At 40.3% G+C, this 288,358-nt stretch overlaps 3 protein-coding genes across 6 annotated transcripts; 2 read left to right on the top strand and 1 right to left on the bottom strand.

Moving 5' to 3' along the window:
- The first annotated feature begins 50,683 nt into the window (after positions 1-50,683).
- LOC140483868 (F-actin-capping protein subunit alpha-2-like) lies at positions 50,684-116,316 on the top strand. Its single transcript, XM_072582648.1, has 10 exons — positions 50,684-50,738; positions 75,633-75,696; positions 77,601-77,652; positions 80,892-80,955; positions 83,422-83,628; positions 88,901-88,983; positions 96,157-96,235; positions 113,334-113,405; positions 114,351-114,413; positions 116,137-116,316. Exons 3-10 carry the CDS (start codon positions 77,603-77,605, stop codon positions 116,314-116,316), a joined length of 798 nt encoding a protein of 265 aa, XP_072438749.1. The 5' UTR covers positions 50,684-50,738; positions 75,633-75,696; positions 77,601-77,602.
- Positions 115,969-176,804, bottom strand: LOC140483867 (acylamino-acid-releasing enzyme-like). Of its 3 annotated transcripts, none has more exons than XM_072582645.1 (22): positions 176,726-176,804; positions 169,347-169,476; positions 167,518-167,644; positions 166,775-166,865; positions 164,241-164,316; positions 162,767-162,933; positions 157,647-157,787; positions 155,197-155,288; positions 149,607-149,647; positions 148,897-149,018; positions 147,711-147,771; positions 146,328-146,425; positions 143,972-144,023; positions 139,447-139,535; positions 138,106-138,244; positions 136,637-136,717; positions 133,981-134,061; positions 132,438-132,526; positions 129,899-130,089; positions 125,269-125,371; positions 123,166-123,272; positions 115,969-117,853 (listed from the first exon to the last, which is right to left on the bottom strand). In XM_072582645.1, exons 2-22 carry the CDS (start codon positions 169,474-169,476, stop codon positions 117,736-117,738), a joined length of 2,196 nt encoding a protein of 731 aa, XP_072438746.1. In that variant the 5' UTR covers positions 176,726-176,804; the 3' UTR covers positions 115,969-117,735. The 3 variants fall into 3 exon arrangements, with proteins under 3 accessions (XP_072438746.1, XP_072438747.1, XP_072438748.1); XM_072582646.1 differs by having other exon boundaries at positions 157,647-157,784; XM_072582647.1 differs by lacking the exons at positions 166,775-166,865; positions 167,518-167,644; positions 169,347-169,476; positions 176,726-176,804 and adding an exon at positions 165,183-166,766.
- Positions 176,805-176,902: 98 nt separating this feature from the next.
- Positions 176,903-253,870, top strand: apeh (acylaminoacyl-peptide hydrolase). 2 transcript variants are annotated; one of them, XM_072582643.1, is made up of 22 exons: positions 176,903-177,160; positions 182,621-182,750; positions 184,657-184,783; positions 186,042-186,132; positions 204,708-204,783; positions 208,387-208,553; positions 211,232-211,369; positions 217,066-217,157; positions 220,365-220,405; positions 222,017-222,138; positions 227,670-227,730; positions 229,929-230,026; positions 231,023-231,074; positions 231,213-231,307; positions 231,922-232,060; positions 233,534-233,617; positions 234,419-234,499; positions 238,676-238,764; positions 245,909-246,099; positions 248,999-249,101; positions 250,135-250,241; positions 252,463-253,870. In XM_072582643.1, the coding sequence occupies exons 1-22, from the start codon at positions 177,149-177,151 to the stop codon at positions 252,560-252,562; spliced, it is 2,196 nt and encodes a 731-aa protein (XP_072438744.1). In that variant the 5' UTR covers positions 176,903-177,148; the 3' UTR covers positions 252,563-253,870. The 2 variants fall into 2 exon arrangements, with proteins under 2 accessions (XP_072438744.1, XP_072438743.1); XM_072582642.1 differs by lacking the exon at positions 176,903-177,160 and adding an exon at positions 178,057-178,271.
- Positions 253,871-288,358: the final 34,488 nt, after the last annotated feature.

The following is a 288,358-nucleotide window of genomic DNA, read 5'->3' as shown; positions in this document are numbered from 1 at the left end:
AGCAGACAGAATTGGCAGTGCTGGGCTGTTGCATAAAATTTGTTCCAGTGCCATAAATAACATGGTTTGCGTTTAGTTTGTTTCCATTAGAAGACCAGTTGAGGTGAATTATATCAAAAGCTTGACATTGTGATCTTTAAGTGTGGAAATGGTCTGTTGTGATGAGTGAAGACATTAAAGCATGAGTTGCCTCTTTTGCAACTGCATGATAGGGGAAGAGACAAATGGAGCCTCTTTAAATCTGCGACAAAAACAGCATTCGTTATCAACGCTTTATACTTTTATTTATAAACACAGCCCATTTAATCAGGTACATTAGAAGAATTAACATTGTTGAGACTTTTAAATTAATCATATCATCTGTGATGTATTTGGTTCGCTAATAGCTATGAATGCACATAAAAAGAACATGCCAGTTCTAATTAACTAAGCTAATGTTTGTTCTTATCATCTAATGCTGTGCATGCAATTCTCATTTTCAATGAACAGAACTTTGATAGATAAGATTATATCCAATTCCATATCAATTCTGCCTCCTACCACCATCCACCCCCCTATTTTCAATCCTGTATGCACTAACCTACATTTGATTCTTGTTGTGAAACAACAAATATGAAATTCCCATCCATATGTTTAAATCCATTCCTTCCCAATCTCTATATGCTGTGACAGCACTACAGCCCTTGGAGAATTCTGGAATTCTGGAGAACTTTGGCTTTGTGTGCAATCTTCAATCGACACTGGGATTCCCTCGCTAAACCTCACAACCCTTTTATCTGTCTTTTCATTTCAGACCATTCATATAATTCAGCTTTTTGGGTTTCTCTCCAGATGTCTCTTTATTGGTGTCGAGCCAGTTTTGGAAACACCATTACATTAAGAGATAAGTGTGCTGGAGAATGTCATGCTTCTCATTTTGGTCATCCCATGTTAGATACAAGCACATTTAGTTGCAGGATCACTGATGAGGGGTCACTGGAATGGCAAGGTTAACTTGGCTTCCTCTCCACAGATGCTGCCATACCTGCTGAGTTTCAGTAGTAATTTCTGTTTCAGATTTCTACCACCTGCAGTTCTTGGCTTTAATTAGCTGCAAAGTAATGTTACTTGACAAAGTGTCTCATCCCCAGTCTTAATGGAGTCAGAGTGTCACAATCTTATCACATCAGTGATGCTGCTACCTTTCTGTTGGAGATTGTCAATCCAGTCCCAGTTGCCATTGTTATGGGACAATATTGCATTGTTTGAACATGCCAACTCATCATTCTGCTGTAGAACATGTGGAGGTTAGTTGGGCCCATGCAGTTTAAGACTAACATTAAGAAGTATAATGAGGGTGAAAACTGAATACATTGCTGTATGGAGTCACATGAGAATGTTGGTCTTATGCTAGCACTTTGAACGAAAGGAGTGGGAGAAGGTTCAGCCACTCACCTTCCTCAATGACAGTAGCATCCAGTTCTTATGTCTAGGTACTAAATCTTCTGTATTGACAGTACATATAATTGTACACTTATACATTTACCTGTTTGAAAGTGGATACAGCATTGTAATGTTGTAGGGCAAGCAGCCTTGTAGAATCGCCAGTGGGTCAGTTTCACATTCCATGTTGTACCCCTCAAGCATTTTGAAGAAGAAAAAGGGCTTGCAACTTTCTTGCAAATTGCATTTTGCGATTTTTAAAAAAAAAATTTAAGTCATGAACTCCTTACTATATTTTATAGCGCAGCTGCATCACTGGTGGCATGCTAGTTTAGCATATAACACTGCAGGCCAAGTTAGTATGCATGCTGAGTGCTGAGCATTCAAGCTGTGAGTGAGGTTTGGAGAATCAGGGCTGTAGAGTTTTCGACGCAAGGCTGGCAAGCTTCCTGCAGGCTGGGCTCCACATTGAGACTGAAACCTCGCAGAATGCACAGTGACAGTAATGCCCTGAAGCTCCATTTACAATCTGTTATCATTATGACAAAGCCCATTCAAGACAGCTGAAGGCCACCAGCAACTCTTCATATTAAACTATTACCACCTCAGGGCCCCAGTGTGAAAGTTCAATAGGCTTCTTCCAAACAGATAGCTTTAAATATGTGCGATTGCACAAACAACAACACAATGCCCTGCATACATTTATCATCCTGTTACTTAACTTAAACAGCAGGATAATAAATAAATTCTCAGTGATGTTCAAGCCACACTCTTCAGAAGAGAAACAGTAAAAAAATGCCACGTTGATTTGACCCAGATGTAATGCACAAACAACACTGCTCCAAGAAACATAATTAAGAAGCACAGGAACAGTTTATCCTACTTAGATCTTCCTCGAGGCTCAACCTGCACACTTCTGCAGATCAGAAACTCCAGCTGTGACTTCATACACATCATTTTTGTTATTTATTTCACTCAGGATCAGGTAGTAGTGCAGTTTGCAAGCTGCACTGGAGAAAGTGAAAATGTGGGCCATTTTAAGTGCCCATCTTTGTTCTCTACCACGGTATTCCTACTCTCAACTGTTTTTAAAGGCTGCCTAAACATCTCCCCTCAAATTGCGAGGCTCCCCATTCATCTCCATGTCAGCTCAGGAGGTTTCAGATCACCCATGCCATCTCTATGGCCCTCATGTTCCCTTCATAGCCAATCAATCTACATCGACTATGTACTATCCTTAAACTCCATGTACTATATATGGAAAATATTCTACAGTCTTTGGAGGGGAGAAGGAATCCATTTAATAAAAGCTATCATATCGTTGATACTAGGAAAACTGTATTCCTGTCATGTGATAAGGAACTTACAATAATTACAATTCTATTAGCTTGTGCCAATAAACCAAAAACTATATTGAAGACACAATCTGCTATTACCAACCTTTAGAAACTCATTCATTCTTATATGAATGGAAAGTCTATTGTGAAATCTATTAGCACTTGAAACTTGGACCAGTATTGTTAATGGTCACAGCTGGCGTAACAATGGGCTATGTTTTGGGAACAACAGACCATAAGAGTTCATTTCAATTTCACAACCTGTTCCCCAATGTGGGGAAACCAGGTTACTTTTTTTAAAATGAGAGCATGAAAACCAATATCAAAATCAGGTTTCTTTACAATTGACAGAACCATTTAAAGCATGGTAGGAGAGATAAAATAATCTTTTATAAAACAGCTTTAATTCATCATAGTGCTATTTCCATTGGAAAAGAGCTGTATTGCATGTAAAAAAAATACAGGTAGTTCTCATATAAAGCAGCGTGGTTTGCTATGATGTCACTGCAGAGTTAGGGAACGGTATTTTCGAGAACACTTACCTCTGTTTGCATAGCATGATTCTAGTGGTGATTGTTTTGCATGTTTTGTTCTGCGCATGCACCGATGTCAGCTGACCGACAACAGCTTGGAGCTGAGGGGGAAGTGGAAGCTAGAGATGAAAATAATGAAGCCCAGAATGTGGCACCACAAGAACTTTCCACTTCTCCTTTGTCTTCTAATCCTGAGGAAAATTGAGAGGCAGTTGCATCTCTTAGAGGACAACGATTGCAACCCAGAGTGCAGCAGGGTAGCAGTTCAGTCAGTAAGATATCATCTGGCACCCTATGAGCATCTTCTTCAAGACAGAAGGAAAAGGACAAAGCAGCAATAACTGGATGTCTTTTTAAACTAACCCTGAAGAAACAGTCAGAAGACAATCAACCACAGCCATCCACTTCTGTATCCACAACTGCACCTGAAGGTGATGATGATGATGACCCTCTGTCCCTGCACTAACAATTTTTCTTCTATGTAATATACTAAATTTACTTTTGTTTCACTAATAAATATGATTAAACCTTCATTCAGGCTGTGCTATACTTTGTGTTAGGCTTTTGGGTGATTCTTGAGCAATTGTAAATGAGATTTGTTGCTGGTCTGCCCTTAACCCCAATTTTCCCATAGGCCCCATTTTCTCAATTAAGTGATTTTTCTGTTCAGCAAGGTTTTGTTGGAACACAACTATGGCATTATAGGAGAACTACCTGTATATAAGACTGGACAACTGAGTGGTCAACTTGTCTTTGGAGGACAGATCTTTATAATTAATTAATATAGACAGAAATAAGGGCTTGCTCATAGTGTCCAGGGTTGTGCAGGCCTGTTGGATTAGTCATGGGAAATGCAGGGTTACAGGGATGGGGTGGAGGATGCAGGGAGGTCTAGGTGGATTGCTCTTTGGAGGGTCAGTGCACTGGATGGGTCAAGTGGCCTGCTTCCACACAGTAAGAGTTCTATGATTCTATGAACGTTCCACCTAATAGGGACATTTTAACATATGAAAATACTTGCAGAATGTTCTAGACTCTTAGAAGGCATTTTTATTTTCTTCATAAACTTTGAAAAAATGGGTGTGCTTTCAATGGACTTCCAAAACCTCTCACCACCAGATGAAAATGATGTTTGGGAGGAAAGCTGATTTTTGTCCCTTTTTGAGAATGGAGGACCTCTGTCAGCTGGAGGTGTGTGTGTGCGTGCGTGTGTGTGCTTTTATACACTTAGCATTCCTAATCTCCAAAATGCCAGAGGATAATGCCATGGGTCAGGAAAATCAGATTTCCTCCAAAGGCCAAAATATGCCTTTGAACCCAGATTAAAATTTGGTTTAAGATCTTTAATTTGTCACCTTCTTTCTTCAAACAATTATTATTTAATTTGATCTATTGCCCATGGACACTGAAATCTTACTATGCAATGTTAATAAGGATTAATACACAATTTCTCTTGATTATCAGATGTACAATATAATTAAGAAAACAACAGTGTCATTCCACATGAAGCTTTGCATTACTAATGACCACTCAGCAGTGGAGGATATAACAATGAAATTGTGAGGCGACATTGCCTCTAGAATATGCAAGCCCAAAGATTGCAGATTTGAATAACAGGTGAAAGTGAGTGCATCTGTTTCCAGTATTCTCAGTTTTCCAACTTTTTGAATCAATGGTCAGTGATTCACGCTGCTGTTCCTGTCTTCATGCATTCAAACCTGTGTACTCTGCCCTCATGAATTCTAACTAGCATACAGTCTGTCCATTGGGTGTCTGGACCACATCTATGAAGCGGTTTTGCTTAATCAGACTGTCCTTAATCTGAATCTGTAGCATTTCTGACTCTACCTAATCTAAAGATGACTATGGTCTGACTCTCAAGAGTTCCAATAGCATTTTATTTGCATGATAATCAACAAAGTACTAATTACAACACTCTAGTATGGTTCTTCTATTTCTCTCTTCTCAAAGTCTTGATAGGATGTGACTGTTAATATCAGACTTACATCCTCCTTTTACAGTGTCATCATTAACATCTTCATTGATCTTATAATACAGTCAGGATTTCAGGAGTGCTGAACATTGAGTGAATTAGGACAAGCCTATTGAACTTTCACATTTGGAGGGATTTCAATGACAATTGGTGAAGCAGAAGCCATTGTTTTTCTATACTGTGTGGATGGTAAAAGAATGTTTCCTTTGGTGGAGAATCTAGAATGAGGGGTCACAGTTTAAAAATGAGGCCATGATGTGGAGGTGCCAGTGTTGGACTAGGGTTGACAAAGTTAAAAATTGCACACCAGGTTATTGTCCAACAGGTTTATTTGGGAATACTAGCTTTTAGAGCACGGCTCCTTCATCAGGTAGCTATGCAGCAGGATCATAAGACACAGAATTTTATGATCCTGCTTCACAGCTACATGATGAAGGAGCAGTGCTCTGAAAGCTAGTACTTCCAAATAAACCTATTGGACTATAACCGGGTGTTGTGTGATTTTTAAAAATAAGGCAGCGCTCATATAAAACAGTTTTTTCACTCAAAGGGTTGTGAGGCTTTGGAATTCCTTTCCTCAAAAGGAAGTGGATGAAGCAACATTATATATTTTTCAGACAGAAATATATTCTTGATTAGCAAGGAGGGAAATATAATCGGGGAAATCCATAGTTGTGGTTAAAAGTAGATCAGCCATGACCTTATTGAATGGTTTCAGGAGGTGCCGGGCCTGGGTTTGTAGGATGCAAGGGGTTTCGGGGAGATCCAGCTGGGGGTCAGGTAAATAGTTAGAAGGGATTAGACTAGATATTTAATAGTCTCACTTTTCCTCAGCGGTATTTTCTTAACTGACCCCTGAATTCTCTGAATTAAATGGGTACCTTCAGAGAGTTCCAAGTGTTGAGAATTCCACATTGGAATGTTCACTCTTTTGGGCAGTTCTCTTGGAGTCTGTTACAATTGAATTTCTGCAGGCTCTCCATGCACAACTCCCATCTAGTTATAAAAACGATTATCTAGTCATCAGAAAATCCAGGCTGCTGTTTCATTTCAGATCTGGAGGGTAAAAATGAAAGCCTTTTGATGTAATTCTAAGCTTGGCATTCAACCAACAGGAGAAAGTGAGGACTGCAGATGCTGGAGATCAGAGCTGAAAATGTGTTGCTGGAAAAGCGCAGCAGGTCAGGCAGCATCCAAGGAGCAGGAGAATCGACGTTTCAGGCATGAGCCCTTCTTCAGGAAACCTGATTCTTGAAGAAGGGCTCATGCCCGAAATGTCGATTCTCCTGCTCCTTGGATGCTGCCTGACCTGCTGCTCATTTTCAGCATTCAACCAACAGGCCTTGGGAAATGAGGAAAGTACTGATGAAGAGATGTTTGCTTGTCAGTCTTCTAAAATTGCTGAACTTACCAAACCAAGAGACCAAATCAAATGCTGTTAAGAGAAGTAACAGAAATAATTCAGCCCAGAGAGAAATATTTTAGCATGGCTGAAAAAGATATGTTGTATTGAAGCTTTTTATCTTGCATACATCAGGACAATTCACAAGAAAACTAATAAGTGTGTGAGAAGAGAGTACTGATATTTTGGTAAATGGATCCAGATTGCTAAAGATGTTGCCATGAAAAGTGTACATTTACATTTTAAACTAGTCAGATCGACTCTGATCGGTCAAGCCATCACCCTGAGAAATGAACAAATTTTGTTGAGTTGAAATAGACACAGAGTGTACCTGTCCAATCAGAAAATGTGGAGGTGCTGGTGTTGGACTGGGGTAGACAAAGTTAAAAATCACACAACACCAGGTTATAGTTCAACCGGTTTATTTGAAAATACAAGCTTGTACTTTCAAATAAACCTGTTTGACTATAACCTGATATTGCGTGATTTTTAGCAAAAATCAGGATACTGCATATCAATATTTGTGGCTTCTATTAAACACAGGAATGCCTATTGCAAGTGTGACTGACAATCTGAAAGTGGTTGTCAGCATAATTCATCATACATTCACGACTGTCTGGCAAATTTTGTTCATAATTCATGTTGGCCACTGTGTTGGAAGTTTTGCAACTATGTGCTGGTTAGGCACAGTCAGTACCTTGATGTTTTGCCAACAGCTGAAGGGATATGCCACTTTATATGGTTCACCAGTCTTTGATCATTACTGTCTACATTGAGCAAAGGGAAGTGACTAATGGGGTACCACAGGGATCGGTATTTGGACTGCAGCTGATCACGATATATATGAACAGTTTGAATGATTGAACTAAAATTGCTGATGACACAAAAATAGAAGGAATGGTGAGTGGCGAGAAAGAGTAAAGGTGACTTAGGCAAGGTATAAGTGGGCAAATTCATGGCAGAGACAGGAAAACATAGATAAGAGTGAAGTTATTCACTTCAGTCAGAAAAACCTAATGACAGTGTAATATTTGAACGTTGATGGTTTGGGAAATGTTAATGTTCAAAGGAACCTGGGAGCCCTTGTACAGCATTCAGTGAAAGCAAACATATAGTTGCATCAAGAGTGAATTTGAGGACAGGAACAAAGATGTCTTGCTGCACTGAACTGTAGAGAGCCACAGTAAGACATTGCTTAGAGTACTATGTACAAGCTTGTTGCTCCTCTGTAAGAAAAGATATACATGTCAAATAGAAACTTCAACGATGGTTCACCAAACTAACTTGATTAAATTAACAAAATTAACATGACAGGTTCGTCGCTTGATGAGAAATTGAGTGGACTATTCAATTGACTGACGTTTCGAAGAATGAGAGAAGGTCTCATTGAAACATACAAAAATACAAATGGTTTCCAGACAAGGGGTTATGATCCCAGAATAAAGAATAAACCATTTAGGCCAAAGGTGAAAAGCAATTTCCTCACTTCGTGGATGGTAATGATGTGAAATTCTCTACCACAGAAAGTGTTGGAGACCAAATCATTTCAAGAAAGAAAGAATTAGATTTCTACACAAAAAGCATCAAGAGTATGACAGGAGAGTTGAAGCATCGCACTGAGATGGGGGAACAGCCATGATTATATTGAATGGTACAGCATACCTAATGGGCTGAATGCCCTCCCATTTTCTATGTTTCTGTGTTTATGCGTCTATATCGAACATTACAGTGGCACTGAAATTCATATACCACATGACTTCTCTGCGGGATAGGCACAACATCTTTTTGGTTTGATAGCAGCATTCTGTTGGCAATGAGTTTCCTGGGGTAATTGAAAGTAGCCTAGGCAATGTTTAAGACCAAAAGTGGCAATCGTATGTCTGTTTATGTTTTTGTGTGATATATGGTGAGAAATTGTTTGATTGGGGTAAATATTATCTGACAGTCATTGTTATCCAACGCATTCTCCATGGCAATACTTCTACCAATCACAGTCCATTGACAACCAATCATCATTCTCCTCTCACACAGAGTAAAGTTTGGTTTTTCCTGTTCATTAACATTCTTGTGAATTATCCCGATGAGTGCAAGATGAAAAGCTTCAACAAAATGTGTCTTGATCTCAGTAAGACTCAAGTTCTGTGTTATCAAATTATTAGTATTTTAGTTATAAAGACCAGATAAAACAGGTGTTTGGGAAGAAATCTGATTTTTGTCCCTCTTTGAGAATGGAGGACCCACCCACAGCTGGGGGAGTGTGTGTGTGTGTGTGTGTGTGTGTGAGATAGTCCTGAAAACTTTAAAAATCTTCTCCTGGAAAATTCCCTATAAATTATGGAAAAGGTTTAAGGGCGGAAGGAGGGGGGTGAAGGAGAACTCAACGGAGTTGTTAAAGTTTCCAGAACAAGTAATAGGTCAGGGAGTATGGAAAGGATCAGGAATTTCAGGCATGGCTGTTAAGGGGTCAATGATGAGAAGGAGGAGCAGTCAACGGAGGACTGAGGGTGTTCTACTTAAATGCACATAGAACACAAAACAAGGTAAATGAGCTTGTAGCACAGATTGAAATTTGCATATACGATATTGTGGGCATCATGGAGACATGGCTGCAAGGGGATCAGGGTTTGGAACTAAATATCCAAAGATGCACATCCTATCAATAGGACAGGCAGACGGTTAGAGGAAATGGGCTTGCCTCGTTAGTAAGAAAGAAATTAAATTAATAGCAAAAAGTGATTTGAGTTGGTAGGTGTAGAACATGTCAGGGTAGAGCTGAGGAACTGCAAAGGGGAAAAGACTCTGATGAGACAGGCCTTCTAACAGTCATCAGAATATGGGGAAGAGAATTAAATCAGCTGATAGAAAAGACATGTCAGAAAAGCACTATTACAATAATTATGGGAGGCTTCAATAGCAAGGTTGGCTGGGAAAATCAGGTTGTTAGCAGATCTCAAAGAAAAGGATTTGTGGAATGTCTATGAGATGAGCAGCTAGTAGTAGGGCCCACTAGGGAACAGGTAATTCTGGATTTGGTGATGCATTATGAGGCCAGGTATTGGCATGGATAGAGGATAGGCTGACTGGCAGAAGACAGAGAGTGGGGATAAAGGGAACTTTTTCAGGATGGCAGCTGGTGACTAGTGGAGTTCTGCAGGGGCCAGTGTTGGGACCATGACTATTTACATTAGACATTAATAATCTGGATGTAGGAACTGAGGGCATTATTGCTGGATTTGCAAATGACACAAAGACAGCTGGAGGGACAGGTAGTGTTGAGGAAGCAGGGATGCTGCAGAAAGACTTGAACAAAAGAAATGTGATTAACTTTCTGGGTGCATCCAAATCAGAGTTTGAACAAGGGCTGTGGTGAAATGTTTGCAAGATGTTTCATAGAATGGCATGGTTTATCAATATAGTAAATTCAATCTAGCCCATGACAAAGATTATAAAAGATTGAACGCATCAGAAACCTGCACTGCCTGCCACCCAGAAGGAGAAAGCCAGAATGAGAACAGAATAACCTTCCTTCCCTTCAACTTGCACAACTTCCTGATTTGGAAATATATTGCCATTGCTTCTTTGCTATTGGATCAATATTTTGGAACTCATCCCCGAACAGCATTGTTCCCTCTACATGGATAGCAGTAATTCAAGAAGATAACTTCTCAAGGGCAATGCAGAATGAGAAATAAATGAATAGCAAAGAAAAACAACTCATCTACCATTTTGAGTGTTATAATACTTGAAGCTATTTTAAAGTGTTTACATTATCAATAGACTATCACTCTAATTCTTTGCAGAATATGATGACTATCTTAATTTCATATACTTACCATATGATATGGACCATGCTGAACCAGAGTAAACCTAGTGAGCTAGAAACTAGAACTGAACCAAATCAAATACATCAGTGAAGTCATATGTAAGGCACAGTAGTAGTTACTCATGGTCTGTGTTCAATGAGGATATCCATCACCAGATTATACAAGACTGTCGTAGACAATTATTTATTGTTCCTGCTTTCCACCTTTGCCTTAGTTGAAGCAGTTCCAACAAAGGAGAAAAAGAAGAAAATGCAAGATATTCCTGAGTTGAAGCTAGGAGGCATCCACCATTGCATTCAGCTGTACTTATACATTCCTGGTGAAGAGCTTATGCCCGATACGTTGATTCCCCTACTCCTCAGACGCTGCCTGACCGGCTGTGCTTTTCTAGCACCACACTTAACGACTCTGATCTCCAGCATCTGCAGTCCTCAATTCCTCCTCGTTCTATTTATATCCACATTATCAAAGTGGCTGGACAGTAATCTATAAACAACAATTGGGAAATTCAGCTCTGATGTCAGGAAATTGATTTCCTTAATATCCTAATTTGAAAATACTCAATTCTCCCAAAATTCAACACGTAATCATTTCAACTGTAAAAGCTTAACCTTGAAAATACACTTATCCAAACTGTTAACAACATAGCACTTGGGAATGTGGAAAATTTATTGTTTAATACTAAAGAAGACAATATTAAGTGCGTCCTCATACCAGGAATACGTGATTCTTCATTTGATCACTTCTAATGAATAAAAATAATTAATGATATAAAGTATAAAAGATTGACAAGCCATTGCCTATTGTTTTGCAATGATCTGAGGATTTCTTCCTCTCCAAAACTGATAAAAATAATTATTACCAGAAGTGAGGGAAAGTACCATCAGTCACCTGAATGATCGTTAGATCGTGATAGTCGATAGAAGTGGTTCCTCTCATTCACTTGTGCAGTTCCTCATCATTTTGCATGTTGGTTCTCCTATTAATGACATCAAGCTGAACAGTAGCTACTGGTGAGGATTGTGACAGTTATTTAAAACCATGCTCACCTTTCACTGTTCACTTGTTGCTAGAGATCACTTAGTCAGATTGTGTTTATGGGAGACTTGAGACACATCAGATTATTTATTGAGTCAAATTGTCATGCCTTGATCAGCACTCTGTCAATATCATTTCCAGAAAGTTTCTGAAATTTTCACATAAAGAGGGTGTATGCTTTATTGCCACACCACATGGAGACCATACAGGAGTCACCAAGAGTCATTCATAAGCATCTAGCTAGGGATCCACTTTGCTATGTAGGAGCAATGGCATAGGAAGATGACACCTGGCAGAGCAGCACTACAAGAGGAGAGGGCAAGGAGGCAGAGAGACCTGCTCCTCCATTAGACTTCAAAGCTCCTTTGTCACATTCCTTATCATCCATAATTCAAAGGGATTTGCATAATATCCACACCACTGTCTTGGTGCATCTGAGGATGGATTTCTAGCCATTTGAGACATCCAACAGAGAAACCCAGAACTGTCATGTTTTTTTTTCATTTTTTGGAAGCTGTTAAGGCTGCAGTGGAAGCGAATGTTTCAGTCGTCAGACATTGCATGTTGTGGGGGTTCTGCAGGTTTAGAGATGGAATTGACTGACCTCGCCACACTTTGGAGGATAGATTTGAGACTCTCCTTCAAAACACTAGCCAAGCTGGACATGGACTCCTCCATTGCCTGGGCTGTGAATGGCAGGCCTTCTGTTGCTCGAGCATTTGATTTGTCGGACTTATCACATTCTTCAGAAGCCCAGCAAAATCCTCACCTGACTCTGCTACAATGAATCTAATATGTGACTTTGTGTCCAGCTAGATAGAACCTCTGGCTCCTTCCTACCTGCTGTACCTGCGATGTGTGTGAGACTGTGAGAATTCATGTTCCACCCTTGCCAGAGTTTTAATGTCTTCATTCTTTCTTGGAATGCGGAAACCCTGAGCATCTCCAATAAGGCCCATCCCTAACGGTCCTTGAACTAAATAACTTTTAGGTCATTGCAGAGAGCAGTTAAAAGTCAAGTATATTGCTGTTGTCATAGAGTCACATGCCAGCTAGACGAGGTAAGGGTGGCAGATATTTTTCCGTAAAGGACAGTACTGAACTAGAGATGGTTTTATTTTAAAGAATAATATTATTGCTGACAATAATATTGACTCCAATTAGGTTTGGAAGGATAAATGTGATAAGACCAAAGGGAGCTGGTAAGTGAAGATAGGTTTTGGAAATAGGGACCAGGATTCCAGATTTATGAAGTAATTGAATGTAAATTCCATAAGCTGCCATGGTGAGATCTGAATTCATGTCCCCAGACCGTTAACCTGCACTCCTGAATTACTAGCCCATTGTCACAACACCACTGATCAGGGATAGTCAGCATGGCTTTGTGCTTGAGAAAACATGTCTCACGAGCTTGATTGAGTTTTTGAAGAAGTAACAAAGAGGGTTGAGGAGGGCAGAGCAATGGATGTGATCTATATGGACTTCAGTAAGGCATTCAACAAGATTTCTCATGGTGGACTGGTTAGTAAGGTTAGGTCTCAGGGAGAACTAGCCATTTGGGTACAGAACTGACTCAAAGATAGAAGACAGAGGGTGGTGTTAGAGGGTAGCTTTTTAGACACAAGGCCTGTGACCAGTGGAGTGCCACAAGGATCAGTGCTGAGTCCACTGCTTTTCGTCATTCATAGAAATAATTTGGATGTGAATATAGGAGGTATAGTTAGTAAGTTTGCAGATGACACCAAAATTGGAGGTGGACAGTGAAGAAAGCAACCTTAGAGTACAACGGGATCCTGAGCAGATGGGCTGAGGAGTGGTAGATGGAATTTAATTTAGATTAATGTGAGGTTACAGCATTTTGGAACAGCAGATCAGAACAAGGTCATGGGGAGTGTCACTGAATAAAGAGACCCTGGAGTGGAGGTTCATAGTTCCTTGAAAGTAGAGTCACAGGTCGATAGGATAGTGAAGAAGGTATTTGGTATATTTTCCTTTATTGGTCAGAGTATTGAGTATAGGAAGATATAAAAAGGATCTATGGGGCAACTTTTTCATGCAGAGTGTGGCGCGTGTATGGAATGGGCTGCCAGAGGAAGTGTTGGAGATTGGTACAATTACAGCATTTAAAAGGAATCTGGATGGATATATGAATAGGAAGGGTTTCAAGGGATATGGGCCAAGTGCTGGCAAACGGGACTAGATTAGGGAGGATATCTGGTCAGCATGGATCAGTTGGACCAAAGGGTCTGTTTCTGTGCTGTATATCTCTCTGACTCTATAACTCAATGACACTGTTGCTCCTTCTTCTCTGTTCTATGTTATTGGTAGTGACTGGCACAGTGCTTTCTCCCTGGCTCTTCTCCTTCCACTGGATGGATGTGGGGGTTGTAAAGGGAGGAGATAACAAGGTGGCTCTTCCCATTCTACTAGTGGTGTAATTTTGAGAAACTGCAATAAGCCTCCAATTAGGTTTGGAAGGATATGTGTGATGAGACCAAAGGGAGCTGGTGAGTGAAGATAGGTTTTGGAAATAGGGACCAGGATCAGCTGGAGAAAGCTGGAGTCACCACAAGTGTCTAGACTATCTTCCCCTTGCTATACCTTTGCCCACAGTGTCTACCTCTCCCCTTCAGATCATCACCAGTACGGCCATTTGAAGAGAACTGAGTCATGGTTCCCAAACTCCTGGTGAGTTCCTGCTGTTCTTTTGCCCTGGAAGAGAAACAGTGACAAGTATGAATGAGTGTATTGGCATGTGTGTTTGAGTTGGTGTGTCTGTGTGCTGCCTTATGTGCTTCAAGAGGCTTTGAGTTGTGCCAGTGGCATGAGGCAACCTGCGAAGGATGCAATAGTATTGTTTGTGGGAAAGTCAGTGTGCTCCCAGCTGATATAATTGTGCATGTCATCATTGAACAGTGTGTTTGTGAGATGGGATCTAATCTACACATGTCAAATCATTAGCTTTTCATGCAGCAAAGCAGACAGGTGTTGGTGCAGAGCTCCTGCTGTGTCCTCCTTAGTGATTGCCTTCGGTGTTTCCTACATTTCTTGTCTCTGTGACTTCCTCCCTTGCTACAGGTATCGGCCATTCCTCCTCTGAGTAGGAACACCTTTCCTACTGTTATGTTGTTTTGTGAATTCTAGACCACACAGGCAGCACCTTTAAGAGAGATATACCATGTGGCATTCAAGTGTAAAGGTACCAGCTCTGTCTTCAGTTAATCTCTCAGTGCAATGAAGTGAGTTTTCAGTCAGAAAATTATGCATACGCAATGTACAATAACTTGAGTAAATGCCAAATCTAAACTATGTGTAAATCTGTGATATTTTAACAATGTAAGTAGTTTGTGTTGTTCATAAATTACAAGTCATCAGTCTCAACATGAAGCTGATCTTTGTGGGAAGAGCTAGTAGGGCAATGGTCCGATCATATCATACTGGCAGCAGCATGTGGTCCAAGAAACTACAGCATCCCTCTCGACCTTCAGTATCTCTGAAGATTTGAGTCTTCTCCCTTTGTCCTTGTTTCTTCCTATGTCCATCAACCAGCACACAGTTTCAGTTAAGAGAGAGGTTTGAGAGTTACATATATTGCTCCATGGAAATTGTTCCCAATCAGCACACGAGCGTGAATGATAAACAGGCATGTTTAGGACCTGCAGGCATGTTTCAATCATGGCATTCAGAAATTAGCCTGAAAATTACAGACTAAATCCAGACTTATAAACACATGTGTTTTATTAGCACAGCGTCCATTTTTCATACTTTTGCTGAACTATTCCCACCCCATACCCCTATACAATTTTCAAAGACATCTAAAAGAAACATTTCTGCCCTTGCAACCCCAAATTAACAAATTATGTTTATTCAGGTTATATGACTCGTCTGTAGCTTCAGATGTGTTAAAGGAGCATTGTTACATATGGTTCACATTTAATTGCCTTTTCTTCATGATTTGGAGGTGCCAATGTTGGACTGGGGTGTAGAAAGTTAAAAATCACACAACACCAGGCTATAGTCCAACAGGTTTATTTGGAAGCAGTAGCTTTTGGAGCGCTGCTCCTTCATCAGGTGGTTGTGGAGAATAAGATTGTAGGACAAAGAATTTACTGGAGATACCCCTTTTAAAATTACGATTTACATATGAAAGAACTGGAACCAACATGGTCATTCTAAAGGATGAGAGACTTAACAAACAATCCAGGTCTTTTTCAATATAAACTTTCAGTTACATCATACGGTAAACTTTTGTGATAAATTCTGTGTCTTACAATCTTATTCTCCACAACTGACGAAGGAGCAGTGCTCCGAAAGCTAGTACTTCTAAATAAACCTGTTGGACTATAACCTGGTGTTGTGTGATTTTTTAGCCTTTTTTTCAATTCCACCAGTGAGAATGCATTCTCAGATTAATATACTTTTCATAGTCACAGGCTCTCTTGATGTTGGCCGTGAATTTGTCTTTTACCTTCAAAACTGAAGAAAAGTTTCAAAATTATTATTTGCTTTGACAGAAAGAAAATAGAGATAAGATTTTCCTCCTGTAATTTCTCCTTATTTCTCTTCTAAATACCAACTGCCTTGTAAAATTGGGCAAAACAACAAAAATCCATATTCGTCCCATTGATAAAAAAATCTATCAAACTGCAACACAGCAGTATAAAGAATGAAAGCAAAACATTACAGATGCTGGAAATCTGAAAGCAAACCAGAACATGCAGGTCAAGTAACATGACTTCAGAGAGAAACAGCTAAATTTTATTAGTAGCAATGAGTCTCACCTTAGGGACAAAAAATGGAACCTGATCTCAATTGACAGCTACTGGGATATAGAGTGGCATTTTACCAGTGGTGGCCAGGTAGGCTTCCATTAGGACTGCAGTTTATTTGAGGATGGCCACTGCCATTTGAGAGCTACTGGTCTGATCCCTTTGACCCATCACATCCATGCCAGGCACAACCTATCAGTGAGACCACAGAAAAGGAGGGCACTTCTATTGAGATAGGGTTTAATGAGCCTCTGAGGTTAGTTGTGAAATAACTATGACCTTAGTACTCTGCTAAATGGTTGGAACCTGTACACTTCAGTGTGCTGCATCATGCTCTGCCTGTTAATAAGCATTATTTAAAATAACCTAGATTCTTGGACTGACCATGAATGAAGATTCAAAATACCCATACTAGAATGTATTAATGGCAAGGTATCTTTGAAGATAAGGCAGGATTTCTCTTTAGTTGAAGGGTGTGCTGTTGGAAAAGCACAGCCAGTCAGGCAGCATCTGAGGGACAGGAGAATCAATGTTTGAAAGGATTCCCCTTTAACCTTGTCAGATCCCATCAATCAGTTGGGGAGGCCCATGTTCCACTGACAGAACAATGCCCTTGGGGTAGCTACTGCCACTGGGAGTGTGGGTGTAGATGGGGGTGGGGGGGTGGGGGGGGAAGGTGTCGAGAGGTCATTCAGTAAAAAAAGGCTCCCTCAAGTCTCAGTTATGGTGGGTGTGACCTGCTATGTGTATTTGAAACTGCAACAAAGATAAAAGACTTTTTAATCTTCAGCTGTATAATATTACAATGTGATGGGGGGGCGGTGGTGGGAATAGGAAGTGACTGAATTTAGGTCATCTGTTGACGGGAGATGCCATTTTTAATATGGTCCCAACATGATCTATTGCAACATGAGATGAGGAAGCCCTTGACCTTGTTTCATCTTTCAATTCAAGTATGATTTTTTTTGCGATCTAATTTCATACATGCTTTCCCTTTGATTCCACAACCTTTGATTGTATCAAAATAGCTGTCTGTTGGCTGATTACCTTTCCTTATCAGTCAGTTAGGGATGTCTCTGCATCTTACCCTCTGGAGGTTGTGTGCACCTGACTTATGCACCAGTGACATATAGATAAGGAGGAAGCTCAACATAGAAATCAGTGATTGTTAGTGCTGCAGAGGGAGCTGTCTGTTGACTCCTTGGTTAAGATTCAGACCTCCATCTTGATGAGCTTCATTGGTGTGAATCATCTGGTATGAGAAAGTCCAATCCAAACAAAATAAAGTTCTGTCTGTTGGTATCCTGTTCTCATTTTTTTTTGTGGAGAAGAAATGTTAAATTTTCTGGGAAATGTCTGAATTTAGCTCCTCAGCAGAAGGAGAACATACTGTCTATGTTGAGTCATTGCTTTGTTCAGTCCAAGACTTTTGTGAAGAGGATCCAGTGATTCCTTATCCAAAATACATCAGCAAAAGGAAGGAACAAGCAAATGGAACAAGAAAGCAATTGGTCGGCTGAAAGCAAACTTAGCTATCATAGTTTTGCTCCATCACCTAAATAAATATTTTTGTTTTAACTGTGGCAGTTTATTATTAAATCTGCAGAAAAAGAATATTCAATGGCATTGCAAAATTATAAGTCACAGTATTCCCCAGCCCTTATTTATTCTTCTACATCAGATTAACAATAACACCACAAATGGGAGGAGCAGGGGGCGCTTTGAAGTTCCCCATGTTTTTCCCTGACTTCCCAATTGTTGTCTCCAAGAAGTTTTATACTGAGAGAGAATTATTTGAAACAATCAACCTCACCAGAAAATATTTTTAAGGAGCAGGTGATGGGTTAGTTCCTCCAAGCTGTTTTCCTTCATTCTTCAGGTAGTCGAATTCCCAGGTGAATGCTAGGCCAGCTTCCATTTTCAAATTGCAAGTGCAATCTTCATTTTATTTACCGTGTCAAAAGTTTAGGATTCTTCGGCTCCGATTGCATCAGTAATGTATTAGAACACTGGTGCAGTCTTGTGGAATCAATCCCTTTATCTACATGCACAAAGAGAAACAATTCATTTTAAAAAGTGTCTGATCATATCAGCGATGAAAGAACTTTAAAATTGGGACATCTGATAAAATTAATCTTGAGAGACGTCCACTTCTATCAGAGGTAATCTACAGCAGTTGACCATTTATGACTGTTAAGTGTGACAGCAATCACACAGCATAATCACAGACAAGATCAGACTGAAGATAACACAGAACGGAGGGCCAAGTATAGATATTGTTCTTTGTTGGAACTTATTATCTCCTCATAGTTCCCCAGCCCAAACTGTGTGGGCCTGGAAGTCATCAAGAGAGAAACACCTTGGAAATACAAAGCATGTTTTCACAGAAAACAAATATCCAATTACTGAGGCACAAAGCAGTACCATCATAGACAGAGTGCTCGTAAACAAAGATGATTAATGTACAAAGATGCGATATGATAGGTTTGTTTTCTCAGTGTAAGTGCATTAGTTGGCATTCCTTAACTACAGGCTATGTGCTTTAGATTTCATCTGAATGTCTGTGCATGTGCTTTTTAAAAAATAGGCCATGAGGCAGCAATCAAATAATCACAATGAACGTGTTAACAATGTCTGATATTTTAATCATCCTCATTGGCGTTCCCTCTCAGTTGAGGATGACTCTCTTCCACTCTCAAGATGATTTTGTAGGTGGCTGTACAGTCCCTTGTGGCTTCCGCAGGTTCGGTTACACCTGGGGCAGAAGGTAGTCGTGGGAAGGGGTGGACTGGGTGTTAGTGTGGCCATGTGCTCCTTATGCTGTTTTCACCTGGATTCAGCTTGTTCCCAAGTCTCGACAGTTTCCTGGATGCTCTTCCTCCACTTTGGAAGGTCTTGGAACAGTGATTCCTGGGTGGCGGTGGGAAAGCCTCCTGATGAAAAGGGTGTTCAAGGTCAACATCAGATCTGACCCCTAGCACATAGTATGCTGAGCTGTCCTCCTATATGGCTCTGAGATGTGCAGCAGATACCTCAAGGTGCTGGGACAGTATCACCAACAATGACTGCGCAAGGTCCTGTAAATTCACTGGGAAGACAGACTCACCAACACCAATGTCTTCAATCGAGCCAACATCCCTAACATCAAGGCACTGACCATCTCTGATCAGCTGCAATGAGCTGGATATGTCAGCTCCATGACTGACACAAGACTCCCGAAGCAGGTCCGAAATGGTAGGCAAGCCCCAGCTGGACAGAGGAAGTGCTTTAGGGATACCCTCAAGGCCTCACTGGCAAAGGGCAATATGATAAGATAACCCACTGTGTACCCATCTCTGCACTTGCATGTGTTGATCCTGACAACTGCTGTGGACATGCTTAATCAATACTGTCAGCAAGGAGAAGTTTCTCAATATTAATTTATTAAAAAAAACTGACTAGTACACAATGAAACTCGTAGCTAGTTTTTACATGCATTTTTATTTTAGTAAAATCAGTTTAATTATAGCATTCTGATTTTATCTGTGTGTGGTACATCTATCCTTAGCCTTATTAATTAACAGCACTAGGTTATTACTCTATAACTATACTAAGGAATATTTTTGATATTTTTCTTTAAAATTAGATCCAAAAACATGGTCCAATTATGTAGGCTAATGGAAAAATTATGCTGAGTGATTGGCAAATATGTTAGATTAGATTACTTACGGTGTGGAAACAGGCCCTCCAGCCCAACATGTCCACACCGACCTGCCAAAGCACACCCCACCCAAACCCATTCCTCCACACTCTGCCCCTTCACCTAACACTACAGGCAATTTAGCATGGCCAATCCACCTAATCAGCACATTTTTGGACTGTGGGAGGAAACCCACACAGACACAGGGAGAATGTGCAAACTCCACACAGTCAGTCGCCTGAGGTGGGAATTGAACCAGCGTCTCTGGCATTGTGAGGCAACAGTCCTAACCACTGTACCACTGTGCCGCCCACAGTGAAAACTTGATTTACATTTTAGATTTTAGAAAAATGCTTTAGAACACTGGAGCAACTTTTGAAAATAATTTGCACCTCATTCACTGTTTGCAGCTGAAGCTGAAATTCTTGACTTCAACGTTGCAAAATTTGTTGTGATTTATGATTATTTTCTCTGGTAATTGGCTTGAAAAATATCTAATTCTATAGTTTTCAAATATATGGACTATCTAATCCATCCAGCTTGTACTGGTACTTCTTCTATAATGTGATGGCTGAGTTCTCGTACAACCCCGCATTATAGAAAAATCATGCTTTCGAAACAGCACTTAAAGTGTTGGTGACATAATCATGTTACAGCCAACACATGTTTTAAAAGTGTGTTTATGCTTTAGAAACAGTGTCACCAATTCGTCAATTGCATTATAGTGAATTGGCATTAACGAAACTTGCGTTTGAGCCGCACAACCTGTACTTCATTTTTAATAAAGCTAGATCTTCAAAATCCAACATTATTTTCCTTTCAACGTTTTTACAAGTAGCTGTTCTGTTCAGAAAAGCCAGTTGACAATCAGAAAATAGACAAGTTGATATTTATGAAGGGTTGGGAGACATTTTCAACCACACCAGTCGGTTGTTAACCATCTTTACTGGAAAATCTGGCAGGGAGGTGGATGGAAGTGGATGGATTTACTTTCCATCAGGTTCAGTGAGAAGAAAATCAGGGGAGATACAAGCATGCAAACATACAAATTTAGGAGAAGGAGCAGGCCATTCAGCCCCTCAAGGCTGCTCGATTACTTGATCACAGCTGATCTGATTGTGACCTCAAATCCACATTCCTACTCCTTGACATCCAACTATGGGACCAACTTCACATTAAAATTCCTTTGGTGCTCAACCTAGGCATAGGTTAATATGCAAGGGGTAGCTGAGAACCTCCATCACCGAGCATACATTACATTGCAATGGGATAAATGATCACTTCATCTGTTTTTGGTACTCTTGAGTGAAAGGTAAATATTGACTCGAACATCAGACCAGGTTCTGAAGAGGGGTCATTTCAAGTGCTCATCCAAGTATGTTTTAAAGGTTGTGCAACTCCCCACATAAACTACCATGCAGCACATTCTGTAAGACATAACCTGAACTATCAATTCAGAATTAGACAAAACATTTTTCTATAATTGAAATACCGCAAAGACACTGTGAAAATAAACAATTCTCCCAGCACCTTGGGAATGATACTTTAAACCTTGCTGTCTGTTAAACATCTATAATGACTGTTTTACATTTCACATAGACTACACTATAAATGGACCTGAATAGCCCTGACATTTGTATTGCACTGTACAAGACTGCTCCCTGAAGAACACTGATTTGTAATGAGTTATGGGCACAAATGTTAATTCAGCCTTAGGGTTCCTGATGTTGGAAACATATAATGACTCCAATTATGGGGTCAATTCCCTGATGTGAAATCAGTGTTCAGCCAAAAAAATCACTTCTCCACTGAGTAAAGCAAGTTGTGTCAACCAAACAAGGGTGAATTCCTCTTTATTCTGTTGAGTGACCCTGCAATTCTCATATTAACTGTCTGACAGCATCTTATGCTTGATGCCCTTGTGTTTTGAACTGACCCGTGTTAGCAGTGTAGTGTTCCCTCTTCCTCAATGTTTCACATGCTGCAAAGTTATACATTACATTTGCAGTATTTGCTTACTACGTACCATATAAGTGATCACACAAAGACATCTGTGTTTTTCATTGAGTGACATCATTGTCATAGTAAGATCATTGTCAGGACTATAGCCTGGCCTTAAACCACTTTGCCTGGCAATTAACACATTAAAATAAAACGTGAAGTATACATTAATTATTAAGTTACAGATTATTTTTTATAATCTCTAAATGTCAGCAGGAGCTGCCTATTTTGATAAATTGAGACCTTTGGGAATAATAATTCAGGCAAATAAATTACTCATGACAAATGTGAATCTCAAACAATTCAGGATATTTCAGAATGAATATGGTACATCAAAGTAAATTAATCAGAATGGTTGTTAAACAGAATTTAGAAGAAGCACACTGTGTTTAGAAAAGGCAGATTTTCAGAAGTTGAGACTGTGTGGCAGGATTGTCCAAACTATCCTTATCCAACCCTCCTGCGTTATCATCCAGCTCAGTGGGACCAATATCACTTGGTCCCATCCTCAACTACCTAATGGAAGCCCGGGTATAAATTAAAAATTGACTTCTTTGCTCCCCGATATCTTTGGTGTTCCACAAAGATTCATCTTTGGCCCAATCTATTTCCTACATACATGCTGCCCCTCAGTGACATAATCTGAAAGCGCAGCAGGAGTTTTCACACATACGCTGATGACAGTCAGCTCTACTTCACCATCATCTATCTGGATTCCTCCATTGACATCCAATCCTGAATGACAAGAAATTTTTTCCAGTTAACATTGGTAAGATTGAAGTCAGTGTTTCAGTCCCATCTCTATTCCCCAGCAACTAATTCCATCCCTCTCCCTGATAACAGTCTGTGACTAAATCAGTTGTTAGCAAACTTAGTGTCGTAGTTGACCTCAACTCATGATCTTCTAACCGTGTATTTGTGCCATCACTAAGATCTCTTTTTTGCACTTCTATACTTTGCTTAACTACATCTCTAAAACAGCTCATTTGCTGTGGAAACCTTCATTCATACCTTTGCTATTCTAGACTTGATTGTTGTAATGTCCTCCTGACTGATGTCCCACATTCTATCCTCTGTAACCTTGAGGTTCACCAAAACTCTGGTGTTTATGCCTTAACTCAGACTGAGTTCCATCTACCTGTCTTTCTATGCCTCGCTGACCTCCAATGACTCCCAAATATGCAATATCACAATTTTGATCCATGTTTCAAATCTCTTCATGGCCTCAAGCCATCCTACCTCTACAATCTCTTCCTGTCCTATAACAGTCTGAGATATCTTCACTCATCCAATTCTGGCCTCTTGAGGGTCCCTGATTTTAGTGGCTCCGCTACCAGTGGCTAAGTCTGCAGTCATATTATTCAATCTATGAGCCCCTTCATCTATTGACTTTACTTTCCTCCTCTCAGATACTCCTTAAATATGATTCCCTTGACCAAGCTTTTGGTTACCTGCCCTAATTACTCCTTACATGATTCAGTATCATATTTTGTATTATATTAGTAAAGTGGCCAGAAAAAGTTTTATGTTGTTAAAGGAGTTATGGACCTATAAAGGCATTAGTTAGTGTTGCTGTTGTTTAGAAAGGTAAACCTAAAGACACTGAAATTCAAAATTTTAGTGAATGGATGGAAACCTTAATCACAGTGGTAGAGAAAAGTTGAAATTTAAAGCAGGGTAAGTTTCTACTGGGTGTCTATCTTTTATGTTAACATGAACATTTCTGGTAGAGAGGGTGAGGTGCATCATGGGCCTGTCTTATGACATTTTTGAACGAGGTGGAAATCAGGGGGGCTGTGACTTCTATTCCTCCACTAAAAGTCCCACAAGTCAAACCTTAACTAGTTCCTGGATCAAAGCAAAGCAAATAATTCTTGCAGTAAAACTAAGTGAATGTGGCATTTTGTTTATTGATCAACCATTCAGCTGAAACCACATTGTCCACCTGGCAAGATGCCACCCTGAAATTTCTTGTCCCATTTCCATCACCATCATGAACAGCCCCTTGATATTCATGACTCCTTTTCAAGGTTTGGGATAGGTCCAAATCTCTGGTACAGTGGTATTCTGAAGTTCTGCTCTGTTGGCTGGACAGATTTCAGACCTGGTTGCTATAAGAAAAGTTTGTTTGTTTACATTCAAAATTAGATGTTGTCCTGTGTTCAAATTCCATTGCCTACGATTCAAGATATCAAAACTGCTACAAAACAGCCAAGAGAAAAATGTTGGCATGTGTAAATGCCACTTGAAGAAGAAAGATGACAACAAAAGCCAAAATTGCTGGGAAAACTCAACAGTTCTGACAGCATCTGTAGAGAGAAAGCAGGGTTAACATTGCAGTGACCTTTCTACAGACACTTCAAAGTTTTCCCAACAATTTGTTTCTGATTTCCAGCATCTGGAGTTCTTTTTTAATTATTAAGAAACATGACAATGCCTACGGAGAACCAAATGGTACAAAGATATCTCTCAGGTGAAATCAAGCCAATACAAAGACTGTCTAAATTTCCAAGCAGTAGGCAACCTCCTATTTGGGAGACATTTTGTGCATTTATGAGACTATCTAAAGAATTGGAGGAATAACAGTGACATCTTACAATATGGACAATGGGGGTTATTTTGTTCTCAGGGTGGAAACAAACTCAAAATGTGTGCTTTGCTAATGCAACACATCTGTCTAAAAGTCTGGATTTAGTATATCTCCAACTTAATTACTTTCAGATGTAAAACAAATCAATGTGTAATACATGTGCAATTTGCAACACAATTATCAATAACAACTTTTAATCTTGTACATGCCATGACCAACAAGACAGAATCAGACAAAAATATCGACTCAATTTCTGTCACACTGATATCGGTGTAGTGGTATAGTAGAAGACTCTACAATGAGTTATGTTTGAATTTTGGGAAGTGTTTTTGACATATTGTCTATAATGTGCAGGATTTAGCATCGCATTTCCTGCAGCATAGAATTGGAAGCTGGCCAGAGTTTCTGTTTATAATAATTTTTCAGTGATCCCTGCACATGTGTGGGCTCTGGTGAGAGTGGGATATGAGCCAACTGCACTAGTTCTGAATAATTTGTTGATAAAGTCTTCACTTAAACACTAATCTCAGTCACTTGTTAAAATATTTGAAGGGAACCTGTTTAACCTTAGACCAGAGCAAATTGCCTTTTCACTAGAAAGGCAGATAGGGAAGAAAGCTGAAGCTATTGAGGACTTAATTTAAAACACTAAAAATATTTACAAGACCCCAGCTGCTCTTTATTTGTTGCCTTTACAGATGAATTTAACATATGGTGAAAAATAAAGACTTGCATTTATATAGCTCCTTTTACGACCTCTTATTGTATTGCAGGAAACACAGCAGGTTCAACATGGTCCCACAAACAGCAATGCAATAATGACTTACGGATAAGTTTTGGACAAAGCACTAGGAAAAATGTTAAGAACAAAAGAACTGTGACTGCTGGGAATCAGAAACAAAAACAGAGGTTGCTGGAAAAACTCAGCAGGTCTGGCAGCATCTGTGAAGAGAAATCAGAGTTAACATTTCAGGTCCAGTGACGTTCCCACTCATCTTTCAGTCACTGATATTAGAGTTTCTTTTTCTCCACCAAAGAGCAGACAATGCCTTGAGATAACAACTCATGTGAAAGACAGTGCTGAAGTACTGAATTATTGTTAAATACAACTAAAACATTTGGTTATAGAGACATAGAGATGGAAACAGCATGGAAACAGACCTTCGGTCCAACCCATCCATGCCGACCAGATATCCCAGCCCAATCTAGTCCTACCTGCCAGCACCCGGCCCATATCCCTCCAAACCCTTCCTATTTATATACCCATCCAAAAGCATCTTAAATGTTGCAATTGTACCAGCCTCAACCACTTCCTCTGGCAGCTCATTCCATACATGTACATGTAAGGGGCGTGAAAAAGTTGCCCCTTAGGTCTCTTTTATATCTTTCCCCTCTCACCCTAAACCTATGCCCTCTAGTTCTGGACTCCCCCAACCCTAGGGAAAAGATTTTGTCTATTTATCTTATCCATGCCCCTCATAATTTTGTAAACCTCTATAAGGTCACCTCTCAGCATCCAACGCTCCAGGGAAATTGTAGAGGGTCACACGCTGATCACGTTAATCAAGGCACACACCCCGGAACCTCCAAGTTCCTATCATCCTGCTATTCCCAGTACTAGGACTGAGCTTCTAAATGTTACCACACCTCACTTTGAATTACAACTGCGAACATCGTTACCTCTATGTCCTGGCCCTATAGCTTTGTCATGCCAAATAACATACTGCACTGTCTCCAGGGGTCAGGTACAGGGTGGTTGTGACTATCAGTGACCCCTAAACCTGCATTAATCTATATCCCCCAATTATATGTTGAGTCTTCCCCCCCCCCCATCACAACTATTGTTCCATCTTCATCCCAATATGTTGCCTCCAAACCCCACAGTTAAGTTGACCACCTTCCTTCCCTAGTAGTGCCTCGATATATCCTCTGAGACCTCCTCAGGACCGACTCTCGCTCACGTTGGATTGACTTGGACAGATATCATCAAATGATGGGTGACCAGACCCTGACTAATCTCTGTGCAGCTCCCCAATTGACATACCTTGGACTGATTGCACTGGAACCACAGGGCTGACTATGATTCACTGCCCGGACCCCAGGGGTATGGTCTGGAGCCCATGGCCCCAATCACCCTAAATGGCTGATTGACCATGTCCAAGACCATAGACTGATTTCAGGACTGCTCTTGACCTCCTGTGGTGGCAAAACCCATTGGCTGAAGAAAAACTGAATGAACTGCAGAAATGAAACATGAAATTTTCCAGCAATTTCTGTTCACCCCTGACTGAAGGCTGTCTTCCTTGACTTGCCTGAGAAATAATTCCCGAAGACTTTGAGGTAGTGCATTTGCTGAGAATGCCACTGGCACATAGTGCAGGTACTTGATTGATGTAGCACAGTGATGCGCAGTAATATGTCTACTTCCTTGACTGATAGTAGTTGACAAACATGAACAGCTATCTGGATTTTGTCTGTGCTGAAAGGAAAGACCGAGCAAGATAGAAATGCTATGAGCTTCCATGTATGTGCAAAGTGAGTAGATGATAAAAAAAAAGTTGAGGAGCACTGAGATGCACACTGGCCCAATCCAAGCAATGAGTGCCTGTCCCAGAACACAGAGTAGTGGTTTTCCATTGCAAGGTTCTGATGTGCTCTAAAATGCAGCACTGAATTACAGGACCGTATTGTAAATGCATCGGAGATGTGCTATGAGGGTGCAGTGAAGCTGATACATGTTCAATACCAATATCCACAGTGGAAGTAGTGTGGTGTTCACTGCCCATTGAGTATGTCCTAAGATGTTGGTTACTGCTATTGAAGATGGAAGCGCAGAGGAGAAAGCATCGAGCTGGAGTTGCCAAGTAACTGCTCTGAATTATACATTGGGAATTATCACAGTTTCCATACAGCAGGTCACAGAATGGGAAACTGTAAATCAATGATGTGAGATAACTAATAATGACATCCTAATGCATGAAAATTGATGCAGACAGCCATTGTGACACTCACTAATGAGATTCCCCTCTTGCCGTTCCACACTTAAGAAGAGAATTGGACTATTTGCTCTGGAATCAAGTAATTCCTTGTTGCCAATCTCATCCAATTTTCCCAATATGCTGCCCAGCACCCCCATTGGTCAGTGGTTGGGACTTTTCAGGCTGATGTTTCATTTGTTTGGGTGATCCAGAAGTGGAACTGAGTTTTGGAGTTGGTAGCAAACCACTTTGAACTGTGATCAGGAGGGATTTCTTCACTCAGAGGGTTATGAATCCTTAAAATTCTCTAGTAAAGAGGACTGTGGAAGTTTAATCTTGTGTAAATTCAAGTCAAAATTGAGAGATTTCTATATGCCAATGACATGAAGAGATAAGGAAATAGCATGAGAAACTGACACTGAGATAGGTGATCAGTTATGATTTAGAATTATGAAGAAACCTTAAGGAGCTCTCTCCTATAATCCTAAGTTCCTAAAGTTTAAATCAAACAACAATTCCTAACGTCTCCCTGCAGTACCTCAGAATACAATAGATCTTGATCAGATGGGCCAATGGACCAAGGAGTGGCTGATGGAGTTTAATTTAGATAAATATGAGGTGCTGCACTTTGGAAAGGCAAATCAGGGCAGGACTTTTGCAGTTAATGGCAAGGTCCAGGGCAGCGTTGCTGAACAAAGAGACCATGGAGTACAGGTTCATAGTTCCTTGAAAGTGGAGTCACAGGTAGATAGAATAATGAAGAAGGCACTTAGTATGCTTTCCTTTATTGGTCAGAGCATTGAGAATAGGAGTTGTGAGGTTATGTTGCAGCTGTATAGGACATCTAATAGGTCACTTTTGGAATATGGTGTGCACTTCTGGTCTCCCTCCTTTAGGAAAGATGTTGTGAAACTTGAAGGGTTTAGAAAAGATTTAAAAGGATGTTGCCAGGGTTCGAGAGTTTGAGCTATCGGGAGAATCTGAAAAGGCTGGGGCTGTTTTCCCTGGAGCATCGGAGGCTGAGGGGTGACCTTATGGAGGTTTATAAAATCATGAGGGCATGGATAGAGTAAATAGACAAGATCCTTTCCCTGGGTTGGGGGAGTCCAGAACTAGAAGGCATACATTTAAGGTGAGAAGGGAAAGATTTAAAAGGGACCTAAGGGGTAACCTTTTCATGCAGATGGTGGTGCATGTATGGAATGAGCTGCCAGAGGAAGTGGTGGAAGCTGGTACAATTATAACAATTAAAAGGCATCTGGATGGGTATATGAATAGGAAGGATTTAGAGGGATCTGAGCTAAATCTGGCAAATGGGACACGATTAATTTCGGATATCTGGTCGACATGGATGAGTTGGACCGAAAGAGTCTGTTTTCATACTGTACATCTCTGTGATTCTATGACTCTATGATGTAGAATATTTCCCCTTTGATGATGTTACATTTCATTTGCCATATGTCAATCCTACAGCAGAAATCTTGTGCAACTCATATTCCATATTTCTGCTAATCTCTATATTTAAGTTATATCTGGAAATTTAGCAACCTACAATTAGTTTCTGCATCCTGGAGAGACCAAGAACATGAAAACAAATCCTGATGGAAAAATGAAACACACAAATTTTCATTTGTGAACAGGCTTTCACTGTAACAATCAAAGTCAAATCGACATCATTTGAATATGAGTAAATGGACAAATTGTAATCTGTAGAAACATAAAATTATGCTTTGAAAAGTTGAAACAACAGAGGTAGGTCTCACAATTTACTTCTGTAGTCCCTTCAATATGTAGCGTTAATCTTAACTGCAAATCTTCATGGAATGGGAGTCGTGGAAATGAATTCTTGGGCGAGGGTAATCAGAAGCAAGGATAGGGGGTTATGGCTGTAAGTGGTCATACCACTTCCTCTTTCCAGATGGTAGGCCCTTAAGTCAGGCATAGGATGCTTCACAATGATGGATCTCCACTAACCGGACCCTGACAATTACAACAGAGTTTACTGGAGTACTTTCGGGATTCTCAGCAAGGCTGTGTAGCTTTCATTTTATCCATGAGTCATCACTAAATTCTGGCAAATTTGGGGATAATCAAGGATTATTAACGATCCTGAGTGACATGCAACCGTGAGTCAGCAAGTTTCTTCCAAGGGCCTCTTCCCACCGCTAAACTGGCTTGGCCTGCAGATAAGTGAACTGGACCACCAGACTTTCCAACACAACAGACTGGATTGAAATCTACTCAATAAAGTCCAATGTTATACGAAAGTTTCATTCAAAACACAAGATTTAAAACCATGTGATCTCTATTCAGATCATTTATGTAAACAAAGTTCAAGCAGTGACTTTTGCAATATTCCATTATTACTTCCCCATCCACTGCACTTCTGACAAGCAGGTACTGTTACAAAATTTAAAAAGAAACATTTGGACAGGTACATGAATAGGAAACATCTGAAAGGATATGGGTCAAATGCAGGCAAGTGGAGCTGGTTTAATTTTGGAAACTTGGTTGGTATGGACAAGTTGGACTGAAGGGCCTGTTTCCATGCTTTGTGACTCTACATATTTGCTGTTTCCTGTACTTTGCCCAATTTCTGATTGAATCCCTCATTCTACACTGAATTCCCCCGCTTTCCAATCTGATTGGTCTCTAGGACATGACCTAAAAGTACAAATAAACCGTGTCCAGAGGGACTATTTATCAGAAATCAGCATATTCTCAAAACATTCTTCTGGGGCAGTATGATCCGATTATTTAACAGCAATCAGACTGCAGGCTGTATTTAGTTCCAGCTTCTATTTTACCAATTTTTTTAACAAAATCATTCTAAGAGATTTAACAACAATCGTGAATCAGAAAGTGTTCACTGCAAAATTCAAAACTGCATGGGGCCTTTATATTGTTATTTAAGATAGTGTCACAACGATCCTGACATGGACTCTTGCTTTGTAGCCCTAAAACTGCCGTTTCATCCATCAGATTCTTTATGATGCGTTTTATATATTCAAAAGCAAAGCACATTTCTCATGCACATGGAAAATGTATTTTTTTTTCTCACACATTTCCACAAGTTTTTCAAAACCAATGCAATTGATTTTTCAATTATAAAGTTTAGGAGCTGAATTAGGCCATTCGACCAATTGAATCTGCTCCACCATCCAATCATGTCGATATGTTTCTCAACCCCATTTTCCTGCTTTCTTCCCATAACAATTGATCCCTTTACTAATCTCTATCTTAAATGTACTCAACATCTTAACCTCCTTCAGTGGCAATGATTTTAACAGACTCACCTTTTGGCTGAAGAAATTCTTCCTCATCTCAGTTCTGAAGGGTTGTCCCTTCACTCTGAGGCTGTGATCTCAGGTCCTTGTCTCTTCTGCTCGTGAAAACATCTTCTCCACATCCAATCTATTCAGGCACATCTCAGTATTCTGTTAAGTTCAGTTGAGGAAACCTGGTCAGCATTCTTCTAAACACAATCTATTACTAACCCAGAATCCTCACCTGGGACTCATATGACAAGGCCTTCATCCCCAGTATCATTCTTGTGAACCTCCTCTGGACCCCCTTGAAAGCTAGCACATCCTTCCTTAGATATGGTGCCTGAAAATATTCCAAATGTGGTCTGACCAGAACTTTATACAGCCTCAGCAGAACTTCATACCTGTTCTTATATTCTAGTCCCCTCAAAATGAATGCTAACATTTGCCTTCCTCACTGCCAACTGAACCTGCATTCTAATCTTAAGAGAATCCTGATGTAGGAGTCCAAAGTGCTTTTGTGTTTCAGATTTCCAAAGTCTTTCCCCATTTAGAAAATAGTCCATGCATCTATTCTTCCTACCAAACACTTTCCCACATTGTATTCCTCAATGGCCACTCTCCTAGTCTGTCCAAGTCCTTCTGCAGCCTTCCACTTCCTCAACACTACCTGTCTCTCCACCTACCTTTATGTCTTCTACAAACTTAGCAAGAAAACCTCAGTTCATCATCTACATTGTTCATGTACAACATGAACAGTTGTATTCTCAATATTGACCCCAGCGGAAGTCCACAAGTCACCATCCTGCTTTCTGCCAGTCAGCCAATCCTCTATCTATATCAGTACCTTGCTCCTAACATCATGGGCTCTTATCTTATTTAACAGTCTCCTGTGTGACCCCTTGTCAGAGGTCTTCTAGAAATCCAAATAAATTATGTCTACTGGCTCTCCTTTGTCTGACTTGCTTGTCACCTCCTCAAAAGATTCTAACAGATTTGTTAGACATGAGCTCCCCTTGATGAAGCTATGTTCACACAGCCCTATTTTACTGTGCACTTCAAAGCACTCTGCAACCTCATCCCTCATAATGGAATCTATAATCTTACGAATGGCCCAAGTGAGGGTAACAGACCCATAGATTCCTGCCTTCTGCCTCCGTCCTTTCTTAAACAAGGGTGTTACTTTGGCTATTTTCCAGTCCTCTGGCATGCTCCCTGGCTCCAGTGAATCCCGAAAGATCACCACCAATGTCTCTACAATGTCCTCAGCCATCTCCTTCAGAACTCTGGGCTGTAGCCCATCTAATCAAAATGAGTTATCCACCTTCAGACCTTTCAGCTTCCCCAGCACCTCTCCTTAGTGATGGCCATTACACTCTGCCTCCTGACTCTGATGAAGTTCTGGTATGCTGATGGTGTCCTCCATCTTAAAGACTGATGAAAAGTCCCTATTCGGGTCCTCTACCATTTCTTTGTTCCCTATTACTACTTCTTCACCCTCATTTACCTCTCTTACCTTTCCTATATCTAAAATAACTCTTGCAGTCTTCTTTTATATTACTAGCTAGCTTACCCTCATGGTTCATCTTCTTCCCCTCATTGCTTTTTTCATTGTCCTCTAAGTCTCTTGCTAGCCATGGTTGTCTCATCCTTTCCTTAGTATGTTCCTTCTTCCTTGGGATGAATTTCTGCTGTGCCTCCCTAATTACCCCCAGAAACTCCTGCCATTCTTGTCTCACCATCTTCTCTGCTTGGCCCCTCTTCCAATCAACTCTATCCAGCTCCTCACACATGTCCTTGTAGTTATCTTTACTCAGTTGTAATACCACTACATCCAATTCCAACTTTTCCTTCTCAAACTGTGGGTGGAATTCTATCCTATTATGGTCACTACCCCGTTGGGGTTCTTTCACCTTAAACTTCCTAATTAAGTCTGCCTCATTACATGTCACCAAATTCAGAATTGCTCATTCCCTAGTGGGCTCTACCACAAGCTGCACCAAATAAACCATCTAGTAGACATTCCACAAGTTCCTTTTTTTGGGATCTACAACCTGATTTTCCCTGCTTATTGAAGTCCTCCATGACTATTGCAATAGTGCCTTTGTTATATGTCTTTTTTAACTCCTTTTCTTCCCCACATCCTGACTACTGCAAGGAGGCTTGTACATAGCTCCCATCATGATATTTTTCCCTTTGCAGTTCCTCAACTCTTCCCACACAGATTCCAATCCTAAATTGTTTCTTGCTATCAATTTACTTCTTACAAACATGGCAACCTTGCTCTCTCTGCCCATATGATATGATGCATTTTCTTGGATTATTTCTTTCCCTAGCCCAGATCCCCATGCAGCCATGTCCCTGTGATGCCCTCAACATCTGACCTGCCATTACAAACACATTTACCTTGTCTTACATGTTGTGCACATTTAAGTTCTACAACCTCAATCCTGCATTGACCATGCCCCTAATGTCGAGAAAAAGAGCCAGTCAATAAATGAAAACAGTGATTTTGTGGCCTAAGATAAGGAAAAGTCAAATTAGCATCTGGCCTCAGTATTTACAATGGAGGAAGCAGCCAGCTCAATCAATATTCAAAGGAAATTAATTTTGAGTCAGTCAATGGTTCACCAAAATTAAGAAAGGAAAATTGTAGGAGTTAAGAAATTATTAGGAATTAATGAAAACAAAATAAATAGAAAAGTGATAAACCCCCCAGGTATAGGTGGTTTGCACTCCAGGATTGTAAATGGATTAGAATATTACAGGTGCCAAGGCTGTTCCAATGTTCTCTTAATTTAAGAATCATTCCTCTGGATGGAAACTGTGCACATTACTCAACTATTTATAGGGAGGTGAGAGAGGGAACTGAAGGAATTATAGACCAGTTAACTTGACGTACGATGTTGGCAGGTTGGCTGAAAACGTACCTAATCACTCTTGGCAATGCCTGGATTGAGACCAGGCAAAATAAGGAAATTCTTCTGGGACGGTACCAAGCATATTGGGAGATATTGTCAGGAAAGTGCAGAGGCCAAGTCAAGTCATTAGAGAAAGTGCATAAACTTACAAACTGTCCATCTAACCAACCTTTCAAGTATCAACTACCCTGCACATGGCAGAGATGGTATGTCATGCATCAGACTTATCTGTTATTCCAGAACACATCAAAATAACTGGAATCATAGAATCATAGTGTCATAGAGATGTACAGCACAGTAACAGACTCTTCTTGTCCATGCTGACCAGATATCCCAACCCAATCTAGTCCCACCTGCCAGCATCGGCCCATATCCCTCCAAACCCTTCCTATTCATATACCCATCCAGATGCCTTTTAAATGTTGTAATTGTTTTAGTCTCCACTACTTCCTCTGGCAGCCCATTCCATTTACACGTCATTCTCTGTGTGAAAAAGGTGCCCCATAGGTCTCTTTTATATTTTTCCCCTCTCACCCTAAACCTATGCCTTCAAGTTCTGGACTCTCTCACCAGGAAAAAGAAACTTTGTCTATTTACCTTATCCATGCCCTCATGATTTTATTATCCTCTATAAGGTCAACCCACAATTGCACAAACCAATTAGATTGAATTTTGAATTTGACTTTGCACACATGCCCCAGTGCTATACCATCACCCTACACCTATCCCCACTGCTTGCAAAGCAACAGTGTATGCAGGACTTACAGGGAGTTTCATAACCTGTTTTTTTTTAAAGGAGAGCCATTACTTTTTTATTGCTTTGCTTTAAACCATGATGTGGAGGTGTCAGTGGTGGACAGGGGTAGACCAAGTTAAAAATCACACAATGCCAGGTTATGGTCTAACAGGCTTATTTGAAAGAATACGTTTATTACTTCACAAAGAATTTTAAAAGAAATACCAAGTGTACAAAGCCAGTTGTAATCCTGGCTGGCTCCAATTTAAGCTTCATAATTTTTTAGTAATTTAGAAACCGTAGAAAACTTCCACTGCTAGGCAAAATAATTTGTTAGCATTCCTTCTACGGGGGCAAAGCAAGGTAATATCACACCAGATGGCAATGTTCTGGCCTGTTCTTGGCTGTCTCTAAGTGATTGACTAATGGGAGCAAGATTCCTGTTGACTAACCAAAGAATGTTACACAGCACATTGAATGAATAAAAAATAATGTGCATTAGTAAAGGGAATTTGGAAACCAACCAGCCAGTAATTATTTATTAAATTTTGGACCAGGTTTACTTATCTGATGTCCAAAGAGAACCATGTGAGTCCTTTGGAATAATTAACTGTTTATTGCATCTTACCTCTATCAGAATAACCATTTTTCTTTCCCACTAATAGCGTTTGGTATCCATCATTAGACAGTTACATTTTTGCTTCTCTGAGACATCTTGATGAGAATCTATTCGCTCTCCGTAGCCCAGCAGTCCGTACCAGTGATAAAAAGTAAATACCAGTGAGTCCATCTGAAATATATTATGCATCAGGAAAATCACTGCATCCAATTTACAAAGCAGTGTACATTATTCTTCTAAGTAAAAAGTTTCAATCTACAATGTTATTGTCAGAATTGAATTTGACATGACTATTAACAATAATATGAATTCAAATTTAATTATTCTTTGCTGTATAAAATTGACTGTTAATATGAAGTTAAAACAATTAAATTGTTTCCATTTATATTTCCCACAACTGATCTATTTGGGAATTGAAAGATTAGATTAGATTCTCTACAGTGTGGAAACAGGCCTTTCGGCCCAACAAGTCCACACCGCCCCTCCAAAGAGAAACCCACCCAAACCCATTACCCTATATTTACCCCTGACTAACACACCTAACACTGTGAGCAATTTAGCATGGCCAACTTACCTGACCTACACATCTTTTTGGATTGTGGGAGGAAACCGGAGCACCCAGAGGAAACCCACGCAGGCACAGGGAGAATGTGCAAACTCCACACAGACCAGGCAGGAATTGAACCCAGGTGCTGTGAGGCAGCAGTGCTAACCACTGAGCCACTGTGCTGCCCCACTAAAGAGTTCACTGATAATATCAGCCATCACTAGTGAGATTTTACTGTCAGAGGAGAGGAAGATATTGAGCGGAAGCAGTGGAATGGATTGTATCAGGAAACTTCCATATCACTGTCTCAGACATGATAGTATGATTGACACATTAATATGAGGGGTAGCCCAACTGACAAGCAGCAAGCGTCAATCATTGGAGACAAAAGATTTTGACATGAAGCCCAGGATAAACTTGAACCTTCCTAAGCAAGTCGAATACTCCAAACATTTGAGCTTTTTGAAGCAGCGACGAGATAATCTCCCAGGGACTCACCACGACATCTAACAATTATTCTTTGCACAAATCCTAACAAGTTCATCCAGAGTTCCTTGGAGAGTACTTATACACAGGAGGAGGTTAAATCATTTTATGACAGGTCGTTAAGTAACGCCATTGGGAAATGTTCTATGATAGATTTTTCTTTGCAATATACTGAACACATGCACAACTGTTTTGGAAACCTTAAAATGTAAAACAAAGTGCCATATTTTAACAAATGGAAGTGGCTAGGTGACTATAAAAATTGCAAAAATAAAACTCTTCTGCTCTTATTCAGACATTATGTTTGAATAACTGAAAATAAAAAGCTGATACCCTGATATCTGAATCCATCAAATTTAACAAAACTATGGAGTTTTCCTTCAGATAAATACTTGGAACATTACTCCTAATATTTTAGGTAACAATGCCACAATATAATAAGCATTTGGAACAGAAGAACCCAGGTTTGTTTTCCAATCTGTACTTGAGTAGTTTTTTTTAGGAATGATGGTGACGGGGACTGTGATTAGCCTCAAAGTTCTTAGGAAAGGGGAAAATCTTCTTGGGTTCCTTTTCCAGATCATTATCAAAGAATCTGGACTGTAAAATACATTTGGCACTGACAGACAAATAGTCTAAAATTCCACTCTGTATAAAAGCAAAGCATTTAGACCAGCAAGTGCCATGTCTGATTTCATAGTCTATGAAAGAAGCAGCTGAGGTCTACTTGCTGATTTAAGTGTAGTCTTTAGTGATCTTGGGCTAGGGAGGTAAACAATTCAGCCAACATTTCCATTTTTGATTGCTGTACATAGAATGTTTGCTCAACGTTTACTGTTGCTTTTCAAGACTGGGGCAAACATATGGACTGCAGTCCAACAAGAGTTGATAGAGTAAAAGTTTATCTTCATAGGCTGACTGTCTGACAACTGACAGTTCAGATTGTCCATTGATTTCAATGGATTGAAAAATCAAACTATACAGGGATGCTAGAGTTCTGTCAGGAGTGCTCAATCACTTCTGCCAAATTACCAGCCATGCATTGAAGGCAAAATGTATTTTAGTGGCTCCAGGAGGGAAGAGGTGGAAAGCATGAAGGATGTAGAAAAATAGCGAGATGAGGTTTTCTCAAAATCTATCTGAAGCAAATTTCAAATCAGTCTTACAAATCTGAAGTCCCAACTGCAATCACATGATGGATTTACAACGTTAACCCAAAACGATGCAAATGAAGGGCTTCAGTCATGTTGGAGATGGAGATGCTGCTAATACCATTTTTAAAGAATACTACACGTTGGCATGTGGTGAATAGTTCTCTTTATGTTATAAGCAAGAACACAGAGGCATTGGATAAGGTGCAGTGCATATATAGTCAGGTGATGCCGCAACTGAACAGAAAGATTGAACTTAATGGTAGCCTGTCATAGTTTGTTTTTAAGGTTAGACAGACATAGTTAATATTTTACATTTACAGGGGAGACTAGAACTAAGGTGCACAGGTACAAGATGGTCCTTAATAAATTGAATGGAGAATTCAAGTGTCACTTCTTTACTCAGAGATTAGTTTGAATGTCGACTTCATTACAGCAAGGAGTAGTTGAGGTGAATAGCACAGATGCATTGAAAAGGATGATACATTGACACCTGGGAGAGAAAGAATTAGAAAGATGAACTTCTCTTTAAAAAAAAAGCAAGGTTAGAGGTGACCTATTGAGGTCCTTGGGATTACAAAAGGTTAAGATGAAGTGAATCCAGAGACAATGTTTCAACCTGTGAAGGAAGGCATAACTAGAGGGCATCAATGTAAGACAGGCACCAAGAAATCCATTAGGAAATTCGAAAGAGTCTCCTTTCTCCAAATAGTTGCACTTGTGTGGAACCCAAAAACACGTAGAATGTTTTAAGTGAATAACACCCAGTTTTTCAGACAGCCAGATAGTCATTGAAGCAGCACAGATTGGAGGTGTGTCAGGATCAATAGAAATCCCTTTGCTATAGGTTTCCTGATAAAAATTGCCCAGAAAATTGAAACATGCAGGGACAGTTCTCCAAAATTTGAAACCCCCTAAAAAAAAGCCTCTTAAAGTTCAAGACTTTGGAATCTTCACCCCCAACTCAATTAATCTTTATAGTTGCCCAGGAAAGGTTAGAGGATTGAAAACTTATTTTAACTCCTGGGTGAATATTAAATTGAACCCCAAACTCACCATCATCCCACCTGCCCCCTCTACTCCCTGCACCCACTGTCTCCTTGAAATCATGGAAGGTTAGAATGAAATGAATTCAGAGACAATGTTTCAACTTGTGTCCTAACCAAATAACCACCAACCTCCAGACCTGACCCAAATGTCAATATCACACCCCCATCGCCCAAGCCTATCTTGATGGAATCAATATCCAAAGTGCCTGAATTAATATTCACAACCTACTGATCTGACATCCACCACACCACAGCCCCCCCACCCACTTCAAGCCAGAACCCGATTTTCTGTAACAAAATCTGAAATTACTGGAGAAACTCAGAAGTTCTGGCAGCATCCAAGGAGAGAAAGCAGATTTAATGTTTTGAGTCCAATGACACCTCTTCAGAGTCAAGGTATCTTTATGAATACTATTGAGAGTTTTGAGAGAGGATCGCATAAGGTACAAACAGTCAATTCTGAGATAATGTTTCAACTTGTGTCCTAACCAAATAACCACCAACCTCCAGACCTGACCCAAATGTCAACACCACACCCCCATTGCCTGAAACTATCTTGATGGAATCAATATCCAAAGTGCCTGAATTAATATTCATAACCTACTGATCTGACATTCACCACACAGAATTGTGATCCTATCTCAAAAACCTCAATGGTATTCATAAAAATATTGTGACACATTAGCTCAATGCTAGTGATAATGCTTCCCTCATTCCTTATCTCAATCTATTAGTATGAGCCTCCATTCTCTTCTCACTTGTATTTTTACATAACTTGCCCTCAAATGCATTTATAACAGTCCAGATACACATTTTTGAGTTTCGGAACACTCAAATCCAACCCCTGAAACTACAACTCCATGCCCTGAACCTGAAATGACTGCACCCATGCCCTCCAGACCCCTACATGACCTAACCCAACATCCACTGACTCAACTCAGCACAGCCGTCCCTGCCCCCATCCCTAACTCAACCCAATATGCTACCCACTTGGGACCTGCCCCTTACCCACCTATCACCCTATGTCCTCCCACACTTTCCGTATGTGCATACCCATTCATAGTTGCTATCAAAATGTCTGCTGGACATTTAAACTTTCAGAATACAGCACTTTGTGTTGTAAATGGGGGTGTATGTTCTACAAAGATTTCTTATGAAAAGTTCGCAACATAAGGCCCCTGTCCAGGATTGGATTAGTGGTGCTGGAAGAGCACAGCAGTTCAGGCAGCATCCAACGAGCAGCGAAATCAACGTTTCGGGCAAAAGCCCTTCATCAGGAATAAAGGCAGTGAGCCTGAAGCATGGAGAAATAAGCTAGAGGAGGGTGGGGGTGGGGAGAGAGTAGCATAGAGTATAATGGGTGAGTGGGGGAGGAGATGAAGGTGATAGGTCAAGGAGGAGAGGGTGGAGTGGATAGGTGGAAAAGAAGATAGGCAGGTCGGACAAGTCAAGGAGACAGTAACTGAGCTGCAAGTTTGAAACTAGGATGAGGTGGGGGAAGGGGAAATGAGGAAGCTGTTGAAGTCCACATTGATGACCGAGTTTGTTTCACAACATGGTTGAAGAGCTTCAGAGCAGAAGAAATGACCTGGGAGTTGCAGTGGGAGAGGGACTCCCTGAGATTCTTGTAGAGAGAGGAGGAAAACTTCTTCAAGGCAGGCATCCTTGCAAGAGGATTCGCAGTAGGGTTAAAATCAACAAGGTAAAAACAATAACTGCAGACACTGAAAACCAAATACTGGATTAGTGGTGCTGAAACAAACTCGGTCATCAATGTGGACTTCAACAGCTTCCTCATTTCCCCTTCCCCCACCTCATCCTAGTTTCAAACTTGCAGCTCAGTTACTGTCTCCTTGACTTGTCCTACCTGCCTATCTTCTTTTCCACCTATCCACTCCACCCTCTCCTCCTTGACCTATCACCTTCATCTCCTCCCCCACTCACCCATTGTACTCTATGCTACTCTCTCCCCACCCACACCCTCCTCTAGCTTATTTCTCCATGCTTCAGGCTCACTGCCTTTATTCCTGATGAAGGGCTTTTGCCCGAAACGTTGATTTCGCTGCTCGTTGGATGCTGCCTGAACTGCTGTGCTCTTCCAGCACCACTAATCCAGTATTTGGTTTTCAGCATCTGCAGTTATTGTTTTTACCTTGTTGATTTTAACCCTACTGCGAATCCTCTTGCAAGGATGCCTGCCTTGAAGAAGTTTTCCTCCTCTCTCTACAAGAATCTCAGGGAGTCCCTCTCCCACTGCAACTCCCAGGTCATTTCCTCTGCTCTGAAGCTCTTCAACCATGTTGTGAAACAAACTCGGTCATCAATGTGGACTTCAACAGCTTCCTCATTTCCCCTTCCCCCACCTCTTCCTAGTTTCAAACTTGCAGCTCAGTTACTGTCTCCTTGACTTGTCCGACCTGCCTATCTTCTTTTCCACCTATCCACTCCACCCTCTCCTCCTTGACCTATCACCTTCATCTCCTCCCCCACTCACCCATTGTACTCTATGCTACTCTCTCCCCACCCCCACCCTCCTCTAGCTTATCTCTCCATGCTTCAGGCTCATTGCCTTTATTCCTGATGAAGGGCTTTTGCCCGAAACGTTGATTTCGCTGCTCGTTGGATGCTGCCTGAACTGCTGTGCTCTTCCAGCACCACTAATCCAGTATTTGGTTTTCAGCATCTGCAGTTATTGTTTTTACCCTGTCCAGGATTCTCCAGTGCAGAGGTCATGTAAAAATAAGTGAGTAACTTTGAAAAAGTTACATTATAAATGCAAACTGGAGGCCATTGGTTTAAGGTGAGAGGGGAAAGATTTAAAAGGGACCTGAGGGGTAACTCTTTCAAGTAGAGGGTAGTACGTGTATGGAATGAGCTGCCAGTGGAAGTGGTGGAGACTGGTACAATTGCAACATTTAACAGGCATCTGGATGCGTACGTTAATGGGAAAGCTGGGAATTTGTGTTGCAGATGTTTCGGCCCCTGTCTAGGTGACATCCTCAGTGCCTGGGAGCCTCCTGTGAAGCGCTTCTGTGATCTTTCCTCCGGCTTTTATAGTGGTTTGAATCTGCCACTTCCGGTTGTCAATTCCAGCTGTCTGCTGCAGTGGTCGGTATATTGGGTCCAGGTCGATGTGCTTATTGATTGAATCTGTGGATGTGTGCCATGCCTCTAGGAATTCCCTAGCTGTTCTCTGTTTGGCTTGTCCTATAATAGTAGTGTTGTCCCAGTCAAATTCATGTTGCTTGTCATCTGAGTGTGTGGCTACTAAGGATAGCTGGTCGTGTTGTTTCGTGGCTAGTTGGTGTTCGTGGATGCGGATCGTTAGCTGTCTTCCTGTTTGTCCTATGTCGTGTTTTGTGCAGTCCTTGCATGGGATTTTGTACAATACATTGGTTTTACTCATGCTGGATATCGGGTCCTTCGTTCTGGTGAGTTGTTGTCTGAGAGTAGCTGTTGGTTTGTATGCTGTTATGAGTCCTAGTGGTCACAATAGTCTGGCTGTCAGTTCAGAAATGCTCTTGATGTATGGTAGTGTGGTTGGGTTGCGGCATGTCCTCGTTCCATTATCTTTCCCTTCGGCATCTGTTGATGAGATTGTGCGGGTATCGATTTTGGCGAATACATTGTATAGGTGTTCTTCTTCCTCTTTTTGCAGTTCTGGTGTACTGCAGTGTGTTGTGGCCAATTTGAATAGTGTCTTGATGCAACTTCTTTTGTGTGTGTTGGGGTGGTTGCTTTCGAGGTTCAGGGCTTGGTCTGTGTGTGTGGCTTTCCTGTAAACCTTTGTGGTGAAATCTCCGTTAGGTGTTCTCTGTACCATCACGTCTAGGAATGGGAGTTGGTTGTCCTTTTCTTCCTCTCTAGTGAATCGGATTCCTGTGAGTGTGGCATTGATGATCCAGTGTGTGTTCTCTATTTCTGTGTTTTTGATGATTACAAAGTATCATCTACATATCGACCCAGAGTTTGGGTTGAATCTGCGGTAAGACTGTTTGTTCTAATCTTTGCATTACCGCTTCTGCTATGAGTCCAGAGATGGGTGTGCCGTTGATTTGTTCGTATATTTGGTTGTTGAATGTGAAGTGTGTTGTGAGGCACAGGTCCAGTAGTTTGCTGTCTTTGTTGATAGGTTCAATGTCCTGTTGTCTGTTCTGTATGTCCAGCAGGTTGGCTATTGTTTCTCTGGCTAAGGTTTTGCCGATAGAGGTGAACAGTGCCATTACATCGAATGAGACCAAGGTTTCTTCCTTGTCTATGTGTATATTTCTGATGATGTCCAAGAATTCCTGTGTTGACTGTATAGAGTGTCTGGATCCGCTGATCAGGTGTTTCAGTTTCTGTTGTAGTTCTTTAGCCAGTTTGTGTGATTGTGTCCCTGGTAGTGATACTATGGGTCTGAGTGGGATGTCTGATTTGTGCACTTTAGGTAGTGCACTTTAGGTAGGTACCTAAAGTGCACAAACCAAACATCCCACTACGAAAGCAACCACACACACAAAAGAAGTTGCATCAAGACACTATTCAAATGGGCCACAACACACTGCAGTACACCAGAACTGCAAAAAGAGGAAGAAGAACACCTATATAATGTATTTGCCAAAAACAGATACCCGCACAATTTCATCAACAGATGCCTAAGGGAAAGAAAATGGAGCGAGGACATGCCGCAACCCAAAGGATTAGCCACACTACCATACATCAAGAGCATTTCCGAACTGACAGCCAGACTACTGCGAACACCAGGACTCATAACAGCACACAAACCAACAGCCACTCTCAGACAACAACTCACCAGAACGAAGGACCCAATATCCAGCATGAGCAAAACCAATGTAGTGTACAAAATCCCATGCAAGGACTGCACAAAACACTACATCGGACAAACAGGAAGACAGCTAACAATTTGCATCCATGAACACCAACTAGCCACAAAATGACATGACCAGCTATCTTTAGTAGCCACACACGCAGATGACAAGCAACATGAATTTGACTGGGACAACACTACTATTATAGGACAAGCCAAACAGAGAACAGCCAGGGAATTCCTAGAGGCATGGCACTCATTCACAGATTCAATCAATAAGCACATCGACCTGGACCCAATATACCGGCCACTGCAACGGACAGCTGGAACTGACAACCGGAAACAGCAGAGACAAACCACTATAAATGCCGGAGGAAAGATCACAGAAGCGCTTCACAGGAGGCTCCCAAGGATGTCACCTAGACAGGGGACGAAACGTCTGCAACACACATTCCCAGCTCGGTGAACAGAACCACAACAACGAGCACCCGAGCTACAAATCTTCTCACAAACATTAATGGGAAAGGTTTAGCGGGATGTGGGCCAAATTTTGACAAATGGAACACCATCAGTTTAGTATATCTAGTTGGCGAATTGGACTGAAGGGTCTGTTTCCATGCTGTCTAACTCTATGACGCTAATACCATTTGGGCTTTTAAGCTGCTTAATATATACATAATACAAGAGAAAAATATTGCAGATGTCTTAAATCCGAGCAAGAGACAGAACTGTTGCAAATATTTTTCATGTATTCGTTCATGGAATGAGGGCCTCACTGGAAAGTGTTTATTGCCCATCCTTAATTGTTCTTGAGAAATTGAGCCACCTTTGTGAATGTTGCAGTCTGTGTGGTGTGAATACAATCGCGCTGCTGTTACAAAGGGATTTTGATCAGCAATAGTCAAGGAATAGTGATATAGTCCCAAGTCGGGACAGAATGGTGCATGGCAGAGAGAGGACTTTCATTAAAGCAAACAATGCTGAAATTATTCAACTGGCCTTGCAACATCTATGAAGAGAGAAATAGTGATAACATTGTTTGCCTTTCTACAGTTGCTGCCAGGCCTGCTATTTCCAGTATTTCCATTTCTCTCTAATATACATATATACAGACTATATCAGGAACATAAGGAGGCAAAATTGTACAATCAATGCAGCTGTTCAAGTACCATTAAACCATCCCAAAATGTCATGCATAATATATCAAAGACTGAAATAGTTTGGATGCAAGTTATAGGAGCCTGATATGGAATGATTACCAGAAGGACGAGTTGACTGGGAAACAGGACAGAGAAGGGCCAGAGGTAATGGCTGTTGACCCCATGAGGGAATAGAGAGGTAATTGCTTTGACCTTGGAATGAGCCAATGTCCCAGCTAAAGAGAGCTCTATTGTGTTAATGTTATGCTACCATGACAACAAGGTCTGCTGATAAGAATGCTAATGATCTCAATGATATACAGCCAAATCCTGTAAAACAAACTGTGCTGATCATTTGAACCTTTTGCAACATCTCGTAAATCTTTATCTATAAATGAAATATTTTGGATAAAAAGAAAAACAAAATGCTCATGGTAGAAATCTCCAGAGAAAATTCCAAGTTATCTTTTCTCTTTTGGATGCTGAAAGATTTGCTGTTTATTTCTGTTGAATGCTTTGATATGCTATGGTTGCTGAATTGCCACCGTATTGACCAATCATATTCTTACTCAATGCCTTTGAAACACTAAAAGAAAACACTGAAAGAAAAATTGCAATGGGATGCGCAGACAATTGTAAAAATCCCTTCTGTTCCCACAGTTCTTCTAGTATAATATGTTTTAACCCGTAAGGGCTTTCATTATGTAAGCAATTACCTTGTTCAATTTTAAAGATCTAAAAATGTGCCTTAACTTTTGAGTAAGTATTCTGCACAATATTTTGTTACAAAAATACTTGTGTTCAAATCATTATTACTTACTGAGACATTTGTGTACTGCCAAAATAAGACAGTTAACCTAATCTGGCTAAAAATCTACAAGTATCCAATCTTGACATCATGAAGTCTTTTTGTCCTTGCATTGATTTTGTTTTATTTGTATGTCTTTATGTCTTGCCTCTTTTCTGCCAGCCTTTTTAAACATGTAAACTTGGAGCAAAGGATGTTGCAGGCTGATCAACTATGAGATATATCCTCCCCATAACGATGCCCATGTTTTATAACTATGGTTACTGAACAGTAAACAAGACCAGGAGACCCGCTGATTTTTTTCCTTTGGAACATAAGGACAATGGGCTTTAGTGCAAGGTCTGCTCTGCCAACCTGGCTAAGTTTGACAGAGACCATGACATAGATCTTCTTCTGTGTTAAGAGTTCCCATGAGTGTTGGTCTGGGCTGGACTCCCAGCACTCAGTCCCCTGTGTAGTTTCTGGGTCAAGATCATGCTTATGGTTGTAACAGGTTCCCAGTGCTATTAAGATCTCAAATGTAAGGGGAGGGAAAATAGCAGTGGCTCCTACTGCACCATAGTTTGCCCAGTACTGTCAATTAAATGAGGCTAAACAGCCTTTTCCTTCTTATAAGACACCTCATCCTCCCCCCTCCAGTGCCTTAGTAACATTTAATGCTGGAATATACACATTAACTCGCAGTATCATTCAGCCGACAGGACTGAAAATTTCTCGGATGACAATTCCCCATTGTTAACCGTTAACTTGCAATCTCTGTAGTCATTTCAAGCAAAATAATTCAGGAGACTTTATGGAGCAAGCAGACCAGCTGCCAGCTACAATTCTCATTCCTACTTGGTGTGAAGTGGGTGGAATAAAGAAGGAATTCCTATTCCAAGTTCAAACCAGGGATATTCATCCAGAACAATCTAAATAGCTGCTGTCATTGTGAATTCCAGAAGTGGAAACAGTCAATTTTGTGTTCTCTGCACTGTATATAGATAGAATGACTTAATTAGACATTTTTGTCTCCACCATCTCATTTGTGTTGTCCTCCTTTTAATGGTGAAGCAGTATGCTGCTATAATTGGTTTCAGTATTCCTAAGTTGGTAGGAATAATGCAACTGGTGTTTACACGCACGCCTACAGTCCATTTAGCCTTCATGAAATGTGGACTTGGGCAAAAAATAGCTTGCTCAGTCTAACACCATAATAACAGAAAAGGAGATTGACAATGTATTGTAGCAATTCTGCATCTCGGTTCAATGTGTCTGTGACTTGTGTGATCAATATATATTTGATACCATTACTGTCAAGGTTGGAGAGGTAAATAAATAACTTTGATGCAACCAAAACCAAAATATCAAATGACCGCTGATGACAAGGAATACCATCGCAGGGATGATTACATGTTAATATTGGTTGGAATTTTCTGCTGGAAAAATTGTTAAAATCACATCTGCAAGTTGATTACACATGCACAGGTTGAAAGCAACAAGTTGCTGTCTGAGTTGCCCTGCTCCATCATGAACTGCTCAAAACCAGAATCTTGTTGACAGCTCAGCATTGAAACACATGGAGCAGTATCTTGTTGCTGCACTTAGATGATAACAGATAAAATCACCAGAAATCGATAGGACTTAGACTGCATAGTAAAAGTAGTATTTTTTAAATGATGCATTAACTCTTCATTACAACAAACTAGCTCTAAGAAATCAAACATCAACTTTTACAAGTGCAGAATCCCATTTTTGAGTTTCAATTATTGTTTCTATCACTTCTTATCTCTTTAACTTAGTATTATGTTTCTCTCCATTTTGCTGACTATGTACGATTTCATCTTGAATTCAATTTTCCAACACCTATTGGATCAGACTTTGTGTGGCCCATTACCAATCCCTTAATTAGATCAATTAAGGAAACAAATGATTGCTGACCTTGATAATTTAGAGAGCTTGTAGAGGATTTTGTGCTGAAATACCTCTTTGATTACTATAAATTTAAGTGTAAAATCCCATGAAAGATCTGTAGGCCAAGTGTTATTGTAATGAACCTCTGATCTTCATTCACAATTGAAGCAAACTGTAGCCCATTAGCTACATTTGTTATGATTGTAGTAAAATTGGAAAATCGATTTTCAACTTCCAACAAAACAAAACAAAACAAAGAATCACAGATGCTAGAAATCTGAAATGATAGAAAGTTCTGGAGAAACTCAGCAGGTCTGGTAGCACCCCTAGAGAGAAAGCAGAGTTAACATTTTGGGTTCAGTGACCCTTCTTCATTTGTAAATATGCTTCCATGAAGAAGTACTATTGGGAGCCTTCGTGAACTGGAGGCCGTGTACTGGAAGGACAGAATCACACATAGCTCCCTCTTCAAAACAGGCTGGTCAGTGATAGTGAATCATTCAACTGCACTTGACATGTAACGTCACTCTGCGATAAAACCACAACCAATAATAGAGGTATGCATGGTATTAAATAAGAGGATACACAAAGTTTCCACAGAAATTTAAAGTGTCGTGCATATTTCACATTTGGATTCATAACAAGGCTTTTCAGAGGGTACTCAGTCTGCATTCATTTTCAAGTGCTTTGAAACGCGGCCAAAATATCATTCTGAATGAGAGGGAGGCTGTTAGAGTCAATCAGCAACAGCTGAAATGTGCTGAACAACCCCCATCCCATCCCTTCAGTATGATGAGGTGGATTGCAGCAAGTGCAGTGTGCCTGTCAGCAGCATCTTTAGCTCTCCTATTCTCCCTCAATCAGAGGTTCAATCATTTCTCTTGACAGTCAATTAGAAACTTGTCATCCTTAACAAGCGCCCTGGAGAGGGTTTTTGATTGCAGTTCAATTTAAGTATATTGGTGAAGCCATTGTCCTGCTTTCTAACTAGCTGGGTGAACAGAACGGACTTCTCGCTAGTTTTTTTAATATAAAATGTGCATTAGTGCATTTGGTAAAGAATCCTCTAATCTGTTGAAATGTACATTTCTGGGAGTAAAGAAGTTATATTAGACTTTAGCCCATTCTGTCAAGGCGTGACAAATGATCCTGATTAAATATTCTAAAGTATAAGGCATTATTTTCCGGTTGTCACTAATTCACAAATGTTGCAGTTCTGATATATTTTCAGGTGAGATGCTGGAGGAGACAAGATACTTAAAAGCGTTTTCTCCTGATAGAATTATGTCATTTCCCATATGCAATTCTGCCTTGTCAGTTTGAGTGATTTGTTTACTAAGGTTATTCAAGATTCAATAGAATTTATTTTATCCTTGACAAAGATCAGGATTCTAACCACAAAACCACTTCTTTACTCATCCCATTCTACTTGGAATGTAGATCTGGGTTTATCCTGCAAAATGAATTACAATATTAATCTCTCAACAGTTTTATTTTGCATATTCTCTTTAAATGTTTTGCTGTGCTGCTGCATTCAGCTGATATCTCACACACACACACACACACACACAAACGCACAGTGACATACACATATGCCTATTGCGTTGAATCTTTAGCCCCAGCCAATGCACCAGAATTTGGATATAAATCCCAAACGTACTTAGTTCAGTGCAGTTTAGATAAAGACACTGGGCTACTGAGAGATAAAAAGGTCAAGGCCATTTGCAGTTCATCATAAAGTTTGTTGAGAATGAGAAATTTACAGTTCAATAAGTCATTTGATTTCTCACTGGCTAGGCCACATTCGGGTGGCACGGTGGCTCACTGGTTGGCACTGTTGCCTCACAGCACCAGGGACCCCGGTTCAATTCCAGCCTCAGGCAATTGGCTGTGTGGACCTTGTTCATCCTCCCCTTGTCTGTTGCCTTTGGGTCCTCCTGTTTCCTCCCACAATCCCAAGAGACGTGCAGGTTAGGTGGATTGGCCATGGGAAATGCAGAATTACAAGAATGGGGTGGGTCTGGGACGGATGGTCTTTGGAGGGTTGATATGGATTTGATGGGTTGAATGGCCTGCTCCCACACTTCAGGGATTCCATGATTCCTAATTGCCCTTGAGATGGTGACAGTGAGCTGCTTTCTTGAACTGTTGCAGTCAATATGGTGTACGTACAGTCACAGGTCTGGTAAGAATGGATTTCTAGATTTTTGATCCAGCAACAGTGAAGAAACAGTAATATAGATCCAAGTCAGAATGATAGGTGGCTTGGAGGAGAATGTGTAAGTTGTTGTGTTCCCATGTATCTGTTATTCTAGTCTTTCTAAATGGCAGTGATTGTGGGTTCGGACAGAGCTGACTAAGGAACTTTGGTGAATTTCTGCATTGTAGATGGTGCACACTGTTGCTTTCGGTGCTTTGGCTTTGAAAGGAGTGAATGTTGAAGATGGTGGATGAGACTCCAGTCAAACAAACTACTTCTTCCTGGATGGTGTTGAGCTTCTTGTGTATAGTTGGAGCTGTATCTATCCAGCGAAAGGAGGAATATTCCATCCCCCTCCTGATTTGTGCCTTGCAGATGGTGGACAGTCTTCAGGAAATGAGGAGCTGAGATATTCACTGCAGAAGTCTTAGTCTTTGATGTGCTTTTGCATTCAGAGTATTTAAATGGCTGATCGAGTGCCATTTCTAATCAATGATACCCCAGAATGTTGCGAGTGAGAGTTCAGAATGCTGTTGAATTTCAAGGGGAGGTGTTTGGATATGACCATTGCCTGACACTTGTGCAGCGTGAAAGTTAGTTGCCAACAAGTTTGAGGGGTAAACAAGCCAGAAATGTGAGGAGAACAAAAAGGGTATAGGGTGATAAGGAAGAATATAAATAGAAATGGTAGAAAAGCCAAAGGACAAAGACCTGAGAAGATGAAGAGTGTGAATAAGTGATAAAATATTTAAAGTTTCTTATAAAAGTGAACAGGCAGGTGAAGTAATGGGATCAAAAAACAAAGGGATATTGTAATCGGCCCAGGGGAACATCTTTGTGACTTGTAGCTGTTATTACTTGGTGCTCACCACATTTCAGTAATACTTAGTCAGTTGAATCATTCCCTGGATATAGCTCAGGTCCTGTATTTCTTCATACTGCACACTTTATGAACACATTGTGAAACTGTTTTTTTATTTCAGGAATAAACCAATTCATTATGTTTTAAATTTGTAGTGTTCCTATTAAAAATGATTTTGGAAAACAAAATGCTAACTATGTTATTTGGCAATAACATAGTGAAGCAAGTGCCCTACAAACACACTGTTTAGAAGTGATCGAAGAATAGAAAGTAGGAGAAACTGGATAGTATGCAATAATCTTTGCTGTGTGCGCTTACTCTGCTGCTTATATTCATTTGAAACCTACCTTCTTGACCAATCCTGCAAAAATATGTTCTTATTCAGCTAATATCCTTTAAGCCTTAGAGGGATATTTATCCATATTAAAAGTGCTAATTTAATTTGTATCCACCAATGTATGGGAACAATGCGATAGAAATTGTTTGGGCCTCGAACTAAAGTTTGTCACACAATTTTCAACAGGACATCAATGCAATTTTCTCACACTGTCTTATCATAGTTGTCTACTTTTAAGTGAATATCATGTTTAGTCCCACCTTTTGCCACACCCAAACTCAGACAAGGACAGAGCAAAGCTGGAAAGATATTGGCTTTAACGGTAATGTACATTTGTCCAAAACCTTGGTAAGCTTTATAATTTTATATTACTAGGCACAGCAATGTCAATTAAGGGTGGGCTTGTGAAGTACAAAATGTTATTGTCCTCATTTGTATTTTAAAAATTTTAACATACCACTGAAAACTAGAAGGTCTGGTCCAAATTTAATAGGTGGTACTAGAAGCCTACAGTTAAGACTATGCTGTAGAATCCCTAAGTACGCTTTTTGTCTTCATGGCTTGATCAGCAATCTACAGAACAGATTTCCTGAACTTTATATAACCCGCTAATTGAAAAGAAAGTCTAACTGCTTCCATAATAAAGGCCCATCATTCTGTCTTGCCAGAACACCACCCAAGTAATGGAGGAAACACCCACTGGTCGACCTTTTCAGAAGCTGCAGACAGATTTCAGTTACCATTCCAGATGTGGGAGAAACAAATGAAAATCATGGTTGTGAGCTTAGTGATCAGTTCAAGTTTCTCCACAGTCTCACCCTCCCCATTTCTGCAGCCATTCCTAAGAGAAATCTATATTCCTCCAACCACTCCAGTCCATCACTTCTGGTCTCCTCCATTTGTTCGGTGTTTTTGCTTTGTCTAACATGGTCCCGTATTGTTCCTTTGGGCGGTTTTACCAGACTAAAGTTACCTTAAATTTTGTGACTTCACCAAATGATCACGTTGATGTTCAACAAATCATTTAAACAGTGAATGTTACTGATGTACAATCGGTTTCAAAGTGGAAAGTGGTTGTATTTATAAAGTGCCTGTCCAAAAGAGCTCCACAGCCAATGAATTACCTTTATCTGTCCTCTTGGGTCCTGCAACATCATTTGAAGCAGTGCAGTGAGTTCCTCCTGATGTTCCTCAAACAACCATGGGGTGGCACAGTGGTTAGCGCTGCTGCCTCACAGCGCCAGTGACCGGGATAAATTCCAGCCTCGGGTGACTGTCTGTGTGGAGTTTGCACATTCTCCCTGTGTTTGTGTGAGTTTCCTCTGGGAGCTGTGGTTTCCTTCCACAGTCCAAAAATGTACAGATTAAGTGAATTAGCTATGCTAAATTGCTCATAGTATACAGGATGTGTAGGTTAGGCGCATTAGTCAGAGGCAAATATAGGATAATGGGGTTGGGGAATGGGTCTGGGTTGGTTACTCTTTGAAGGGCCGGTCTGGATTTGTTGGGCTGAAGGCCTGTTTCCACACTGTAAGGATTCTATGAGTCTCACCATCTTACTAGCTAGCCAATAGCGCATTGCTGTTGGTGGGACCTAGCTGTTTGCAATTTTGCTACCACATTATAACAGTAAAACAATATAATTGACTTTAAGGGGTGCTTGTGGTGCAGTAGTAGTGTCCCTGTCCCAGACATGAAGGCCTGAATTCAAGTCCCACCTGATCCAGAGTTGTGTAATGTCAATTCTGAATTTGCTGAGAATACAATGTTTAGAATTGTCATCTGATGAACCAAGGTACTGTTTCTTTCACTGTCATATAAGTTTCAAAATAAAACTGCAAGGGAATTTAACAAAGTTGTGGTGGAGCAGTAAAGGTAGACAGAAAACAGCAGGAAGCATGCCTCTTTCCTAAGCAAGCAGCAAATACATTGGCAAAGAATTAGAAACTTGCTGTTTTAATTGGCCTGATCTTATCTGATTTAACAGTCTGGTTTCCCAACTCTTAAAATCATGGTTAAGTTGCCATCACATAAATTACTTTTCGTAATTAGTTGATTATCATCATCATTGATCCATCGTCAGTCATTGCCAACTCAGTCCTCAGAACAATGTGTTTAACAGAACCAAGAAAGTTAGGTTCGGAACATCAGGATTATTGGGATTTTGTGATTTATTATTGTTGCAGGAAATGATGGGAGGGTCATGGTGGGAGGAAGGCTGTCCCATTCACCAATGGAATAGTAGCACAGCCCACTGTCATTTGAACATAATATCTCATCTGTGATTTCCTAATGCATGGTGCTAATGAACAAGGCTCCTCTCCAAAATTCGGCCTAGTTCATAGATTTAATTTTAAATATAAAGTGGTGTTCTAACTCATCCTGACCTACCAATTGAGAGATCCGTGAGTCATTGGCTGTGGTGCACAGGCATCCTTCTGTTATGCAATAGGTGTCAAAGTGGAAAGTGGTTGTATTTATATAGTACTATAACCTGGTGTTGTGTCTCTCTTGTCCGCTTGCAACTAGATTAGGGAAATGACACAGTAGCTAAAAAAAATCAGCACTGGTTTGCACTACGACAGTCAGCTTGAAAGTAGGGTTTGCCGTCCCTCTTCTGGCCTACAGTACTTTGTGCATGCTGCTTGGCTCAAATCAGACAGGACATAGCTTCAAGCATGCGAGTTTTAAACCAATCTCCTGCCTGCAGTTCAAACTTCTGTGCTCTAATTGTCAACATGAGCATTCCCACACAATGAAGATTTTAATTTAATCTGTATAAGAGCCATGGGACTTTTTGAAGTAGATTTGAAGCTACAAATCCAAGTGGTTTGAGACAGCCTTTGCCCGACACATTGCAGTAAAAATGCATTCCTAACTTTCCAAAGTGATTTTTTTTTCCTTTCTATCTCAGACTTGAATATCTAGGATGCCATCAGCAGGACACATTTGGAGATGCCAGTGTTGGACTGGGGTGTACAAAGTTAAAAATCACACAACACCAGGTTGTAGTCCAATAGATTTAATTGGAAGCACTAACTTTCGGAGCGTTGCTCCTTCATCAAGTAGTTGTCACAACTACATCAGGTAGAGCAGCACTCTGAAAGCTCGTGTGCTTCCAATTAAACCTATTGGACTATAACCTGGTATTGTGTGATTTTTAACTTTCACGCAGATTTGTACTTCATAACTCTAGATTAGCAAAGTAGCACTTAGTTCTTCCTTATTTAATCTTTCATCATACAAAGTCCCTCTTACATGTTTTGTGGACTATAACATCGTTTATGCCTCTGCAAATTTACCTTTTTGACTGGAATTTTATTGTCCTTTCGAGAACATGGCACAGCTTCCTGTTGTCATTTATTTTAAAAAATTAATTGAAAGGATATTGATGTCACTAGCTGGGCCAGTATTTGAAGCTTATCCCTACTTGCCCTTTGAGAAGATAGTAGTGAGCTGCAGTCCCGAGAATGTAGGTTCACCCACAATCCTGTCAGGAAACCTGACCCAGGGATGGTGAAGGAAAGATGATGTAATTCCGGGTCAGGATGGTTTGTAGTGTGGAAGGGAATTTGCAGGTGGTGGTGTTTTCATACGCTTGTGAGGCATTAGGTTGTGTGCTTGTTAGGTGCTGTCAAAGAAGTTTTGGTGAATTGCTTTCGTGCATTTTATGAACAGTACATGCTGCTGCCATTGTGCATCAATGGTGGAGGGACTGAATGTTGAATGTGTGGATGAAGTTCCAGTCAAGTGGGCTGCACTGTGGAGTTGAGATTCTTGACTGTTGTTGGAGCTGCACTCATCCAGTGGAGAATGTTCCATCATAATCCTAAAAGTGGAGGCACACTTTCCATCTTGCACTCAAGTCTTTTTGGCTATTTTTGAACCAAAGCTGTAATGAGGTCAGAGCTGAGTGGCCCTAGTAGAACCCAAATTGAATATCACTGAGTGGGTTACTATTGAACAAGTGTTGCTTGAGCACTGCTCATGATCCCTTCCAGCATGAACAGGAGGAATCTGATAGGGTAGGAATTTGCTAGGGTTGAATTTATCCTGCTTTTTGTGTACAGGACATACCTAGGAAAGTTTCCATTGCCAGATAGATGCCAGTGTTGTAGCTGGTTTGAAACAGCTTGGCTTGGGATGCAGCTAATTTTCAAGAATTTTGTCAAGGCCCAAATCCTATGCAGTATTGACACTGATAGCATGTTGAGTAAATGGAATTGGCTGAAGACTGGTGACTCTGAGGACCTGAAGAGGAGAGTGAGATAGTTCATTCACTCAGCACTTCTGGCTGAAGATGTTTGCAAATGCTTCAGCCTAGTCTTTTGTATTGATGCACTGGTCTCCCCCATCATTGGGGATGGGGGATATACATAAAGCTTCTTACTCCTGTTACTTATTTAATTGCTCACCTCCAATCATGACTAGATGTGACATGATTATAGGGGTTATACCTGCACTGGTGGTGGGATCACTTAGCTCTGTCGATCACTTATTGCATATGTGGTTTGGCGCACAAATAGTCTTGTTGTGTAGCTTCACAGTTCAACACCTCCTTTTTAGATATGCCTGGGGCTGCTTGTGACATGCCCTCCTGCCCTCTCCAGCAAACCAGAGTTGGCCTCTGGTGCAATGACAATGTAGAGTGTGAGTTTTGCCTTGAGGTTACAAATTGTACATACAGGATTCTGCTGCTGCGGATGGCCCACAGAGTGATTTGGCTGGATGCCCATTTTTGAGCTGCTAAGTCTGTTCAAAACCAAACCCATTCCACATGGTAGTGCCATACTACACATTGGAGGGTATCCTCAAAATGAAGGTGATACTTTGTCTCCAGAAGGATGGTGCAGTATTCATGGTCACTGATACATGTCATGAAGAGATGCTACTGCACAAGATAGATAAGATCTCATAGTTTTGTCCTGTGGATAAAGGGCTCTAAACATGGTGTGTTACACTGCCACAGACATTTATCATATTAATTGTTGATGTATGTTGAGTTAGGAGATCACATTAGAAGGGAAATATATAATTTTACTCTGTTTTTGGCTTCCACAATAAAAGGTGTCTTCAAACACAAGTGGGCTTAGATACAAAATATGACCACTCAAAGCTGGAATGCAATTAGTACCATGGAAACATGATCTAACTGCATCCAGTACCAACAGAAATAGAGAGGAGAAAACTGGTAAAACACAACTTAAAAAAAGGTAATGTTTCAAAATGAAAAGTGTTCAACAACAGTGGTACTCAAGGTCCTGAAAGTTACATAATGGTTGCTGAATATTAAAGATCAAAGAGGATTTCTTGGCAACCACGTCCATACAAATAAAGTCGTCTGTTTAGTTATAACAGAAGCTGCACTGAAACCTTTCTCCTGGGAGCAGTGGGCTTTTGGGTTCTTTTGACACACTTCAGCTTTGTGCTGAATTTAGAAAAGAAAGACTTTTAAGTATTTTCAGCAACCACATGAGATGAAAAGAATCTGGAAGAGTAATCATTGAAAGTTCATGCCTGTTTTGTGGATGAAACAGCAGGTGTCCAAAGACACCAGTGAAATCATGAGACAGACTTTAATTATTCACAGGGTTCACAACCCTGTCTCATCTACTGCAGGTAAAGGCTGTTCCATCATCAACTTCTGTCACAAGGGCATTGAGCGTATTGACCAAGCTTTCTGATCCTTTTCAAGTCAGTTCCCCTGAGCCAAGACAGTAGAATACAACTGATGTAGACATCTGGCCATCTCTCAACTATTTTCTCTATGTAATTTCCTACCTTTTTCCTAATATGTCCTGCCTTTCTTTTTTTATATCTGCTTTCCAGCAGGATTTCTGCTTCTGTACTGAGTCTTACTTGGTTGATAGCTCCAGAGTTGGTTTACTCCATCTTTCCCAAGTGATACTTACACACATTATTGAACAAAGGCAAATTGAACATGAAGATCAATTTCACTGTGTGTGATCCTATGCTTCTTCAGCAACAACACTTGCATCTTCCTGTAGAAATCTACAGATAACAACCAGAAATGGAAATGCTGCCAGCATTTTTGTTCTAAGCCTCCCTAGCTCACAAACAATAAGGTTAGTCATAGCTGCATTGGACTAAACCAACCATGTAAAGTCTGAGCTGAATTTTATTGTGTACTGTTATGGTCACCACATGACCATAGGAGGTGGAGACTTTGGAGAGGGTACAGAAATAGTTTGCCAATATACTTCCTGGTTTGGAGCATAGTAGCTATGAGGAGAGATTGGACAAATTTGGCTTGTTTTCACTTGAATATCAAAGGATGACGGGCAACCTTATCAAAGTTTTCAAATTATGAAAGGCATGGATAGAATGGATCGTTGGTGTCCTTTTCCCAGGATAGAAAAGTCAATTATTGGGGGGATATAGGTTTAAGGTAAAAGGACGTAAGTTGAAAGAGAGGCTTTCTTTTTACACAGAGGGTGTTAAGTGCCTGGAATGCACTGTCAGAGGAGGTGGTGGAGATGATTACAAAAGTAATGTTTCAGAGGTATCTTGACAGATATATGAATATGCAGGAAACAGAAGGATACAGACTGCATAGAGCTAAAGTTTTAATTTTAGGAAGGAATCATGTGTAACCATAGACTTGTTGGGTAGAAGAGCCTGTTCCCCTGCTGTACTGTTCTTGTGCTGCACTGTTCTTTGTTCCTTCTGGGGTTTGCGTAGCTTGTGCTATTTCTTTGATTTGGTAATCAATTGGGAGGTAGGGCACAGAGAGTGGGAATATAACGTTCATTATCAGTTTGATATAAGTGGACAAGATGATGAGAGGCTTAGGTACAGTAAATATCCAGAGTCTTTTTTTTTCCCAGGGTGGAAATGGCTATCATGAGGGGGCATAATTTCAAGGTGATTGGAGGAAGTTTTAGGGGAGAAGTCAGACGTAGGTCCTTTACACAGAGAGTGGTGGGTGTGTGGAATGCACTGCCAGCAGTGGTAGTAGAGTCAGATACATTAGTGACATTTAAGCGATTCTTGAATAGACACATGGATGATCATAAAATGTAGGGGTGTGTAGATTTGTTCTTAGAGATCTTAGAGTGGGATAAAAGGTCAGCACAACATCAAGGGCCAAAGGGCCTATACTGTATTATACTGATCTATGTTCTAAGTTTGCTGATCTGTGAAAAGCTTATTTCTCATGTATTTGTAAGATTTCAACATATTTATTAAGGATAAATAAAGGAATCCTTTGTAGGTGACTCTGTTAGGAGGTACAGTGGCTTAGGTGCAGGAGTTTTCAAAGAGATAGAGACTGACTAAATGGGTGAGTGCAACTATGGGGGATGTTAATCACTTTGAATCTGAGAAGAAATAATTACTGGTGCATTTGCTTAATGATAAAAGGTAAGGAGTTGTGAATGAGCAGAGTGTTTTGGGTATCCAAAAGTGCAGATCACTAAGAGCGAAAATTAATCATGATCAAAATAAATTAACTGACTGTTGGTCTTTATCTTATAAAGTGCTTGGAACATAAATGCTTCAGTAGTTCAGATCCAATCTGTATACTGCATTCAGTTTTGGGCATTGAACCTCATAAATAAAAAGAAGTGATTATATTCTGAATGCCAATATGGCCACTAAAACGGCAGCCGGCACATTTACAGATGGGTCAGAGGCATCACTCGGCTGTAACAGGCTTCAAAATTGTCTGGCCTATGCTGCTGAGGTCACCATGTCTTGTGCACGGTGGCATCAGCACATGCTCAACCTGCTCCACCGTTATTTCACAATAATCAGTTTTGAAAAGCGACGACTAAGTCTTGGCTCAGCGTGGACAGGTTGGACCAAAGGGTCTGTTTCCATGCTGTACATCTCTATGACTCTATGACTCTTCTTGTGCTTCCCCTAACCGCTCTGGCTGCTCATGCCCATTCAGTCCAGTGCAGGAGGTGTGGGAGAAAGTGGCTGCTCAGAAGGAGTGGAAACTCAGAATATCTTTGTGATAGGTGGCTACTGAGGTGGCGCCATTTGCTGTGTCGTGATGTTTCAATGCAACATAGAGCTCCTGTGCAATTGTTGCTCCACCTAGTGGTGGCATGTGCAATAAAGCAGCTGAACGCATCGGTCTTACTTCTTCATTTTTCATTGCTTACTTTTTTCAAACATTATTTATAGGAATTTACTTGCTGACACGTCCCTTATGAGTTGGAATATGGTTTTGAATATTTTTTTCTCTTCAAACTCTTAATTCCAGCATGGACTCAATCCTAAATTTGCTGATTTTGAGAGTATTACCTGTATGAGGATGCTTAGTTTTGAAACTTTGTTTGTCTGCCTTCAAATTTAGATTGTTACAGGGTGATTGAATAGAGTTTGTTTTAATGATGAGGAAATTCAATAGAGTATCTCTCCTGAGGAAATCGCAACAAAAGGAAAAAGTCAGTTAAAAAGAAAGAGGAAAATTAGAGTTAAGCCATTTATGAGTTAAAATGCTTATAGACTGGAAGCAGAGGCTAACCGGGAAGACACTAGAGCAAAAATGGCAGGAGTTTGTAGGTATAATTGAGGACACTGTACAGAGGTTCATTCCCAAGAAAAGAAAGATTAACCGGGGAGGGATTAGACAACCTTGGCTGACAAAGGAAGTCAGGAAATGTATTAAAGAAAAAGAGAGATCCTATAAAGTGGCTAAGAACAGTGGGAAATCAGAAGATTGGGAAGGATACAAAAGCAAACAGAGGATAACAAAGAGTGTAATAAGAAATGAGAGGATCAAATATGAAGGTAGGCTAGCCAGTAATATTAGAAACAATAGTAAAAGTTTCTTTCAGTACATAAGAAACAAACGACAGGCAAAAGTAGACATTGGGCCACTTCAAACTGATGCAGGGAGCCTAGTGATGGGAGATAAGGAAATAGCAGGAGAACTTAACAAGTACTTTGCGTCAGTTTTCACAGTGGAAGACATGAGTAATATCCCAACAATTAAAGGGTGTCACGGGGCTGAGTTGAGTATGGTTGCCATTACGAAAGAGATAGTGCTAGAAAAGTTAAAAAGTCTTAAAATTGATAAATCTCCTGGCCCCGATGGGATACACCCTAGAGTTCTGAGAGAGGTTGCTGAGGAAATAGCAGAGGCATTGGTTGAGATCTTTCAAGAGTCACTGGAGTCAGGAAAGGTCCCGGACGATTGGAAGATGGCTGTAGTAACCCCCTTGTTCAAGAAAGGATCAAGGCAAAAGATGGAAAATTATAGGCCAATCAGCTTAACCTCGGTTGTTGGTAAAATTCTAGAATCCATCATTAAGGATGAGGTTTCTAAATTCTTGGAAGAGCAGAGTCTGATTAGAACAAGTCAACATGGATTTAGTAAAGGGAGGTCATGCCTGACAAACCTGTTGGAATTTTTTGAAGAGGTAACAAGTAGGTTAGACCAGGGGAACCCAGTGGATGTGGTCTATCTGGACTTTCAAAAGGCCTTTGATAAGGTGCCACACAGGAGACTGCTGAGCAAGGTGAGGGCCCATGGTGTTCGAGGTGAGCTGCTGGGATGGATTGAGGATTGGCTATCTAACAGAAGGCAGAGAGTTGGGATAAAAGGTTCTTTTTCAGAATGGCAGCCGGTGACGAGCGGTGTCCCGCAGGGTTCGGTGCTGGGGCCACAGCTGTTCGCATTATATATTAATGATTTGGATGAGGGAACCGGGGGCATTCTAGCGAAGTTTGCCGATGATACAAAGTTAGGTAGACAGGCAGGTAGTACTGAGGAAGTGGGGAGGCTACAGAAGGATCTAGACAGGTTGGGAGAGTGGTCCAGGAAATGGCTGATGGAATTTAACGTGAGCAAGTGCGAGGTCTTGCACTTTGGCAAAAAGAATATAGGAATGGACTACTTTCTAAATGGTGAGAAACTTAATAAAGCCAAAGCACAAAGGGATCTGGGAGTGCTAGTCGAGGATTCTCTAAAGGTAAACATGCAGGTTGAGTCTGTGATTAACAAAAGCGAATGCAATGTTGTCTCTTATCTCAAGAGGGTTGGAATATAAAAGCAGAGATGTACTACTAAGACTTTATAAAGCTCTGGTTAGGCCCCATTTGGAGTACTGTGTCCAGTTTTGGTCCCCACACCTCAGGAAGGACATACTGGCACTGGAACGTGTCCAGCGGAGATTCACACGGATGATCCCTGGAATGACAGGTCTAGCATATGAGGAACGGCTGAGGATACTGGGATTGTATTCGTTGGAGTTTAGAAGATTAAGGGGAGATCTAATAGAGACGTACAAAATAATACATGGCTTTGAAAAGGTGGATGCTAGAAAATTGTTTCTGTTAGGCGAGGAGACTAGGACCCGTGGACACAGCCTTAGAATTAGAGGGGGTCATTTCAGAACGGAAATGCGGAGACATTTCTTCAGCCAGAGAGTGGTGGGCCTGTGGAATTCATTGCCACGGAGTGCAGTGGAAGCCGGGACGCTAAATGTCTTCAAGGCCGAGATTGATAGGTTCTTGTTGTCTAGAGGAATTAAGGGCTACGGGGAGAACGCTGGCAAGTGGAGCTGAAATGCGCATCAGCCATGATTGAATGGCGGAGTGGACTCGATGGGCCGAATGGCCTTACTTCCACTCCTATGTCTTATGGTCTTATGGTCTTAAAATTAGGCAGTTTATCACATCAAGGACAGTGGAAATCAGGAACTCCTGCCAAGAAAATTATGGATGCAAACTGCAGTGGATAAATGTTTCTGAGACAAGGGATTATAGATATAAGAAGAATAAGTAAGAAACAGGTTAAGCCATCATTAAGCTCTAACAGTTGAGTGACACATTGATCAAAAGAAAGTGTACACAGCTTACAAACAGCCTCCAGCCAACAACAAGGTCAGGCAACATTCTAAATGGCAAAAAAGAATACATTTAAAAAATGTTACATTGGGATTTGTTTAGACACATGGCTTTACTTAATGCATCCTCCACTGCAATTGTTTACATGTACTACTTGCCATGCACAGACTGCATAACCACACAATCTTTTCATAAACACAAACAAAAATCTATCCTGGAGAGTTTTTTTAAAATCGAGCATGTTAAGGAGATAGGGAGGTTGGGTGGGCGAGTGGACTAAACCAAGGCAACAGTGGTTTTGGGAGATAAGTTGAGACTTCTTGAGGAGTTCAGGCTTTCGCAGAATCACAGGTTTATTACGATGCCGAAGAAGGTCATTTGGTTCATTGTGTTTGCAACAGCTCTTCAAATAAGTATCTTGGCTTAATGTCATTCTCCAGCATTTTTTTCATAACCCTGCAAGTTATTTCTATTCAAATAATCAGCCAACACTCTTTTTAATGTCTTGATTGAACGTGCCTTCACGCACTGCCAGGCAGTATATCCCAGGCCTGAACCATTCACTGCATAAAAAGAGGTTTCTTCTCAAATTGCATTTACTCCTTCTGCAAATTAATTTATATCTATGCCCTCTTATTCTTGGATCCAGTTACAATCAGGAACAGTTTATCCCTGTCTACAATGTTCAGACCTCTCTCAGTTTTGAAATTTCAATTAAATCTCCTCTGAGCTTTCTCTTCTCCGAGGAAAACACTCTCAATCCTGGAACCATTCTCATTAACTTCTTTGGATGTTTCTCCAATATCCTTCCGAAAGTGTGGCACCCAGATCTATAGAGAACATTGCAGCTGGGGGTAAACTAGTGTCTTATACTGGTTTAGCAAAATCTCCCTGCTTTTTACCCTAGTCTATTATTAATAAATCCTCAGATTCAATATGCTTAATAAACTGCTCTCTGTATATATTCATCAAGATCTTTCTGCATATTCATACACTTTTGAGTAGTACATTTTATTTGTTATCCCTACATGTTTTGTTATGATCCCCAACTGATGATAATTCCTGACAAGTCAGGCCATTGAATGAAATCCAATTTTAAAGATTGTAATTTTAAAAAAAATTAACATGGTGATCTTTCATTCAACATAAGCACACCAGGCTGCAGATTTAACAATAAACCAGAGGTTATTATGCAAAAGAAATAAAGTAAAATAAAACAAGCTACTTATATAAAATATAGTTTAAAATATTTAAAAACAAAATCAAAATTACTCACTAACACCATCACTTTATCATGAAACAAAATCCAGGAATATTTTATTTCCCTATCAAATCGGTATATTTAACTGAACTGCTTCTTCTCAATTCTGGTCCCATGAGTTGCAAGGCCTCTTCCTTTGATTAGTCATGTAACTAAGATCCTTAAACTGAGGTAACTCTGTTTTTTTTAAAGTGGAAGTATTCTTATATTTGACTTCTGTCAAGTCTGTTTTAAATTGAACCAGCAGCACTTCTCTCTCTGAGCTTTTACTAGCCAGTATTAAGCCTTGATAATTCTAAACCCCAAAGTAAGCTGCTGTCATTCAATGTTTTCTCTCTCCTGTTGTAAAACCCCACAATATAAATAAATTTTCATTAAATCTCCGGGAACACTCCACTTATCTGCTCTCGTACTGGTTTAAAATTGTGGGTCTGAAAACACTGATGTAGTTGATTATTAAACACCTTCACATAAATAGACCATCACCAATATGCCACTAGTTTAAAATCTAGACTTGATATCACACACTTTGCACTGCAGTTTTTTCAAGACCACCACCTTGCACTTTGCACATCGAACTTGACCTACTACATAGCTGCCCACCTCACTGAATTCTCAATGTCCTTTGAAGTTCTACACTGTCAGCCCCTCAGTTTACATTGCTTTCAAAGTTTACATCATATGGAAACTTTGAAATTGGCTCTTAATGTCCCAGGTCTTGGTGTTTAATATAGATCAAGAAAAGCAAGGATCTCAAAACTGACCCCTGGGGCTCATCACTGCAAGCCTTCCTCAGGCTCATAAATAGCTATTCTTTGCTTCCTATCACTTAACCACTTTTGTATCAACATTGCTGCTGTTCCCTTTATTCAACATGCTATAATTTTTAGCACCTCTGTTGTGTAACATGATATCAGGCAGCTTCTGGAAGTCTGTGTACAAGACATCAATCACTTTACCCCTTCAACACAGTCAGTTACTTTTTCAAAAACATTCTAGCAAGTAGGAAAACAGGACTAACCAGAAAATAATCCATGTCAGTTCTTCTTAATTAACCTTGTCACTATTAAATTGCATTATTAAATTATTAATTAAAGTATTAACTATTAAATTAATAGAACTTTCCATGCTAGCAAAATTAGACAGAAGGTTCTTTTATTGCTGGGTTTCCCCTCACAAGCATTTTTGAACAATGGCATAATGTTTGCAATACTCTTGTCCTCTGATCCCACTTCTATCGAGTCCAAGGAAGACTGAACAATAACTGTCAGTGTCTCTGCAATTTCCACTCTCACTTCCCAAGTGTCCTGTAAAGTCTAAGTAACAAAGGTTTATCAGATACTTCCTTCTCGCCAAGTTTGAATCCTTCTAACGACTGAATTGCCTTCTCTGTCACTAAGTCCTGAGCATGGTGGCTCAGTGGTTAGCACTGCTGCCTTACAGCACCAGGGACCGAGTCTTGGACAACAGTCCAGTCTTGGACAACAGTCTGTGTGGAGTTTGCACACTCTCCTTGTGTGGGTTTCCTCCCACAGTCCAAAGCTGTGCAGGTTAGATAAATTGCCTATAGTGTTCAGGGATGTAGAGGTTAGGTACATTAGTCAGGGATAAATGTAGAATAATGGGGAATGAGTTTGGGTGAGGTACTCTTCAGAGGGTTGGTGTGGATTTGTTGGGCCAAATGGCCTGTTTCTACACTAAAGTGATTCTATAAAGACAGATGCAAAATTAATTTGATACCTTAGCCATGGTCCTAGAGAGTGTTGGGCCTGTGGAATTGCCGCGGAGTGCAGTGGAGGCCAGGACGCTAAATGGCTTCAAGGCCGAGATTGATAAATTCTTGATGTCACAAGGAATTAAGGGCTAGGGGGAGAATGCTAGTGAGTGGAGTTGAAATGCCCATCAGCCATGATTAAATGTCGGAGTGGACTCGATGGGCTGAATGGCCTTACTTCCACTCCTATGTCTTATGGTCCTGCCTTCACACATAAATCGTTTTGATTCCTAATTGGTGATACTTTTCGATTTAGCACTTTTTATCAATTTTTGTGCCAAGAGAAGACTTTGGGATACCATTTTATTTTAGCTGTCAGTCTTTTCTCATATTCCTTCTCATGTGTTTTCTCACTTCACTTTTGAGTATTTTGTATTCAGCCAAGTTTTCAAATGGATTTTCTACATGGCACCTATCATAAGAAGACTTTTTTTTTAATGTACTAAGTTAAAAATCACACAACAGCAGGTTATAGTCCAACAGGTTGAACTGGAAGCAGTAGTTTTTGGAGTGCTGCTTCTTCATCAGGTGGTTGTGGAGTATAAGATTTTAAGACAGGGTTTATAGCAAAAGTTTACAGTGTGATATAAGTGAAATTATACATTGAAAAATACCTTGATTGTTTGTTAAGTCTCTCATCTGTTAGAATGAACATGTTGGTTTCACTTCTTTCATATGTAAATAGCAAAACTTTTAAAGAAAAGTTACATTCTCAAGTGAACTTTAACAATTTGTGACAGCCCAGACAATGTATTGGGTATTAACTCCCCTCTGTGCTGCTGTCTGTGCCATGTTTCTAATCTAAAAAATGTATTAACAGCATCTTACATGGATTCATGCAGTTTTTGAGCAAAGTACAATGTAACTGTGCAAGTACAAATTCACCACAAACTTGTATGTGTGTGTGTGTATGAGAGTGTCTGTGTGTGTGTGTGTGTGTGTGTGTGTGTGTGTGTGTAGTGCAATGGGGTCACCTGTAGTGTGGCATGAACCCAAGATCCTGGTTGAGGCCATTCCTATGGGTACCAAGCTTAGCTATCAGTCTCTGCTCAGCCCCTTTTCACTGCTGCCTGTCCCAAAGTCCACCTTGGAGGATGGTTACCTGAAGGTCAGTGTTCTCCAACTGGGAGGGAACACTCCTACCTGTTGATTGTTGTACGGTGCCCACTCATCCGTTGTCATAGCCTCTGCTCGGTTTCCCCAATGTACCAAGTTTTAATGTAACTTGTTCCAGTGCCTGCTTTGAGAGATTTGGATGCCCTTCCCCTGTGGCAATGCTTGGATCAAAGTGTATTTGCTGTCTGCTTACCGAAGAATATCAAGCAGCTTCAGCTAAGAAAGAATTGTAATTATTGAGAATTAAGTACAAGATCTTTGTGGTTACTATTCCATTGTATTGAAATGTCGTATGTGTCTGTGCTTTTATCCAATTTTAAAGTAATTCCTCTGACAGATATTTCAATCTCTGTGTACTAAATTCTGTTCTGCACAGCTACACAGTGAAGGAAGTTGATTTCTCGCCATCATCCAGAAAATGTTCGTCCTGCTGCTCCTCTGCAATCCCAACTATTGGGGCTCCTGCAGACTGCTGAAGTCTACTGTCTAACTTGCTACCCTGTCAGTGTAGCCTTCCCCTGTTGTTACTCTCAATAAAACAGGATGGATTGGATTGATAATCATGCAGCTCCTTTGTAGTTTGAACTGCACCCTGTTTCCTTGTGCATTTGCCTTCATCTAGCCAACATCTACCACAACTGAGCTTCACTTCAGGTGGTTTTCTACCTCTGTCAGTCTTGTAGTTTCTTATCAATGGTCTTCCCTTTAGCTCTTTTAAACCCACCTCCAGTTCTCTTGGTCTGGTCTGGTCACCATTTCCACCATGTCGTAATGTGAGGTCTATGCTGTGATGGAGCAGGCTCGAGGGACCAAATGGCCTACACTTGTTCCTAATTCATATGTTCATGTTTAATATATCCATTGCTTCCTGGAATACAGAATGTTGAAGTTTCACAGTCCCTTAGATGTCAGTCCTCAACATCAGTCCTCTTATTTAAAAACTGCGAGGGGAAGTACTTTCTCAGCATCTACCTAATGAAACCTGTTGAAGGTTGCATGTGTTTCAGTTAAGAGACAGTTAAGAAGTTAAGCAGAGTACGAGAACCGGAAGGTGATGTTCAACTTGTATAAGACACTTGTTAGAACTCAGTTGGAGTATTGTGTACAATAGTGGGCACCATGTTTTCAGAAAGGTCTAAATGCATTGGAGGGAGTGCAAATCAATTTACAAGAATGGTTTCTGGAATGAGAAACTTCAGTTATGAGGATAGATTGAAGAAATTGAGACTCTTCTCCCTGGAGAGAAGAAGTGTGAGAGGGGATTCAGTAGAGGTTTACAAAATCATGAGTGCGCTAGATAGAGTAGAAGGTGTTCCTGCTGGTAAAAGAAGAAAGACCAAGAGGGCATAGATTCAAAGTGGAGAGCAAAGTAAAAAAGGGTGATGTGAGAGAAAACTTCTTCATACAGCAAGTAGTTAGTGTAAGGAATACACTGCTTGGAAGAACATTGGAGGAAAAAAAACTGCAGATGCTGGAATCCAATGTAGACAGGCAGGTGGCTGGAAGAACCCAGCAAGCCAGGCAGCATCAGCAGCTGTAGAAGGTGACATTTTGGGTGTAACCTTTCTTCAGGATCCTGACTTCGGTTATACCTGGAATGTTGATTTCTGCACTTCTTGATGCTGCCTGGCTGGAAGTGTGTTGGAGGCAGTTCCTTTTGAGGCATTCCAGAAGGCATTGAATTACTGTTTAGACAGAAAATATTATGCAGGAACATGGGAAACAGGCAGGAGTTTGGTACTAGGTAATAGAACCAGTGCCGGTACACCTTTCTGTGCTGCAATAATTCTGAGATTCTGTAAAGCCTGTCTGAAATGCCCTGTTGGCAAGTCAATGTAGTAAAGTTTGGATGTGGACAGTTCTGAACAATGTTAGCATTCATTTCAAGAGGGCTAGAATACAAGAATAAGGATGTACTGTTAAAGATGTATAAGGCTCTGGTCAGACTGCATTTGGAATATTGTGAACAGCTTTGGTTCCTCTATCTAAGGAAGGATGTGCTGGTGTTGGAGGAGGTCCAGAGGAGGTTTACAAGAATTATCCCAGAAATGAAGGGTTTGTCATATGAGGAGTGGTTGAGGACCCTAGGTCTGTGCTCAATCGAGTTTAGAAGAATACAGGGCATATGACTGAAACTTACAGAATACTAAGACACATGGATAGAGTGGACATAGAGAAGATGTTTCCACGAGTAGGAGAGACTAAGTCCTGAGGATATGCCCACAGAGAAATGAGACAACCCTTTAGAACTGAGATGTGGAGCACTTTTTTCAGTTAGAGGGTGATCAATCGGTGGAACTCTTTGTCATAGAGAGTTGTGGGGACCAAATTATTGATTGTCTTTAAGACAGAGGTAGATAGGTTCTTGATTAGTAAGGGGATCAAAGTTATAGGGAGAAGGCAGGAGAATTGTGTTTAGAAACTTATTCGCCGTGATTGAATGGCAGAGCAGTACTCGATGGGCTGAATAGCCTAATTCTACTCCAATGTATTATGGTCTTATCTCTGCTCAGCTTGTCTAATGGCCACTTTTTGGAAACAATGGGAGAACAGACAAGGGATTTGTTGGCTGCACTGTTACTTTCAATTCCAGACACTCAACATAGTTGAAAAAGATCCATTTTCAATGTAACAGGAGGAGTATTAGTTCAGTCGTAGCAAGATCTAGACAATGATACTAACCCACACTCAATGAATCAATTGTCTCTCTCCATTTTTAATAAGAACATGGGTGGCATAATACTGCATGGTCCACTTCCCCACCCACAATTCATCTGTATGTGTCCCTTGTTCTGCTGTTGTGAATCTTTCAAAGTAAACTGAGTTCTCTGCTTTGAGGTGTAAGGAAAACATAAAGAGTGCTCTCTCCCAAATTTCAGTGATGCCTTAGACACATCAGAAAAGTTTGCAGCAGCATCATAATTTCAGTTGGGAACTGTGTTTAGCCTTTCAGCCAAATCTGAACTGTATAATTTTGACCAATCTTTTCTCAATTTTTTTAATTCTCAAGGCATCTGTGGGAAAAAGATAGAGGTTGAAATAAAATACAGTAGATTGCCGCAAAATGGGTAATTGGGAGAGCCTAGTTGCTTTTTACTAACCACTGATATGGATCAATTAGCTCTGACCCTATCATTCTTGATTCTAACCAATTCCTATTAGTACAAACATTGAGATGGATGAATTATCTCAAGCAGTTATCAGTGTAACCCTGGACTTTTATCACCATCTACTGGGCTGATGTAGTACCTGCAGGTTGTGATCTCATGATTTGTCCTGTTTGAGCTTTGGAAAGTCATGAGAAAATGAGACATCTAGGACAAGAATCTGTCATTTGGCAATCAAACTCAACTCTCAATCTCCAGGCCCAGTGTCAATTGTATTTTGTAAATCTAATAATGCCTCCATCTCTGCCAGTTCACTTAGTTGATTATTGTAATCACTTAATTCCTTCTTCTATTAAAAAATGTTCTGATACACATAGTAAAATTTATTTTTTGCAAACCTATTTTATACCCTCAGACGTTCTGTTCAGATGGGCCATCATAACAATTTGAAGAGAATGTGCTCCCAACGTCCCACGCCAACATTACTCTATTAACACCATCAACAGGAGATTGTGATCAATTATCTCACTGCTGTATGTAGGATGGTGTTATGGGGGAACACCGTGACCTGCAAGCTCATCCCAAGTCACAAACTGTCTAGACTTGGAACAATATTGCATTTCTTCACTGTCCTGGAACTCCCACCTTACGCATTCCCTGCGTAAGGTCCCTGCACCCCAAGAACTCCAAGTGGTTCAAGAAGGCAACTCGCTGCCAATTTCTCCAAGGAAATTAGGAATGGTCATTGCAGCTGGTACCCACAACCCATGAGAAAATGAAAGAGAATAGCTACCAAATTTGCATGCAAAGTCACAGCGATTTAACAACATTCTTATAAGAATACACACAATTCTGAAGGAGTTTGACTGAGAAGATGTTTTCCCTCATAGGAAAATCTAACACCATAGTTGTACAATAAAGGATCTTCCACTTAAGGTGGTGATAAGGAGGAATTTTCTCTTTCAGAGGATTATTCAGCTTTGAAATTCATCAACTCAGGGGCAGGAGATCTGGGTTATTGAATATATGCAAAACTGAGTGAGATAAATTTTTGATCTAAAAATGAAACAAAAGCTACAGGATGCCAGCGAGAGTAGAATTGAGATCGAGATCAGTTGACTCATGTTCCTATTGTGTGGTGGTGCAATTTGAGGGTGAATAGACTCCTGTTTATGTTCTTATGCAATAATAAAAATAGTTTATCAGTAACTCATTTGATGTGCTTGAGAGGTCTTGATATTGCTTGCAATGCTATGTACATGCTGATTTCTTCTCAGCTTTTACTGGTTCTTACTCTACATTAATATTCTGGACACGCTTTCTGAAAGCCCTTGATATTGGAACTGCGACAGTCATTTCTCCCTGAATCTGGTGGGCTACATAATAACATACTAAATAGTCCAGGGAGCCACAATTGAAGTATCAAATTTAGTTTTTCCATTGCTACCATCCAACGAACACTGACGGCTAGAAGTGAACATAGGAGCACTAAATAAACATTAACACGTTCCCATATTTGCAAATGAGCAGTTTAAATTTCTTGATATTATTAGAATTTAACAGAATTATTTAAATTAACTATGATTAGTGATTCTGTGGATGGTTAAAAAATACTGGAATTATGTAGACATCTGTGTTCAAGACTGTATAAACTGAGTCTACCTAGTCTCATGCAATCAATCCGCTAAGGATTGTAAAATCTTAATATCCTTAGAAAGATTGAATTGAATTGAATTGAATTTATTGTCACGTGTACCAAGGCACAGTGAAAACCTTTGTCTTGTGAGCAATACAGGCAGATCACATAATTAAATAGCATAGATAAGTAAATAATAGGTAAACAGCGGCAAAAACAGAAACACAGGTCCAGGCATATGTTAAGAGTTTTTGAGTCCATTCAGTATTCTAACAACAGTAGGGTAGAAACTGTTACGATACCGGCTGGTGCGTTTGTTCAGGCTTCTGTACCTTCAAGGTTATCTTGTATTTTCCTTATCCAGATTTGACAAAAATGTTGAATGGACACAATGGGTGAACCAGATTTTGCATCAGTTCCACCGACATACAAGAACAGCTAACCTTCCATGCTTGTAGTGAGACACTGACCTTGGCTCAGTGCATCCTTGCACATCTAAGGATGTCAATGAGAATGTGCTGAGACTAGCTGAGGACACAGAGATACTGAACCAGTAGCTGCTCTTCAGTTAAGTATTTTTTGCTCAGTTTGTAAGCCAATCCAAGCACAGATGTGTTGGGAACCAAAGAACAATGATTTAAGGTGATCAGAAATAAAAGCAATAGTCACATCAGAAAAATCTGTTTTTTCTAGACAGAAGAGATAGTTATTATGTGAAATGAACTGTATGAGAGGGTGGTGGAGACAGATCCAATTGAGGCTTCCAAATTAGAGTTGCCAAGGTGTGAAGTGAAACTATCTTGAATGCCACTTGTAAGAAGCCAGTAGATACATGATCAGCCAAACACATTGGTTCAGTGCTGCACTTTGGGATAGACTGAGATTTTAAAAGTGGATTAGTGGTGCTGGAAGAGCACAGCAGTTCAGGCAGCATCCAACCTGAACTGCTGTGCTCTTCCAGCACCACTAATCCAGTATTTGATTTTCAGCATCTGCAGTCATTGTTTTTACCTTGAGATTTTAAAAGGTCTGGCATAAGCACAAGTCTTACTTTCTCTTTTACTTTAAATTATTAAATAATTTGAACAGGGCAAAACAAAAAAAAAAGAAAAATATTATTAAAATGATTGGCCAGAAATAAGGAATCCCACGAAAATGGCGCACTGGAATTGATTCTTCCTTCTATGCCTCCAAGAACAAAACCTCATGCGGCAAGCTTTGCAAACATGACCCTCAGATACCTGATAGAATGAAAATGTTGTCATAGAGTCATAGAGATGTACAGCATGGAAACAGACCCTTTGGTCCAACCCGTCCATGCCAACCAGATATCCCAACCCAATCTAGTCCCACCTGCCAGCACTAGGGAATGACAGTTGGCTTGAGTTCTCTGCTGTTGCTTGCTGATGAGGGACCCTGATTTGAAAGTGTCTGCGTGTGGACATGAGATATGGAGGGGCTTGGGCTCGGGTGTTATGCCGCAGCAGTGGATTAACCAGTCTAATTTCCATATACAAAGTCCACCAGCCGGCATGAGCAAGTGACTTTATCTTGCTGCCAGCCTCCTTAAGCATGTCTCATGACTTTATCTCTCTGGTTCAACACACATAAAGTCTAGTTGAATTAATTGTGAAGAAAGTTAATGAAATTATGAAAGATGCCAGTCCAGATAAGGAAATCCAGTTCTTTATCAGAAGATGTGTTTGACATCAAAAGCAATTTCTCGAACTGGCAGGGAAAATCTTTCATAAACATCTAATTTTTTTCACAGCTGAAAATTATTAGATTTGAAATCAATTCCCACATGTTCACTCTGTAATGTATTTGAAATGAATTCTTACCACCTCAGTTATTTCATAAGCAGGTAACATTCCTGCTTTTTAATTGTAAATAAGGGCAGCACTAAGACTCCGTGGTTAACACTGCTGCCTCACTGGGACCCAGGTTTGATTCCAGCCTTGGGTGGCTGTCTCTGTGGAGTTTAGATGTTCTCTCCATTGCTGCGTGAGCTTCCTTTAGGTGCTCTAATTTCCTCCCACTATCCAAACTCCACCAGTAGAATTTGAACCTGTGTATTCAGAATAGTCTTGCAACAGTACCACTAGGCCACTACCTCCTCTCAGCTCCATGAAGGGCTGTGATAATGATTAAATAATCCGTTCTAATGACACAAAAACAAGATACTGTGAATATGGAAATCTCTGAGGGCTATTGGGGTTGCGGGGGAGGGGTAGGTTTAGGTTGATCAACTGGTTGACAATCTAATATGTTACCATGTTGGGGGAAATATACCCGCTTCAGAAAAGCAGAGTCCACATTAACTCTGTGTGATTCAGCACCCACATAGTTGAGGGGTGGCACATTGGGGGAAAAGAGAGCTGGGTTGCCTATGCTGTGGAACTTTGTTGACTCTCAGCTCCAGAACCCTTGGAACCTCTGACTGTTGCAGTTTGAAATTGTCTTCCGTCTGGATCAGTCTTAAAAAAAGATTTAATTTCAGAGGAGATGGCAAAAAATGTACCATCCATCTCGAGGGAGAGAAAAGTAAGTGCTAAATTCTATTTTCTGCTTGGTTTTGTGACAGCTGATATATTTAAATTTGGGTAATCACAAAGAGCTCTGGTGTGATGTAGAAATAACAAGTAAAATGTGTTTCCTTCAGAAAATTATTATCGCGGCTTGCCTTCGAAAATGACTCACTTCTCCACGATTTCCCACATTAAACAGCAATATCTTGTGGTGTCCTTTGTAAGATGTGACTGCGTGAAAACTTGGCAGATGGGACATAAATGAGATGAGATGAAATGAGCAAATGTTATGCCCTTTGGCAGGAAGCTTAGAGGAGCTGAATATTATTTAAGTTGAAACAGACAACAGAAAGCTACAGCACAGAGGAATTTGGGAGTCCTCATGCATGAAACACCAAATGTTCGCATCCACATCCAGCAGCATCCAAGAAGGCAAATGGACTGTTGGATTGACATCAAGGGGAATAAAGAGAGGAAAGTCTTGCCAAAACTATGTGAGGAACAAGTCAGATCATAGCTGGAGTACTGTGGACAATTTTGGTCCCTTTAGCTAAGGAAATCATAGAGTCCCTTACAGTGCAGAAACAGGCCATTCAGCCCAAAAAGTCCACACTGACCCTCTGAAAGGTAACCCACCCAAACCCATTCCCCTACACTATTACTCTACATTACTCTACACTATTACATGCATCCTGGAGTACTATGGCCAATTCACCTAGCCTGCATATCTTTGGTTTGTGGGAGGAAACCAGAACACCCAGAAGAAATCCATGCAGACAAAGAGAGCATGTGCAAACTCCACACAGACAGTCACTCAAGGCTGGAATCAAACTTGGGTGTGTGACGCTGTGAGGCAGCAGTGCTAACCACTGAGCCACCCACAAAGATAGAATAGAGTCCCCACAGTGTGGAAACAGGCCATTCAGCCCATCAAGTATACATCAATACTCTGATGAGCATTCCACCCAGACCCAACCCATCAACTCTGCATTTCCCATGGCTAACCCATCTAGCCTACACATCCCTGGATACTATGGGCAATTTAGCATGGCCAATCCACCTGACCTGCACATCTTTGGACTCTGGGAGGAAACCAGAGGACCCACATGCAGATATGGAGAGAATATGCAAACAGACAGTTGCCCGAGGCTGGAATCGAACCTGGGTTCATGATGCTGTAAAGTAACAGCGCAAACCACTGAGCCACCCTGCCAACCAGATTCTCACTCTCGGCATTTCACATACCTCTATACCATCATAGAAGGACTGCACACTAGCCAATTACACCACTGCAGATGTACTGACATTGGAGGCAGTCTAGAAAATGTTTAATAAGTTGATATTGACATAGAAAGATTTCCTTATGAGGAGAGATTGAGTAGGTTGGGGCCACACTCACTGAAGTTTAGAAGAATGAGAGGAGACCTAATTGAAACATAAAATATCAGTACCCCTGGGCTTGACAGAGTAAATGTGGGTTCAGTCTATTTCATTTCTAAATATTTAACACATCCAGATCCTGATTGCCACTCAATTCTCAATCTCATAAACCATCATCCTTGTCCTTGATTTCCTTTTCAGCACAAGGTAAGGGCTGGTTAAGGTAGTTCACTGTCTTCAGCATTTCATTGTCTATACTGTATCTCAGGTCACTAATTGTTGGTGGCAAAGGATAGACTACTACAGAGTGTATACAGAAAAGGTAGATGACTTATTGCATGACAGAAATAATGCTAACGTTAATTACTAGTCAGACAATAATTACCAAGGGTTCTAAGGAGCTGTACAGAAATACATCTGTTCCCTATAAAGACCACTGTAGAATGCACTGTCTCCAAGACTGTTCATGTCAGCATAGAGATTGGGTGGAGCTAATGTAACTTCACCATTCAACCTTTCAGAAATATTTACCCCTATACAATTTACTATATACCCTATACTTGTTTGACTAATTTCCTTCAGCATGCGCCACCGACACATGATCCTTGTCTATATTTCCTTGTTAGCTTTATCCCACAGTTGAGAGATAATGGGCTGAATCTTGTGAGGAGAGGGGAATCCTGATTACTGGTTGGAGAAACAACAAGAACTTCCTTTCAAGAAGCCTGTTACATTTTATTCCATTCAAGCAGTTGCCAGTCCAGCAGTGAGCTTTCCCCTCTGATGAAGGGACCCCGAGTGCAGAAATCCAGCTGATCAATTAGAGATCTGTATTCATTTAGTATGACAGTATCACCAGGGAAGGTACCAATATGATATCTAGACAACACACACCCAAGGACAGGTATCAGTGCTGTATTTCAGGGCCGAAGTGAGGAATGATGGGAGCAGGGTGAGGTGTCATGGAGTCACGGAGTGTTGACCCATGAGGGAGGTGATTAGCAGCAAGTTTAAAATCCTTCAATATCAGGTTATAATCTAACAGGTTTATTTGGAAGCACTAGCTTTCAGAGCACTGTTCCTTCATCAGTGCTTCCAAATAAACCTGTTGGACTATAACCTGGTATTGTGTGATTTTTAAAAATTTTGTCCATCCCAGATCACCACCGGCACTTCCTCATCATTAGCAGCAAGGGCAAGGACAACAGGGTCTCTTTCAGCACTACACCTCTAACCTTTTCTGAAGTAAGGTCCTTTTGACTAGCACTGAGTACCTTTGAATTATGGCACTCCCCAGAATCCCACTGTCAATCCCAATGGTGTTTACCATCAGAATTCCCACACAATCAACACCTCCGCCTGCCATTGCATGAATACCATTGGCTCATTTGTGGCTGAATGAAGACCTTAAGTGTGACTAATGGCCCATCTTTCATCATAATCCAAGGTCCACTTAGACCTTGACTAGTAGCTGAAGTTGATGAAATCAATGTCTGCATTCCCGAACTGATTGTGATGCTGACCTTTACTCCAGTGTGTGGCCTTAACAACATGGTACAGTTCCCTCAGTGTAAAGTTCTATTTATCTCATTTTGTAATGCTGATTGCTTTTTTAGATTAACATCCTGAGCAGCATCCTTGCGCAGGCCCCTCCTGGCGAGTTCAGTGAAGTGGTCAATGGTGAGTACCCAACATTGTTCCAAACTATAGAGACTGCACCAACACAATGTGGAGCACATCAAAAACTGGCCACTTCACATATGAATAGCATGGGATTCTTTGGGAAGGTTAAAACTGAATGTGAAATTTTAGATAATGAATAAGATATAAAGACAAAAATGATATTTACTCTTCCATTAGTCCCATATTTCAGTTTCTTGTTCTTGAGACTAAAGCTAGAAGTGAAAAAAGACTAGAAACCTCCTTTTTCATCCAAAGTCCTCTTTTTGCTAAAGAAATTTACTCTACTAAGAATTTTTTGAATAAAGTAACTGCAACTGGACCCCAACAATGACGGAATGAGAGTCAAACTCTCAAGCAGCTAAGCTCTTGGGATTTGGTATTCCTCAGTTCACAGACAACAATCTGTTATTGGGATTGAATTTGCATTAAATAAAGTGGTAAGAAAAATAGTTATAAGTGATTAGTGCTCAAATATATAAATACAGCCTAAATGAGTAATGTTGACAGCAGGCACTTAATCATTTAAATTACTTAATAATTACATAATAATTAACAGGTAACAATAAACTCTAGCACTAACAAGGATGATTTACTGGTGGTGGTTAGTAGATAAAAAAACATCTGATTTATTGAACAGGAGGAAAAACTGTTTAGTTTTGTGTAAGATTGCTTCTGAAATAGGCTGAAGAATTGTCTCTTGATCCTATTAAGGACACTGTTCTAACACTCACCAAAATGACAACAAACTTGAGTGCCAGAGATGCACTGGCATTTGGAACGCTGCAGATGCAGGATCTTAATAAAATATGTTCCAGTACCTGTAACGGGACTAATATATATTTACTACCTCATACTTACTGTAAAAAGACAAATCTATGGATTCCTGACGAGGGAGCCAGCACTAAAAGAAACAGAGTCCAGAGACATTGCAACAAAGGAAATGTCCCTATGAAAAGATTTATACTCAACCTTTATAATTTCACCACATGATTATAGTTCAGATTGGTGCGAAAAGCCTAATTTCTGCTGCTGGCTATAAGGGGCATCTTCATGATTCCCACAGTCATTTAACAAAGGTCTTCCATGAGAGGCAGGGAATCATTTTAATCAAAATTATCAGACAGTGCTGGTGAAAACTGTATTTTTAAGCTTCTTTTGATTAAATACTCAACCAATCAATTGTCTGTCTCACTCATGTTCCACCCCTGTTCCAACATTCCCCAGGGGAATGTCAGATAAGTAATGAAGTGGTGATGAGGTTGATAAGAAGTTAGTTATGACTGAATTGATGCATTATCCCACCCATCCTTTCTAAGTGGTCAGACAGCCTGCAGGCAGGATGACAATTGGTTTGCTCTGGTAAAGAACAACATTTAGATATGCTGTGTAGCAAGTTGGGATCCAGACCTGACTATGTTCCCAGCATTGCATCAAGGTCTAAGGTGGTAAGATTCTGCTGTAGTTGTCAAAAGATTGTTTAGTTCCATGATTGTGTCATCTCACAAATCAATAAACCAAAATGTTTACTCCTCTCCTCTACACTAAATGTCAATACTTAGTTTAAAATTGAACAGTTGTCATCAGTCAAACTGCGAACTGAAATGCAAATTCTATGTCAACCAACAAAACTATCTGCTGTTATATTCCAGGAATAGTGGTTGCTTGCACATCTGAAGCTGGGGATGATACACAGTGAGCACAGAACTGACTTACTCTAGAATCTGCCTCCAAATTCTACTGTTTAAATGGTAGTAAAGCCAATCTGCCTTTGCAGTGGTCTGAGCAATGTTGTGGTATAAACTTTGACTCTAAGACTGATGTTATGTTTTACGTTCAGGTCTTGCATGAATATTGACAGTTTACTTGGTACAGCTTAGCAACTCTTTTTTTGGTTGTTGCAGATATGCGGGCTTTGCTGAATGATGATGAATTGATATGCGAGAACATAGAACAGTAAGTTTATTTCTTTTTTACATAATTGGCCTTTTGTACATATACAGTCGGTTCTGCTATAACGTGGTAGTTTCATTCACAGGCAACCCCATGGTGTAAGAAGATCATGTAATGTCAGCACCATTTAAACTAATGGAGCTGGAATCATGTTACAACCAAAACATGCTTTCAAAGTTTGCACTTTATGAACAGTGTCCCCAATTTGTGAATCATGTTATAACGAGTTCGCATTAATGAAACGTGGGTTATAGCAGAACGACCTGTAGTTATAAAGGCAGACAAGGGCACTCAAAATAGGTCTCGCTGTTTTATTCCTATATCCAAAGTGATTTATCTTCTTGTAACCAGCACAGACTGCTGCAAGAATGTATACATCACTTTCCATCAATCTTGCATCTGTAATCTCACACAAACCATGATTCACTTCTGACCTAAATCCTCATGGTCCATTCTTGATAAATACCTCCTCACTGATCCTCAACTGGTATCCAAATAACCTTGGAATTTGGAGCAATTCCATCAATTTAACAAATCCATAGCTAAATTAACATTTCCAGACTGCCACATACCTTAAACTCACCAAGTAGCTTCTCTATGCAGACCTGCTGGAACACTGTTAAAGTGTATTAAGCCGTGCACAGAACAGATTAAAGTCCTCGAGAAGGAAATTGGTATCTTAGTTACCTTGTTATTAGAGATACAGGGAAATCAGTCACATACTTGCAGTTCTCTGAAGAGCAGAATATAAGCAGCTGTACTTCACCAAGCAGTCAGGTACAGCATTGTGTTGTCTTCTACAATACCTGCCACCCACAGCTATCATTATACAACCTGTGACAGCTAAAGTCACTTCAGTTATCAGCACGTTTTTCAATGGCTCCTTCCAACCTGCCATAAGGAACTTTCAGCAACATTAGTCAGTCTGCAGTCTGTGCTCACATTGAATAGACAATTTTTTTTGTTTTAATTGGAGCAAGTGCTTTCAGTTTTTCGCAGTGGATGTATGGAAGCAGGATAGAGATATGACTTTGGAATTTGTTTTATTTGTGGGCTTCTACACAGCCCAATGTCTCACTGACTGTACATGAATCATCCCTGGCCTCTCGCAGACATGCTGTCTTCATGAATCACAATGACTTCCAATATAACTGCAGTGTGATTACTGACAGGGCATCAGACAGGTCTGTGATCACATTCCAGGAAACAGCAATTATGCTTTTTTTTCTAGCAGCAATCATCTATTTACCATTCCTTGTCTCTGCACAACTATTAGTTTCTAGAAGGTAAGGGCTATCCCCTACAGAGCACCTGATTCCTCTTGGAATTTGTGTTCAACAGTTGAACTGCACTACTGTCGGACCCCTGACTTCACTGCAGCCTCTAGAGTAGATGGTATTTTGAGAGGTCTCAAAGCAATTATTTCAATGTCTAGAGATAGCTGTTAAACCACCTAGGAAAGGTTCAATTCCATTCTCAGACAACTGTCTGTGTGATGTTTGCACATTCTCCCCATTTCTGCATGGATTTCCTCCTATAGGCCCAAAGATGTGGATGGGTATATGAATAGGAAGGGTTTAGAGGCATATGGGCCAAGTGCTGGCAAATGGGAGTAGATTAGGTTGGGATATCTGGTCGGCATGGACAAATTGGCCTGAAGGGTCTGTTTCCGTGCTGTACATCTCTATGACTCTATGTGCAGGTTAGGTGGATTGGCCATGCTAAAATGCCCATTGAATCTAAGGATGTGTAGGTTTGGTGGATTGGCTATGCTAAATGCAGTGATAGGAAAAGGTAGGTAGGTCTGGGTGGGATGTTCTTCGGAGGGTTGGTGTGGACTTGATGGGCTGAATGGTCTGTCTCCACACTGTAGGGATTCTGTGCAACTGAGCAAAGAGAATCCACTTACATATTGTATACTGTATAGCTTTGCTGGAAATGAAGACAACAGATGGAGCTACCTGTGAAAGGTGTTTAGTGCAGTGGGGGGTTTGACAGTGCAATGAGGATGACTCAGAAAAAATCTATAGCCAGTTTTTTTTAACGTTAAATTACAGAACAGCACTTTGGCTGAACATTTCCCTGTATTAAAATCATGTCCAACAGCTGTCCCAGTTCATCCACCGTCAAATAACTTGCATCCATTGAAAGATTAACATTGACATTCATGTTATCTAACCTTGTAAAGCCAATGGCTACTAGAATAACATACCACACACATAAAGATTTCAAAATGTCTATCATTTTCATGTCTTATACAAAGACCTAGCTTTGATTAATCCACCAGTCCTGAGCCCTTGCTGCCTGTCTTAGGGCGCTCTCTTGAATAGCCCAGTATCATTCATTCTCTTGTGATTCCAGCTGAAATGATTGAAGGCAGCTAATCAGACAAAGAGTCCTCTAAAGAAGAGCCATGTCTGACTTGAACTGTTAACTCTGTTTCTCTCTCCACAGATTGGCCATGTTTCTTTATGTTTGTTAAGGACTCTTGAGAAGTGTATGGCCAATGACCTCTAGCACATTGGGCCTGTAAGACGCTGGCTGTAGACTGCATCACTTCCGGAACTGTATTTGGCCCAGCTGATATTCTGGCACATTGGTGGGCTAGATTGAAGAGGTTGTGAGAGTCCAGGCTTGACGTCTGCTGATGCTAAGAAACTGCAACTGGCCTTAAATTTACAATTAGTGCAGAAAGTTAATTAGGGAGAAAATCAATCTGTGTTCCTTGCTTAATCGTTGTATAACAGCCCCTGAAGGAAAGCATTTGAATGTAGACATCTGATGAATGAAGCTTGGTAGTCAATTATGCTATGAGCACTCACTGTTTGAGCTCACACAGAAATGAGAAACAAGAGAGAGGACGGAAACTGTGAAATATCACACCAACATGAATGAATGTATTCAAGAGGGAGGGCAAATTGAAATAAGAAATGAGCATGCAATCCACAACAGTGTTAAATTTTAAATTGATTTATACAAGTAATATTTGACAAGTGCCAAGATTGAATATTATGTTCAATGGTAAAATCCATGAATATGTTCTGGGAAATGAGTCAATATTGAGAATTCACTTTGATTCTAGAACATGATCTATCTGGCAGCTCTCGACCAATCGGAGGAATTGTTAATTTCACATTCACAAAAGGGTACAATATCTGTGTCTCAATCATGGCTCATGGGGGAGGGAAACCCCTTTGTGATCATGATAAGAGTCAGTGCACTAACTGTGTCTTATTTTACAGAATCACGGCAAAATATAACTTGGAACAATTTACTCCTGTTGAAATAATGGAGCACAAAGAAAAGGTTAGTGGACAGTGACTAAGATAAATCTTTATTTATTTATTGTTCTCGTTAACTGAAGAAACTGAATTTTGAAACCCAAACAAGTAACCTAAAGATCTGATCAGTTTTTCTTTTGGGCTTTTTTTAACTTTGCATCTTGTGGCCTCTCCTTGTCCTATAGACTTTCTTTGTTTCAATATATTTCTTTCTTTCGACAAGTTAGGGGGAGGTGAAGGCCCAATGGTATTATTGCTGGACTATTAATCTAGAGGTGAAAATGTGTTGCTGGAAAAGCGCAGCAGGTCAAGCAGCATCCAAGGAGCAGGAGAATCGACATTTCGGGCATGAGCCCTTCTTCAGGGAGCTTCTCCTGCTCCTTGGATGCTGCCTGACCTGCTGCGCTTTTCCAGCAACACATTTTCAGCTCTGATCTCCAGCATCTGCAGTCCTCACTTTCTCCTATTAATCTAGAGGCCCAATGGTATGGGATATAGGATTGAATTCAATAAAAAGCTGGAATTAAGAGTCTAAGATGAGCCAATTGTTGGGAAAAAACTCATTTGTTTATCTAATGTCCTTGAGGAAAGGAAACTGCTGTCCTTACTGGACCTGCTTTGGCCTAGATACAACTCCAAACCTACAATAATATGATTGACTTCCTAACTGGGTGATTAGTAATGGTAAGCAATGCCCACATCTCATGAATGAATAAAAGAAAATGCCCTCCAGCTTGAGGTCTATATGAAGAGAAATTTGGGCTGGAGTGTGGAAGCAAGTTCCAGTAACTGGGGGAGATGAAAATAAGGAAGAAGGAAATGAAATCTCACTCCCAAAATTACTTCAAGATTAACAAACTTGTAGCAAACTTAATGAAGTAAAATGTCCCAAAGTACCTCCAAGGAGCAATATCAGTCAAAATGCCATATATACAGTCACATAAGGAAATGTTAAGGGATTGTCCCTCACACAAAAACCTGATAGAGTAACAATTATATTAAAGTGCAAGAGGCCAGAATTTCAGGTTTGCTGACAACACTAGAGTCACTGCAGATAGATCTATGCCAGCCCCCTCACCAACTCAGGCAAGGAATCAGCCAGTTCAGCAGAGATTGAAGTCTGGAACTTAGGGCTGCACTGGATGAATGTGTTGAGCTGTTACAATGATCACTGCAGGTGGAAGGTAATGAAGTATCTCCATGTGTGGAGAAGGAACATCATTTTTAACAGGCTTCTGTTGTTCTGATAGACTGCCACAAGATGGCAAAGATAATGCTTTGCAATGAAAAAAAATTGGGTTTCAAACCTTTTTCTATGAAGGTATTCCTTTTAAGTATTAACAAATATGTACATACTTAGGGAACCACTACATGCATAAATTAACTCCCAGTGTTCCCTTTACAAATATGAACTAACGCTTGTGGAACTCTTTATAAACATTAAGCAACACTTAGCACTCAACAATTATTAATTAACCCACAGAGAACCCTTTATAAATGTGAAAACATACTCAGCAACTCCTGTAACAATGAACACATCTTCAATGATTCATTATTAACACCTCAAAGTCTCCCTCCAAACAATTAACATAGTTTGAGTCCTCTGGACATGTTAAGGTACACTCAGGTATACAGGTAAAATAATTCTCTGAGACTCTCTGGAACTATTAACATCGAAGGTACCCCTTGAAATATCAAGACAGGCAGCAGCACCCCTTGAAAATATCAATACACTCCCAATGCATCCTTGAAAAGATGAAGAGATTTCTAAGTTTCATTTGCAAATATTAATATGAACTATTGGAAACAGTTCTATCATTCTGCAATACATTAAATTCAACAGAAATTATGTCCTGATAAGTGAAAAAAAAGCATTTGTCAAAGCGATCTGTTCTGAAATCTCATCAGATATGTTGGGAATAGATCTCACACTATCAATCCTCATATTTCATTTCATAAAATCCAGAGTGGCCTGTGTTACACTGTCATACTGCAATGTGTTTCATGTGAAGAACACAACTGATCGGTTATTGTATATTCAAGTAGGTCATCAATAAAAAAATGTTATTTATACACCTAAGTGTAACTGAATGCTTTTACAAGTAATAGATTTATATAGACTTACTTGAGCTACAAGAAGTTCATTTAACTCAGTTGGCTGGTTTGTGAAGCAGAGTGATGGCAGAGAAGGACTCTCCTTCTCAGTCTCACCCCTTGTCTGGGGAGTGTTGACCCTCACATTAAACCATCTCCAATTGTCTTCCTCTAATGAAAGAGTGGCCCAATGGTCCAGTCGGACTATAGTGACTACTTGAGTTATTAGCTTTCCGAAGCAGCTAGTTTTCATTTGTCTTTTTGAATAACATATCCGCATCATTTTTAAATGATCCACTTGAAATTTGACTGGTAATGACAATCAAAAATATGGAAGCAATATGATTGAAATGCCATTTATTCAGTAAATGCACTATTCTTTATTCTATATTGTTAGGTGCTAATCACCGAGTATGGTAACCTTGGGAATGGATACTTTGTGGACCCAATGCAGAAGATTTCATTCAAGTTTGATCACTTGAACAAAAATGTTTCTGATATCCAGCCATGTGCCTTAGATATTTCTGTAGAGAGTTGGAGGAGAGCTATAGAATGTGCACTCATCAATTATATGAAGAAGTACTACCCAGATGGAAACTGCACAGTAAGTGGCCTCCAGAAATGATATTATTATTTTTATTACCATCTCCTGATGTGTATGAAAAGATGGAAGACAATATTTTAGCCTGCAGGCCAAAAATCAAACTGCAATATGCCAAGAAAGCATGTTCTCAACAAATAAGGTATCAGTACTTGGCCTATAGCCTACAAAAACAGACTTGCATTTATATAGCATTTTTCATGACCACCATATGCCTCAAAGTGCTTTAAAACTAATTAAATACATCTGAAGTATAATCACTGTCATGATGTCAAAGTGCCACAACTAACTCCCTCAAAGCATTGTGATAGCTGACAGAAATCCTGTTTCTCTATGGTGCTGGTTCAAAAACATGCCATAGGACCTTTCATATTTATCCAACTTAGATGAACTCTTGGTTTAATGCCTAATCCAAAAAGAAAGTATCTCCAAAAGTGCACTCCCTCAGAGCTGCACTGGAATGGAAATTGTAACTATTGTGCTCAAGCTTCAAGTAATACTTGAACGCAGGACCTTGTGTCTCAAAGGCAAAATGCTACTAACTGAGCCACAACTGCCACTCCTGGTTAAAGTATGGAATACCACATAGCAATCTTCCATCATCTTGTAGACAATTAGCTATAAAGACTTTGTACCCACCACCACAGTCTTTAGATATTGTGCCTATGTAATGATGTGCAGTGATCACCAAACTGAAAGATTAATAATTGTATCATAACCACTAGAAGCTTGTGAAGCAAATAATTTACAGGCAGGAAACAAAGTGAAGGTGAAACTATGATGGATGTGGAAGACTCCTTTGGGGCCTTGGAAAGGGGTAAAGGGGGGAGCTGTGGGTGCAGGTTTTGGAATTCCTGTGGTGGCAAGGGAAGGTCCCAGGGGGGAACTGTCCTTGAGGAAAACGGATAGGGGTGGGAAGGGAACTATATCTCTGGGGAGTCCATTTGCAGGTGGCTGAAATGTTGGCGGATGATGCAATTTATGCAGAGGTTGGTGGGGTGGAAGGTGAGGACTGAGGGTGAGATGGTTCTGTCCTTGTTGCGGTTTGAGGGAGGTGTAATGGTACTGGTGGGGATGTTGGGAGAGAAAGAAATGGAAGGCTTGGAGGCCCTGATCATGGCAGATGGAGGTGTAGTGGGAGTGGATGGACATCACCAGCACCCTTCCACTGACACTCTTATTTTGTTTGGCTGAACTGGTCCTCTCCTTCAACAATTTCTCCTTCCATCCTCTCACTTCTTCCAGACGAAAGGGGTAGCCACGGGCACCCGCATGGGCCCAAGCTATTTCAGTCTCTTTGTTGGCTACGTAGAACAGTCAATCTTCTGGAGTTACACCAGCACCATTCCCCACCTCTTCCTCCGCTACATTGATGACTGCATTGGCGCCACCTCGTGCTCCCACAAGGAGGTCAAACAGTTCATCAACTTCACCAACACATTCCACCCTGACCTTAAATTTACCTGGATCATCTCTGACACCTCCTTCCCCTTCCTAGACCTCACAATCTCCATCCACGAGGACCGACTCAACAATGACATTTTTAACAAACGTACCGACTCCCACAGCTGCCTGGATTTCACGTCCTCCCACCCTACCTCCTGCAAAAATGCTATCCCGTATTCCCAATTAATTCACCTCCGCTGCCTCTGCTCCCAAGAGGACCAGTTCCACCACAGAACACACCAGATGGCTTCCTTCTTTAAAGACTGAAATTTCCCCTCCCATGTGGTTGAAGATGCCGTCCAACGTACCTCATCCACATCCCGCACCTCTGCCCTCGAACCCCATCCCTCCAACCGCAACAAGGATAGAACCCTGCTGGTCCTCACCTTCCACCCCACCAACCGCCGCATAAATCGCATCATCTGCTGACATTTCAGCCAATGACAAATGTACCCCACCATCGGGGATATATTTCCCTCCCCATCCCTATCCGCTTTCTGCAAAGACCGTTCCCTTCACGACCAACTGGTCAGGTCCACGCCCCCAAACAAGCCACCCTCCCCTGCCACCGCAGGAATTGCAAAACCTGTGCCCACACCTCCTCCCTTACCTCAGTCCAAGGCCCCAAAGGAGCCTTCCACATCCATCAAAGTTTCACCTTCACTTCCACACGTCATTTATTGTATCTGTTGCTCCCGATACGGTTACCTCTACATTGGGGAGACTGGACACCTTTACGCAGAGCACTTTAGAGAACATCTCTGGGACATCCGCAAGAAATAACCCCACTGCCCTGTGGCTGAACATTTCAACTCCCCCCTCCCACTCTGTCGAGGGCATGCAGGTCCTGGGACTGCTCCATCACCATTCCCTCACCACCTGACATCTAGAGGAAGAACCGCCTTTTCTTCTGCCTCAGAATCCTTCAACCCCAAGGCATCAATGTGGAATTCACCAGTTTCCTCATTTCCTCTCCCCCCCACCTTCCCCCAGTTCCAGCTCAGCACCGCCCTCTATACGTGTCCCACCTGTCAATCTTCCTTTTCATCTGTCCAGTCCACCCTCCGCTCCAACCTATCACCTTTATCCCCACCTTTATCCACCTACTGCACTCTCAGCTATCTTCTCCCCCATTTATCTCTCCACCCCGAGGCTCCCAGCATAATTCCTGATGAAGGGCTCTGGCCCGAAACATCGATTTTCCTGCTCTTCGGCTGCTGCCTGACCTGCTGTGCTTTTCCAGCAACACACTCACAACTATGTTCCACATGAGCCTCCTTCCCACCAATCCTTCAGCAGACTTCTATTCCTTTCTATCTCATTGTACTATTCTAGCACCTTATACACCTATGTTAGGCATCTCAACCTTTCCCCTTGGTGTCAAATTTCATATCCCAACTTTCTGGATAAAGTGATATATCTTGAATTGCTCATTGGACTTATTCATGATGACCTTATTTGTCTGTTTTCTGAAAGAATTATAGAGTCATGGTGTCATTCAGTATGGAAACAGACCCTCTGATCAACCAGTCCATACCGACATAATCCCAAACTGAATTAGTGTTACCTGTGTGTGCTGGCCCATAGGCCTCCAAACATTTTTTATTCATGTACTTATCTAAATGTCTTTTAAACTCTGTAACAATAGCCGCATCCAACACTTCCTCTGGAAGTTCATTCCACACATCAATCACTCTCTGCATAAAGAAATTGCCGCTCATTTCTTCTTTAAAATCTTTCTCCTCTCACCTCGAACCTTGAAATCCCCCACTCTACGGAAACGCAATTCACCATATCCATAGACCTCATTATTTTCTAAACCTCCATAAGGTCACCTCTCAACCTCCTATGCTCCAGTGAAACAAATCCCAACCTATCTTGGAGCAAATTACTGCAGATACTGAAAACAACAAATACTGGAGATCACAGCGAGTCAGACAGCATCCATGGAGAGAGACCAAGCTAATGCCTCAGGTTTAGATGACTCTTCATCAAAAATGAAGTGAAGTGTGGATGGACACTGTCTGACCCATTATGATCTCTAGCATTTGTTGTTTTCGGTGTCCATCCTATCTCGCCTCACCTTCTAACTCCAGGTTTCCATTCCCAGAAATATGCTGGTAAATTCTTCTCAACCCTCTCTGGCTTAATAATATCTTTCCGATAACAGAGAGACTAGAACTGGACACTGTCTTTCAGAAGAGGCCTCACCAATGTCCCATACATCCTCAATATAACATCCCAACTCCTATACGCAAAGGTCTGAGCAACGAAGGCAAGTGTGCTAAGCACCTTCTTAACTACCCTATCTATATGTGGTGCAAACTTCAAAGGATTATGTACCTGAATCCCTAGGTCTCTCTGTGCTACAACACTATCCAAGGAGGAGAAATGAGGACTGCAGATGCTGGAGATTAGTGTCAAAAAGTGTGGTGCTGGAAAAGCACAGCCAGTCAGACAGCATCCAAGGAGCAGGAGAATTTACGTTTAATCAGGAATGATGAAGAGCTTATGCTCGAAACTTTGACTCTCCTGCTCCTCAGATACTGCCTGTACTTTTCCAGCACCACACTTATTAACACTCCCATGGCCCTACTTGTAATTGTAATTGTATAAATCTTTTGTTTGTTTACTTGATCAATGCATTTTTTCAAATTAAATTCCATTTGCCACTTTTCAGCCCATTAACCAACTGATTAAGATCTCTTTTTAATCTTAGATAACCTTCTTCACTGTCCACTATACCACCAATCTTGGTATCATCTGCAAAGTTACTAATCATGCCTTCTATATTCTCATCTAAATCATTTGTACATATGGTAAACAAAGTGGACCCAGCACCAATCTCTATGGAACACCATTGGTCACAGGCCTCCAATCCAATAAAAACCCTCCACCATCACACTCTGTCTCGTGCTGTTAAACAACTTTTGTATCCAATTTGCAAATTTAACTTGAATCACATGTGATCTAACTTTACTAATTAGTCTACCATGTGGAATCTTGTCAAAGGCTTTACTAAAGTCCAAGTAATCTTTCTCTGTTGACTTTCCTCCTTCATCGTTTTCTGCCAATTTTGATGTCTCCACAACATATGGATCGTCACTGAGATATATTTCCACACCATCTTGTATGTCAGCTTAGATAGTGAGTTTGTGAGCTTAAGCTGGAATCTGATTAGATTCCCCACAGTGTGAAAACAGGCCCTTCGGTCCAACAAATCCACACTGATCCTCTGAAGAGTAACCCACCCAGACCCATTCCCCTACTCATGCACATATCACTATGGGCAATTTAACTTGGGCCAATCCACCTAACCTGCACATCTTTGGACTGTGGAAGGACACCGGGGCACCTGGGGGAAACCCACGCAGACACGGGAGAACATGCAAACTACGCGCAGACAGTTGCCTGAGGCTGGAATCGAACCTGGGTCTCTGGCACTGCGAGGCAGCAGTGCTAACCACTGAGCCACCATGCCACCCTAAACTGGCAAAAGAAAAGAGAACAGAATCAAACCTAACAATATCTTGACCCTATTTTGGTGTAGAAGCATGTCCAACAGGAATTATCAATTGGTAGTCAGGAAGTGGAATCACTTCTTCATTTTCACCTCTCCAACCAGAAGTGTGCATTGTACTATTACTTGCCTGTGATAGCCCAACTCAGCACTGATCAAACAAGAGCCATCTCAGTTTAGATGGCTCTCTAAGTGGTTAAACTTGCAATAGGGCCTTTGATTTCTACCCTTACAGGTGTGATTATTATTTCATATTGCTCTTGAAACCTTTTGCATTCATTTGTGTTGACAGAATCTTCTCTTTGACAGGTTTATGGACAAGCATATGGCAACCACTGCCAAGTTATCACTGCCTGCATTGAATCTCATAAATATCAGAGACATGAGTTCTGGTAAGTTACAGTCATGTAATGTGCTCAATTTCTCTCAATCTTGTACCATCTACTTGACGTAGACAAAAAGAAAAAAATCCAAGCAAGATATTATATAACCAGAGAGACATTTCCAGTTTGCCTTCTTTTTTTCTGATGCCATCATTTTCCTCCTGTGGTACACTTCCACCTCTGAGATCTTCCCAGTCACACCTCATTGGACTCACGTAAGCTGCAACTGAGAGTATCAAAGAGCCAAACCATTTGGTGGGGTGTCATGAAGTGACAACATTTAAAATTACAGGCCATCTGAGAATAAAAGGTTGAAGCAGCCATGCTGTTTTTTTCAAGTAGGGGCTGTGGACCAGATTTCCCCAAGTAGTGGCATTCACGTGCAATTTACAATTCCACTCCTTTTTTTTCCACATAGGAAAGAGCTCTGCATTTCTGACAGAGTTCTTTCAGAAGTATAGAGCCGTCCTTTCATCCTGATAGTTCCATCATTGTGCACAACAGTTAGGGCAAGACAAATCACCCTTCCTTCTATCACAGCAGTCAGTTACCATATTCCAAGGTTTCGAGGTGCAATATCGTAGACAAACAGTTTGACAACTCCTGTGAAAGGGTAAGTGCATAGAGTATGTATGAGGTTAGGGTGCTGGGAGAATAGGTTGACAGGTGAATAAAGGGAAGTGTGACAGGTAAGTAGGATGCCAGGTGGGTAGATGCAGGGTGCCAGGTGAATAAGGTGCCAGGACAAAAAGGTGGTAAGGGGCCAGATAAATTATTGAAAGTTCAGCTCACTATAAGTAACAGACACGACTACTCAAAGCCAGTTGACAACCCACAAGGCACAAGTTAGAGGCTATCCACTTGTCTGTATTGCAGCTTCAATAATACCTAAGAGACTTGATACCATCCAAGATAGACCAGCCCACTTGATTGCCAGCACATTCAGAGACATTCACCCCCTCCACCACTGACCAACAGTCTCAGCAGAGTATACAATTTACAGGAGGTACTATAGAAATTCACGATAGAAAGACTTCCAAACCCACATCAGCTACCATGTAGAAAGGCAAGGATAGCAGATACACAACCAATTGCTACCTGTCCTCAAAGCCACTCACCATCAGCATCACTGGGTCCAAATCCTGGAACATCCTCCTTCACAAGAATTGTCAGAGTGTCTACACCAAATAAAGAGCAACAGTTCAAGAAGGAAGCTCACTGTTACCTTCTCAAGGGCAGTTAGGGGTAGACAACAAATGCTGACCTAGCCAACAAGCCAAATCCCCTGATGAATTGCATCAAAAAATTTATTACAATCGAAAGAAAATTTGTCAATTGTAGATGAAGCTAAATTTTAGAAGAAGCACAAATTGACCTTAAAAGGAAAAGATCGACCTTATCACAAGGAGATCAGCAGAATCCACTCGGTTCTTAAGGTACAAATCATAACAGACATATGTGAGAAACCAGTATTACAAGCAGGGCAGATAACACTGAAAGGTTCTTGACAGTGGAGCAGAGAAACTTCACAGTGCCTAGTTATTAAAGGGGAATACTTAATCTACAATAGTGTGTCACTTTCAGAAAATGCACCAAAGTAGGTACAGTCACAGAAAAGCAAGAATTTAAATAGCTGCCCATACAAAGAGGTCAATGAATTAGAACAGTCTACAATAGAAAAAAATGTCATCTGATGTGTTTCCAGTAGAGATACGTGATTCAGAAGTACTTATTTGGCAAAAGGATATTGATGTCAATGGACAATGCAAAGACTTCAAGCTTGATGCAGGGGTGTTATAATATTATCATATAGTGAAACCAACAATCGTGTAACTCCATTTTCCAGGAGGCACTAAGATGAAAGATTATGCTGGAAAAAACTCTCCAACATGAGAGAGCTTGTATGCGCCCCAGAATTAAGAATTCTCATTCTGGGGCAAGAATTCTTCACAAAATTGAAGAGGTTGATCAGCAGAAGATAGCCATTGCTGAACAGAAATGCCTAAAATTAATCAACATTTTGAGGAAATTCATTATTCATTACTCATACTGAAGAAAGATGAAACATAGTACAACATAGAAACAGCCACTTTGCCCCACCATGTCTGCATTCATTACGATACTATTCTAAACTAATCCCACCTGCCTGTACATGATCCATATTCCCCTATTCCCTTACCTGTTCATCTGTCTGTCTAAAAGCCATTTAAACATTGCTATCGCATCTGCTTCTCCTACCTCCTGTGGCAATGCATTACAGGCATCTACTAACTAAAAAGAAACTTGCCTCGCACACTCCTTTAAAGTTTCCTTCTCTTACTTAAACCTGTGCCCCATAGTATTTAACATTTCCACCTAGGAAATGAGACTCTGACTATCCATCCTATCCATGCCTCTCATAATTTTATACACTTCTAACAGGATACTCTTCAACCTCCAGTGATCTAGCAAAAAAGATCTAAGTTTTCCCAACCTCTCTTTGTAGCTAATAAACTCCAATGCAGGCAATCTCTTCTGTACCAGTTCCAAAGACTCCACATCCTTCCTACAGTGTGGCAATCAGAAATACACACAATTCTGAATGTGGCTTAACTAAAGTCTTATACAGTTACAACATGACCTGCCAACTGTTTTATTAAATGGCCCAACTGATGAAGACAAGTATCTTATTTAGTTGTGTTGACACTTTCAGGTAGCCAAGGATTTGGACCTCGAGATCCCTCAGGATATCAATGCTCCTAAGATGCTAAACAATTATGTCTCTGTAAATCTAGGTAGATTCCTCATCAATTAATGAAACAAGGTGAGAAACAACTTGGAAAGATGACAAGATTGGGCATCATTTCACTGGTTATGAAACCAATTAAGTGGTGCTCAGGCATATTTATGGTACCCAATTCTGGGTCTATCACACAGCTCCACAAGACAGAAAGTAATCAATCCCATGCCTGCATTTGGCTAAATTATTCAAAAGTTGAGTGTGCAACAACTCACTAAAAACAGTGGATTTCAGCCGATACCTTTGGTTGAGCGATCAACCATATTTATAATGCGGTTTTGCTTCATTTGAAATTGTCGTAGTTCCAGAGGTTTCTCTGTGGACTATACCTACCCAACATTTTAAAACATCATCAAGAAATCGTGGATGACACATTGATAGGGTGAAACAATTGAAGAGCATGATCAGGGAATGTACGCAGTCTTCAAACACTTACCAGCAGAACAACTTGTCCTCAGTGACAAATATGAATTTTCCAAGGAATCCGTTAGGTAGATGGGCTAATGACAAATCCACAGAAAAGCAAAGCCATCAAGGAGCTTGCCACTCCAAACATCAATTCATTATATAAAATGAATTTTCAGGATGACTGAACAGTTGGTGAAAATTTTGTCTCTTTTGACACTTACTACAGAATTTTTGAGACAAATCCTAATGAAGGGTAAAAGCCAGCATTTTCAGATGTTCCGGCCAACTCCAAAATGTCCTTTGCAATAACCATAGGTGCTGATGCCTCAGTTACAGGCAGGATGAAGAAATAGGATCTCTTAGCTGCATGGGCTTTGACATGAGCAGTAGTGAGACTAAGAATGCATCACCATTCGTCAGTCATGTGTTGAAGGTTGGCCAGACCAAAGCTTAATGGTTGGCCAATGAAAACGCATCTTAAAGAATGACAGAATTTCACAATCACGGGTGACTTTGTGGTGTATCTAAGGCTGGTTCTTCCAGCTTCTCTTCAGGAAGATAGCCTACATAATATATACCAAGATCGCTTGCGGACCATTATGTGTCTGGTCAGAGCTGGTCAGTGGTGTGTGGTCTTGGTCCGCTGTGAAACCTGCACTATTCACTGGCCAGATCAAAGAGAACTGTTGTTACCTACACTTTCCTTACCAGATCATGGGAACATATGGACATAGACCTATTCATTTTGATAACAACATGAGAAATGAGCAGCAGCAGTAGGCCTTTTGGCACTTCAAACTTGTTCCGCCATTTTACAAGATCATGACTGATCTGCCCAAGGTCTCAACTTCTCCTTTGCACCAGCTCCACATATCCCTCAGCTCCCTGATATTTCAAAAATATGTTACTTCTTCTTTGAATACTTCATGACCTAGCCTCCACAACATTTTGGAGTACAAACTTGCAAACATTCACTATGCTCTGGGATGAGAAATTCATTTGTGTATCAGTTTTAAAAGGAGTGTCCCCTAAGTCCATAGCTATGTCATCTTGTTCGAGATTCCCTGACTAGTGGGAACATCTTCTCAACACTTACTCTGTCAACCCGCCTCAGAGTATTGTATGTTTCAATAAAATCACTGCTCATTCTTCTCAACTATAATGAATAAGAACTTAACCCTGTTTAACAATTCTTGCTAAGTTACCCTTTTCATCTCAGAACCTGACTAGTGGATCTTTTTTGAACTGCCTCCAATGCCAGTATCTACTTGCTTAAATATGAGAAACAAACTATATACTGTACAGCAGGCATGGCCTCACCAACACCTTGTACAGCTGCAACACACTTCCCTAATTTTAAACTCCAACCTCCTAGCAATAAAGGCTCAACATTCAATTTGCCTTTTTAATTACTTGCTGCACCTGCTCAACCTTTTGAGTTTCACGCACAAGAACATAGATCTCTTTGTGTTGTAATCTTTGGAGTGTCTCTCCACTTAAATAAGTCCACCTCTTGATTCTTCCTATGAAGATGCATGACTTCACATTTTCATATATTAAACTCCATTGGGCAAGTTCTTGCCCAGTCAACCATTTTATACCCTCCTACAGGTTCGTTATGTCCTCATTACATTATGCCCTCTTAGTGATTTTATGTTTTCAGAAAATATTGATATATTACACTCTGCCACTTTTTCAAGTCCCTGGTATAGAAGATTGAAGCCCCAGGACCGATCCTTTCGGCACTCCACTATTATACTTCCTAATCTGGAAAAAACCCATTACTCCAGATTTTCTGTCTTCTGTATGTTAATCAATCTTCAATTCATGATAATAAATTACACAATACCAGGAGCTGTTATCTTGTATGTGGTACCTTTTATGTGGTATCTTCTCAAATACCTTCTGTAAATCCAAATACACTATATTTACCAATTCTTCTTTATCAACTCTGCTTATTTAACACACAAAGTACTCTAGAATTAGAATTAGAATTAATGAGAATCAAAATTTGTCACATGCATTCAATTTGTCAAACATGATTTTCCTTTTACAAAACCATGTTTACTTGGTTGTATGACATTGGGATTTTATAAATATCCTACTATTTCTTCATGAACTCTAGTATTTTCCCAATGGCAGACATTCAGCTAGTGGGCCTATAGCTTCTTGCTTTCAGTTTTCTCCCTCCTTGAATAGGGCTATGAGTTCTGGAATATTTTGACTAATGCCTCCATTATCTCTGTGGCTACTTCCTTCAAAATATTTGGATGCAAGCCATCAGATCCTGCTGACTTGTTTACTTTTAGTCCCATCAGTTTGTCAAATTCTTTGTCCCTCATGATAGAGACTGTTACTACGTTTGACTGTTTTTCAAAGAAGGTAAATGTAAAGAATATATACACCACCACTACAAATGCTGTTAGAAGTGTCCTGCAAGCCATATTTGCAATGCATATTACCCCTGATGAGGTTGTTTTGAATAATGGATCACAATTGTAATAAATGTTCCAGCCAATTTACAGCATGTTCTGGATTTGAGCATTTCATACTTTTGCTGAGATACCCAAAGTTGAATAGGGAAGTCAAGAGTGGGATCTGGACAGTCAGTTCTCATGTGAATTACCAATTCATTCCACTCCAGTGTGCTGCTTGCCATCACAATTGCTGATGGGCAGAGATCTGAAGACCCAGCTATTCTAACAAAGAGGCCAACTCCACATTTACATTCATGAGGCTATCAAGATGTATGTAGGAAGGAACAGTTCAACTGCAGAAAACACTCTCTATTATGCATTGTCAAGCATGGCAGTTGACAAATACGAATCAAGGATAATAAATATAGATATGGGGTATTAGCAGCAAAGGTACAGTCATTCAGGAAGGTGCAGTCCAGCAGTGATTGCATGTTGTTTGTACAGCAGAATGAATTGCAAGAGGGAACTGCAAGAACCTCATCCCATTCAGCAGCAATCAACCCACCACTGTTTAGTTAGGTTTGTCCCAAGAGGACCATCATAAAGAAAGAGTCTTTTAATCTCACACTGTCAGAAACAGAATTAAAATCAACCGTGTTCAGTTCCATGATCTGCTGATCTTCCAAGTCTAAACAGAACACATTCCAATTGAAACATCCAGACTGAATGTTTGAAGTGAGCAACTTTGGGGGAAGACAGGGCTGTTACATATGTAATTATATACACAAATGAGACCAAAAAGATGAGAGAAAAATATAGAGGGAGTTGGATAAGTGTGTAAGGGAATGAAAGGGTCAATACAGAGGAGTACCTTAAGTGCTGTGATGATGTCTTACCAACTTGGTGGGAGAATAGTGTAGTATCTCAAAGTAGTGAGACTTATCATGTACTCCTAGGAGAAAGTGAGGACTGCAGATGCTGGAGATCAGAGCCTGAAGAAGGGCTCATGCCCAAAACGTCAATTCTCCTGCTCCTTGGATGCTGCCTGACCTGCTGCACTTTTCCAGCAGCACATTTTCAGCTCTTATCATGTACTCCTCCTCATAGTCTCTGTAACATTGGCGATCATGTCAGTGCTATTATATTTAGTTGCTAACAAGCATCTTAATTAACTTATTCCTCTCATCAGAATACTAAGCAGTTTTCCTCTACCAGGCCTTTCAGATCCCTACAATGAGAAGGTGGTGGCAACAAACCTATCCCATGGTGAACAATAGTACAGAGAGCCTTGTACAACAAAGGTGGTCCACAGTGATGATTATTTGCTCAATTATTATATTTTAAAAGATTAACCCTCATTCTTTGACTCAGAACAGAAAAAAACTTGAATTAGATCAGTAAAATTCCCTAACCTTTTCTTTACCTGTTTATTATCAAGTACAGTCCAGCTACTGTGGAATATGCTTAGATTCTGTCTTATAATGCCCTGCCATCAGTTCCTTGCCTATTTAGCTTCAATACTATCAATATTGCCAATAGATTAACTGCACAATGTTTCTGTATCCATTTTGATTTTAGGAATGGCTCTTGGAAATCTGAATGGAAGCTCATGCTCTGCCCACCAAATGCTGAAGTCATGGGGACAATTAAGGTGCAGGTAAGGGTCCAGCAGTGGGTTGTCAGTAACTCCAGTTAGGGACATGGTATAAACAGTTGATGCCTGTGTTACAAACAAGTAGCACCAGTTCCTATCCAAACAAAGGGAAACATCGAGCAGATAGAAAGGGAAATTTGATTATTGCTGTTGTGCCTCAGTACATGCTATGACAGAATGAACTTACTATGAGTGGGTTTTTACAAGCACGCAGATTTTGCATCAAACTTCCTATTGTGACATTATAATTCAACATCTTGCAGTGGTTCATACAATTACAAATTCCAAACAAAGATTAATTAATCAATGCTTCACATATTGTATCTTTCAAATATAAACTACTGAAGAAAGTGTTACCAATACTGTTAGAAGGGGTTAAAAAAAAACAACTTCCAGGCAGCAAGCATTGATTAGAAAGAAGCCTATCAGTGGAATTCCCAAAATGCTTTCAACCACAGGAGAAAGAAACAAGCGTTATGTTGGTGTGACAGAATGGATTCAGTGGGCCGAATCTGCTACAGAACCGTTAACTCACAAGTTAGCCTCATATCGGAGTCACAATGCGATAGGAGCTCAGCTTTCGTTTTATTAATTTCATTCTTGTATGAACTTTCTCGTGGTCTTTTCTCTCTGGAGACTTTACTTTCAAGGTTGGACAAGATTCCTTGAGCAATGACGACCTTCTGTACCTCACTTTTCACATGAGTGCAGGAAACGACAGCAAATTATTCAAGCACAAAGGACAAGGGCAGCACAGTTCATTGCTCACACTTGGACACTTGTATCATGCCACTGTGTAGTAATCAGGAGTGGATATTATGTTTAGTTTATCATCCCCTAATCCAGAAACATTAGATCTATCATAAACCACTTTCTACCACTACAGAGGAGATCAACTAGTTCTATTCAGATCAGGGAAAAAATATGGGACTTTAAGTTATGTTTTGAGAAAAAAAGGCTCCTGATGTATGATTAATACTGGCAAGGCTAGAATTAGTGACCATTCATAATTTCCAATGAGAAGGTGGAGGTATTTAGACATATGAAACTCTAAGACATTTGACAGTGTAGACGCTGAGAGAAATTTTCCCCTTGGGAGGTATCTAGAAATAGGGACAGTGTTTTAAAATTAGGGATCATATTTAAGTTGGGGGTAAGCAGAGACTTCTTCTCTCAATAGTTTGATAATCTTTGGATCTCTTTCTCTTAGAGAGCTGTGGAGTCCTAAGACAAAATCAGGTAGAGATGTAGGGGTTTTGCCTGTTGGACAGCCAGCAAAAGACCCATGCTTCCCCCTCCAGGGAGGGCCCTTGCAATCTCACACGTAACAGGCATTGCTTCAACCACCAACAAGTCATTGCCTGGACTCAAGACCCTAGAGGTGGAAGTCCCACCTAGCAAGAACAGTGAGCCTTCAGTACTTGGACTTGGCAGTACCATGGCTGCTGGCAGAAGAGCATCCCCGATGTTCTAGGATTGCGGAAGAGCCAAGACTAAGCTAGGTGATTGTTTGGAGCGGGAAGGTGAAACTCATATTGGGTGCTTTGTAAAGGATGAGAGGAGGAAGGGTGTAAGATCAGGTGGGAAGTAGTGTCAGGGTGTTGCTCCTAGTTGGTACCCTTTGACCTATTTCCAGTCCCTAGGTCAGGTAGATCTTTTGGGTATGTTATTTTGCAGCAGGCTGCCTGCAGCTTAGTATTCCCAGCAATGATGAGCTTGATGCTTTTTGTGGTCCATAATTGGGCACATATTGTCAACAATTGGCAGCATGGTTGGACTTTCCAACCCAAAACTTAACTCTGTTGGAGGCAGGAAGGCAGTGGGGTTTGAGCGTGCCACCACCTTGTCTAATTATGTATTTTTCTTGCCTCCAAGCCTGCCACCTTTAGCTGACGATTTCATCCTTAGTCACTGAATATATTCGAGCATAAGGTGGACAGAGTTTGAACTATAGGATAATCAGTGATATATACACATTGTGTTGGACATATGTTTGTGAGAGAGAATATGTGTATGTAATGGTGTGGTGGGAGGAGTAGTTGACCCTGTGACAACAGAAGAACACAATTATATTTCCAACTTCTGATGGTGCGTGGTTAGGAGGGAAACTTGCAAATGGCAACGTTCCAATATAAACTGCCCTTGTTTTTTTAAGTGGTTGGAGTTGCAGCTTTGAGAAGGATCCTTAGCTGCAATGTATCTTGTAGATTGTGCACTAGTAGTAGAGAGGGTAAATATTTAAGGAGATGGATGGAATGCCAATGGTGTCAAGCTTCTTGAATGCTGTTGCAACTCTATTAATTTCAGGCAAGCGAGGAATATTCCATCACATTTCTGATTTATGCCTTGTCAATGGTGGACAGGCTTCAGGGAGTCAGGAGTATGAATTACTCAGCACAGAATTCTGAGCCACAGTATTTGTATGGCAGGTTGAGTTTGGTTTCTGTCCCAGGAATTTTCTTCTGGAAAATGCAGTAATGATAATGCCATTGAAATATCAAGGGGAATAGGTTATATTATCTCCTGTTGGGAATGGTTATCGTCTGAAACCTGTATGGGGTGATGTTTAATTCTGCCACTTATCAGCCTAAGCCTGAAGGTTAGCCAGGTTAGTATGTGTTAGTTGCAAATGGTGCTGAAAACTGTACGATCTTTAGCAAATATTTCCCCTTCTAAACTTAAGTTAACTGGAAGGTCATTGATGAAGCATTGATATTTGGGACTAGTAGCTAACTCAAAGAGCTCGGGTTTAAGTACCACCTGTTCCATAGGTATACAGTAATGTAATTGAACAGGTTGATTAGAAAATATGTAGAACCCCAAGGAATTGCTGCAGCAATATTCTGGGATGGAGATGATTGCCTCAAATTCCTTTGAGCTCGACATGAAATAGTGAGATTCCCTTGATTCCAATTGACATCAAGGTGCTCGAGTAAAATTGAAACCATATTCAGTCAAATGATGCTTTAATGTCAAGGGCAGTCACTCTGCCCTCGCCCTCTGGTGCTCATCCCTTTTATTTATATTTCAAACAACACTATAATGAGAACTGGGCTGTGAAAATTCTGTACTGAGAAGCCTTACTGAATTAGACTGTGTTGTTTCCCCAGACTTCCATCTAGACCACAGAGTGACTTTATTGGAATATTAACAAGTTGAACTTACGCACAAGTTCCTCTGCTTTCTGCATACTATCCTATTGATCTTCCCTCTCAAGGAATACCTTTTAATTAGTAAACTGAAAAATTACATATGAAGAATAATAATTATCTGAAAATGTGTTTTTATTATTCAAGAGCTGTTGCTGACATTTATAAACCTCTTGAGTTAGTACCCGGTGACAGTGAGCCTTTTGTTGTTCTGAGGATCTTCATGTGTAATGGAAAGAAACAGCAGTGAACAATAAGAAATTGCTAAACCAATCTACTGTGGATTCTATCCAACCTATTTAGTTTTAGTGCTACAGTTTGAAAAGCAAAAAGGAAAAAAAATAGCAAAACACCAGTTATCTTGCACCTTTTTAGATATTTTCTAATCAATTTATACAGAGATGTCATTACATTTTCAGGAGCTAGTGGAACTTGATCCTGACTTCCTGGTTCAAAGACAGAGCCACTACCACTGCACTAAAAAGGCCTCTTAACTTGTATCTTTTTGATATCTTTGTTAAATTTCCATGATGTTGAGAACCCATTTACCCATAGTCATCTTTAATTGTTTTACCTGATTACTATGATACTTTGAAAATCTAGCCCCGCTATTCCCAGAGTCAGCACAGAAGTTAAAAATTTGAAAGAAGTATGCAAAATTTCCCAAGTTACCTGAATTTTAGACCCAAGTTGACAAAAAGCATGGACCAGGTTATCGAACTTAAAAAGAATGACTATTTAGTCCAACTAAATAGAATGTAACCACAAGGAAACAATTATGAACTATCAGCCTATAACTCTTCATGTTTAACCTCCAGTCCCCTTATTAATTCCCCTTACACACAAACAGACATAGACAGCAAAGAAAAAAGTGTTATGACCAGAGGGAGAAACTGGAAAAATAGTTCAGTGATGCCTGTTCAAAGGAAAATTCTTGTTCACTTTCTTGTGCTGATTAGAATGCTGATTCTCAGTCTTCTTTCTCTAGATATTTTCGCTGGTTTGTAGGAGGCACAAGATGATCCATACATATAAAAGTATCTCTCTTATTAATTAAAAGTCACAGTTTACAGCAACCGCTGAAAGTAAAATACACTGCTTTTGTTAAAGCTTTTACTGCAGAGAACAGAGATAGCTCTGAGTTGAGGGTGGTCTTATGGCTTCTTATTATCTTGTTCACACACCCAACTTGTTCAGTTCAGAACTAACTGTGTAATTGTCAGGAGGCAGAAGGCCTTAGTTATTGATAATTTGTCACTAGCCAACAGTCTAATCAGCTACTTGTAGCTAGCTGAACCTCCATTAGTACACAGCCTTGGTTCCGGCTCATCTGCATCCTCACCTACAACCACTTGAACCAGCAATTGTCTAAATAGCACTTACAATGAGCATAAAGTTACTTGTCTTTAAAAGCTGCAATAATCCTTCATTTATTTTTCCAATTTCAGTCCACAATAAAAATGTAGAAAAATAAAAACACATGGCCCTTACATTATAATCTCTGTTTCAATTTATAATGTGATATCTTTATAGTTCTTTCAATTAGCATAACATTGACTGGTTCATATGAGTGTCTGCATTTAAGCTTCTTTTCATGGGTGTCTATTAACAGGCTAGTTTATTTAATATCACAACAGTTAAAAAAAAATCAAAAGTGAAGTAGAAGAGTAATAAATATTTAATTGCAAGTTTCAGACAATTGTTCTAAGATGAATTTATTTATTATACGGTGGGGACAGGAGGGCGCTACCATTAACCTTTAAGTGTGTCTTCACAATGCAGTTTGCTTGCTTGCATCTGTACTAGGTATTCCTCAGAATTTTCAACATGTAGTGTATGTTATATATTTTTATTTTTAAGATATGGTAGGGAGATTAGAATCCTTTTACAAAACCTGCCTGAGTATTGTAAAAAATAGTTCAGAGTGTCATGCTGGAAAAATACAGCCAGTCAGGCAGCATCCGAGGAGCAGGAGAATTGACATTTCAGGAATAAGCTCTTCATCAGGAATGAACCTGTGGACCACAGTGCTGGTAGATATCTTGGAGAAGGGTGGGGCTGGGGGAAGGTAGCTGGGAATGTGATAGGTAGATGAAATCACATCCCACCCTCTCATTTATCTCTCAGCACCCCTGGCCCACAAGCCGCATTCCTGATGAAGGGCTTAGAACAAAGAACAAAGAAAATTTACAGCCCAGGAAACAGGCCCTTCAGCCCTCCAAACCTGAGCTGATCCAAATCCACTGTCTAAACCTGTCACTCAATTCCTAAGCATCTGTATCCCTCTGCTCCCCACGTACTCATGCATCTGTCCAGATGCATCTTAAATTAATCTACCATGCCTGCCTCTACTACCTCTGCTGGCAACGCGTTCCAGGCACCTACCAGCCTCTGTGTAAAGTACTTGCCGCGTGTGTCCCCCTTAAACTTTTCAGCTCTCACCTTGAAAGCGTGACCTCTTGTTATTGAATCCTTCACCCTGGGAAAAAGCTTATCTCTATCTACCCTGTCTATACACTTCATGATTTGGCAGACCTCAATCAGGTACCCCCCTTAATCTCCTTTTTTCTAATGAAAACAATCATAAGCTATTCAACCTTTCTTCATAGCTAGCACCTTCCATACCAGGCAACATCCTTGTAAACCTCCTCTGCATCCTCTCCAAAGCGTCCACATCCTTTTGCTAATGCGGCGACCAGAACTGTAAACAGTATTCTAAATGCAGCCAAACCAACGTCTTGTACAATTTTAACATGATCTGCCAGCTTTTATTCTCAATACCCCATTCGATGAAGGCACGCATATCATATATGCCTTCTTGACCACTCTATCCATCTGTGCAGCAACCTTCAGGGTACAATGGATCTGACCTCCCAGATCTCTCTAAACATCAACTTTTCCCAAGGCTCTTCTGTTTACTATATAATTCATTCTAGAATTAGACTTCCCAAAATGCATCACCTGCCACTTTTCCACCTGACTCTCCAGACTATCTATATCCTCCTGAATTCTTTGACAGTCTCCTCTGCCTTTTGCTATTGCATCAATCTTCGTGTCATCTGCAAACTTGCTGATTATATCAACAGTGCCCTCTTCCAGATCATTTATGTATATCACAAACAACAGTGATTCCAACACTGATCCCTGTGGAATACCACTAGTTACCTTTCTCCATTTTGAGAAACTCCCTTCAACTACTCCTCTGTGTCTCCTGTTGCTCAACCAGTTCTTTATCCACCTAGCTAGAACACCCTGCACACCATGTAACTTCACTTTCCCCATTAGTTTACCATGGGGAATCTTATCAAACGCCTTACTAAAGTCCATGTATATGACATCAACAGCCCTTTCTTCATCTATCAACTTGGTCACTTCCTCAAAGAATTCTGAAGTTGGTAAGGCAGTGATCCCAGCACTGATCCCTGTGGAATACCACTAGTCACCTTTCTCCATTTTGAGAAACTCCCTTCAACTACTCCTCTCTGTCTCCTGTTGCTCAACCAGTTGTTTATCCACGTGGCTAGAACACCCTGCACACCGTGTAACTTCACTTTCCCCAAAACCATGTTGCCTGTCACTGATAAGCCCATTCTTTTCTCTTTTCCAACTATAAATAGATTTTATCCCTCAGTACCTTCTCCAGCAACTTTTCTACCACTGACATCAGGCTCACTGGTCTGTAGTTACCCAGAATATCCCCTCTACCCATCTTGTACAGAGGGACAACATAAGCAACCCTCCGGTCCTCCGGCACCTCACCTGTGTTTAAGGAAGCTACAAAGATATCTGTCGGAGTCCCAGCTATTTGCTCTCATGCCTCCCTCAGCATCCTGGGATAGATCCCATCCAGTCCTGGGGATTTGTCCACCTTAATAACCTCTAGCCTACTCAACACATCTTCCCTACTTATGTTGACGATTCCTCCTATCATGAACCTTGCCTTTCCTATCCTTTGCTTTTAAAGGAACATGCCTATCCTGCACTATTTTTAACCTACCTTTGAAAGCCTCCCACATATCAAATGTGGACTTCCCTTCAAATATCTGTGTCCAATCCATATTTCCCAGCTCCTGCCTAATTTTGATATTATTGACCTTGGCCCAGTTTAGTACTCTTCCCTTAGGACCACTCTCATCTTTGTCTACGAGTATTCTAAAACTTACAGAATTGTGGTCACTGTTCCCAAAGAAATCCCCCACTGCAACTTCTACCACCTGACCTGGCTCATTCCCCAACACCAGATCTAATAATGGCACCTTCCCTCGTCGGACTATTGACGTACTGCTCTAGAAAACTCTTCTGGATGCTTCTTACAAATTCTGCCCCACCCAAACCTCTGACACTAAGTGTATCCCAGTCCTATTGGGAAAATTAAAATCTCCTATCACTAATACCCTGTTGCCTCTACATCTTTCCATAATCTATTTACATTTTTGTTCTTCTACCTCACTCTCACTGTTGGGAGGTCTGTAATACAGCTCCAACAATGTAACTGCACCCTTCTTATTTCTCAGCTCCACTCATAATCCTCACGACTCAAGCCCTCCGTAGTGTCCTCCTTTAGCACAGCTGTGATATCATCCCTGACCAGCAATGCAACACCTCCCTGTCCTGTCTGAAGCGTCTGTATCTGGAACACTTAGTAGCCAATCATGCCCTTCCTTTAACCAATAACATCATACTCCCAGGCATCAATCCAAGGCCCAAGTTCATCTGCCTTACCCACTATACACCTTGCATTAAAGTATATGCGCTTCTGGACACCAATTCTTTTGCGTTCATCTGCTCTAAGACTACTCTTCTCCTTATTAATGCTAACTTCATGACTCTTACAGTCTCCAGTTTCACCTCGCTGTCTACTTGTCTTTTCATCTGATTCCCAGCCCTCTGCCACATGAGTTTAAAACTTCCCCAAGAGCAGTAGCAAAAATTCCCCAAGGACACTAGTTTCAGTCTTGTCAGGTGTAGACCATCCAATTTGTAATAGTCCCTGCTTCTCCAGAACCAGTCCCAGTGTCCAACAAATCTGAACCGCTCCCTCTTACACCATACCTCAAGCCATGTGTTCATCCTGTCTATTCTTTCATTTCTACTCTGGCTAGCGCGTGGCACTGGTAGTAATCCCGAGATCACTACCTGTGAGGTCCTCCTTTTTGACTTCTCTCCTAGCTCCCTGAATTGTGCTTTCAGGACCTCATCACATTTTTTAACTTATATCATTAATGCCTATCTGCACCAAGACAACTGGCTGTTCACTCTCCCCTTTTAGAATGCTCTGCAGCCAATCGGTGACATCCTTGACCCGAGTACCTGGGAGGCAACATACTATCCGGGAGTCCCGTTTTCAGCCACAGAACCGTCTTTCTGCTCCCCTTACAATAGAATCCCCTCTGACTCTGGCCCTACGAGCCTTTTTCCCGCCCTTCTGAACAGCAGTGCCTGCCATGGTGCCATGATCCTGGCAACTGCTGCCTTCCCTGGGTGAGCCATCTCCCCCAACAGTATCTAAAACGGTATACCTGTTTTGGAGGGAGATGACCTCAGGGGACACCTGCACTGCCTTCCTACTCTTTTTCTGCCTTTTGGTCACCCATTCACTGTCTCCCTCAGCAATTCTAACCTGCGGTGTGACCAGTTCACTAAACGACCTCCTCAGCGTCACAGATGCTCCACAGTGAGTCCATCCGCAGCTCCAGAGCTGTCATGCAGTCAAACAAGAGCTGCAGCTGCACACACTTCTTGCAAGTGTGAGAGTCAGGATCGTCAGCCACGTCCCTGAGCTCCCACATCAAGCAAAAGGCACATGCCACGGGTCCCCTGCCATTGTAAGTGTTAGCTTTATATCAACTAACTAAAACCAGACAATGCACTTAAATATATGAAAGCAAAGAAAGAGAAAAAATAAAATCCTTACCTTACAGAGTCTTTTTCCTCTGGTTGGGGGTGGGGGCAGGAGGGAGATACTACATGTGTAGTATCTCGTGTTTAGCTGCTGCCCAAATATATAGTAAGTCCTTACCTTCCCGGCACACTCCTGGTCTCCACGTCACTCTGTCACCTGCTACTCCCAGACAGGCTTATGCCCAAAATGTCGACACTCCTGCTCCTCGGATGCTGCCTGACCTGCTGTGTTTTTCCAGCAGCACACTCCAGCATATCCAATCCTCACTTTCTCCTATTGTAAACAATAGAATAAAACTGGTAAAGGTCTATAAATAATGAGATTTGACAGCATTGCCCCTTCTCACACCAGCCTCTGGAAAGGAATAATTTGATTAGGGATAGTCAATACAGTTTTGTGAAGGGTAGGTTGTGCATAATTAACCTTACTGATTTCTTTGAGAAGGTGACAAAACAGGTGGATGAAGGTTAAATGGTTGATAGGGTGCATATGGACTTCAGTAAGGCGTTTGATAAGGTTCCACAAGGTAGGCTATTGCACAAAATACGGAGTTTCGGGATTGAAGGTGATTTATCAATTTGGATCAGAAATTGGCTAGCTGAAGGAAGACAGTTGATGGGAAATGTTCATCCTGGAGCACAGTTACCAGAGGTGTGACGCAAAGATCTGTTTTGGGACCAATGATCTGGATGCAGGCAAAGAAGCATGGGTTAGTAAATCTGCGATGACACTAAGGTCGGCAGACACTCGGGTGGATAGAGCCGAAGGACGTTGTGGGTTACAAAGGAACATAGATAAAATGCAGGGCTGGGCAGAGAGGTGGCATAGAGTTTAATGCAGAAAAGTGTGAGGTAGTTCACTTCGGAAGAAATAACAGGAATGCAGAGTACTGGGCTAATGGTAAAATTCTTGGCAGTGTAGATGAACAGAAAAAGCATGGTGTCCAGGTGCATAAATCCCTGAAAGTTGCCAGCCAGGTTGATAGGGTTGTTAATAAGGCATATGGTGTGTTGGCACTTGATGTTAGGGGGATTGAATTTCGGAGCCATGAGGTCATGCTTTAGCTGTACAAGACACTGGTAAGGCCGCACCTGGAGCACTGCGTGCAGTTCTGGTCACCGCATTGTAGGAAGGATGTGGAAGCTGTGGAAAGGGTTCAGAGCAGATTTACTAGGAGGTTGCCTGGTTTGGAAGAAAGATCTTATGAGGAAAGGCTGAGGGAACTGAGGCTGTTTTCATTGGAGAGAAGGAGGTTGAGAGGTGACTTAGTAGAGACGTATAAGATAATCAGACAGTTAGATAGGGGTGGACAGTGAGAGTCTTTTTCCTTGGATGGTGAAAGTTAACACGAGGGGAACATAGCTTTAAATTCAGGGGTGATAGATTTAGGACAAATATTGGGGGTAGTTTCTTTACTCAGAGAGTAGTAGGGCGTGGAACGGCCTGCATGCAACAGTAATAGACTCACCGACATTAAGGACATTTAAATGAGCATTGGATGTACATATGGATAATAATGGAATGGTATAGGGTGTAGGTTTGCTCGCTGAGCTGCAGGTTTGATATGCAGACGTTTCATTACCTGGCTAGGTAACATCATCATCAGTGGCGATCTCCAAGTGAAGCGAAGCTGTTGTCTCCTGCTTTCTATTTATATGTTTGTCCTGGATGGGGTTCCTGGAGTTTGTGGTGATGTAATTTCCTGTTCATTTTCTGATAGATGGTATCTAGATCTATGTGTTTGTTTATAGTGTTGTGGTTGGAGTGCCAGGCCTCTAGTAATTCTCTGGCATGTCTTTGCTTAGCCTGTCCCAGGATAGATGTGCTGTCCCAGTTGAACTGGTGGGTTTTCTTTTCCTCCGTGTGTAGGGCTACGAGGGATAGAGGGTCGTGCCTTTTTGTGGCTAGCTGGTGTTCGTGTATCCTGGTGGCTAACTTCCTTCCTGTTTGTCCTACGTAGTGTTTGTGGCAGTCCTTGCATGGAATTTTGTAGATTACGTTGGTTTTGTCCATGGGTTCAACTGGGTCTTTTAAGTTTGTTAGTTTTTGTTTGAGAGTGTTGGTGGGTTTGTGTGCTACTAGGATTCCGAGGGGTCTTAGTAGTCTGGCTGTCATTTCTGAAACTTCTTTGATGTATGATAAGGTGGTTAGGGTTTCTGGCTGTGTTTGGTTTTCTTGTCTTGGTTACAAGTATTCAAGAAGAACGGATACTCAAAACATACAGTCCGCAGTTTCCTCAAGAACAAACCAAGACAAGCAGAATCCAACCCATCTCTACCATCATATTTCGTCTTGTGTAAAATAAATTCAGTTGTGTAAGATCCTCTTCATGACTAATAGCACTAAGCCTTGTCAAATTCTGTCTGAGTTTGGGAGCAAAACCACTAGGTTAGGTAGTACTGTGATTTCACAGCTACACTTGGAGAAAGAGTTCAACTTTTTTTGAAAAAAAAGCAATGTTTTATTTGCATACTAAAATAGTCAATGCAGAAAGATGTAAAACCTTGATGTCTTCCTTCAGCAAAAAAAAGCAAGAAACAAGCAGAGCAGCTACACAGGCACAATGTGATTCATGCAAGACAATAGATAATAGGCAATAGGTGCAGGATTAGGCCATTCTGCCCTTTGAGCCAGCACCACCATTCAATATGATCATGGCTGATCATCCTTAATCAGTATCCTGTTCCTGCCTTATCTCCATAACCCTTGATTCCACAATCCTTGAGAGCTCTATCCAACTCTTTCTTAAATGAATCCAGAGACTGGGCCTCCACTGCCCTCTGGGGCAGAGCATTCCACACAGCCACCACTCTCTGGGTGAAGAAGTTTCTCCTCATCTCTGTCCTAAATGGTCTACCCCGTATTTTTAAGCTGTGTCCTCTGGTTCGGCACTCACCCATCAGCGGAAACATGTTTCGTGCCTCCAGAGTGTCCAATCCTTTAAGAATCTTATATGTCTCAATCAGATTCCCTCTCAGTCTTCTAAACTCAAGGGTATACAAGCCCAGTCGCTCTAGTCTTTCAGCGTAAGGTAGTCCCGCCATTCCAGGAATTGACCTCGTGAACCTACGCTGCACTCCCTCAATAGCCAGAATGTCTTTCCTCACGTTTGGAGACCAGAACTGCACACAATACTCCAGGTGTAGTCTCACCAGGGCCCTGTACAGCTGCAGAAGAACCTCTTTGCTTCTATACTCAATCCCTCTTGTTATGAAGGCCAGCATGCTATTAGCCTTCTTCACTACCTGCAGTACCTGCATGCTTACCTTCATTGACTGGTGTACAAGAACACCCACATCTCTCTGTACTGCCCTTTTACCTAAATTGATTCTATTTAGGTAGTAATCTGCCTTCCTGTTCTTGCCACCAAAGTAGATAACCATACATTTATCCACATTAAACTGCATCTGTCATGCATCTGACCACTCACCAAACCTGTCCAGGTCACCCTGTAATCTCCTAACATCCTCCTCACATTTCACCCTGTCACCCAGTTTAGTATTATCAGCAAATTTGCTAATGTTATTACTAATACCATCTTCTATATCATTAATATATATTGTAAAAAGCTATGGTCCCAGCATTGATCCCTGCGGTACCCCACTGGTCACTGCCTGCCATTCTGAATGGAGCCGTTTATCACTACTCTTTGTTTCCTGTCAGCCAACCAACTTTCAATCCAAGTTAGTACTGTGCCCCCAATACCATGCGCCCTAATTTTGCTCACTAACCTCCTATGTGGGACTTTATCAAAAGCTTTCTGAAAGTCCAGGTACACTACATCTACTGGATCTCCCTCATCCATCTTCAGAGTTACATCCTCAAAAAATTCCAGAAGATTAGTCAAGCATGATTTCCCCTTCATAAATCCATGCTGACTCTGACCTATCCTGTTACTACTATCCAGATGCGTCGTAATTTCATCCTTTATAATAGACTCCAGCATCTTTCCCACCACTGAGGTCAGACTAACTGGTCTATAATTTCCTGCTTTCTCTCTCCCACCTTTCTTAAAAAGTGGTACATTAGCCACCCTACAATCCACAGGAACTGATCCCAAATCTATCGAACTCTGGAAAATGATTACCAACGCATCCATGATTTCTCGAGCCACCTCCTTCAGTAGCCTGGGATGTGGACCATCAGGCCCCAGGGACTTATCAACCTTCAGACCTAACAGTCTCTCCAACATCAATTCCTGGCAAATATAAATTCCCTTAAGTGCAGGTCCTTCAGCCACTGTTACCTCAGGGAGATTGCTTGTGTCTTCCCCAGTGAACAGAGATCTGAAGTACCAATTCAATTCTTCTGCCATTTCTTTGTTACCCGTAATATATTCCCCTGTTTCTGTCTTCAAGGGCCCAATTTTAGTCTTAACCATTTTTTTGCCTTTCATATACCTAAAAAAGCTTTTCCTATCCTCCTTTATATTTTTGGCCAGTTTACCTTCGTACCTCATTTTTTCTCTGTGTATTTCCGTCTTAGTAATCCTCTGTTGTTCTTTAAAACCTTCCCAGTCCTCCGTTTTCCCGCTTATCTTTGCTATGTTATATTTTTTCTCTTTTAACTTTCTATGTTTCTTAACTTCCCTCGTCAGCCACAGCCACCCATGCCTCCTCCTAGGATCTTTCTTCCTTTTTGGAATGAACTGATCCTGCATCTTCTGCATTATACACAGAAATATCTGCCATTGTTCCTCCACTGTCATCCCTGCTAAGGTATTGCACCATGGAACTTTGGCCAGCTCCTCCCTCACAGCTCCATAGTTCCCTTTATTCAACTGAAATATTGTCACTTCCGATTGTACCCTCTCCCTCTCAAATTGCAGATTGAAACTTATTGTATTATGGTCACTACTTCCCAATGGGTCCTTCACTTCAAGGTCCTTGACCAATTCTTGTTCGTTGCACAATACCCGCTCCAGAATTGCCTTCTCCCTGGTAGGCTCCAGCACCAGCTGTTCTAAGAATCCATCTCGGAGGCACTCCACAAAGTCTCTTTCTTGAGATCCAATACCATCCTGATTCTCCCAGTCTACCTGCATGCTGAAATCCCCCATAACAACTGTAGTAACATCTTTGTGACAGGCCAATTTCAGCTCCTGATTCAACTTACATCCGACATCCAGATTACTGTTTGGGGACCTGTAGATAACTCCCAAGAGGGTCTTTTTACTCTTAGAATTTCTCAGCTCTATCCATACTGACTCTACATCCTCTGATTCTAGGTCCCCCCCGCACAAGGGACTGAATATCATCCCTTACCAACATGGCCACCCCACCCCCTTTACCCATCAGTCTGTCCGTACGATAGCACACGTAGCCTTGAATATTCATTTCCCAGGCCCTGTCCACTTGAAGCCATGTCTCAGTTATCCCCACAGTATTGTATCTGCCAATTTCCAAAAGAGCCTCAAGCTCATCCATTTTATTTCTAATGCTTTGTGCATTCATAGATAGTATTTTTAATTTGTTACTGCCCTCACCCTTCCCATCAACTTCTATTTTACTCAACCTTACAGCATGATCCCTTTTTGAGTTTTCTTACAGCATGCTCCCTTTTTGAGTTCATGTTACATTTGATTGACAAACCCCATTTTTACATGAGAGTGCCTCCTTTCTGTTGATTGATTTCCTTCTATCAACTGACTGTGTTTTGTCGCTTTGTGTCTTCCTTTGCTTCTATGTTGTCCGAGGATATTCTGCATGGATTCTCTTCCTTTATCTGTCCGTTCTCAGTCCCTACCTGACCTTCATGTGAAAGCTGCAAAGAAGCAACTGAATCTTTTGTAGCACTTTTGAACTTCAAACTTTCACAAATATTTGAAAAAATTGCTCATAAAAGACCATGAGCTAAAGGTGAAGCTCATGAAATTGAAGGCAAATTATTGACTTGATTAAGAAATTGAGCAGCAGGAGGGATATGAGTAGGTTTACAATTTGCAGGATGGGATTGGTGGAGCACAGTATGGATTTATCAGAAAGATACTTAGATTCCAGGGATTAAACTAAGCGGAGCGATTACACACACTGAAATTCTAAATGCCAGAGAATAAAACCTAAGGTCTGATTTGATTCAACCTTTCAAGATCTTCAAGGAAATAGATCAGGTGGGTAGAAAGAAACAAGGTGGAGAGTCCAAGACTAGGAGCACTGTCTTAAAATTAGAGCCAGACCTTTCAAAAGTGAAATTAGGAAGCATTTATAAACTTAAAGCATCTTGCAAGATTAGAGACAAATTTGAAATGTTCTTCTACAGATACCAATGGATGCCAAAAGTCTGGTTACTTTTTAAGTGTGAGCTTTATAGATAATTTATTAAGCAAAGGTATTCACAGATATGACATATAGAGGTCAGTGGCGGATCAGCCATGATTTAATTGGATGACAAGAGGCTCAAGGGGCTAAAAATCATATTTCTGAGTTCTTATCAAAGCCGTTCTTTATGGAATATGTTTCCAAGCCCAGCCATAATGCTATATTCACCATATTACAGATTAATACTAAAAATATATTATCTTGTATCTTCTATCTCCATTTTTAAAAAATTAACAAAGGGTCAAGGAAGTAAATATCATTGGTGTAGTGTACATGGACTCTCAAGAAGCATCTGGTATGAAGCTTCACAACAGACAAGTATAGCTCATGTAGTAAAAGAGATTACAATATAGATAATACCTGACAGTGATAGGAAACAGTGTAAAAATCAATGCTGGAAGAATGGAGTTTCTCAGGGATTGATTTTAGGACTCTTGCTTTTCCTATCAATGATTTGAAGTCAGAGTTCAAATGTAGGAGATAATTTCAAAGTTTGCTGATGATAGGAAACTTAGAAACATTGTTAAACTGACGGGACAATGTAGAGCTCCAAAAAGATGTAGACAAGTTGATGGAGTGAGCAGATAGATGGAAGATGAAAGTCAATGCAGGTATTATACATTGTGGTACAAAGAACATTGACAGAAAATAAGAGGTACAATTTTTAAGGGTGAGAAAGTGCAGAAGGGTGTGAGTATATGTAGAGAAACTACTAGCAAAGTGGTGATGTCACTGAGCACCAAAGTTATAGGCCATGGGTTCAAATCCCACAGTACCAGATTGTGAATTTTGAATTCAGTAAAAGAATGAAATAAAAAGCTGGCCTTGTAAGTACTGTCAATTGTTCTAAAAACTCATCTGGTTCATTAATGTGAAGGAGATTTGCTGTCCTTACCCACTCTGGCCTATATCCAACTCCAGACCCACAGCAATCCAACAGACTTTTACAAGTCCTCTGGGCAACGAGGGATGGGCAATAAACAAACCTTGAGAATCATTTGAGAACAGATAGGCCTGCATCCCACAAACAAAAAGTTGACGAATCATTGAAAGACAGGTGCAAAGAGCAATGAATAAAGCATGGGATTTATTAATATGAGCATACATTACAAGCAAGGGAGGTTATGGTGAATTTATACTAGACATGTACATTTACAACCTAGCAAAGTTAGCAAAGCATTGACAAGGATAATCAGTTAGCAAACATGACTAATGCTAGGAATGATGAGAGATAGCATATCGTTGATTAAATGTCATGCCATTTTGAGCAACATACCTTGATGCACAAAGCTGGTTCACCCATAAATCATGGATTTACAAGATTCTCCAGTTCTCCTTTTAGTTGTGGATGATGTTAAAAAAGTTTTTTTCCCTCCCTGTCCCTCAATTGTCCCAATGCAACTTTTTGTTTAAAATTTTTTTTTGTTTCAATTTAATAAATATAACATCAACTTCTTGGAGAAAACAATTTCCATATGACATTTCAAAAACATAACTAGAATACAGTGTCAGTTCCCAATTCACACTGTTCCAGATTTCATCTTTCATCGTATCAATGGATAAGCCCATTCTTATTTGCCTGTGCCATCATGTTTTCTGTTCACATTCATCCAAATTCACCCAACCATTGCCTTGATGAAATAATGTGTAAGGAATATTGGTAGTAAGAGAAAATGGGACACAGATAAACATATGAGGTTTTTAAATTTTCATTCTAACTTTTCCTCCCTCAGGCTCATTACTTTGAGGAGGGTAACATCAATTTGACCAACAATGTTCAAGTGAAACAAAACCTTGCTCTAAAGGTAAGGAAAATATACATTATATCCAAGTGTATATATCCGTGCAATTTTATGCACCAGCAAGGGATCTGCTCTTATAAAACTGGTTCTAAACTCTAGTTTATACAGCAGAACCTCGCACCAGTAAGCTCTCTTTGATATGACAAGTTCAGCTTCCAGATTGCGAAAACATGATGTTAGAACTAAAATGATGCTGTGAGCGCAAGATTAAGGGACAACAGAAGACCAGAGGGTTGATTGAATAGGATTATATAGCAGCTGTGACAAAAGCAAGGACACAATGGGAAATGGCTAATGGAATAATGAATGGGGCAGGGGTTACCAATAACCATAATCGAGATTAGAACATGAAAGTAGTGATTGGGCTTCCAGTTTATCCTACACATGTAGTACTTCTTATTCTATGTGCCATTTTATTCTCATAGCTCTCTATTCACCTTACCTTGAACTGCCTGCCTAACTTGATCTGGTTAATTGATCTGGTCTCTGCTTCACTAACACAAGTATTATATTTCATAGACTCCCGACGCTGCGTTAAAAAACTAACTCATATGCACTTAATCTCAGATCAACATCCATTCAATCACTGGAAATAGTTGAGTGTGGGCAGGGAAAAGAAGGTATTAAATGAGGTTAGGACAGTCATTCAGGGGAGGGTAGAAATAGACTGAAGGCTCCCATTTTTTGTACAACCACCAGCCCCAAATGCAACTATTGGTGGCACCTTATCTTAAGCAGAGTGACATCCCCATCAACTTCCAAGCAAAAGGCAAAAGCAAAAAGAGGCTTGGGGAAGGCAGGCAGGACAGAAAAAGAGAAAGGCAGAAGAGACAAAACAACAAGACAGAGAGAGCTGAAACGTGAGTCAATGATCACATTCTCTCACTCGTTTGATGTCACAGGAGGTTGACGACCTGTCTTACATTTCCATCTTCTTTCTTTCACTAGAATGAAAGTGAAGGAGCTGCAGAGTTTGTGAAAGTTATTGAAAACGCTGACACTGAATTTCAGGTAGCTCTACCACAGCATATGTTACCTATTCATTATGTTTTCTGATTCATCAAGTAAAAACCTGCTAATGGCATTCACTAGCATTATATTGCTCAGATGAATGGAATCAAGATAGAAGGTAATTAGGAATAACATGACAGACTTACTGTCCAAATTTGCTTTCCACACTATTCAGATCAATGGTGATGATAGATATAAAGGCAGCCTTTATCAGTACATCATCGCAAGAATTTATATTTTACTGGCCCTTTCTTTTCAAGTACAGTTAGTCCTATCCTTAAAAAAGGATGACAACTGTATGTTTATGTGGCTTAAAGGATTAACAATACATTGAAACTTTTGCATTCTTTTTACTTCCCTAAGACCTTGCCATGAATCAATCCTTTTGTACTGCAGTTTGTGTTTTGCAATTTTAGATGTTAAACATTGAAAACTTAGGCTTACTGCCAGCTGAGTAAAAAAGACCCACTGTGGTGATGTTAATAAAATGTTGCAATCTGATAGCCGGTCAATAGCTAAGATTACACTCTATTGGGTAATACATTGTTGAATAATTCACGATAAAAAAACAAACATGCAGTTGCTTTATGCTATAAAACTAGTACACAAGTAGTATTTTTGTTTAAAAAAACTGCAAGAATCAAAATCTCTTGCTTCCTATGCAGTACTACTTTCACCTATCAGTAAAAACCAAATTGATTTCACTGCAAAATAGCCAACTGTGTTTTTCTCCAATTCTTCCAGTGTACAGCTTTAGCCCCCACACACAGACCTTCTTTTGAGAGATTGTGTAGGATCTGAGGATTCAACCAGCACACAGTACCACTCAAACTACTGGACTTCACATAAATATATTTATTCACCTCCATGCTTCACACTATCCAGACTTAGATGCTGTTTTGCACTTCTGCTTCAACATGGATTCAAAATCTTGGAACTCTACACAAGTGCTGCACAAGTAACTTTTCCACATAGAACACAGTATTCCAGGTGACCTTGCATCATCTTCTTAAGGACAATTAGAGATAAGCAAAAAAAAAGCTTTCCTTTCCATAGACTCACACGTCTTGAGAAGGACTTAATTAAATCTGAAGTGGATGGCTGAGAGCAAAGGTTTTTAGTCAATTTTAGCCAACTGCAATTTATATTGAAAACAAATTCCTGAACATCCATAGTAACCACAAAGGAGGTCAGGTGACAGGTGTGTATCCTTTATGAATCTGTTTCTCTTTCAATTTTATTTTCTTAAAACATAGCCAGTCAGCATTTTCTAGATGATGCATAAGTCAAGCTAACTTGCTCTAAATTGCTCTCCAAAGAATGGGTCATTTGTTAGTCACAGATAACTTCCTCAAGACCTGATTTGAAGATGTGTTTTCTGGTTTAGGTGGACCACTATCTTTATTGTAAAGACTTTCTTGATTGCCTACAACACTAAGATAGTGTATAAATTGTATAGCAGCCAGAGATTACATCATTTGCAAATGGCATCTATAGTGATGAAACATAATTCATTTCCTTCTCAAATAAACACAATTGCATTGCTTCATGAAGATAGCAAAAAACTTTGATTTTTATTACTGAAGCACATTTTAACTGTAATCCATTGTAAACCGATTGTCAAGTTAGAATTGATTGTAAAGCAACTTTACAAGTGACTGAAAGTGGAATCTTTTGCATTCTGAGCTGCAAGTGATTATCCTTCTATGCTCTCTTCCTCCAGGTTGGTCTAATGGAGAATTATCAGAAGTTGGATTGTCTTCTTAAGGGTCTTCGGCGCCAACTGCCATTTACACACACAACAATTGATTGGAACAAAATCATCAATGCCAAGATCGTCAGAGAGATTGACCTAGCACAGGCATTAAGAGAGTCTAAACCTGAACGTCTGAATTTTCACTGATACCTTTAGTGTCTGACTCATAACATAAACAGTCATAATGTTTAAAAATTAAAGTGCACAAATTGAAATACAATCAGTTTATCTTAAATCTATATTCACATCAACCATACGCAAGAATGAACAAGACACATTGCAAAAAAGAAATTTTGTACTCAAGGTCAGGTCATTAATTGATAGAAAAAAAACTTTTCCAATCATAGCACTCTAACTTTGGCTACAGTCATTAATTATAATAGAGCCTAACGTTTCAACTCACCACAAATTTAGCTTGGAAATATGCATTGTATGACATACAAGTAGTTTTTCCCACTGTGATCAGTAACAAAGTATTTTTATTCTGTAACCTGATCTGAATTTTAAGAAGGTATATACACAGGAGATTTTTTTTAAAAAAGTAATGCATTGCCATGACCATTATGCTTGTCTGATCCACTCACCTAAACCAGTGGCACGGTGTCACAGTGATTGGTACTGCTAACTCTCAGTGCCAGGAATCCAGGTCCAATTCCAACATTGGATGACTATTCGTGCGGAGTTTATACTTTCTCCCCATACTGCGTGGGTTTCCTCCCACAGTCCAAAGATGTGCAGGTTAAGTCTATTGGCCTTGCTAAATTGCCATGTAGTGTCCAGGGGTGTGCATGCTAGGTGGATTAGCTATGGTAAATACAAGGCTAAGGGGATTTGGTTGGGGGGTGGGAAGAAGGTCTGTGTGGACACTCTTCAGAGGTCAGTGCAGACTTGATGAGCTAAATGCCCTCTATCTCCACTGTAGGAATTTTAAGATTCTATTCTATGAAGGATTGGCTACCTACAGCCAGAAAAACCATTATTTGAAATTTTCGAGTTTGGAAAGATAAGAGTATGTATTATTGTACTGATTTTCACATCCTGAAGTGTTTCACAGCCAATAGGTTACTACAATGTTTGCCACTAATTTGCAGGAAAACATGGTAGCCAATAATCAGGTCCTCAAACAGCATTTGGTCAGCTAGTGTCTTTTGCTGGTTATGGCTAGGGCTAAGCATTGAAGAAGTTCTACTCACCATTTTTTCAAAATAATTGTATGGGTCAATTTCTATATTCCTAAATGGGTAATTTAATTTATTTTAATCTATTTAATAACTAATGCAAAAAATACACCATCTGAAACAAAACTTCACTCTTATTACTGCACTGAATTGTCAGCTCAGATTATCTTCACATTTGTGAATATGGTATGAATCCATAATTATTTCAGAGGAAAGGGTGATGCCACTGAATCAAATTAGCACTAAATTAAATGAATTTTGTACAAATGCAAGGGGATGTGCAGCCTTGCCAAATAGCTAAAAGGAAATACACTCTAAGCACCTGCTGATTAAAATAAGCAGCATCACATATTCAGTTGAGTTAGATTATTTTTCATGTTAAACTGTCTCAAGCTGCTTTAGTTATATCCAGTGCAAAGTTAAACCACAAAGCAATATTCATGAAAACATCAACTTCTGTGCCAACTTTAGAGAGCGAGTGGCTGTCGTCAGGATACCATAATAACCTAAATGATGAAAGAAATCAAAATTTTATTTCTGATGAAGAACAGTGTCTTTAGAGTTTTACCTTTTTTGCTTAGTCACCCAGTATTTTGCAGGGAAGTTAAACAAAGTATTTTTACCATCAGCCAAGGCCCAATGCTTAAGAGATCCCTACATCCTTTAAGGAAACTCCTGCTGTTTTTGGTTTTCAATCAGCATTTTTTTCTCCCAGGACAGCCAGGACCAGAAAATCTGAATGAATGTTGTCAATGTTGAGAAAGGAACATACCTACATATCCATATGCAAACAGACTTCTTTGAAAAATTGAGTGGTGCTTGAGGGGCCAACATTTATTTCCCATCCCTAACTACCCAAAGGGCAGTTGACTCAACCACATTGCTGAGAGTCTAGAGTCACATGTATATTAGACCAAGAAAGGACAACTGATTTCCTTCGTCACAGTGAAGGAGATGGGCTTTTATAATGATTGACAGTGATTGCCATTAATTCCAGAACTTTATCAAATTCAAATTCAAAGTACCCCAGAGCATTGGATTGAAAGTCCTGTAACATTACCACAACACCAGCACCTCCCCAGAGACTCCAATAAACTTTGACTGTGAACAGCAGGACATATCACATCCTGTTATACAAATAAAGTATCATAACCTATTTATCAGCTGAATATTTTCACAACATAAAATGAGATAGAAATGCAAAAATGCCCTTGTTAATAAATACCGAGAATCTTGTATTCTTCCCAATTCTTAGCCAGCATATGTTTGGGGCTTTTAATCATATGGACAGTAGTCACTAATAATACATGGATATGGGGAACACGTGCTTAACAAAATGTGCAAATTATAAGATGTTCATAGTCTTCTTTTATTGCTTATCAGAATATTTATGGTATTGTCAATTCAATCTTCATGGCAATTCCTTTACTTGGCAATGATTAATCAGTACCTGGGATTGTCAATATTTAATCATCACAAACCTAAGCGTTTCTCTTTGGCAATACTGCCAAAGTTCAGTTTGTTCTTTAATTGTTTTACTTTGCATACTGGTTATGATTTGTCTTTCACAGGTCATAACAGTAGAGAGATCTGGGTGTTCTTGTACACCAGTCAATGAAGGTAAGCATGCAGGTGCAGCAGGTAGTGAAGAAGGCTAATAGCATGCTGGCCTTCATAACAAGAGGGATTGAGTACAGAAGCAAAGAGGGTCTTCTGCATCTGTACAGGGCCCTGGAGTACTGTGTGCAGTTCTGGTCTCCAAATTTGAGGAAAGACATTCTGGCTCTTGAGGGAGTGCAGCATAGGTTCATGAGGTCAATTCCTGGAATGGCGGGATTACCTAACGCTGAAAGACTGGAGCGACTGGGCTTGTATATCCTTGAGTTTAGAAGACTGAGAGGGGATCTGATTGAGACATATAAGATTATTAAAGGATTGGGCACTCTGGAGGCAGGAAACATGTTTCCGCTGATGGGTGAGTGCCAAACCAGAGGACACAGCTTAAAAATATGGGGTAGACCATTTAGGACAGAGATGAGGAGAAACTTCTTCACTCAGAGAGTGGTGGCTGTGTGGAATGCTCTGTCCCAGAGGGCAGAGGGCAGTGGAGGCCCAGTCTCTGGATTCATTTAAGAAAGAGTTGGATAGAGCACTCAAGGATTGTGGAATCAAGGGTTATGGAGATAAGGTAGGAACAGGATACTGATTAAGGATGATCAGCCATGATCATATTGAATGGTGGTGCAGGCTCGAAGGGCAGAATGGCCTACTCCTGCACCTATTGTCTATTGTCTATTGTCATTCATTATGCATTGGTTGTAGATTGAAGGTGTGACGATTTAGTGGTTAAAACACTGGAATTAAAATCCAGTGAGTTTTTCTTGGTGTCAGTTTGAATAGTACTCATTGCGAAAACCTCCAAATATAAAGATAATGTTGTGGTTGAATTGATAATATTCTTGGCTCTGAACCAAAATGTTAAGACTCAAGTCCCACTTCAGACGTGAACACAAAAATGATAGGGGAAGGGAGTGGCTTCGTGGTTAAAAATTGCTGGCCTAGAATTCCAGTAGTCCAGATTCATGCATTGGGAACATTGATTCAAATCCTACCATAGAAGCTGGTTGAATTTAAACTTAGGGCTGCTTTTCATGTTATTCAATAATTTGGTTTCATCATTTTCAAAAGAGTATAAACAACTGGAACTCCTTTGCTAACTTCGAGATGGTGAAATTTCCTCAGAGTAATATCTTCTATTTTTTCCAATGATAAATTGATAGCTGCAGCTTGATGACAATCTTTATTCATTAGAATCTAAAAAACATTTGAAACATGCGGTTGTTGCAAAACTAAGCACAATAATACTAAGTGGCTCAACCTGTATTCTTTCTCCACAGATGGCAAACACAATTAATGCAAATCCACAACACAAATACACAATTAGCACACTTGTCTGCACTACTGCAGAGAGGAAGTAAAGTCAGTGATTCATTTATAAGAGTGACTAAACTAATACATGCAATACCCTTATATAGTTATGCATGTTCAAAAGAGATTATAGCCGTTTTTTGACTCAACTAAATGTATTCCTTTCACGTTGATTAAACGGAGGAAATGAAAGCACTGAAAAAAAGGCAAAAAAAAAGAAAAAGCAAGCATATGTAAGTTTAAGGAAACTAAACTTAAACAAGGCTCTTGAGAAATATAACAAAAGCGGGAAAGACCTTTTAGAATTACAACAGCTAAAAAGGGCAATCAAATGTCTTTGGTAAATAGAATTAAGGAGAATCCCAAACCATTTTGTATCTATATTAAGAACAAGAGGGTAGCTAGAGAAAAGGTAGATCCACTCAAATTAGGCAATTTATGTTTGAAGCCAGAGGAACTGGATGAGGTTCTTAATGAGTACTTCATTTTTGGTATTCACCAAGGAGAAAGGCATGATGATGGTAAGATTAGGGAGGAATATGTTCACACATTGACATTAAGAGGGAGGTGATGTGCATCTTGAAAGGCATCAAGGTGGACAAGTCTCCAGGGCTTGACGGATTCGGAGGCAAGCGAAGAGATTGCTGATGCCTTGACTGAGATCTTTGTATCCTGTTTAGCCACAGGTGAGGTCCCAGAAGACTGGAGATTAACCAATGTTGTTCCTTTGTTTAAGAAAGGCAACAACGATAATCCAGAAAATCATAGGCTGGTGAGGAGGAAAATTACTTAAGAAGGTTCTTAGTGACAGGATTCACTCACAGCTGGAAAAGAATGGATTTATCAGGGTAGTTTTGTCCAGGAGTGGCTTTGTACAGGAGTTCTTGTCTCACAAATTTGACTTTTTTTTGGAGGAAATGACACAAATTATTGATGAAGGTAAGGGAATGGAAGCTGTCTACACAGACTTTACTAAAGCATTTGACAAGGTCTCTCATGGCAGACTGGTCCAGAAGATTAAGTGACCTGGGATCCATGGTGAATTAGTAAGTTGAAGACAAAATTGGTTTGGTCACAGAAGATACACTGGGGTGTTTTGCTGACTGGAGATCTGTGACCCATGGCGTTCTACAAGGATCAGTGCTAGGACTTCTGTTTTTTGTGTTCTGGATGAAAATATAGGTGGTTTGATTAGTACGTTTGCAGACACCACAAAAATTGAATATGTGTGTCGTGAGGGAACTTGTCAAAGTATGCAATAGGATTTAGATCAGTTTGAAATTTGGGGTGAGAAATGACAGACTGAGTTTAATCTGGACATGTGTGAAATGAGGCATTTTGGAAAGTCAAATGCAACAGAAACAGTATAGAGGACTTTTAGCAGCATTGATATACAGAGCTCCGCTGCAAGTCCACAGCTACCTATAAGTGGTAACACAAGTGGGTATAATGGTAAAGAAGGCACATGGTCTGCTTGTCTTCATTGTATGGGCTTCAACATAAATGTTGGCAACTGTATAAAACTTTAGTTAGGCTCCATTTGGAGTATTGTGTGCAGTTCTGGTCACCTCAGTTTTGGAAGGATGCGAAGGCTTTGCAGAGAGTAAAAAAGAGGTTTACCAGGGTATTGTCTGGATTGGAGTGTATTACTTATAAGGAGAGGTTGGGAAAACTTGGGTTATTTTCACTAGGGATTTGGAGGCTGAGGGGCGATGTGATAGAAGTATATAAAATTATGAGAGGCATGGATAGGGTGGATGGTTACAGAGGATTTTTTTCCCCAAAGTGGAAATGGTGAGAGAGGAAAATTTTGGAGATGTTGAGGCAAGACATTTTACAGTGCAGTACATGTCTGAAACACATTAACAGAGGAGATAGTAGGAGCAGATGTGATAACAACATTAAAAGGCATTTAGACAGACAGATGAACAGGCAGGGAAGAAAGAGATGTGGACCATGTGCAGGTAGAAGGGATTCCTTTAGAAAGGTGTCATGTTTGGCACAGGCATAGTTGGACCAAAGGCTCTGTTCTTATGCTGTACTGATCTATGTTCAATGATCCATTTTTCTGAATAATAGTGGGTGGCAAATGAAGGTCAAAAGCAAGAGAAGATTATAACTTAAAACAAGAAGAATTTAAAATGAAAGTCAATACGGTGTCAGTCAGACAGCTGGGGTAAAACTTCGGCTTCACTAGAGATGTAAAATGGACTGTGGCAGATTAGTTGTGGATTATACACTGGCCTGACAGTTCTCTTCATTGTCAATTCGAGTGAAGACAATCAACCAGGAGATAGGATTTGTGGCCAAGCCACCATTACCCATTTTATGGCTCTGACCCACAGTAAATTTTACAATCCTTCCCCTACCTCTGACCCTTTAGCTAGCTGGACCACAGTGTAGGGAAAGTTAACTATTGGAACAACTTCTAATTAGAGAGTTCTGTCTATTTAAAATTTAGTTCCTTTTCTAATATCTTACTGGAAGGTGCCATGCATTCATAGATAATGTAAACCACCAAATAGGGACTTAATATGGGAACTATTCATCAAATCATTTGTTACATGATGATTAATGGTGATTTTTTTTTTGTTAGACTTCTAAGCTTCTGACAATCGTCTCCATATTGGATTATTGAGTGCTTGAAAACACTAGTCAATGCACTCAAATGAATATGTGGCAAAGACCATTTGGTTTGTAGTCTTGGCAAGGGTTAATTTTCTGGAGAACATTCATGGACATCATAGCTCTGGATTTCATGACATAAATTGAACAGATCTTTAATATGAAGGTGAGTCTTTTATTGCCAGGTATAATCCCAGTTAACAGCTTCATGAGCCCATTGGATCATCACAACTCCCATTGTTCAACTTAGTAGTACAGAGCTTACCGCACAGGAACATCTCTGACTTTCAGTGCACGATACAACTCAAGGCCTTGCGATGGGTTAACCCGTTTGTCTTTTTCACCTAACAATATCAGAACTGGAGTTGTCACCTAAAAGACAAAAGTACTACACAGTTACTTACCTCAAAGGGATATGACACTCCATTTTGTAAAATTAGAGAGAGAAAATAAATTCCTGGGAATTAATACCTTTTAACATTAATTTTGGTCAAACTGAAAACTTAATGACTTCCTGTTTTCTCCTCAGCTGGTTCTTCAAGCCCTCAATGGTAGATATGCCACAGAAGTGGTAACAAAGTGATAAAGAGTATGATTTTATTTCAGTGGTTTAAGTTGGTTTTATTTCACAGTGAACATTTTCCTTTTCAGTCAAGTGCATATATGATGTTGCTTCAGGAGAAGTTGTGTGAAAAATCAACTGAACCTGATCCTGCTTAAAAAATGGACATGGCCAAATGGATATTTTAATGATGTCTGACACTCTGTAGAAGTAAACTGATAGAATGCTGTGATTTCCCAGATTTTAAAGGCGTCAAGGGGAATGGGAGAAAGTGCAAACATAGCACTGAGATACCGGATCAGCCATTATAGAAATATAGGAACAGGAGTAGACCATTCAACCCCTTGAGCCCGTTCAGCTATTCATGAAGATCATGGACCTTAATGAATGTATGGTCTGATTTGTGGCCTAACTCCATAAGCCTGCCTTGAGCCCATTTCCCTTGCTTAATAAATTTAAATATGAGACACAATTTTTTTTTAAACAATTGAATTAGTATTGACTGCCATTTGAGGGAGAGTGTTCCAAACCTACGCTATTTTATATTTGGAGAAGTGATTCCTAATATCCTGAATTACTTGATTTCTGTTTCAAATGTATGGAGTCAGGAAGGAAGGAAGAAATTCTCCAAAGTCTGCCGTTAGGCTGTAATCTCTCTCTTTCCCTCTTTTAACTGAAGTCTTTGGAAATCTGATAAAGTTTCCACACAGCAGTATTTTGACTATATTGTAAACAGTGAAAACTGTGGCCATTTTCCAAAGACCTGGAATCAGCTTGACTTCCATCCAAACTGAGGCTGGTTTGGGAAATCTTCTTTCAATCTTTGGCTATTAGCAATTTGATTTTTTTTCCAACAGGAAGCCTCAGTGGACCCTGAGAATTCCTAAAATCTTAAACAAAAACCGAAATTGCTGGTGAAACTCAGCAAGTCTGGCAATATCTGTGGGGAGACAACACAGTTAACATTTCAAGTCTGGTGATTCTTCATCATAAAATCTTATCCTTTGTTTACAAACCATCAACTACTAAGGTGTGCTTTTTCACCCTTTGTAAAATATTTTGAGTTCACGATGAAAGTTTTTTATTCTGGATAGCACTATCAAAAAGGAAACAATTGGTCATTTTGGTCAATGGTGCTTAAATTAAAACACTTATATTAATGGTGCAAGTCGTGAAGTAGTGGGGTTAGATTGCCAACACATTTGTTATGTTCCAATTATAACAATAGATACTGTCTTTGTTACACATCACCCACAGACTTCCATCTGTTTCATGCCAGTTATATGTTTAGAGCTACATTTAGCTTTCCCTTTAACTCAAGTGGCATTTGCACTAACTGACACACACACAAGACTGCAACATAATTTCACACTGTAACTATATTTAGAACATTCTGGAAAATACTGATTTCCAAATCTGGTTTCCTGATAAATTTACTTTCTGCTGTTTGTCATTTTACTATCAATCTAACAGCTAATAAATGCTTGCTTGCAGACTCTTGTTGGTATCAGTAAGTGTGACAGTGAAATGCCTTGAGGACATCCTGTTTTGGTCATTTATCCTGGATGGCCTCACTCTATTTAATATTAGGATAAGATCTGCAGCTGGAGGGTGTGTGGGATTCAGTTATAACAATAACTCTAGACCAAGTGAGATTGTGCACAATAGTACACCACCATGCCATAAGCTTAGAAATTCTACACATCAATTAAAACAAACTATCCTCAGTTCAGATGAGTCTTGCACCCAAGCTCTTCAGAAAAAAAAAACTCTTTTTAAATGCAGAAACAAAAATGTACTACGTACCCGAGCCGCATTTGTGATAGGTGATTTGCTCAACAGAGCTGTCAGTACAGAAGGAGTTGGCAATTGGTCCGGGACAAAATCAAAGCCAGCCTGCACCATGGTACTGTTGGGAGAAAATCATAGAACAAATCACACCATCAGATATTTAGCAGAACTTTTGTTTTGTTGATAGTTATAATCCCATGTGTTTTACACCAAGGTTTGCCTGTGTTTTTAAGATATGGGCATCGAGATTCAAGTCTATGGTGAGTAGGTCCTCTTTGCCCAAGAGGTAGTGAATGTTAGATAGGAAACCTTTCAATTTGCCCTCCCTCTGTGAATAAGGCCAGTACAGCCTCCATTAAGCATGCTCCTAACCCAATTTTATCCAAAATGGGAGTCAATTTAATATCTATATACTATAAGCTTGGTGTGTTTACTGTTGCTGTGCATGGTACCATTACACTATTGTGGGTTTTTGAATAGCCAGTACTCCCAAGTCCCAAAAGCTATTGAACTGATGGAAAAATGTTTGATGAAAAATTCATTCTGACCAACTTTTTAAAAACAGTATCAGAGAACTGTACGTTGCAGTATCGTAAAGTAATAAAGAAAAAACACTGAAATGCAATCAAATGACAATGATGGAATTGGTGAAAGTGCTGAAGACATTCACCCTAAGCAAATTAAAGTTATTGTAATAAAATGATTACAGACAACCACCGTCTCCGTGGAATCTTATACAACCAGTTCCTGCTGAATGCTTACTCAGCCAACACTTTTGTTTTAACTTTATTGATAAAATAGTGAAAAATATCAGCTGATGTTGAGAATTTCACTTCAGTGCTGTTGGCCACATATTTCTAGTTCTGTGGCTTCCACATGCAACTGACTTTTTCCTTAGCACTTCCATTCGTACTCTCAATGCTGATAGACCTTTTTCCTACCAGCTCCCATTCCCACCCTCTATTACCCCTTCTGCAGTCCCCTGCTTGTTGCCACTCCCAGAGGTGTTATCTGCACCTCTTCCGCCTACTTCCAGGTTTAATGACTTCAAGAAAGTGAGAGGCAGAGGTGAGATTAGTGGCCATCACTAAGAAGGTGGTGCTGGGGAAGCCGAAAGATCTGAAGGTGGATAAGTGACCTGGGTCAGATGAATTACGCCCTGAGTTCTGAGGGAGATAGCTGACAAGATTGTCAAGGCATTGGTTGTGATCTTCCAGGAATCACTGGAGTCAGGGAGGATCCCAGAAGACTGAAAAATGGCTAATGTAAACATCTTTTTCAGGATGACAGCTGGTCACTAATCAAGTTTCACAGGGGTCAGTGTTGGGATCACAACTACTCACATTATACATTAATGATCCGAATGAAGGAAGCCCATGCTCTCCGAGTGAATTTAGAAATGGTGCACATTGTTGCTAAATTTGCAGATTATACAAAGATAGGTAGAGGGATAGGTCGTGTACAGGAAGGCTGCAGAAGGACTGAGACAAACTAGGAGAGTGGGCAAAAAGTGGCAGCTGGAATATACTGTGGGAAAGTGTGACATTATACACTGTGGTAGGAAGAACAGAGGCAGAGATTAATTTCTAAATGGGGAAAAGCTTTGGAAATCTGAAGCACACAGGGATTGGGAGCCCTAGTTCAGGATTCTCTTAAAGTTAAGATGTAGGTTAAGTTGGCAATTAGGAAGGCAAATGAAATATTAGCATTCATTTCAAGATGGCTAGAATATAAGAGCAGGGATGCAATGTTCAGGCTGAATAAGGCTCTGATCAAACTGCATTCGGAATACTGAGCGGTTTTAGATCCTGTATCTAAAGTAAATGCTGACCTTGGAGAGGGTCCAGAAGAGGCTTGCAAGAACGACCCAAAGAATGAAGGGCTTGTCATATGATGAGGGGTTGAAGACTCTGGGTCTACATTCTTTGGAATTTAGAATGACGAGGGGGAAATCTCATTGAAATTTACAGAATACTGGGAGGCCTGGCTAGATTGGACATGGAGAAGATGTTTCCACTATTAGGAGAGACTAAGATCAGAAGGCAGAGCCTCAGATTGAAGGGACTATCCTTTAGAGCTGAGAGGAGGAGGAATTTCTTCAGAGAGTTGTAAATCTGTGGAACTCATTGCCCCAAAAGAAAGTGGAGGCCAAGTTATTATGCATCTTTAAGATTCTCTACCCCATAGATTGGTGGAGACTAGATCAGTGTAAATATTGAAAAAGAGGTAGATAGAATATCAAGGAGTTGAAGGCTATGAGGAGTTAGCACAAAAGAGAAGTTGGGGCCTGGGTCAAATCAGCCATGATCTTTCAAAATGGCAGACAGGCTTGAAGTAGACAGGCAGGAGGCTGGAAGAACACAGCAAGCCAGGCAGCATCAAGTGGTGTAGAAGTCAACGTTTCGGGTGTAACCCTTCTTCAGGACTGGGGGTGGGTGTCGGGGGCGGGGGAGAAGCTGAAGATAAAAGGTAAAAGCAGGGGCAGGGTGGTGAAGTGGGGATAGGTGAGGACAGGTAGAGGGTAGGATCTGGTTGGTCAATGGGAGGAATGAATCTGATTGGTGGCAGGAAGCAGTGGCAGGAAGGGGAAGGGGCTGGGAAGGGCGGCGGGGAATGGGGAGGGAGGTTATTTGAACTTGGACAACTCAATGCTGAGTCCTCCGGGCTGTAGGATGCCCAGACGGAAGTTAAGGTGCTGTTCCTCCAATAGGCCCTGTGGTTTGTTTTGGCATTGGAGGTTGTCAAGGATGGTAATGTCGGAAAGGGAGTGGGAAAGGAAATTAAAATGGGCAGTGACTGGGAGGTCCAGTCGGCTCCTACGGACCCAGCAGTGATCTCTCAGTGAGCCATTCCTTAAGTTTACATTCGATCGCCTCGATGTGAAGACAACCACACTGGGAGCACCTGATGCAGTAAACTAGGTTGGAAAAGAGGCAAGTAAATCTTGGTCTCACCTGGAAGGACTATTTGGGACCCTGAATGGAGCTAAGGGAGGTAGTGGACTAGAAGTTTTGCATTTTTTCTGGTTGCAGGGGAAAGTTCCTTGGGGTCCGGTGGTGGGGTGGAATGAACCAAGGACTGTCGGAGGGAAGGGTCCTTGCGGAATGCTGAGAGGGTGGGAAGGGGAAGATGTTCTTTGCGCAAGTGTTTGAGGATGATGTGTTTGAAGGGTAAGATTTTTAGGCAGCTTGATCCTGATATTTCTTATGTTCTTAGGTTAACATTTAGGGGTTTCTGGTCATCTCCAGTCATTGCCTCTGCTTGAAACTGAGAACAGTGCTCAATTACACTAACATGATATCTCCCTTTCCCACACCAACTATCTTTACGATCAGTGTTTTCAAAACAAATTCATGCAAAGTGGGTATTGTTTGCCCATCTTTAATTGCCCTTTACAGTGGTTCAAGAAGGCAGATCATCACCACATTCTACAGTATTACTGCAATGCAGTTTGAAATAGGGTTTCATGAATTTGACCCAGTGACAGCAAAATAACAGTGACATAATTCAAAGTCAGGATGGTGTATTTCTTGACGGGAACTTGCAGATGATACTTGCTCCCATGTATCTGCTGTCTTGTCTGGTGATAGAGGTCACCATTTGTCAGGTGCTGTCTAACAGGCCTTGGTGAATTGCTGCAAGGCATCTTATTCATTGTACATATTGCTGCCACTTGGCATTGGTGATGTAAAAGTGGCGGATGGGCTGTTCATCAAGCAGGCAGCTTTGACCTGAATGGTGGTCACCTTCTTGAGTGTTGTAGCTGCAAACGGAGAATACCCTGTCACACACTTGCTTTGTGAACGGAGAGATTTTGGGGAGTTAGAAACTCAAATATATGGGAGAAGTGAATTTTCTCACAATATTGGCCACACCGCACATAAAATTTAATCACATGGGCAACGGATCAAAAAGGTATCCCCTTCCCCAAAGTTGGAACGGTAAGAACCTGTGATGAACAGTTCCCCTCCCAAGTTTGCTGCTGATGGGCTCATAGCGAACCTAGCAAAAGCAAGTGCAGAGGAAAGCTGCCTGTGATTGGTGAGCAATGGTGAGTGCTGGTGGTGAGCAGGTCTCCTCAGGCCAAGCAGAATCAGAGGTAGGAGGGGCAGTACAAAGGAAACAGGGCCAGAAGCTTGAGTAAGTGGCTGGACAAAAAAGGAACTGTTGAAGGGCTGGTGGGAAGTGAAGCAAGCAAATACTGAGGCCTGGGAAGTGAGGGTTGGACGAAAGGTCTCTGCAGATGGGGGAGAATGCAAAGACGCTGAAGGGACGTGAATCTGCAAGGGAAGAATGATGGCGGAACAACAGGGATGGAGTGGGTGGGTGAGATAATATCCGGATTACTAGTCCAGTGGCATTACCACTACCCCAGTACTTTCCCCAACTGTGTTGTAACTCAAATCTTAGAACCAATTGAAAAAGACTTTTATCAGGCTGTATTCAGTTGAAATAAAATCTGGCTCCCACAGGAAAGAGAGCACACATGATCTCAGTTTGGCATCAGAATATTACTCATCATCAGAATAGGAATCTACAAAAGGATGTATTCTTTACACTGGCATGCATGGTTGCACACCCAATTACAAAATCTAATATATTATTTTAAAACATACTGATTCCAGGAACGAAAGTCTGCACTCACTGGTCAGGAATGTCTGTTGTCCCCAGCTTGGAAGCAAGATTAATGACAGGATTCCTTGTGGCAAAGGCCTTGTAGAAACCAGGATATTGGCTAATCAGATGACAGCCAATAAAGCCTCCATGAGAGCCACCAATCAGCAACACCTTCTGAGAATCCACAACCCCTTCTTTTAACAGATTTTCAGCAGCGTACTGAAATAAAAGTGAAGCTTTTGGAAATGCAGTACAAAAACAGACACCTTTCTGGACAATGTCCTAATCAACCCTTACTGTAATGCTCCCAACAAACCATGATTGATCTGCACTCCATTTCACAAATCAACTATTTGACAAGACAAGATTTTCTTTCTCCACCTTCCAAGCAAACTCCTTTAGCCAAGAGTTTCTTTTCTCAATTAATGCACTCTAATTCTTGTACCAAGCTGAAATTGTTGATGTGCAACGCAGTCATAAAAGATTTGGTTACAAGGGACAAACTTTTTATTTTGTGAATGACTAAGCTCTTTATGTAAATGTACAAGTAAGTCTTGAGCAAAGGCCAACATCAAGAAGTTTCATGCCAAATATACAGCCACAGCTGGTGCCAAGTGTTTTTCTTCTCTGCATTCCATATGTAGACATATCAATCTGGCATTCTTTAATGTCCTTATTTTTAAAGTCTAACAATCCCTGATCTGTGTCACTGCATGTCAATAATAGCAAAATGAAATTTTTCAAAGTAAAAAGCACAATGCACGTAATGTATCTCACTGAAATGCATTAAGTGTTGCAGACTTCCAGAGGTGATCAGTCCTTCTCCTCCAGATCTCACCATTATTCAATGTAAACCATGCTAGTAGGCAATTTAGTCATAAGAAACCCTGCTAGAAAACCCTACCATGTTAGCTGATAGTGGTCATGCACACATCCAACATAATTTGCCAGGGTTGGAGGATTTGAGCTGCAGGGAGAGGCTAAATAGGCTGGGGCTGTTTGCCCTAGAGCGTCAGAGGCTAACGGGTGACCTTATAGAGGTTTATAAAATCGTGATGGGCATGGATAGGATATAGAGACCAAGTCTTTTCCCTGGGGTGGGAGAGTCCAGAACGAGAGGGTATGTTTAGGCTGAGACGGGATAGATACAAAGGGACCTAAGGGACTTTTTCACACAGTGGGTGGTGTGTGTATGGAATGAGCTGCCAGAGGAAGTGGTGGAGGCTGGTACAATTACAACATTTAAAAGGCATTTGGATGGGTATATGAATAGGTAGGGTTTTTAGAGGGATATGGGCCAAGTACTGGCAAATGGGACCCAGATTAGGTTAGGATACCTGGTCGGCATAGACAAGTTGAGCTGAAGGGTCTGTTTCCATGCTGTACAGCTCTATGACTCTATATGTCATAGATAGTGGTCAGCCCATCCAGTGTTGACACACAGTATTGCCTGGCACAAGTATGAGATCATCTTGGTCTGTGTGGGTGAGATATGTGCTGTATAAGTATGATCATCCAGAAGGCTTTTTAATCAGTCATTCCTGGGTTTACGGGACACAAACTTATTTTATTTTCAGTACAATCACTGCAAAATGTTAGGAGCCAGAACGCTTGAATGTCACCTGACATTAGCCAATTAACGCAGACCAAGGATCAAACCTGAAGCCGCTAATCGAATTATTGGGTCATGATAGCATAGTGAGAATGCCCAGTTTTGATTTTGCTTGTTTGCATGCAAAAATTCTAGTTTGAACCATCACCAAGTTGTGGGAAAAAGTCAATGTAAGTTTCGCATGTCATAAGAAGTGGCACAACTGAAAATGCAAGCACTTGAGACTCAGTTAGTTCAACAACTCTATTAGTTCTGAAATGAACACTTGTAGGCTAAATGTTGAAGTCAACACAATAACAATATGTGACTTAGTTTTAAGTCCTCAGGATCAGCAACCACTCTGAGTCCAAGCATCTCTTCCAGCAATTTTTTTACAAGTACTCTGGAGGACTGACACACACAAGAATTAATTTTCGCACTTAATGAAGATTACAGAATGAAACATGTGGCACGTGCCACAGCACTCAAGCGCATTTGGTATTTATAACCATTACTCTTTTATACATAAACCTTGCAAATAAAATCTCATTTTTAAAATAGTTATACAGTCAACACCTAGCATTCCCGAAGTCATCTACTATTAGGAATGCCTGTGGAGGGAGAACAATGAATTATCAGTGATTCACTCATGTTTGAAAAGGAAAAGTCATACAATAAAGTGCTGCATTTTTTGAAAGAGACTGAAGAATGCTGATATGGTTTGCTACAATAACTTACAAACTAATAGTGTGCCTTGACTTTGTGCTTAGTCAACATCATAAAAATTTTCACTCTCCAGCATTTTACGGTTCTGAAGAGTCATACTGGACAAAACATTAATTTGTTTCTCTCTTCTAAGTTTCTACAGCATTTTCTGTTTTTGTTTCAAACATGGCTAATGTTAGATGAGCTGCAACCCTTCTGCAGTTCATTTTGCACCATCTTTTCTCATGTAATCTGTTGGCTAACTCCTAACCTGTACATCTTTTACATCTTGGATTCCTATGTTACCAGTCAGTGAGCGAATACTGTCTTGTCCAAAGCCACTGGATCCTCTGTAGTTCACTGCAACATACATAAAAACAATTCCGTCAGGGTAACACACTGGAATGAATCTGAGCTAATCATTTAAGATATCACAAAAGTTCCACAAGTAGACTGAATTTAAAAAAAGTGAGTTACAAGGGAGAGTCTTCCAACTGTTGGTTATAGGGTGGTAACCTTACACCACAATACTAGGATACCTATTGTTTTCTTACTCAGCCTCGATGCAGAGCAACTACTCAGCCTTGATGACCTTCATCTGAGTATATATCATTTTTTTTCCTTCAATTCACTGCTCTCCTTCTCTGTTCCTTCCACCCTCTTCAACCTATATTCATTTTGTCCCCAAAAAAACTTAAGTCATAACACTGTAAATGTAAAAGTATATTAAAAACATTTCAACTTTAAAGTTACAGAAGCAGGAACAAAATTCAACTTGTCTTCATATGGCATTTTTCATTCTTAGAGGCCTCAAAATTCGTAATATATTTATCCCATCAAGCTTATAACCGGAGGGCGAAACATGTCAGATAGAAAATGACAGGAAGGACAATAGAAACAAATGTTTCTCCATGAACCTAATGTTCACAATGTACACTCTAAGTCAAGCGTACAGCCCAAGAGCTTTGACAGATGCTCATCATTCACTGTACTATAACTGAAAGGCCTTGGAAAACAATCTCCACCTCCTTCAGCTTTTTACCAGGGCCTCTAATCAATTTCTCATCACATACACTCCCCCATATCTCATTCTAACTCAATTTCCCTCAAAACTGTCACTATCCTAGAATAAAACATTCATCCAAGTCAATAACAATTACATTTTCAGACTTCCAAATGCCAAACCTTTGGCTTTAGTTTACCATACAACTTTTGCAATCATTGATGTGCTAAATTACTGTCATATCTCCACTGCTGATGTGTTGATGCTAGTTAGACCTCAACCCACTCTCATTTGGTAATTCTCTTAGTACTATCATCTCTGCTTTCTCAATTCCCTGTAGTGCAGGCTTACACATAATCTAGACAGCAACCTATAAAGCCAACCATCACCATATCTGGCTGGATCATACTAAGTTTATACAATCTTACTTTCCTCACCACAACCATTCATTAATCTAAAATCATCCTGGGGAGGAAAGATAAACCCCAACTGCAATGTTCAGAGGCTTTGAAGCAAAAGAAAATGAACCAGGTTTCTTATGTGATTGTGCCGACGTGACCCTTTTGTGTGGTTACCAAATGAGGACATTGGAACAAAGGATTTTAGCGCAGGTCTAGGCCATTTGGCCCTTCAGGCCTTTAATGCATTCACCATTTCCTTCTGGTTATAGACTGGATTTAGCTGCATAGCACGCATGATCAAAGTAAACTACTATTGATCAACATTCTAACATGGGACCACATCCAAAATAAAACTAATTATTTTTGGAGTGGAGAAGGGGAGAAACAAAATTACTAAATCTGATACTAACCAAGCAGTACTGCATATCCTAGCTTACAAAAAACAATATGCAGCAACATCCAACTGGCAACAAAGATCGAGTTAGGTCCTCCTGCGGAATAAAACAAATTGATTATGTGAGCGATGGTATCAAGATTAATGCTAATATAGCTGAATGAGTGACTGACATGATAATAAACCTGAATGTCCTTTCTGTTTCTCCTTCTGATTTGCCTACATATCGATAGTTGCTGCACCCCAAATAACAAATTAATATGGGACACACTTGGAGATACAGTAACAAGCTATGAAAAGGTCACAGAGATATACAGCACGGAAACAGACCCTTCGGTCCAACTCATCCATGCCGAATAGATATGCTAAATTAATCTAATCCCATTTGCCAGCACTTGGCCCATATCCCTCTAAACCCTTCCTATTAATATACCCATGCAAATGCCTTTTAAATGTAATTTTACTGGCCTCCACCACTTTTTCTGGCAGCTCATTCCATACATGCACCATTCTTTCCATGAAAAAGTTGCCCTTAGGTCCCTTTTAAATCTTTCCTCTCTCACCCTAAACCTATGCTCGCTAGTTCTGGACTCCCCCAACCCAGGAAAAAGACCTTGTCTATTTACCCTATTCATGCCCCTCATGATTTTATAAACTCTATAAGCGTCACCCCTCAGCCTTCAAGGCTCCAAGGAAAACAGCCTCACCTTATTCAGTCTCTCCCTATAGCTCCAACCCTAGCAACAACCATATAAATCTTGTCAGAACCTTTCAGGTTTTCGAGAGGAGGGAGACCAGAATTGCACACAATATTCCAAAATTGGAGATGTAGTGGACAGCAAAGAAGGTTACCTAAGGAATCTTGATCAGATGGGCCAATGGGCTGAGGAGTGGCAGATGGAGTTTAATTTAGACAAATGTGAATTTGGAAAGGCAAATCAGGGCAGGACTTATACACTTCATGGTGAGGTCCTGGGGAGTATTACTGAATAAATGGACCTTAGAATGCAGGTTCATAGTTCATTGAAAATGAAGTGCCAGGTAAATAGGATAGTGAAGGCGTCTTTCCTTTGTTGGTCAAAGCATTGAGTATAGAAGTTGGGAGGTCATGTTGCGGCTGTTCAGGACATTAGTTAGGGCACTTTTGGAAAACAAAATGGTGAACAAAGTCTTTCACCAATTATAATTAATTCATCATTCTTTTAATTCAGTCAAAATCCCACAAGAAAAGAAATCTTGGGGAAATATTCACAACCTTAATTTAAATAAATAATCTAATCTAAAAAAAATTCAATTTAATAATAATTCTGGAATAAAAAAACATGTGTAAGGAATAGTGACAGTGAAAATATTGTCATAAAAATCCAACTAGTTCACTAATCTCCTTTAGGGAATGAAACTTGATCTCCTCATGTATATTCCAGAAAATTTGTTGATTAGACAAACACAGATAAGAAAGCAAGTTGCGAGAGGATACAAAATAATTGACAGAAAGAAATAGACTAGTGAGTGTAAAATATTTGACAAATGGGAGTAAAATGTAGGAAAAATGTGAAATTATCCACTTTGATGGGAAGAACAGCAAAGCATTTGTTATCAATTCAATGCAGGGTATCCTTGTACATGAATCACAAAAGGTTGGCATTCAGATAAAGTAAATAACTAGAATTGGGATGGGGGGGGAAATGGGGGGAGCAGTTTAAAATAAGGGGTCACTCATGTAAAAGGGAGATGAGGTGAAATTTCTTCTCTCAAAAGGTGCTTAGTCTGTGGAGTTCCCTTCTCCACTGTGCAGCATGCACTGAGTCATTGAACATATTCAAGACCAAGTTATACAGATTATTTGTGTACAGTCACAACATGACCTCCCAACTTCTATACTCAATGCTTTGACCAACAAAGGAAAGCATACTAAATGCCTTCTTCACTATCTGATCTACCTGACACTTCATTTTCAACGAACTATGAACCTGCACTCCAAGGTCCCTTTATTCAGTAACACTCCCCAGGACCTTACCATTAAGTGTATAAGTTATGGAGAATGAGAAGTAATGGCCACAGTTAATTCAGCCATGATCTTACTGAATAGCAGAGCAGGCTCAATTTGCTACATGGTTTACCATTGCTCCTATTTGTTATGGTCGGCTCTATATGTGTTGACTCTTAAGTGCTGTCTGAAATGGCCAAAAGCCAAATGTTAAGGTGACTCACTTTCCCCTTCACAAGGATTATAAATGATTAAGAATGGGAGGCATGCTGGCTTTATTTTACCAATGATATCCACATCCTGTGAATGGCTCCAAAAAACATTTTTTACTTTACTGACAGCTAATGGACATGTCCAACAACTTTTTTCTCTTTAAGCATCCCAACATTCAATTGTTAATAACAATTTTACTGTTTCTCTCATTCTTTAATTTTCAGACTCAATTTAAATGAAAGGTACGGTTCATGAAGCAAATTATTCATTGAGGTACAATTAATCTTATTGTGGACTTGACTCCTACTATCCAATCTTCAGGTGCAATTCTGTAAAGTTTCTCCCCAGCTCCTGAAATAGCTGCCCCTCTTTATGTAAGAACAAATGTTAGCTAGATACAGTTCAACATTTTAACCGTGTCTCGTTTCATGCACCTTTTCCAGCCCAATGTGTGGCCTGGGTTTCCACTCACCATGTGGAATTACAATAAGTGGAGGTTTGATATTCTTATTCTTTCCAGGTATGAGCAGGATGCTTTCAAATTGGAGGTCAGCTGTCAGCAAATCAAGAAACAACAAAGCACAATTAAAATAAAATGATCAAAATTCAAAAATAATAATTCTTCACTCAACTTTAGGTAACTCTTGGTGACCTACATCTCCCTATTCTTTGAATGAAAAACATTCTCAGAGGTCACAAAACCAGGTTATAGTCTAACAGGTTCATTTGAAATCACAAGCTTTTGGAGTACTGCTCTTTTGTCAGGTGAAGCAGCGCTCCAAAAGCTTGTGATTTCAAATAGACCTGTTGGACTATAACCTGGTGTTGTGTGACGTCTGATCGAGTTCACCCCAGTTCAACACCAACACCTCCACATCAGAGAGACATTTTGACTGGGAACACAATATGTGAAATCACAATTAGCTTTTTTCAATGGTGGGAAACCAATAAGAACAACAACTCTAATATTAATATTCTTGCCAATTTAGCACAACTCTGCCCAACAAGATCTACAGGAAATGAATGATGCAGGGCAGAGAAAAAAATGCTTTTTCCTTTCTTCAATAAAACACTTCACGAAATGCAGTTATCAATGACAGGCTAGCATTAATTTATTCCTGACTGCCCTGCAGAAGGTGGCAGTGTGCCATCTTCCTGAACTGCAACAGTCTGAGTGCTGGAGGTAGGCCCACAGTGCTTTTACTAAAGGAATTCCAGAACCTAGATCCAAAGGAGGAATACCAATACAGTTGCAATCATTGAAATTACTCCTTTACCTCATTAACATGCAAGATAAGGAATATAAAATGATAACAACAATCTGACATCAAGCAAGTGCAGTCTCCGAAGGCCTGGTAGATCATGGCACACTCAGCATATTAACAAGCCAAAGTGATTTGATGCTTCTGGGATATTTGTGCTACCTATTATGGTCACTATTGCCAAAGTGTTCACCTACCTCCAAATCGAACACCTGGCCAGGTCCATTTGGTACCCAGCCTCACCCCTTGTTGGCCTGTATACATACTATGTCAGAAAACCCTCCTGCACAAACTGAACAAAAACTAACCCATCTAAACTACTTGAACTATAGTATTCCCAGTCAATACTGGGGAAGTTAAAGTCCCCCATAACAACTACCCTGTTACTCTCGCTCCTATCGAGAATCATCTTTGCTGTCCTTTCCTCTACATCCCTGAAACAAATGTCAATTCTCCTGCTCCTCAGATGCTGCCTACCTACTGTGCTTTTCCAGCACCACACTGGTATATGAAGCAGTTAAAATGCAGCAACAGAAAGAAGTCATAAAGCTTTTTATTCAAATACGGTTATGCACAGCTGTGTGCAGGAACTGAAAACAGAGTGATTAAAGATTTAATAAAACTATAAATATCCTTGAGATGAAGATCTGCCAGATGCAATGTGTCCCAAGCTACTTACGGAAATTAGGATGTGTCTGTTCAGGTGGAGGGGTAAAAGTCAGGATTTTCCACTCTATTCTTGACAATGGCTCAGTTTCATCCAGTGTCACCCAAGTAATCCGCTCCTCTTGGCCTGCAGCTGGCAAGAAACCTACTTTCTATAGAAATGGAATAGCTTTTACAAATCTCAGCAATATTGCTTGTTATGTTCCATAAATTTTATAATTGTGGCTTTTCTCTGTGCCATGTGGAGCCACTAGGTTAGGCTGTGGCTTACGATGATGAGACAGTACTCTGCAGTGTTGCCCTTTGATGCTTCAATGTGGCCTCACTACACCCTACAGAGCTCAAGAATTATTTACGCCACCTAATGAAGTTAAAGAGGATAAGCCATGAATAATAGACCACTTTACAAGTCATTTCTGTGCATAGAGATACGTGGTATGATGACTGGTAATGCAAACATTGTCCTAGTCTTGCTGCACTTAGATATGAAATGCTTCAGTATCTGAGGAGCTGTGAATGCTACTGAACATTATGCAGTCATCAGCAAATATCCTCACTTCTGACCTTGTAATGGAGAGAAGGCCATTGAGGAAGCCGTGAAAGATAGTTGGGCCCAGTTCGCTGCCCTGAGGAATTCCTACAGTGATGCCCTGGAGCTGAGATGACTGACTTTTAACAACCTTAACAATCTTAGTCTGTGTCAAATACAACTCTAAATAGCAGAGAGTTTTCTTCAATTCCCATTGACTCTAGTTTTCTCTACAACTATGATTATTTAAAATTTCAAAATTTTACATAGCCAGACAAAGTTTCTTGAGCAGATTGAAGATGCAACAGAGTTTATTGCTGCTTTTTCAACCAACATCCTTCTTGGGTATCTGGAAGCAAAGTATTGGAGGCAGGTATTCTTTAAAATGTTTTGCAAGTTTTTATTTCAATCTTTGGACTCTGCACAGTGAGGTCTCCATCAGTGCAGAAGACTGGAAAAGTCTTAAATACAACAGACTTAATTCCCAATCTGGGGCTGCCACCTGTCAGAAAATTGTGCCAATGCAGGTACGTTTCTGAGCTTATTCACCTCATGTGAATGTTCAAGAATTCGTAAGTGCTGTAGACTGGGTAAATAAAATCACTTAAGTACTGCACAGTTAGAATTTTGATATTACTTGCGTAATAAATAATATTTTTGAATATTTAAAACATAAGTATACATTACCAATATTATCAGACTCCTTGGCCCAATACCTAACTGTTTTCTACAATTACAGTTTATGGTCAGTGTTAGATTTCAGACATTATATCATTTTAAGAAAATAAATAGTATGGGTTTAATTGAATCAAAAGGTCTACTTACCAAAGTGGGCGGACAGTTAGGGGATGAACAGCTAACTACCATCAAGTCCTGTTGAATGTCCAGCAGCATCCAGCTCCCAACCTCTGAATCTATGGCAGACAAAACTGAATACTTCAAGTGCTCACTAGTAACATGTCACACTCAGCAGAAAGACCTTTTCTTACTCAAGATTGATAAGCCTCAAGGAAAATGGAGTTCTGAGAGCGTTCAGAATGTTTCTATGTTGACATGGACTAAACTAGGAGGACCTCTGTATTCAAATCATGAACAATACTTTAAATTGTCTTCCTAGTAGATTTGTGAGGTTGAAAATCTTAGGCTTGGTCAAGAGTTTGTTTAGTTACATTATAGGAAAAAAAAAATAGGACAGTTGAACTAAATTGGACCAAACTTATCTTGTAACATTTTAGACAACTGTTATCAACTCAGTGCCAATAGCAATTTTTGTTTTAAATCTTAAATGTTTAGGGTAACGCTGTTGTAAAATTAATAAAACTGAAATTTAGAAGCAAGTCAAAGAAATTTATTAAATTAAAAGGTTTTGGGAGGGCAGCATGATTTTGACCCTAACAGCGGGACTTGACCATGCTGTCTCTCCCCAAACAACAGGTATAGCAGTTTTTATAGTCTGGATGACATGTCCAACAAAAGCCCATGAAAGATGATTTCTTGTGTTCTGTGCACGCGGACACAGAGATCACTGTTTCCAGGAGCAGCGTACACGCCGTTTTGTTCTGTACATGCACACGCAGAGTTCACTGGTTCAGTGAATGGTATACTACGACGTTGTATTCTGTAAATATTTATTCTTTAGTTAGTTTCTGTCTTCAGTTTCCCCCTTTGTGGTCTGAGACATGCAGGAGCATGACGAACAGACCACCTACATCCAGTAATCATCAGTGGGACCAGAAAGAGGGGTGACTCCCAGGTGACTCAAAGTGGGAGCGAGTGCTCAGCATAATTCTTGCTGTCAAAACTTTACAACGAGTTAAGGACAACCATAACAACGCAATGCGTGATGATAGTAACAATGAACATGATGAAGGCATGCAAAAGATCTGCCTTGTAGTCATCCTAGTCACCCCGGGGCATTATAATCATGAACCTCTTTCCCTTCTTGCCGGATCCTGTCAGTCTCCAAGCGGATGTGATCTGCTAGGTTAGTTATATTGTCTGAGGCATCTAGAATGTACGTGCAGCACTCAGGGCCAATAACAGCACAGGTGCCACCTTGTGCCACTAGCAAATAGTCAAGGGCTAAACGGTTCTACAATGCAACAGTACGGGTGACAATGACCTCAGCCGACACCTCAGAGATGGCCGTGCTAACAGTTGCAAAGCCATAGACAGTCTCATTAGCCAGCCTTTCCAAGGTTGAGGCCATATTGATCAGTTCCCCAGCAGCCTTAGCAGTCCCATACGCGATGAAAGTGATAATAAATAATCACTCAGTCTCAGTGATGGACCATTGGGATCGAAGTAGGTGTAGGTTGGGATGAAGGTGGTGGGAACTGAAATGGCGAACAACAGGCACCACATAGGCAAGATAGCAAGATCCGGATGAATTTGGAAGGACCCAAAGGTAGGCCTTGAGACCACAGACAAAATAAGTACCAATCTAAGTCCTCAAGTAATCAGTCTGAATTACAGTCCAAACGGTTTTGAATGTTTTACCTATAATCATGTTGACAACCTCAAGGCTCAGAATACTTTCAGAAAGAAACGATCAGAAGCCGGGCGGGATAAGGAGCAGGGAATGGGAACATTCACTGGTTCCGGCATTTCACCCTGACGTGCGATTACGTTTAAAACAAATAGTCTCCGTGGGTATTCCTTCACCTGTGGTGTTTGTGAGGGACAGAGCCGGGGGTGTACGTGAAAGGTTGTCGTGAGGCTGGAACCAGCCTTTATAGTTTTGCATGTTACAACCTGCAGTGTCCCAGGTGACCTCATCGTTGGTAGAATAAATGGTCTGGTCAGAGCCTTGCATGAATGACTCATTCGATTCTCTGTCAGACCTACCTACGCCCCAATGAATAATTGAGAGGATCAGTCCTGGTCCAACCACCATTCCTGTTTTATTAAATGGAATGGGTCTCAAGGGAATCCCCCCAATAGTGTGTACAGGGATTTGAATACAGACCCAGCATTTAGACAACTGTTATCATCTCCATGTCCATGGCAATTTTTTGCTTTAAATCTTAAATGCTTAAGGTAAGATACCTACTATTGTACAGAGATGATCTCTTCAGACTTCAAAGGAACACAACGACAAATGATACTTAGGCTTTAACAGTAATTCCTTGCGTTCACCAGTCTAATCGCCTGAATAGACTATCCTGTACAATAAGGAAATACATTCTCTGTATGGCTCTGCTGCCTGGTATGCAAACTTGCTTGCTCAAAAATCAAATACCTGTCAATATCAGCATAGAAGAACTTATTTCTGTGAGTGCTGCGGATAGGAATGTAATATACACAACAACTATCATCTTTCATTTTGTTTAAATATGGTTCAAGATGACTTTACAGAAAATGAATAATGTTGTAGCAATCAAAATCCCCTTTAGTGGGCAATTTTCAATACATTATTCAAAAGGTGTATTGAAAAATCATAGGCAACCTGTTGCTGAATTCAAATTTGAATACTAAAAAATCCTAAACTTCACATTCAAAAGAAATCTGTGCTTATGGCATTCAAAATTTGCGAAATCATTTCAAAAGTTTTAATGCATGGAACCTGTCAATCTGGAGTTTTCATTTTTAAAATTAATCAAAGTTCAGGTCAAATTTGAGGTGGCAACAGAAGCGTTTGTTGAATAAGGTAATCGTGCCAGTTCTGACACCTCTCTTGTAGCCACACTTGATGTGTCGAAAATGTTGCCTGACGTCTTGGCAGCAAATGTCTTTATAAGCCTGCTTGTCTAACACCTAGTAAAACACGTGCACAAAATGGTTTCGCTCTTGCGGTTACAAGAATGTTTTTCTGTGCTGGCCAGGCTTTCTTCTGTTTTATACTGTTGACCTCCACAATAGTTGCAACTTGTTCTTCAAATTTGATTTTTCTGTTGCATGTCCTGTGGATACTTTTTCTGTTCTCCAAATTGTTGAACTTGGAATGTGTAGGCTGTTTCTCAATATAATGGACAGATATAAGCAGCTGATCAATTTAGTGCACAGCCCTGGATTGCTTCTTCACACTGTGGACAAATTCACCTGTATTTTCACGTATGCACATGGCTGCTGTTTTACCAGCTCAAAACTTCTATATATCTCTATAACTTCTTCAAGAATCAGAAATTCTATTTTTAGCTGTCATGGTTTTAATGTCTAAAGTGATTTTGTTTTGAATTAGTTCATCAGTATTTGCACAAATTTACATATTTCTGCAAGCCGAGTCAATTATATTACCTGCTGACAACAGATCTAAAAAAACTTTGTTGCCTAGTATTGAATCTATATTGCTCAAATGTAACGTTCACTTCAGCCTGAAAGCAGCCTTCCAAGTTTTAAAAATTTCTGCCACATTTATTCTGCTCTTCAGAGAGACGAATGTTGGAATACATTTTGAAAAATGATTTTCCCAACATTGAGAGAAGCATAGCGACTCGTACTTCAGAGTCATACAGCCTTCGGTCCAACCATTACATGTCCAACATAATCCCAAACTAAACTAGCCTGACCTGCCTGCTCCTGGCCCATATCCCTTAAAGCCCGTCATGTACTTATCCAAATGTCTTTCAAGCGCTGTAATTGTACCCACATCCACCACTTCCTCAGGAAGTTCCTGGGGGTACTCCAGTTTCCTCCCACAATCCAAAGATGTGCAGGTCAGGTGAATTGGCCATGCTAAATTGCCCATTGTGTTAGGTGCATTAGTTAGGGGTAAATGTGGGGAATGGGTCTGGGTGGGTTACTCTTCAGAGGGTCGGCGTGAACTTGTTGGACCGAAGGGCCTGTTTCCACACTATAGGGAATCTGATCTAAAAACAAAAAGAGAACTTTATCAAAGAGAAGTCTATCTACAGTGTGTGCGCCTCATGGTACAGTTACAACATTTAAAAGACATTTGGATAAGTAATGAATAGGAAGGGTTTTGACAGATATGGGCCAAAACGCAGGCAAGTAGGACTAGTTTGATTTGAGAACAAGTTTGGCATGGACTAGTCGGATGAAAGGGTCTGTTTCAGGTAGCATCCGAGGAGCAATAAGGCTTAGTCTCTAATGCTGATCTGTGTTTGTTCCTGTGTTGTATGACACTATGACATGGGTATGACAGATGTCTCTACATGACTGTGTTTCAATCCAGACAGTAATCTTGCCACCTGGATTTTTTGCATCCTATGACTTTCTTTCTACAGCAGAAAGTGACTATATAAAAAAGATGGAGAGAGGTGCAAGGATGAGACAAAAATTAGGCAGGAAATAAAATGCAAGGCCTATATCCTGATTTTCTTTTCTTCAAAGTCATACTGGAAACAGTGTGGATGCAATGGAAGAGGAAAGAGAAACAAGCAATACTTACCAGTAGTGAGTGATGTCACAATTCCTGTTGCAATGTTTATCACAATCAGATCCTGAGAATGGAAGGAACAAACACAGATCAGCATTAGAGACTAAGCCTTATTGCTCCTCGGATGCTGCCTGAACTGCTGTGCTTTTCCAGCACCTCTAATCCAGAATCTGGTTTCCAGCATCTGCGGTCATTGTTTTTACTAAGCCTTATTAGTTGAGTATGTGAACACTTCTGCATATCATGAATGAGTTTAAAGAATGAAATATTTTCCATATCTTAGTCAAAACAGTATTTAAGAACAAAACAACTGGCACCGGCACCTAGTGAGGAAAGAAAAGAAATTTTTAAAAAAACTCACATTCTCATTTTCAGTTACACCATAGGATTGTAGGATAAAAGCAGAATAAAACTTGGTTGTGATGCTGTCAGTGAATTAAAAGCTAGTAGTCTGTCACAGTCAAGAACTAAATGTGAAGAATGGTCATTTGGGTGAAGAAAGACATTGTCAGTAGCAAAACCAAAACAAACCTACACCTTTCCCTCCAATCTCAAGGAAGAGCGAAAACAAGAATATAATGAATTGTGAAGTGATTAAACCTATAATTGAGTGCCTTCTCCAATGATTCAAGCATGTTGAAGTCAAAAGTGACAAGTCTCATATTGATACACTGCATTTACATTCCAAAATAAAGTCAACATTGTGAATGTAGCATATTACTCATACCTATTTATACACTTCAAAGTTGACACAATGCTTCACAAACTGAAGTGAAATAGAAAATTAAATCCACACGCAGTAACATTGATTAAACCGAATAAAGATAAATTTGCATTGTGCTACTTTAAATAAACATTACAGAGTGACTTCTATTTAAAACAGTTGTTTAAAATTCAATTCTAATGGACTTCTTTAATTGTATTTATTAAACCAAGGGTACCATGTTACTCAACAACAAAACATATTTAGTCATGCCTTCAGCTTAATAAAATGTCCCAAGGTGCTATCCAGGAGCGCTATAAAACAAAACAAGACTTCAAGCCACAAAAGAGGCAGATTTAAAATGGTCTCCTCAAAAAGGAAAGAAAGAGAAAGGGAGGGAATTCCAAAGTTGAAGTCCTAAGCAACTGAAGGCAAGGACACCAGTGGTGGAACAAATTGAGGCCAGGGATGCTCCGGACAGACTGAGAGAACAAGCCAAGGAAGCTTTGAAAACAAATGAGAATTTTCAAATGAGTTGCCTGACTGGAAACTGATGCAGGTCAGCAAGCACAAGTGGAATAGTTCCATTGGCCCGGGTAATAGTTAGGGCACAAGTTGTAACATCTTGAATGAACTCAAGTTGTTGTAAGGTAAAAATCAAAGAGTGCAGCCCAGAATGTACTAGAATAATTAACTCTTACATTAATAATGACACAAATAAATGTTCCAGAAGATGAACAGAGGCAGCAGGGAAGTCAGACAATGTTATAAAATGGAAATAAACAGTCTTCACGATGGTGCAAATGCAGTCAGAAGCTCATCTCAGGGTCACGTGGGTAGCTAGGAAAAGGAGCAGGAGGAATAGCTATAACCTTTACAATTCTTTACTAGAAGAAATCGCCGCTCATCTATTTCTAGATATCGGAATAGCAGTCTGATAGTTTAGCAATGATGGAGGAGTTGAGAGAGGTAATAGTGAAGTAGAGTTTGGTGTCATCAAGGATGTGTGAAAACTGTGCCTGTGCTTTTGGATGATCTCACCAATAATGAAGATTCATCATCAAAAACTTTAATTAAGAAGATTTTTAGCACAAGATTTGCTGATGCACTTGGGCACATTACTCTTTTCTTCTTCTTTGGATTGTACTGCTAATTTATCTATTCTTCCACAATTCTTTCAATCCTCTCCTGAAGTTGCCAATCCTTTCCATTTGGTCCTTTACATGCAGCACTACCGGAACCTTCTGGTGATAAGCACGGCTTTCACATTATAGCAAGGAGGCACTGGCCTAGTGGTATTATTGGAAGACTAGAAGCCTGGATAATGTTCTGGGGAACCAGATGCAAATACCATCATTGAGAATTAAGAGTCTAATGACGATCATGAAAACCAATAGTAATATTAGGGGAAAACATCTATTTGGTTCACTAATGCTGTTTAAGGAAATCTGATGCCTTTACCCAGTCTGGCCTACTTGTGACTCCAGACCCACAGTGATGTGGTTGATCCTTAGCTGCTCCCTGGGGTGATCATGGATGGGCAGCCAGCAATGCTTACATCCCATGATTGAATAAAAAATTACACAACACTTCCTCTAACATCAATTATCAACCTGATTTTATGCTCCTTTTCCATTTGGTCCTATACAATGATAACCCAGTTACCTTTCTGCTTCTCTGAGCTGTGTCAATCACGACCCTTTGGCTATCCCTTGCCCAGCAGTTCAGCGCTAGGTCAGAGCAGTAAATGCCAGTAAATCCATCTGAAACATACATTTGTTATTATTTTAAAATGTATACATGTAATACCATCAATTTGAATTCATGTCTAACAATTCTCACTGTTCAGTGAATGATTATTTTCTCAATGTAACAAAACTGTAGGTTTGTTCCCTAAAAATAGGCTTCAGACTTTGTTGCACAGAGCATACAGAGGAATTATTCCCCAGTGGGGATTTTTTTTACATCATAGTGGAACAGGATCCACTTGTATATTCAGAGTTGGAAGAAAAGAAAACCTCTAGGGCAGGTACAGCAACTGCTCTGCTCCACAGTTGTAGTTAAGGTTAATTATATCGAGATAGATATATGTACTGCTCAGGAATATACTAACTGACCAAACTGTTTCTCAACCTTCCAAGAAAAAAATATCATATTGATATCTGTGACTGATTTGGAAAGAAAGAATTGGGTTCCAATCAAGTTCAGACTTATCAGATTAGTAATTTACTTAAGTAAACTTGAAATGTGAAAAAAAAAGTAACACACGTCAAGATATTTTCAGACACTAAAATACAGAATAGGAGATACAGTAAATGAGTTATTTCCCTCGTGAAATGTGTTCATTTGTAGCACACCCGCCAGAATGGAGATCAATTTGGATCAATAGTTCAATAAGTGCTCACAAGTGGGGTTTTTCTTGTTCTTTTTTGAATCTGTTGTTTACTAATAGATGGTGATTGATTGCCCTGATTATTCCATAAATCCATCATCACTGTATCACATGACTACTAGGACTGGAAAGGAGAACCAAATAGATTTCTATTGTTTCTTGCTTAGAAACCCCATTCTTTCAACTGGTTTCAGCCCTCCTTGTTCAGAAACAGGAAGTCAGAAATAGTATAAGGAATAAAATTTGAAAGTCTACTCTGCTACATCTGTTACAATGTAGCAATGTATTTTTTGCACAATAATGATATTGTGAATTCATGAACCTAGGAACTAAGTTCATTCTTTAAACTGTGGTGTGATTTCAGTCGTAACCGTAGCAGAGGTGACAACATTCATCAGTGGTGCTGCCAGGTATGGGATCAATAAGATGCCATGGTTTCTGGTGCTGAACGCTGTCCTGGGACTTCAGTGGAAAATATGCTTAAAAAACACAGCCAAATGGGCTGTTGACAATAACATTCCAGTCCTAAATGTGCAAACTGGCTCCAAGATACTGTAAAGTATCTGGTGCCTGTAGAACAGTACAGGTACAATCTGCAGCCTTAAGAAGGCTGTTATTTTTCAAACTAATAAAATGATAAACTTTTCATCACTCACCCACAGTTGGATAATCCACAACCTTCACCACAGTTGATGTTACTTTTTTGTCCAAATTATACTGAAAAAAATTATGTGATTCGTTACAACAACAGTTCCTAACAACAGTGTACCTACTTCAGATTGACTGCAACAGTTCAAGGTGGCAGCTGACCAGCATTTTGTCAATGGCAATTCCAGTTGGCAATAAATACTAGCCTCACCAGTGACACTTAGCCCAGGAACCAAGCTTAAAAAAAACTCACTTATTTCAATTATTGCACAGTTACCCCTCAGTGCATTTGTAACATAACTGAACTAATTCATCATCCTAGTCATTTGGGGATGACCATCACGAGGTCAGTTTTAACACAAGTCAGGAACACATTTTAAGTTTCTTCTCCATTATTGTCAACACTCGAAAGGTGAGAAAGGGTCATTGTGAGTGCTGACAATTTATTTTCCAATGGAAGGATCAAGTCCAACCCATGCAACTTGTGATCCACAGTGACATCAAAGAGGCCATTGGGGATATGACATGCTGGCTAGAAATTTAGCATTGTACGAAAAACTGACAAAGTGAATCATAAGCCTGCAGCACATGCCAGGAAATGAAGGACCTCAGCTCACTAGGAATTGGTCTTTGGACTTCATCTATTTAACTGTTGAGATGTTTGTGTGACCTGTTCGGTTGGGGTTCAGCAAAACTTACTGACACCAACACCAAGCTAGTTTAAAGGTAATTGTCAGGGGGTCTTGAGGAGGGCTGTTGAGAGATCCAGCCAGTGCATCAACTGCAGTGTTGCTACACAGCCAGGAGGTGCATCCAGTTTCACCTCTTTGACTAAGCTTTTGCTCGTCCTGTGTTGAACCAGAATCTGTCTTCCTCTCTATGAAATATTTAGTCATTTGCTCATGATAAATGAACTAAATAATTTCTTTTTTAACAATTACCTGACTTGTACTTTTGCAATTCAAGACAAAAATACTCACTTGAAGTTTTTAGACTTATAATCTTGTATCTGAGAATGGTAACAAGATCAAGTTTTGTATAATTGTCCAATTTTGATTGTTGAGTATTCCCAGAATTAAAATAGGCAATGTTGAATATTCAAATGTTTTCTGATACTTTAGAAAGCTGGAAAATATTTACTTATTCATAAGATTCTTTGAACAAATTTACAGTCACATTGAGGAAGATACTGACCAAGGATAAGCTGTGACACTGATGGTGGGTCCCAACATCACTACCCTCCAGGTAAATTAAATAATGCTGGTCAAGACTAAGGCGTGGAGAACGCACAGTATGTACTCCTGAAGAAATTTGCGCTGTAAACAATAATTTAGCATATTCAAAAATTAGAATTCACACAAGCATCTCAATTTGTCAAGAATAATTATATTCAGATATTTGGAAAGTTGGGGCAGAATAGCATTTGAAAACAAGTCATGCAGATTATCAGATATAGTTATTGAGTTGCATTAAAACTAACATTTCGAACTCAGGTACATTTCTGCAATTGAGTTGAATTCTCAAGGAATACCCGGGTAGCTAAATGTAAATTATATAGTGTGAATATGGGAGCGAATGAGTTACATGGGGCCTAAACAAGCTGCTGGGAACGAGTTGCGCTTCACCTAAACAACAGGTTTCTTGTCACGGATTATAGTGAACTTATACAGGCTGCTGGGAATAGGTTTCACTTCTAAACAACACTTGACAATAAGCTACATTAGGCCTAAAAGGGTGCCTGGAATGAGTCATACCAGGGCAATCAGCCTCCTGGGAATGGGTTATGCTAGATTTAAATGTCCTACTCGAACACTTCTTCATGTGGAGCAACTGCCAAGTATTAAAATTGCCAAGTATTTCATAATCAACTAACGTGTACAATGTGACTAAGAAAAATCACTTACAACATTCGTTCCCCTTTAGGTCCACATAGTACAGCACTGATCTGATACAGAAACAGAAATGAATGAGGTTATAGTTTTATAAAGGAGAAAGTGAGGACTGCAGATGCTGGAGATCAGAGCTGAAAAATGTGTTGCTGGAAAAGCGCAGCAGGTCAGGCAGCATCAAAACTTATGCCCGAAACATTGATTCTCCTGCTCCTTTGATGCTGCCTGACCTGCTGCGCTTTTCCAGCAACACATTTTTCAGCTCTGATCTCCAGCATCCGCAGTCCTCACTTTCTCCTTTATAAAACTGAACACTGATAACAGTCTAATCCTCTAACAGCACCATTAAGTTTGCATCTGGAGTCTCCACGCACAGTGAATTTTCAGCATGCATCATGACCAGACTGCTGTCACTATGCGAAGCTACAGAGCATTATTGATAAATTCTTGGAAGAAGGTTGTCAGCCTATCCTTTCAGTCCGAAAGATGCACATTTCTCAATAAGAAGCAGGGGCTAAGATCCAATTTGTGTTTCTTCAATATTTTTCTAGATACATCAGAAATGCACTGAGGTAATAATGCTGGAAGGCTTTAGCTTGTTTGCAACATTTAGGCGCATTGTGAGTTAACTTTGACAACTATCGAACACATTAAACTTTCTTTTCCATCTCTGAACAACATGCTGAAACTGCTGCTCCTAAAGATTCAGTTTCATATTCTCACAGCTCTTCTGGAGCATGTTTTTTTTGAGTTTCTCAAAATGACAGATACCCATGCTGTCAAATTAACTGCCTTCAATTCCAGACTCTTGATGTCAGCTTCAAAAATGTCAAATTAGATGCAGCATAACATCTGATATTGAAGAAAGTAAGTCATCATCTTGAAAGGTTAAATGTTTGACTTTCCACAAATACTGTCAGACCTACTGATTATAAGGAAGCAGTTTTTGTTTTTATTTTAAACATACTGTGCTCCATCTCAGCCTGTACCTCAGCCCAGATCTGAGGCAAGGGTCCCTTTGCAAGACTTTGGTAATTTTACAGTTCCCAAAACATGTACCTCCATTGTAATTCAGGTTACTTTGTTCTGAGTATATATTCATCTTTGTAATTTTGTTAGTTAACAGATTGATTGAAAGTTAATTGTCAACTATCCTAAATTTGCTCGAGCAAATAAGAATTATATGTTCAAACAAATCAACTAAACATTGGTGCTTTGATGCTTTGTTTTTGCCTGATAATCTTAAGAGGGATCAATAACAATTTAGCTAATTTATACATCTCTTTTATTTTCTATAATTTTGCAGAGAGAGTTTGAAATTGTTTTGAAACCTTTAAACCATGATATACATATTTAACTAGGCTTGCCTTCTCTCTTAAAATATGTTTTGTGGACTAAATTTCTGTTTTATTGGCAAAACCAAAATGCATAGCCTTGAGTATTTACACTTTGCTGGAAGACTATCATTTTAAAGAAAAAAAAATGAATCTATCTAGCTAGATTGCATTTTTGGATCTGACTTGCCCAGGGGTACCATCAGCTGGGCATGATAACATGGTGGATCTTGCAGAGATCAGAGTTCAGAATTTAAGAGGGATCTGAGTTTATTTTAAAGATTAGTATGTGGAGGTGCCTAATATAAATAAGCTATGTCGTGGTTAAATTAATTACACAGATTTCGAAAATGGATTTGGATGTCACTAAATTTTCTGGATGTAGGAGACAGAGGAGTAGATTATGTGCAATCATTGACTGCGGCTAAACTGAGAGAGTTAAGATATAAATTGAAGGTAAAAGCAGGATTGCGTCAGGGGAAGATGCTTCACATTATTTTCTGACATTTAGAATAAGGAAATCTAAAATCGAGATGTCACAGCACAAATTAGCTAGGAAACAGCTAGAAATGAAAATAAAACCAGGATTTAGAAGAGAAAGAGAAAGAGAGAAAACAGGAAAGTGGAAAGCAAGGAGAGAAAAACAGAGACTAACGGAAAAGAAGATGGACTTAAAAAGCTTGAATTCCAAAGAGATTGGGTAATTAGACAATGAGTTGGCCATTGAAAAGCTTAAAGATAAGAGAAAGATAAGAAAAAAATAGTTGAGAGGATGATTTTGATTCCAATGAGGACTTTGATTTCACTTAAATTCTTAGTACTGAAACTTACTGAGGATGGAGTAGAAAAAATATTTCACCTCATTTGAGAAGGTAGCTGGATAAAAGTGGCTGAAAGAAGTTTGTACATTGATGTAACAAAGCATTTTAACAGGTACAGCTATGATTGTGTACACCAATTTGTCAGAAGAGCTCTCTGTAATTTATGCAACTGTTAAGAAGGTTACACTTACTCTTCCTGAAGTTTATCAATTGGAATTTACCATAAGAAACAAACCTAATCAGGCATTTTGAGACTTTGCCAGCTCAAAACAAATGCTGTAGGATCAGTGGTTTAGATTAGTAAACCAAGTGAAAAGTTTTGAGAACATAAGATAATTATGATTACAGAAAAATTTACAGCTAACATTTCTGCAAAGCTGAAAACTCACTTAAACAACTGTCAAGGGTAATGATCAGAGAAGCAATAGTTCTGGTAAATATCTACCTCATGCAGTGCTGGGAAATGGTCACACTGCTATACTCAAGGAAATCAGAAGAAGGGAAAAATCTGCAGATGGAATGGGTATTAGTTTTAGGGACAAACAAGGATGCCAAAGTAATAAAAGAAAAAAGTGATATAAAGAAAATAACATATTTCTATTTTAATAAGACTGGACATACCAAAGCTAATTGTCAGAGGTTAAATGGAAGACCAAATAAGACTATCTAAAGAATCTTCAGAAAAGGAGGAACTGAAAACGAAATGGGTATTAAAACTGCAGCAATAGTATAAAGAGACACATTACTATCATGAAAATATTAGTCTTCCAGTATTAAGAGGACAGTCAGACCAGTGGGAGCTCGAAGTATTTTATCTTAAAAAGGGAAGGTATTCCTTTACGCTACAAATCAAGGAGGTAAACAAAGATATTGAGGTAAACTGGAGGACGTCTGTAACCGATTTGGGCTGAAGATATTATTTGTTTTCCAGAGGGGATAATGAAGGAGACGGCACGGTGGCACAGTGGTTAGCACTGCTGCCTCACAGCGCCAGAGACCCGGGTTCAATTCCTGCCTCAGGCAACTCTCTGTGTGGAGTTTGCACATTCTCCCAGTGTCTGTGTGGATTTCCTCCGGGTGCTCCGGTTTCCTCCCACAATCCAAAAAAAAATGTGCAAGTTAGGTGAATTGACCATGCTAAATTGTCCGTTGTGTTAGGTGAAGGGGTAAATGTAGGAGTGTGGATCTGGGTGGTATACGCTTTGGCGGGTCGGTGTGGACTTGTTGGGCCGAAGGGCCTGTTTCCACACTGTAAGTAATCTAATCTAATCTAATCTAATTGAAGATATGTGTGTATGATACAAACACTTCCCATTATACAGAGTTGGATTAAAGAGTGACTTCATAAATGAGAAGTAGTGAAGTAAACCCCTATGGATGAAATTGATATTTTTCTTGGGAAACAAACTGACTCGTTCAAAAAAATTGCCCTCACACAAGGTAGCAGCACCACCAATGGAGATAATATCTGTCTGGGAGCTATTTTACCATAAAATCACTAGATGGAGATTGAATAACTAGTCAGTTATTTTTTGAAGAACCTGACTCCATGCTAATTCAAATATTCAACAGTGAAGAATGAGAAATCGAATCTTGTGCTGGGCTCTACATAATTTTGAAACATCTATCACAAACAATGTGAAAGAAATGTCAATTATACTAGGCACAATGCATGAATGTTTTTCTTGGAAACTTCCAGGACAAGTGGGTTGATTTGGAAAAGGTTAATTCTCCAGTCATACATTTTAAAAACTAACTACATGTCTGTAAAAGAAAATAAAACAGACACTTTATCAAAAGCACATTTGAAAGAAACTGAATGCTATGATGCAAGTGGATTTGTGTAAAATGTGATTGCCGTATAAAGCAAAATATTACTAGTGTTAACATAACATAAAAATTGAGATAAAAGGAATTTTTTAGAAAATAAAAATGCCTCAAACAAGGAGCACTTGGATGTTGATCTTAAAAATGAACTTAGTCAATTGTTTAGGAACCATGATTTTAAACCAGTATGCCCTAAAGTGTCAATGGAACAAAAGTGTTAATTGGGTGTTTACGAGGGAAGACAATACACTTTAAGCCATTTGCTTTTCAAAAGCTAGCAAGCTTTTAAAAAATTCGTTCAAAATCTTTTGGGCATTTTGATGGAGACTAGACTGAAGTCAGATGTAAGTACAATTTCTACTAGAAAAAGGAGTTTGTTTGGAAGAGTTAGGGAATAAGTTACCTCAGGGGAAGAGTTTAGTTTACAAATTTCCAGACCAAGAGTGTTTGATTGGAAGTCAGCACATTATCAAACATCTGAGAAAGTTGTGTGATTATTCAAATGAAATTGCCTCACAAGCTTTCAGGTCCAGAATTAAAAAAGCAGCAGCTAAGTCAAACTTACATTTTTGGTAGGGAAGAAATATCTTTGGATTTCAATTAATTATAAAGTGATGGAGTTTGGTTTTAGATGCAATTTTGTTTAGCCATGTGTTCAAAAGTCTTTCAATTTGTGTATTAATTAGATAGCTTGAATTGTTTTTGTTTTGCTGGGATCATAACGACATAAACACACTTTTCCAAATGCAATGTCTTAAGACTTTGTAGGAGAAGGGAATGTGCAGCCTATTCCTTGGACACAATCTTGATCATCCAAACTCTCAAACAAAAAAACTAGATGTGGCTTGCCAGTGGTGAGAAAAGACTTTGCAAATAACATCTGGAAAAGATGCAGTGAATTTTGTCAAATTTAATCATGTGTGGCTCCCTGGTGCAAGACTGTGCTCTATGGGCCATTTCCAGGTATGCAACCTGAAACAAACATGACTGCTGCTGGAGGACAATGATTTGATGAGAGGTGCTGTTCAGCCTGCCTGAAACATTTTGGTCTTCTAGTCCAAAGAGTTGTCCACAGTTAACGGATAGTTGCAGACTAGCACAATTCAAGGTCCATGGCTAGCTGCTCAATAATATACCAAGCTTGGACCTCTTGTCACAAAGGGTCAATGGGGAAAGGCCAGTCTGAGGCACCCTTTATGTCATACATAGAAGGGCTGAGAATTCCCTGGTTGCTATCTTTGTCATTGTGGTATATTGTAAAATATTGTAAAAGTCAATTGTTATCAATTCCTACTGATACTCAGAGAGCAACATATTCTATCGAAAGAACCTGAACTGTTATGGATTTTTATTCATAAAATGTATTACTGAAAAAAAGTTATTGAATCCTACCTCAGTGTGCACTATTATCCAAACAAATGGATAACAATCAGACCACGAAACCTTTGATGGGAATTGGAAATGATGGCACTGTTCCTAGTTTGATTGGCTTTGGAGAATTGCTAAAGTGAAAGGACTTAGGCATAAAAAGCCAACTCAAATTTCCAGTTTGTCCAGGCATTTCAAGACTTAAAAAAAATAATACTATTTGCACTGCATAACAGACATTACTCAGTGACTTACTTCCGGTTGGTGCAGTATTTCAGACCCAATCGCCAGGGTATGTGCCACCAGCCAACAAATATGATGCCATTGTCTGTAGGGGCCCAGATCGCCTGAGAACACAGCAACAGAGAGTGAGTATACTTACAGCCTCCAAATTCTTGGAGATATCAATACAACTTTTTCAGAAGTAATTTTTCACTCAAATTTATGTTCAAACTTATTTGCATATTATTTAATGCAAAATGGTTTCATGGTGCATCTCAATCAGGTTATTCTTTGAAACTTAATTTCCTTGCATTAAGAGAAAGGATTTAACCCGACACAGCTTAAATAAGACAGCTGAACGTTTTTTTTTAAACCTGACCTGACAAAGGAAAAAAGAATCAGCATTTTTACACCAGCGTCTAGTTCACCAATTGACGTCAAACAACTGAAAATGATACTAAGAAATTACAAAAACATTTATAAATATTTGACATTTTTATAAATGACCTGGGTGAGGGCATAGAAGGACAGATGAGTAAAGTTGCGTATGCCACTAAGGTTGGTACAGTTGTGGACAGTGCCAAAGGATTTATAGGTTACTGGGACATAGATGAGCTGTAGAGCTGGGCTGAGAGGGAGAAATGGAGTTTAATGCGGAAAAGTGTGAGGTGATTCACTTTGGAGAGAGTAACGGAAATGCAGATTACTGGGTTAATGGTAAGATTCTTGCTAGTTTAGATGAGCAGAGAGATCTTGGTGTCCATGTACACAGATTGCTGAAAGTTGCCACCCGGTTGATAGGGTTGTTAAGAAGGCATATGGTGTGTCAGCTTTTATTAGCAGAGGATTGAGTTTCAGAGTCATCAGGTCATGCTGCAGCTGTACAAAATTCTGGTGCGGTTGCACTTGGAGTACTGCATACAGTTTAGGTCACCACATTATAGGAAGGATGCGGAAGCTTTGAAAGCGATTCAGGGGAGATTTACTAAAACGTTGCCTGGTATGGAAGGAAGGTTTTATGAGAAACAGCTGAGGGACTTGAGGTTGTTTTTGTTGAGAAGAGGTTGAGAGGTGACTTAATTGTGATATGTAAGATAATCAGAGGGTTAGATAGGGTGGACAGTGAAAGCCTTTTTCCTCAGACGGTGATGGCTTACACAAGGGGACATAGCTTTAAATTAAGGGCTGATAGATATGGGGCAGATGTCAAACGTAGTTTTTTCACTGAGAGAGTAGAAGGGGTGTGGAATGGCCTGGCTACAACAATAGTAGACTCGCCAACCTTAAGGGCATTTAAATGGTCATTGGGTAGACATATGGATGAAAATGGAATAGTGTAGGTTAAATGGCTTCAGATTGGTTTTACAGGTTGCCACAACATTGAGGGCCGAAGGGCTTGTACTGCGTTGTAATGTTCCAAATTTTCTTTGGTGTACAATACTCAGTCCTTCAGCTGAATTGCTTGCAACAATGAATGAGAGATAACAAAATCCCTCACTGGTGGTTGTCACTGCTCTTGCTATTGGGTTTTATACTTTAAAGTTCGGGGCATTCAGGCAGCAACTATTTGCAACTCTCTCCATACAGCTTCATGTCTGAAAAAGGTAGTCCTCATATACTGTTGATGTCGCAAATGACATAATGGAACAGAAAATATCTGCTAGGACGTAGCTTGCGCCTAACAGCAGAAAATACAATGAGTGCATCTAAGACACCACAAAGTATGGATAAATCTTGCCATTATAGGAAAATTAATTGTTTAGTTGTTATTACCACTGATAAAATTCAGTGACAAGTTTGACCTTATACATGTATATATTTTTAATGATGGTAGGGAAGTATCTGCTTTCCAGCCAGCGACCAAGAGTAGAGTAAATAGTAAACAGCCTGCTGTAAAAGTCTCATTTGATATTGCACTGACATACTAACTCCAATACGTGCTCAGTGTACATTTAAATGTTCTTATCCCTGGAAATAATCAAGATTCAAAATACTGAGAATGGTGAAAAATCAAAACAAACTGTCAGAGGCTGCAACCAAATGTTTCCAGTTAGGAAAAGTTTTACTTTTCTATTGTAAAGGAATGGAATTTTTTTGAATTCTTAGAAGGATTTTTCTCCTGTTAGTTGATTCTATCAGTTTCTATTTTAACTTGCAGCGCCTCACATTATTCACCTGGGAGAAGCTGCAAACACACCTGGTTTAAGCCAGGTACCTCAAGAATGAACAAGTTTGGCTAGATAACTAATGCCATAACTTTCTCTCCTCCCTGGTGGTGGTTGGAGGAGAGGTGGCAAACACAGCCTAAACTAAGGGATGACACTAACTGTATGATAGAAATCAGAAACACAAATCAGTGTATATCATAGAACTTCATGTTGAGTGCTTATCGTTCTTTGCCACCTCTGAAAGAGCATAACTCTGATTGGTGCTACTAACTCTAGAAGCCGAACAAACATAACAGAGCTAGGAAAAACACCAACCTGCCCAGGGGAAACGTGTTCAGGAATCCCCTGAAGCTCAGAAATGTTTCCAGTCTCGATATCCAATACGCACAGCACTGGGGTGCTCTGATTCACCAGACCTTCACCCCAGTCCTCCAAGTACAGAAATTGATCTGCCTGCTAAAGAAGATCACAGCATATAGAATGAATCAAGATCATTTGGCCAAACAAGATTGCTTCATGTATAAATATGCCTTATTCTACACACAATTTAAATGGATTCTGAATAATCCAAGATGGAGGACGGGAAGATTTCTGGTTGTAACAGCTGCGCCTTTTTTGAGGTGTTTTAGGTACTGGAGGTGATTTCCTCGAATCCTAGGAGCAGTAATTACTGTTTTATATGCTGTTGCATTGTTTTGGAACTTTGGAAAATAAAAGTCAAAACAACAGCAGTTTAAAAAGGGAGAAGAACAGACAAAGGAAGCACATGGTGAGGTCAGTGCAGGAGGGAGGGGGGCAGAGAGAGAGAGAGACAGAGAGAGAAAGAGAGAGAGAGAGAGAGAGAGAGAGAGAGAGAGAGAGAGAGAGAGTGTGTTATTGCCTTTGCTGTTTGAATTCATGTATTGCTGGACATCGGAGTGTGTCTGAGAAAAATTAACAAATAAACAGTGAAATTCACAACTGATCTTGGAGGAACTGTTTGAGCGAAATTCACAGCACAGAATCAGATAAGTGAATTGTTTTAAGTGTGGCCTACTGAAAGTCTGCAGTAGTGGGTAGTGTGGGTTCATTCTTGATTATATGTTTTTTGAGATCTGTCTCTTGATTAAACTTAAAACATAAGCCATAACTATTAATTTAACCTGTGCAGTGTTTTGTAGAGGAATAAGACGGTGTTATTTTCTGGGTCTGTAGATTGTGAAGGAGCAAAAATGGCTTTTAGTAGAGTGATATGTACTTCTTGTCAGATGTGGGAGTTTAAAGAGAGCTTAAGGGTTACTGTGGATTATATCTGCAATCAATGCTGTTGGTTGCGAACGTTATCAGATCAAATAAATTGGTTGGAGAGACAGGTAGAGGCAATGAGGAAAAGTCTCAGATACAGTCACATAGATGGGTTAACTCCAGGAAAGGTAAGAGAGATAGGCAGCTAGTGCAGAAGTCTTCAGTGGCTATACCCATTTCAAACAAGAATGTTGTTTTGGAAAATGTCGGGGTGATGGATTCTCAGGTGAACGTAGCACGAACAACCAAGTTTCTGGTATCGAGACTGGCTCTAATGCAACGAGAGGTATGTCGGGTTACAAGGGATCAATTGTGTTAGGGGATTCTCTAGTCTGAGGTACAGACAGATGTTTCTGTGGCCAGCAGCGAAAAATCAGAATGGTGTGTTGCTTCCTGGTGCCAGGATCAAGGAGGTCTCAGAGAGGGTGCAGAATGTGCTCAAGGTAGAGAGGGGCCAGCAAGAGGTCATTGTCCACATTGGAACTAACGACACAGGAAGGGAAAAAGTCGAGATTCTGAAGGGAGATTACAGAAAGTTAGGCAGGAATTTAAAAAAAGAGGTACTTGAGAGTAATAACATCTGGATTACTCCCGGTGCTACGAGCTAATGAGAGTAGGAATAGGAGGATAGAGCAGATGAATACACGGCTGAAGAGCTGGTGTATGGGCGAATGATTCACATCTTTGGATCACTGGAATCTCTTTTGGGGTAGAAGTGACCCGTACAAGAAGGACGGATTGCATCTAAATTGGAAGGGGACTAATATACTGGCAGGGAGATTTGCTAGAGCTGTTCAGGAGGATTTAAACTAGTAAGGGGGCGGGGGGGGGGGGGGGGGTGGGACCCAGGGAGATAGTGAGGAAAGAGATCAATTTGAGACTGGTACAGTTGAGAACAGAAGCGAGTCAAACAGTCAGGGCAGACAGGGATAAGGTAGGAATAATAAATTAAACTGCATTTATTTCAATACAAGGGGCCTAACAGGGAAAGCAGATGAACTCAGGGCATGGTTGGGAACATGGGACTGGGATATCATAGCAATTACAGAAACATGGGTCAGGGATGGGCAGAACTGGCAGCTTAATGTTCAGGATATAAATGCTACAGGAAGGATAGAAAGGGAGGCGAGAGAGGAGGGTGAATGGCGTTTTTGATAAGGGATAGCATTACAGCTGTGCTGAGGGAGGATATTCCCAGAAATACATGCAGGGAAGTTATTTGGGTGGAGCTGAGAAATATGAAAGGGATGATCACCTTATTGGGATTGTATTATAGACCCCCTAATAGTCAGAGGGAAATTGAGAAACAAACTTGTAAGGAAATCTCAGCTATCTGTAAGAATAATAGGGTGGTTATGGTAGGGGATTGTAACTTTCCAAACATCGACCGGGACTGCCACAGTGTTAAGGGTTTAGATGGAGAGGAATTTGTTAAGTGTGTACAAGACAATTTTCTGATTCAGTATGTGGATGTACCTACGAGAGAAGGTGCAAAACTTGACCTACTCTTGGGAAATAAGGCAGGGCAGTTGACTGAGGTGTCAGTGGGGGAGCACTTTGTGGCCAGCAACCATAATTCTATTCATTTTAAAATAGTGATGGAAAAGGATAGACCAGCTCTAAAAGTTGGAGTTCTAAATTGGAGAAAGGCCAATCTTGACAGTATTAGGCAAGAACTTTCAAAAGCTGATTGGGGGCAGGTGTTCACAGGTAAAGGGACGGCTGGAAAATGGGAAGCCTTCAGAAATGAGATTATGAGAATCCAGAGAAAGTATATTCCTGTTAGGGTGAAAGGAAAGGCTGGTAGGTACAGGGAATGCTGGATGACCAAAAAAATTGAGTTTTGGGTTAAGAAAAAGAAGGAAGCATATGTCAGGTATAGACAGGATAGATTGAGTGAATCCTTAGAAGAGTATAAAGGCAGTAGGAGTATACTTAAGAGGGAAATCAGGAGGGCAAAAAGGGGACATGACATAGCTTTGGCAAATAGAATTAAGGAGAATCCAAAGGGTTTTTACAAATACATTAGGACAAAAGGGTAATTAGGGAGAGAAAAAGGTCCCTCAAAGATCAGCAAGCCGGCCTTTGTGTGGAGCCGCAGAAAATGAGGGAGATACTAAACGAGTATTTTGCATCAGTATTTACTATGGAAAAGGATATGGAAGATATAGACTGTAGGGAAATAGATGCTGACACCTTGCAAAATGTCCAGATTACAGAGGAGGAAGTGCTGGATGACTTGAAATGGTTAAAGGTGGATAAATCCCCAGGACCTGATCAGGTGTACCATAGAACTCTGTAGGAAGCTAGAGAAGTGATTGCTGGGCCTCTTGCTGAGATATTTGTATCATCGATAGTCACAGGTGAGGTGCCGGAAGACTGGAGGTTGGCTAACGTGGTGCCACTGTTTAAGACAAGCCAGGGAACTAGTGACTAGTGAGCCTGACATCAGTGGTGGGCAAGTTGTTGAAGGAAATCCTGAGGGACAGGATGCACATGTATTTGGAAAGGCAAGGACTGATTAGGGATAGTCAACACGGCTTTGTGCATGGGAAATCATGTCTCACAAACTTGATTAAGTTTTTTTGAAGTAACAAAGAGGATTTCTGAGGGCAGAGCGGGAGACATGATCGATATGGACTTCAGGAAGGTGTTCGACAAGGTTCCCCATGGGAGACTGGTTAGCAAGGTTAGATCTCACAGAATACAGGGAGAACTAGCCATTTTGATACAGAACTGGCTGAAAGGTAGAAGACAGAAGGTGGTGGAGGGTTGTTTTTCAGACTGGAGGCCTGTGACCAATGGAGTGCCACAAGGATTGGTGCTGGGTCCTCTACTTTTTGTCAATTACAGAAATGATTTGGATGCGAACATAAGAGGTACAGTTAGTAAGTTTACAGATGACACCAAAATTGGAGGTGTAGTGGACAGCGAAGAAGATTACCTCAGATTACATCAGGATCTTGATCAAATGGGCCAATGGGCTGAGAAGTGGCAGATGGAGTTTAATTCAGATAAATGTGAGGTGCTGCATCTTTGGAAAGCAAATCTTAGCAGGACTTATACACCTTAATGGTAAGGTCCTAGGGCATGTTGCTGAACAAAGAGACCTTGGAGTGCAGGTTCACAGCTCCTTGAAAGTGGAGTCATAGGTAGATAGGATAGTGAAGAGGCGTTTGGTATGCTTTCTTTTATTGGTCAGAGTATTGAGTACAGGAGTTGGGAGGTCATGTTGCGGCTGTACAGGACATTGGTTAGGCCACTGTTGGAATATTGTGTGCAATTCTGGTCTCCTTCCTATCGGAAGGATGTTGTAAAACTTGAAAGGGTTCAGGAAAGATTTATAAGGATGTTGCCAGGGTTGGAGAATCTGAACTATAGGGACAGGCTTAACACGCTGGCGCTGTTTTCCCTGCAGCATCGGAGGCTGAAGGGTGACCTTAGAGAGGTTTACAAAATTATGGGAGGCATGGATAGGATAAATAGACAAAGCCTTTTCCCTGGGGTCGGGGAGTCCAGAAATGGAGGGCATAGGTTTAGGGTGACAAGGGAATGATAAAAAAAAACCTAAAGGGCTAGATTTTCACGCAGAGGGTGGTACATGTATGGAATGAGCTGCCAGAGGAAGTGGTGGAGGCTGGTACAATTGCAACATTTAAAAAGCATTTGGATGGGTATGAGTAGGAAGGGTTTGCAGGGATATGGGCCAGGTGCTGGCAGGGTGGGAATAGATTGGACTGAAGGGTCTTTTTCCATGCTGTACATCTCTATTATTCTATGACTCTAAGTAACTGTCCTACATTTGATGAGATCAATTAAGCGACCATATTCTTTCACGTCCTACCTGATGATTAGAAGCTCCCAAGTGTATCAATTGTGCCAGTAATCTGCTGACATGTCATTTGCTATTAACAAAAGATCATTATAAAGACATTGCTAGCCCAGCATTTGTAGTCCAGTGAAAATCAAATAGAAACATAGACGTGCTGGTGGTCCATGATCTCATAACTAACTTTCCAAAGCTGAATGAGAGGTTGAAGAGCATCAAGGGAACATACTCCCCTTTGTCTCAGAGCTTTCAACTGGTACTCTTAAGTGAAAAAATTAGATATAACTTTTTTCTCGGCATGATAAATAATAACAGTACACACTTTTACAGGTTTCTGATCATTTTCTGTGTCATTGGTGCTGTCATCCTTTTCTTCAATACTGAGCTCTGGTTTAGTTTTGAAGAAGGATTGCACTTTGGGTCTTTTCTTTTCGGCCACATATAGAATGTGAGTTTCAGAGTGAGACCAAACAAGACAGCCAAATTGATCTAAATGGCAAAGGCAGAGGAAAAGTCAACAAGAGCAATCAGATATTAATTAATACCTATTGAATAATGTAAATTGTACAGACTGCAAAAAAATCACATGACCTGAAGAGAAACAACAGATATTTCTACATTAAATATGTAACCAAACCTTTCCTGAACCTTGACTGGAAACACAAATTATATAATTAAAACAGCAATAGAGTGTGTTATATACCACAATACCATTGCAGACAGGGTTATAAGAATAAATCTTGCTATGTTACTTTGCAAAATTAAGCACCCAACAAATGCATTCAGTTAGCTGACTCTATAATCTCTACAATGCGTATTCAGTGAAACAAAACTGTTCCAGCTGAAACTAGTGAACTCTAAACCGGTTGAAACACTCCCTTAACAGAATAAAATATACCACGTTGCTTCACAAGCTGATGACAAAACAAGAGTCAAGATTAGAGTGGTGCTGGAAAAACACAGGAGGTCAGGCTGCATCCGATGAGCAGGAAAAATCGACTCTTTGGGCAAAAGCCCTTCATCAGGAATGACGGGCATACTGATGAAGGGCCTTTGCCCGAAATGTCAATTTCCCTGCTCCCCAGATGCTGCCTGACCTGCTGTGCTTTTCCAGCACCACTCTAATCTCCACTCTGATCTCCAGCATTTGCAGTCTTCACTTTCGCCTGAATACAAAATAAGATGTACCATCAAACTACTTAAGGAAATCTTAAATTAGATGCCCAAAAGCCAGGAGAGTTAGGTTTTAAGGTTTTTTTCTCAAGGCGGAAAGCAAAACTCAGACACGAGTGGCGTAAAGATCATAATCTAAAGCTCATGGCCTCAGCAGCTGGAAGCACAGGATTGAGGATACTTGAAAATAAGGATGACAATGTTAAAATCAAGACATTACTTAACTCAAGACCAACATTAGTCAACAAGCTCAGGGCTATCAGGTGAACAGGACCAATTCAAGTTGACAGAATATGGGAGACTAGACAGGAATGCACTGAAGTCCAGACATAGCAAATGCATAGATGGACATTTAGATGAATAACAGATGAGTTGAAAATGTTCAAAACTGGACATTGTTAAAGAATTGGAAATAGTCAGTTAAGACTTTGACACAAATAGGTGGTTTGTGATACTAAAATTGCAACAAAAACTGATTTAATATCAAACTGCTGCCAAGGAAGGGAATGGAATTAAGAAATGCAGACCAAAAATGACCACTTTAGTTTTACCAACATGTAAATGAAAATGTTTGCTCATCACTGTGTAACTCCCATTCGAGAACTGGTTGAATAATCACATACCATCTTCATACACTTTGCCATGCTTGTCAAGTACTGTCAGGTTTATGCACTTGTCCTTTGAGGTTTTGCTCCAGATCTGTGGAAAAAAATAAACCATTCAACACTGAGCGAAATGTGCCTATAGTTAAATAATTGTACACATTGCTTTCAAAATTGCCTGAAAATGTATTGCCACATTACTGAGGGCCCCCCCCATACTGGACAACAATGAAGATTACTAAGTACAACAGTACTTCAGAAGTTCTTCATCTTGATGTCATAGGGCAAGCAATCTGCACATAAAGATCACATAAACAGCAATGAGATGTACGATCAGCTTATTTTATTGGTGCTGTTTGAGAGATAAAGTGTTACAACAACATCTTTATCTTAATGCTCTTCCTTATGATAGTACCATGAGATAATTTACACCCAAGAGGGCATACTGCTATGTAAAGTAACCAATGTGAGACCTTTAAGTTTAATCAGGGGCATTCTTTTGACATATCACAGATTTTTGTTCGGAGGCTGTCCAAATCATGATAACCTGTCAGTGACTGGGTAAGCAAACATTTTGGATGCCTTGGCTTCTTAAATCAGTTATTTACAACAGTGTCCTAAACTGTGAGGGACAGTCCCTCTAATCTTGGAAGACCCTTGATGCTTCTGGTCTTCTGAATACCTGATCTGTAGGCAGTGACTAAGAATGAAGACACTCCGTATCTCAATACACTTAAGCACCTCTGACGGTGGGCCTACCAATCTCTAATTGACATTGATCTCCAGACATAGGAACTGTGAACCTGTCCACTGTTTAATTTGAGAGGGGTTTAATTGGCTGCCTCCTCAAAAATTGCTTTCCGGATGCAGACCTCATTATACATGTAGATTTGGACTCTTATTTCTCCAGACCTCAAACATGAGAATTCCACTCTGTTTGCAAGACGTTTAATATTTACTTACGTGCATTGTGTAGTATTTAACATCAAGAGTTTGCAAAAGGCACAGGGAGTCCTATTTTTTCTTCAGCATGAAATTCTGTGTGTTTCAGGTTGATTTTTAAGGCCTGAGGACAGCAAAGCATACACACTGACTACATTTTAGATGATGAGTCCTCGAGTTTGATTGCTGGATTTTATCATTCAGATGTCTGAGATGTAAGGGTACACAAAGAAATCTACGGTATTTGTTTCAGTTTCAGTTTGATGTAGAGGTCATCCTTTTTCTATAATGGTATAGTCTCCTGACATGACAATTGATCATCCAGTCGGTGTCAAAAGAGTTCATCTAATTTAATTTTAAGAGCATAATTGGTTACTTGATGGAGCAGAATGGTTCATTCTTGACTCTTATTTCCAGCCTTGATTCTTCTTGAAAATTCTGAAATCAATTAAACCAAACCTTGGGCCCAAGTTGTTAAAAATCAAGGTCAAAGTTGATCAAGCCTTCAGAGTACGAAGTACATCATTACTGTTAGATCTCTTTTCTTTTACAATTTTGAGTGAGTCTTTTTTTCCCCCTGAAACCTACACAGGTTATTCAGCATCATGCAAATTTACAATTACAATTGAGTAAGATTCAGACAGCATCAACACAATTATAAACCTCTTGGGTCAAATGGTCTATACATTTATAGACCACTTTTATACATTTTATAAAAATTATCTTCTTTTCTAAAACTAATGACTTGGGTTGCATTCAAATCTAAGTGCTAAGATGGCTATGTACCTTAACCAGATAATGAAGCTTCATGCAAACCTATACAGTGAATAAGTGGGCTACTTACTCAAGACAGGCATCAAATCTCAATTAGGCTCAAGACTTTCCATTTTCCTAGCCCAGAGTATTTAGATCAAATTTAGATCTGGACTAAAATCAGCTAACACAATGCAGACATATTGATCAAAAATAGGAACTCTGCACTCTATCAGACCCAGTATCATATCAAGGAGTGCATATATAAAGCTCTCCTAATAGTTTAATAAGTTCTTAAAAGTAATCTAATAATTGTACATGTTGCTCATACATTATGGCAAGACAATTTCTCAATTCTCCAACTCTTCCCCCATAACATCACAAGAAATCCTATAATTGCGATCTTCACTGCAATTTTGGGGTTTTTACAGCTTTAGAACTGGAGGCAAGAGTATCTCAAAGATATCCCCAATTAGTCAAAACAATGAAAAAGTGTAGTGGTCAAATCAACTGACTGAAATGTGCCCATATTACAGTTAAATAATTGTACACACTGATTTCAGGAACTCTTTACTTAAATCAAAATTGAAAATTTACTTGCACAAGTAGTTGTCACTCTGAATGAAAGCAAGAATCAAAAGATTCTGTGCACAGGAACACTAGAATGTGTACAGCCAAAAAAAGGCAATTGTGCTTAGGGCAACTGAGTGGCAAAGAAGGCCTGAAGGGCCAAAAGACTCCATTCCTGTTTCTACTTTAGTTTGTATATGGAGGAGGTATCAAGCATTCTCGTCAGATTCTTTCCAGCCGCTTCATTTCTCTCTCTCTCACATACACACACAAATCCATGATACCGTTACCTCCAGATATTGCTTTTCTTCCCCCTTATTATTGGTATGCCTCCTGAGGACAGCTTTCCGAGTGCCAGACGGCGAATCTCTATTCATCAATCTGAGAGTTAAAGTTTAAAATGTTGTTAGACTGAACATTCAAACTTCTCGTCTTCCAGGGTAAATTTGCAATCCAGCCAGTTAATATTTCAAGTTAGGCATGCCATTCTAATATAATAAAGAACATCAAAATACTTTAAAGAATCAGTAGAATTAGATCGAGACTTGCTTTATTCCTTCATTCTCACCAATGACACAAAGGCAATAAACTGACCAATGTATAAGGAATTACAATAATTATGTCATTAAATCAGACACAAGGGATAGCACAAAATTATAGGAACTTACAACAAGGGAAGTGGAGCCAATTCTGGTTCTTTGAAGGAGCAGGTGTGAACAGCCCCACATTTTCACTTTTCACCCAGAACTCGACGTTTGTCATACCTCAAGCACTTGTTCAACTACCTTTAAAATTACATATGGAATCAACTTCCAACATCTTTTCACTATATCATTTAAGATCCTGACAACTTAGTAAAAAATGGTGAAGATGTTTAATTCCAATAATCTGGACCTGTTGATATTAACCAGCATGGTAAGTTATATCGTAGCTCCCTAGATGAAACATTTCGGTTAAGCTGGCCAGAAAACAGCTTTTATCAACAGTCGACAACCTCTTGATCTCTGCAAGTCACCATCCTGGTAATACTCACTCGCCCCGTAATTCCGTACATCTTCCTGAAGGGCCAGCATATGCAATGGAATTTTCATCACAGAAAACAACATACTCTCGACACAACTTCATCCACTCAGCTCGCTCCAGATCTCTCTGGGACCATTCTGCAACAGAAATTAACTTCCATGATTCCCCATCAGTTCATGGCATGAAACTACAAAATGTCTCAACAAATACAGGGAGTGGCAGGGAGAAGGAATAGGTCCTTCAGTTTCGCTGTAAGAATATAGGAACCCAAATAAGTCACCTGTAACTGATTTACAAGTGACTTTGAGAGAAGCAGAGACAGACTTATCGAATAAGACCAATCCCCTTGACATGAATTCAAATCCAAGACAAAAGTACTTTTGAGAAGTACTGCATTGGCATTGCTGTCAAACTGTTAAACCTTTTTTCCTCAATAGACAATGCTCCTTTAATTAATTGACATCACTAAATAAATTTCTACCTTAAGATAGACAAACTCTTTACAAGAATCCATCTAGGCATGTGATAATTTTGACCATAACGTCCTACCTCACTTAACCTTAAAAACTACAGAAATTGATAATAAAGTATCTCCATTTTTTTCTGCACTTTGTAACCCCACCATGCTCTCTCAAGCACCTAAATGTCAAAACAGGGGAAGCTAGGAGTAATGGAGACACTCATAGAAGGCATGAGATAATCCATTTGCTGCAATTTCCCTACGAAAATATTCAGTTTGAGATGCTAAACCTTAAGTAAATTTTATAATGAGATAGCTGGAGCAAACTAAAAGAATCTTATTTTCTGAACATTACTTTTAACAAATTTGTACTGTATAAGTAACACTTACATAGAAGAATTTTCAAAATTTCTCAGAAATAGCTGACACAGAAAAGGCCTGTCCTTAGTTACTGAGAACATTAAGATGCAATCATATGGCATTCACAGAATCAGGATGGCTGATTGATACAAATAGGATTTCATGGCTGATCATTCTTTTTAGATTAGATTACTTACAGTGTGGAAATAGGCCCTTCGGTCCGAACAGCAACCCACCCAGACCCATTCCCCTACATTTACCCCTTCACCTAACACTATGGGCAATTTAGCACAGCCAATTCACCTAACCTGCACATCTTTGGATTGTGGGAGGAAACTGGAGCACCTGGAGGAAACCAAATCAGATTCATTAACTCTAACTTTACAATTTGACAGGTTATATTGTATACTAACAATGATTCTATTTAGTATTGTTTGATGTCATTGCTGTGACTGAACAGAACCTTTCAGAATCACAGAATCATTAATGTATAGAGGTAGTCATTCAGTTCAACATGTTTGCATGAGGAATGCCTTTACCGCCATTCTCCCACCTACTTTCCAGAGCCCTGCATATTGTTCCTTCCCAAATAACTGCCTAATTTCCTCAAGTGTTGCAAATGTCCCTGCATCCATTATACTTTGTGCATTTCAGACATAAATATTCAATGCTCTCTCTCATATCGTTTTTGCTTCCTTTGAGAATTACTTTAAATCTGTGCCTGCTTATTGTCAATTCATTCAATTACAGAAAGAGTTTCTCCATCCCTACACTATCCAGACCCCTCATTATTTTGGGCTGCCTCTATCAAATCTCCTCTCAGCCTTGCTTTTTCCAAAGAAAACAGTCTTCACCTCCCCTTTCTCAAGAATCTTTACTCAACTGTTCAAAAACAACAGAGCTACATGATACTATGCAAAACCTATCTATTGAATTTTAGGGACAACAAAGAGAAGGCACAATGTGATCAACACATGCACTTTGGTTTACCCCTTATACAATCAGAATCATGACTGTACCTGAGTAGATGTTACAGTATTTTCCCCCGTGCTTCAAAGTAGCTTGTGGTCCAATGCAGCCTTTCAGTGGAGTTGGGAATTTGCTGATTTCTTGGTAGATCCCAGCAATCTCTTCTGAATCAGTTATCATCTCCAATAAAAAGCAAGACACCCCTTTTAATCAGTTATTCTGCATGCCAGAATTAAAATTGAATGACAAATATAGCAGTTACAATTTAAACCCTGTGTTGTATCCTAAACTACAAGCAGAATTAAGATATTGTTAAGTTCCTATTTACAAAGAGTTGATTTTTTTTCTACCTATAAAGTTCAACATTTGTGATGTGTCATGTCATGGTTGCAGAAAGTGTGGACTCCTGGATATTACTGTGATCCAGAGCAAATGTTAAAAGTACAGATCTGAGAAGGCGCAGGGAATCTCTTGTGGACTCAAACTGTAAGCCTCCCTCCTCATTCATCCTGGAGATTGTTCCCGTTGGTAGTCTGGAATAAAAAAAACCTCTTCCAGACAGTTTAGTTTAATTTTAGTTATCTCCTTTATTTACCAATAGCATCACTGTTACAGAATAACACTGATACCTTTAAGCTAAACTAACTAGGTTCTAATAACCCAGGAGAGAAGGATATTAGCTCTTCAAGAGCTCTAGCAGGCTTCTCTGTCCTACTGTTACAAACAGGCTTCCTTTATACAAGAAGTTTACAAAAAACACTGCATGTTCTTAATTAAACAGATAACAGTGAAAGTCAATAATTCATAAGGAAGAGGAGTTAATTGACAGATCTGTGTGCGCTTGACAGATCACTCCTACAGGCCTTGAGCTATTCATCAGGAGGGAAAAACAAATCCAGCCAAGTTAGGCGTCTGCTGGTGAGATGAGTCCCTATTATAGAGATGTGCCAGTCTAAATTAAGTGGGAGATGTCATAAGGTAACCTTGCACAGCTCGCATGTCAGATACAAATTTTTATTTTAAAAATATTCTTTATTCATAAAACATTTTGATGATCTGTACAATTGGTGGTGCCATACATACGTATACATTCCATTTCGTTACATTCAGAGATTGGAATTAATCATTCATATATACAGGTCTATATGTTCACCATCCATATATTTAGCTGAGGCGAAAGCGGAGCCCACTGACTGAGTGGGCCCCTTGTTCTTCTTTGGCAGGCAGACATTACACGGTGGTCTTTCCCCACCGCGCCTTGGCGGCAGCTGCCCCAAGCTTCAGCGCGTCCCTCAACAGGTAGTCCTGGACCTTGGAATGTGCCAGTCTGCAACACTCAGTCGGGGTCAGCTCCTTCAGCTGGAAGATCAACAGGTTTCGGACAGACCAAAGAGGGTCTTTCACCTCCAGGCACAGTTGATATTTGTCTCAGTGTGCGTCCTGGGGAACAGACCATAGAGCACGGAGTCCTGCGTCATGGAGCTGCTCGGGACGAACCTCGACAAACACCACTGCATTCTTCTCCAGACATCGTTTGCATAGGCACATTCCAGAAGGAGGTGTGTGACAGTGTCGTCTCCTCCACAGTCGCTTCGAGGGCAGCGTGTGGTGAGGCAGAGAGTCTGGGCGTGCATAAAGGGTCTCACAGGCAGAACCCTTCTTACCACCAGCCAAGCCATGTCTCAGTGCTTGTTGGAAAGTTTTGGCAATGAGGCATTCTGCCAAATGACTTTGACAATCTGCCCAGGGAACCACTTGACAGGATCCGCCCTCTCCTTTTCCCGAAGGGTCTCAAGGATACTATGTGCTGACCACTTCCTGATGGACTTGTGGTCAAAGGGGTTTTTCTTCATAAATTTCTCGACGAAGGACAGGTGATACCGAACAGTCCAACTACTTGGAGTGTTACGCGGCAGCAAGGCCAGGCCCATCCTTTGCAACACTGGGGACAGGTCGAACCTCAGTACGTAGTGACACTTGGTGTTTGCATACCAGGGATCCACGCACAGCTTGATGCAGCCACACACAAAGGTGGCCATCATGGGTGAGGGTGGCATTGGGTATGTTTTATCCCCCCATCGCCCAGATCGAGTCCCTTCAATCCCTGGCCATCTTTGATCTCCATACAAAATGGAAGATGGCCCGGGTGACTGCGATGGCACAGGTTCTGGGAATAGGCCAGACCTGTGCCACATATAACAACACTGACAGCGCCTCACACCTAATGACCAGGTTTTTACCCACGATGGAGAGTGACCCTTCCATCTGCCCAGTTTCTGCCTCACTTTCCTGATACGCTCCTCCCAAGACTTGGCACACGCTCCAGCCCCCCCGAACCACATACCCAGCACTTTCAGGTGGTCAGTCCTGACAGTGAAGGGGATGGAGGATTGGTTGGCTCAGTTCCTGAAGAGCATGGCCTTGCTCTTGCCTCGTTTGACCTTGGCCCCTGAGGCCCGTTCGCACTGGTCACATATGCACACGAGTCTGTGCACAGACAGTGGATTCAAGCAGAAACCGGCAACGTCATCCATGTACAGGGAGGTCTTAACCTGTAGGCCCCCGCTACCAGGAATAGTCACCCCTCGCAGGCTCACATCCTTCCTGCTGAACTCAGCAAATGGCTCTATGCAGCACACAATTTTTTTTTTAATTTCAAAAATATACTTTATTCATAATAAATTGTTTTACAAAATGACTTCTTAGCAAGGAGGGCAAACTTTTGACCATAAGATGGTTTACTGACAGGTTGTGTCAGAACCTCTTCAATGTTAGCTTTAGAATAATTGTTAAGATAAAAAGCAGGAGTCTGCTCTTAGCTTAAGCACTGAACCATTTGGTACCTGAAGCTGAAATGTTACCATAAGGTTGAATGCTAATTGATTCATTCGTCTTGAATTAAACATGCTTTCTTTTCAGGATTGTGATTCAAATTCAAATAAGACATAAGATCTGATTTGATAGAATTGACAGTGGGACAGTCTGTAAGGTCTGTAGAATAGTCTGCAAGAACAACAAGTTAGTTAAAGCTTCATCAGTATTACCTTTTACAGTCATGATTTAGAGATGCCGGTGTTGAACTGGGGTGTACAAAGTTAAAAATTACACAACACCAGGTTATTGTCCAACAGGTTTAATTGGAAGCACTTGCTTTCGGAGCGTCATTCCTTCATCAGGTGATTGTGAAGCGCACAATTGTATGACACAGAATTTATCGCAAAAATTTACAGTGTGATGTAACTGAAATTATACATTGAAAAATACCTTGCTTGTTTGTTGAGTCTCTCATCTGTTAGAATACCATGACAGTTTCACTTCTTTCATAAGTAAATCACAAAACTTTTTTTTAAAAGTTACATTCTCAGGTTAACTATAACAATTGGTGTCAGGCCAGATAAAATGTTGAAGGTGTTCGCCCCCTATGTCCTGTTGTGTAAGCCATAATGTTTAGACTGATTCTAATCTAAAAAATGAATTAACAGAGTTTTACATGGATTCATGCAGTTTTTGAGCAAAGTACAATGTAACTCTGCAAGTATAAATTCACCCCACAAACACGTGTGTGTGTGTGTGTGTGTGTGTGTGTGTGTGTGTCTGTCTGTCTGTCTGGGGTGGGGGGTGTTGAGTATCTGTGAGAGAGAGAGTCTAAAGAGGTCTAAGCCTGTGAGAGAGTGCCTGTGGGATTGTGTGTGACTTTAGTCTGTAGGGGTGTGTGTGTGAATCTCGGGGAGGGGGTTGTTGTGAGAGTCTGTGAGAGAGAGTGTATATGTGTGTGTGAGCGTAAAGGAGTCTAAGCCTGTGAGAGGGTGCGTGTGAGTTTGGGAGTGTGTGTGACTCAACGTTTAGATTAGAATCAGTCTAAACATTATGGCACAGACAGGGAACCCTGGGCGAACACCTTATCAGGCCTGACACCAATTGTTACAGTTAACCTGAGAATGTAACTTTTTTTAAAAAAAAGTTTTGTGACTTACTTCTGGAAGAAGTGAAGCTACCCTGGTCATTCCAACAGATGAGAGACTTAACAAACAATCAAGGTATTTTTCAACTTTGTACCTTTTACAGAGTTTGCATTTCATGACCAGTAATGGCTACTCAAAATCATCATAAAGTCTCAAAAATACAATTAAGTTCAATCCATAGCAAGTAGAGTCATAGAGATGTACAGTATGGAAACAGACCCTTCGGTCCAACGTGTCCATGCCAACCAGATATCCCAACCCAATCTAGTCCCACCTGCCAGCACCTGGCCCATATCTCTCCAAACCCTTCCTATTCATATACCCATTAAAATGCCTCTTAAATGTTGCGATTGTACCAGCCTTCACCACATCCTCTGGCAGCTCATTCCATACATGTATCACCCTCTGCGTGAAAATGTTGCCCCATAGGTCTCTTTTATATCTTGCCCCTCTCACCTTAAACCTATGCCCTCTAGTTCTGGACTCCCCGACCCCAGGGAAAAGACTTTGTCTATTTATCCTATCCATGCCCCTCATAATTTTGTAAATCTCCATAAGGTCACCTCTCAGCCTCCAACGCTCCAGGGAAAACAGCCCCAGCTGTTCTGCCTCTCCCTGTAGTTCAGATCCTCCAACCCTGGCAACATCCTTGTAAATCTTTTCTGAACCCTTTCAAGTTTTACAGCATCTTTCCGACAGGAAGGAGACCAGAATTGCATGCAATATTCCAACAGTGGCCTAAACAATGTCCTGTACAGCCGCAACATGACCTCCCAACTCCTGTACTCCATACTCTGACCAATAAAGGAAAGCATACCAAATGCCTTCTTCACTATCCAATCTACCTGTGACTCCACTTTCAAGCAGCTATGAACCTGCACTCCAAGGTCTCTTTGTTCAGCAACACTCCTTAGGACCTTACCATTAAGTGATAAGTCCTACTAAGATTTGCTTTCCCAAAATGCAGCACCTCACATTTATCTGAATTAAACTCCATCTGCCACTTCTCAGCCCATTGGCCCATCTGGTCCAGATCCTGAATTTAATTTTCTACTGGCTTCAGTAGTCACAGTACTAAAATGGTCCCCCCCTCTCTCTCTAGCATCCTTTTGAACTCTCAAGTCATGGACTTGTAACAGAAAAGATGATTTTCCTTCTGTGTCTCCCTAGCTTGCAAGGGGGCAATATAAATCCATTATAATTGATAGGACCTGACCGTCAACTACAATGCTTTTGATGATACAGAGTTTCATTTCGAAGTCAGAATGGTCATTAATTTCACAAGAGAACAGCCGTGAATGTTATCACTAGGTGTCCTGTTTGCACAGATTCACTGATGTTAAGGCAAATGTTCTTAATTATCTTAGAGCACCCTGTTATCACTTGGTGAGAACAGATGCTTTTATCTTTTGCCTAACTTGGGTTCCCCCTTTTTCCGTGGCCCGACCCTCCATGCTGGTCTATTTTCTAGTGTGCAGCAAATGTGTTCTATAATTCAATATTACATTTTAGTCTAAACGTTCAGGACAAGTTTTAAGGCTATACAGACTTTCTCACAAACATGTTGTACTAATTATCTGCAACGCAATCAACTTTGGCTAGGAATTAGTGAGCTGCACGCTAAACTATACACTACAGCACACTGGGATGGGGTAAATTACCTGGACATTTATTTCAGGAGACAATCATACCACTGAGAATAAGGTCTTCTAGTTTCACCAGGGAAAGAGAGTGAGACTACAAATGAGGCAAGGTAAGAGGGTCCAGGGGACAGATGTCTCCGCCTTTGCAATTGTCGAACAGGTTTGAGGTTCTTTCAGCTTGTTTAAACAAGATTGAGTACAGCAAGTTGGATGAGCTAACCACCTATCGCACTGTAATATCATACGGGAAGTTATTCAAGTGGGGGAAGCAAATTGCAACGTAGTGGTAGCACAGTACAGTTTTGTGGTGGGGATTGGTATTTCTACAATGCTGTGTTACCCACCCAGTGCTGGGGTCTGAGTCATCAGCTTAGGGCTCGGAAAGGAACCTAGAGTGAGATAAAGACAAACCAATCATTGTAGTAATAGAGAGAAAAATAAGACAGGAAGGGAAATGAAAGCAGTTTGCATATTCAGTAATAAGTTTCAATCAAGAAGTAGCACCTGAAAAGGCCATAATCCCTGGAATCAGTATTAGGGAACTTACACTAGTACTGGGGAAAGTGGGTCTGAAGCATGTTGCATTTATAACATGTAAAATTCCTGATTAATGTTTACTGCCAAGAATTATCAAAAATTTCAATGTGATGAGCTGAAGAGAAAGAAATAATAGAACAGGGAACTATCACAACATGGAAAAATATAGAAAGAATAGGTTGCATCAATGCAAGAGGTCAAAGAAACTCTACTGCCATTTGTCCAACAAATACATCCATTTGGCAGAGGGAAAGACAACAGCCTGAAATTCTTATTTAGGATTATTCTGTTGTCATGAACTCTGGGAAATTATTTCATGTATGTAACAAAATCATAACGTATCCACATTTTGGATTTACTAAAATTCTAAACAATAGTAAGTGACACTAAAATCCCAAAAGAATATAAAATAAGTTGCAGAAGATAATTTACATTCTTATCTGGATTCTCTTATAACTTGCAAAATCTAATCTTTGTTTTAGATTAGATTAGATTAGATTCCCTAGTGTGGAAACAGGCCATTTGGCCCAACAAGTCCACACCGACCCATTTCCCTCTGACTAATGGACCTAACACTATGGGCAATTTATATATGGCCAATTCACCTGACCTGCACATCTTTGGACTTGTGGGAGGAAACCGGAGCACCCGGAGGAAACCCACACAGTCACAGGGAGACTGTGCAAACTCCACACATAGTCTATAATTCAGCTCGGACTGTAACAAGAAAGTAGTTCAACACCTCAATTTTGGAATGTTTGCAGCAAATGACACACCCCTTACAAAAGAATAACCATAGATAACACTTGGGAATTTAATTACAAGCTATTACTTAATGAGTCAGTAAAATAAAGACAATGTTTCAAGTCTGGTATGACTCTTCTTCAAAACTTATTTATTTAATATTTCTTTCCGTCACCATCTTAAACAAACAGAATTATAGCATGGGAAGAAAGGGGAGGGACATCATTCAGACTGGACCAGAATCAACTATCCTAAATTTTTTTGGGCAAAAAAACCCCACAACAAGCATCATTACAAGTCACCAAAATGATGGGACCTTGGATGTGACAAAGAAGTCTTGTAAAGTATAAACAGACATCTAACTTTACACCACATACAAACATCCTCTGGGCTCTATTACTTCCGGTGATGCGAAAACACTAAAAAGTCAGAGGAGTGGTGTGGAATCCTCACAATCAGCAAGAATGATCTCAACTGACACAAGGGGCTGTACAATTATCAGCTGTATGTATGTATCTATCCATTTGCAGGCTAAACACTCACTTTCTTAACTCTTTGGAGAGGAATGACAACTCAAACAACCGACAGCTCCATCACGTGTCCGAGATACCCACTGCGGCTGCGCCAACCGTCACCCATGACATCACCCACCGGCGGTGGAAGGCGGGGCTAACCGTTGGACGTTCCCACCAGTCTAGCGGAAGGGGTGCCGTCGACAGCCGACACCAACATTTCGACATATTCTCACTGGCACTAGAACTCGACCATACTTCCAGCAGTAAAGTTAGACGGAGTAAAAGTGAATGTGGTGTCAGCGTGAAAGACATTGCTGAGTTGCTGCTCATTGAATGCCGTGAATAATCCTTATCTCCCCTCCATGTCTGAGCGTTGTTGATACATTCTTACCCTTCCCTGGGTCAAGGAAGAGGGGGGTCCACAGTGGGCTGCTCGGTAACCATAGAAATCATGGCCTCAGAGGTAAGAGAGAGAGTGAGAGATGTGGAGTGTTTGGACTGTTCCATCTTTGATCTGCAGCACCTTTGATTTGGTTGTGGGCGAGGAGTGTAGTCGGGATACGGGGGGGGGGGGGGGAGAACAGGTCGCTTCACACCCAGCTCCAGCGGCCCAGTCCCTCATGGGGCAGCCGGCCGTTCACTCGGCGGGGAGAGGAAGGCAAGGAATCCGGGATCCACCTCCACCTGCCCCCGAGACCAGCTCCTTTAAAACGGGCGGGAGTTCAGCCTCTTCCCTGAAATTCCAACCCTGGCAATATCTTTGCAAATCTTTTCTGAACTCTTTCAAGTTTCACAACGTTCTTCCTACAACAGGGAGGCTAGAATTTCCCCCACTATTTCAAAAGTGGCCTAACCAGTGTCCTCTACAGCTACAGGATGACGTCCAACTCATGTACTCAATGCACTGACCAGTGAAGGCCCTTTCGTCCAAGTTATTGATACAAATTGTAAAATAATGAGGCTCTTGCACTAATCCTTGTGGCACACTACTCTTTGCAATCTTGCCAACCAGAAAAAGTCCAAGTTAGCAAATTTGGTACAGAATTGGATAAGTGGCAGGAAGCAGCGGGTGATGGTAGAGAAATGTTTTTGAGACTGGAAACTTGTGTCCACTGGCGTTCTGCAATGATAACTGTTGTGGCCCTTCCTATTTGTAGTATATATATATATTATAAAAACAATTTAGACTTGAATTTAGGAGGGTTGTTCAGCAAGTTTGTGGATGATAAGATTAGAGGAGTGGTGAATTGTGAGCATTAGATTGCAAGATGATATGGATGGGCTGGTTAGATGACTGATCAGTGGCAAATGGAAATCAACCCTGGTAAGTGAAATGATGCATTCAAGCAGGACAAACAAGAGATTGGAAGGCAAAAGTGAGGACTGCAGATGCTGGAGATCAAAGCTGAAAAATGTGTTGCTGGAAAAGCGCAGCAGGTCAGGCAGCATCAAAGGAGCAGGAGAATTGACATTTCGGACGTAAGCCCTTCTTCAGGAAAAGAGCCGGGAAGTACATGAACAGTGGACTTCTGCAATCAGAGAGGGACCTCTGTCCATGTCCACCAGACACTAAGGTAATGGGTAAAGTAGATAAAGTGATTAAGAAGGCAAACGAGAGTTTAGATTGATTAGATTCCCTACAGTGTGGAAACAGGCCCTTCGGCCCAACGTCCACACCAACCCTCCGAAAGGCAGCCCATCCAGACCCGTTCCCTTACATTCACCCCTGACTAATGCACCTAACACTACGGGCAATTTAGCATAGCAAATTCACCTAACCTGCACATCTTTGGATTGTGGGAGGAAACCGGAGCACCGGGAGGAAACCCATACAGACACAGGGAGAATGTGCAAACTCCACACAGACAGTTGCCTGAGGCGGCAATTCAACCCGGGTCCCTGGTGCTGTGAGGTGTCAGTGCTAACCACTGAGCCACTGTGCTGCTCCATGGCCCCTTTAAGATTAGGGAACAGTACAAAATGTTGGTTAGGCGATAGCTAGAGTGTTGTGTACTGGAATCCATATTAAAGAAGGAATATGATAGCACCAGAGAGGCTGCCGAGGAGACTTATTGAGATATATCTTGGATTGAAGAATTTTATTTATGAAGAAAGATTGGATAGATTAGGTTGTTGTTCTTGGAGCCGAGGAGCCTGGGGGAGGATGCGATTTGAGATGTATAAATTATGAGGAACGTAGAAAGTATGGACAGGAAAAAGCATTTCCCTTTGGTTGTGTATCATTGACCAGGAGCCATAGATTTCAGATACGCAGCAGGAGGTGAAGGTGGAATCTGGAAATCAATGCCTATAAGGACGATGGAGGCAGAAATCTCTCAACGTTTAGGAAATATCTAGATGTGCACTTGAAATGCTAAGGTTTACAAAGCTATGGGTCAAGTACTGGAAAATGGGATTATGATTTTGTGGTTGTTGTTGTCTAGTGTAGATTTGGTGGGGAAGCATAGGACCCATACAGTGCACAAAGACTCCATTCAGCCGATTAAATCTGCAACAACCCTCTGAAGAACATCCTACTCTATCCCCATAACCTCACATTTACCATGGTTAAACCATTTAACCTGCACATGCCTCGATACTGCAGTACAATTTAGTATGGCGAATCCACCAACATGAGAACATGCAAAGTCCACAACCCTAGACTGTCACCTAAGTTCTTAGGATCAAAGTGTGACTGTGGAAGCCAGCAACATTACCCAGTACAGCGATTGAACTCATGATTTTGTTGTTATTAGTAGCATGCTCTAACCTTTTGAACTGACCACAATCACTAACAATATTACTTGAAACAGCTTCAATAAATTTGTTAAATCTGTTTTCCTTCTCTCAAATCCATGTTGATTGTGCTTGATTACCTTGAATTTTTCATAGTGGCCTGCAGTAATGTCTTCAATAGCTTCTACAACAATATTTAAAGTTGTGAAAAGTTGGAACAATGGAAGCACTAGACTTGTGGTTTAATGTACTTAAATTGCAAAAACATAATGAACAGAGTTTTTTGAAAAGATTTATGACTTGGGTTGTGTATGAGGTCATAGATTCGTTTGCCAAGCTGGTGTAGTTTTCTGCAGATGTTTCATCGCCTCGCTAGGTGACATCGTCAGTGCATCTTTAATACGGTGTTGGTGGTCTGTTCTGCCTGGTATATACGTGTCTCTTTTTTTTTGCTACTTCCCGTTCTATATCTGATTGGTTTCTATATGGGGTCCAGTTCAATGTGTTTATTGATTGAACTCTGGTTGGAGTGCCAGGCTTCAAGGAATTCTCTGGTGTCTCTCTGTTTCACTTGTGCGAAGATGGTTACATTATCCCAGTTGAATTTGTGTCCTTCTTTGTCTGTATTCTTGGAAATGAGAGAATGCTGTCATGTCTGGCAGTAGTGAGTTGAAATTCGTGCACTTGTTTGGTCAGTTTTCTTCCTGTTTGTCCTATGTAGTGTTTTTCACAGTCCTACCAGGGTATCTTGTAAATAACATTCATTCTGTTGGATACTGATGTCACGTCTTTCACCTTTGTGAGGAGCTGGTGAAGGGTGTTTACTGGTTTGCAGGCCACTAAAATTCCTAGCAGTCTGTGTAGTCAGGTAGTTATTTCTGTTATTTCTTTGATGTATGGTATGGTCACTATCGTGTCTGGTTGTGTAGTGTTTTCTTCTTTAGGTTTTTTGCATAACTATTGGAGGATAGTGGTCTTGGAGTACCTGTTTCATTTCAACCGCTTGAATAGGTGTCTTCTGCCTTCTAGAGTTCTGGGTTGCTGCAGTGTGTGCAGTAGTTTTCCGATACAGAAAAATATTAAAGGACTAATGGAATGTTAACGAGGGCTCAAATGCAAAGGAGCGGTGTAGTTATACAAAACTTTGATCAGTAAGCAGTTTCTAAGGATCAAGGATGACTTGCTTCCACTCCAGTTTGGGTTATGAGATGGCTGATAAGTTCAGTGCATGATCTGTGGGTTCTCCCATATGCAGAGATAGTGATGCTTGGTAATGAAATGCTTAGAAGTTTGCTTTCTGTCTCTCTGGCAATATTTTTCTGTGTGTTCCTGATGTAATCTCTCAATGTAATTGTTGCCTTACTGAATGAATCTTTGTCATTTTGCTCTGTCACAAGCTCGGGACTCCCATGAGTTCAGGTGAGGTAGGGATATTTGATCTCTTCAGGGCTGCTTTGAGGATATTTTTGAAAGATTTAATTTCAACTGTACCCTTGGATATCTCCTGATTTCTGGTTAGACTGGTTGTTTCAGGAGTCTGCTGTCACGGATACAAAAGGAGACCACACTTGGACTGTTGAATGAATCTTGTGGATACATTGATTTGTAAGGAGTACAAGTAATGTTTCAAAAGTTCAAAGTTAAATTAAAAAGAGAGATCACATAAATTAGGCTTGCACTTTCTGGAATATAGAGAATTGAAAGATGCTTGGATTGAGGTTTTTAGAATCTTGAAAGAAATTGCTTGAGTAAACGAAAAAACCTTTTCTGTGGGAATGGAATCTAGACCATAATCTTAAGAAGGCCAGGACATTTAAAAGAGAAGTTAGAAATTGCCTCACAAAGATGTTAGAGCAATGTAGAACTCATTTTGTTAAGTACAGTGTGTCAGCTCTGTTATTATTTTTAAATATGAAATTCATACACTTCATGAGATAAACATTTTGTTATTAAGGGGTTCTCCACCCATTTGTGACAGTCTGTTTGGAGTTTGCACATTCTCTCCGTGTCTGCGTGAGTTTCCTCTGGGTCATCTAGTTTCCTCCCACAGTCCACAGATATGCAGGTTTAATGGATTGGCCATGCTGAATTGCCCGTAATGACCAGGAATGTGCAGGCTGGTGGATTAGCCATGGGAAATGCACGGATAGGGGTGGGGATTAGGGGCAGGGGTCTCAGTGGGATGCTCTTCGAAGGATCAGTCTGGACTTGATGGGCCCAATGACCTGCTTCTGCACTAACTCGAGCAGGTGAACGAAGTTTGGATTTAGATCATCCAGTATCTCATTGACAATGGAACAGATTTTAAACTGCTGAATGATCTACTGCTATTTCCTTTGGGAGGCTTTTGGGAATGACCTTGAAGCATTTTCTCTGCTCTCCTCATAACCAATTGCCAGTTCAAAGTAGGGAGCTTGTTTTCGAAGTCTTTTCTGACGTGACTATGCTAATTGATGGTAAACGTATATCAGTACGAGGTCTGTTGAGACAGGACATTTTATATTTGAGAATCTATCTTCCTAGTGGATTTGCAGGATTTTTTGGAGGTATTGCTGGTGATATTTCTCAAGGGACTTGAGGTTTCTGCTGTATATTGTCCATGTTTATAATTTATGAGGCAGGGCTGGTAACAATGCTGCCCTTTAGTCAATGAACTTGGTGTCAGTCCTGAGGTCTTGTGATGAAACACGTTATTCTTGCAAACAGAAAATGAATGACCGTTTTGTTGAAGATAATTTAATGTCTTTTATTGGGCAATGTGTTGGTAGGGGGCAGGAGTGAACTTCCTGTTCTTTAACACAATTGGATTATTTATATTTACTTGAGCAAGCATATAAGGTTTGGTTTAATTTCTCTGACAAAATGCATAACTCACTGTGCAACACTTATTCAACACTGCATTAAGTGCAAAACCTATTTTATCTACTCAGTTCTCTAATTGTGCTTGAACCTTCTGACTATGGTAACCACTGAACCAGAGACACATGTAGAGTAAATGGGAAATTATGTCATTATAATATTTTACTTTGATTGGATGGGATATTCATGCATTTAACACGCAATTAATTTAGCTGATTATTAAAAGGTGGCTCATACTACAAATAAACCAAGCGCGATGTCAGACACTTAGCAATAGATCAACTTCAAAATTGTATTTGGTATCATGTCACTTTTTTTCTTATTGAAGGTAATCAGCAATCCCAATGAGGTTGCAGAGATTTACAAAGAGTTAAGCAAATTCCCATCTCTGGCGAAAGCCTGCATTGGACCAGAGGTCATTTCCCAGTATGGGGGAAAACACCGTAACATCTATACAGGTAACTGGAGCTAAGAGGCTTGACAGCTACATGTAAACATGTAAGCTACGTGGAATGATGTTTGCTGTTTTAGAGAGAATCAGTTTTATAATTTACACTTGACTAATACTGCAGATGCTGAAAATCAGAAAATGCTGGAGAAGCTCTGAAGATCTGGCAGCATCTGTGGAGAGAAAAATAATGTTAATATTTGGAATCCAATGTGACTTTTCTTTATAAATATTTTACTGTGTAGTTTAGAATGCATTATGGTCAGACCAGAATATAATTGGCAACGTTTAAGTTTTGATAAGCTGACAGATATTCTTTAACACTCTACAACATTTTGAAGAAAGAACGAGACCATTCAACATAACCAATTTCAAGTCTGTATTTACCCTCTGCTCAGAAATAGCAAATTTACTCATCTTTTCCTGAATCCCTTTAAACTATTTTCCTTTGTCTGTCCAGTCAAGGGAAAACATTCACATTGAGACTCTAACAGTAGAGTGCAAACAAATGAGTGACACATCAAACACATTCTGTCTCCCCTTTCAGCAAAAATAATTATTTGCATTTATATAATAGCCTTAATGTAGATCAGCATCTAAGCTATTTTAAAGATGTGTTATGAAGCAAAAATTGCTACCAAGTAAAAGAAAGGTGTAACAGAAAGAGCAAATTAAATGCTTGGTCTAACAGTGACCATTTCAAGGGGGAAGACATTAATGAAGAGGTTTAGGAAAGGAATTCCAGAGCTTAGCACCCAGTTGATTGAAAAATGGCTTCCAGTGGAGGAATGAAAGGACTTGAATGCAAAGAAGGCCAGGTTTACATTTTAGGATAGGGGCGGTGAATGAAGCAATTATTGGAAATGCTCTGGGTGCTACTTGATAAGGCTGAATCAGGAAAGGACAATCCTACTCATTTGGATAGCATGGAACAGATGTTAAAGCAGGCTGATGTAGTAGACTATTCAAAGACTGCAGCTAGGTTGAGTGGAATACAGAATAAAGTACATAATAGTCTCGAAGAAGTCACTAATGGTTTAGACAAACATTTAATCTTTGAGACCAAAAGTAAAACTTGATTGAAGAATGATTTACTAACTCTTCTAATGTCCTACCAGTTCCCAAGATCTATGCACATGAACCCCAGATCCTTTTGTGTGGCACATTCATTAGAATTGTACCTTTAAGTCTGTATTGCTGTACATATCCCTTCAAATGCAATAATTCACTGTGTTAAATTCCATTCATCACTTGCCTGCCCATTCTGCTGGCTGCCTGTGCTGTAGTTGATTAATTCAGTCTTTATGTTTGTTCGACTTCCAAATTTGGTTTATCAGCAAATTTTGGAACTTTCCTCTCTATTTCAATATCCAAGTCATCCAAAAAGGCAGTGTACTTAGCATTGATTCTTGCTAAACGCCACTATCCTCCAGTCTGAAAAACAAGCATGTGAAACCTCCACTCACATTCCCTTTAGAAAACTGGCATGTATGCGATGAGAGCATGTGACTTATCCAATTTTTAAGTTTAACCAAGTTTCTGGTACATTCTGCCTATCAATATTCATTTCACCCTTTAGCTCTGTAATATCTGTGTCTAAAGGCATTTTGTTAGCCTTCCCTTTTAGGGGTATTGATCTTTTATTTAAATTTTAATCTTCCACCAAAAAAAAACTCCTCCTTTAAAGGATTCTACACAAACACACAACAATGTTGGGTTGTTATACCTCTAGATCAGCCTCTTACTAAATAAACTGTAGCTATATGCATTCCTAAAATGACTGATCCCAATATAGTCCTGTCTGAGAAAGAGAATTAGATAAATATTATTTGTCCAAATGTAAAATTGTTTTCTTGATCAAGCATCATGCAAGGAGTGTTTAGTGTAGTAAGATGTTTACATTTTGTTTGTTCCAGAGTGGTCTCAGCGAGATCTGGAACGAGCAGAGCGAGTGAAATTCTGCCGACAGTATATCCTGTTCCATGATGAAGATTCCATTGTGTATACAGGTCCCTCTGGAAACTGCATAGAGCTGCAGGGCGAGTGAGTAAAGCGTTATCTATTTGCGTTATAACTGCTCCATCATTTCGAGCTCTTAGGGTTCAGTGAGCATTTGAGGCATCAACTCAAGAAGATTCTTACTGAGCTAACTTAACAAGATGACATTGAGGCACCAACATGCCTATGACTTGAGTGCACTTTTTTTTGCCACCTGATATTATTGTTTCTACAACTGTATGTCTTTAGTTAACATTAGTGCAGTGTTCAGGCACTACGACATTACCAGAGCGACTGGCATGCAAGTGAGATGTTAAATAGCAGTAAAGTTCCTATATTCAAAATTATTGGTTTGCTCATGACATGAACAGTGATGTCTGTTAGGTAATGCAGGAGGGAGCATAAAAATCACAGATATTGATAGTTGAAATGAGTAGACAAAACTGGTGGATTGATTCCAGTTAAATGCGACAAACAAAGGATTGATTTGAGTATTTTTAAATCATGAAAAAGTAGGGGACCAAAGAGAGTATGAAGTCAATATGCACATATCCAAATTTTGTGGTCAGCAGCGAAAGTACTAATGGAATATTAAACATCAAATCTAGAATACAAAAGGAAACCTATTTGGCTTTATGTTTAGGCTTCTGGTTAAACAGTGTTTGGAGTACTGATTACAGTTCTGATCACTGCACTTTAGAAAAAAAAAATTTAAGAAAGAGATAGTGGTCTTGGAAGATGTGCAGCACAGATTAACCAGAATTTTTCAGCCCTTCTAAAGATTAAATTATGAGCAGAGATTAGATTCGCTGGTATCCAGAAGGTTGGAGGGTGTCTTCATTTAGGTTTTTAGGACTTTGAAAGAAATGAATAGGTTAGATTGAGATAAACATTTTCATGTTGGTAGAAGAGCCTAACAAGGAAATGATGCCTTAAAATCGAAGCAAGGTTATTCAAGAGGAAAGGCGTAGAGCACTTTCACACACAAAACGTAGAACTTGCCTTCAGACAAAAAAAACATGCATTTTCTCACTTGATGATTTTAAACCTGAGGCTGATAGATTTTGCTAACCAAGGGGTTGAGGAAAATTCAGGTGAAGAATGTAGATAGAATTAAGATGCAGATCAGCCATGATCTTGTTGAATGGCGGAGCAGGCTCCAATTCCTTAACTTGTATGCATATTCAACTTTTATTCTTGAACTAACATGTTCATCTAATTAGTGGATTGTTATTTGTAATGCTGATGTGATTACATTCAAACTAAAAATGCACACTGCAATTACAATTTCTTCTTTCTGTAGGCTATTAAGCAAAGAATCTCCATCTGGACTTCTAAAGGCTGTTCTACGTGAGCACACTAACAAAAAAGGAGAGGAGAAGCAATTTTTGGAAGTAAGTTTATAACCACAACTTATCACTCAGTTTACATCTGCTTTATTCCTCAACATCTACCTTGCAAAGCACTAAAACTGAATTTGGAGTATTGGTCTATTTGACAAGGGCCTAAGGGTGAAAACATTTGGTATTGATGTAAAAATATTCTTCAAATGACCTTTGCTTATTATATATCCTTCAAACATTTCCAGCTGAAATTTTATTTCTTGAAGTCCTGTATTATTTTTATTCTTTTCATGAAGCATTGACAACATTTATTGCCTTAGTTCTCAATTGATTAATTGCCAATAATCCCTGATTATGAAGGTGATCAGAAGCGGGTGGTGAGCTGCTGCCATGGTCTTTGGGCTATAGGTACAACTACAGTGCTGTTAGGACGGGTGTTCCAGCATTCTGATCACTAGTCTGCCAGTTTTTCCTTTCCTCTGCACAGATCCCTGAGATCCATGCTTGGTAGTGACTTCCATAACAATGCTGCAGTTGACATTGTGACGCTGATTGCTGTTTAGCTGGACATCTGAGTGTGCAGCTTGGAGGGAATGTTGATTCTGACCCAGTGACCTTGAGGAATGTACATATAGTCCAAGTCAGGATAGTCTGTGACCTGCAGGGGAACTTGTAGATGCTAGGGGTGTTCCCATTTATCTGCTATCTTTGTCTTTCTAGGTGGTAGAGGTTGTGGGTTTGGAAGCAGTTTTCTAAGGAGCCTTGGCATGTTACTACAGTACATCTTATTGATGTGCACACTGCTGCTACTACTGTGCTTTGGTGGGTTAGGGAGTGAATGTTCACAGTGAAGAATGCTGTGCCAAGCAAATGGGGTGCTTTGTCCTGGATGGTGTCAAACTCCTTGAGTCTTGTTGAAATCGTACCCAACCAAGCAAGTGGGGAGTTCTGTTTCTGACCAATGATGAGACCCAAAACATTGTCTGTGGAGGATTTAACGATGATCATCTATTAAATGCCAAGTGGCGATGATTGGATTCACTGTCTTGAAAAGGTTATTGCCCACTGCTTACATGGTGCAAGCATTACTTATTATGTAACCTGGATGTTGTCCAGGTCTTGCTGCGTATGATCTGTTCAGTGTCTGAGGAGTTATGAATAATGCTGAACATTGTACAATCCTCCACAAACGTCCCCATTACTGACTTTATTTTGGAGGAAAAGCAATTGAAAAGGGTTTGAACTCAGATACACCCCTGAGGAAATTTGGACTTTTGTGGCACAGTGGTAGGGTTCCTACTGCTGAGCCAGGAGGCCTGGGTTCAAGTCCCACCTGGTTTAGAGGTGTCTTGTAAAACCTCTGAGCAGGTTGATTAGAAAATATCTACCTTGAGGAACCTCTAGATGATATATCGGGACTGAGATGATTGATCATAAACCATTGCCATTTGTTTTTGATTTTGGTATTTCAACCAGCAGTGTGTTTTCCTGTGATTCCTGTGGTTTCCAATTTTGCTGAAGTTCCTTGATGCCATACTCAGTTGATTGCTGCATTGATGTCAAGGGCAGTCATTCTTCTTGCTGTTCAGCACTTTTGTCCATGTTCGAATTAAAGTTGTAATGACTTGAGCATTGAATGGCCCTAGTGAAATGTAAGGTGAGTGACAGTGATTAGGTTATTCCTTTGCAAGTGTCACTTGATTGCACCTTCCATCACTTTGCTGATGATTAAGTGTAGCCAGATAGGATTGTATTTAGGAAGCTTGGATTTGTCCTGCTTGTGCACTTTGTCACATTGTATGTCTGGTATGTGCCACATAGTTGTAACAGAAAAGTTTGACTAGAGGCCTAGCTACATCTGGAGCACAAGTCGCCTGTATCAATGCTCTCAAGGCCCATAATTTTTACATTATCCAACGTCTTCAGTCATGATTTGATGTGGAATGAATCGAATAGACTGAAGGTGATTTTGTGAGGAGGAGGCAAAGATGGGTCATCCACATGGTTCATCTGGCTGAAAGATGGAGGCAAATATTTCGGCTTTGTTTGTGCTGCACTCCTTAGCATTGAGGATGACATACTTGTGGAGACTCCTTTTGATGGTGTTTGAATTGTCCGCCACCTTTTACAACTGAATATAGAAGAATTTTAGCGTTTAGATCTGATTAGTCTGTGGAATCGCTTCACTTTATGTATTTCATCCTGCTCTTGCTGTTTGACATACAAGTAGGCATTTGTAGCTTAAGTGATGAAGCTGCTCCTTCCTAAGGTTATGTTGTCTTTGATTTTTTTTCAGAGAGATCATAAAAGAAACTCCCAAAAGTCTAAGTTGAAGGGTCTTGGAGCCAGTTTGATTATAGCTAACCGTTAGTTCCTTGACCAACAGGCTTTCAAGTTTTTTTGAAAAATAAACTTGTATAATGAAAGGGGGAGGGGCCAGTTCTCCCAGCTCAGCTTTTCTCTGGTTTAGTTTGGTTTTTAACAGTAGAGTTGAAAACGCTGCTGGAGCCAAGGAAGCAGGGCCAAGCTAGTACGTCCTCTCTAACTTCTCTCTTGTAAAACTCTGTGTTTGATTTTACTTTTTGTGGCAAGGGGTAGTTATGAGGTATGTTGCAAGAATTTGGAGCAGCATCATTAAGTTGGGATAATCTGTTAGGTTTTCAGGTTGCTTAAGTTATTCTGTTCTCTTTTGTTTGTGTTTCATTTGGTAATCTTGTAAATAAATCCTGTTTTGTTTAAATCGAAATGGTTTGACCAGTGGCATCTCTCCTGGAATAACCACTGTACACCTGTTTAAAACAACTAGCAAAGGAAGGATCTGGGCTACCTTCTTGAAATGTTTTGAGGGGATCTGGCCTGGTCCATAACAGATTGGGGGCTCTTTGCAGGATTGTTCTGTAGTTCCAAATTGGGATGAGGGTTTTTGAAATCGAAGGCAGTGAGTGGTAGGTGTTAGTGTCTTTTGTTCTGGGTGTTGAATTTGGTTGGTTTAAACAATGCGTGGAATAGCAATGGCTCTTTCAGTCACCAAGGGTTTTGTGGGGGTGGAAGAAGTGACTTTGGGGGTTTTGGAAAAGGTGATTGAGGCCAAACTGCTGGAATTAGCAGACAAGCTGGAGCTGACTCCTTCTGTGAGGAAAGGAAAGATAATTACAGCAATTTCTCAGTGTTTAAATTTGTTGGAAACCCCATCAGAATCTTTAGAGATGGCTAAAATTCAATTGAAAACGAAGCAACTTGAATTCAAGGCAAAAGACCAGGAAAAGGCAACAGAAATGAAACAGTTTGAATTGCGATTAAAAGCAGAGAAACGAGAAAAAGAACAAAATGCAGAACAATAAGAAAAAGAGAAAGGGAAGAAAGAGAGGGAGTTTGAACTTTAGACATTGGCAGTTAGGCAGGAAAGTCAGCTTAAAAGGATGGAGATGAAGGATAGAGGTAAACATAGTGAGGATGAGCAAACTCATAGTAGCCAAAGGCCTAGTGAGAAACTGTTTAAATATATTCAAGCATTATCTAAATTTGATGAGTAGATGTGGAAGCCTTTTCATTTCGTTTGAATAGGTGGCTAAAGAAATGCAGTGGCCAGTGTCCATGTGGGTTTTGTTGATCCAAACAAAACGTGTAGGTAGAGCTAGTGAGGTATTCGCATCACTATCAGAGGAGGTATCTGGTGTGTTTGAGGAAGTGAAGAAAGCCATCTTAAGTGCATGTGAGCTTGTGCCAGAACCCATAGACAATGTTTCGGGAATCTGAGAAGGGTCCCTGCACAAACCCACATTGAGTTTGAAAGGATCAAAAGAAGTAATTTTGCTAGGTGGATAAGGGCTTTAAAAATAGAGCAAACCTGTGATGTTCTTGGGGAGGCAATTATTATGGCATCCAAAACTTCACTTGAAGTAGTGAGAATTCATGTGGAAGAGCAGAGAGTTAAAACATTAAGATTAGCAGCTGAAATGGCTGATGATTTATGAATTGGTCCCTAAATCAAAGTTTGGCTTTCAAAATCAATTTTAATCCATGAGGGATAGAAATTGGGGAAAGGTAGACCTCGGTAAGGATCATAAGGCTAATTTACCATAGCGTAGAAAGGAAACCTTTGACGGGGCAAAAGAAGGGCGACACGGTGGCACAGTGGTTGGCACTGCTGCCTCACAGTGCCAAAGACCCGCCTCAGGCAATTGTCTGTGTGGAGTTTGCACATTCTCTCCGTGTCTGCGTGGGTTTCCTCCGGGTGCTCTGGTTTCGTCCCACAGTCCAAAGATGTGCAGGTCAGGTGAATTGGCCGTGCTAAATTGCCCATACTGTTAGGTGAAGGGGTAAATGTAGGGGAATGGGTCTGGGTGGGTTGCTCTTCGGAGGGTCGGTGTGGACTTGTTGGGCCGAAGGGCCTGTTTCCACACTGTAAGTAATCTAATCTTATCTAAAAATAGTTAACAAGTTCCAGTGTTTTCGCTGCAATAAAGTAGGCCGCATGAAATCTGTGTTGGTGGGTTAGGAAAAGCACTGGGAAACCAGATGTCGGAAAACAAGGTAAGCCAGTGAATTTTGTTGGAGTGGTAACAGAGGGGGACAGTGGAGGCTAGAAAGTGCTCCAGAATGTACAAGCTGGTCAGAGGTTGGTTAAACAGGAAAGAACAGGTATTCTTAAACTATATACCTGCGAAGGTAAAGTTTACTTTCATAGGCCAGGAGCAGCAGGTAAAGAGATTACAATATTAAGAGATACAGGACCTTCTCAATCTGTGATGCTGATAGGTGAGGAGCTCTGTACCTCTGAAGGGCTATTGCCAGAATAAGTGCTAGTAATCGGAATTCCTGGTGAGATAAGCCCTCAATTGTGTAGAGTGAGGTTAGTGTTTAGTGAAGAGAAGTTGTAGTAGGAGTACGGACAAACTCAGTTCCATGAATACAATTTGTCCTTACTAATGATATAGCTGGTTCACAGGTAGGACTGCTGCCAACTGTGGTTGAAAAGCCAGTGGAAACTTAGGCAACTAAAGTATTGCAGGACACATATCCTGAGATTTTTCCTGACTCTGTGGTAACGAGGTCACAAAGTCATCAGTTGAAACAGGAGAGATTAAAGACTACAGTTAAGAAAGTTGAAGTGGAATTAGCAGACATGCTGTTTAATCAGATGGTTCAGAGAAGCCAGGAGCAGATAGATGACACAGCAGACATCTTTAGCTCAGATAAATTAACTGAGTTACAACAGAAAGATGAAAATTCAAAGCAATTGTATCACAAGGCATACACAGAAACAGAATCTGAATGTATCCTGAATGTTATTATCTTAAAAATGAAGTCTTAATGAGGAAACTAAGACCATCACATATTCAGGCAGATGAGAAATGGGCAGAAGTTCATCAAGTTGGGTGCTGCATTTTGGGAAAGCAAGTCTTAGCAGGGCTTATACACTTAATGGTAAGGTCCTCGGCAGTGTTGCTGAACAAAGAGACCTTGGAGTGCAGGTTCATAGCTCCTTGAAAGTAGAGTTGTAGGTAGATAGGAAGGTGAAGAAGGCATTTGGTATGCTTTCCTTTATTGGTCAGGGTATTGAGTACAGGAGCTGGGAGGTTATGATGTAGCTGTACAGGACATTGGTTAGGCCACTGTTGGAATATTGCGTGCAATTCTGGTCTCCTTCCTATCGGAAAGAGGTTGTGGAACTTGAAAGGATTCAGAAAAGATTTACAAGGATGTTGCCAGGGTTGGAGGATTTGAGCTATAGGGAGCGGTTGAATACGCTGGGACTGTTTTCCCTGGAGCATCGGAGGCTGAGGAGTGATCAGGTCTTTTCCCTGGGGTTGTGGAGTCCAGAACTAGAGGGCAGAGGTTCAGGGTAAGAGGGGAAAAGATATAAAAGAGACCTAAGGGGCAACATTTTTATGCATAAGGTGGTGTGTGTATGAAATGAGCTGCCAGAGGAAGTGATGGAGACTGGTGTAGTTGCAACATTTAAAAAGCATCTGGATGGATATTTGAATAGGAAGGGTTTGGAGGACCACGGGCCGGGTGCTGTCAGGTGGGACTAGATTGGGTTGGGATATTTGGTTGGCATGGGCGAGTTGTACTGAAGGGTCTGTTTCCATGCTGTACATCTCTATGACCCTATGGATATAGGTTTGCTCGCTGAGCTGAAAGGTTAATTTTCAGACGTTTCGTTACCTTACTAGGTAACATCTTCAGTGAACCTCATGCGAAGCAATGCTGAAAATTCCTGCTTTCTATTTATATGTTTGGGTTTCTTTGGGTTGGTGATGTTTTTTCCTGTGATGAAGTCACCACTTGTTCCTTTTCTCAGGGGGTGGTAGATGGAGTCTAACTCGATGTATTTGTTGATAGAGTTCCGGTTGGAATGGCATGCTTCTAGGAATTCTCGTGCATGTCTTGTGCATGTCTGGAAATTAACCTTTCAGCTCAGTGAGCAAACCTACATCCAAAACATCAACCTGAACTGCAAATCTTCTCAAAACTCACGGTGACTCTATGACTAAGTCATATCGTCTATGTGTTACAGAGCGGAGGTGTTGTGAATGACGCAGGAGCTACCACTAGGGGGTAATTTAGGAGTGAGAAAAACTCAAGCTAAGATACAAAAACATTTTTACAGGCCTGGACTACACAAGAATGTAGTTTAATTTTGTCAGACATGTCAGGTAATTGGAAAACCACGGGCAGTAATAAAACCTGCACCTTCAATATCTACTCCTGCATTTGAGGAACCTCTTAGACTCTTAATTGTTTGCGTAGGACCCTTACCTAAAGCAAAAAGTGAGAATCAGTATTTGTTAATAATAATGGATGTGTCCACTAGATTTTCAGAGGCTTTCCCATTATGTAATATCACAGCTAAAAGGATTCTAGAGGAGTTACTCAAATTTTTTTAAGAGATATGGACTACCCACCGAGATGCAATCAGATCAAGAGTCAAACTTTACATTCAAGGGGGCTATGAATAGCTTAAGAATAAAATAATTCAAATGTACTGCATGCCATCCAGAGTTGCAGGAAGTACTAGAAAGGTGGCATCAGACATTGGAGACCATGTTGAGGGCTGATAGTCAATACTATCCAGATGATTGGGATATGAGAATTCTGTTTGTACTTTTTGCAATCAGAGATACACCAATGGATCAACCAAATTCAGTCTATTTGAATTAGGTTTTGGGCATGAAGTGAGAGGATCGTTAAAATTGATTAAGGCGAAATTAGCAAGTCAGAATTCAGAGACCATATATTTGTCAACTTTTAGGGAATGATTAAACAGAGTGGAGGAGTTGACTAGACAGCATTTAAAAGTACCACAGCATACAATGAAACAGGAAGCAGATAAGAAATCGAAAACTCGCAATTTTGCTTTTGGAGATGAGGTGTTAATGTTACTTCCAGTGATAAGTGAACCTTTAAAAGCAAGGTTTAGTGGACCTTATCAAAGAAAATCAAGTGAGGTGAACTATTTGATAAGGACTCCAGACAGAAAGAAATCTGTGTGTCATGTGAATATGCTCAAAAAGTATTTTGACAGGGAAAGAAAGCCAAAGGGCACTGAATTATTGGTTACAACTCAGGGAAGAACCAGGTTCAGAAGATTCTGAATTGGACATTCCACAAATTTAGTTGAACAATGAGGCAGTTGTGGAAAAATTGGGATAAGTTATTGAGTTACCTTCCAGAGGGAAATCAAAATGACCTGAAAGAGTTACTACCACCATATGGGGAGAGATGTGGAAATAAGCTGGGAAGTACCAATCTAATTATGCACAATGTAGATATAGGAGATGGTGTTCCAATTAAGCAACATCCTTTATAGGCATAACCTTCTAAACTTGACACAGGTTCAAAAGGAGATTGAACGCATGCTCCAAGATGACATAATCGAAGTGAGTTACATTGACTGGAGCTCATCTGTAGTAATAGTGCAAAACCAGATGGTACCCAGTGGTTAGGTATGGAATGTCGCAAAGTTGGTGCAGTTACTGATGTATATCTGATTCCACGTTTTGAAGACTATGTTGAAAAAGTGGGACAAGCAAGTTGTATTTCAAAGTTGGACTTGCTCAGAGAATACTGGCAGGTACCTTTCGTCAGAAAGAGCGAAGGCAATTTCGGCTTTCATAGTGCTGAATGGACTATATCAGTTTAAAGTCATGTTATTTGAAATGCAAAATGCGTCAGCTGGATTTCCGAGATTAACCAATGAGTTCATTGCCGCATTACCCAACTGTGTTGTATACGTATATGACCTCGTGATTTTTAGTCACACATGGAAGGAATATTTGTAACATTTATCAGACTTGTTCGATCGACTTTGGAAGGCAGGCTTGGTGATAAACCTGGATAAAAGTGAATTTGCCAAAACCCAAGTCACCTTTCTGACCCATGTTATTGGATATGGACAAATGGCCCCTTGGGATGCAAAAACAAAGATTATTTCCCAGACCATCAACAAAAAGAGTGGTGCTACGATTCTTGGGATTGAGTGGATTTTATTGAAAATTCGTACCAAATTTTAACAGGGCGGCTGTTCTGCTCACTGAACTGCTAAAGAAAGGCAAGAGGTTTGTGAACAGTGGACTGTGAGAAGGCATTTGACAGCCTGAAAGCTGTGTCATCCACTGTTCCAATGTTAGCCACACCTAATTCTGTCAAGCCATTCAAAGTGCCTATCGATGCAAGTGGTGTGGATGTCCATGCTGTGCTGTTGTAGGAAGATGACGAAAAGATAGAAAGAGGTTTCAGGTATTTCTCCAGGAAATTGAACATTCATCAGCAGAAATTAGAAGAAGACTTTGAGCTTGGTGTTGGTGTTATAACATTTCAATGTTTGTTACAAGTAATGTATCTGACACGATTGTATACACTGATCATAACCCATTGAAGTTTGTGGAGAAATTTAAGGACAAAAATGCTAGGCTGTTTGGATGTGGAGGTGTGAGCATCATTAATAGTGTTCCTGTTAACATTTACGATATGTCTGCCTGGTATATAATTTCTGGTTTCAGCTGAAGCACCAACATAACTGTTGACGAAAGTGGAATCCAGCCAACAAACTGTATGCAACTGCCAATTTTTTTGTTTGTACAGAGGAGATCTTGCCCAGACTTTAGAAACAGTGTAAGGAGGTAATGTTGAGGAAAGCAGAAACGAAGGGATACCAGGAACTAAGGTACTCACCAGGGAGTGGGCCAAGAGTGGCAATCATGAGGAGACTTGGGCAGATAGCTGAAGAAAAGAGTATGCACTTGGGAGCTACTAATGTCGTTGAGGAGAGTGGATGCAAGGGGACTCAGTCTGCAGCAGTGCCAGGGAGGAATGGTGCATTAGCACAGTCAGTGAGGGTGCAGGTGATGTGGAGAGTGCTTGGTGGTGGGACCTGGGCTGCGAATGTCCAGACTCGAGTGGGAGGAAAACAAAATGGCAGACCAATTTGGTGCAATAAGTCTGTTTGTTTGATGAAGAGTCAGAAAATTGGACTTTATACACGGAATACCTTTTAATTTGTTCTTCAAGGCGAGCAAAGTGGTTGAAGGCATCATGGTTTTGGTTTTCCTACCTACCATCAGGAGCAAGGCCTTCATGATTCTAAGGAGTCTGGTGCAAAGTGTTAGGAAATTATTTTGCACCCAAGCTGTCGACGATCACTGAACGTTTCCGTTTTGACAAATGGATACAGCACAGAGTCCATCACCCAATTCGTTGCTGCCTTGACCATTGTGAATTCAGAGGGGTCCTGAACGATACCTTGAGACAATTTGGTTGATGACCGCCCACATGAAGCCAACCAACACAAGCTACTAACAAGGAGAGACCCGGATTTGTAGGCAGGTTTCGAAATTACTACCTCGGTGGAGTTGGTCACAAGTTTGCTGATGACTCCCTGGTGCATCAAACAGTGGAAAGTCAGCAAAATGCAGCACCAAATGTAGAATGCCACTGATGTTGCAAGACTGGTGTAAGGATTCAAGGACTTGAAGTGCCACACATATAAGCAAGTGGATTATATTGCACGAAATTGCCAGGTACGACCCAGATGAGGGGGTGAGGTGGGTCCAGAAAGAGAGAACCCTGAGGACATGGCATAAGGTCTGAGTTGTCTGTACTGAATGTGTGATTAATGTGGGGAATGAGAGTTGTTTTTCCTCCCCCATTAAGAGGAAAGGTGCTGTAACAAGTGCATGAAGGGCACTACAGCATGATGGGAATGAAGAAGCTTGCCAGAAACTACTTTTGGTAGCTGGATTTGGACTTCCAGATTAAGAAGAACATGGGATCTGATGTGCAAATTATCACTGCTATTATAATAGCACTGCTATTATCACTTCTTCAAGCATGGGAATAGTCTCAAACACCACGCCAGCAAATTCACATTGATTTCACAGGACCGGTAGAGGGATGGAAGCCATCTCCCAAGTGGGCTGGTGTGGTGGTGGTCATGAAGTCAGTTTTGGCAGAAGTAACAGTGTACAAACTGGATGAAATACTGGATGACATATTTGCCAGGTTTGGGACCAATTTTTAAAAATATATTTTCATTGAAAATAAAATTTTTTTGATATCACAACAAGTATTAAACAAGACAAATCAAAACCATACAAATAAACCCACTAATAACTAACTAAATCATAATAGTAATCCTACAGCTCAACGAAACAAAGTAATAGCCCTTGACCATTGAGAGCATAAATTTATACATATTCATGTTTTCGTAGTTTCTGCCCTCTTGATACCAAATTCATTAAACAGAATCGTCATGGCTCTATATAGGCTCTTATTAGTATGGCAGACAAATCTGTATCCAAATAGTCTAGAAAGGGCTGTCACATCTTATAAAAATTCTTAGTTTTATAGTGCACCATACTTGTAAGAAAGTCCGAAGGAATGTGTTCCATGACTAGCTTATGCCAGCCCTACAGCTGTGAGGGGTTTTCAGACACTCAGCCTAACAAAATGTTCTTTATTGCGCAAAAAGTGGGGATACTGAAAAGCTTCTTTTTTATGCACGTCTTATGGAAGTAGATTAAGAAGGCCAAGAAAAATAGATACTGGGTCAATCTCCACCTCTGACCCCAAGCCCCCCTCTATTTCGCACAGTGCTCCAGTATGTCCGCAACCTTTTGACAGGACCAGAGACAATGAGTGAGCATACTAATATGCATTTTGTATTTAGGACACATTGGAGATACTCCTCCTGCTTTGAATTTTGAAAGGCTGCCTGGAACCAAATGGCCTCTGTGGAGAATTTTCAATTCCAAGGCATGGATCCTGTTGCAAATCGAAATTCTCTTTGCATTTTCCCAGATATCCTCCCATACTTCAGAAGCGATCTCGACATCCAGCTCCCTCTCCAATACCTTACAGAGCCGTTCGGGCTCGTCTCAGGGACCCTCTCGCAATAGGTGATAGACATTGCTGACAAAGTGTTTTTTCTGCACTCAGCACCCTCTTCTCCGTGTCAGATCCATAAGAATCAGTTCGAAGTGTGGTCTGTTTTTGTATGAAATTCCTAATTTGAAAAAAAAAATAAGAGATCTCTACTGGGCAACTCTTATTTCCAAGCCAACTAGTCAAAAGACATCAGTATATCTCCTCGAATAAATCCTGAGTCTATTATCCCTGGCTGAAAACCCAACATACAACTGTGGGTGTAAAAAAAAAGATGTTTTGGCAATATTGTCCTCACTCTGACGCATTGCTCTGCATACTTTAACTATTAACTATTGGGATATAGCAATTTCCTTAACTGCCCTCATTTGTCCAAGATCAATAAGCTAGTAAGGGGGCATGTTGCCTGAGATGCTTCGATGTCCAACTATAATGAGTGAGGGGACACCACCCCCCCCTCCCCACCGGGCCTAGTCATTCACGTAAGAAAGCAACAAGATTAATTGGTAGTTTTTTGATATCTAGAAAATCCACTTCTCCCAATCTATGGGGTAAATGCAGTTTAGTCAATTAAATAAGGGGTTGCTTGCAATAGCAGGTAAAGGAACTGAAGAAGACATTCAGTCTTCTAAATGTTTGCTTAGAGAACAGCAGAGGAAGCATTCGCATAGGATACAGCAGACGAGGGAGAATGCTCATTTTAATGAGGGTTATTTGACCTAACCAAGAGATTGGAAGGGCCTCCCATCTTTGAAGGTCTTTGGTTTTAAATAGCCGATCAAAGACTGGAGTAATGAATATACCTAAGTAGAGAAAGCCCTCCTGTGACCATCTAATGGGAAATCGAGATTTGTCCTCCAGACTGGGCATTTTCGAGAGACCACCCATGGGAATGGCTTCTGATTTTGCAAAGTTGATCTTGTAATTTGAAAAGCTACCAAACTAATTAATGCAGTGTATCAAATGAGGCACCGAAACTGTTGGGTTTGATAAAAGGACAAGAACATCAATGCAATCTTATGTGACTTTGTTCTCACTTCTGGAGCAGATATGTTGGGATCCTTACATATTGCCTCTGCCAGTTGTTGAATGACCAATGTAAAAAGCAACGGTGATAAGGGACAGCCCTATCGACTGTCCCTGAGAATATTGAAATTGTTTGACCGCACACCATTGGTGAGGACCGTAGCAAGAGGATCACTATACAAAACCTTACTCATCTGATAAAGACCTTGCCCAAGCCAAACTATTTTAAAAAAAGGCCACTTCATTCATTCAAATGCCATCTCAGCATCTCAAGAGATCACTAATCCCTGTACCCATCATCATTGACATATTTGGATCGCAGTAAGTAACCTCCTGACATGATTCAATGAACTGCGACCCTTTATAAACCCCGTCTGATCCTCCTTAATGATGGAGGGCAACACAGTTTCTAGTCTTAGTACAAGAGTCTTAGATAGGATTTTGAACTCAACATTCAGGAGTGAGATGGGTCTATAGGAAGCACAATCCTATAGCACAAACTGAGCATGAAGGAGAGACTCTTGCTCAAGGGTCACTCCCGGGAGGTCCAAATTCTTTAAAAAAAAGACTCCATCCTAACCCACCCATCCTCTAAACTTTCGGATTGGTGTAGTTCGGAGTAAAATTTCTGAAATGCCACGTTAATCTTGTTGAATTATGCGTTAAATTTCTTGTATCTTCCTTGATTGAGGTAATGGCTTGGGGAGCATTTCTTTTCCTGGCAAGTTACATTAAGTACTTGCCCAGCTTATCCCCATGCTCAAACAGCCTTTGTTTTGTAAATGTAAGCTCCCTCTTGGCCGCCTTTGTGAGTATAGGATTCTGTGTGAGCATGGAGTTCAGTGTGGACTGAAGCACTGTGATCCTCTGCAGTTTAGCCAACGAGGGCCTGTCAAAATATGCCTTTTCAACGGCCTTCAGGCGCGTCTTGAGCAAGCATTGCTGCTCACCTTTTCTGCTGTTTCTTATTGGCAGAATAGGAAATAACTAACCCCCTAGCATAGGCTTTAGCAGTTTCCCAGAGAATGGATGGATTACTGGCAGAGTTTAAAAAAGGCTCTGGATTCGGCGGAAAAGAATTCAGTAAACTTTCTATCCTTAAGAATGAAGGGGTTCAGTCGCCAGTGGCTTGAACCTACCATGGTATCCTTACTCTTGACCATTAGATACACTGGAGCGTGATCAGAAATAGTGAAATTGTGAGTTGTACGTGACACCACTGAGCTTAAATGCGCTGCAGGAGTCCAAAAGAAATCAGTCCTGATCTAGCGTTTGTGCAGATATGAGAAGGTGCCTCCGAACATCCACCAATCCTGGTTCAACACACAAATCCCTTAACTGCTTAGATCGTGAAGAAGATATTGCGGGGCTTTTGAGCAATCTATCCACTGTAAGGCCAATTTGACAATTAAAATCCCTTCCTACGATAATATGCTGAGGCGTGGGTTAACCAGTTTAGTGCGTCTATCAAGAACTTGAGGGAGTGGGCCTGGGGACAGTAAACATTTACGATCCTGTATTTTTCCCAATTAACAAAGCTTGAAGGATTACAAGTCTCCCGGGTGTGTCTTTAATACAGTCTAACAACTTAAAAGGGAGATTGTTCCTAACAAGTATGCCACCCCTTCTCCCCGCCCACTCCCCCCCCCCCCCCCCCTCCTCCTCTCCCCCCCCCCCCCCCCCCCAACCATACCCATTCTTTTGTAGTTTCAGATGCTCTGCATAATCTCTGCATGTTTCTTCCAACAAGGCAATATCCATCCTCTCCTTTTTAAGACTGGAAAGTACATTCTTCCTCTTGACCGTCGAGTGACTCCCATTAATATTCCAGGTACACCACTTGAACACATCCTTAGCCATAATCTTCTATAGCACAATTTCGACTCCAGAGGAGGAGAAGGAGAACTGTTAGCTACGAATCTGAGCTTCAGTATAAGAAAATCCATAAAACGCAAAAGCTACATAAACTAAAAACAGCTACAACCCATAAACCTACAAAACCTGCAAAAACTATGTACACCAATAATGGAAAACAAAGAAACATCAAAGGCACTAATTAGAGGAATTAACCACCATTCAGCGGGGGAACCTACACATCCCAAAATCATACTAGCCATTCCCCCCCACCCTCTTAACTCTTACTAGCTAGGGTCGCACCACAAACACAGGCAACCCAGTAGGAAAAAAACAAGATTAGTAATCTACACAAGTAAGTTAAAAGTAAATATGTCACACGTCCCGTGGTGTAACTTAACTTAGAAATTAAGGATACATACTCTATCCATCTCAAACATAATTTAACGCAACTTATTACCAACAAAAGGAGACACTACCAAGTCCTTTATAAAGAAAGACAAACCTGAACAACTCTGTTTTCTATGCCTTTTTTTTAGATTAGATTCCCTACAGTGTAGAAACAGGCCCTTCAGCCCAACCCTCTGAAGAGTAAACCACCTAGACCCACTTCTCTCTGACTAATGCACCTAACACTATGGGCAATTTAACATGGCCAATTCACCTGGCCTGCGGGAGGAAACCAGAGAAACCCACGCAGACACTGGAAGAATATGTAAACTCCACACAGACTGAGGCTGGAAACAAACCTGGGTTTCTGGTGCTGTGAGGCAGCAGTGCTAACCACTGAGCCACCGTGCTACCCCAATCACCTAGCTTAAGTCAGCATGTCCACAAAGTTGCTTTCTCTGGCGAGTCAAATAAATGTATATCCATAATAATGAATCGTATTCTGGGAAAAATCACCAGTCTCCGAGTCAGAGTCGGGGTTCAACAACAGAGTTTATTGTACGAGGAAATACCGGAGCTCCGGGGAGAGAGAGAAACCAATAGCACAGTGGTTAGCTGCGATTCTTCTTTCAACCGGGAGCACATAAATACCTTTTGTGATATAATAGGTCAATGATGAGGTTATTGTCTCTGTAACATAGTTTGTTTGTTGTTAATATTGCAGAATCGTTGATAGTTTTGATGCAGTCATTGTCAGTTCCAGCACAGCCTTTGTTAATGTCAGCACGGTCATTGTCAGTTTCAGTGCAGACATTCAGTTTCAGTGTCTGCATGGATGTCATTGCTGTAGTAACAGGCACTAATTGCTCTTCCTGAGAAGGACAATTACTGCAACCCTGGCTATTAGCATTTTGCTGGATTAGTGGTGCTGGAAGAGCACAGCAGTTCAGGCAGCATCCAACAAGCAGCGAAATCAACGTTTCGGGCAAGAGCCCTTCATCAGGGGCTTTTGCCCGAAACGTTGATTTCGCTGCTCGTTGGATGCTGCCTGAACTGCTGTGCTCTTCCAGCACCACTAATCCAGTATTTGATTTTCAGCATCTGCAGTCATTGTTTTTACCTTATTAGCATTTTGCATTGAGTCAGCATCAAACCATTAGCATTTCTATCAAAGGTGTTGGTTGGACCAGACACTTCGGCGGGCAGTATACACGACACGTGTATTCTCTCCCCCACTTGCCTTAAGCTAATCAGCTAGGTTGTAAGTGCATTGTGCTGGCATTCTAGTAGCCCCATGCAGCATCTGTGTTTGCTCTGCTGTCTCTCTCCATATTGTGGTCTGGTGACCATCTTGTGTGTCAAGTGGCTAACTTATGGCTCAGCAGCCACCTTGTCTGTCTATGTGCCTAGTGTCACCCTGCCCCATGCCATCTCCCACTTCAATCTGAAGCACTGCTGAATATCTTAGAGAGTACTGGTACCAAGCTCTTTCAGTCTCTTCTTGATGCTATCGTAAGACATCCTTTTCCGAATCGTGCCGCTGAGAAGTCTTGGAAAAACATGACACTGGAGCCCTCACGCACCAATGCCTTTGGATCCTTCCCTTATGCTCTGGAAGCTTTCATGACTCTGCTTGTGTTTATAATGATGGAACCGTACCAGAGTAGGATGAGGGCGCTGGTCCATTGCTGGCCTTTGTGCTGCCACCTGGTGAGCTCTCTCGATCTTTAACCTTCCCTTTTCAGCCTCCATTCCAGGAACCACTTCAAAAAGAATTCTATTAACCACTCACCTTCCATCTTCTCAGCCATGCCAACAATGCAAAGGTTCTTTCTTCAGCCCCTGTTCCCAAGGTCATTCACCAGATCTAGCAAACCACGGACCTGTGTTTCCAGGACTCTTGGATGAATCAGCCTTTGCTTCCACCCCTTTGGCCTGGCGCTCGAGCTCATCAGTCCTTTTCCCCAGGTCTAGCAGCAGAGCAGAGACTGGGGTCAGCTTTTCCTCTTTTTTTTTCTTCAATCTACTTTTCAAGGACTTTATGAGATTCAGCAAGCTCCTCAACCAAGGCCTGGTGAGTAAGCAAGAATGCAATTGGTGGATTGAGCCGCTGACCTGTCCCCGGGCAGACCACCTTTTTTCAGCATTCTCCCGCATCAAAAATGAAGGCAAGTAAAGTTTTCAGGTTCTGTAGCTCTTTGACTTTTTTTTTAACCTCATGGATCGGACAGGTTCGAGCTCTGTCCTGCCAATGTTGTGGCATGGAGCCCAGCAAATGTGATCCTCCCTAGGCCGCCACCATCTTGCATCCCCGTTTTGGGAACACTGAACAAGTCGTGAGTGACAGTGGTCCACAGTTTGTGGCGCAATAGTTTGAGGAGTACCCGGAAATTCATAAAATCGGATCCATGAGATTGGCTGCATGTCGCCCTGCAACAAATAGCTAGGCAGAAAGATTTGTTCAAACCTTCAAGCAGACCTTAAAGAGGAGGGGTCACCAGGATAGTAAATGAACAAGTTTCTTAGCATGTATTGGAACATGCCATATGTGATGACCCAATGTTCATTGGTGTTCTTAATATTCAACCCAGCTGAGAACCATATTTGACTGGAAGAGACCAGAGATGTGGTAGAGCAAAATCAAGATGGCCAGAAGGGTGGGAACCTCAATATCAAGGGTATTCCAAGAGGAAACACCATGTGGTCCGGAATTATGTCAGGGGGAGGCATGCATCCAAGCAGTGGTGGTGCCTCAAACAGGACTGTTGTCATATATGGTACGGACTAGGGATGAACTGGTCTGGAGGAAATGTGTGGACTAGCTCGTCACAACACCTTACTGACAGAACACCAAACTGGTCCAGATGGGACTAGTGGTCTCAATCGAGTCACGTGTCTTTGAACATTCCCAGGTTGGAGACAACAGCAATGTCAAAAGGCAAAAACAGACAGTCAGAGGGACGTATTGCAGAACAGCAGAAGCATCTTTGGGGAAGTGATGGCCTCGTGGACTGTTAATCCAGAGACACAGTAATGTTCTGGGAACCAGGGTTTGAATCTCATCTTGGCAAATTATGGAATTTGATTTCAATAACAGAAAATCTGAAATTAAGAGTCATGATGACCATGAATTCGTTGTCAATTGTTGGGGGGGAAAAGAAACAATCTGTTTCACTAATGTCCTTTACCTGGTCTGGCCTACATGTGACTCCAGACCTACAGCAATGTGGTTGACCCTTAACTGCCCTCTGGGCAATTAGGGATGGGCAATGAATGCTAACCTAGACAGCAATGTCCTTATCCCGTGAATGATTTAAAAAAAAATAGAGTTTCATTCTTTGAATTTGACAATGGAGCCAGTGGCTAGTAAAAAATGACATACATCCTTTCTGCAATTTTCCATCCATTGAAATTGCTGCTCTCAGAGCCATTTTCTAATATTTCTTTTTTATTATTCAGTCATGGGACCCAATGGTGTTCCCTGAAACTGACTGTGAAGTTATCATCTATGACCACTCCTTAGTTAACTTATGCTGCATTATTTTTGTGAAATTTTGTAAACCAGAATTTATTTAGAAATTTATTTTGCTTTCAGCTTCCCAATCACAGAATTGTTACACACAAAAGGAAGCCAATCGGTTTGTGTTCCTAACCTGGCTAGCCAACAGGGGTTATGACTTTGTGAAATTTGTCTCCCTATATCTTCACAGATTGGATGATTACACGCCCCCTTGAATGCCTCAATTGACTGTATCTACAGCATTTCCAGCAGTGCGTTTCGGACCCAAGTCATTTGGGTCGGGGGGGTGGGGTGTGGGGTTCGACTTCTCATATCAAATTTGCAAGCCATGTTAAATCTATGACAAGAGGGCAGTGCATTGATTTGGGCTTGATGTTAAATTTATCAAAATTATTGAACTTCTGTATATTGTTGACTGCACTCTTATACTGATTTATTGCACCTTCAGATCTGGAATAAAAACTCCAAGGAGAAGAGTGTAAACCTGACTGCGCTTGACAAGCATGGCAAGGTGTATGAAGATGGTAAGACTACAACTGGAATCAGTGAAATTTTTCCAAAAAAATAATGCTCTGTTCCATTTATCCTTCAAGACCAGTAGTGTATACAGTTGTTTGCGTACGGGGAGTTAAATATATTTGTTCTCTTCTCCTGTATTCGGCAAAAACAGACAAGGATTTTGTTTTTGCTGTTAAAAATTGCATCGTGGCTTTGGAGAAATGGAAAGACAAAGCAGAGCAAATTGGCCAATTTTTTTTTTAAAACAAAAACAACTGTCCTAGTGTGCATTCTCTTCGCCTTACAACGTAAATAAATTTTGCACAATATTTCCTTTTGCAAGATAGAATGTAGGTTTTAACATATTCTAGTCCAGGAATAAAAAAGTGTTTTGCAGAATCAGTATTTACATGGAGCTTTTAAGATGCATTAACCTTCATTACAATTATAAACTGTTCTTTCCAAGTCCATTAGAATTCTTAAGAATATATGGATCTTAATATTGCAATGTCTGTGCGATGAAGTGATTTATATTTAATATAGAATGCTATCAATATTTTGGCATCTGAAATTAATGGTGAAAATAACTTTTAATTATACTTTATGTAATGAATATTTTTCCCACAGTGTGGTCTCCGTGCTGTGAAATGGAGCACTTTCCACTTCAGGCAATCAGTATCAACATCAAATATTTCCACATCAGTTCTTATACCATGAGATGTTGAAGAAAGCTCTTTTCACTTTTTAACTGAAAGAGTAATAGGTGGAGCTTTATGCTCCATGAAAATAGAGTTGAGAAGAAAGGGAAAAAATTGGGTGAGTTGGCCCTGAAGAGATTCTTATCCCTTTTCACCAGCTCACCATTTAACTGTTTGGCGAGAAGGTCCACTGGGAGCTTTGTCAAAGTACAAACAATTAACAGTGCTCAATGAAAGAGAGCTTAAGGGCCTTAACTCATCATCTTCCTAATCATCTGCAACCCCAATAAGTGGAAGGTTTGCTTGTTTTCCCAACTAGAAAACCGTGGTGGAGGAAGGGTCTCCAGTCACATTTTTTGGGGGGGGATATTAAAGGCATGGATTAGAGGCAAATATCTGGCCTTGGAAATTTATCTTCTAACCTTGCCATGGAGTATCCACTCCCCGCAACGCCCATCTCTTGACCAGCCAATCAAAATAATTTGTCTTCTCGATCCACGTAGGAGTAGGACTTTAAGACTCTTAAGCTGAAGAGCTTTGGCTGGCAACTCAGGATGCCAGTGTCAAGGGTTGTGATAGATGCTTACCCTCACACTGTCTGTCAGTTTTTACCCCACCACAGAGATAAATCACCTGAAAATCTGCCAATAAGTTCATTAATGTGTTAGTTGCAATCAAATTCAGTTGCATCCATACCTTGAAAAGGTTTTAGAAAATCATGCCCAGAGATTCTCCATTTTAACTTTGATTTGGATGCCATGATTTCTTTTTCTGATCTCGAATTGTCCTTGTAATGTGTGATGTGTGCTTCACCATGTGTCAACTTAGTTATCACCCGTGCAGGCCTTGGAGATGAATGCATCTCAGTTGATGAAGTTGTACATGAGTCATGTGAAAATATTTCCTCAGAATACGCAGCCTCCTCTGAGGACTCCTGGATCGCCTCCACCCCAGGTTCTATGTGACATTTGAAGGACTTGAACGATGAATGATATGAATTAGAACTGATGTTAGAGAAGAACTAGAAGTCAACATTGTGTTGATGTTCATCAGCTATGATAGCAATTCAATAAGAGATTGTGATGTGTTAAATGACAATTAAATTGTTAATGCTATCACTGGAAATCTCGGACTCCCATCTGTCCATGCATTTCTCCACCCTGAAGGTTTCTTTTTTATGTTAGTTACATTCTTACTGGAGTATCATCCCAAGTCTGTTTCTGCTAAAGTGCTACACTTATTTCTGCAAAGAGAAAACAGAGTTAGTAATGTGAATGATGAATTGTGTGGAGAGGGTAGAAAGTGAACAGTTGAATTGGGTATTTGTGAGGGATGGTCATGAGATAGCAATTGGGTAATTGTCATTGGCTGTTGAAATCAGTGCGTGGAAAAATGCATCGAGGGAGAGGAACGAGTGGAGCTGCAAGATGTGTTGATGTCAGGAGAGCTGCTAGGAGAATACTAGGCAAGTAAGAATTGGGAGCGGTTTGTACCTAAGAATAGAATTGAACTGATTTTCTTTGGCCTAATAAGGCCATGGAACCCCTTGCAGCAGTTTCAAGGGACCACACTTGTTCTCTCACTTACAGCCCTATCTGGTGTGTTTTTTGATGTTGGCTTCTTCTCCCATCTGCAACGATCAACACTTTTCTGCTAAACATTACAGCCCCCACCAGGACCTCCTGGGAAAGAGTCAGAAAACTGAACCTTAGCCTCTGGAAGCAATACAGCTATTGGTAGAAATGCCAATCTTGAACCCTGCAACTTTTAGGATTCATTATAGAGTTCAATAATTTTAGGGCCTGAGCACCTTCTCATGTGGAGTCATAAAGATGTACAGCACAGAAACGGAACCTTCAGTTCACCTCATGCATGCCGACCAGATATCCTAAACTAATCTTGTCCTATTTGCTAGCACTTGGCCCGTATCCCTCTAAAGCCTTCCTATTCAAATACCATCCAGGTTCTTTTTAAATGTTGTAATTGTACCAGACTCCACTACTTTCTCTGGCACCACATTCCATAGATACACCACTCTGTGTGAAAAGTTGCCCCTGATGTCCCTTTCAAAGTTTTCCCCTCTCACTGTAAACTTATCCCCTCTAGTTCCCTCACCCCAGGGAAAAGACCTTGACTATTTACTCTATCCATGCCTCTCATGAGTTTATAAACCTCTATAACGTCACCCCTCAGTCTCTGATACTTTGGAAAAGAACAGCCCTAACCTATTCACCCTCTCCTTAAAGTTCAAATCCTCCAACCCTGGCAACGTGCTTGTCTAATTTCTGTCATTGAACTTTCATCATGGTGGTGGGAAGGGGTGGTGGCGGTGCTGCGCAGTGTGCTGCTGCCTACTGTCCTGAATGGGGAGTGGACATAGCAAGTGCTCAGTCTGTCAATCCCATTGAAGTGAAGTGGCAGCAGCAGGGACAGGCTTCAGCAATGCTGCAGGTCCCTTCAACACAAGTGTGTCTCTGCTCCGAAACAAACCCTGAGTCAGAGAGAGGGGGCAAGGCAGGCAGAGCGAGGAAAAAGGAAACTTCAGAAAATTCTGAGTCCCAGAAGCATTGAATCAGATATCTGAATAATCAGTTATCCAAACGAAATACTGCCCGCTCATCTTATTCGGATAATCGAGGTTCCTCTGTATGCCCACCTTTTCCAAGCTACACTCAGTTCTGAAGTAGGGTCACTAGACCCAAAACATTAGTTCTGTTTTCTGTTTTCAGATGCTGCCAAACCTGCTGAGTTTTTCCAACAATTTCTGATTTTGCTTCTGTTTTATTATATTGGCTGGAAATAAGTCATTTATGAAAGCCTCTGATCCTTTGCAGCTCCTGAAAGTATTACTTTAAAGTACTTATTCTTTCAGTACTGTTATGTTCTTTAATTATTATTCTTGTGTTGTTCTTCTCTCCCCCCCCTTACCAGATAACTTTGGCTGCCTTGTGTGGTCTCACTCAGAGACTCACATTCTGTACGTCGCTGAAAAGAAAAGACCCAAAGTGGAATCCTTCTTCCAACCTAAACCACAGCTCAGTGTGAATGAGGAAGAAGAAGACAATATCAAACCAGAGAAACAAGACAAACCTGTCAAAGTACAGTACTGTTCTTCTCTCCACTACCACATGTGCAATCCAGGAAGATTAGCATTTAGATGGGGGAGTGTGTTTCAGTGAAAGGTTTTAGGTTTTAAAGTAATATTATGCTATGAACATGTGACGTTTCATAGCTGTTGGTTGTGAATATGCCTTTTAACAGAGACTTGCCCAGATATTGCGGGGAACTTTTGACATTGATAACTGAAATCACTGATATCAGGAGAAAAGCAAAAATGTCCTTGGAGAGTACAGTACATGGAGGAGTGACAGATAAGAGAGGTCCAAAATAGAATTGTTGTGTTTAAGAAAACGTTTGAAGTTTCAATAGCTGATAATTTCGCAAGTTACTTTTTAAAAAGAAACAACACTTCTTTCACTGTTCCGTGGTACCTATGATTTCTATTTTCCCTCATCAGTTAACCCTGCCTTGAACATTGCTTTTGTTCGATCATGCCTGTCCTCTTTTAAACAGCCTACTACTCATCAGATTTCCACCTCTCTTCAGTTTCAAAGAAGAATCCCTTCGATTTCAAATGTTAACTCTGTTTCCATCTCTCCAAATGCTGCCAGACCTGCTGAAGTTCTCCAGTACTTTGTTGATTGGCCTGATTTTACTTGACTTTGAGGTTGTATTCCGTAAATAATAAGCTTATAGTCCTAATGTGGGTCAGCTTTGTACTAGCTTTACTGCCTACAATGCATTTTGTTTCTACATCCTTTTTTTTTCCTTTTGGCTTCTGAAAGTCACATCTCTCTTGGTACTTGCTATTGTTTTCAAGTGGTCTTTCTTCTTGTATGATCCTTGAAGGCTATTCATGACCATCTGGGGAGACAGATTTGTTAACGCTTCCAAAACAGGTATTGTATCCCGTTGTAACATTAATGCTGCCACTTCAGCTAAGAATGGTTAACCAAGCACCAACTGCAATTGTAGTTAGAAAGTTGGAGTGATTTAGCTATTTTCTTTTCAGGCAGCTTGTGTTTTAGATTAGATTAGATTCTCTACAGTGTTATTGGATGAAACCATTTAGTCCTTTATCAAAATATAAAAATGAATCATTGCAACATAAGCTGTTTTTAATGGGAATCCATTCTCCCATCTTTACTATTCTGTGAGCAAGAATTCAAATCCTTCATTAAAAGGGGCAATCTTGCATCAGTATCTTGTACTGTGATGACAACTTGTGTCAGTTAACCAAGAAACATCACTGTTTCAACATTTGAAATCGGGATCATTTTGCACAGAAAAGGCCCAGCTACTGATTGCTGGGATGACAGGATTGACTGGACAGGCTAGATGCAGGGAGAATGTTCCCGATGTTTGGGAAGTTCAGAACTGGGGGGTCACAGTATAAGAATAAGGGACAAGCCATTCACGACTAAGATGAGGAAGAATTTCTTCACTAAGAGGGTTGTGAACTTGTGGAATTCTCTACCACAGAAAGCTGTTGGGGCTTGTTCACTAGATATATTCAAGAGGGATCTGGATCTGGATGTGTTCCTTGTGGCTAAAGGGATCCAAGGAGTGTGCAGAAAAAGTGGGAATGGGATACTGAAATTGCATGGTCAGCCATGATCATATTCAGTTGTGGTGCATGCTCGAAGGGACGAATGGCCTACACCTGCACATGTTTTCTACCTTTCTTTGTTCCCAATGCTTCTCCAATGGAAGTCAGGTTAGTTTTGAGAGTGGGTTACATTTTGACATTAAAGTGGTCAATACATGACACTATTCAAATTTGTTGTCTCATTAATTGATTAAACTGAGTGAAAACAACTTGAATTAGATTTACAATCCAATGCTCTCAAGATCCGTCCTAGTACTTAATTAAGAACTCATTGACTGTCCAAATCAACTCTCCTATTTTAAACAAGTGAATGCACACTAGGTGAGGTGATTAACTGAGAGAAGAGTTTTGAAGGCGAGTGTGAAACAATGATTTGTCAGACTTTGCCTCATGCCTAAGAATTAACTAGATATTAATTAGGCATTAATAACCCTAAGATGTCATATATTAATAATGCATTACTCCCCAGCAGACTGATTTGTTAGTTACAACTTTATGCACAAAAAGGTTTTGACAAAACATATAACTTTGCCTGTTGGTTTTTGTTGCTATAATATAATAATTTCACTGAAGATCATGTATTGTAAACTCTGCAGCATTCTTTGTGCATATGCATCAGAATTTATACATTTGCTCAAAAATAAACTACCAAGTAATGTGGAAAATCTCGAGCGCTTCATGAGTGATGATAGCATCTAAATGTTATGTTGTGCTTCATTAAACCAGCACATTTTACTTGATCTTGAATTTAATTTGTTTGAACATCTGCTTTCAACATTAACTCAAGGTTATTTAAAATCGCATCAGAAATGAAGAATTTCCAAACTTCAATTTTTACTCTACTTTTGACTGTAAATGAGTATGACACAGCAAAGGGCCAGAAAAGTATTGATTGAAAGAAACGAGGTTGATGATTCCTATGGTATTTGGAATTAAGTCTCTTCATTTATTTCACAATCCTAATAAGTTTGTAAAGCTTTTAACACTCTTGGTTTCGGAATCAGAAATCTTGCAAACATAAGCCAGCTCTGCTAGGCTGTGTAATTCTGCTTGTACCCTGTGCAAAATTCTAGGAGGTATTTATATTTATTATTTATTATTCTGCAGGGGGATGAGTTTGTGTTTTGGGAGGACTGGGGAGAAACCCTGATGAAGAAAACGACTCCTGTGCTGTGCGTACTTGATATTGAGAGTAACAATATCTCTGTGCTGGAAGGAATACCTGAATACATTTCTCCTGGACAGGTTTGTATTTCACATCATGTTTCAATCACTTTATTTCTATCTTTGTTTAAGATTGCTCAATTTCAAAATTTAACCAAAATTGTCTCAAAAATTATAAAACTTAACTATTAAATCAATGAAAACTCTGGTGAGCCTTGATCTGTAGTTTTTTGGTCAGTCTGTTCTGAGGAAAGGTCAATTGACTCAAAACTTTAACTCTGATTTCTCTCCACAGACCTGCTGAGCTTTTCTCGCGATCTCTATTTTTGTTTCTGATTTACAGCATCCATCCTTGCAATTTGAAAATTGTTTTGTGTTCAAACTCGAAAGTACGCAATGTTTAGTATGAGCCTTCAAAATTCCTTGTTTTTTAGTTGCATTTGGCAAATGTTCACATTTTTTTAAAAAAAGAGAATTGTTAGATCTTGGTAACTGATATCAATATAACATTTGGGAATACATCCATTAGGGAATACATCCATCTGTATCATGCCAAGATTCAGAATGTTTTGAAATTACTGTTATCAGTGAATGTATAACTACCTCTAAGTTGATTTTGCATTCTTTTGTAACATTAGCCTGCCTAATTTGCTGCAAATGTTAAAAATTAAGATTTGATGGCATCTTCAGTTTTTAAACTAAGTATCTCATTAGCAAACACACCAGCAAATAGCACTCTCACAATAGATTTGGATGCAGAAGCACTGAGTCTTCCAAGAGCAAACTATGTAGTGCTGAAAATTAATGGCCCACAGCTCTGCAGTTATGCTATTCCACAATTGGTGTTCAATCTTAGACATTTTTGATACATTAATTGACTGTGATGTGTTTTTTTTGTTATCTAGCCTGCTTTTCAATAAATAGGAATATTTTTGAGCTTTCTTAATTCTGCTGAGTTAATCCGGATCCGTTCCCAAGAAAGGAAGGTTGGCCAGTGTTGGTGGGGATGCAAGCATATAATAGAGAATGGCTGCATTAAATTTGTATGGAAAGGCTTAATAGTTTATTGTACTCCTTGATTGTTTGGAATACTTCATGCATGGAATAGACAATAGACAATAGGTGCAGGAGTAGGCCATTCTGTCTTTCGAGCCTGCACCACCATTCAATATGATCATGGCTGATCATCCTTAATCAGTATCTGGTTCCTGCCTTTTCTCCATAACTCTTGATTCCACTATCCTTGAGAACTCTATCCAACTCTTTCTTAAATGAATCCAGAGACTGGGCCTCCGCTGCCCTCTGGGGCAGAGCATTCCACACAGCCGCCACTCTCTGGGTGAAGAAGTTTCTCCTCATCTCTGTCCTAAATGGTCTATGCTGTATTTTTAAGCTGTGTCCTCTGGTTCGGCACTCACCCATCAGCGGAAACATGTTTCCTGCCTCCAGAGAGTCCAATCCTTTAATAATCTTATATGTCTCAATCAGATCCCCTCTCAGTCTTCTAAACTCAAGGATATACAAGCCCAGTCGCTCCAGTCTTTCAGTGTAAGGTAATCCCGCCATTCCAGGAATTGACCTCGTGAACCTACGCTGCACTCCCTCAACAGCCAGAGTGTCTTTCCTCAGATTTGGAGATCAGAACTGCACATAGTACTCCAAGTGTGGTCTCACCAGGGCCCTGTACAGCTGCAGAAGAACCTGTTTGCTTCTATACTCAATCCCTCTTGTTATGAAAGCCAGCATGCTATTAGGAGAAAGTGAGGACTGCAGATGCTGGAGATCAGACATGAAAATGTGTTGCTGGAAAAGCGCAGCAGGTCAGTCAGCATCCAAGGAGCAGGAGAATCGACATTTTGAGCATGAGCCCTTCTTCAGGAATTCCTGAAGAAGGGCTCATGACCAAAACATCGATTCTCCTGCTCCTTGGATGCTGCCTGACCTGCTGTGCTTTTCCAGCAACACATTTTCAGCATGCTATTAGCCTCCTTCACTACCTGCTGTACCTGCATGCTTACCTTCATTGACTAGTGTACAAAAACACCCAGATCTCTTTGTACTGCCCCTTTACCTAAATTGATATCTGCCTTCCTGTCCTTGCTACCAAAGTGGATAACCATACATTTATCCACATTAAACTGCATCTGCCATGCATCTGACCAATCCCCTAACCTGTCCAGGTCACCCTGTAATCTCCTAACATCCTCTTCACATTTCACCCTGCCACCCAGCTTAGTATCATCAGCAAATTTGCTAATGTTATTACTAATGCCATCTTCTATTTCATATTATATATTCTATTTCTATTATATATTGTAAAAAGCTACGGTCCTAGCACTGATCCCTGCGGTACCCCACTGGTCACTGCCTGCCATTCCGAAATGGAGCCGTTTATCACTACTCTTTGTTTCCTGTCAGCCAACCAACTTTCAATCCAAGTTAGTACTTTTCCCCCGATACCATGCGCCCTAATTTTGCTCACTAACCTCCTATGTGGGACTTTATCAAAAGCTTTCTGAAAGTCCAGATACACTACATCTACTGGATCTCCCTCGTCCATCTTCAGAGTTACATCCTCAAAAAATTCCAGAAGATTAGTCAAGCATGATTTCCCCTTCATAAATCCATGCTGACTCTGACCTATCCTGTTACTACTATCCAGATGTGTCGTAATTTCATCTTATATATTAGACTCCAGCATCTTTCCCACCACTGAGGTCAGACTAACTGGTCTATAATTTCCTGCTTTCTCTCTCCCACCTTTCTTAAAAAGTGGTATAACATTAGCCACCCTCCAATCTTCAGGTACTGATCCCGAATGTATCGAACTCTGGAAAATAATCGTCAACACATCCACGATTTCTCGAGCCACCTCCTTCAGTACCCTGGGATGTAGACCATCAGGCCCCAGGGACTTATCAACCTTCAGACCTAATAGTCTCTCCAAAACCAAATCCTGGCAAATATAAATTCCCTTAAGTGCAGGTCCTTCAGCCACTGTTACCTCAGGGAGATTGCTTGTGTCTTCCCCAGTGAACAGAGATCTGAAGTACCAATTCAACTCTTCTGCCATTTCTTTGTTACCCGTAATATATTCCCCTGTTTCTGTCTTCAAGGGCCCAATTTTAGTCTTAACCATTTTTTTGTCTTTCACATTCCTAAAAAAGCTTTTACTATCCTCCTTTATATTTTTGGAAAAGCACAGCAGGTCAGGCAGCATCCAAGGAGCAGGTGAATCGACGTTTCAGGCATGAGCCCTTCTTCAGGAAGGGCTCATGCCCGAAACGTCGATTCTCCTGCTCCTTGGATGCTGCCTGACCTGCTGCGCTTTTCCAGCAACACATTTTCAGCTGTTATCTCCAGCGTCTGCAGTCCTCACTTTCTCCTTTATATTTTTGGCCAGTTTACCTTTGTACCTCATTTTTTCTCTGCGTATTTCCGTCTTAGTAATCCTGTGTTGTTCTTTAAAAGTTTTCCAGTCCTCCATTTTCCCACTTATCTTTGCTATGTTATACTTTTTTCTCTTTTAACTTTGTATGTTTCTTAACTTCCCTCATCGGCCATGGCCACCCATGCCTCCTCCTAGGCTCGCTCTTCTTTTTTGGAAGGAACTGATCCTGTATCTTCTGCATTATACACAGAAATATCTGCCATTGTTCCTCCACTGTCATCCCTTCTAAGGTATTGCACCATGGAACTGTGGCCAGCTCCTTCCTCATAGCTCCATAGTTCCCTTTATTCAACTGAAATATTGTCACTTCTGATTGTACCCTCTTCCCCTCAAATTGCCGATTGAAGCATATTGTATTATGGTCACGACTTCCCAATGGCTCCTTCACTTCGAGGTCCCTGATCAATTCTGGTTCATTGCACAATACCCGATCCAGAATTGCCTTCTCCCTGGTAGGCTCCAGCACAAGCTGTTCTAAGAATCCATCTCGGAGGCACTCCACAAAGTCTCTTTCTTGAGATCCAATACCATCCTGATTCTCCCAGTCTACCTGCACGTTGAAATCCCCCATAACAACTGTAGTAACATCTTTGCGACAGGCCAATTTCAGCTCCTGATTCAACTTACATCCGACATCCAGATTACTGTTTGGGGACCTGTAGATAACTCTCAAGAGGGTCATTTTTACCCTTAGAATTTCTCAGCTCTTTCCATATTGACTCTACATCCCCTGATTCTCGGTTTCACACCCCACCTCACCCCTGCACAAGGGACTGAATATCATCCCTTACCAACATGGCCACCCCACTCCCTCATAAGAATCATAGAAAATAGGGGCAGGAAATAGGCTGTTCAGTCCTTCTGGCTGCTCCACCATTCAATATGATCACGGCAAATTATCCAAACCTTTACCATGTTCCTGCTTTCTCCCCACACTCCTTGATCACATGTAGTCCGATGTTCTATATCCAAGTCCTTGAATACATTCAATGTTTTGGTCTCAGAATGTCATGACAGAGAATTCCACAGGCCAACTTTTCTCTGGGTGAAGGCATTTCTCATCATCTCAGCCCTAAATGGCCTACCTCGTACCCTTACAGTGTGACCCTTGGTTCTGGACTCCCCAGTGATCATGAAGATTCTCCTGAATTTACCCTGTCTATTCCTGTTAGAATTTTATAAATTTCTATGCACCCACTACCACTCTTCTAAAATTCAGTGAATATAGAATCATAGAATCTCTACAGTGTGGAAACTGACCATTTTGCACAAAACGTCTACACAGACTCTCCAAAGGGCATCCCATGCATACTTACCCGTCCCTACCCTTTCCCTGTAACTTTGCATTTCCCATGGCTGATCCACCTTACCTGCACATTCCTGTTCTGTGTGGGTTTCCTCCGAGTGCTCTGACTTCCTCCCACAGTCCAAAGATGTGCAGGTTAGGTAGATTGGCTGTGCTAAATTGACCATAGTGTCCAGGCATGTGCAGACTAGGTGGGTTATCCATGAGAAATGCCGGGTTACAGGGATAGGGTAATGGGGTTGTGTCTGGGTGGGATGCTCTTTGGAGGGTTGCTGTGGATTCGATTGGCAGAATGACCTGCTTCCACACTGTTTTGGCTTCTATGACTTATTGTGACTCTTTGTTTCTGGTCTAATTTATCTCCTGTTGGACAAACTATTTAATTTTATGTTGACATAAGTGTAATTTATTATAAAGGAACCACGAGCAAGAACACTAACTGTTATTCAGGTTTAATGTTCAAGGAAGGTGTGGCCAACAGCAAGGAATGTATTCTAGAAATAGGAATAGTCAAAATGATTGCACGATGTCTGGAATTCCAATGCCTGAAAGTACTCGGACTTTTGTCAGTCTCAGGCTTTTGAAATGGTATTCAGCAAGAGCACTGGAAGTCATTCTGCTTGGAGGAGGACCTTGGGCTGCGCATTTTTCTGGTGCTAACATTGTTCAGTTTCTATGCTCTACACTGTGGAGGAATTCCACCTGATTTTGCTATACAGTCTCATTTTGAGATTCACAACTCTGTCAAAAAACTCTACCTGAGAAGCCAAAGGGAAGTAACTTTCAAGCCATTGAAAGTTGAGATTCTGCAATTTGCATTATTTAACATTTTCAGGTTAAAATCTTAGACAGAACTAGAACTTAAACATAATTTTCTATAACTAAAGCTAGATTTCTTTGTCAACCTTTTTTAAACAAATTTTCAATTAACTGGTTGCTCACACTGGCGTGCAATAGAAATGATCTGTTTTGTAACATTTTGCTTTATTTTTGATCCCTGATTTCCTGTTTATACTTCAGGCATTTTGGGCTCCAAATGACACTGGAATCATATTTGTTGGATGGGACCATGAGCCCCAACGGTTAGGTCTTGCCTACTGCACCAACAGAAAGTAAGAGAAATCCTCTAACTGAAATTATCATACAATTATCAAGTCGTAAAACGTCTCTGGTTACTTCGTGATTCTTAAACTCAATCCCCCTGCTAATGAAAGCTAATATACCATATGCCTTCTTAACAACTTATCAACTTAGTGGCCACTTAGAGGGATCTATGCACATGGATCCCAAAGTCTCTCTGTTCCTCCACCCTGCCAAGAATCCTGCCTTTAACCCTGTAATCTGCATTCACATTCACCTTACAAGGTGAATCACTTCAGACTTTTCCAGTTGAACTCCATCTGCCACTTCTTAGTCCAGTTCTGCATCCTGTTAATGTCCCATTGGAATCTACAACAGCACTGCACACTATCCACACCTCCACCAACCTTTATGTCATTGGCAAACGTACTCCTCCACCCCTTCCACTTCTTCATCCAAGTCATTTAGAAAAATCACAAACAGTAGAGGTCCCAGAACTAATCACTGTGGAATACCACTAGTCACCAAGCTCCAGGCTGAATGGTTTCCACTTATTACCACCCTCTGTCTTCTATTTTCAAGGATTTTTCATACCCCCTACTAGCTCTCCTCAGTCCATTCTTCAGTTCTTTCTTGGTTACCTTGTAATCCTCTAGAGCCCTGTCAGATCCTTGCTTCCTCAACCTTAAGTAAGCTGCCTCCTTCCTCTTGACTAGATGTTCCACATCTCTTGCCATCCAAGGTTCCTTCACCCTACCATTCCTTCCTTGCCTTAGTGCTGTATAGGTTTGTCCCACTATCAGCAAGTGCTCCTTATACAACCTTCACATTTCTGCTATGCATTTCCCTGAGCATGTCTGCTCCCAATTTATCTTTCATAGTTCCTGCCTAATAGTGATGTACTTCTCCCTTCTGCAGTTAAATACTTTCTCATATTGTCAGCTTCTATCCCTCTCCATGATTGTAATAAATGTCAGGGAGTTGTGATCACTATCATCGAAATGCACTCCCATCGAAAGATCTGACACCTGACCTGATTTGTTGGCAAGCACCAAATCAACTGTGGCCTCCCCTCTTGTCGGCCTATCTACATATTGAGTAAGGAATCCTTCCTGGGGACTCCTGACAAAATTTGCTCTATCCAAACTATTTGCACTAAGGAGGTTCCATTCTGTATGAGAGAAGTTGAAGTCACCCATGATAACAACTCTGTTACTTCTACACTTTTTAAAATTCTGCTCCTCAGTGTCTCTGTTGCTATTTGGGAGTCTATTCAAAACTCCCAATAAAATGACCGCTCCTTTTCTGTTTGACTTCCATCCATAATGATTAAGTAGACAAACCCTCCTTGACAACTTCCCTCTCCATAGCTGTTATAATATCCCTGATTAGGAATGCCACTCCCCTACCTCTTTTACCTCCCTCCCTATTCCTTTTAAAGCCTCTAAACCCTGGAACATCCAACAACCATTCCTGCCCCTTTGATATTCAAGTATTCGTAATGTACTCCTTTTTTTATGTAGCTACTGTGGAAATCCATGTTTACAAGAGATATGGTTTGAGTTAGTGTCCACCAGTGAAAAAGTCATTAGTTGTGCTGGAGCTAGAAGAGGTGGCAATACACACTGTAGTTGATACACATATACTCTGTTGAATACTTGCCTTTTGTTTTATTTAAGCACTTCAGCAAAGACAAATACCTTGAATAAAGTGGGAGTTAGGGTTAACCCTAAAGGTGATGATGAACTGCCATGCAAGTTGTGAAAATAAATGTGGCAGTATGTTTGTAAGAATATTGTCATTGGGATTAGAGAGTATCCATTTTTGTGGCAAAAGTTCAGTTAGACTTCATCTTGAGGAAGGAATTGGTTATTTGATTGTGGGAAATGGTTGCCACTAAGAACTAAAGATTCATACTTGATATTTGGAAGGCTTCAGTATTTTATGATGAGCCAAAGGGCCCCTCTCTTGCCTGTACAAGCTCTATGATTGTGGCAGATTTGGGGAGGAACCACTCAATGTGGTGTATTTGAATTTTCAGAAGACTTTGACAATCTCTGACATGTAGTTAGTAAACAAATGGAATTGGGGTATTATAGCAGCATAAATTGAGGATTGATTAATGAGCAGAAATCAGAATTGAATTGGGATATTGTACCAGCATAAATTGAGGATTGATTAATGAACAGAAATCAGAATAGAATTAACTAGGTTATTCTCACTTTAATAGGCTGTACCGATGGTGTATCATGAGGATCGGTGCTTGGTGCCCCAGCTGTTCGCAATCCAAATAACTAATGTTTGATATGGGGACCAATTATAATATTTAAAGTTTGTGGGTGACACAACTTTGAGGCTTTGAGTTGTGATAGGGAGGAAAATACATTTCAAAGAGATTTAGAGAGACCATATAGGCAAGAGCATGGCACAGGCATATAACGTGGATACGTCTGAAGTTATCTACTTTTTTCATGGGAGGATTGTACGCGCAGAGCATTTCTTCGATGTGGAAAAATTGGAAAGTGCTTTTGTTGGAAAGGATTGTCATTGATCATAAGTCACTGAAAAGTAGCATGCAGTTGCTGAGTTGAGCAGAAACGTTTTCACTTAGAGAATGGTGTATCTTTGGAATTCCCTACTCCTAACCTTCGTAGACTAAGTGGGATCAAGAGAGTAATTGATAATTTGTTGTTACTAATAACCTTGAGAGATTTGGGTACAGTGCAGGAATGTGGTGTTGTGACAGAAGATTGGTTTTCTTGAATTGTGGTGTAGGAGGCTCAAGGCTTGTTATGTTCCTGAAAATGTAAAGGGTGGGTTTTATTTAAAAAAATAAAACCTTTTAAGAGCAGGTTGTGCAAAATATATTTGTACCTATACAAATTAAGAATCATACAGTGTGCCACCTATAGTGGTGAAAATATCCTTCGCAGAACCACGTTTCGGAGTATTAGGTTTTAGAGATACTTGTAATGACAATTGTAGTTTCCTATGAAGCATGGGCATTTTGTCTGTAATAGCTTATTTTTCTTAATAATCTTGTTTCAGTAATAAATGTGCAAAATATTCTTCATAACTTTCCCTTTGCCATAATATATTTTCAGTGCCTTTTTTGAGTTCTGTTAGATAGTCACCTGGCTAGTATGGTACAGATCTTGTATATCCTTGTGCTCCTATTCAATATTTTTATCAAAGTACATTATGTTATTATTATGTTAATCTGTTTTTCCCCCTTCTAGGTCTGGACTTTACTATGTAGATCTGACTGGTGGTAACTGTGGTAAGCGATTTGATTTGAATTAAATATTGTTGTGGTTCTGTTCGCCAAGCTGGGAATTTGTGTTGCAGATGTTTCGTCGCCTGTCTAGGTGACATCCTCAGTGCTTGGGGTCCTCCTGTGAAGCGCTTCTGTGATGTTTCCTCCGGCATTTATTGTGGTTTGTCTCTGCTGTTTCCGGTTGTCAGTTCCAGCTGTCCGCTGCAGTGGTCGGTATATTGGGTCCAGGTCGATGTGCTTGTTGATTGAATCTGTGGATGAGTGCCATGCCTCTAGGAATTCCCTGGCTGTTCTCTGTTTGGCTTGTCCTATAATAGTAGTGTTGTCCCAGTCGAACTCATGTTGATTGTCATCTGAGTGTGTAGCTACTAAGGATAGCTGGTCATGTCGTTTCGTGGCTAGTTGGTGTTCATGGATATGGATCGTTAGCTGTCTTCCTGTTTGTCCTATGTAGTGTTTTGTGCAGTCCTCGCATGGGATTTTGTACACTACGTTGGTTTTGCTCATGCTGGGTATCGGGTCCTTCATCCTGGTGAGTTGTTGTCTGAGAGTGGCTGTTGGTTTGTGTGCTGTTATGAGTCCTAGTGGTCGCAGTAGTCTGGCTATCAGTTCAGAAATGTTTTTGATGTATGGGGTAGTGTGGCTAGTCCTTTGGGTTGTGGCATGTCCTCATTCCGTTGTCTTTCCCTTAGGCATCTGTTGATGAAATTGCAGGGGTATCCGTTTTTAGTGAATACATTGTCAAGGTGTTCTTCTTCCTCTTTTTGCAGTTCTGGTGTACTTGTAGAATGAGAATTGGCCGAGTCTGCCTTTTTCCTGTGCAGGTTTAACATTGTGGAATTAATATTCAGCAATGTGGCTTCCATGCAGCATTCTTTTTGAAGTGAGGAAATTAAAACATAATTCTGTCTCCACAACTGATGAGGAAAATGCATCAGGCAATCTAGGAATAAAGAGTGTGAATGACGTTGTGTTGACTTTGTTGGTCTTTATGTAAGTGATATGCAGTCCTGTGTTATCTTGAGTCTGCAGTTGTAATTGACCATGTCATCAACTGGACTGCTTTACAGAAGGGGAGGTTTTCTATTTTGTAAGTGATATTGTGTGGAGGTTGCACGTGCAATCTCATGATAGTCATGGTTCTAGTCCACTGAATTGCAAAAATAACCTGAACAAGCAGAATATTAAAGTGAATACTACACCACGCCATGATATTGCCATTAAATGATAGTGCACCTCTAAAGATGTTACAATCTTTTTAAAAATGTTTGACAAACCCTTTGGGGATGGAGATGACTTCAATGGTCACCTCAATTATAATAAAAGCAAACTGTTGTTTTTGCTGCAGGTAATGACATCTGTGGCAGAACCTTATGCTTGTTATTTGCAAGTTTATTGTTAGGAAGACATTGAGTTAAATTCCAGGTGTAATCCCAACTGAGGTTTGTATGACATCAATCACAACGGTGGGCCTAATTCACAGCATACCTATTATCTGTTCTCTAACCAGATATGGAGAGTTGGTATTATAAGTAAGGTTTCAGAAAATTTATCCTCATGTCCTTTTGAAATATACGTGCCACTCATGTTCATGTTGAGTTTTTTTTTCCTCAGTGCAACTTGCATCTCAAACAAATGCTGTTTGGTCTCCTCGACTCAGTCCTGACAAGTGTCGCATTATCTACTTAGAAAGTGATGTAGGTGGACCCCACCAACAGTGCAGCAGACTTTGCATGGTTAGTAGTTAATATAAAATACACTCATACACTACAAAAGTATATTTTCTAAAAACTTGATGTGTTGCATTATGGCAGCTTTTAACTTTGTGATGCACCAGCAGAAAACAGAGATGGTGCTTACCGGTAGTCAGTCAATAATCACTCAGTCTTTCAGGGGTCATAAACATCTCTATTTAAGGGAGACAATTTGTAATATAGTTTGAGAGGCGTCAGCATATCTGGCATTAGGCAGGTTCCCAAATCAAAATTTGTAAAATTTTTGGATGTAAAACAGGATTTATTTTTTCCCTGTTCTGTTGAACATATTGACTCTTGAAGTAGTTTGTAAGATTATGAATATTGCCTAAATAAAAATGATTCCTCGTTTGAATTGAGACAACAAAAGCAAATCCTGTTTCACTTGATTTCCACTGGTTGCTGCAGCATTGGTCACCGAAGAGCATGGAATTAACTCGCCACTGTCCAGCATTTGTTCTCTGTGATACAAAAGCTCATGGAAATAATCTTAACTCCAATCCCCAAATCAAAAAAAAATGTTGGGTTTGAGTCGGGTCATAATCTCAAACCTGATGCAAATCTATCATGAGCCACCCCAATCTCAACACTTTTGATTTTAACAGGGTGTGCTGTGTGTGTAGATGACCAACCTCTCCAAGAAGCTTGCAACTCACATCAATATTTTCTTGAGGCTGCACAATTCAGAATCTCTCTGTTCATCTTTAACACTACCTTGACTTGATTAAGCCAAGCAGCTTAAAGGAGGTGTGGTCTCCTGTCTGGACGAGGTAAGTGTTAGTTCCAGAAGCTAACTTATGTTCTTTGTCAAATGACCAGACCCCTTTTTCAATCAGACTCGCCTTCCCCAGCTCCTTTTGCTCAATTGGTCTCCATCACATGGATGAAACAAGACTGCTTTTGAACTGCAGCATGTAAAGTAGTATTTTCTACCCAACAAAGCATACTTCACTCAAAAATTAAGTCATCCCTATTTTTCAGAACTCTTCCCAGCTATTCAGAAATCCCACTCCAGAAATTATTGATGTTGTTATTGGAATTGTTAATTTTTTCGAGTAAACTGCTAGAGAGAAGTGCTTTCCAGGGACTCTGGGTTTTATCTCCAGATTTAAAAACGGTAGGACAAGAAGACCCAGCAAAACAGTGAAACAACATTTTTCTGTTCTTTCTAACGAAAGAACCACCTATCTCCTTGTGAACTGGACGATCTAGTTTCATAAACTCCATTTGGAACCATGTCTCGACATTTATACTTTTTTTGTTCATTGAGAGCTGAGTCATGCCATCAACAATCTCTTGCTCTGTTCTCTTCACTCATTCTAATCAATCTTTTGAACATGCAGTAGCCTTCTTTCAGGTCGAACCTCAACATTAACATCAAAAGTGCCAACGTTTGTTGCTCAGTGTACTGTCTATACCCAGCAGAGCCTAAATACCAATTCTCCAGTGCTAACTCCTATCTCCCCCAAACCACGATGCTAACATGTCTAGCTTAAATTCAATGTAGGATAATAGAGCCTCATTTTAATTCGAATTCAGAGCTTTTTTCTCATAGAGCTGCTCATCAGTTCTTGCATCTTGAGGTGCATGATTTCTGTGGTTTTAACCTGTCATTTTTATAAGTTTATTAAACAAAATTAAACCTATTTGGGCATGTTATAATATATTCAGAGGTAGAGACACTACGACTGCACCTCAAGACCCCTTACATAACATGCCAAAATACATTGATTAAAAGTTATGATATCCTTCTGAGTCACAGGAACGTAGAAGTAGGCCAATCATACCACTGTTTAATATAATCATGGCCGATTGAATACTTCAATGCCGTTTAACCACCGCATCCCCATAACTCTATGCTGTTGGTAATTAGAAATGTATCAGTCTCTATATATAATCAAAATTTGAGCTTCCATTGAACTTTGTAGTAGAGAATTCCAAAGGTTCACTACTGAGTGGTAAACAAATTTCTCCTCATCTAAAATGCAAGTGACATTGTGCCTCATTTTTAAATTGTGCCTCTTGATTCTAGACTCAACAACCAAGAAAAACATGTTATCTGCATCTACCATGTCTATCCCCTTAAGTATTTTGCAGGTTTCAATGAGATCATCTCTCATTGTTTGAAACTCTAGGGAATACAAGCCCAGTATGCCTAGTCTCTTCTTTGGATGGTCCCACCACACTGGAACCAAGTCTGACGAATGTTTGTTGTTTCCTGTATGTCAATAATATATTTCCTGAGATAAGGAGAGTAAAATCGCACAAAGTATTTCAGGTGCAGTCTAACCAAGCTGTTATGCATTTGAAGCAAGACTTGATTTCTCGGCTGAACTTGAATCCTATACTTCTGGCTGAAAAGTAAGGGCTTAATCATTGTGGCATAAAAGCCCCTTATCCTTATTAATTAGTACAGATCAGGTCCCAATTAAGGTCTACCATCTGAATACAATTAAGTATCCTTTTACCACCAAAAATTAACCTATTGTTTCCAAGCCTAACCCTGATCTCGTCTCCTCCTCCCTCCATAGCCTCCAACTCTTATCTCCAAACCTCCTCCTCAAGATCCATAAACCTGATTTCCCCGATTAAATCCAACCTGTTCCTACTAAAAAAGAAAAAAACTCTAAAAGAATCCATTATCTGTAGTTAACTAAAGAAATTGGAAAGATATCCAACTTAAGGAAAAAGCATAAAATTGCACAAAGGTGAGTGGCAGATCAAATGATTGGTCAGAACATAAAGGAAAGTGGAGAATGGATGTAAGGTTAATTAAGAGAAAGAAATTTCAAGTGGGAATATGAGTACCTAGAAATGTAAAAGGGAATAGTGAGAGTTTCTGCAGGTATTTAAATAAAGGAGAGAGTAAGTAAAATGAGTGCTGGTCCTCTCAAGAGGCAGAATGGAGAGTTAGTCATATAATAAGGAATTGTTAGAAGAAATGAACAAATATTCTGCTTTTGTTTTCAGAATTGAGAATATCGGAAACATTCCATTCAGGAGGTGAAATGGGAAGAGGAGCTTAATGAAAGTACAACCATTCGGGAAGTAATACTAAGCAAACTGATAGATGGACAGGTAGTATGAAGGAGGCAGGGAGGCTGCAGAAGGATTTAGACAAGTTAGGAAAGTGGGCAAAGAAGTGGCAGATGGAATACAAAGTGGGAAAGTATGAGGTCATACACTTTGTAGGAAGAATAGAGGCATGGACTATTTTCTAAATAGAAAGAAAACTCCCAAATCTGAAGGGATTTGGGAGTCCAAGTCCAGGATTCTCTGAAGGTTATCTTGCAGGTTGAGTTGGTAGTTAAGAGGGTCAATACAAAGTTGGCATTTATTTTGAGAGGCCACCATTTCACAGAATGCTTCCATTCCATCCACAATCCTGAGCTTGCGGTCATGTGTTGTTTTAGTTTTCCTCTTTACTCCCATTCTGACTTCTTCTTCCCCCTTGGCTTCCAACACTGTTCTAATGAAGTACAGTATAACACCCTTGTTTACTTTACAGCCTTCTGGACTTAACATTGAGTTTGACAATTTGTCCCAGTTTGTTTTGTCCTGCCCTACTGTGTTTTTGAAAGGTATATTTTGATAATGGTTCTGCATGTTCCATTGTCATCTGGAGCCATTTCCTTTGTTTCCTTAAAGGGGACGTCACCACCTTTAGTCTTTCCCTATAAATTGTTCTTTTTTTTTGCCCTCCCTCTATTTTTCCTGACCCATATCGAGTCATAGAGGTGTATATCACGGAAACATACCCTTCACTCTAACTTGTACATGCCAACCAGATTTCCCGCCCAATCCAGTCCCACCTGCCAGCACCCGGCTCATATCCCTCCAAACCTTTCCTATTCATATACCCATCCAGATGTTTTTTAAATGTTGCAATTGTACTTGCTTCCATCACTTCCTCTCTCAGCTCATTCCATACACGCACCACCTTCTGCGTGGAAACAGTTTCCCCTTATGTCTCTTTTATATCTTTCCCCTCTCACCCTATGCCCTCTAGTTCTGGATTCCCTGATCTCCGGGAAAAGGCTTTGTCTATTTATCCATGCCCCTTGTGATTTTATAAACCTCTATAAGATCATCTCTCAGGCTCTGGCACTCCAGGGAAAACAGCCTCAGCTCATTCAACCTCTCCCTGAAGCTCAAATTCTCTAACCCTGGCAACATCCTTGTAAATCTTTTCTGAACTCTTTCAAGTTTCACAACATCTTTCTGATGGGAAGGTGACCAGAATTGCATGCAATATTCCAAAAGTGGCCTCACCAATGTTCTGTACAGCTGCAACATGACCTCCCAACTCCTGTGCTCAATACTCTGACCAATAAAGGAAAGCATACCAAATGCCGCTTTCACTATCCTATCTATCTGCGACTCCACTTTCAAGGAGTTATGAACGTGCACTCCAAGGTCTCTTTGTTCAGCAACACTCCCTAGGACCTTCCAATTAAGTGTATAAGTCCTGCTAATATTTGTTTTCCCAAAATGCTTTATTGCATTAGACCTGTCATGTGTATAGTTTTCCAGTTTTTTGTTGACTAGCAATTGATCTGAAAAATTAGAATGAATTTTCATGTTAGCGGTAGCTGTGTTGAGTTGAGAAATTTTCCAGCACAACATGCACTCCTTGGAATCAATTACTTCAGTGGTACAGGAGTACAGAACTGGTCCTGATGCCCACGATTGCAAATCAGAGATAGTTTCAGGCTGCTAAGGCAAAGTGTTTTAAAGACCTGCCTCTATTCTCTGAGACTTTGACCCGGATGTGTTGTTAACTATTAGACTCTCTTGAAGTCACCCCCTCACACCCAGATTTCTTTCTTGTGCTTGCAGACAAAGACAAGCTTTTTTTTGTATTAAAATCTCATGGGCAGGGAATTTAATTCATTTGGCAGGTTTTGCAGACGTTATTTCCTCTCCGTGAGCATTTAAATCTCCAAAAAGGAGTTGAGGTTGTTCCTGAATGTAAATTCAATTTGTTTGGCCTTTACTTTGAGTTTTAATGCCCTGGCTAATTTATATTTCTCATGTACTTCAAATCTTGTCCTGCTGTCTTTTCTCCTACTGGCTAAAATGGAAGCCTCTGGAAATAGGGTATGGAATTTCTGATTCTGAATTCGGTCTGCCACTTTAAAGGTCCCTGGTTTTCCCCAAATGAGTGAAAATCCAGCCCATTAACTACATTTCCCTCTCCACAGTTGCTGCTAAGTATTTCCAACAGTTTCTCATTTTATTTCAAGTTTCCAGCATCCTCTGTCTTTCCCTTTGCCTCTCTAATTATGTTTTGTGTCTAGTTTTTTTTCTTTAAACTGTGGTCAGTGTCACACTGATACATTGCTCTTGTCCTGTTCTCTCATCATATCTACTTTTGTCCTGGAGAAAGAGGAAACCATGTGAAGGTAAATGGTAATGGTTGACAACTAAAGGAGAGAATAGGCATTCTGTCTTAATTTACTTAGATCAGACTAGAAAAGCAAATTATCATGACAATATTTGCTCTTTTTCAGTATGACTGGTACACAAAAGTGACTTCTACTGTGGTGGACATTGTGACACGACCAAATGAAAGTAAGTGAAACTTTAGCATATAAATTTTTTTAATTTTGTACACCATGTGATGTTTCAAATTGTCCTGTAGATTGCTTATTTTCAAAATAGGTAAAAAAAAAGACTGCAGATGCTGGAAACCAGATTCTGGATTAGTGGTGCTGGAAGAGCACAGCAGTTCAGGCAGCATCCAAATGAGCTTCGAAATCGACGTTTCGGGCAAAAGCCCTATAGCATTTACATTATATGCACATTCAGAAAGTGCATTCCAGATCCTAGTCACAGCTTGCGTGAAGAGGGCTTTCTCATGCTGCCATTGTTTCTTTTGACAATTACTTTGCATCTATAAAGAGAGCAGCTTTCTCCAATCTGTATAGATGTCTCATGAATTTGGATATTGCTATTAGATTCTGTTCCCCCCTTTGTTTATTTTTTCTCTCCTCCAAGAACAGTTCTAGCTTCTGCAGTCTCTTGAACAGTTTACAAGAATCTGGATTTTCTCTAATACTTTTCGTGTCTTTGCCAAATGTGATATCCAGAACTTGATTCACTGTGTCATTTGAAACTAAGTCAGTGTTTTATACAAGTTTAACAAGCCTTTCTTGCTTTTGTACATTATGCTCCTAATTGATCCCACGATGCCTCATGTTTTATCGGCTGCTCTCCAAACCTGTTCTGCCACCTTCGTTGATTTACGCACAAGTCCTTCTAATCTTGCACATCTTTCATAATCACACCCTTTATTTATTGTCTGTATTCTTTCTACAAAAAATGGTATATTTCTTGCACTGCTCTTGTAATCAAACAGATGAGCCTGTGCAATTGTTTTTTTTGCAGTTACTTAGCCAGTAAGTTTAGACAAACACACATTTTCAATTTTCCATTTTAATATTGAGCTTACTAAAACATGCCAGTTAAGTGCATTGTGGAAATATATTTATTGCATTTCTTGATGGCAATACTTGGTGAACTGCCTTGTAAAATGGCTTAACCTCCTCCAATTTAAAATAACGTGGAGGTGCCAGTGTTGGACTGGGGTGAACAAAGTTTAAAAATCACACACCACCAGGTTATCGTCCAATAAGTACGTTTTGAAGTACAAGCTTTTTCGGAATGCTGATCCATCGTCACATCAGTTGTGTGACTTTGATCTTTTACTATAAATTCTGTGTTCTATGATCCTGTCCACGAGCTACCTGATAAAGGAACAGCGCTCTGAAAGCTTGTACTTCCAAATAAACCGGTTGGACTATAACCTGGTGTTGTGTGCTTTTTAACGTTGTAGCATAAAACCTCTATTAAGAAAGATGCTTACTAGGAAATATGCAGAAATGAGGTTTTCATACATTCTTGGGAGAATAATATCATAGCTCTAAAAGTTCTATTGAGTATTTGATTTCCATATGGGATGGGTCCATGCTTGAAGCTTACCCTGAGCTTCTACTTAAGATGGATTAGGTTTTCTCTTTCAGTTACAGTTCCTTAATTTTAATCATAGCATTACTTCTTGGAATGTGGAATGATAAAGTACCCATTCCATTGTGTAAATTTCCTACCTCTCATCTCACTTTGAACTTTTGTTAGCAATTGCCAGTATCAATATGTGTAGACGAAGCGATAGCCTAGTGGTATTATCGATGGGTGTTAATCCAGTGACTCGGGTAATCTTCTTGGGACCTAGTTCAATTCTTGCCACAGCCGATGGTGGAACTTGAATTCACTAAAGATCTGGAATTAAGAGTAATGATGACCATTGTTGATTGTTGGAAAAGCCTACCTGCTTCTCTAATGTCCTTTAGCGAAGAAAATTGCCCCAATCCTCAGCTGGTCTGGTCTATATGTGACTCCAGACCTATAGTGATTAATTCCTTTAATTAATTAATTATTTCTCTTGTGTCACCCTGGGCTTTTGGGAAGGGCAATAAATGCTAACCCAGCCATTGTCACCCTCATCCCATGAATCGAAAAAAAAACTCTCAAAACCTAACAAGGTTATTGAATTTGTAAATTTCAATAGGGAAATGCTTAAATTATAAAAAGTAATTTTAAACAGTAGTGCAACTTTAAATTTTAAGTCTTGTTAATTGTTATGCTAATGTTCAGTTTTGACAATAGCATTGAAGTGGGGAGTGTGGTTTGGAGTGAGATTTTAAGATTTTACCTAGGAAATGTATGTATGCTGATTTGTGATTGGATTTGTTAAAAATGATTTATTTCAGGTGGATTTACTGGTATTTACTCTTCAGCACTGGCACAGAGCTGCTGGGCTATGGACAGCCAGCGGGTTATCATTGATACGTGTCAGAGAAGCAGAAAGGTAACCTTATCTAATGATGGTTATGACTAAGAGGTAATAAAGATTTTTTTTCTCTGTGTTTGACAGGTTTGAGCTATTGCAGCTCTCTTTTTTTTTGAAGGTTGTATAGGCTTCTTCTAGCACTAGTCATGTCAGATTAAGTTCTCAAGCAAGCTTGTATCTGTCTAATCATCTTTGGTTTCACATACTAATATTACCAGCATCAAGCTGCATTACTGAAATACGCACACTTGGTCTGGGGTTGCTATTTCACTTGGTAAGTCTTCATTGACATAAGGTACTAGACTGCAGTATGTGCATTTGTGGCTTTTGCTGACCCAGTTTTGATCTGAACCCATTCAGTTTTAGGGTATCTTTTGGAAATCAGCCAGAGGTTCAGAGATAAGATTTAAATAAAAAATGAGAAATGCTGGAAATATCTTCTGGTGGTATGTTTCAATTGGCACAGAGTACCAACAAGTTATATTCTGTGTCAGCCTGTGGAAATTTATTGAATGTGGTAGCTTAGATAGGAAATTTAAGCAATTCAAATCAGTTTTCAACAAAGGGTTTTGTAAAGGATTTTCATTTAAATTATTACAAGTTGGTAATTATGAAACCTTGTCCTGGAATATTATATAATTAGTCGTTTGAGTTCTTGAAAATGAATAATTGATCATGCTTGTCCTTCCTCAGGATCAGTTCAATCATACTTATTTACTTTCCTATCATTTCTGCCAATCCTTTACTTTCCAGAAATGTATCTTATTGTTACTTGAATCTGGTTATGTTGTTCCATCTCAGGAAGCTTTCAGGGTAACATATTTCACATTTTTATTGTCATGTTAAAATAAAATCCATTTAAATAGTTTATTCTTAACTGGCTAATTTAAATAAAATTGTAAGCATAGTATTGAAGCCTTTTGTTATGCTAAGTTTTTTAAGGATGAGCAGAAAAATGACCTGAGCTGAGAAATCCACTACAAATCTTAATATTTGCTTTTGCTTTCTCTTCAGGATCTCCTCGTAATAAACATTACAACAGGGAGCTTGACGTCCCTTACCAGCGGTAAATTTAAGTTTTATTTTTTTCATTGACTGTATTTAGCCTTCCACTCCTAGAAATATTATTTGCAGGTTGTCTTCATTTCATTTGAATGTTTTCTGTCCAGTGGCACCCTAGTGAGTTGGAAGGTTTGTGTTACAGGTTCAAATTCAGTTGCTGGAAGCTGGACGCTACTGGCTATACACCAAGATCTGATGGTAGTTACATGCTCATCCCCTAACTGTCCTCCCAGTCTGGTAAGAAGCCTGAAACTGCAGAACAATTGTTGGATCCTTGAAATGCATGATATGTACAATAAAATGACAGCTTGTTCACATACTCATGTCAATGTTTCATGTGCTGGAGGATGTTTGTACGAGGTATAATTTTGTGAATTGAAGAGTCTAAGCATATACTGACATTTAATCCATTGTTTTTACTGGGGAATGTAGCAAGCTATGCAATTTTGAGCAATAATCTAATTTTGGGGTTAAATTTCATAATTTGTACGCACAAAGATTCAGCAGTTTATGTAACAGTTTTGCTTTCGAGTTACTTTGCATCGATATATTCAATTACTTTGTTTGAATTGAGGTGATCTTGTTAATGCTAGCATTACTTATAAAGTGGCCATTAACTGCCAGTATGACCTGTTATTGATTTATCATTGAGTTCATAAGGAGCAAGTGGAAGCTTATCCAGAAATAAAGAAACCAAACCTCCCTTCACCTGGACTGCTCCCATGAATCAGAGTGTTGCGCTAATCGCTTTAGAACTTTGTGTTTAGAAATTATGTTTAAGGTTCATGTTTAACAAAATAGTTAATTAATGTAGAATGCAGAAATTTAACATGTTGTTTCATTCCTCATAGAAAGTAGGCTTTTTGCCTGCTCCTGGCAAAGAGCAGGGAATCATTTGGGTGGCACTAGATGAAGCTGAACCATTGCCAACCATAGAGTGGAATATTTTGAATTTCACACCCCCGCATGAACAGCAAAATCCTAAATTCCGTAAGTAGGGACAAAAGAAGCTGCTATATTCCAGCATTTGCTTTTCATTTTAATACTATTTATTTGACTTTAAGTGACTCTTTACTCTTTTATTCTTTCTGTTAGCTGCCTGTTTTCTTTCTGTGCTTTTGGTAACTCATAGGTGCTTCATCCAGTGGCTGCTCTGGTTAAAATATGTTCAGCGATAAAGTGGCTAATAGGCAATGAAAATCCTTTGTTTCGTCTTCATTTATGCTGTTCCCAATAGGGCTCTTGCTGCCACCTGCCATCTTTCTGATGTCCAATTCATATTTGAGATTGATCTTAGTCAACATTTTGTCAAGCCTCATGCACTTTGTCAAGTTTCCAGAAGTCAAATGGCACTTGTCAGGCTTTTTTTTTCAGCAGAGAAGTCGGAGGAAACTAGAGAGAAAGTTCTGACACTTCTTTGATGTTGTTTATTAATGAAAAGGAAATAGCCATTTCTAGCAAATGTGCCCCTTGGTGTCTGTCCGTGCTGATATGGCCCAATTGTCTATATGGTCTCTTGTGCTGTTTGCAAGCATTGATATGAACGATCAATGAGTTGGAAATATCTCTGACATTAATTCCCTAAGAACCGAGTAAGCCAGCAACTTACTTGCCAAGTTGGACAACTCTTTATTCTCTGAAATTTCAACCTTGCAAATACTCGCAATTCCATTGTAAAAGAGCATGTTAGTTCTTAATAGATATGTTCAAACTGAGTTGCTTTGTGATAATAGAAATTAGAGCTGGATTTTCAATGGGCTTGGGGTGTGGGAGGTTCTGCGTCCAATTGGAAATGCAGGCCAGGCTGTTATGAGGCGGTGGGGTAATGCTGCAAACAGGAAGTTAGTCATGGCTGCAAGTTTAAAGGACCGCTGCACTCTGAATCTCTCTCAAAAAATTCATGAAAGGCTAAAAATAAATTTTTGAACAAAACTGCTGATGCTGATGCTGAGAATCTATTGCTGCATTCAGCTGTAACCCCTGTATCATGCCTTTTCTTCCATCTTTGTGCCGTCTTGAATCGCTGCTGTGAAATATTCCCAAATGTTTTCACATCCAGTGTCCAAGATATCCAACATGTAATTAAAAAAAATTCACATTGAGTTGATTAGAAGTTCAATAGCGTGTTGAGTAGTAATTTCAATATGGCAGGTGGACTGCTAATTTCCATGCATTCTCATTTTAGTCCTATTGGAGACTGGTGTGATGTTTGTCATGCCCTATTTTACATGCATATTTGAGTAGGGTAGAGGGTGCTTTGCTCTATGATGTTAATCTGATAGCAGGCAATTAATTTCAACTAAGCAGTTAGTTTTGCTTGAATGTTACGTGTCAGGGAAACTGTTTTAGTCTGTACCCTCTCAGGGTAACTTGTTGCACCTGCAGGAGTGAGAGCTGACTGCTAGAACAATTTCATGTGGTGCCTGAAATAAAGTAGCAACTTTTCATTTTCTTTTCATTTAGCTGCTTTGGACTTTGAAGGTATCCTGTTAAAACCAGGAGAAAGGGAAGAAGGTGCCTCACATCCGTTGATTGTTTGGCCACACGGTGAGTTAAAATGATAGCTTGAAGCATGCACTGTCATAAATTATCTGAAGTGGGATTGTGTTGTGCAAGTCAGGCATGTGATATTGCAGAAACACAAACTGATTTCTAATGAGTTGTTCACCTGTATTAACTCAGCACTGAACTACTCTAGTTGCAGCATTTTCTGTTTTATTGTCAGACTTCCAACATTTAATGTCTTTCCTTTGTGTTCCTTTCATGGTTCTCTCGGTTCATTCCAAACAGGTTGAACAGTTTTATTTTATGGATAATTTGGAGTGCACTTAATTTCCAGTTTAATGTTGTCAGAGGTTATTGATATTAAAAATAGGATGATATTTAGACTTAGTTAATGTAACGTGATGGAGAAGAACAAAGAAAATGGAAAAACTCAGTAAAATATCACAGGAAAGTAAATAAAGCCAGTTTACTCAATTCAGGGAGAGCGTACCCTTTAGAACAGTTCTGTCTGAAATGGTAAGCATGTAGCTTGAGTGCAGTCAGTCTGCATCAAGCCATTTCTGTATAAAGTTGCACTGGATATTAATAAACTGTCAGGTGCTATTTTGTCTTTCACTTGACATCACATGTTTAACTTTTTTTTGAGAATATAATATCAGTACTTGGCTGTACTGAATGAAATCAGGCATGTCAGACCATTATATTCTAGTACTTGGCCATATCCACTTTGGACATTTTCTATCACTTGCCCCCAATAAAGAAATTCAAGAATAGAGGAACATTTAATCAGAAATATATGCTGAACTACTGGTGCTATCTGACATTTGTGTTTTTGGTGTACAGGTGGACCACATTCCGTGTTTATAGCAGAATGGTTGCTGTATCCTGTTGCACTCTGCAGGCTAGGATTTGTTGTGCTACTCGGTGAGTAATGCAAATGGGAAACTCCTGATCTATTAAGAAGGCTGAGGCTGTGTTCCAACAGTAGAGTGTAACTTGTCTTCTCAATCTAAGTTGGGCGATGTCCTTGGGATCTGAAACAAAAACTGAAATTGCTGGAGAAATTCAGAAGATCTGGCAGCATCTGTGGGGAGAAAGCAGAGTTGATGTTACCAGACTGGTGACCCTTTGTCAGAGCTAATGATTGAACAAGAGTGACCACCTTAAAACAGTGTTAAGTAGAGCAGTTTTAGTATAGTGAAAGATGACTTGACTTTGCTTTGATCTGTTTAAACTTAGCCATTTTGGTGACTTATCTTCTTTACAATGTCTTAACTTTTAATATTTTGTTCTACTAGTTCCACCTCATGATTGCAAGTTTCTTCTTCGGTGTATCTTCAACATGAAATGTTATTTGAGTACATGAATTTATAACATTATAGATTTCATGACTAATGTAATTTTTGAATAATGGGCACAAAGGAGATTTAAATATGGCTCCCAAAAGTCACTTGACTTCTCTTGTGGATTTTATTGTGATTGAAACCAGACTGTGTTTGTCAAGGTGGATCACAAGAGACATTCGAAATGCAAAACTCATTTCTAGGGAGAGAAACAGAAACTCATTGATAGTGGTCTCCCAGAAGTATGAATAGCTCTTTATTACGTCTCAAAACATAAGATGTTTATCATTCAAGTCATTGGGTGAGACTGTGAGCCAGTTAATTGCCTCAGCTGAAATACAGTGCGCTCCAGAGCTCTAATGCGGACGCATGGTTTGACAGTTTGGGCTATCAGCTATTTTGAGCCGTATTAAAGAGTAACTGGTATGAGCCATTTTTTGCAAAGATGTCAGAGAGATGTGCAGCATGGAAACAGACCCTTTGGTCCAACTTGTCCATGCCAACCAGATATCCTAACCTAATCTAGTCCCATTTGCCAGCAATTCCATATCCCTCTAAACCCTTCCTATTTATATACCCATCCAGATGCCTTTTAAATGCTGTAATTGTACCAGCCTCCATCACTTTCTCTGGCAGCTCATTCCATACATGCACCACCCTCTAAATGAAAAAGTTGCCCCTTAAGTCCCTTTTATATCTTTCCCCTCTCACCCTAAACCTGTGCCCTCTAGTTCTGGACTCCCCCACCTCAGGGAAAAGACCTTGTCTATTTATCCTATCCATGCCCCTCATGATTTTATTAGATTAGATTACTTACAGTGTGGAAACAGGCCCTCCGGCCCAACAAGTCCACACCGACCCGCCGAAACGTAACCCACCCAGGCCCATTTCCCTACATTTACCCCTGTACCTAACACTAAAGGCAATTTAGCATGACCAATTCACCTAAACTGCACATTTTTGGACTGTGGGAGGAAACCGGAGCACCCGGAGAAAACCCATGCAGACACGGGGAGAACGTACAAACTCCACACAGTTGCCTGAGTCAGGAATTGAACCCAGGTCTCTGGCGCTGTGAGGCAGCAGTGCTAACCACTGTGCCTCTATAACGTCACCCCTCAGTCTCCGACACCCAGGAATACAGCCCCAGCCTTTTCAGCCTCTCCCTGTAGCTCAAATTCTCCAATCCTGGCAACATCTTTGTAAATCTTTTTGAAACCTTTCAAATTTCACAACTTCCTTCCGATAGGAAAGAGACCAGAATTGCACACTATATTCCAAATGTAGCCTAACCAGTGTCCTGGACAGCTGCAACATGACCTCGCAACTCCTGTAGTCAATGTTCTGATCAATGAAGGAAAGCATACCAAATGCCGCCTTCACTATCCTATCTACCTGTGAATCTACTTTTAAGGATCTATGAACCTGCACTCCAAGATCTCTTTGTTCAGCAACATTCCCCAGGACCTACCGTTAAGTGTATATTAAAAAAAAGCAAGGTGCTGAAAAAGCACTCCTCAGCCCATTTGTCCAGCTGATCAAGATCCTGTTGTACTCTGAAGTGACCTTCTTCGCTATCCACTACATCTCCAATTTTGGTGTCATCTGCAAACTTACTAACTATACCTCCTATGAAACCAGCTTGAATCACTCTTGCCTCAACTAACAACATCATGTGATAGTTATGTTTTTTTCTGTAATATTGGGAGTAACAGAGGAAGGTGCTCAGCAACCATGTCTTGTTTTGCTGAAAAGGAATCTAGGTAGTTTTTCCAAAAATTGTGCCCAAACAAAAACATGGAAAAGGACCTCAACTCATCCCTCGAGCTGCTGTATTTATAGAAACAAACTCTGACTATTCATCAACAGAAGCCATCATACTTGCTGAATATAGCCCTTGAAATTGAATAGTTTTACCATAAATAACTAATATTTCAGCTGCATACTATAGGCCTGAAACTAAAAGCCAAAGAACAGAACAGAGTTTTATCTTTTATAAGTATCTTTGTGTTTATCTGAATTCCATTCTTTTGCGTATTTATTTAGAAATTTTACTACTTGTGTAATTCACAGCAGTGTTTTGTTAAAAACCTAAGCTTTATCTTGGTTAAGATTAAAGTTTTGATTTATTTGAAGTTGAATGACCCAAACTAAATAGGACCATAGGTACAGGTACACATTCTTAGCTAATCAATCTCCTTAAGAAAATGTTTTGTATGTAGTTGTGGCAAATAGAAAACTTTGTTCCTGGATTTTCTGAGGACTGTTGCTGTCCTCTGACACTAAATTGTGAAGTGCTGTTCCTTGATTCTCACGAACTATTCTTCCATTGCTCCACATGCACTACTGGAGCATTGATAGTTAATTCTCTTGGTGGCAAAAACCTCCGAACCTGAGCTTGAAAATGAGGGCCAAATAGGGTTGTCCCCTTGGATTACTATTTGATGCACCGATTCCATGTTGATGGTATTTCATGCTTTCTTCCTTTGCTTTCATGATGCTCTATCAATATTCTTCTTCACTCCTGTTTAGCTTTAAGTTACCCACAAAATGTTAGTTCTTCAAACCTCATTCTCTGTTTTAAAGAAATGCTTGTGTAGTGCCCTCCTTGTATTAGGACAATGATTTTTAACTTCTAAATGAAGGTGAAAACTGCTTGCTATTCTCATTCACTACACACTGTCCTCATTATCTGCTGATGTGCTACATGCAGATTCACGTATTTACCAGGTCATCCCTGCACTTCATTTTATATTTTGCCTCTCTTGATTTGTCCGGTCTGATTCCTGGTACATCTCGGAATATAGAGTTGAGGTGGAGTGGTCTTCTCACTTTTTGTCATCTGTATCCATCCCTCTTGCCTCTGGTGAGGATTGGTGTACACATTTTGCACTAGTGTATGGGTATTAAAGCAAATTTGACCACAATACAGGGAAAAAAAACACCTTAATTAATCATGAGGCTGCCATTTCGTTGGCTGATTCTAAACTTGTGAAACAATTACATTTCAACAATGTTCTGAAAATGTGTTTTGGGAACATTAATTTAAATTTAACTTTAACTTTTGGGATCCAAGAGGTTACTCTGGGTCCCGCATCAGCAGATCTTATTGTAGCAGGGACTCCCTATTATTATTTCTGATTTATGAATTGAAAAATATCTATTTCAGGATGTATCTAATAGATCTGTTTCTTTAATCCATCAGCACAGACTAATAGCCATAATGTCTTGTGTTGTTGACTGAAAAAGTTCAATATCAATGAGTGCTGAGCCCTTTTTAGATTAAAAATGCAGCTCTTTAGAATTGTAGTGGGATTAATGGCAAGTGTCAGATGATTTTGTGAAAAAAGGTACAACCCATGTTTACTCCATCTGTACTCAATGGATTTCAGTGACTGTAAACTACATTACTGTTCCCTAAAAAGTGAATCCATTAATATAGAAACATTTCCCTTAATGCACATTGTGTCATAGCCATGTATTTTCTTTGCAGAATAAGTTGCTTCACTGAACTTAATTCCTGCACTCTTAAGAGTGTTGGAAATATACATTTGGCTCATCAGAATCTAAAAACAGATTTTCAATCTGGCTAGTGATAGCTCTCCTGAAATATAGGTCCATTCTGTTAATTGCTGCTTCGATGGATGGTATGTGTTTCTAGCACATTGAGCATATTTGATGTCCAGTATTTGCAAATTTCCTTTGTTCCTCACTGTTCAAAATAAATAATGTAAATTTCATTTACCCTATTTTACAGTAAATTACAGAGGCTCTGCAGGCTTTGGGCAGGACTGCATCTATTCTCTGCCTGGAAATGTTGGGAGCCAAGATGTAAAAGATGTACAGGTAATGAACTGTTCAGTTTGGAGAATTTATACATTAATAGATGCTGGCTCACCACTTTTGAAAAATTAACAAGTAATACAGCAACTCACAAAGGAGCACTTCTGGCTGGCTTTTGGAAATAAGTTGAAAGTTTGTTTTCCATAAGAGTTTTTTGTTGCTTATGTCCCAGTTAGGCAGCAGTGTCAAAGTCTTTGTTTTGTAGAGTCAGCCAGAAAATAAAAATGTTTGAACAGGTGACTTCCGAACTTAAAGGTACATATTGATTTGAGTCTTTGTCACTGAAACTCTGTTATTGTTAATATCTGTCATTCATTTTTGGTGTGGGAAGAAACTAACAACATTTGCAAGAAGGATCAATGTTTCTGAATATTAATGGACAAGACTTTACTTTATTTCTAAGTCCCAGAGCCACGTCTTTAATTTTCTTTTTATATTTAGATGCACAAAATTCTGCAAATTCTAATTTTTACAGAAAGGGTGTCCAAACCTCATTCCACTCCTGGCCTTTTGCCCAGAGCCATTCACTGTAGCGTCATTTTCAACAAACAAATACTTGAGAGCAATGATGAGGGATTGCTGCATGATTGAGGTGCTGTTTTTCAGTTGTAACATTAATCAGAGTACAGGGGAACCTCGAATATCCGAACGTGATGGGCGGGCACTATTTTGTTCGGTTAATCAATTTAAATGCCTTTTGTCTGGGGCTCGGAGTTTTTAAAGTCTGATCCCTGTTCAGGAGACTGCAGCAGCACAGCGCACTAGGCCCTGCTGCGCCTGCCCCCAACCCCGTCCAACACCGCCCCGCCCCCGATACAGTGCAACACCGCCCCCCGACCCCAACCCCGTGCAATACCGCGCCCCCGCCCCCAACTCCCTGCAACACCTTGCCCCGCCCCCAACACTACCCCAACTGTGTGCAACACTTCCCCCTGCCCCCACCCCGTGCAACATTTCCCCATCCCCAGTACCATATACACCAGCCTCCTCTCCAGGGCAGTTAGACTGGACACCAACAACAAGACTGCTGCTGCCTTTGTGGGGTAAGCCTCCAAAGGCGCACACGCAACACACACATACTTTTTACTGCAACTTTTAGACAGGTTCACCATTGCCCTGTACAGGACAATGCTGGAGAGATCATCTGGGGAAGTGGGGGTTTAGGGTACACCCCTCTGTAGAACTCCAGGGAAAGTGTGGGGGTAGAGAGAGGGCGGGTAGTCAGTCATTTGGAGACGGTGCCTGTTTAATCACTGTAAACAAAAGATGCGATCGGTGTTGGAAACACATCTTTGATGCACTGTTTCCATCGGGACCTCAAGATCTCTTTCGGATAATCTGATTTTCGGATAATTGGTATTCGGATAATCGAGGTTCCCCTTTATATCTTTGTTTTGAAAGATCCTGTGATGTTGACTATGCAGCGAAGATTGTGGAATTTTCTTAGTTTCTTGCTCAGTTATTATCCCTTAATTGATACAATTGATAGTTTAACTGATTTTCTTATTGGCTGTATGTGGACATGGCAACTGAATTTACCCCATGAGTATATTGCATAGACAATATATAATTATAGAATTGACAACTAATTTGGAATATCTAAACATATAAGGAACAGTGTAAATAAATACAAATGTTTTGTAAATATATGATTGGTCTGCTAGAATAAAAATTTATTATCAAGTACTTTTACATGAAAAATACAGAGAAAATGGCATGTGCATCAATGACAGACGTTATACATAATAATTTTAAAAAAGTAAAATTAAGACAAAGTTCATCACAGTTCAGTTAACGGCTCCTGGGCTTGGGGAAAGCTGATTTAGGAACAATGGAATACCCTGAAGATGCAGCTGGGATGAGATCACCTTGCCAGGCTGCTGGATACCATGCTGGAATCCTCCGCTGAAGAAGACCACCATGTCTTGCCGATAACATCACTCCTGGACGAGACTACCTGCCAGGTCACTGGAATATCTAGATGTCAGAGAAGATCTCCACACTGGGGACAAGACCTCTATGCTGGGAGACAGCCACACCAGGCCAAGACTGTGCTTCTCTGCCTTCAGGATTCCCAGTCCAGCTGCAGACCTAAGGTCTTGGCCTAGCCTGCATGTCTGGGCCAGGGGAGTCAGTCCAGGACCTGTTCCTCGAATATCAGGAGACCTAAGGCCGGGATGGAGCTATGTCCAACTTGTACTGGCATTCCTGCTGCTGGAGGCTTAAAAGAAAAGAAAATGTGGGGAGAAGAAAAGAAAAAGATCAAAAGTAAATAGAGAAAGAAAGCAGATTGGGAGGGGGTGAGCCCAAGGCTGAATCCTCCTGTTCTGCTGCCACCTTGAAAGAAATGTAACTGTCAAGTCCCATCTGCTCCAGAGGTGTGTATCATCATGTCAGAATGATTCAAAAAATCGGTTGAATAAAAATTTAGACCCTTAGGGTTTGTGGTACAGTGCTATTGTCCCTACCCCTGAACCAGGAGGCCTGGTTTCAAGTCCCACCTACTCCAGAGGTATGTAATAACATCTCTGAACAGGCTGCATATTTTTTAAGCGGGCTGATACAGCGATGGGTCTGCAGAATGTCTGTCCAAAGCTGTGACAAGTCACAAGTAGTGGCGCTATTTTGGTGTTCAACAATAGACTTTGTTCCTTTCCAGATAGGCTTCCTGGGTTACTACAGTATCCCTCAATTTTAACTATTCAAGTACAAGTGAGTTTGTTTTTCATCATAAATATATCCACTGATGATCCTTCTGAACAGTTGTCATGGTTCTAATTCATTTTGCAAATGGGGTGAGTAAAACAAAAGAGTACTCCAACTGTCATTCTGAAGAATACCTTACACTGATTTAACATTTGTTTTTTCTTGACCTTTTAACATGGGAAGCAAAAATCCAGTTTAGCGTTTTCACTTTGTAAAAAAATTTGCAGTCCTGCTTTTAAATATCTGCATTACAATATGAATCGAAATCCATTAGGCTGCTCTTTGAGAGCATTGCCGTTTAGCATAACTTTCAAATCTGTCTTATCTTTCTGAAATGTAAATCTTTACTCGATGATTTAGGTTTGCCACATTATTGTCCACTCTTCCAGCCAGCATAACTTTTTCTGTTTTGCTATTCATGCTAATCTTCTGTTATGAACCTTAGATATTGCTTCCCTTATGACCATGTGTTCTGGGATGAAGATTTTATGATACAAGAAAAATCTCACTGGTTATTCTTTGCTGTGCTGCAACAGTTCTGATTCATTACGTACTTATATAGTGTTTGTATTTTTTTAAAATTGTTTTCAATTTTGAAATGGAATGTTTAGTTGTTGGATAAAGTAAAATAGAAATGAGCATTCTACAACATTAAATGAGCCATACATTGTATTTGAAACCATTATAAGGTTCAGTCATTCTCAGCAAGTACCACAATGTAATTCATCATGAAGCAGCACTTGTAATTGACTTTTCAATGGTAAAATATGCTGATTTTTTTTAAAGTTTGTTTCTTGAGCAGTAAGATCAACGCTTGATCATGTTTGTTGGAATGATCTATAGAACCACATGTTTTACATCGAAGCAAGCATTATATCTAAGGAAGCTCTAACAACAAGCTAATTAGCTTAGAACTGACTAGCTCTACCCAGAGACAGGCATTTATATACCAGTGGGTGGAACTACTCGAAAGCTTTTTAGTTAGCTCTTTCAGGCCATTGATTTATGGGCAATACTTTCAGAATATATACAAGAACTCTCACCCAAATTTTTATTTCCTGTCTGGCCAGAGGGGAGATGCCAGAGGACTCGAGTATTGCTAATATGGTTCCATTTTTCAAGAAGGTTGGTAGGGATAAACTTGTGAATTACAGACCAGTGAGTCTCTCACCATTGGTAGGGAAACTTGTGGAAAAAATTCTGAAGGGGAGAATTAGTCTCCACTTGGAGAAGCAAGCTTTGATCAAGGATTGTCAGCATGGCTTTGTCAGAGCTGAATCATGCCTAACAAATTTGAATTTTTCAATGAGTGATCAGGTGAGTAGATTAGAGTAGACAATGCTTTTGACAAGGCCCCTTCGGAGAGACTGATCAACAAGGTAAAGGAACAAGGAATCCAAAATTGGCTTAGCGGCAGGAGGCAGAGGGTGGTGGTCGAAGACTGTTTCTGACTGGAGGTAGTGTGTCCAGCAGTGTACCATAGGGATTGTGCTGTCTGTTTATTGTTTGTGTAAATGATACAGATAAGAATATGTGAGAATGATAAGTTTGTGGATGATATGAAGAATATATGGGCGGCTAATAGTGAGAAAAGAAATCTTAAGTTACACTAAGATATAGCTGGATTGTTCAGATGGGCAGTTCAATGGCAAATGGAGTTTAACCCTAACAAGTGTGAGGTGATGTACTTTGGAAGCAGTAACAAGACAATGAGTACTCAATGAATTGCAGGACTTTAGGAAGCTCAGAGGAACAAAGGGGTCTTGGGTGCTTGTCCACAGATTTCAGAAGGCAGACAATAGGATGGTTAAAAATGCATATGGACATTATGGCATAAATCATAAGAGCAGGAACATTATGTTGAAGCTGTACAAAACTTTGGTTAGGCTACAGCTGGAGTACTGAGTATGGTTCTGGTCATGGCATCATGGGGATGATGTGATTGCACTGGAGGGGTGCAGAGTCGATTCACTAGGATGTTCCCTCAGTTTGAGTGTTCTAGCTATGACGAGAGGCTGCCTTGGCTTGGGTTGTCTTTAAGAGCAGAGGAGGATGAAGGATGACCTGATTGAGGGACATAAGACAGAACCTAGAACATTACAGCGCAGTATAGGCCCTTCGGCTCTCGATGTTGCGCCAACCTGCGAAACCTACCTAAAGCCATCATGATTCCTACATGATTCCATTCTCTTCCATATACATATCCAATGACCATTTAAATGGCCTTAAAATTGTCAAGTCTGTAACTGTTACAGGCAGTGTGTTCCATGCCCCTACTGCTCTCTGAGTAAAGAAACTACCTCTGACATCTGTCCTGTATCTGACACCCCTTAATTTAAAGCTATGTCCCTTCGTGCTAGCCATCGCCATCAGAGAAAAAAAAGCTCTCACTGTCCAAAATATCTAACTCTCTGATTATCTTAAATGTCTCAAAAGTCACCTCTCAACCCTCTTCTCTAACGAAAACAGCCTCCAGTCCATCAGTCTTTTCTCTTTAGACCTTCCGTCCATATCAGGCAAGATCCTAAAAAATCTCCCCTGAACCCTTTCCAAAGCTTCCACGTCCTTCCTATAATGTGGTGACCTGAATTGTATACAATACTCCAAGTGTGGCTGCACCAGAGTTGTATACAGCTGCAGCATGACCTTATGGTTCAGAAACTCAATCCCTCTACTAATAAAAGCTAACACACAGTAAGACTTCTTAACAACCCTATCAACATGGGTGGCAACTTGCAGGGATCTATGTACCTGGACTCTCTGCTCATCTACCCTGCCAAGAATCTTTTCAGTAGGCCAGTACTCTGCAACCATATTGCTCCTTCCAAAGTGAATCACCTCACACTTTTCTGCATTAAACTCCGTTTGCCACCCCTTAGCCTAGCTCTTCAGGACGTCTATGTCCCTTTGTAAGCTGCAATATCCTTCGCCACTATCCACACCTCTACCAACCTTAGTGTCATCCGCAAATTTACTGACCCAACCGTCTATGCCCTCATCCAGGTCATTTATAAAAATTACAAATAGCAGTGGACCCAAAACAGATCCTTGTGGTACATCACTAGTAACTGAACTCCAGGATGTATATTTCCCATCAACAACCACCCTCTGTCTTCTTTCAGCTAGCCAATTTCTGATCCAAACCGCTAAATCGTCCTTAATCCTATGCCTCTATATTTTGTGCAATAGCCTACTGTGAGGAACCTATCAAAAGCCTTACTGAAATCCATATACACCACATCAACCACTTTACCCTCATCCACCTGATTGGCCACCTTCCCTAAGAACTCAATAAGGTTTGTAAGACGCAACCTACCGTTCACAAAGCTGTATTGACTATCCCTAGTCATCTTATTCCTTCCAAATGGTTATAAATCCTATCTCTTGTAACCCTTTCAACACTTTACCCACAACCAAAGTAAGTCTCTCTGGTCTATAATTTCCAGGGTTGTCTCTCCTCCCCTTCTTGAACAAGGGAACAATACTTGCTATCCTCCAGTCTTTCAGCACTATTCCTGTAGGCAATGGTGAGAAAAAGATCAAAACCAAAGACTCTGCAATCTCCTCCCTGGCTTCCCAGACAATCCTAGCATACATCCCATCTAACCCAGGGGACTTATCTATTTTCACACTTTCCAGAATTACTAACACTTCCTTATGAACCTCAAATTCATCTAGTCTAGTAGCCTGTATCTCAGTGTTCTCCTTGACCACATTTGTCTTTTCCTAGTGTGAATATTGATGAAAAGTAATCATTTAGCGCTTCCCCTATCTCCTCTGACTCCATGCACAACTTCCCACTACTATCCTTGATTGGCCCTAATGTTACTCTAATGTCATTCTTTTATTCCTGATGCACCTATAGAAAGCCTTAGGGTTTTCTTTGATCCTATCTGCCAGCGACTTCTCATGTCCTCTCCTGGCTCTTCTTAGCTCTCGCTTTCGGTCTTTTCTGGCTAATTTATAACTCTCAAGCGTCCTAACTTATTAACTAATATTGATAAGATCTGCTTTAGTTTGTCTATCTTAATTGATTTAGTGCAGATATAACTTCAGCATTTGAAATCTTTGCCCAATAGCAGGGTAGTTTTATTTTAAATGGCAAATACATTCAGCTCAGTTTCAAATGTAAATGCTACGAAAATATTGCTCATTCAAGAGAAAATGTACTAAATTCAAAGATGTAGATATAATAATCTATAAAGGCAAATGTGTGCATTCTTAGAGTAGAATTGAGCCTTGTCCTGCAATTGGTCTGCTTTTTCACAGCTGTCAAAGGACACTGGTCATGGATATTGCTCTATTGCCGTGCAAGATTCCTCTTGTCTTTGATATGCACCATTCCTGCTGCTGGAGCACAAAATAAATGCAAGTCAAATAGATTATGACAGTTTATGCTTTTTAATGTTATCAGTGGTTAAATGTTCACTTTCCTTTTCAGTTTTCAGCAGAACAAGTGCTTAAAGAAAGATTTACTGATACGTCGAAAGTCTTTGTCATTGGTGGTTCACATGGAGGTTTTCTTGCTAGTCACTTGGTTGCAGAATACCCTGAATTTTACAAGGCCGGTGTGATAAGAAACCCAGTCACTAACATTGCTTCTATGTTAGGAACAACAGATATCCCAGACTGGTGAGTACTAATGTCATGAGGGGAAGGCGACCGTTTGTTTCATATTAGTGCATTTAAAAAAAGATAATTTTGTTTGTTTAAAACCATTTGAAGAAGAAATGTTTAATTATTTGGACAAAGTTGTAGTCTAATTTAAAACATTATAAACTAAAGCTTGATAGTTCCTAAATTTGCATTGGACTAACAGCACTGCTTTTCCTTACATATTCAAGTCTTAAGTTTTTTGCCTTTCATTTCTCAGAACTAAAATGAAAGAAAACAACTTTAGAATCAAAACAATAGTTTATATGGCTTGCACACTGCCTAAGACAGACAAACAAGGAAATGTATTGTTTGATGTTGTCTACGAGTAATTGGGATTTATGTACTTGGTATCATGCTGATATTGAAATTCATATATCACATTAATGACTTGTATGGTCACAAAATGTCTTTTTGACTTTATGGGGGCAGCATCCTATTAATAGAGCATGTCATGTGTTCACTGCAGAATATCTATGTGAGGTATTGTGCAAATGCTTTGTCGTACCTTCTCTTGCAATTTGATAATCTAAGGTTGACTTAGCACTTTTTAGCAAGTGAAAATTTTGGATCCTTCTATGGGTGCCAACCGTGCTCAACCAGCTCCTACTTAACTCAAGGTGATGGCCTCATGGTATTATTGCTAGACTGTTATTTCCAGAATTTCAGCTAAAATTCTGGAGACACTGGTTTGAATCCCACCATGGCATATGGTGGAATTTGAATTCATTAAAAAGCATCTGGAATGAAGAGTGATTACCATGAAAGCATTGCCATTCTCACCTGGTCTGGCCTACGTGTAACTCCAGACCCACAATTTGGTTGACTCTCAACTGCTCTGTGAAATGGCTAAGCATGCCACTCAGTTGTATCAATCGTGACAAAGTCTGAAAAACAAATGAAACCAGATGGACCACCTAGCATTGACCTAGACACTAGAAATAGCCCTGTGGACCCTGCAAGTCATCCTCACCAACAGCTGGGGTTAGTGTCAAAATTCGGAAAGAGAACTCCGATTAGTGAAGACTGACATGGTCGCTCCCGGACAATGTCACCATCACCATCACTAGATATGTCCTGTCCCGTCCACAGGACAGACTCAGCAGAGATGGCATTTGTGATGGTGTAGAGTTGAGAGTCCTCAACATTAACTCCAGACCCCATGAAGTCTCATGGCTTCAGGTTAAATAGAAGGAAGGAAACCTCTTGCTGGTTGCCATGTATTGTCCTCCCTCTGCTGATGTATCAGGACTCTTCCATGTTGAACAACAATTGGAGAAAGTATTGAAGGTGACAAAGGTGCAATATATACACTGGGTGGGGCTTTCAAAGCTGGTTGAAGTTCAAGCTGGTTAGGTACTAAAGGATGTAGCTGCTAATTTGGGTCTGCAGCAGGTGGCAAAGGAAATGAGAGAAAAACATATTTAACCTCATCCTTAACAACTTGTTGGCTGCAGATGCATGTTCATAACAGCATTGTGTGGAGACAAAGTCCCACCCTCACATTGAGCTAAGCAATCCCACAACCAATTGATCAGATATCAGCTCTGCAATCCTTTCATCCCCAGTTGTGAATTGCAGAATCTTACACCTTACTGGAGGAAAGTCAGTTAATGAAATCATTTAATAGTTCTTAATGTATCTATATGCCACCCACAGCCCAATCAATCAGCACTTTGTTCGCATGGCTATATTTATTGTTGCTTCCTTTCAAAACTGGTGTTTACTCCTATTTGAGTCTTGACAGGTGCAAGATAAAATGCTTTGACTTAATGTATCCTATTAGCAATGCTTCTATTCTGTATTATCAAGCAATTACAAATAAGCAAGGTGATCTTCAATAGTGTTGTACTGGGGACTTGAGAACAAATGTGATTTTTGGATTGGATGAGGGTTAATTAAATCTGGCCATGGCGATATATTTCAGTCCACAGTTTCAAGGCACCAATTATTTTAGTTACATCTATTTCATTATAAATCATATAGTAAATCAAAATATAAGACTATATATTCAACATTCAAAACAATATTATTAAAATTACTACCATTTACAAAGTTCATTAGGAGCAAAACTGAACCATTAAACGGAGTGAATGCACCTCTCTTTTTGTCTGTAATATATCAAAATAGAAATGTATGTGAGATAACAAGAGTTACTTGCTGTCTAGTGTGGACTTTAAAAGTACAATGACTCCATTTATTCTGCTGCTTAACATATGAAGTTTGCATTACACACGGAAGCAATCTTAGAATTAATCAAAGTGGGTTAAGAGATGCAAGTAATATTGGATTATGTTCTGTCAATGAATGGTAACATTAGGAGCCAGGGGCAGAGTTGTCAGCATAGACGAGTGAGGTCTGATGAGTAATTCAGAAATGTTCTGAATATCTTTGTTACCTTTGCATTACAGTCTCTTTTCTAGTTTCTAATTCATTGTGGGCTTTGAACTTTGAAGCCAGTGGGGCTACTGCTGCTCAACAAAATGCAGACTGACTGGACATGGGATTCGACTGATCATTGGACCATTTCAATTTGTGGAATTCAACACATCTGTTAGAGTACAATAAATTTGTTAATTTGTGGCTTAATCAGCATCATAAATTCTAGATTGGAATTGAAACTCATTGAGTTCACTTGGAGAAGGTTCCTGAGCTGGTGGGCTGTAACCTTACATTCTGACAAAATGCTGTAAACCTGTACATGCACATGTGCTCCATCTAGAGGTAACATTGGCCATAAACACGGCCAAATAATATAGCTGTGCAGAAAAATATGTAAATATATCGTTTTAATGGTAGCCTCTGAATTATGAGAAAATAATTCTAAAATGTTGGTACACTGTTACATTGTTGAGATTTGTACTATCTTTTTTTTTAGGTGTATGGTGGAGGCTGGATTTGAATACGTAGCTGGTCAGCTTCCGACTCCTGCTTTGTTGGAAACAATGTTGAATAGATCTCCAATCATACGTGCTTCTCAAGTAAGCAATTTGCAATATTTCTCGTTTATCCTATTTGGTTCACTTGATTGCATTTCCATATAAATTTATAAATTGCTGATAAAACTATTGATGTTTTAGGGTCATATCAGTGTGCAGACTTACGATTCTTTGAAATGAGCACCTTTTCACTTTTGATGAGTGTTCAAGCACTATCAAGTCAGCACAGGCAGACTGAAAATAGAGTTCTTTACCAATTTGAATATTGTCTTCAGTATGTTAATGTGGCTCTTGTTTTTTTTTCCCATTTATTTGGCGCTGTAGTACAAGCTGAATACATGTCCGAATTGTTGGCAGTTTTGTATTTATGGACTTGTGTCCAATAGTTGATGGGAAATATAGGTTAAATTTACAAAATCAATAATCATTACAGCCCATCAGTCTGGGCTGATCTCAAAACCAGAAGACAGTGATCTGGAACTGCCCTCCAGTTTTCTTATACGTTTCTTCATAATACTTTTAACAATGACCCTAAAGTAATAAATTCTTAATGTAACGTTTCGTTTTTGTTTATTGCTCTTTGAAAAGATTCTTATTTTGCTTTATTAAAATCTTTAATCATACTTTTAATCTCTTCAAAGTCCATGTGCCCGTAGATTTGCTTCAGTAATAACTGTGCTTATTTCTACGTAGTTGATATTCATTCCTGTAGTACTCTGTAAAAATGCATGTTGATCACTCTCTTTACTGGGCTGAATATTGATACTGATCCTTCTGAAAAAAGGACTGAAGAGGCAGCCATTTCTATATACAGATGAGCAATATTGTGTGTACCTAATACACTCACTCACTGCCTGTTGTTTGAGAAGGATCAAAACGATTATTTTACTAAATGTCGCAAGTAGCATATATATTTTAAGCAGTGTGTGTCATAGGCTCCCTGAGAGATTTTTTTTTTTGTTGATGACTTGGATTGCCAGGCCATTATCAGCAGTTGAGGAGTGAGACTCAACTTTTTTTTAGTTGTTTCCTTGTTTTACTATTCTATATGACAAATTAATCTATACTCCTGCAGGTAAGATCTCCAATGTTGATCATGTTAGGTGAGAAAGATAAACGAGTTCCTCCTACTCAAGGCCTTGAGTTTTATCGAGCATTGAAAAGCAGAGGTGTTTCTGTAAGGTATGTTTAAAGTTTAAAAAGAATACAATTAGCATCATTTTGTTATTTTGAGAGCCCAGTTCAGAGTGCTGGGGGCGACATGACAGAATAGGTTTTGTAGATTTGGAATATTGAAACAATTATGGCCCCAACATTAATCCATGTGACATACCACACATTATATGTTGTCGACTTGAAAATGAGTGCTCATTCCAACTAGCTAACTCCTCGTTAGCCAATCATGCAAACATACTACCTTCAACACAGTGGGCTCTTATTAAATAGGTTAATTTGTGATACCTGATTTGTTTAAAGCTCTCCCTATAGCTCAAGTTATTCAATTCACCATATTGAACCATGATTCATTTTACTGACTGACTGAAAAATAAAATTTTTCTCTGTTTTAATACTAAATTATTGAATGGATACAGCACAGAAAGAGGCCAATCTAGTGCATCATCTTGTCCTTCTCCTAGCTCTACACTTTCCTCATGTTCAGACATTAAAGTAATTCCCTCCTAAATGCCTTGATTGAATCTGTCTCCACCACACACTCAAACAATATGTTCCAATTCCCAACTACTCACTACGTAAAAAAAGCTTTTCCTCCTATATCTGTTGTTTGTTTGCTAATTCCCTTAAATCAGCATGCTCTAATTCTCCATTCTTCTGCCAATGGAACAGCTATTTCCCATTTACTATATATACACGAATGAGGTGTGGGTCAGTCCCTTGCAACTGCATTGACATTCAATAAGATCATGATTGATCAGATTACTCCACAATTCTGCTCACACACAATAACTTTTAACCTCCCTTACTTATCAAAGATTAATCTATCTTTGCCTGATAAGTTCTCAGTCATTAAAATGCATCAAAAAAGAGCAAATGTCCTAACCTTGGACCCTGGGGAAATCCATAACTATAAACCTTCCTATGGTATGTAAAATAGCCATTTAGCCTACTTTCCATTTCTCGTTCATCCAATTCCTGATACATGTTACGATGTATTTTATTCTATGAGTTTTAACCTTGCTCACAAATCTGTTATGTCCCACTTCTTCAACTTTTCAAAGCCCATGGACATCACATCAACTGCATTAACCCTGTCTTTCTTCAAACAACTCTAGCAGGTTAGTTAAATGCAGTTTTCCCTTTTTAAAAGAAATACTAACTTTCCTTGATTGAGCCACATTTGTTAAAGTCCACATTGTCATTTCTGGAAACTTGTTCACCATTGAGGATAATTTTTAAAAAATTTATTTCATGGGGTGGATGTGCCATTGGCAAGGCCTACGTTTGTTGTCTATTCCATACTGTGTCTGAACTTAGTAGCTTGCAATAAGCCATTTCAGAGGCTGGTTAATCTCAGTCACATTATTGTGGGTTTGAAATCACAAGTAGTCCACACCAGGTAAAGAACATTCGTGAATCAGATGGGTTTGATTATAGTTGTTATGGTCACCACAGAGAACAGGTTTTTTATTCCTAATTTTATTAATTGAATTTAAATCTACCACCTGCTATTCTCAGGTTTGAACATCTGGACCTCTGTATGTTACACCACTGCACCTTTTCCCTGCTGACTTGCATTGGTTACTGCATTTGCCTTTACATCCTTTTTTTTCTACTATAAATAGCATTTGCATTTCTTCAGTTCTCTGCTACCATCCCAGAGTCTCTGGAAGACTGGAAGATTATAGCGAATGCTTTCAAAATGCCTGCACTTACTTCCCTCGGTATCTTTGCCATACCTCATCTAATTCTGGTATCATACCAACTTTAAATTCCAAACAACTACCTAAAACATTTCTCAATTTAAAGCACTACAAATGTCTGAATTGCCTCATGTTTCACCGTAACATTCATAACATTCTCTTCCTTGATAAAGCCGACTGTGACATATTCATTTTAATTCCTCAGCTATGTACCCTATACATAAATCTCATTTTTGGTTCAAAATTGGCTTCATGCCTCTCTTTAACCACTGTTTTACTTTTTTATATGGCTATAGACGATTTTGGGATTCTGTTTTATATTCGCTTCATACTATATATTTGCTCTACTTGTTTACATTTTTGCTTCCCCTCTAACTTTTCTATACTCAGCCTGATTCCTGGTTGTATTATCCATCTGATGTCTGTCTTCTTTTGACCTACCTCTTATTTCTTGAATGAGTTAGCGGAAGAGTTCAACTGTTCCTTTTTTCAAGTTTTTAAAAAAGGATGTTTTACTTTTCTAGATTATTATGGTACCCTGATAATAACCACTCGCTGTCTAAAGTAGATGCTGAAGCTGATGGATTCATGAATGTCGCGCTCTGGTTTGTGAAGCACCTCTAATGTTGATTCTTTTCGGAGGCCGTCATTGTGGCATGGCGCAAAATCAATTACTGGAAATGTCATTAAGATTGCTGCCATGTATCACAATCAACAATCAGTGAGATCCAAATCCCAGATGGTTACATCAAGTACGACAGAAACATGTTTTTACATTTCACTGCGGCTCTTGGCCGCAGTATTTTGATTTACAAGTGCCGGACCAGTTCAGGCTAGCTATATTTTCAGTAATAAATTACATCATCTTTGTTGAGAGCAAGGATTTGCTGGTAGCTCATTCAGTTCAGTTATGCCAGTCCTTTCTGATAGTCATCCCATTCTTCTGAATTCTTTACTAATAACATAATAAATAATTTATTTTCTGGTTATTTTGCAGGTAAATGAATTTATGATGCTACATTGCAATTTAAATTTTGCCATATAATTTTGGATAACTGTTCAATATGTCAATTTAGTGATAGTAACCCAACTCTATGATGAACTTTAATCGTGAAAAGAACAATCCAAATTCTTTTCTCCTTTCTCAGAAGATCAATGCAATGTTAAAGAGTAAAGATTCATAAGGAACTGGCAATTCTGACTTAGGGTTCTAATTCTCTCCAGGTTCATCCTATACTCTGACAAGTTGCGGATTCAAATCCTGAGATCTTGTTTGCTTATTGTGTACTCTTTCTGTCAGGCTACAAATTACATCCTGGTGAAACCTCTCAGACATCACAACTTTCTTCAAAACTTTGCTATTTCATTACTTTCTGTTTAGCTGTGAAACATAATCTGTTTAAGGTATAAAGCATCTTTAAAACTGAACTAGAGAGAAAATTTGATCTATCTGTACATGTATACATTGACTGGTGCATGAAAGATGATTTCTTGAATTGCATTTTAAAACAAAATCTGCTTAAAGATTCCCCTAATGTTATGAATAATGCTTTTCATTATTATGACTATCGTTTAATATCTGGATTCTGATACCACCTAAATGCTGCTTTTATTTCTTAAATTGTCACCTTCAGATTCCAAACTGAAATATTACCACATAATTCATCCCAGCAATCTGTTGTATGAATGATGTGATTGACCACTGACCTGAGAATTACTCTGGTCATGTGAAGTATTAATCAGATTCATAAACATTCACAGGACAGAAGCATAATCTATTTATAAACTCTCAAAGCTTCTGTGTCCAAACAATATGCAGATTGTCATATGGTGCAGAAGTGTGCCTTAGTAACTTTTACAGATGTTAAAATCAGGATTATATAGATCTCTTGTAAATGCTGTCAATAAATCTAAGATTTTACACACTGTCCATTACTGACTTTTCATTCCTGTGGCCTGTGTCATAAAGTTAACTGTGATTTAAAGAATTATCTCAATGTTATTGGAATTAACCATTGAAATGAAGAAATGACACATTCCAAGTTGTTAATCATGAAGTATTTGGGGAAGGAGAATCCATGCAAATATTGGAATATTAATGTGAAGCAAGAGCCATAGCAGTGTAAGTAGCAAGGGGACTTCCTATTTCTACACTTTTAGAGCAGCTACTTTGATTGCACTTAAACATAGTCTATTTTGAGGAAAATTGTGCTGATCTTATTTGGTAATAATTAATGCAACTGAGCCTATTTATTTAAATCTACAAGGTAGTCTTTTTTTTAATCACTTGCTACTATTTGCAGTTGGTCTTTTCTATTTAAGTCTCTAGTTAAGCAAGTGTAATTCATAATTATAAACAGATGCCAATGCCACAGAACTAAGTTGTGATTTGTATTATATTTTAATTTAGTTTAGTGACGGTACATTATGGGCTTGGGGTAAATCTTTTCTATTTCCTATACATTGCAGAAAGCCTTGTGTGACCTTATTGTATTTCCCAGGCATGTTCCAGAGATCAAACTATGCAGGAAAGACCTTAACAATAGGGCATATTCGACACGTTCTGTCAGATGCAGTCCTAAGAGAAAATATGGGTATGGAATGTAATTTGTGTGCAACAATAAGAAATACATCCAGGGAGTTTGGCAAGAATGGGAACTCTTTTTACCCTGCTCCCCACCCTCCAGAGGGCTGTGAATGCTCAATCATTAAGCATGTTCAAGACAGCAAATAGTACTGAGATAGATCAGCTATGAATTGATTTAAATGGTGGGAGCAGGCTTGACTGGTCGAATTTGACCACCTTCCCCCATGTGTTCCTATGACACGGAGAAATTGCTAAGTTGGTTCAAAGAAATGCCTTGGTACTTTGACACGAGACTTTCAAACAAGGTGACGGCAAAATAAAAATGGTGCCAAAGTATAGGCACCCTTATTGTCACTACCAGCCCCAGGATCAATCTGTGTATGGGTGCAGTGACATCAAGTTAATGATCCACTTAAAGTATAGACTGCCAGCAGGAAGAAAGTCAACGTCTGCCTGAACATCCATTTATTTTCATGAGCATTATGCCTGTCTTGCTAGAAGGGATGTATAACCACATAAAGTATTGTCCTCAAATTTTATTCAGGTTCCTCCTGTCATGCTCATTTATTTCTCCTCGCTTCTGGCTACAGTTTGGCTGATGAAGTTTGAGCTTGGAGAAAATTCACAGGCATAATTTCAAGGGAGAAGCCCCAGTAGTTTTCCACGAATAATGGAAATGAAGAAATTGAGTGGAAAGCTTCTTGCAGCACAGGGAAATGACAAGTTTGCAAACTTGAAGCAACATCTTCAGAAATATTGATCAAATGGTGTCAAGCTGGATTTTCAACACTTTCAAGGAAGGAATCAATCTGAAAGTTTAGCTCTTAACTCTGTTGAAACATTTTATGCATGTTTCATGTTCCCTTGTTTAATTATTTAATAATTAAACTAATTTGCATTAAAATGGGGAAAGACAATGTTTGAAATCAAATCCACTCTATCTGTTTCTGCTCTCTCTCGCTCTCTCTCGCTCTCTCCACCCATCATCATTCCACAATTAAAGATTTTTTCAGTTGGACTAGCAGCATAAGAGTCATGTTTTTGTCCATGTCAGTTTCCTGTCTATAGTTGTGAAAAATCCATCAACAATACACTCCCTGGAAAAACATAGTCCTCAAATTGCTTATAGATTTCCATATCATTCTGTGCATGTGCAAAGTCCCAAAGTTACTCTCAATTTCAATGGAGTCATGTTGGCAAATGCTGATAATTTTACCATCATTACCACTGTAAAGCCCAGGCCAAAGTGTTGAGGGAAAAAGGAAGTTGGATGCACACTTTTTTTTACATTGAAAAATAATTGTACACTAATGTTTCTAGTAAATATTTCAGGGTAGAATTTTTAAATCAATTATAATGATTTAAATATAAGGTTACTCAGTGACTATGTAAAAATGCTTATTTTGTAATGAACCAATTTTAAGCTGTATTAACAAAAGTAGATTTTCAATTTTAAATACATATTTTTGCAATATGAGGGATAGAAGCAACTAGTTTCTATTCTGTTGGCTAATGGACTGATTCAGGGAAGATTTTATGTTTGATTTAACAAGCAAGTTTGAACAGAAACTGGAGCGAAAGCTTTGAAGGGGAGAAGGTTCCATTTCACATGTAATTTGTGCCCAGACTGCTGATTGTTGATCTGCAAGCGGGATAATGTTTAGGCGACATGTAGAGTAAAGCATCATTCAAATGGGGCACTACAGTTCACTTTTAGCATAGTTAAAATGTTTGGTGCACTGTTTTCTCCTCTGATAGAGCATTTTGGCTTAGATACCAATATTCCTGTCTCCTATTTTGGAGATAAACCTTTTAACCAACATTTATTGCTAGAATATTGTCATGACCATTGTCTGCCCATCAAATGACCAGTAAAATATAGCTCATGTTCATGGTCCCATTTTTATTCGCAATGATTAAAGTTAAAATGGTTCAGCAGTCAAACTTTTGTTTAAACAAGGTAGCTTTTTTCCAAGTTGTTACTTAAAGATCTTTAGAGATAACGTTATTACCAATAGGTTACATATATCAGGATTAAAACAAGTACAGATATGACAAAAGAATACTTAAAGGAGAAAGCCCCAATTAGTCTTTGAGGTATAATTTAGAGCCTGTTGCTAGAGTTCCTTTTTGTTGAAGCCAATTGAGTGCTTCAGAAGGACTGAGCAGTGACCAGACACCCAAATTAGGCCAAAAGATCCTTACCTTGGCAGCACTGTCAGGAGCAAGACGATCCTAGTCAGAAAAGAACCTTTCAGCCTGCAGTGACACTAGTCTGACTATCTAGGGAGGAACTATATGTTTTATATTGCTTTTTGTTGGCAATACAGTTGGATTTGTGTTGAAATTGTCAGTTGTGATTCTGAATCTCTCAGACATTAAGTCAACAAGTCTTAAGTTTGGAAACTTGCACTGTTATTCTAACACCAATTTCCTACAGTATGACTTTGATTTTTGTTAAACCTCAATTAAATTTGATACTAATGAGATAAATCGAGGTGTTCTGAGTTTCTTCCAGTGAGTGTGAATGCATTCTGTATCTGATCAAGAATGAAGGTCTGAAGGGCATTTTCAAGTTCATATAAAATATAAATATGTCCCTTTAGGGACCAGTGCAGTTATCTTCTTTTTTAATAAGAGCATAAGGTCACTTCGTGGAATAGGTCTTGGGAGTGTTATAAATTGTAAGTAGCATAACAGGGACTTCGTGATGCAGAAACCAGTAACCATTGTAAATCTTCAGATATAGTCAAGCTATTAATTTTTCAAGGCAGAGTTTGTATAGCATTAATGAGAAATCAGTACCAATTTATGGCCTGTCAGTAAGGGTTTGTATAAAAAGTGTTCCTCAAATGAGGAACCAACAAGTTTTAGATTCTGATTTTAGCACTATTTTTGGTTGATCCATTCATGTGGCATCAACATTGTATGTGCAAAAAGTAATCCTATTAACATCCTATTTTGTTTGGTTGTCATAAACCTTCCGTTATTTCCTCAATCACCTTTTTTTTTTAATTTTGAGCACCTCAACCAGACATTCTCACAAGTTAAATTATGATATTTAAAACCAGAAAGATAAAGCATTACTTAGCACCCATCAACTGTCTCCCCAATTCATTAAAGAGTTCCCAACTTGTCCACTCAAACTGAAACGGGGCAAACAAGAAGAGACAATATCTTTCAGGATGATTTTTATCTTTTATTCTAATACAATATTCTAATTATTCTAATACAATAATTACCACAAGACTTTCCCAACAAATTTTAACTTTTAATATGGTCTTTGTATCTAAGCCAAGCTTTCAAATATTTTCTTGTAGACAGCAGACAGAAATGCATGCACCAACACTGACAATTCTTTATATTAAAAAAAATACTTGTCATTGAATGCTGTTGTCAAGGTCTAAAAGTACATTGCTGGACAGAACACAGAAACAAATTAGAAATTCTACTGGATGGCATCTGGGTTGAAAGTGGGGCTATGGGTCTTGAGCAAGGCAGAGTCTCCCTATTCCACATCTGTACTACAGACCTAATCTCAAATGTGTGAAGTGAGTATATTGCAAGAGCATGCTTGCTCCAAGAATGGCACTTGGTCTCTACCTCTACCAGTAGAAGGGCTCAGCACCCGAGCCTGTGTAACTATAGCCATTGACCTAAGGCAATGAGGGCATTCCAAAATCCTGCTTTTAATGGTGGTCAGTTCTCTAAAAGTATAAGCCTTGATAAGTGTAAGTTTCACCTTTAGGCTAAGTAATGCACAGGTAACAAAGATTGTAAAGTAATACTTAAAGAAAGGTGCATTGTGTTTAAATCCGAACAAAAGGAATTGTCAGCAAAGAAGTCCTCAAGGCGCATATCATAAGAAAGGCTCCCAAAATATAACTGGAGCGACTGTTTGGACTGCATGTATCCTTAACTGACCAAAATGTTTGAAAATATCTTTTACACCCACTGATTACCATAATGTTGGTTAATCAAATGCTTCATTAGATTATTAGGTAAATGTCAGAATGTTTTTTGTTTGTGCAATCTGGTCATTTAATATTTCCATCTTTGTGAATTGACTGAAGGTTTGTCATGATGATTAAGTTGGTGCCATTGTGCACAATTGTGAAATGCAAAAGAAACTTGCAAGTTAGGGGACAAGAGCTCTTCCAGAGAAGCAGCATGCATGTAGTAACAATGGACACAAAAGCCTCCTTCTGTGCAGTGTGATTCTATGAATTAGGTTAATTGCTACCTGTAGGCTATGCTAACCTCTACAAGAGCAGAGTAAGGAGACGTATCTATCTGGTCCATATGCAACAAGAAATGTTACATGAATATTATCAGAACCTGGTTAAACTGTAAAAATATCACTATTATAACCACTTGTGCATGCACAGATCAGTGAGGAAATTTTAAATAAGGCCCAGTAACAATTTGTTTATATTTCAAATGTCCTCCTCTAAGCACGAGGCAATAAAGCGAAATGTGTTTTGTAGTAACATGAAGTTGCCACAGGAGGGCGACTGTAGCCAGTATATTCATTAAAAATATATCTGCAATGGATATTGTATCTTGATGGTCTGATGTCCAGTTGAATATGAGAGAAGGAATATTTAATCTTATAGTTGGTTCTTTATAGAATAGCAAATCTTCCTTTAACTGGAACTGTCAGATGTGACATAATCTAAAACTAATTTCAACCTTGAGTCAAGATAACCCTGGGATTATTGTGAGAAAGCAGGTGTATATAAACAAGACAGGGAGGGCAGAAGGAGGAGTTGGGAGTGTAGGAATTATCAGTATAGAGAAGTGAAATTATCAGTGTAGGGTGGCATGGTGCTTGCCGTGATGTTTCACGGCACCAGGGGACACGGAAACTTGGCAGGTGACTGTCTGTGTCTGTGTGGGTTTCCTCCAGTACTCTGGTTTCCTCTCAGTCCAAAAATATGTAGGCTAGGTGGATTTGCCATAGGGAATGTGGGGGTTATAGGGATGGAGTGGAATGATGGGCTGAATAGCCTGCTTCCAGACTAGGGAATCTATTAAGTATAATGAGAAAGGTCAGGAAGTTACATATCCTCTTTTACTATCTATTTAGAATTGTCATACAGTTTCAAAATCATCTTGGGCCCCTGGATACCTTCTACACTTACGTAATTGTATTAAAAACTGTGCTTTCAACACACTAACCAACAGATGGCATAACTAATTTATAGGTCCCAATGCAAGTATCTCAAATTTTCTCTGCTAGGACAGCTATTCCACAAACTCTAAATCAGTATGTTCCCAGTTTAGCACAAATCCTAATTTTTCCAATCTCCCTGTAAATATGCCAAACAATCCAACTTAAAAAGTGCTTAATAGGATAAAAGCCCATGATGTTCCAGACAGTGTGGATAGAGGACTGGCTAACTAATAGAAGACAGAGTTGGGATAAGAGAGGCATTTTCAGGATGGTATCCTGTAACTAATGAAAGGCCACAGTTATTGACAATATGTAATACTGATTTTGAGAGAAGTGAATTAGCTTTACTGTCACATGTTCTTTAACTTTTCGCTATTTATTTAATAGTCGCCACTTAAAGTGCCATCTTAGGTACAAAGTTATGATAGGCACAGCCTCTTCAGCTGGGAGAAAGTAAGGACTACAGATGCTGGTGATCAGAGTCAAAAAGTGTGGCCTGCTCTTCAGATGCTGCCTGACTGGCTGTGCTTTTCCAGCACCACACTTTTTGACAGCTGCAAGATCTTAGAAAAGTAGAGAAATTAGAAGTTTAGCATTGCAGAAATAAAAGTTCAGAACATTTGTCCTCCAACTGAGACTGTACTGACTCCTAGGCACCAGCTTGCACCAGGCCTTGGCTGCAGGCTGTGCTGGACTTCACCTCAAGGTTCATGAGGTTGGGAAATCACTCTAGAATCACCTCGAAACCAGAAGTCCACGCTGTGGCCGCGTGGGGCCAAGAACACCATGCCAGCCAGGAGGCAACTTTTCCGATGACACAAAAGTAGATGGGACGGCAAGTGGTGAGAATAAAGAGGCTTCAGAGAAATATATACGAGGAAACGAGCAAACAGAAACTTGGCAGGTGGCATACAATGTGATTCAATGTTATGTACTTTGACAGAAGGAATAGAGGAACTAAATATTAGTTAATTGGGAAAAGACTGCAAAAAGCTGCAGCACATAGAGATTTGTGTATCCTTGTGCATAAGTCACAAAAAGCCGACATGCATGTGTTCAGCAGGTAGTAGAAAAGACAAATGGCATGTTTGCCTTTATTTCAGAGTATGGAGCTTACTGTAACAATGTCTTGCTACGTTTATACAAAAGCACGTCTGAAATACTGTCAACTTTTCTATGAAAATAGATGCTAGCATTAGAGGCAATCCAGGCAAGGGAGAGTCTAGGACCAGAGGGCATAATTTCAGAGTAAAAGGTCACCCAGTTAGGACAGAGTTGAGATTCCCCCCGAGTGTAATAAATCCATGGAATTATTTATCACAGAGAGCTTTAGAAACTGAGTTGTAATCTGTATACCAGGCTGAGCAAGACAAAGTTTTATTCAGCAAGAGAAACGAGGCTTATGGGGAAAAGGCAGGAAAGTGGAGTTGAGAACTATCAGATTGGCCATGATTTCATTGAATGGCAGAACAGATTCAGTGGGCTGAATGGCCTACTTCTGCTCCTGCATTTTAGTGTTATGGGAAAATAATTGGCTGCCCCGCCAATACGATTGAGGTCTTCTGTAATTGTTGGGCATTAGATGGTAGAAAATGTCTGCTTGACACAAACAAATCCTGACTTAGAATGAGTGCTCTATAAATAACTTTACACCACAATTCTATTAGTGGTTCCTCTTGAAAAGGCACTTGTGGAGCTATATTTAGGCTGGAGCTATTGAGACAACCCGGTATTCCCACAGGGGAGACTAGCTGCTGGAGACTGGAGTTGGGGATGTTAAAAAAAGGAGCTGGTGTATGGAAGAATAGAGCATGATCTCAAGGGGAAACAACGGCCAGACAGTGAGATTGTGCCCATAGTGGAGGAGACCGCAGAAGCTTCAGTCTTAATGTGTGTATAATTGCCTCCTGATGTAGTTCATCAGGTAGAGAACTAAATCTTCTTACTTCTCATTAACTAGATGCCTCTGCGGCAGGAATATTATAGATTCAAATCAGGAGAACTATGAGTACCATTTTAGCTTCATTTTAGGTTTCATTGTAGCTTCCTCTGTAGTTTTTAGAATTCACAAATTATGTCAGAATAGCAGAGAATTGCAATTTTTAAGTTTGTAACTCCATTATCAATGAATAAGCTAAACCCAATTCAGGTGCAGGACTTGACTGATGAAACACTAATGTATTTTTTGAATATATAGATACCTCTAGGGACTAATAAATTTGCTTGTCAAACACAAACTCTCTTGAGAGCAATGCGTTAGCTTGGTAAATTTTCAGGTTGTCTTTCTGGGTGTAATTCATTCTCTTCACTGACTGGAGGGATACTGTCACTCAGTAATTTATGAGCAGCTTGGTGCTCAGGCCTCAAGGTTATACTGGGTTTTTTTTATGTGAGCTCAACAGCCACTTGTTAGTGGCAGAACACTCTCTAAATTCCCAAAAATAGAGCTAATCTCCGTCATTTTAGTGGGAAAGGAAGCTGAATACTTGTCTTCCAGAAACAATAACTGAATATTTTAGTTGCACTTTCAGCATTAATGACAGAAACATAATTGTGGTTTTGCTCCAAAAGTAATTTAAAGGCAAGAGAACTGCAGTTTCTTTTAGCTGGACTTGATTCCTCTTAAGTGGAATGAGGCAAGTCTCTGCAGATTTGGAGACCACTGAAATGGTAAGCAGAGCATGCATTCTACCTTATAGGAAGAGCCCATTGGAAGGGAGTTATGTTATTTGTACCATACCAGTGACAAGAATATGCATTTATACTGCATCTTCAGTAAAATGTTCCAAGGTGCTCCATAGGAGCATTGACAGCATGCCACATAAATGTTTGATAACAAAACCAGTGATATAGTGTGGAGCCATAATCCACAAAGGACCATGGGAGTATCTCTCCATTAAAGAGAAACATTTGGTTATGGATAACTTAAGGGTAAGCATTCCACAGACATCAGGTGAAGTTAGTAGGCAGGACTCCATGAACTACAAAAGCTGGTATGGGGATTGAACCTGCACTGTTGACTTTATTCTGCACTGCTTGCTAGTCACTAAGCCAACTGAGCTAACAATATCTATGTTTTCTTTATTTATATGGACTTCCAAAAGGGCATTTTCAGAAAGTCCATTGAAGCTCATGGAATTCATACAAGGGTAACAGCATAGAAAGAGACCTAGTCAGCTAATTCCACTTTCTTTTCCCAACAGCTCTGTATGTTTTTTTTTCTCGTGTCAGCTGTTTATCCAATTTCAGTTTAAAAGCTACAACTAATTCTACTTCCATAAATGGGAATAATTTCTCCCAAGATACTCTATTCAGACTCTTCATGATTTTGAATATAGTCGATAGTGTGCTGTTGGACAAGCCCTTCAGGTCAGGCAGCATCCGAGGAGCAGGAGAATTGATATTTTGGGCAAAAGCCTTACATTAGGAATGAGACTGAGCTGAGGGGGTGGTGAGACAAATGGGAGCGCTATTTGAAATGATTTTGAATTTGCCTATTAAATCTGCATTTAATCCTTTCTTTTCTAAAGAGAATAGCCCCAGACTTGCCAATCCGTCCATGTACCTGAAGCCTCTTCTATCGGGACCCATTCCCATAAACCTTTTCTCCACTCCCTTAACCTCCTTCACATTCTTTTCTGAAGTGTTCTGCTTGAAGGTGGAGACAATACCTCAGTTAAGACCATTCCATAACTTTACCATAACTTTCCAACTCTTGTACTTTTTGTTTCTATTTATAAAGCCCAGGATCTCATATCTTTATTAATATGAGCCGAGAGATATGCAGAACAGAAACTGACCATTCGGTCCAACTTGTCCATATTGATCAGATACCCTAAATTAATTTAGTCTGATTTGCCAGCATTGACCCATATTCCTCTAAAGGAGAAAGTGAGGACTGCAGATACTGAAGATCAGGATTCCTGAAGAAGGGCTTATGCCCGAAACGTCGATTCTTCTGTTCCTTGGATGCTGCCTGACCTGCTGCACTTTTCCAGCAATACATTTTCAGCCATATTCCTCTAAACCCTTCTATTCATGTACCCGTCCAGATGCCTTTTAAATGTTGTAATTGTACCAGCCTTCACCACTTCCACTGGCAGCTCACACCACCTCTGTGTGAAAAGGTTGCCCCTTAGGTGCTTTTTAAATCTCTTCCATCTCACCTGAAACCCACGCCCTCTGGTTTGGACCTCACCAATCTGGCAAAAAGACTTTGGCTATTCACCCTATTCATGTCCCTCATTATTTTATAAATCTCTAGAAGGTGACCGTTCATCCTCCAATGCTCCAGGGAAAATAGCCCCAGACTACTCAGCCTCTCCCGATAGCTCAAACCCTCCAGCCCTGGCAACATTCTTGTAAATCTTTTCTGAATCATTTCAAATTGAATAACATCTTTCCTACAGCAAAGAAACCAGAATTTGAACACAACATTCCAAAAGTGGCCTAATCAATGTCCTGTGCAGCTGCAGTATGACCATACTCAATGCACTCACCAATAAAGGCAAGTGTAACCCTGTCTACCTGTGACTGCAAATTGTTGGAGGGAATCCTGAGGGACAGGATGTACATGTATTTGGAAAGGCAAGGACTGATTCGGGATAGTCAGCATGCTTTTGTGCATGGGAAATCATGTCTCACAAACTTGATTGAGTTTTTTGAAGAAGTAACAAAGAAGATTGATGAGGCCAGAGCAGGAGATGTGATCTATATGGTCTTCAGTAAGGCATTCGACAAGGTTCCCCATGGGAGACTGATTAGCAAGGTTAGATCTCATGGAATACAAGGAGAACTAGCCATTTGGATACAGAACTGGCTCAAAGGTAGAAGACAGAGTGTGGTGGTGGAGGATTGTTTTTCAGACTGGAGGCCTGTGACCAGTGAAGTGCCACAAGGATCGGTGCTGGGTCCTCTACGTTTTGTCATTTACATAAACGATTTGGATGTGAGCATAAGAGGTTCAGTTAGTAAGTTTGCAGATGACATCAAAATTGGAGGTGTAGTGGGCAGCGAAGAGGGTTACCTCAGATTACAACAGGATCTGGACCAGATGGCCAATGGGCTGAGATGTGGCAAATGGAGTTTAATTCAGATAAATGCGAGGTGCTGCATTTTGGGAAAGCAAATCTTAGGAGGACTTATACACTTAATGGTAAGGTCCTAGGGAGTGTTGCTGAACAAAGAAACCTTGGAGTACAGGTTCATAGCTCCTTGAAAGTGGAGTCACAGGTAGATAGGACAGTGAAGAAGGCATTTGGTATGCTTTCCTTTATTGGTCAGAGCATTGAGTACAGGAGTTGGGATGTCATGTTGCGGCTGTACAGGACATTGTTTAGGCCACTGTTGGAATATTGCGTGCAGTTCTGGTCTCCTTCCTATCGGAAAGATATTGTAAAACTTGAAAGGGTTCAGAAAAAATTTACCAGGATGTTGCCAGGGTTGGAGGATTTGAGCTACAGGGAGAGGCTGAACAGGCTGGGACTGTTTTCCTTGGAACGTCGGAAACTGAGGTTTACAAACCTTATAGAGGTTTACAAAATTATGAGGGGAATGGATAAATAGACAAAGTCTTTTCCCTGGGGTCGGGCTGTCCAGAACTAGACGGCATAGGTTTAGGGTGAGAGGCGAAAGATAAAAAAGTTGCCCCTTAGTTCTCTTTTATAAGCTGAGGGTGGTACGTGTATGGAATGAGCTGCCAGAGGATGTGGTGGAGGCTGGTACAATTACAACAGTTAAGAGGCAATTGGAAGGGTTTATGAATAGGAAGGGTTTGGAGGGATATGGGCTGGGTGCTGGCAGGTGGAATTAGATTGGGTTGGGATATCTGGTCGGCATGGATGGGTTGGACTGAAAGGTCTGTTTCTGTGCTGTACATCTCTATGACTATGACTCTATAACTATGAACCTTCACTCCAAGGTGTTTTACAGCACTCCTCATTCCTGAAGAAGGTTTTATGCCCGAAATGTCGATTCTCCTGCTCCTTGGATGCTGCCTGACCTGCTGCTTTTTTCCAGCTGCTCATTTTTCAGCTCTGCAGTCCTCACTTTCTCCTAGCACTCCCAAGACCCTACCATTAAGTGTATACGTCCTGCCTTGTCTTACCAAAATGCAACACCTCACAGTTATCTAAATTAAACTCCATCTGCCACTCCTTGGCCCATCTGATCAAGGTCAAGTTGTACTCTGAGATAACCTTCACTGCCACTACATCACCAATTTTCGTGTCATTTATAGACTTACTAACCATACCACCTATGTTCACACCTCAATCATTAATATAAATGACAAAAAAAAGCACTGGACCCAATACTGATCCTTGCGGCACACTGTTGGCAACAGGCCTCTAGTCTGTAAAATAACTCTCCACTACCCAACTTCAAGCCAAATTAGTCCTCCTGCTTCACAATAATTTAGAGCATATACTCCACCAGTTCAGTCTATTCTTGTTCCCTTTTTGAAATGTATCCTTTTATTTTATATTGCTTCTCATTCTTCCTGTGACAACATTTACAGGTTCTCTCTAAATGGGTGAAAACATAGAAACGACTCAATTCCAAACAGAGTTGTAGGCCTAGGCTCATGGATCATTTTAAAATCCTACAAGTAGGATCAGAAAATAATCAAAACTCTAATGAAATGCTGGCCTTTTTTTAAAGAGGACTATAACCTAAAGGTTTAAAATTCATGCTTCTTTTATTTAAAACCATGGTTAGATGACAGCTAAATCTGAAATCTCAAAGTGTTGACCTTGCAGGAACTTCGTGAAATTTTTCCAGTTGATACCTGGACTGAATGGGTTAGGCTATATGGATAATTGAAAAAACCAGGGTTGTATATCTAGGAATTCAGAAGGTTAAGGTGATTTCATTGAAAAATTGCAGACGTTAAGGGAAATAGATATGGGAGACGAGGAGAAATTATTTGTGTAAAATGGGAGACTAGGACTCAGGCATGGTAAAAAGAGAATTATTTTTTTTGGTGGCATTTGCAGTGGGAGAAGTGACAATGAGGGACCAGGGGCCTTACAGGAAGGTAAATTTAAAGCATAAAAACTTACCTTGTATATAGTGGAGCGCACACAGGACAACTGGGTAAGTGAGGTTATATATTTGGGAGGTGTCCAGGAGGTTGAGAGTAGTGAGGTCAGAATAAGATTTCAAGGTTGCAAGAGGGCACCGGCAAGCAAGAAGTTAGTTTGAAGTGTGTCTACTTCAATGCCAGGAGCATCTGGAACAAGGTGGGTGAACTTGCAGCATGGGTTGGTACCTGGGACTTTGATAAAGTGGCCATTTTGGAAACTTAGGTCGAGCAGGGACAGGAATGGGTGTTGCAGGATTTAGGTGTTTCAGTAAGAACAGAGAAGATGGTAAAGGGGGTGTGTGTGGTGGCATTGTAAATCAAGGACAGTAATACGGTAGCAGGAAGATGTTTGAGGACTTGTCTACTGAGGGAATATGGGCTGAGGTTAGAAACAGGAAAGGAGAGGTCACAATGGTGGGAGTTTTCTATCGAGATGTAGACGAACAGATAGCAAACATTATTCTCGATAGGAGTGAGAGTGACAAGCTAGTTGTTATGGGGAGCTTTAACTTTCCAAATATTGGCTGAGAATACATAGGTCAAGTATTTTAAATTGGTCAGTTTCTGTTTAGTGTGTGCAGGAGGTTTCCTGACACAGTATGTAGACAAGGGGAGAGGCCACATTGGATTTGGTGTTAGGTAATGAACCTGGCCAGGTGTTAGATTTGGAGCACTTTGGTGATAGTGACCACAAGTCGGTTATGTTTAGCAACGTAAAGGGATAGGTATATACCGCAGGGAGGAGTTATAGCTGGGGGAAAGGCAATTATGATGCGATTTGGCAAGATTTAGGATGCATAGGATAGGGAAGGAAACTGCAGAAAATGGGCACAATAGAAATGTGGAGCTTATTCAAGGAACAGTGTGTCCTTGATAAGTATGTACCTGTCAGGCAGGGAGGAAGTTGTTGAGCGAGGCAGCTGTGGTTTATTAAAGAAGTTGAAGATCTTGTCAAGAGGAAGAAAACATCTTATATCAAGATGAGACATGAAGGCTCAGTTAGGGTGCTTGAGAGTTATAAGTTAGCCAAGAAAGACCTAAAGAGAGAGCTAAGAAGAGCCAGGACGTGGATAGGATCAAAATGGGATTTATCCTAGGATTCTCTGGGTAGCCAGGAAGGAGATTGCAGAGCCTTTGGTTTTGGTCTTTATCTCATCATTGTCTACAGGAATAGTTCCAGAAGACTGGAGGATAACAAATGTGCAAGAAGGGGAGTAGAGACAACCCTATTAACTATAGACCAGTGAACCTTACTTTGGAGGGTAAAATGATGGAAAAGGTTATAAGAAATATGATTTATCATCATAGAGAAAGGAATAAAATGATTAGGGATAGTCAATACAGCTTTGTGAATGGTAGGTTATGCCTCACAAACCTTATTGAGTTTTTTCAGATAGTGACCAAACAGGTGGATGAGGGTGAAGCTGTTGATGTGGCATATATGGATTTCAGTAAGGCTTTTGTTAAGGTTCCCCATGGTAGGCTATTGTACAAAATACAGAGGCATGGGATTGAGGGTGATTTAGCGGTTTGGATCAGAAATTGGCGAGCTGAAAGAAGACAGAGGGTGGTGGTTGATGGGACATGTTCATCCTGGAACTCAGTTACTCGTGGTGTACCGCAAGGATCTGTTTTGTGTCCACTGCTGTATGTCATTATTATAAACGACCTAGATGAGGGCATAGAAGGATGGATTAGTAAATTTGCGAATGACATTAAGGTCAATAGAGTTGTGGATTGTGCTGAAGGATGTTGCAGGTTACAAAGGGACATAGATAAACTGCAGAGCTGGCTGAGAGGTGGCAAATAGAGTTTAATGCAGAAAAGTGTGAGGTGATTCACAGGAATAAAGAGTACTGGGCTAAAGTTAAGATTCTTGGTAGTGTAGATGACCAGAGAGATCTCAGTGTCCATATACATAGATCCCTGAAAGTTGCCACCCAGGCTGATAGGATTGTTGAGAAGGCATACTGTGTGTTAGCTTTTATTAGTAAAGGGATTGAGTTTTGGAGCCGTGAGGTCATGCTGTAGCTGTACAAAACCCTGGTGCAGGCACACTTGAAGTATTGTGTACAGTTCTGGTCACCGCATTACAGGAAGGATGTGAAAGCTTTGGAAAGAGTTCAGAGGACTTGAGGCTGTTCTTGTTAGAAAGAAGAAGGTTGAGAGGTGACTTAATTGAGACATATAAGATAATCAAAGGGTTAGATAGGGTGGACAGTGAGAGCCTTTTTCCTTGGATGGTGATGGTGGTACGAGGAGACATGGCTTTAAATTGAGGGGTGATAGATGTAGACAGATGTCAGAGGTAGATTCTTTACTCAGAGAGTAGTAGGGGTGTGGAACGCATTGCCTGCCACAGTAGTAGACCCAACAACTTTAAGGGCATTTCAATAGTCATTGGGTAGACATATGGATGAAAATGGAATAGTGTAGGTTAGATGAGCTTCAGATTGGTTTCACAGGTTGGTGCAACATCGAGAGCTGAAGGGCCTGTTATGTTCTGTGTTCTAAGTTTAGAAAGCACCTCTTACAAATCATAGTGGAATTTCCACAAATTGCAGAGTTCTAATTTTGACATGGGACAAAGAAAGATATATGGGTTTGTTTAGCAAGAATGAAAGCATTTCACAGAGCTAAATGATATATTCATTTTCCTATGTTTCCATGAGAAGAAAAATTGATGGGATGGTAAATAGTGAGGAGGATAACCTTAAATTACATGAGGCTATAGATAGGCTGGTCAGATTGGCTAATTGGTGGGAAACAGAATTCAATGCAGATAAGTGAGGTGATGCACTTATGGAGGACAAACAAAGGGAATACATGATGAACAATAGGACCCCGGAAAGCACCAAGGATCAGAAGGACCTTGATGTACATGTAAACCTGTGTGATAATGTATCAGGACAGGTAGTATAAGTGCAGTAGGTCAGGCAGCATCCAAGGAGCAGGAGAATCGACGTTTCGGGCATGAGCCCTTCTTCTCATGCCCGAAACCTCGATTCTCCTGCTCCTTGGATGCTGCCTGACCTACTGCGCTTTTCCAGCAACACATTTTCAGCTCTGATCTCCAGCATCTGCAGTCCTCACTTTCTCCTAGGTAGTATAAGTGATTAAGAAGGTGCCTTGTCTTTATTAGTTTAGAGCAGGGAGGTGATGCTGGAGCTGTATAAAACAGGTTCAGCTACAGCTACAGTCCTGTGTATAGTTTCAGAGGGATGTGATAACAGTACAGAGGAGATTTCCCAGGATGTTGCCTGCTCTGGAGAGTTTTAGTTATGAAGAGAGACTGGATAGACTGGGGTTATTTTCCAAAGAGTAGAGGAGATTTACAGGAAAATTGATTGAGATGTATAAAATTATGAGTGGCATTGATAGGGTATACGCGAACAGATTTTTCACCTTGATGGAGGGATCAATGGCCAGGAGCATGAATTTAAGGTAATAGGTTTTGAGGAGAAGTGAGGAAAAGCATTTTCACCTAGAGGACGGAGCCAAACTGGAACTCTCTGCCTGCGAGGGTGTTTGTGTCAGAAACCTTCATATCATTTAAGAAGTTTTTAAATGTGCATATGTGATGTCATGATAAAAGGCTATGGGTGAAGTGTTGGAAAATGGGCTCAGCATAGTTATGTAGTTGTTTTTGGCTAACATGGACTCAATTGGAAGGACCTTTCTCTGTACTGTAGACCTCTATGGCTCTAAAAAGGTAGAGAGGCAAGAGTTTTAAGGAGGGAGCTACAGATCTGAAGGCTCCGGCAGCTGCAAATGAGGCTGCCAATGGTGGAGCGACTAAAATAATGTGAGGCCAGATTTGTACTAATGCAGAGATCTCGGAGGATAGTTGACCTGCAGAAAGAACGGAATAGAGAAGGGAGAGACTATAAATGGATTTGAAAACAAGGTTGAGAATTTTAAGATCAAGATGTTGCCAAATGGAGAGTCAACATAGGTCAACGAGTGCTGGGATGTTGATTAATGTGTGTTAGGATATGGATGGATTTAAGTTTCTTATAAAATCGAAGCTGGGAGGTTGACTTGCAAAGAGTTTGACTAGGTATACCTTGAGAAAACAAAATGTTATGGGGTTAGAAAAGGCAATATTCGGGATTAGATAAATGGTCAGAGGTTCACTTTAAATTTAAATAGTATACCAAAGATTGCAAACAAACTAACACAACTTCACTAGCAGCTTGTATATGAATAGATTCATTGTCATAGGAACAGATTTGTGATGGGAAGGTGATAGCCTAGTGTTTTATCACTAGACTGTTAATTCAGAGACCCCGGGTAATGCTCTGTGGACTCAGGTTGAATCCCATCAGAGTAGATGGTGGAATTTGAATTCAATAAAAATCTGAAATTAAGTCTAATGATGACCATGTCAGAAAACTCATCTGGTTTACTAATGTGGTAAAAACAATGACTGCAGATGCTGGAAACCAGATTCTGGATTAGTGGTGCTGGAAGAGCACAGCAGTTCAGGCAGCATCCAAGTAGCTTCAAAATCGACGTTTCGGGCAAAAGCCCTTCATCAGGAATAAAGGCAGTGAGCCTGAAGCGTGGAGAGATAAGCTAGCTCCTCTGGTTTACTAATGTGTTTTAGGGAAGGAAATGGTCATTCTTATCTCGTCTAGCCTCCATGTGATGATGTGGTTGACTCTCAACTGCCTCAACGCAAGCAGAAATGAGCAATAAATGCTGACCTAGCCAGCAACACCCTCATCCCATAAATAAACAAAATAAAACTTCTGCTCATCTTATACTGAATATCAGACAAGTGGTATGACAGTTCAGGGACAAGGGAGGAGTAGATAGTGGACTTGATAAGGTCAATCTATAAGATATCAACATACACATGCAACGTGAAGGTATATTTTTAGATGATTTTGGAAGTGTGTAAGAGGGACCAAAGATAGTTTCATGGAGGACTCCAGAGCCACTGCTGCAGAAATAAGAAGATAAACCATACCACATGATTTTCTGCCTATTACTATATAGGTAAGAAAGGAACGAAGATAGTTTTGACGAGCTTGACAAATGAGGAGAGGCTTTGAAGGCGGATCAACCATGTTAAAGATTGCAGTTAGGTTGAGAAGAATAAGAAAGGATCATTTACTATAATCACAGTCATGTAGAGTGCCAGTTTTACTTTAATGAGCTATTTCAATACTATCACATTGGAGCTTTATAAAAAATTTATTTGTGGGATGTGGGTGTTGCTGGCTGGTCAGCATTTTATTGCCCGTCCCTACTTGCCCTTGAAAGGTGGGGGTGAGCTGCTTTCTTGAACCGCTGTAGTCCACCAGCTGTGGGTTGACCCACAATGCCATTAGGGTGGGAATTCCAGGATTTTGATCCAGCAACAATGAAGGAATGGCAATATATTTCCAAGTCAGGATGGTGAGGGCTTGGAGAGGAACTTGAAGGTGGTGGTATTCCCATGTATCTGCTGCCCTTGTCCTTCTCGATGGAAGTGATCATGGGTTTGGAAGGTGCTGTTCTGAGAATCTTTGGTGAACATCTGTAGTGCATCTTGTAGATAATACATACTGCTGCTACTGAACGTCAGTGGCGGAGGGAGTGGATGTAGTGCCAATCAAGTGGGCTGCTTTGTTTTGAATGGTGTCAAGCTTCTTGAAAGTTGTTGGGACTGCACCCATCCAGGCAAGCGGGGCTGGAGTTCAGAAGGAAAGTGGCTAGGCCAGGTACTTTTGATGAGGGGCCATCCAACATTGTATATTTTTAAGAGAACCAGACTGAATATAGAAAGATCAGAGGCTCAGTGAAAATGCAAATGAGAGTATGAGAAGTGGCAAGCAGTGGGCATAAAAGGTAATCTGTTCCTGTCTTTTTACGGTGGGTCAATTTAAAAAGGAGAAACTATTTATATCACATGATAAGAGGATGCTCGTTTGTTAGCAAATCAATTCTGATTGATTATGGCATTTCAATAGAGAATATATTCATCAGCCTCTCACTGCACTGTTTTAGTTAAAAGGGGTGATGCAGTGGTAAGGTCATCAGACTGCTAATCTGGGACTCTTAATTCAACGATCTGATGATTTTGATTCAAACTCACAATTGCAAAGGTAAAGTTTGAATTTGAAAAACCAAAATTTAATAAAAGCTAGCCTAATGGCTACCATTGTCAATTGTTGTAAAAATCTGGTTCATTAATATCCTTTATGGAGAGAAATCTACTGTCCATTCCCGGTCTGGCTTACATGTGACTCCAAACCCACAGCAATGTGCTTAACTCTTGACTGTCGCTGGACAATAAATATTAGCTTCAACAATGATGCCCTACTTCCATGCAAGACAAAGTAAAATGCACAGTGATAATGTAAACTTGATAATCCTCAATATTTGTTAGTGTAATTCATAGCAGACTCAGAATTGTTCAGCAAGTAATTTCCAGTATATGAACTATACTAACAATAACTTTGCAAACATGACTGATAACTATAATGTTATTTATGTTTGCTAGGAACTACATGTTTTCAGATGCAGGCACTAGTTCTCTGCAAGGAAAAGGACCATTTTAGTCATTGTACTTTTTTGAATTAAACAACGGTTCTCTGGTCCTTCTCCATGATTCTCCCAATCAAAGTCAACTTGCTAAACATCAGCAGCTTTTCCTCATGCAGCATAAATTGTTGCTCCATTCTTGCATTTTTTTTGATGAGGGAAGTGAGAACAAAAATTACAAAGCACTAACAATAAACTTTCTGTCTGCCTTAAACTCAAGCACGATATCAGAATTGCAAATGTTGCGTCATTGTTCAAAAAGGGATGAAAGTAAAATCCAGCAAAAACAAGTCAATGTAACCTCAATGGTGGGGAAACTTCCAGAAATGACAATTTAAGATAAAATCAATAAATGTGAAAGTAAATCAAGGTAAGCCAATATGAACTTAAAGAGAGGGTTGATGAAGGTAATATGGTTGAAATAGTGTATACAAACTTCCAAAAGGTGTTTCATACAGTCCAACACAATAACTTTTGAGCAATATTATAGCATGTTGAATAAAAGGATCTGTAGCTACATGTATGTTGAATTGGCAGAGTGATAGGAAGCATGGGATGGGCGTTGGGGGCACAGCCCTCAGTAGTTAGCACTTCTGCTTCACAGTGCTAGGGACCCAGGTTCAATTCCAGCCTCGGGTGACTGTCTGTGTAGAGATTGTACATTCTCCCCATGTCTGCATGGGTTTTCTCCCACAGAAGAAAGATGTGCTAGTTAGGTGGATTAATCATGCTAAGTTGCCTTGTAATGTTTAGGGATGGACAGGCTAGGTGGATTAGCCATGGAAAATGTGGGATTATGGGGATAGGGTAGGCTACTAGACTGGTTTGGATTCTCTTTAGAAGGTCAATGCAGAATAATTGGGCCAAATGGCCTCTTTCTGCTCTGTAAGGAGTCTATGAACAGACAGCAATGGCTAATGGATCCTCTTTGGGCTGGAGGAAGATTTGTAGTGACGTTTCCTCAGTGGTCAGTATTGGGACTCTTGCTTTCCCTAACATATATTAATGACCAAGACTTTGATGTACAGAGCTCAATTTGTGCGAATGCAAAACTGTTGTGACTTGTGAAGAAGATAGTGTAGAACTTCAAAAGGACATGGACAAGTTTGTGGATACATTGGAGATGAAATGCAAAGAAATAAGACGTGATTAATTTTGGGAGAAAGAACACAGTGACAATATAAAAGAAGGAAGGGTGTGATTCTAAAGCTAGTGCAAGAGCAGAGGGACCTATGTGGGTACATATGTGCATAAGTCAATGGTGGTGTTAGGATAGGAGAGAATGATTGATAAAGCACATATCATCCAAGGCTTTACTCATGGAGCATGGAATACAACAGCAAGGTGGTGATGTAAAACCATCATTAACAACAAGTTTGGCCTCAAGTTGAGACTGGGAGAAGAGAAGGTTGAGAGGAGATTTGAATGAAGTGTTCAAGATCATTAGAAATCTGGACAGAATACAAAGAGGAAAAAAAATGTCTCTACTTTTAGACAGACAAGGGGGCACAGATTCAAGGTAATTGTCAAAAGAAGCACTGGGAACAGGAGAATTTTTCTCAACAAGGGTTAAGATCGCTCGACCTGGCATGGTGTCCTCTTGGCCTGGCATAGCTGTCTCTTGGCCCAACATGGTAGCCTTGAGATGATTCCAGAGCAGTCTCCTGGCCTCGAGGTGAAGCCCAATGCAGACTCGAGGGTAAGTGCTGTATTGGATTAGTTTGGAAGGACTGTTATTCTGAACTTTTTATTTCTTAATTTTTCTAATTTCTTCCGAGGTTCTGTAACCCTAGACTTCTTATTTCTTTATTTTTCTAATGTTGTTTTCCCTAAGAATTTGTATTGAAGAATATGTCTCTAGGTACCTTTGTAAGATGGCTCTGTAAGTGGTGACTTGTAAACTTTTCACTGTACTCATTTGGCTACATTAGACTGTTCTGGACCAGGCCAGACCCTCTGAAAACATTTCAAGAAAGTAGTCCAGACCCCAACTTTGCTAGTTGTTTTAAGCAGGTGTTAAGTGGATATTCCAGGAGAGATGCAACTGGTCAAACCACTTAGCTTAAAACAAAAGACTGAGGTGTCAGTGGGGGAGCACTTTGGGGCCAGCGACCATACTTCTATTCGTTTTAAAATAGTGATGGAAAAGGATAGACTAGATCTAAAAGTTGAAGTTCTAATTGGAGAAAGGCCAATTTTGATGGTATTAAGCAAGAACTTTCAAAAGCTGATTGGAGGCAGATGTTCGCAGGTAAAGGGATGGCAGGAAAATGGGAAGCCTTCAGAAATGAGATGACAAAAATCCAGAGAAAGTATATTTCTGTCAGGGTGAAAGGAAAGGCTGGATGACTAAAGAAATTGAGGGTTTTGTTAAACATAAGAAGGAAGCATATGTCAGGTACAGACAGGATAGATCAAGTGAATCCTCAGAAGAGTATAAAGGCAGTAGGAGTATACATAAGAGGGAAATCAGGAGGACAAAAAGGGGACATGACATAGCTTTGGCAAATAGAATTAAGGACAATCCAAAGAGTTTTTACAAATATATTAAGGACAAAAGGGTAACTAGCGAGAGAATAGGGCCCCTCAAAGATCAGCAAGGCGGCCTTTATGAAGCCGCAGAAAATGGGGAAGATACTAAATGAATATTTTTCATCAGTATTTACTGTGGAAAAGGACATGGAAGATATAGACTGTAGGGAAATAGATGGTGACATCTTGCAAAATGTCCAGATTACAGAGGAGGAAGTGCTGGCTGTCTTGAAACAGTTAAAGGTGGATAAATCCCCAGGATCTGATCAGGTGTACCCAAGAACTCAGTGGGAAGCCAGAGAAGTGATTGCTGGGCCTCTTGCTGAGATATTTGTATCATTGATAGTCACAGGTGAGGTGCTGAAAGACTGGAGGTTGGCAAACGTGGTACCATGGTTTAAGAAGGGTGGTAAGGACAAACCAGGGAACTATAGACCAGTGAGCCTGACGTCGGTGGTGGGCAAGTTGTTGGAAGGAATCCTGAGGGACAGGATGCACATGTGTTTGGAAAGACAAGGACTGATTAGGGATAGTAAACATGGCTTTGTGCATGGGAAATCATGTCTCACAAACTTGATTGAGTTTTTTGAAGATGTAACAAAGAAGATTGATGAGGGCAGGGCAGTAGATGTGATCTATATGAACTTCAGTAAGGCATTCGACAAGGTTCCCCATGGTAGACTGATTAGCAAGGTTAGATCTCATGGAATACAAGGAGAACTAGCCATTTGGATACAGAACTGGCTCAAAGGTAGAATACAGAGCGTGGTGTGGAGGGTTGTTTTTCAGACTGGAGGCCTGTGACCAGTGGAGTGCCACAAGGATCGGTGCTGGGTCCTCTACTTTTTGTCATTTACATAAATGATTTGGATGCGAGCATAAGAGATACAGTTAGTAAGTTTGCAGATGATACCAAAATTGGAGGTGTAGTGGACAGCGAAGAAGGTTACCTCAGATTACAACAGGATCTGGACCAGATGGGCCAATGGGCTGAGAAGAGGCAGATGGAGTGTGATTCAGATAAATGAAGGTGCTGCATTTTGGGAAAGCAAATCTTAGGAGGACTTATACACTTAATGGTAAGGTCCTAGAGAGTATTGCTGAACAAAGAGACCTTGGAGTGCAGATTCATAGCTCCTTGAAAGTGGAGTCGCAGGTAGATAGGATAGTGAAGAAGGTGTTTGGTATGCTTTCCTTTATTGGTCAGAGTATTGAGTACAGGAGTTGGGAGGCCATGTTGCAGCTGTACAGGACATTGGTTAGGCCACTGTTGGAATATTGCGTGCAATTCTGGTCTCCTTCCTATCGGAAAGATGTTGTGAAACATCAGAGGGTTCAGAAAAGATTTACAAGGATTTTGCCAGGGTTGGAGGATTTGAGCTATTGGGAGAGGCTGAACAGGCTGGGGCTGTTTTCCCTGGAGCGTTGGAGGCTGAGGTTTACAAAATTATGAGGGGCATGGATAGGATAAATAGGCAAAGTCTTTTCCCTGGGGTCGAGGAGTCCAGAATTAGAGGGCATAGGTTTAGGGTGAGAGGGGAAAGATATAAAAGAGACCTCGGGGCAACTTTTTCACGCAGAGGGTGGTACATGTATGGAATGAGCTGCTAGAGGATGTGGTGGAGGCTGGTACAATTGCAACATTTAAGAGGCATTTGGATGTGTGTAGGAATAGGAAGGGTTTGGAGGGATATAGGTTGGGTGCTGGCAGGTGGGACTAGATTGGGTTGAGATATCTGGTCGGCATGGACAGGTTGGACTGAAGGGTCTGTTTCCGTGCTGTACATCTCTATGACTCTATGGTTGTGATTGTTGTAGGTCAGTCATTTCAACTGCAGGATATCAATGTTGGCACTCATCAGGGTAGATATTTTCTAATCAACCAGTTCGTAGCTGTTACTGTGTGACTCTACTGTGGGACCTGAATCTGGGCCTCCTGGCTCACGCATAGTAACATGACCAATGCACCACAAGAGCCCTTGTGTCCCAGGCCCAACCATCATGAACTGCTTCAACAGTGACCTTTCCTCATCACAAGGTCAGAAGTGGGAATGATTGCATCATTCGTGGTTCCTCAGATACTGAAGCATCCCACTTCTGACATGTGTCTTTAGATTGGGTCGGGATATCTGGTTGGCATGGATGGGTTGTTTCCATTCTGTACATCTCTATGACTAAAACAGAATTTATTCACAAGACTACCAAATTAAACAAAAGAAAACAGTATACAGAATAATTTAACCTATCTGAAAACCCAACAGATTATCCCAAATTAATGATGCTGTTCCAAATACTTGCAATGATCCCCATAAACACCCCTTTGTGCAGAAGTTAAGATCAAACACATGGGTCTTACAAGAGAGAGGGAGATGGCAGAGGGACTCAGCATGGAACACTTTCTTCCTGGAGCTGTTTCTTGGACCAGCAGCCTCAAACTGAACTGCCTGCTTTCAGTGAACAGCCAGACTGCTAAACCCCAAACCAAGGAAAAGCTGAGCTGGGAGAACTGGCCACTACCTTTCATTGTATAAGTTTTTTTAAAATTGAAAGTCTTTTGTCTGAGGCAGTATCTGTTTGTTATAATCAAACTGGCCCTAAAACCCTTCAAAGCTAGACTTTTTGGAATCACTGCTTTTTGATCTCTTTGTAAAAGAAAAGCCAAGCACAGCATAACCTTGTTAAAGGAGCTGTATCATCACATGACAAAAGCTAATTGTAATTCTAAGATCTGGAAATGTTCTGCCTCATGCAATAATGGTGGAGGTAAGTTCCACGAAGGTATTTGAAAAATTATCGGATTATTATATGAAAAGGAAGAATATGCAAGGTCAAGGGTGAAGGCAGAGGAATGACACTATGTGGATTGCTCAATTTGAAGGACCAGCACAGACATGATGGAATGAATGGCCTCTCTGTGCCATAATAATTCTGTGTTATTGAGGGCAAAGATAGCACTCAAACAGAGAGGGAACTGCTAACCATGTCACCGATGTGGTCAGTAATTTTGTATGAGATGGGATTGAGGTATGAAGAGCTGAGAAAGGGAATGAGGCAATATAGGCCACAAACTGGAAGGAAGGTACAATTTCAGGGCTAGCAGCAGGGGTAATCATAAACAAAAGTTTAACTCAGTTGGTTAAGAGAAGGGTAAGAGTCAAAACAGCTGGGTTCAATCTTCTTAACAAAAGGGACTGAAAACCAAACCAGTTTTAGGGATTCCAATTTCCTTAACAGAAGATAATGATTCATGCTTCAATATGATTTTGTGGATAAGAAATGCCCTACATCATGTCATTTTTCACATGTAAGCTCAGAGAACAATTAACATCATGGTGGCATCTCAACCAAGCTCTTCAACTAAGGCCTAAACTTGGTTCCTTCTAGTAGGGGTCACCAATCATGACGTGAAAGTAAGAATTGTACCTGATTCTTTTCCACTGTTGAGATAAACTGTGTGGGAGCCTCACGTAGCAACCCAGAGAGAATCTGCCATAGGACTGAATATACGGAGCTGTAATCCATAGTGCTGTGCTGGATAGTCTCATATTCTCATGTTTCCAGAAACAAACTGGGCAATGACTCTGAGACCTATACTAGATCCTGACTTATGTCAGTTTCCAGTCCCAAACCTGTCACTGAAATTCCTCTATAGCCTCGGCTCCACCCATTTCCGTTAGCTTCTCCAGCCTCACAAGCTTTAGAGCTTTGAACTCTTCCAACTGTGAGCTCTGTGCATTTCCCACTCTTTTCACCCCTTCATTTCTGGCCATATGCCAGAGCAAGTGACAGGTATAGTTACAACATTTAAAATACATTTAGGCGGGTACACAAATAGGAAAGGTTTAGAGGGACATGGGATTAGTTTAGTTTCGGAAACATGGTTGACATGGACGAGTTAGACAGAAAGGTCTGTTTGTGCGATGTATCAATCTGTGACATCGATGTAGACAATCTGCATGTATTAAAGTTTTTACATGACACATCTACATGGAAAGTGTGATTTGATAACATATTAGACAGGGAATGAAGGTAACCAACTATGTGCCTCTTTAACTGGTCAGAATAAAGGATTTTAAGATTGGAAGCACAAGGAAGGAGTGTTACAGAGTTGAAAGGGTATATGATCACCTTAAGATAAAAAGTGTTTTTCTGAAGTTAAGGTACAGCAACAACTGCCAGTATACAGAACAGCTAATAGTATTGTTCCAAAATGGATACATGTAACAATTGGCTGTTAAATGGATACCTGAATTTTGGTTGCTGTTTTGATAACAATTCAAATTTAACCAATTATGCTCAGGATACCAAAACCCAATTGAGTTTGAATTTATTGTGGACAACATCGGACCAATGAGAGGGTGCGATGTTTGGGGTATAAAATAAGGGCATTTTGAAAATTGTTCAGAACAGCTGCCATTTGAAGAAATAAACATCTTGTTCTCAAAAAAATCGTGGAAGGCACTTTCTTCGGTACCTTTTCCAGTAAAAGCAGTAAAAAGTATGAGATGACCCAGCGAGGAGAAAGCAGATTCAGCCGACTGGGAGGAAGACAGCATAAGAGACTGTATGGATTTTGAAAGATTAAGTTGATTTAATGTTTAATAATTGTGTTATTGGGGCAGCATTTTTTAAATAGAGTTGGAGTCAGATAGTGATTAGTTAAAAAAAGGGGCTTGGATTTGTTAATAGTTTTTGTTTAGTATTCGCTGTTAGAGTTTGGAAAATAAATTGTTTTTTTTTCTTTGAACAGTGGAAACCAGGGGGTTTTCTTTCAATCACTCACACTTTTAGCAGGTTATGAGGCGAAGCGAGCTTTTCTGGGTGGTTTAGTTTTAATTAGCAGAAGGGTGTTCGACCTGCGCGTCATAACTCAGAGAAAAAAGTGTGAATTAGATCGAACAAGTTCAATGTCAAATTAGGTACAGAAAAATAAATAACAGGAGGGAAAGAATAAAGATCAAATTTATAGAGAAAAAGGTGATGGGAGGAGAGAGTTCACCAGAAGTAAATAGTTACTACATTGCTAAAAAACATAATTATGCTGAAATGGGCAAACCTTCATGGTTGGTTTCACTAACCATCATGCAAATACAGTAACCTTTTTGCCATTCAGTGTATATCAGTAAAGAGGCAGAAAGCAAGATGCTGATTTTTATGCAGTTTTATCAAGTGATGCAGCAACCTTTGGACTTCAATGTGTAATCTTGCAGCTGGCCCTTGCCAGAAGTTGCTGGACCATTAACAATAGCCCCAGCATTATCTCGATTGTAGAACAGTATGTTTATTTGAAGTTGAATTGCCCTAAAAGTTCAGCGAAGTAAATATTAGCAAGAACATAATTGTTACCAGTGCCCACATGCAACCTTGTTCCAAATGAGCAGCAACAGATTCACATTTCCTTAGCTTGTTCTGACACTGCCAGATTTAAAATATATTTATAGGTGCATTGCCAGTGAGTCACTGAAATACAGATTTAGACAAGCACTGAGGCAATACTAGTGTTCCAGTTTCAAATGATGAAATGGGGTCAGTCTGGGACTGAAGGGGCTATGAAATTAATCATTCTACCAACGTATTTAAAAGAAAAGAGATTGGGAAGCGTCTTGCACATCTCGGGACCTCAACATTTCTTCACTGTGAATAAAGTGTGAAGTAAATCCATTGTTATAATGTTGGTGGACGCCAACATGCATATGGAAAAATCTCATAAACAGCAACTAAATGAATGGCCGCAAATTTTTTTTCATATTCTTAGCTGAGGCACAAATATTTTATATCAATTTGGACCTGGCAGATAGGAAAATAAAATACTCTGGATACAAGAAATCTGAAATAAAAACAGAAAATGCTGTAACTACTCTGCAAGTATAGCAGCAACACCCACTGAGAAAGAAACACAGTTGAAGTTTGTGACTTTTCAATTGGAAGACACAAACTTGGTTTAGTATTTCATCTGAGAAACTAATACTTCCGAAAGTATAGCATTCGCTCTCAGAACTGTACGAAAAGTTTCCAATTATGCACTCAAATCCATATATTGGGGCAAATAAACATAACTTTCAGATTCAAAAATTGAAAGAGATGCTATTGAGTCAAATCTGACAACAGAGATGTGCCCAAGATACGTGTTCTGGAAATGTGGCAATAAAACTGAGATTTAATTGTAATCTCCCAATATTCTGATTGCTAAACTTTCAGTTGAGTTAAATGATACTGAACTTGTCAGCCTTAGTACTACTGGGCCAATGTGTCCTGGTCACACACTTATCGAGTCATGGACTCCAATAGTCAAATGTTCATGTTTACAAATCTATTTGCTTTATAGTACATTGGAAGTTATTAAAATGTATATTAATTGTAAACTCTTAATCCTCAATTTTATAATCCTTTGAAACAGAGTAAGGTCACAAATAACAATTGCCTATCCAATATAAAGCCTAATTTTAAAAGATATTTTTCATGGAAAGATGATGAGGCTCTGCATAAACCTGCAGCCTTTAGGTGTCGTTTGACACAATAGTTCAGGTGAAAGTGAGGACTGCAGATGCTGGAGATCAGAGCTGAAAATGTGTTGCTGGAAAAGCGCAGCAGGTCAGGCAGCATCCAAGGAGCAGGAGAATCAACGTTTCAGGCATGAGCCCTTCTTCAGGAATGAGGAGAGTGTGCTAAGCAGGCTAAGATAAAAGGTAGGGAGGAGGGACTTGGGGGAGGGGCGTTGGAAACGTGATAGGTGGAAGGAGGTTAAGGTGAGGGTGATAGGCCGGAGTGGGGGTGGGGGCGGAGAGGTCAGGAAGAAGATTGCAGGTTAGGAAGGTGGTGCTGAGTTCGAGGGTTGGGACTGAGACAAGGTGGGGGGAGGGGAAATGAGGAAACTGGAGAAATCTGAGTTCATCTCTTGTGGTTGGAGGGTTCCTAGGCGGAAGATGAGGCACTCTTCCTCCAGCCGTCGTGTTGCGATGGTCTGGCAATGGAGGAGTCCAAGGACCTGCATGTCTTTGGTGGAGTGGGAGGGGGAGTTGAAGTGTTGAGCCACGGGGTGGTTGGGTTGGTTGGTCTGGGTGTCCTAGAGGTGTTCTCTGAAACGTTCCGCAAGTAGGCGGCCTGTCTCCCCAATATAGAGGAGGCCACATCGGGTGCAGCGGATGCAGTAAATGATGTGTGTGGAGGTGCAGATGAATTTGTGGTGGATATGGAAGGATCCCTTGGGGCCTTGGAGGGAAATAAGGGAGGAGGTTTTGCATTTCTTGCGGTTGCAGGGGAAGGTGTCGGCAGTGGAGGTTGGGTTGGTGGGGGATGTGGACCTGACAAGGGAGTCACGGAGGAAGTGGTCTTTTCGGAACGCTGATAGGGGAGGGGAGGGAAATATATCCCTGGTGGTGGGGTCTGTTTGGAGGTGGCAGAAATGACGACGGATGATATGATGTATATGGAGATTGGTGGGGTGGTAGGTGAGGACCAGTGGGGTTCTGACCTGGTGGCGATTGGAGGGGCGGGGCTCAAGGGTGGAGGAGAGGGAAGTGGAGGAGATGCGGTGGAGAGCATCGTCAATCACGTCTGGGGGGAAAATTGCGGTCTTTGAAGAAGGAGGCCATCTGGGTTGTTCGGTATTGGAACTGGTCCTCCTGGGAGCAGATGCGGCGGAGAAATGGTGGGGGGTCATGCCAGTGTACACCCTTCTTCGACTGACTGAACTGGTCCTCACTCTGAACAACTTCTCTTTCCAATCCTCCCACTTCCTCCAAACCAAAGGAGTAGCCATGGGCACCCGCATGGGCCCCAGCTATGCCTGCCTCTTCACAGGATATGTGGAACAGTCCATCTCCCGCAGCTACACTGGCCCCACCCCCCACCTCTTCCTCCGCTACATCGATGATTGTATTGGCACTACTTAGTGCTCCCACGAGGAGGTTGAACAGTTCATCCACTTTACTAACACCTTCCATCCCGACCTCAAATTTACCTGGACTGTCTCAGACTCCTCCCTCCCCTTCCTAGACCTCTCCATTTCTATCTTGGGTGACCAAATCAACACGGACATTTACTATAAACCGACCGACTCCCACAGCTACCTAGACTACACCTCCTCCCATCCTGCCCCCTGTAAAAACACCATCCCATATTCCAAATTGCTTTGTCTCCGCCGCATCTGCTCCCAGGAGGACCAGTTCCAATACCAAACAACCCAGATGGCCTCCTTCTTCAAAGACCGCAATATCCCCCCAGATGTGATCGACGATGCTCTCCACCGCATCTCCTCCACTTCCCTCTCCTCCACCCTTGAGCCCCGCCCCTCCAATCGCCACCAGGACAGAACCCCACTGGTCCTCACCTACCACCCCACCAACCTCCATATACATCATATCATCCGTCGTCATTTCCGCCACCTCCAAACGGACCCCACCACCAGGGATATATTTCCCTCCCCTCCCCTATCAGCGTTCCGAAAAGACCACTCCCTTCGTGACTCCCTTATCAGGTCCACACCCCCCACTAACCTAACCTCCACTCCCGGCACCTTCCCCTGCAACCGCAAGAAATGCAAAACTTGCGCCCACACCTCCCCCCTTACTTCCCTCCAAGGCCCCAAGGGATCCTTCCAATACCGCCACAAATTCATCTGCACCTCCACACACATCATTTACTGCATCCGTTGCACCCGATGTGGCCTCCTCTATATTGGGGAGATAGGCTGCCTACTTGCGGAACGTTTCAGAGAACACCTCTGGGACACCCGGACCAACCAACCGACCACCCCGTGGCTCAACACTTCAACTCCCCCTCCCACTCCACCAAGGACATGCAGGTCCTTGGACTCGTCCATCGCCAGACCATAGCAACACGACAGCTGGAGGAAGAACGCCTCATCTTTCACCTAGGAACCCTCCAACCACAAGGGATGAACTCAGATTTCTCCAGTTTCCTCATTTCCCCTCCCCCCACCTTGTCTCAGTCCCAACCCTCGAACTCAGCACCACCTTCCTAACCTGCAATCTTCTTCCTGACCTCTCCGCCCCCACCCCCACTCCGGCCTATCCTTAACCTCCTTCCACCTATCTCATTTCCAACGCCCCTCCCCCAAGTCCCTCCTCCCTACCTTTTATCTTAGCCTGCTTGGCACACTCTCCTCATTCCTGAAGAAGGGCTTATGCCTGAAACGTTGATTCTCCGGCTCCTTGGATGCTGCCTGACCTGTGCTTTTCCAGCAACACATTTTCAACAATAGTTCAGGTGCTAATGGACATGGAATTCTCTGTCAATGTTTGCTCAAAGCTGGTGAATACCTTGAAGAAGGCAAATTAGCCAATTATTTCCAATTACAGAATAGCTACAATGTTATCACTGTCTAGAATTTATACCATTTATCTGCCATTGATCTGTGAATGACTACAGCCATATTTGGGATAGCCTTTAAAAATAGCAAGTTGAGTGTTCTTATTGCTTTATTGAAAAGGTTAACATTTCAATTTGATTTGGAAACACTAGAAATTCTGTATTGACTAACTCTCCTTATTGTTGCCTCAATGCATTACCATCACCTAAAAGGCAAAAGACAGAAATGTGATGGAATACTCTCCATGTGTTGGAATAGTGTAGCTCCAACAATGCTCAAGAAGTTTGGCAGCATCTAGGACAAAGCTGCCCATTTGACCAATACCCTCATATATTACATTTACCATTCACTCCCTGCACCACCAATATAAAATAGCAGCATGTATCAACTACAAGATGCATTGTAGCAATTCACTAGGGGTCCTTCAACAGCAGTTTCCAAACCAATGAACTCAACCACCTAGAAGGACAATTGCGGGAGATACATGGGAGCACGACCTCCAGCAAGTTCATCTGCAAGTCATTTATCACTCAGACATAGAAATGGCTTTCCGTCAATGCTGCTGGTCATAATCCTGAAACCCCCTTCTTAATTGCATTGTGGATGTACACATACCCCAAAGATTACAGCAGTTGAAGGTAGCTCATCACCACTTTCTCAAGGACAATTAGGAATGACTGGTCAGGTCCTGGACTCATCTACCACTAAGGTTCAGTGTCTGCCAATTTCAATATTACAAGTAACATCTTCCCTCAATAGCTCTCAGAAATCTCATTCCCTGTAAATTATTAATTCTTCCTAATCTTTGCAGTTATTAGTCTCTCACTCAGGACTTGGCCCTACCTTACTTGACTGAGAGTGTACCAGCCTTCTGACTGACTATAGTCCCCCTTAACTGTTCCCTATAGGCTTTCTGATATGGCTAGCTGGTTGAAGCACAAACAGTGTGTTTGCAAAATTGTTAGCCCAAGGTGAAGGTATTACATTGATGTAGCATGATGCCATACAGTAACGTGCCCACTCCCTTGACTATTCATAGTTGGCAAATGTGACCTATTGCCTGGCTTGTCTGTGCCAAAAGGCAAGGCAGGACAGAAATGCTCTGATCATCCAAATGAGCACAAATTGACCAAGGGTTAAAAAAGCTAAGAATCTTGAGATACTTGTTCCAATGCATAAATGCCTGCCTCTGTGCACAAAGTGGCCTAGCAGCAGCATTACATTGCAAGTTGTCAATTGGCTTAAATGTGCCAAAGCAAAGTGCTGAACTGTAGAATAACGTACTGGATTAGTGGTGCTGGAAGAGCACAGCAGTTCAGGCAGCATCCAACGAGCAGCGAAATCAACGTTTCGGGCGTAGCCTGAGATATGCTCTGATGACATGGTGAGAGCTGGTGTTTTGGCAATGCTGACTTCAATGCACGGAGAGTTCAGGCCACTGATGCCCTTGGTGTGTGTCCTGAGGTGTTGGGGAATGCCAGCTAAAATTACCTGGAAAAGACACCAGCGAACTGCAATTGCAAGGAAGTGCTTAGATTCCGAAGTTGGAAATCAATGCCATCTAGTTTCTCACAGGTATTCAGCAGAATCAGAACCTGCATTTAAATGAGTTGAGAATAAATAATAATGAGATGTTAATGCATGTAAATAGGCCCTCACTGCTGACTGGCAAGATTCTTATCTAACCATTGCAAGCTTTCTTTTACCTCAACATTGAGAATCTCTTCTTTACTCACTGCAATTTTCCATATGCCTCGCTCTTGCCCACATCACTTAGAGGCTGGGAAAATTCAGCTCCACAGAATAAGAAATTAAAATTGAATCATTTACCTTTACCTCAAAGAGTAAACATTTGGATGTGTGTGACCTGAAATGACTTTATTAATGTTTGAGTGATTTTTTTCCTGCTTTTTAATGAAATAACTAATTCATTTGAAATCAACATGAAGGCTGATCTGTTGATCTGGAAACCAAATAGTGCTGGTTGGAATTTACAAGCCTGGGTCCCTGTCCAATCATCAAGACTTGTGTTTGGAAATTATGAGAATGTGTCCCTTTCTCAGTTGTTCCTGTGAGCATCAGTACTCTTTCAGAATGTGAGATCAGACATTCAACCGTCAAAACTCAAGTGGAAAAGATTAACACTTCAATAAAGTACCTAATAAAACTCCAATCTACACCCTAACTTGAAAAGTTTAAACAACATCTCAGAAAATTTCAACCAGCACCTTAGTCAATTCTGTTTATTAATGAATTGGATAACACAATAAGATATTTTTATTCACGTTTGCTGATCTCACCGGTATAAGAAATAATTGGGTAGGGCATAAAATTACAGAGAAATGTATACATTAATTATCAAGACAATGGTGGATATGTTTCAATGTAATTAAGGGTGAGGCAATCCATTTTGTACCAAAGAAAAGCAGAGATGTGAGTACTTGTTAAATGATGCAAACATAGGAAACAGAATGGAATTGAAGGTCAATGGACACAGATGTAATGATCAGAAACAAAAAATCAAAACATAGTGGAATGTTAGTTTTTACATCTCAGTGTCAAGAATTTAAGAATGTTTTTCCACATCTGGAGAAATCACTAGTTGGCCCACATCTGGGAACAGCACTTTGTAAAAAAGATATTTACCTTGGAATGTGAGCAAGATTCAAAAGTAGGTTATTCAAGTTCCAAACCTAAATTATGATGAGAAATTACATTAACTAGCATTGTATTTTTTGCAACAAATTTAGAAGGTTAAGTGGTGATTTGCTTGTGATGTTTAGAATTTTGAAAGAAATTAATAGAATGTTAGAACACAGGCTTTATTCCTGATGAAGAGCTTTTGCCCGAAACATCGATTTTACTGCTCCTCAGATGCTGCCTGAACTGCTGTGCTCTTCAAGCACCACTAATCCAGAAACAGGAGTAGGCCATTCAGCCTCTCCAGCCTGCTCCGCCACACAATACAATCATGGCTGATCTCATCTCACCCTCAACTCCACTTTCCTGCCCTCTCTCCATAATCCTTCAACCCATAGCTGATTAAACATCTCTCTTTCCTCCTTAAGCTTAATCCATATCCCAGTGTCCAATGTACTCTGGGTAGTGAATTCCATAGATTCATGGCCCTTTAGAGAAATAATTCTTCCTCATCTCTGCTTTAAATCTGCTACCCC

This window comes from Chiloscyllium punctatum, chromosome 12, assembly GCF_047496795.1.
Source record: "Chiloscyllium punctatum isolate Juve2018m chromosome 12, sChiPun1.3, whole genome shotgun sequence".
Taxonomy (NCBI): domain Eukaryota; kingdom Metazoa; phylum Chordata; class Chondrichthyes; order Orectolobiformes; family Hemiscylliidae; genus Chiloscyllium; species Chiloscyllium punctatum.
This window is presented reverse-complemented; position numbering and strand designations above follow the sequence as displayed.

Coding starts and splice junctions, on each gene's coding strand:
- LOC140483867 (XM_072582645.1), bottom strand. CDS start 169,476: ATGATAACTGATTCAGAAGAGATTGCTGGGATCTACCAAGAAATCAGC. Junction 162,934..164,240: donor TGGCAAAGTGTATGAAGATG/GTATGTGATTAT, acceptor TTTGCCATTTAG/ATCAATTTGGCTGTCTTGTT. Junction 123,273..125,268: donor CTATCACAAATGCGGCTCGG/GTACGTAGTACA, acceptor TTTGTCTTTTAG/GTGACAACTCCAGTTCTGAT.
- apeh (XM_072582642.1), top strand. CDS start 178,212: ATGAACAGTGGACTTCTGCAATCAGAGAGGGACCTCTGTCCATGTCCA. Junction 178,272..182,620: donor CATGTCCACCAGACACTAAG/GTAATGGGTAAA, acceptor TTCTTATTGAAG/GTAATCAGCAATCCCAATGA. Junction 231,075..231,212: donor CTTGACGTCCCTTACCAGCG/GTAAATTTAAGT, acceptor TTTGTGTTACAG/GTTCAAATTCAGTTGCTGGA.
- LOC140483868 (XM_072582648.1), top strand. CDS start 77,603: ATGCGGGCTTTGCTGAATGATGATGAATTGATATGCGAGAACATAGAA. Junction 83,629..88,900: donor ACCCAGATGGAAACTGCACA/GTAAGTGGCCTC, acceptor TCTCTTTGACAG/GTTTATGGACAAGCATATGG. Junction 113,406..114,350: donor AACAAAACCTTGCTCTAAAG/GTAAGGAAAATA, acceptor TTCTTTCACTAG/AATGAAAGTGAAGGAGCTGC.